Genomic DNA, 268993 nt, shown 5'->3' with positions numbered 1-268993 from the left:
CATAAAGAAAGCCTTTTAATTAATGCCCAAGCAGAGCAGAATGGAAACAAGGACCCTTAGAGGTCATCACTGAATATCATCTCTGCTTAAACCTACACTCGCTCTTTGTAAGTGCTCGGCTGATGACACCAGAGAGGCTCTCTGTTATCATATCTGCTTTAAATCCATCTGAGGAAGACAGGGCGAGAGGGTAATGGAAAGCAATCTCTTATCGTGAAGAAGATGCTGAGACGGTTACAACACAAATCACACGACCAACTGATTACACTTGGAGAACAGATAATATTTTCTTGTTTTTTTCTTTTATTGATCAGCACAACATTCTCAGCATATTTGTTTGAAAAAAAAAATCAAATCTGTTAGATTTACCCCTGGAGAAAAGGCTGTTCTGACCCTGTGTCCAGACTGAGAGGAGTTTAATCATAAACTCGAACATGGTCCTGTCATTACATGGAGAGCTGCAAGATTGATGCTGCTACAAGGCCTCCTGGACCCCACCCCCGCACCGCATATTGACCCACAACAAGGTCCATTCATGGAGGACGGGGAAAGAGGTGATGCCTGAGATTTGCACCATTTATGGATCAGTCCATTTTGAATATATCCCCTCAAGATTTGAATGTTTACATCAAGGCCATGAAAAACCAGCTGGCCTCTTCTCATCAGTGAAGGTAAACGTACAATTCCTTTTTTCCCCTCAGGTGTGCATTCACTGCACATTTAAAAAACAGGTGACATGATTTCTCACTGCTTTTACATTTCTCTGAAGCAGTCCTGGAGATTTCACAGTGTTGTTTAAACACATGTCCAGGAGATGTCACCAGATCTCTTCAACATGTATAAAATAGCTGTCTTGCCTTCATTGGAGAGATAAGGCTACACATTAAAGCTTTAAGAGCCTTAAGGTGCTCAGTCTACAGTCAGTGTAGGCCTGTGTTAGAGCAAAGTAACTCAAAGAGAAATCTCCAATCATTTTTGTTGTTACATACCTCGGGAAATTGATGTCGTGACTATTATCCAAACAATATCTGAATTAAAATAATGTTTATTGACACTTCAATCACTACACCTGACAGTCTACTTCCTGGTTTTTCACTCCAATTTCACAAAGCTGAGAACAAGCTCATCATAATTAGTCTACCACAGCCGCTTCCCCTGCTGTCAGATCATCACAATACACCAGTGGCCAACCTGTACTCGCAGCACATCACAGTACTTGTTTCTGTGGATCCAACAATAGCATCTCATCCCCTGTGGCCCTTTCAGCCAGCCAGCTTCAGCGACGGGCTTTACAGCTCATCGAACTCAAAACCTCCCACAGAATGATTCTCCAAACCAATTTAACCCAAATTCTTGGGAGGGCAACAAGCTGTGGGCTCAGGCGGCTTTACCATGAGGGCGTGAGGGAGCGGAGCCACTTCTGTTGACCCAAGAAAAGTTCATCTGAGGGAGGAATTCCGCCCAAGGCTGCTCCAAGATGCAAATAAAACACCCGACAGAGCTTTTCATTCTGACTGGGCGACGTGGCCGAATGAGGCTGACAGACAGGACTGCGAGTGTGTTTGAATATGCATGCGTAGGCACCCTTTTACTTTGCAACTCTGCTGCTTTCTGCAGCTCAGAGGGATATACGGCGTCTCGCTGCTTTGAACTTCAACACACACGGTGCCAGCAGTTGCCAAGCAATTACAGGAAGGCTGCTTTCTGGGTTTGCCTTGAGAGAAAAAACAGTTTTCCTTTTTCCATTTTGTTTTCCTTTTTTTTTTGTTTGGTCAGGGAATGACATAATATATTATGAATGAGGAATGTGCTGTGTCCCCTGGTGCTCCATGTCTGCGAGGTCCAGGTGGTTCGGTAAAGACAATCGGTCTCCTGACCGTGGTACCCAGCTGGGACGCTGAGGGCCAGATGGTCTGTTCACAACAGGTAATCACAGCCAGCATGCTGATCCACTGACAGCCACACAAATGGGCTACCAGAGACACCCCGAGTATTTGAGATGTGTGGTAGTACCCTGACAGTCTCAGGGGGGATTTCTCGATTGAGTCTGACAGCTGTGCTGTGCAGGAGCTGTTATGACTTTTACGTACTGAAACCCACGGTCACACACAATCTCTTTGGTATTCCAGGTTGGAAGTCGTGATAGCAGAAGAATAATGTCAAAAGATGTTTCACAGGAGTTTCTATTTGTATGGGTAATATCATTTAGTTCCTCCATGAGAGCAAATTACAGAGAAGGTCAGGTCCTGGAGTCCAGCTCCTGTTTAATACCCCTTCCCCTGCAGAGCCAAACTCCTTCACTGCTCCTGCTGTTTGAGCTTTCCACTCGCATGCATTCATTGAATTCATTATTTTGAAAGGTTTCTGGTATTATTTATAGTGTAGTAATAAAATGTTAAAAACTATATACGTGGAATATTAAGTGGTGTTGTGCAGAACTTCCAGGAGAAGAAAGTTTGGAGCCGTGGTCACGCAAGGTGAGGTGAACACGTTACATAAACATGTATGTACACACAGGAGGTAATCTGAATATCAAATATTAACCCAAAGGTATTTCATCTATCTTTAATGAAGCAGGAGAATTCATGGTCATTATCTGTAATGGTTGGACGTGTTAGCAGTGAGAGCTAATGTGTTGCTGTCAGCTTCCTTTAGCTAAATTCCTCCAGTGTGATACAAACAGCTCTATACTGCACACACACCTCCCCCAGTCTCTAACTTGCTCCCCCTCCCTCTTTGCCTCTTTCAGCTCACTGAACTGAGTGAAATGTCTTTCCGACTAAATGATTTTTTTTTTTTTTGCACGGTGGGAACGTTGCCATGGAGACAACATCCCCCCCAGCCCCTCCTTCTTGCACTTTTCTCTCTTAACAGTCTCCAGCATTAGAGCTGTGCTAACTGGTGCGTCGTCATGTAATGTGTGTGTGTGAGTGTGTGTGTATGCCTCTTGTTGAACTGTTAACACTGTCAGAACGCTGCAGGTGCTTTTGATGAGTGTGTCTATATACAGAGTCATCCTCCTCCACCTTCTGTTTCTCCACACACACACACACACACACTCACACACACATCCTGCATGCAGCTATCCCCTCTCCTCTTCAGGTTTTTCCCATCCCTGTTCTCCTCCTCCTCCTCCTCCTCCTCACAGGCATTCTCCCTTCGTTTGTTTAATCCTCTCCCACTCCTCCTTCGCTGTCATTCCCCTGCACAGCCTCCTCCCTCCTCTGTCTGCTTTCTTTCTGCTGAAGCGCAGGAGTTGCTGATTGCTACTGGTGTCGTGCATCTTTGCTTTAATGCAAGATAATAACCACATGACACAGAATATGAGCATTTCAGAAACAGGGAGACAGAATAGGTGCAGGGAGGCCAGATGGAGAGATGAGCACACGGAGGGGGCAGGCCGGCCTGCTCCATTTTGCATTTAGGGAAAACGCGGCCACAATAAAGAATTCATGACAAAGTGGCTGAATAATTACACATGACTTAATGCACAGCAGAAAGTCGGAGAGCTTAGTGATGAAAAAAAGTTGAGGTTGCTCTGTCCAGGTAAAGTGTCTTACCTCCCATGCCTGGGTTAAATATAGACTGTGTACATCTGAAATGCCCAGGGCTCTGCACTTTATATTTAGCACTCAGCCTGCAATGTGTGACAGTAGCGTTAGCATCTCTGCTGCCTCCCAACACGCTGGATTCAAAGGAGTCAGAAACATGAAGCTGGATGATACATATCCTTTATTTCCTTTGCCATTGCTTCAGCCACACCGTTTGTTTATTTTTTCTTTTTTTTTCTTTTACACATTCACCGAAATCCTGCTGTCCTGACTGAACCCCTCACACACATTTCTCAGCATCAACCAATAAAAAAGTAAACCTCTTGAATAAATTATATATAAAAAACAATTGAAAAGAATACCAATAAATACAGCATAAACAATGTTATTTCATCATCGTTGTTTTTGACCACAGAGATAAACAATTGCTAGGTCTCCATTTAGTCGTCATTAGTAGTATTAGTATCAAGTTCATTGTCAGATTTTTGCTCAAAGCATCACTTATATAATTTTTCATTGCATCAAGTTGACATCATTCATGTTAATATAAGCATGCAAACATGTTTCCCCATGACCATTCGGAACTGCACTAACACGAGAAGACAGCGAGAAAGAGTAGAGAGGAAGGGAGGGAAGGAGGGGAAAGGGGGTCGTCATACACAGAAAGAAAGAGGGCAAGATGGAGGGGGAAACAGAGAGAGGAGGGGAAAGGTGAGGGAAGGAGACGAGGAGGTGGGAGAGGAAAGGTAAGGGTTGCTGGAGGAGAGAATGAGTAATCAGACGGTAATCAGACAGACAGAAACAGAGAGAAGAGGAGGAGTGAAGGAGGAAGGGAATGAGGGAATGTACTGATTCGACTATGAGTTTTGTAATCCATCACCAGGCAGTAACACGAGGGCTAAAGGAGTCAGACACAGGCAGAGAAAGGGAGAGAAGGCCTCTACACCAGTGGATCAATACCTCATCTACATGCTCTTTTTAACATATTCATTGGGCAGCCATTTTCCTCTAACGTAAAGCATGAGAAGCTCAGACGCTCCCACAGTCTCACTCTGCTGTGTCTGGAGGTCGTGAGTCATTTAAAGCTCCTGTGAGGAGTTTTTAGCCGGCTGCTGCAAAACAGAGTAAAATGAATACTGATGCTTCAGTATGAGCTCCAAACACACACCAGAGCATCAGGGACCAAACTGATAGCATCTCTGTTATTACTTTTTTTACGCTTGTTACACCTGAGTTACACAATGCTGCAGACGCAACCTTTGTTTACATTCTGCAAAGAAGAGTCAGCGAGTCATAGGGATGGAACGGTTCGCATCTTATCACCGTTTTGTGGTCACGGCTGTCGGTACAGTCTAAATTGATGTTGGTTTTAACACACCAGAGTACCATATATTCTAATGATCCCCATTAACATTTTTTAGATCAGTTATGTCACACAAAGTCATGTAAATATGAATGAAGCGGTTTTCCATTTTTAACACCATTAAAACTGGGTGAAACATTGCTAGGTTTAACATACCAACTCCTCAGTCGCTAAAAGTCACTAGCACAAAAAATCCTGACATTTAAACAACTCCTGGTGTGAAATTGCTGAAACACTAGGCAGAGCAGGGGAATTAGCAAAAAAAAAAAAAAACGTTGGATATAGTGTCAACAACTTCTTCTACTCTGGTTTAGTACTGTGGTAGATGTGCATTTGCGAAACATCGCCCCCTTCAGTTTGGGAGTGACGCTTAGGAGAGTGTTGAAAGGTTGATATGCCACTGTTATCTCGTGCCGATTCTGCATGACTCATTACTATGCGTCATGTTTGAACAGAAAGCATTATCCAGGGTAAGGATCAAAACATGCTTTCACATCAGAGTCTCCAAACTTCAGAAAAGTTGCTAGTAGCTTTAATAAAAAAAAATTAATTAGAGGGATCTAAAAAGTCACTAAACGGTTTTATCGACCACTTTCTTACCCCCGTTTTCAGAGCTCACACTAAATCAAAACGGCTCCCATGTGGCAGAACGATACAACGCCACAGGAACATCTTCTAAAGGACCATTCACGCTCAACGTTACGTATAGATTCGGATACGGACAGAGCCTTCGTTCCATGCTCTGCGTCATTTCGTCTGTATTTTTGCACGTTTCCATGAAACTTACGGACACAGGCGAAATGGAGCAGGACCACTGGAAACCATGGGGGCAGTATCGCTGTTACTACTTGATACAAAGCTTTAGTGAGACATGAAGAAGAAAAAATTAACAATGGCAAAACTTTCACGATGTATGACTGCAATACTGACTGTCGCCTGCTACAACACTGCCTCTGTTTTTGTCTTTATCCACGCAGTACATTAGGAATATCACCTCCAAAGTCGCCATTTTTGTTGACTTATTATAGTCATAAACTTTTGACTCCGGGCTGCACCCCCTGCTAGATGTATTGGTTAATTGCAATGCCAACATAAAAGGTGCATTGAAACGGGCTAATACATTTTCGTATGTTTTGCCTTGTGTTGTGTTGTACATGTGTATGAACAGAATTGCACAAATGCTTAAAACTGAGTCGTAAAAAAAAAATGACAAAAATGAAAAAAAAAAATAATCCAAACGACACATGCGCTCCAAACCAAGTCAGGCAAACTGAATGGTTCAGATTTTATTCATAAACCGTTCCATCCCTGGTGCATGATGAGTTTGATTATGCAAAGACAGCAGGATGAGATTTTGGTTGAATCAAAATGACAAAAAGATCCATCCAATTTGTCCACAGGGTGCGCCAAAAGCAGCATCAACACAAAGTTCCTCAAAGCAGTTTTAAATAAGTGGAATCAAACTGATCAATTCCAGAAACAAGATTTTGAAGTGTCTGCTCAGGGTTATGAAATATGTTGTCTCACAAGGATAAATAGCTGAATGTCTCTCCAGATTTTCACTGTCTGTGTTTTTTAAGTCAACCAAAGCAGTGAAATAATGTCAGTTGTAAAATGTCCCACATTTGTGTGACTCACAGCCTGAAACACATCAGTATGAGATTTTAACAGCTGCCCACCCTGAGCTGAACATCAGAGGAAAAATAGCCGCCGTGTAAATACGGCGAATAGCCCCCAGCTGATAAAACTCACAGAGGGTTCAATGCAGGATTTGTAACCTCCCGTATCCCCCATCAAACGCACCTCAAAGTCTCCCTGCACTTTCATGATCCAAAGGTAAAGAGGCAGAAACTAGATCCCCCTCTCCTGAAACACACACACACCTCCATGATAAAAGTGTGTGTGTGTGAGTGGGAGAGAGAAACGGCAGCGGTAGCAAAACCAGTGAATGTGGTGAGGTGTTGTACTGTTGTTCTGCTGAGGTTACAGTAGTAGTAGTGGTAGTAGCGGTGACAGACATGGCTTTATAAAGTCTGTATCAGCTTACACAGGAAGTGCAGAAAAATCCAGGCGCTTGTGTTTCTCGCAACACCTCCTCCCTGCTGTCTCGCTCTGAGGGGGATCTAAATTTGTCCTGATAAGAAATGAGCCTCCAATGTTTTCTTTTACATCTTTTTTTTATGTTTTGTTTTGTTTTGTTTTCCTTCTCGTAAATTGAATTTAAAACACACCCAACAGTTAAGTTTTCAATCACTGTGCCATCTGGTTTTCCCTCGGACAAACGGTACACAAATTACTGAAAGAAGTACACGATCAACACAGTTACTTACATCAGGCAACGGGTTGGCGAGGAGGACGGGGGCGGGATGATTGGCAGCTGATTTCAGAGACGACATAGACAGTACAAACTAATGTCTGTGAAAGACAGTGTTTCTCCACCTAGTGCAATGAGGCACGTGTAGTACACACACACACCCTTTCTCTCGCACACACACAAACACACACACAATGGATCCTTGTAAATACACGGGACAGAAGACACGTTTGGCTCTGAGACAAGCACTTCAGTCCGTCGATGCCAGGGCTGGGTTTGAGGGACGTGGGGGAGGCGTAGACAGAAATGAGGACAGAAGGGAGTGTCACACACAAGGTCACAGTGACACACACACACAGGCATACACACACACACGAATACAAAACAAACACGCCCACAAACACGGAAATAACACACACTGATAAAAGCAACACAGACGTGTGTGTCCTTCTTGAGTCCTGTCGGAGACATGATGGCGACTTTTTCTCACATGAAGCTTCTCGAGAAAAGAAAAGAAAGTTCTGGATGATAGAAAAATAAAACAGAGTGGTAATCTTCTTCATCTTCCCTCCAACGAGTGCAAGTGGTCCCGTCCTTCACATCGCTTTTATTTCACCTGCGTCGTCCTGCGTAAGAAGTCAGCTCGTCCACACCTCTGAAACGCTCTGTATCCTCATGGATATTCAAAATTGGCATGAATAAACTCCTTTCCTGATGGTTATATGTATATCGTAGCACACGCACACACAAAAATAATCTGGAAACAAAAAATGAGCACCATGAGGACAGTGACAAAAAGCATGAGGAAGAGGGACACATTTCAAGGATGCGTTACATGCTTAAACCAGTGAGTCCGTCCTCATTTTCGCTCCTCTGACATCAATAAAGACGCTTTATTGTCTTTCCTCTGGGGAAAAATAAGCGAGTTCAGTCTAAAACAAGACGGGTAAGGAGCCTGCAGAAGGCGTCCAAAATGGCCAAAAAAAGAATCCATCTCGGATGTTTTGTCCTGCGAAGAACTACATGAGATGTCTTCCCATACAGTACGGCACATACTGTACACCAATGTTGCAAAGAAAAATATCGACATAGTGATTTTCTTCTTTTAAAGTCTGTACAAGGGCAGGAACCTTTGGTCCGGGTTGGAGTGACCATTCTGGGATGGCTTTCTTCTTTTTTTGTTTTTCAGAGAAATAACAGTTTGTCACATCACACTCCTCCTAGATGAAATACTACACTAACCTGAAGCACACATGAACTACGCACACACTACAAACTCTGTGTGTATTTCTGTGTATGTGTGTGTATGTGTATGTGTGTGTGTCCCAAATATACACCTGATATCAGTCCGACTGTCCCACTGAGTGTGTGCATGTGTTTGTAAATGTGTAGTCTGATGCTCAAAGTGTAGCTCGTAATGGATGTTGTCGTTTTTTTTTAAATTATTTTTTCCCCTCGGAGGATTCATCAACGCGAGCGAAACAGCACTAGCAGTCGGACACTAGCGGTGTCTCCGTGTCTCTCTTTCTTTGATGGAGAGAATTATTCACAGATGAGAGGAAGGAAAGGAAAGTCTGGAGCTGGAGAGATGATAATGACCTGAGGAAAAAGAGAAGAAGTGAAGAAGCAGATTAAGACAGAAAGAGACAGAAGGGAGGGGGGTAAAGAATATATAAACAGTATGCAGTACTGTAAGATTGGATGGAGGAGGGGGGGCATTACATAAGCCATAACATCAAGATTATACAGATGCTTCTGCCTCAGAGCTCCAACATCTGACAGCTCCACGGCCTCTCCTTTATCTCACACTCACAGTGAAGTCATGCTTTTAAAGACTCCAGTCTGCGTGAATCTGACAGCAGAGCATCTGCTGCATCGTCCGAGGACTTTAAACATTCAGGTAGCAGAGCAGCGTGTTCTGTTTACCAGCAGAATCAAGGAGGTATGGATGTTACAGAGTGTGAAATCACGATAAAAAACCCCTCAGACTAACATTTGCTCACAGTGTAATCTGAAAATGTGTAAGCGTGCTGATAACATAAGGAATCAGACTCACAGTGTTAATCGGAGTGAGGACTGTCCACCACGATATGCGGCTTAGGAGAGGATGCTGTAGTACCCTTCGACACAAACGTACCAATCGCTTTCTCCTGCAGGGGAAAGAGATTTTGCTTCTATTAATTCTTCATGACAAAGGAGACATTTCTTATACAGTCAGTCGGATTAATGAAACTTTAATGTGCCACAAATTGCTTCAGCCACAGCCCTAACACCTACTGCTGGCCTGCTGCTGTGCCCAGCTCAACTACTTTAAGCAGTAATACTATACTCATAGGTGGGCAGCAGCTCAGTAGATTACCTGAAGTGACGGTCAAGCACTGTAGAGTTTAGAGAAGACGTGTGGCCTCTTATCCAAGAAGATTCATTAGTTTCTTGGATAAGAGGCCAAACGTATTTCCCAAACTCTCACAGTCCAGTCTATTTGTTTTCTGAGTCTTCAGAATAACTATGACCTGCATTTACATGGACATGTATAAAGCCATGTAAAAGTCATACTCTGTTTTCCAATTTTGGATAAGAAAATAATGTTTTTGCCACAGTGTCAACAGGCAGAAATTTCAGGAAGTGACATTCTTGCAAGGTCAAGGGTTCATGTGCACCTCCAACCGTTAGCAATGAAAACAGACTGTTGTACCAATACAAATAATAATAATATGGTGGCATACATTTTTCATGTTGATCGCTGCTCATGTGACGAAAGAATGTAAAATTTGAGTATGTAGGACAGGAATTTTCCAGGAAGTTCCCTGGACATATGACGTAATCCACACCTGCTTCACTTTTATGGTATAATTAGTTAATTGCCAGTTTGTGGCTATCATGGGCCATTTCATAACAGTTCGTTATAACTAGGGATGCACAATATTATCGACCATTATGGCTTAAAAATAAAATATTGAATATCAGCCAACACACAAAATTCTGCCAATATAATAAGCAGGTAAAATAATGAGCTGAAGCTGCAGATATTCAGTTCAGACTGTGTAGTCCCATATCTGGCTCCTGTTTTAAGTTGAATTTGATTTTGGGCAGCAGTTTGCAAGATACATGTATCTGACTTCTTTAGCCACATTTGGGTTTAGTTGTTGTACAGTTGTTCTTCTTATATGTTTCCGTGAACAGTTGTGAAATTGGCCAAAATTTGCCCTGGTTCTGGGTAATATTATGATATTCCTAGGAAGAGCATCACCCAGATTTAAAATATGGTTTATCTTTTGGATGTTTTTTGTTTGAAAGCAACTGTCATCAATAAATATGCAGATTAAGGTATGTATATTTCTTATTTTGAACAAGAAATGAATATTACATAACAAATGTGATAAGCGTATGCACCATAATACAATATGCTACATCCAATACAGAAGAGAGTTGATAATTTCTGAAATTGGTACACAGAAAAAATATTAGTATCAGTATTGATATGGCTCAGTTGTTATATCGGACATCATCAAAAAATCCATCATTGTGCATCCCTAATTATAACCCACAATCTTGTTAAGTAAAGACTGGATGTACATTTAGACCCTGGTAAATAAAAGGTCACCTTTCATATTTCTGTACAGTGATCTTCATGTGTAGCTAATCTATAGCTGTTTGAATTAGGGATAGACTAATTATCAGCTGGGCTCATTATCGGGGCCGGTATTTGACATTTTGAGGCATATCAGCATCGGCCTTTTTTTTTAATCTGTCGGCCGATAAGAAACAAATTTAAAACTGTGTTGTTGCAGCTCTGGTGCAGCCGCTCTGCTGTCTGCAGTCACTACTCAGTCCCCAGCACTGTGACACCCACAGTACCATCTGATTGGTTACAAGCAGAGTTCTGGCTTGGGAAAGAGCCAATCAGCAGTGCAGTTATTACAGTTGTTGCAATTACATTGAATTTTTGGAAAACTTTATTTACTGTAGAAAACTTTAGCTATTTATTTTTTTTACGTTTTCATTTAACTTTATAAAACATGCTGCTGAGCCTGGGAGCTGTTTAATTAACTCATGCTTGAAGTTATTTGATTAATTCAAGCGTTGGAGTTTGGATTGTTCAAAATTTTGACACCAATATTTTCACTTCGACTGCAAATTAATATTGGCTTCAAATATCAGTTATCGGCCTCCTTGACAAACAATCGGTATCAGCCTGGAAAAATGCACATCGGTCTATCCATAGTTTGGATTAGACTAATTTAGCTCAGCCCTGACTTTCCAAGCTAACATAATGTGCATTTCATTTTTTGGGTTCAGTAACTATGAAAAGTGTTGGTTAACTACACTAATTTAAAGCCTCTTTTCCACCAAGTGGTCCGGTATGGATAAGTACAGTTTGGTACAGGTTAGCATCCCGCTAATAAATCCAACGAAGAAGAAAAATGCAGCACAGTTTCCTTTTTGACAGCACTTCTATGCTGTTTGTGACGCCATTTTCCAAACAAAAAGAGTTATCTTTATGAAGTTGACTGGAGATTTGAACATAGCAGGATAATGTGTTTTTAAGCTTACCAAAGGAAACACCACAGTATGCATGCTGTACCGAGACAAACTAAACTGAACTGCTCGGTGGGAAAAGAGCTTAAGTTTAAGAACCTATTTAGGGCCTTAAAATCTGAAAAAAATAAGTACTCTGTAACTTTTGAGATAATTATCTTGGTTTTTAATTTAAAACCCTGCTTTAGCCTCACTGCTAGGTTTTCCTTTGCTCTATCACAAAAAGAATAGTTCTTTTTAATGATGCATTTTTATTCATATATAGAATAATTAAATTGTGTTTCACACTCTGAATATTCAGCACATTTCATTTTAATCGTTTGTTACATTTTGACGCCTAAACTCAAACTGTAAAATGAAGTCAGGCTTTTACTTTTTACTTTAAGGATAATGCATCAGAGCTTCTCTCCTGCAAACCCAACAACAACTGCCACGATTCTTTATCCCTGCTCCAGTTACTCCTCTGTTTGACGCTCATGATAATCCTTGTATGATAACATCATTTAGGTTATCAGCCGCGGACGGAAGAACTGTGTGTAACATATGTGGCATGAGATAAGCTCATAGCACATGGCTGCACACACATCAACACACACAAAGTCACACTCACACACATCAACACACAGGATCATACGCTCATTACCTCCACGAGCTGATGCCAGTGCTCGATGGGTTTGCGTGGATTGGCGAGCATGGCTGCCCAGTGCTCTCTCCCTGGACCTTCAGCGTCGCTGCCCACACGACACATCCCTATAACCTCGTTATGACCGATACTGACAGGCAGAGAGAGGAGGGAGAAGGAGAGAGGAGGGAGAAGAAGGAGGGGGGAGGTGGGGGTTGAGAAAAAAGGAGAGTGAGGATATATTAAAGCGCAGAGAGGGACCGGGAGACAGCGCTTGTAAAAAAACAGGCAGAGAGAATCTCATTTATCAACCTTGAGGACTGGGAAAGGAGTACAGCGGCTGAGGAAGGATATTGAATAGCAGCTCACAAATACACACAACCCTGCATAAAAGGGTGATGTCAGCGGGGAGCGGGCACAAGCACAAACATACAAAAGCACACACCTATGGAGATGCCAAATGGAGGGCAGACTACAGAATAGGAAGGCGGTGCGTCCATACACACACACACGACAAGCAGCCAAGTGTTGCTGCAGAAAAACGCTTGTCAGGGTTATACTTCTTCTTCTGTCTTCACCGTTAGCATAAAGCATGCCTATACATGAGGCGCCCTCCTGTCAGTGTGAAGCAGGGAGCGTCCACCACGAGGCCAACCTACGAGGAGGGGGACCTCAACGCAGCCGCAACACCACCGGGAAGTGACAACGCCAAAGCAACAGCAAACATCACACCGCGTGTGCCAGCAGGCAGCACGCTTCACAGTAATTATCAGATTCATCAGCTCCAAAACAACACCTCGCCGCGCTCACCAGTCATAGTCCATCACCGCGATGACGATGGAGACGCTTTCGATGTTTTCGTTGGGGATGTCAAACACCAGCGCCTCGTTGTACGTGGGGTTCAGCGTGTTCTTCTTAATGGATGTCTTCCTCTTTTTTAGCCTTCGCCCGTCGCAGATCAGGGAGGCCTTCACATATGGGTCTGATGAGGAGAGAACAAGAGATGGAGAAAACAGGAAGAGGCAGAGAGGGAAAGGTAAGAGGAGGCTCTTGTGATGCTGCTAGCTAGAATTTCTCACAGCTATCCTCGTCTGCAACACATGAAAGGCATGAAAATCAAGTCACCTCGGCAAAGCTGGATTAAGAACACAAAGGGAGAAAAGCAGCACAGGTTGAATCACTTTAGTTATCCATTCAACATGTGACAGCCACCAGGGAATACACACACACACAGACACACTCAGAGCATCATTTCCATGCTGCATCTATAAGCATCGTCTTGCTCAGCTCATCTGAAGATCAGTGTGGCAGTTTTAACGTCAGGTAGTAATTATCATCTGAGCTCGCCCTCGGTCACATCTTGGGATTGGATTTCAGCGTGTGTAGTCACATTTCTGGCTCTTACAGTCAAATGAGTGAAACTTCAGCTGTTTTTAGTCTTTATAAGCGCCACACCTGCAGCTTCAGCTTATATATTTATAACATATTAACTTTAACTCCACTTCCTGAAGGAACAAACATCAACACTCCCAGCAATCAATCTGCCCAATGAACTTCAGGAATTATTCAACAGAGATTTATGGTTATTTACTCTTTTTCTTTTTTCTTTTCACTCTATGCTTCAACGACTCCAGCGTCAGTGATTTATTAGGTGCTGAAAAATGTGTTTCTGTAAATATTCTTCACATAAACTTGTCATTTTGCTCAAAAAAATGTAATAACAAAAGAAAAACATGATGTCTACGGAAAGCCTGTTAGAGCCCAAAATGTAACAACGACCAGAAACATAAATAGAGATTGAATAAAGCCTGAATTGTAATAACTGGTTAGTAGTGTAATAAAAATGTTGTTGTTTGTTACATTTTGGGTTATTGTTGCAATCAGGCTCTAACAGGCTTTTTAGAGTAGAGTAGAAAAAGATTAACAGGTAACTTTAAAAGAAACAGGTTATGGAAATTTACAAATATGATTCAGTAAAGTCAAAATATGAAGATAAAATTCATTTTTACCAGGGACAGACCGGTTATCAGCCTGGCCAATATTTGGCATTTTAAGGCACTTCAGCATCAGCTTTTTTTCAAATCCGACAACTGATAAGAAACAAATTTAAAACTGCATTGTAGCAGCTCTGATGTAGCTGCCCTGCTGTCTACAGTCACTACTCAGTTCCCAGCACTGTCCCACCCACAGTACCATCTGATTGGTTACAAGCAGAGCCATGGCTCGGGTAACAGTCAATCAGCAGTGCAGTTATTACAGTTATTGCAGTCACATGAAATTTTGAAAAAATGTATTTACTGTAGAAAACTTGAGCTATTTTTTTTTTTCATTTAACTTTATAAAACATGCTGCTGAGCCTGGGAGCTGTTTGATAAACTCATGCTTAAAGGTATTTGAATGAAGTAAAGTGTTGCTACACTAAACTACAAGGAGTTTGTATTGTTCAAAAATCTGACACAAATATTTTCACTTTGACTGCAAATTAATATTGGCTTCAAATATCAGTTATCGGCCTCCTTTACTACAAATAATTGGTATCGGTATAGACCCGGAAAAATCCATATCGGTCTATCTCTAATTTTGACTTTTAAAGTTATAGTACCTCGTTAACTGAGAAGGGTCTGGCTGCAGACCTCAACCCCCACCCTCAGCCTTGGAAATGTGTTAATTCATTACATGTTTGAACCAGAAAAAGCATCATTTCCTTTGTCTTTATTAAAGCTTGATCAGCTTTTTTAAAATGTGTTTCACACTGGCAAGTTCATCTCCTGTTTTTGGCTGAATCAAGTATTGCAGTGTGTAAATAAGATAACGTTTTTAGTGTATTATACAAAAATGACATAAATGGCTAAACTAGAAGTGACTTCTTGATTTTGTTTTCAAATATACAGTGGCTACTTGAAACATAAGCGTAGGATCAACATAAATTTATTAACCAGGATGGAAAAGTATTTTATTTCGTAATGTTTCATCTTATTTCTGACCTGATGGTGGAGAATCTAGATCTACAGGATAGAGGTTGTGATGGGGTATAGAGCCAGACTCTGTTGTGGGCATTAATTTGACCCTTCATCCCCAAATTTTGACCTTTTTATCATAATTTCTATACACATTTTAACTTCATATCCCCTGATTTTAACTATTTTTAAAATATTTTTTGACTTTTCATTCCATTTTTTTATGTCTTAATGTTGAACTCTTTTTATTATTATTGACTCCTTCCCATAGTTTAAACTTCATATCTCCTCATCTTAAGTAAATTTGACTTTTTGTTACATTAATTGGCCAGTCGGCCTTTTTATTACAACCCTTTATCTGAAAATTTAGACCTTTAACCCAAGATTCTTAATTTTGTCTTATTTTTATTTCTTTTCATTCCATAATTTTGTCTTATTTCATCAGTTTCATAGCTTAAACAATAATTAAGACTTTTTATTATAATAGCGACGCAACAGTTTGGATTATTTTTAAAGCAAGACTTGGGCCCTGTTTTGTTTTGTATTGAATTTTGACATTAATGCTGTGTCTAAAAACCTTCAGTTGTATTGTATTGAAATAGAGGCTTTTGTCATTTTTAGCTGTATTGTATAAAATGACTTGTGTTTGTGTGAAACTGTGTGTGCGCTTGTGTGTGTGTGTCAATTAATCCTTCACCTGAGAAACCGGTGAGGTCCATGGCTTTGAGGTTGGTGGCCTTGATGACTGTGGCTGTGAGTCTCCCTGCAGTGGGCAGGTAACACAGCGAGAAATTAAGCTCCCCGAGATCAGCTTTCTCCTGTGGGTCAAACACACACACACACACAAACACACACAGATCAGACAGAGCTGGAACAATGTGAGTCAGAAAGGAAGAACGCTAACAGACAGACATCCTCTGGTTTGACGGTCTATGGCTGGAAAAAGCTTGTCTGTGAGTGACGGCGGTGACAGCAGACGTCCTAATGTGGACGGGCAGAGTGTTTAGGCGCAGGGGCAGCGCCGTCACAGTAAATGAATCATATGCCAATCCGTCCATGTCCCCGAGTGGAGGGAAGTGTTAAGAAGAGGTGATGATTCTCCAGGCTTTTTATATCTCTCCATTCAGTGATCTGCTCTCTCTGCCTGCGGTCTCAGAGTAATGACACCGCTGGTATTCAGGTCACACTGTGGCCTGATGACTCCTTAGTGCCTTTGAGCCTCGCTAATCAATACTTCCCCGAGTGAAACAGTGAAATAACGCCAAGAGGCTAATGCTTTAAACTTATTTAATAAATGAAACATCCATGCCAAATTTTTTAAGACTTCACTCTGTCTAATTTGCTAATAGCGCTCTATGAATATTTCATATAAATCTACTTGGATGCAGCGTAATAAAAAGTTTGGATGTGGGCAGCGGTGCCCTTCCAGTAATCTCTCCTCTGCTGCGTTCTTACATTAAGCCACTGACTCAATCTGTACTGCAGAGAAAGATCCAAGATACTCTGCACATCCTCTCCTTACAGTATGAGTTTATGATCTTTAAACGACACACAGCTTTCCTGTGAGTCGTATAAAAGCAAAGAGAGTCACCGTATAAAACTCAGGGATTGAAATATCTGGTTTGAAGGTGCTGGGACATTTTATTGAAACCATTTATCTGAATTTATGGGTTTGGATTCAAATTCCTGCAATTCTAGTTTTTCAATCCTTAAAACTTTTGCAACTCTACTTTTCGTTTCCTCGTCTGAATCATTCAGAAATGATTTAAAGGTAAATTTGATCATCATCGATTTCCTGCTTGAATTTTTCATTTTGAGCCATGGAGCCTGCAGAAATCTAATCTGAGCGTCTGGATATGTTCTTATTGGATTTTAATTCAGTGATCAGCAGATTAGAGAGCACATGAATAAAACTGAACCAGAAAATGAAGCTGAGCTCGTTTCATATTGAGTTATTTCGTTTGAATTTTAAAGCTCCTATGAGGAGTTTTCAAGTGATTATAAAATTGACTCAAACTAAAACTGATGCTTCAAAAGATTGACTTACAGCATGAAAATTATTTCTTCAAAGTTATTTTCAGTTCCTGTTATTGCTCTAATTCAGATTCAATAGATTCGGTCTAGGAAGCCCCGTTTCCACCATGTGGTCCGGTATGGATCAGTACAGTTTGGTATGGGTTGGATCAGTGAAGCCTGATCCTATTTACGTTTTTTTCCACAGCCAACTGTGCCCTTCTTGGTAGGTGGCATGTAGGCCAGGTACCTGCATTAGCTTCATAATAGCGTGACAGCATAGTGGATCACTGTATATCCCTGCTAATAAAACCTTCAAGGTTTCAGTTTCAGTTTCATTTCAACAGCAGTTTTACGCTGTTTATGACCATAGATTGTATAAGACATGGACGTAGCCTCCGGGACGTCACCGGTCTGTTCCTGAAACCGTGAAATGAAGCCAATCCACGGATGCAGCCACCTTTGCTATGACCGGCTGTGAGTTTTCTTTCGAACAGCGACCGGGCACCCACCAGTCACATGACCTGAGGTGTGCCTCAGGTGTGAGATGTGACAATCAAATGATCCTAATAACTTCTAAACTACTGAGTCAGAAAAAAAATCACTCAAGCCGTTGTTTGAACCAGGCTGTAAATATGTTTGTCCCCTTGTTTGTGACGCTATTCTGACGCCTGGCACCCCAACAGAAGGGTAGGGCTGCAGCTATCAAATATTTTAGTATTCGAGTATTCTACTGAAAATCCCATCGATTAATCGATTAATTGAGTAATCGGATAAAATACATTTTTTTTTAGTTAAAGAGCAGTTATTTTTTAAATGAAATTTTTTCTCTTTAAGAAATGGAATTTTCTGATACAGCATGTCAATGAGAGCACTTGCTTTGGTAGCTCCAAAATTTGTAAACACACTTTGACACATGTTTTGTGCCTTGTACATCTCATCAAATGTTGCGGACCCAAATGGCACCCGTTTCGTAGAATGACCCATTAGTTTCCAAACTCCAGAAAAGAAGCTAGATTTGTTGCTAGTTACTATTTTGTATAAGAGGTAGCTTGAGGGGTCTGAAAACTCTCTTAATATGTCCTCAGCTCTATTTAAAATACCATTCTTTGATCTTTTTTCAAAATTAAACGATTCCTCGAGGCGGAGAAAATTACTCGAGTATTTTTTGTAATCGAGTACCTCGAGTCATTCGAGGAATCGTTTCAGCTCTACTGAAGGGTATCAAAGTGTGACGGTACAGGTCTGTAATTTGGGGACCTGTCCCGGTTTTAGTCAAAAGATACGTCACAAAATGCGTGCCATACCGATATAAACCTGAACTGAACTGCTTGGTTGAAACAGGGCTTGATACGACTGCTTTAATTCTGAACTTCATTCAGATTTAACCCAATACGACCATCTTCTCCAGATTAATGTCTTCATTTTTAACTCTCATCTTACCGCCGTGCCCTCCACGATGTCCCTCCATACTGGTTTGTCCCCGCTGCCCTCACTGAAGTCCAGCAGGTTGTCCACCACGACCTGGCCGATCAGGTCGTGTCTGGAGAAGCGGTCGAAGTCGTACACGGAGAAATGCAGCTTCCTGGAATGTAGCTCATTCAGCGGCACGCCGAACTGAAAGGTCTCGTTGAACACGGGGTTTAAGGTCTTTCTGTGAACCTGAGAGACAGAGACGGGTACAGTAACATCACATGTGTGCACCGATGAAGGATGAAGCAGCTGAGAAACAGTCGACTGCATAATGACGCTGCAAGAAGTGGACATCACTCCAGATGAAATCACTGATGCATGTTTTCCAACAACAGGTCATGAAACATAAAGGACCCAGAGCTGGTTCAGACGCAGAGATCATTACAGAAACATACACTGCACTCAAACCTAAAGGTGGAGGCCGCTAATCCTCCATCTTTTTTACACTTCATCCTTCTGCATTGACGACTGTATTCCAGACACAAACACGACTCGAGGTTTACTCCAACATAAAACTCCAGCTCGGTTCTTGAGAGCCCAGCAGCTTGTCAGACAACACTTTCTGCTGTTTTCCAAACACGTCCAGAATCCTCAAAGACCTCGCTGCTATGAAAAACATATTCCACGCACGGCACAGTGGAGTACATTTTTCTACCTGCTTTACAGAGCGCTACTCTAGTTCTTCAACCAAACAAACATGGACAGAGTTTCCAGATCAGAGAGTGGTGTTAGATTTTACCTCCTGGGTTTTTATTTCTGTTAGACACAGAAATGCAAAACAGCAGGAGAGTAAAAGACGGATACAGTCAGCAATGAAAACTGGAGCTAAATTTAGGAGACAGTCCAAAAGTTTCCCTCATTTTGTGTCTACAGCACATCTGAAGCAATACCTTTGTAAATCTGCGACACATGAAAACTGTTTTTCTCCTTTTTGTTCTCAGAACAAACCACAAACATGAAAGAATCACGTGTTTTGAAGCAACTGTCCCCACCCTCCTTCCGTAGAACAGCAACCAGCAGCTCGTTTTGAACAGAAAAGCTTTGAGTCACAGCCTGTAGCATGGATCCCTCTGTGCTGACATTATTACATGTAAATGTCATGCTTTTAAGCGTGCCCACATCCCTGCTAAAACAGACAGACGTGATAAACGGCGTGGCTGTGGCTACGACACGTCCTTGAGCTCCATAATTAACCTGAAGCACACGAGCCGGAGGGGAAACTAAAGTCTCACCTTCGGAGCCAGAATCAAATCAGACCTGCAGGAATCGAATAAAGACCTAAAACTGAATATACCCCCTCCACGACGCACACAAGCAGCAGGATTTATGTTGTTTTAACACATTTCATGAAGCTAAGTGTATTTTCACTTCTATTTTTACTATGTGTTATGTTTCCTGCTTTCACCGTCTGCCGGCTCTAAAAGCAGTCAAATAACAGCGATCACAGAAAGCACTCTGAGGGGAGCGGGCTGTAATTTCCTGCTCATCATATTCTAACACGTAGAAAAAAAAACTCATTTGCCTTCAATCTCAGGAAGGCACAACATTTTCACCATTTGCTGATTCGTCACCGGGATTTAATTGCAGTGAGAGCATTGGATATAAACTCTGTCATGCAATGAAGCCTGCGATAATTAAAATGTGACACACACTTGCTTTTCCGAATCCGACTTTGGCCCACTGCATGAGTGGGTCTGTCACTCCGGCTTATTAGCGCCTGATGATTACTTGTTAGCTTTGGATTAAAATATGCAGCCGATGGAAACGCTTTGGAAACCCAAAAACACAGGGAGTGAGACGTCCTCTCGAATAGGTGATGTCTGCAAGGGGGGGAGCAGGAAAATGTGAGTGCTGTAAAAATCCTGTGTTAATGAGGATGTGATTGAAATTAAACAATCATCTACACTGGGAACAAAAGACCAGTCGTATTATGCCGATGATTGAAGCATTCACGCTTTTCAGGGGCTGAAGAGGCTTTTGTGGGAAACGGCAGACAGTCGCACAAAAGGGAGGAAACCAAAAGAGAGAGGTTTCAAACAGCGAGCAGAAAGTACCTGTGATATTTAGAGAGGAAAAACAGAGAACTACAACTCCCATTTGTGAAGCCAGTCAGCCCCGAAGTCTGGAGGATTTTCCTCAGAGACTAAATCTGAAGACGGGAGGATTTGTGAAGGGCTAAGGGTGAGTTTTTCTGAACTGAAATGAACTTTAAATATTGACTCGACTGTCCTCCAACAGCAGACGAACACTCTGGAGCAGAGAGGCACATCACGGTGAGAAAATTATGCCCCAGATTAGATTAGATTACATAAGTGGAAGTGTAATGATTTCCCATGAGGAGGCACGAAACAGGCCATGAGAAAGAGTCTGAGCGTAAACACTCCACTGATGGCCCACTGAGGACACAGGTGAGCGTGAGCAGGAAGGGGGCGGGGCTTACCTTGGTCTGAAACTTCTTCTTCCTGTCTGGCAGTAGGTAGATCTTCACGTACGGGTCGGAGAAGCCGTTGGCATCTTTCGCTGGCAGGTCCAGAGCTTTCAGGATCTTCACCACCAGCTGTTCCGTACTGAGACACACACACACACACACACACACACACACACACACACACACACACACACACACACACACACACACACACACACACACACACACATACACACACAGATCAAACCCCATTAGAATATCACATGCCGATAAAAAAAGCCTTTAAAGGCCGGGGTCGTGCAAATTTACACTAACACCCTCTGAGACCCAGACAGGTTCAGCCTACACACACACACACACACACATAAACACACACCTTTGCAGGCTTTATGCACACATAACAGCGTGGGAGGTGCTGTCTCTCTGAAGCTAGGAAGAGCCAAAATAGCATGTGTGCGTGTGTGTGTGAATGTTTGTGTGTATTGGTGAGTGTGTCATCCCTGCAGCTGTTTCATGGTTGCACTATCAGCGATGTTAAATGTAAGCACAGTACGCACAGATGTACAAAGTCTGGTCGGAGCTGAGCTCATGAATAATCTTCCGCACAGTTCTCTTTATTTTACTCTGACTCTCTGCAACAAACTGATTTTTAGAATCAGGGACAGAAAACAACACCGATAACCTCTGTGAAAAAAATGACCATGATCATCAGCGTCATGAACAGTCAAACATAAGTTTGAGCTGCAAACACTGACAATTTAAGGAAAACTGATCTTTTATAATGCAAAGTAAAATTAATGAGTGGTAAAAATCGTTGCTGTTTTTTTTCAGCAGTTGTGTGCAACAGGAGGTGGGCAGAAGGGCAGTCGCCCCCTGTTGTGGCCATATTTGTTGAAAAACGCATGTTAAAATGCTTATTTGGGAGCCAAAACCTGCACTAAAGTGCTCTATTGAGTGGAAAAGCACACTTGGCTGGTTAGAATATGATAAAGTGCCCTTCTGGGAGGGAATACACAAGCTGGAGACAGGGATGGGTACCTTCCACATTTGAAACAATGCGGTACTGATGCAATCAGTATTGACACTCATTGGTACCAATTTTCTGTACTTTCTTGTGCGTTTTTGTGGTAATAAATATTAAATTGTTTCATAATAAAATCTCAAAGTTTTTTAATTCAACATTCTTTTTAATATATAAACTTGCAATGTTGTGTTCATGTCTGGCATGGAAAATTGCCTATTCTTCCAGTCCTTTACAGTCATAAGGATGTGTTCAGGCACCTAAACATGGTACCGTTTAATTTAACGTAAATCTGTATTATTATGTATAATTCAGTGCTTCAGACAGAAGTTTATGGAATGAATATCCTATCTTTAATCAAGAGCATTTTTAATTGATATGAAAGCAGTATTTTATTGATTTCATGCTCAGATTTCGTGATATTGTCTCTCAAAACTCTACTCTTGCGCTCAAATTTGCTCTGCGCATACTCAAACTGTGTCCTCTTGCTCGATTACAATGCTGCTCCCCCAGATTAGTTATATTGTATAACCATAACCACATGATACAGTGCTCTTTGTAGAGCGTTTGGTCCCGCCCAGCTTCATGATGGTGACATCGTTCTCTCCACCAGCACACCACAAAGTGTGTGCTGGTGGAGCACTCTGTCATGCGGTTATGGTTATACAATATAACTATTTCAGTGAAAACACAGGTGCTCGTGTATTTATTCAATGATATTTGATTCCAACAGTGAACAAAAAAATAAAAGAAATCACATTTATTTCGGCCCCGGAGGTCTGGGGGTGATAAACCAGGTTGAAAGAGTGCCCGCCCCTATGTAACACTCCGGGAAAAACAGCGAACGCATCTGAACACAAACAGGGACATTCTGATTGGTCAATACTACTCGGCCTCCAATTAGTCGATCCACAAATCATTCTAGCGCAGACAGAGATCTGTGAGCACAGGAAATCTGAGCGAGCGGCATTGTAACCGAGCAAGAGGACAAAGTTTGAGCACGCCCAGAGCAAATTTAGTTTTGAGAGACAATATCATGAAATCAATAAAATACTGCTCTCAAATCAATTAAAAATGCTCTTGATTAAAGATAGGATATTCATTCCATAGAAGTTGACAGTACCTATAAAAAGTGCCTTATTTGGTACCCATCCAAAATAAGGCCATAAGAACCCTCCCTTGAGATAAAACACACAAAAGTGCCCCATTGGGTGGCAAGAAACGTGTGTTTAAGTGTCCCTGAAAACATGTAGTACCCTCTTCAGTGTGGAGAACACACTGTACCATTTTTTCTTATTCTTCTTTTTTGCCCCTGCTCCTAGAGATGACTGTGCACACCACTGCTTCTCAGCCAATCAACTGCATGTTACAGCTTTGATGATAAGTCAAGTTAGATTTAACAAATGAGAATCAAGTTGATGATTTTCACCTCTGACATCTGCAAGGAAAGAAAAAAAATTCTGCAAATGTGTGTTTGAGGATTCTTGTCTGCATCATATTTAAGGTATCAAATATAAAGTAAACCAACATGAACACACTGAAACACACAAAGCATGCACATCTTTACATTAAAATACGCCATCTAGAGTCATGACTACGACTCCAGCACCGTTTATCATGTATTTAATTAGCAGATGAAGATGAAGACAGCTTGGAGGCCTTTAATCAGACCTCGTTAGACTGTGTCTCTGCCTGTTAATCAGCGTGTCAGCACTTCATTAGCTGCTATAGGAGAGCAGCACAGGCTTTGGGGCAGAGGAGGGACACACGGGGCAAATGCCAACACTGACCCTGACAGTTAAACGATATACTGCCCGTGTGTACTGTGCAAGACACGCTCGCTCACAACACGACCGTGGCCAATCTGGACACGTGTTTACCTCTGCATCACATCCAATTAAGGCAATCGGATAAACAAGCCCGCCCTGCAATCACATCGAGTCAGGGAGATGATGCACAGGATGAATTACTGGAGGAAATTACGTCTCCAGCCAGGCCAGATAAATATTTTAACAAGAAAAGCCTGACCTGTCTGAATATGCTTCTAGTGACCGTTAATCCAGTTTTCATTGTGAGACACACACGAAGAGGCAACAAAAACAAAGCCTTCTGCTCCTCCTGCTCGCACACAGTCGCAGGTTTCTCTTCACGTGTCTCCTCACAGAACAAGACGTGAGCTCAAGCCCAAACCAAGGTTTCACACACTCTGTGAGTATGCTGCAGAGAATACACCTATTAACGCTCGAGCACAGAGCGAAATTCACGGCCTTATTCCTGGCAGACAATGCCCGAAAGCAACCTGTTATTCCCACAGAGGAGATGTGTCAGCTTTTAATGGGGTTGTCAATAGAAATGGCTCTCCCAGAGGATGTGAGGAAGATTGACATTGTTGTTCTGACTGTTACACTCCCAACAGTGGGGGCTCACGCATTAACATACCAATCTTATCACAGTCGCAGTGCCAGCACACCTCTACCTCTGCGTACACACACACACACGCTCACACACTCTTCATGCAGCTCCACAGCTCTAACCTTTCTTCTCTAATCCTTCATCACTCCCACTCGGAACTATTTTTAACTAATTAATGCTTCCTGTCTTATGTAAAACACTTTGAATAGCTTGTTGTTGAAAGGTGCGTGCGTTTAAAGTCGCCTCGCTGGAAACGTTTCCCTCCAGAGGAACAACACACAGCTCCAGCTCCAACATGGCAAAACTGAAATTATCTCCTGACCTCAGATTTGAAAGAAAGGGACCCAGGAAGACTTTTAATCATTAACCTTCCTCTCTGTCCAGCTCCCCTGCTAATCTTCTGAATGTGAAACTGCAGCCATTACACACTCTGCTGTTATTATGTGTTGACAGGGATGCTGTTTAAGTGACTCGTCATTTATAATTCATGAGCGAATCAGCCTCTCGCTCCCTTTCTTTTCTGATCATCAGCACTTTCGCCTGTTGTAATGTTTCTACATGTCGGGCCACGAAGAAATGGGGGACTGCCAGCTGAGCCCGCAGACACACACATACAAACACACTCCTCTCCACAATCCACAGAAAGCATTAGTTACAGCACACAGTCTCACAGTGAAATACACACTCTCCTCAGGCTGAAGCCTCACAGCATGGCGTCCGACAATTACGTCCTTCAGCAGTGACTACTCAACAGACAGTCGACAAAGGAGTGAAATAAAAGTATAAAAATCTCTGCTCATGCTGCTCAAAAAACACAGTTTAACTCATTTTCAATGTTTTACTTTCTCTCATTATTGTTCACGAACAAGACAAATACAAACAGAGATCTCCCTCTCATGCTGGTGGCATGTCAGCAGACAACTATCTGCTCAAAATTTACACACTGAAGATGTTTTCTCAGAAGCATCCTCGCTGTGCGGCTGTTTGCAGCCATAAAGTCAAAGTGATGTGAAAACAGATGCTTCAGTTTTCACTGGAGACTTGGAAAGTTATGCCATGCTAGTTTCATTCACAGTCAGATTCATCAAACAATGCTGTGGAGAATTTCTGCAGAAAACAACAGATTCACTCATGGCTAAGTCCCGCCCTCAAACGTAATGAGCCAATCACAGCGCGTATCGCCATTCTAATTCACGCAGACATTTTCTGCCCAGACAAAGTCAGCTTTCATTCAGTTTGATTCAGTTTTTCCGAGTTTTTAGGTTTAAAATGGTCAAACTGTGTTCATGGGGTACCTAGAACTCCACCACAAAGTATAGTATGAGAGGCTGGGTGACAGGGTGCATTTTTACCCATTCCTAAACCACATCTCAACAAAGAAAAGTGTCTTTACTGGATACAGTTGTGCAGAAGACCACAGCATCAACTCAGCGTGATTACAACGTACACCTATTCTAAGGTAAACTGGCACACACACATACAGATTTAAGGCATTATGTTATGACTTTGCTTTAAAGATATATAAAGTTATCTTAACATTAAAAGCACCACTGCAGCCTGACGGACGGTTTGGGATTTTCTCGAAAGCTAGCTAAAGTTAGCCTAGCCTTAGCTCAAAGCTGCGTTGTTTATCAAGTCACTTTGTCTGGAGTTCACTGGTCTGTTTTTTTCTAGGTTCTTATTCATTGGCTATCGTACGTCATTGTTAGCCGTTGTCCAAAGGGCTCTAGTTGTCCTGACATTAGCTTCTGGAGCTTAGCTTCATTAGCTTATCTGTTATAGCGGAGATATCACAGGTTGGCAATAATATTTTGAATGATTTAATGTAAATACCGTAGCACCAAACCAACAGAGATACACTCTTGGAAAAAAAAAAAGGAATGAAACAGTGCGAAAATATTCGAACTGTTCGATTTACCTGACTGGGTGCGCGCGCGTCTTTTCTTTTTTTTTTTTAAACCGTCGTTTTACGTCTCCGTTTGGAGCGTGTGGTTCTGAAACACGCATGCGCAACGCGAGGCGAAGAGTACAGCCAGACAAGCCCACCTCACTCGCAGCTGTCTCCTTCTGCTGCACCTTGAGCAGACAGCTACATGATTCAACTGAATAGCGCAAGTGCGTGTCTCATACAGTGTTGCCATATTGGGCGGTTTTCCGCCCAATTGGACTACTTTTGATTACATTTGGCGAGGAAAACTGCATTGGGCGGGTATTTAATATTTGGGCTGCTTTTGCCAACATCTGGCGTTTTTTATATTGTGGAAACAGCACAACAAACTGTTATTTTGTGGTTTAAAAACAGTAAAAATACAAAATTCAGAATACTTAATTCACTCGTATTATATTCAATTAAAAACACATTTATTTGCAGTGAGTTATTCAGTTGCTATCAATTTCGCCACAACAACGTGACGTCACATCAACAAACTAGCATAGTGCGCCGACACAGAAGCCTGAGGCAAAAGCGCGCTCAACTTGGGCCCGGCACTGGGATACAGGAGGTGCATTTTTTCCACATTTTCTGTGACATGCACTGTCTGTAATAATACAACTTGCCATTTGGGCTTAAATGTTTAAAACTGTAAATGCATTTAAATCCACGTTTATTAAAAAATGAAATGTTTTCGTGTGTAAAACACTATTGGGCGTTTTTTTTGCGGAAGTGGGCGGGTTCTGGAACGTAATTTGGCGGAAATAGCTCAAACAAATCTGGCAACACTGGTCTCATAGGGGTCACTTCAGCCGGTCCTAAGCCCAGATAAAGGTGGAAGGTTGATATTTTCACATTCAAAAAATCCATTGAAGAAACCTTCAGTTCTAAACATATTTAAGTTTTTTATTCTACCTGCTTTCCCACTCTTTCACGTCATTCTTCTGTCCTAAAGCGTCCACGTCAGATACAAGCAAATGGCTTATTTTGCAAATTAAGCAATAGTGTCATTGAGCGACTTCTGGGACAGCCAGTAGAGATTTTCCTTGCTGAGGAGTTGGCATGTTGAAACTAGCAATGTCTGACCCAGTTTTAATGGTGTTCAATATGGCAAACTGTCTTATTCTTTTAGGGTTTTACATGACTATACATCACATAAAAAGAAAACTGTTAACAGTGAGTTATTGGGAAATATTGTTTTCTGGGGCGGTAAAAACAACAACAATGTACACTTAACTGAAAACCATGATCAATAAGAGCCAAACCGTTGATTTTGTGAACCGTATCATCTTTAATAAAGATGGCAAAAAGGACGCTATGTTTTTTTCATGACCAATCCTCTACCTTGTAGTCTGAGATGTGTTTTATCACATTTGCACTGGGACCTGTAACTTTTGTCTTGTAACTGAAGCTTTTTATGAATACAATGATTCATTTATCCCTCTAATGTGGAGTTTAGGCCCATTTGGTGACATCTAGATGATATGTGATCTTTCCGTCTCTAAAAGGGATAGCCATACTTATAGCAAACTAGTAGCATATCTTGGTGAGTGTGTTGACCAACAAAATGAAGCATATTATGGCATAAAGGCTGTTTGAGAAACAGCATAATATCTGGAAAATATCTAAAAACACTGAATCTTACAAGTCGTGACACTTTTAAAAGGAGGAACGGCACCTTAATGAATTCTTTGTCCTTGTTCAGAAAAATCTAGCATCCGTCTTGCTACAAACTGGTTTAATTTCTGTGTCACATCCTGGCACTTGTGCAGCAAAGAGGTTAGAGAGGAAGCGGCCCATGAAGACTGGTATTTATCTGGAGACTTCAGGGTCACGTGACACATGCAGGTGTGAACAGCCCGCTGCTCTGGGTGCATTTGAGGTCAATGTTGTGTTTGTCATGTCAACCTGACAGCTTTAGAGTTGAGTCAGAGACATTGCGTGTGGTTTCCACTCTGAGAGCACAGAACAGTTACAGCCTGGAGATTAATCCACGGAGCTGCTGTTTGTCCAGCCTCTAAGCTTGGCCCGCTGTTGTTTCTTTGCGTGTAGGATGCTCCAGCACAAACTTGCTGACTTACTTGAAGGCGTAGCGCAGGAGGAAGCTGATCTTGCCGCAGTTGTCACCAGGTTTGCCTTCGCCCTGGTCGCCCTTGGGCCGGTAGAGCTCCGGTTTGATCTGCCCGATGCTGGTAACCTGCTCCTTCTCCTCGTGGAAATCTGGACTGGAGAGCTGGTGAGTCATGGGCTTAGGCCTGAACAAACACAGAAGAGCCTAAAGGTGAATACTGAGTAAGAGGAACAGCATGTTAGCGCATACACACTCAGCAGAAAAAGATGCTTTGGTTGATGATGCAGCAGCTTCATCAGAGGCAGGTAGAACATCTGAATTTACATGCTGCAAAAAACTACACATGATCTGTTATAAGTTTGAAATTCATGAGAAGAAAAATCTCCAGAAAAGTTTGAATTAATCTATTTTTAATCTGCACCACAAACTGAACTGCCTCTGGACACCACAGCGACTCAGAGCAACCAGACATCTGATGGAGGCTGCTTAGCTTGGAAGCTACTTCCAAATCTCAACACAAACAACAGATTTATGAGCCAACACTTCCCATTTGTGCTCATCCGAGGCTACTACCCTGTTTGTCTCCAGGTGCAACAGCAGATTTAACACCTAATTGCATTTTAATTTCATCACGTTTTGAGAATCAGAGCTAAATTAGCTCCTCTGTGTCTTAGTCCGTCTGGAGGAGTGGGAGGGCCTATGTCCAACATGTTTTTCTCACCAAAACACACATTTGACTTCAGACCCAGGAGGTCAGCACAGTCCACAGCTGAACAGATCCTCGTATTGATTTACAGCAGACACTGAAGGTTATGCAAACTTCATCGAGTCTCCTGTGAGTGATTGTGTATTTTTTCCTGCTGTTCCTCTTCAATGCAGGAGCTCGCATTGATCACCAGAGCTGTCAATCAGTGATCGTTTCAACATCGAATAACCTGTAAATGTGCGATTTAGTTCTCTAGTTTGACTTAATTTGAAGAAATTTCCTCGACTTCATGTGGTTACAGTCCCTTTGTTTACTATCATTGTTCGTCATTCACTTTTCCTCTTATGACCGCTTTCAAATTACTCCCACGTCTTTGTACCACTTAAAAAATGAACAGCAATCACTTCATTTATGGAAAAACGCTCTGTCCTATAAACCCCCACACACACATGCACACACGCACACGCGTTGTGAACACTGATCCTCACCTTGCAGTGACCTGCTGCTGAGAATGAGCGTTGGGCAGGTCTTTATGAGGCTGGGCCCCTCCCTCTGAGTTGGGGACATCTGGAGACGTGGTACTGAGCTTCAGAGTCCCTGAAAAACAATCCTGGATGATTCACATGCCTCTTTTGTTGGTGCTGCTCAGGCTTTAGATGTTGCAGAGTGATGTGTGTGTGTGTTTTTCTGTGATGCAGGGCTGGCAGGATTGATTGGATTGATTGTATTGCATTGATTTTACAATTTGAGAGAGCAAAGAGAGGGGGTTAGTGAGACAATATACGTGCGATAGCTAAACATGAAGCAGCATGAAAGGAAAACAACACAGAGACATGAAAGAGGAGCATTCAGCTGCAGCGAAGGAAGCGTTTGACTTGGAATAATGAAAAACATCCTGCTAATGAAAAACAGGACGACCTACAGCTAGCTACATTTGTTCTCAGTGAAATATAAAAATAAAGAAGTGTTACACGTTGCACTAACTTTAAAAGTTCAACCCTATTTCTATGAACCATATATTTTAATGCTGGCTCTTGTATCCCTATGCTGCATGCTGTTTTGTGAAACAAATTAATCCCTGATTACAAATGTAGCTGCTCAAAGACACAGGCTGCTTGGTTTACAGTAGTTAATTTGTCTCCTAAAATACTCCATCATAGGAGGAAAGAGTTATATTTCTTAAATGTACAAATAAAGCCCGTTGGTGTGTACGATAATGTCCAGCATTCATCAAACTGCAGCACAGATGAGTCATTTCCCATTAGTTGGTGAATGTGTTAAACTCAGAGCTCTGTTAGTGTTTAAATGTAGTGTTTACCTGCGTTGTTGGGGTACGAGTCCATGTCCAGGTACGAGTGCTCCTGGGTCTCGGGCCCTCCAACCACACCCCCAACGCCCCCACTCTCCAGCCCCACCAAGTCAGAGAAATGTGGGTGTCCCTGCTGGCCCAGTGAGGGGTACAGCGAGGATGAGGAGTGCCCATCCTTCCTCTGCAGCAGCGGGGGAAGGAGCGACGACCCTCCAGCGCCTCCCAGGCCTCCGACCCCTGCGCTTCCGGGCAGCAGCCCTGACGTGAGGCTCAGACCTCCGCCCTCCTTGTCCCTCCATGGCAGCCAGCAGAGCTTCCAAGAGACGAAGAGGGAAACGGAAAGGAGGACGATGCCACAGAATGTCACGATGACCGACAGCAGACTGACAGAGATCTCTGCAGAGCGGCAGGATGAGAGGAGAGAGGCTCATCAGTCAGAAATACACACAGTGATGTGTCTGTGCAGTGTCATCGAACATTTCCTCACGGTTATTAGCTTTTAATCTGTGTGTGTGTGGATTGGAGGAATGTAGATGTTGGTATTTAGCAGGACAGAGGATGACTCATCCAGATGATTGTGTATACAGACTCAGAGAAGGTTTCGTTTCAGCACCACACAGCTGGACAGCTCCAGCCTCCACCACAGAGAGTCTACGTCAGCTCGGGAACTTTTTGGAGTCCTCCTCAGATCTTCACGTGTCAGATCTCATAATACGTAGCTCCATGATGAATTCATAAATTAGTCACTTGGCTATAAATATTCCATGGCTCTTTATAAATAAAAAGTCTAAATATACAATGAATATTTATAACCATCCTGAGCCATTTGAAGTCTTTTTATAAATAGCTCATTTTGAGTCTGATGGCTGTCTTGACAAAAGGACCAATCAGAGAGGAGAATATGAGTATTCATCCGTTGAAAGCAGCGTGCAGATTTCTTAACCATGCAACGTTACCACCTCAAGCATCACACTAGCCTGGATTCTGGCTCAATAATCAGATCCGTCTGGCCTCGAATTGAAAACGCATCCGTTTGATTGTGAAAGGAACTGTTTCCCGAACCCCCCCACCACATTGACACAAAGACCTCCTTTTCTCTAACCCACATTTCCTTCGATTTCCTCCAGTTCTGGGCACGAGAAAGACATGAGCACTGCTAAGTCACACAACAAAGATGGAAATTTGATCTGTAACAGGCTGGCAAGAAAAAGACTGAAAGCAAATGAGTGAAAACAAGAAAACAACAGCCAATCCTCCAGCCCAGGGGTGTATCTTCAGCTCAGTTTGTCTCCTCTCTCCCTCACCCTCCCTTTCACTCTCTCCTCTTTTTAATCCCCTTAAACACTCCTCATTCCTCGCTGTCATTTCTTTTCCCATGCTCTTCACCTCAGCTCGTCTTGACTTCATTCCTCTCCTTGTTCGTCGACCCTGCCACCACAATCGCCTCCTTCCTTCCTTTCCTCCTTGCCTCTCCCTCCTCATTCTCCCTTCCCTGAATTATTCATCAGTCTGTGTATGTCATTAATCAGCACTTGTTCAAAAGATATGATTGGGGGGCCGCGGAGGGTTGGGGAGGGGAGGGGACATCGATCTGTCACCGTGGAAAGCAAGACGAGGTGGGAAGCAAGGAATGAGGGGATGAAAATGGAAAGGCAGGAGGGGGAACGTGACAACGGAGACGGCGGAGACAGGAGGAGGGTGGCGTGGAGGAGAGAAAGGGAAGGAAAGGAGGGCAGAGGAAGGTAAGATGAGACAGAAGGTGATGAAGAGAAATGGAGTCAGAGCGACAACAATCCGAAGCACAGAATGAGAGAGAGCGCTGAGGACAGATTGGTGCACATGTTGAAACAGACATGCAAGCTGAGGGGTTGGATTCCTCAGAGGAGGGAGAAGACAAGGGGAGGATGAAGTCGATGCAGCCACCGAGGCATGTATGGAGGAGTAAAACCCTGAGAGGTGATGGTGGAGGAAAAGAGGAAGAGAAAGATGGAGGAAAACAAGTTGACAATGATTTACAGGGAAAGCTCCGGAGGGGAGGGGTTCAGGATGGGAAAGGTTAATGTATTGATTCGGAGGGGGAAAAACAAAGCGAGGCGGCAGAGGAGCAGGTTGTGTGCGGTTGGCAGATCAGGGTGCGCTGATAAGACACGGCTGTGATCAAACGTGCGCGGGGGACAGTCGGGGGCCAAACCGCTCACCTCCATTTGTCTCTCTTTAGGGCAGTTGCTGCACCTTCCCGAGCGCTGATCCTGCCAAAGATCTATCGCTAATCCTCCAAGCATAAAAGAGCGAGTCAGCGGGCAGGTAGGCAGGTGGGTAGGAGGTCTCTGAAGAGCGCCATAAAGAGGGACCGAGACCCGTTGTCAATCAGCGACTGATGCAAACCCACTGGGAGTCCTACACCGCTCCACATCAAACACATCTCGGCTGCTGCTTACACAAGCTATCCTCTGACAGCTTTCGGCGGCGGCGGCACTCCTGGGAGGGCTCGCAGACTTCCGTCAGCACACACCGAAAATCACAGCTTGTAAGAGAAGGGGGCCAACGCCTAAAACCACGGCGTGACATTTCTGCACAGAGCCAACGGAAAGCTCCAGAGGCAACATACAGCCAATCCTAGCTAATCTACACTGAGCCACAGATATCCATGCTAATCTGCATAACAGCACAGTGCACTTCCAAACGCTTCAATGGGAACCCACACAAATCTCTGCACACAATGCAGCAGGATGCATCTACTCTGGGTGGAAGATAAATACATATTTATAACTCAGCTCGGAGATAACAATCCCAGCATCCACCGGGACTCTGCTGAGGTTCACAAAAGACACAAGATGGACCTGTACGTTCCGATCAGTTCAGTCCCACAGATGAATATTTCATGTTTTGTTGTCCTGAGCGCACACTTCCTCGAACTATGTTTAAACATGAGCTTTCTTTAAACGTTTGCCTTTCTCACATATGTCGGGGAAACTTCCTGCTGCAGATCCCTCCAGAGTCAGAGATCAGTTCCTTTAATTGATCCGCAAAATCTTTTCAGTATCAGTCTCACTGTCTGTAAGACAAACTACCTTCAGTTTCCTCTGCAGAATGGTTAATAAAAAATTAAAGTCTAATCCGATCCGTGGTCGTTTGTAAAGGTGGAATCATTGAAACCAGATGGGGTCTGAAGAAGATGTCTGCAGAAAGTCTTTGAAGGGGACTATCTGAGACTCACACCAACCACAGCCTCTACAGTGGACTCTGAAGTGTTTCTGTAAGCTCAGGTGAGGCATGTCTCACGGCTGGTTGTTAGCCATGCTGGAGGCACAGCTCTGGGGGAGGTATTGTTCGGCTGCCTGATGGATGAAACATTCATGTCTCTGTCAGGGGGAACTCTGCCTTTCAGCTAACATCATCATTTGGTCAAAACCTGGACTGGTCCAGAACATTCTGTATGACCTGCAAAACTGATACAGGTCACACCAATTTGTCAGGTTCTCTTGGACTTGATAAAGACTCATCACTGCATCAGTCACTGTGACCAAAGCTTGAATTGATTTTTTCTGATGGCAAATCACCTGGCTTTGCATTCCTGAGCTTTGATTGGCTAGGAAAGCTGGTAGGACGCAGCACACTTAATCTGCAGACGACTGATTGTGAAATCATTCCCAGCATCCATCAGCAATGACCTGACATTATCGTTGCAGAAATCCTCCATCCTTTCTTCTAAAGTTGTTAGACGTACTCAGTCCTCTGATAACGTTTATGAGTTGGTTTTCGCTGATGAATGTCAAGGTGTGCTGTGATTTGGAGCCCAATGGTAGCATGAGTAGTTTCATAACCAGAGCTCACATACTTACAATCTTTCTTTAATTTGCTGAAACTCTTAAAGGTGCAGTGCGTAGAATTTGTCAGTATTTTGCCAAACAGAAACAGTAGAAATGAGATATAACGTTTGAATATGTTTGGGAAGTATGTTAAGATAAGTGAACAATAAATTTTATCAAGTTAGAAAAAAGCTTTTAATATTTGCATTTCTGCAGGTCCTGTTCAAAGAGGCAGACGTAACAGCCATGTTTGTCTATGGGCTGTAATGTCTATGGCAGATTTTGGGGACAGAAAGAGCGAAACTCATTTTTCAATATGCTGTAAGCCCTGAAATCTACCTGGAAGGCAGGCAGAGAAGAAGAGAAGGGACTGTTGTTGTTTTTACAGTAGAAAAAGAAGAAGAGAGCGTATATTTTTGTTGTTTTGCACAAAAGAATTGGTACCAAGAGTATTTTATGATGGAAATTCACAAACATGCATCACATGAGTGTAAATCCATCACATTTTGGTCCAAATAGATCAGGAAGAAATGAAGAGAATCCATGACAGACGACACTAAAAGGAGAGTAAACATGGGTGTAAAGTTTCCAAGCTGGGAGTCATCCAGGTAAAGGTGCTACGTACTGTTGGAGAATGTTTCCGTGGCAATGTTTATTTAACTTTATTGTCTATGTTATAGTCTAACAAACGTAAGAGTTTCCATATCTGAGAGTTTTCTTTTCTCTCTGACAGTCAGAGTTGGATTTGTGCTTCATTGTTGAAGGCTAGCTCTGTCAAACAGAAGATGAGCTATCAAAGGGTGATGTGGCTGTCATGGCGCTTTTTGCCTGTTGTTTCTCCAGCTATGAGACATGTCCCTCAGTATATACACCCATCAACATGATGATCACAAAAAATGAGGCCATCTCCAGGATCCTGGTTGATCTGCACAGGCTTCTGTCGTTTCGTGATGTGATGTTTTCTAAAATCTGGATGCTCGATGTTGCTAAAAATCTAATTTCTACACACTGCAAATATCAAACTAAATTCCTAAACTCGTGTGTTTTTGAAAAAGATTGCAGACATTGCAGCAGACAGTGTCTCCAGGTGTGTGTGTTACCTGTGTCGAGCTGCCTGTTGCGACCTCTCAGCAGGTAGCTGAACTCCTGGCAGCGTTCACTCTGGCTGTAGCCTCTCGGGGAGTTGAAGCACAGCTCCTCCACCAACACCAGCGCCTTCTTACACAGGTCTTCATCCCAGTCCCCCGACATCCTCCAATCCGCATCGCACTCTCACCAGAAGTCAGCCAATGACAGCCCAGCCCTCGCCGCCCTCACCTATCGGACGGCGCTCAGGTGAGTACAGAGTTGGCCCGTCCACCTTCTACGGGGTGCGAGTTGAGGAAGAAGGAGGCCAGCCAAAGACGCTGCAGGGACGGCGGCAGTAAAGGAGGAAAACGAGGGGCTCTTCAGGGTGTCTGGGTCTGGATCACAGGGACCAGACTGAGGCGCTCATGTATGACTGAGCGACACCCTCCCCTCTCACTTTCCCTGGAAGAGATGAGAGGAGAAAAGCTGGCAACCTGAGTGCTGAGACGCAGAAGTGTACAAATCAGCTTTTTGGCAGGTTGGTCACCTTGACCATTAAGTGAGGACACTGATGCCAAAACCATCAGTGTGTCCCTGATAGATCATTGGCTCTGGTGCTGCATAAAACCAATTTACACTATGAAGAGTGATACTTAGAGCCTGGCATCATGTAAGGAGTAAAGAGGACCTTGTTTGGAGGAGCCATGGAAGTGTTGGAGTCTGGCAGGTCTGTGCTGAGGCTGGAAAAACTAAAGGTTGACCAGTGTTAGGAAACACTCACTAAGCTAACCGCTAACAGCTACCACCATTCAACGTTCTGCTGCTCGCTCCAATAAAAAGATGCATTTTTTAAAGATTGGCATGCAGCAGAAGGCTTTGGGGCAAATTAAATCCCCATATGGCCTACGAGGAGCTAAAAGGATTGAACCGATCAGGTAATGAGCCTTAATCTACCCCTTGAGGGAGAAAATGTAATTTTTTATTTTAATGAGCTGATTGAAATGGAGATAAAAGGTGAGTGGAGTTTTAGCATTGTGCAGAGTTTACGCATAATGAAAGTTAAACCATAACATGAGACAGCGCGTACATTTACATCTAACCTTCGGGATTAAAGGGGGACAACATGTTGTGATGATTTCAGTGTCAGTCAGTCACCTCTAAATGTTATTGTTAAATATACACCAAGCAAAAACTGCTCTCTTAATTACAAACACAATCTTATACAGATTCCTTATGACCCACAAAATGAGATTATCAGGGTATGATTGGTTGTTTCTTTAAACTTTAAAAATCCTGCAAATGAAGGATGAATTCAAATAATCTGTACTGCGTTTGTTTGTTTTGACAACAAGTGCATGCTAGGACAAGAGCTGCAATTTTACAACAGCTGGTGATGGTGCTCATGGGAAATGAAGTCTCAGACTGTGTACACATGCAGCCAGGTATTTTTAAAAAGGAATATCCCCCATCATTCGTTTTTAAAAATTAATTTCATACACATGTAACCAGGCAAATATGCTGTGGCTCGAAGCACGCCAAACCCATAGTGTGTGTCACACGTGAACCCCTGTCATTCAGCTGTGAATTTTTTTTTCCAAATCTTCACATTGGCCAGAGTTTTCAGGAAAACATTTTAAGACAGGGTAAGAGAAGAATCATTTCACACAAGTATCTGAATTTTTTTTTGTTTTTGAAAAACTCTTATCAAGTGTTTTTGTCTTATTTCAAGTAAAAATTCTCTTTATACTTTATATGAGCCACATTTAACTGGTCAGTCCAGAAAATGTCTTATTTTAAGTTATTCAAAGACAAAAATGTGGTCTGAATTGCTGTAACAAGTCAAAAACATCTGTCAATGGAACAAAAAAAATGCTTGAAACTACAATAATGTCTTAATACATGTAACCTTTCTCTTGTTCCACTGAAAATAAGACAAAAACATTTTATAATATTTTAGTTTTTGCATTGTTTATTTTAGTCTTTGATGTATGCTTCCTTAGAAAAAGTTTACTGCTTTTCTCAAGCAGAAGATAAAATGTTTTTCTTCGGCTCTCTAGTAACATGATGTCAGATCCCCTGATTAAATCCTAAAAACTGGCTCACATGTGATGTGCATTTTTTGAGAAAATATGGCTTCTGATATAGTTTGTAGACTTTTTCACTTGGTCTAGTGTTAAAAAGCAACCCAAAAATTGTGAAAATCAGAAATGTCAGAGAATTGCAACTTAAATTGAATCGGCGCCCCTAAAACCATAAAAGAATCAAATCAAGAGATGAGCATATCAATCCCAGCCTTAGCTTTTAGGTACGTAAAACTGTGGTTCGGTGTGGATGACAGACCTAAACTCATAAAAATGTACGCAGTTTTACAGCTCCTTTGCTACAGAATCATCTGCATAAGCGTGGGCTCAACATGAAAACGTAAAGAGAAGTGAGATATAGTCTGTCTGGTTGGTTTGTGTGTATTTACCTTCAGAGAAATCAGCTCCAAAGGTTGCAGTCCATGTTGAGTTGGCGAGCCCGAGCAGAAACACTCTACATGTGAAATTGTCCTTAAAGAACGACTTGGCTGAGAGACGCTGGTACGCCTGCAGTGCATGTATAACCTTTAGCTTGTTATTTTCCTAATGTCTCCAAGACCACACACAGCAGCCTGCAGATCCAGTGTTTTTTCTTCACTGTGAGTTGAGCTTTCGGTCATCCAGGCCCACCAGGAGGAGGATAGAGCACATCTGGTCCTGCGGGTTGGGAGTCACCATCAGATCTGAGGAGACTCTGTAGAAGCTCTCCAACAGCACCTGAAATTCAAGTGGATTCAATCAATCAGAGGTGAAAAGAAACAGCAGGGAGGACGTCAAGGGGTGGGAATGTTAGCAGCATTAGGAGGGACGTGTCCAAAACATCAGAGGTAAAACTAAAGTCTGTGCACACTCCTTGTCCTTTCATCCAGGAGAAACTCGACTCCTTCAGCTCTCCGTCTTTATTTTTGAACTCATTCTGTCTAAATAAAGCAGGTCAATGCCCAAACTCCAGTTTCTCACAGTCTGCCAGTCCCCGGGGACGCCGACTGGGAAGTTTATATGCAAAGTTGGGTCTAATAATACAGACCTTTCTGCAAAAATCTGGAGTGTCTTTGCCAGAGTGTTAGAAAAGTGGTGCTGAAGTGGGGAAATCAATTAAAGGCCGAACAGCGTTCATGGTGAGAGGTCGGGCCCGGTTTGTCCTTGCGGGGCTGTTTCTCGCTTGAGATGCCCGACTGGACAGAGGAGGGGTTATTGATCATTTGATGTATGTTGTTCTGTTTAACGTCAGCGTCAGTCTTTGTGCATTGAGTGGCAACTCCCCAGCAAAGTGCTCCTTATGTGTCCATCTGTCTCCCACCTATCAATCAATCACAGCATTAGGCCGACACGTATATCACTCCCAACGAGATCCCAAACAAGGAACACCTCCCTTTCTCCTTTCCTCGCCCTCCTTTTGAAGACAGAATCACTTCTCTCTTGTTCGCTCTCTGAGTCCGTCTCTTTTGAGAAGCAGATTGTCACATCAGGTAACGCGGAGTCGATTTATCCATCTCTCTCAGCTCAGCCGGCTGCAGAAAGGAATCTGGAATTAGCGAATCATAACGCCATCCAGACCCAACATCCTACACCGGCCCTCCGCTTTGCCCCCACCACCCCCTCCACTTTCTCCCCATTAAGATAGTAAATCTGTCTGAGTGACTTTAAAACCCTGGATATCTCAATCTGAGGAATGGCTGTCTGGCACAGAACTGGCCGCCTCAAATGCCAGCAAGAGCATCAGGACGGGAGGGAGAGGCGAAGAAGAAATGGAGGAGACGGACAGACAGAAAGAACGATTGTGTAGCGAGAGGAAGAGGGAGATGGAGGGAGTGGGGGGATAAAAGAGATGCTGACATTAAATTGGTGGCGAGACAGATAAAGAGGGAGGGAAAAAACGAAGCGAAGAAGGGCAGAGAAAAAGGAGAAGGAAGCTGGCGGCGAGGGTGACACAGCAACAACTGTAATCAAAGGATTTGAGTAAAATATTTACAGATAAAGATGCTTTCAGAAACATGTGGACACTCATTCCTCCTGTTGGGCTCAGAGCAACACTAAACCTCCCACAGACGCTCCATTGACTGCTGTTCTGACTGGGATCAATACTCTCAGGGAACGGATACACCACAACACGGACCAGTCGACCAGTAAGGTCACTGTCCAATTGGGCAGAGGAGACAAGACGGCGTGCAAGGTCACAGTCTAATCACAATACTGAGGAACAGAATGAGCATCGGCGCTCTCCTCCAATCAGAAACAGTTAAATACCATAGAAGGTCAAGGCTCAGCCATGACAGAAGTTAGCCGCTCAGATTATGAGGAGACATCTGGAGGAAGGGAGGAGCGTCGCTTTGACGCGTATAAAACAAAAAGAGGACAAAACATGACACGAGATAGAAAACCCTGGATCCATCACAATCAGCTGGAATGTGATCAGCTGTTTGTCACCTGAAAAGGTTTTTTATTTTGAACCCATACATCTTTTAGAAAACCTTAAATGATGATTCAAATAGATTCAGAGAAAGAAAAGTGAAATCAGAGCTTGTGAGCTCAAAACTCTCTTTACTTTGAAAGTGATCTTAAAAAAGTCTCACTTCTTTTCCACAACTTAAAATGAGATTACTAAAATAAGTTTAGGTTACGTTAGCTCTACTTGGTGAGGTTGGAGTTGGTAGATGAGCTCTGGTAGGACGGAACCAGGATTCGCTAATGTTACACGTTACACGTGTCAGAGCACCGGGCTGTCTGTAGAGCTAAATATAGCCAGCTACTAAACTAGTGCTTGTTGTCACGTTTCCTCATCACGATGCATCCAGTAAACAAAGAAAATAAGTGTTAAAAAGATGATCTGCCTTCCATTAATTTACTTCAAAACAAACACCTTGAAAAGAGTCATGTCCTTACTACAGTGGGCACTAGTGCTCATGGGAAATGGAGTCTTTCTCTGGAGAGAAAAAACTTCACGGGATAGTTGTCACAGCCCCTTCACAAAGAAAGTAAACAAATACAACACCAGAGGAAACAAGCGTGTAGTTGTCTAAGTGGTCCTGAGTTTGCAAACATTGTGTTGCTATTCACATAATAATAACACTGTTTAAGCTCAGGTGATTTTACCTGGGCTGAAGGGGAGGGGGAATTTGATTTGCCTCCCTAAAATCCTTTGTAAGCTATTGGGTTGTGCTGCAACCAAGCGGCAACTTCTGCTCAAAAAATATGAGACACCGTGGAAATTCTAAAACCTGCAGTTCATCAAGTGTCCACTTGAGGCTGACACTGGAAGTACCACAAACCACATACACACCAAGCTGAAAAAAAGCCGTTTTGACAGCACAAATAAACATATTTACAACCTGGTATGGAAAATATCTTCCATCTGAATCGATAATTTCTCTAATGTCACACACTGTAGGGGGGAGGATTTTTTTCCAACGCAGCAGTTTAGAAGATATTAAGATGATGAGTTCGTCCAATCAGAGGCACAGCTCAGCTGATTGACCAGGGGGTGTCCTGTAGCTGGAAATGTGGATGCTCAAAGCCCGCCCCATTTCCAATATGGCTTCTGTCGACGATATGCTTCAAAACTCTGCTTCAGAAACAGATGAGTGATTGTGTCCATTTATTAGTCTATGGATAAAAAGCTACTAGTTGCTTTTTTGCATTAAATTGGAATGATTTTGAGTATTTACAATCTTAATATTTCAGATAATAAAGGTATCAAATCAAATTCAAGTATCTAATGATTAATCATGACCTTTATCATGACCTCGACTTTAATTAATTTGATTGAATTTTAGCATAGACAGCTAGACTGTTTCTTTTCTCCCTAATAAAACCAAAACAGATGATTTACAAAAGAATTCATTTTTTCAATCGTCGTAATAAAGACATAAAAAAGATTTTGAGACTCAAACTGTGTTGTGATCCAGGCTGTAATCATGATTGAAATGTTTTAAAAGCGTGTATTTTGATATCCACCCTCCTGGGATCTTCTGAGCTCCTGGATTCAGCCTCAGTGGACATCTATTGAACTGCAGCTTCTTGCTCTTTTCCTATTAGCTTCATTTTCCCACACCCCAAGGTTGTTGCTTAGTTTAAAATCAAACTCAAGGCTGCATCAGTTGTGAAAGACATCCTTGACCAAGACTCTGAACCCCCCTCCAAGGCCGACTCCTCCTGTAGACCACTGAGGATGAGCTAAACGTCTCATTTCTACCAACTCACTCCTGTATCCTTCATCTAAGTCGTACCAGATGAGGCCTTTATGTTTGTGTTCTCGTATAATGACGGGATCATTCTTGTATTTGCACAGAAGAGGGTAGATTTAGGGCCACCCTGAGGTGCCCAGAGAGCTGAGGGAAAAATAATCCAATATGAATTAGAGGTAGGAAGAACATCTAAAATAAACATGACACCCCATGCTATCATTTTCCTACTGCTGGGGCATGAACCTATAAATATTTATCTAATATCGAGTGCACTTTTTTTCTGTTGTATTGGATTTCGTGGCTCAGCATTGCTCAGACAAGAATTCCAGAAATCCCAGCGAAAAACAGCCACAAACAAACAAAAAGATCCAGGAGAAGGAGGGGAGGCGAATTTGATAAAACCCAAGGGGGGCGGGTTTTTCAGTCGCAAGGATCTGATTCTGAAATCTGTATGTGCAATCTGTCTCCCAGCGATGAATCACACACCTCAGCTGGGCATGGGAATTACAGTGATAAGGCATTTGAAGCGCTGCTGTCTGCTGAATGAGAAGCAGGAGACGCTGGGATGCTTTACCACAAACCTGTGATCTATTGCAGCTCCATATCGTCACCCGGCACTTCGATTCCTGGTCAAATAAAACATTTGTCTCTGTGTTGAGTAAAATATGACGCGTGGGTCTGCTACAGTTTCAGCCAGACTTCTTCAGAGACGGGCGGATCGATGTTATTTATCGTAGTGGTGGAAAACAGACGAAGAATTACCTCAGGGTGAATTCCAGGTTTTCCTATCATCAATTCAAGATCGCATCCTTTTTCATGTCTCTCCAAACTCACGGTTTGCGCTGACTGAAATTGGCGTCAAACGCTAAAGTGTCAAACTACCTTCAGAGAAAGAAAATGAATACCTTCCTAATTGCAACATTTCTCTGAGAACAGTCAGAGCCTTTTTTATGTAATGGCATAAAGCTTCTGCAGACAAAAGGAGACTAATCCATTGGATATAGCTAATAGGATGTTTCAGTCGGATCTCTGTGAACCTGCTTTGGAGCCCTCCTATCAGCCGCTGTGCTCCTTTGTTTCCATCTGTACCTGGAAGTCATCCTTAATTGACTTTTTCATCCCTGCCCTGGAAGCCTTTCTAGTTGTTGTTTGTTGTCAACTCTGCAAATTAGCTTAAGTTTTTAAGCTAATTTCACACTTCCCATGTCTGATCCTTATTTCAAACTCACTTTTTCCTTGATTTTTTTAACAAAGGTGTCATTTTCTGTTTGCCGAGCCGCTCGCTGGCGACCAGCTCCTTGCAGACTTTGATGCTGTCTGCTCTGATGGACCCTGCTGGGCCGTATCATGTCGTGCACGGTCTCGAATCGATGTACTCATGTACCCTTAGATCATCTGCCACTCGTCAGGACCATCCCTGACTCATGGAGGTCGTGACCTCTCTGCACCGGCGCTGGCACATCCTGCGTTTTGTTTTGCATCACTTCCTTTCGAGGCCACGGCGGTGTCTGCCCGAGACAATGCTATCATCGCTCCTCTCTGCTCATTGGGCTGTGACAGATTGATGCACAGGGGTAAACAGATAGGCTCACTACAACACATCTTTTTGGTTACTCCAAGAGAGCTCCTTCTGTGTTTCGACGGGACAGACACGGCGCCGTATGAGGCCAAGATTGAGCGTGGGGATATTAATGTCTATTGACTAGAGGTAATAGCTTTGCTGAGCCTCACCCTCGGGGTTGTTCCAATTTCGCCTGTCCTATAATAGCTCCTGGACACCCTTTCAACAAATAAATAACATGAAGTGGGAAAGAGTGGGCCTTAATATCTGCTGAGGACCGTATATCTCCGTAAACATGCAATGAAACACCAGCTCACATCCAAGCAGACGCTGTCTCCCTCCTTCTTCCTTTCTCTACCTATTTCTAGCCCACATTCACACATATCAAAGGTTGCTGTTGAGGATTTCACAGCTTCCCACTGATCCTGTTGGCCTGTTGGGGCTCCAAGTGTCTAAATTATCTATAACATGGGACAGGAAATAGAAAGCAAGTGGCGAGCCAGCAACCCTGGGATATCGGTGCTGCTCTTCCTGTCTCTTGCACAGCCAGTGGAGCTGCAGAGCAGGACCTATTTACAGACAGGGAGTGTTATCTCACACACACACACACACACACACACACACACACACACATACAGGGCTGCTCTGACTTCATTTTTCACCTGCCGCTATGTCAGTGTCGTGAGTCAGTGGGTCTCAGTGGTTGCGAGGGAGGGAGGGGGGTTGTATTTTTGCACGACTGTGATTCTCTGAGGTAAGGAAGCCCGAGCTGTGCCTTTGATGGTTTGGGGGGGGGACTGAGTGGGGTGGAGGGGGTTGTGGGTGGAGGTGGTGAGGAGGGTGGGGGAATTACGCACGTCTTACGCACGTCAACCTGTCTTCTGTGTGTTTTCTGCGTGCTCGCGCGCGCACCCAGCCCCTCTCATCGTCTCCTTCTTCATCAAATCGCGTTTTTAAAAAGTTGAATAATCATCCTCAGCGTGCAGAGCTGCCATTGATACTCTCCTGCTACAGAAAGCCTCCTCTCCTCTCCTGCACAGACTGCCTCCACACAACATGCACCCCACTATGATGCGCGAAACGCAAACCTATCGCTGACTGAAATTCAATATGGAAGCGGCAGAGTGATGCACAAATAATATCCCTGAAATATTAATGGAAAACAGACACATGCTGCTGGATTCAGGGCAGATTTCAGCAGAGCTCAGTGCGGGGTGCAGGATCAAAGGAAATCTGATGCGAATGAGGCGCAGATCGCAGGTAGCACAGAGCCCCGATGCATGTTTGCTAAAGGAGTAACAAAGCGAATATCTCCTTACCTTCGCGTCTCCTTCTCTGCCCAGTTTCCGATTTACGAGCCGCTCCGCTGTTTGAGTCAGATGCGACGCTTGTAAAGGGGCATTCCGCCCTCTTTTCAGCTCGTCCACCCCCTCCTCTCTGTCTTTTCTTGAAGATGCTCCGAGATATCAGCCCCGCAGCCGGGATGGCAGACTGAGAGGGAGAAATGAACAATATGATATCCCTGCCCTCCCCTCTTTTCCCTCCTTTTTACCCGTGTTCTTCTCTTATATCCCCCCCTCCTTGTGTGTTTTTTTCCTCCTCTCTATTTCACTATCCCCTCCCTCTTTCTCTCTCGTTGCTCGCTTGCTCCCTCTCCTCTTCCCTCCCTGTGCTCTGAATACTAATACTCTGTCTCTCCTCTCACTGCCTGAGCAGCCCGGTCAGTGCTAAAGACATACTGATGTATGTGGGGCGTGTAGAGAGAAAGCCAAATAGAGAGGTGTGTGTGTTTGTGTGTGTGTGTGTGTGTGTGAGTGTGTCCTGAGGGGTGTGGGGGGGTAATGGCCACTCTCATCCTGGAGGGTACAGGGGTATGTTTGGTCGTATTAAAGCTGTGATTAGATAATGATAATGATACATCCACAAAGGCCCCAGGAGAAGCCGTGGTGCTGCTGTTGCTTGTTGTGGGAGGGATCTTTGATTAGTGGGTTTCGGGGCCCATAAAATGTTGCTCTTTTTTTATGGTAGCATCCCTGGAATCAGAGGAGGAGGAGGGAGGTGAAGGTGGAGGAGTGTGAGGAGGAAGTGTTGCTTGGATGTCAAGTGGTGGAGAGCAGAGATGAGGGCCAATGTTTTTTTCGGCTCGGTGCCAAGAATAGGACATGGCTCTTAGCCTGTTTGTAAATGTGTGTGTGTGAGTGTGTGTGTGTGTGTGTGTGCCATGGAAACCTCAACAAGAGGAGCAGCAGAGGTACACAGAGACCCTGATCTAGTTAAAGTGAGACACAGTCGTATCAGAGCCTGGATTCGATTATGATATTCCTGCAGGTCTCATCTAAGGAAACAGAGAGGGGACATAAAAGTGTTCCTCTGTTTTATGGTAGCCTCACCAGCATGATAATGAGGACTAATCATGAGAAACACACGACAGCCAGACCATCAGTCCCATGTGGAGCTGAACACTGATGTCAAGTCATCATTTAACCAACCGAGTAATGCAGCAACCAGTGCTAAGAAATGATGCTGATCTCAAGCGTCTGCCTCCAAAAATTTTATTTGAAAGCACAAAACAAGAGGTGAAAAGAGCTGTTTTAAGAAGATTAAGACAGAGAGTTCATTCATCTCTCAACTGATTGATTGGCGTTTAGTAGGAGGCTAAGCTCACTTTAGCTCCACGCCTTTCTCTGTGGTCCGGTATGGATCGGTTCAGTTTGGTACGGGTTGGATCAGTAAAGCCTGATTCTGTTCGCATCTCCAGGTGGCGTGTAAGCTGGATGCATAATGATAAGAGCAACAATGGAAGACAAACAGTAATTCGACTTCTTTGTGATTGGCATGTGGCTCATTGTAACAAAGCACAATCAAGCCGTCACACAGGAAGTGACGATTCTTTCGACCAATCAACCAGACACAGGAACAGTTTCTTTCCCCCGCCGTCACACTGATGAACAGATAAACTTGCCATAAACAATCATTCATATAGCTCATGTACAGCTACGGCCTGTCTGTTTCTATTTGCACGATCATGTTTCACTTTTTTAAATTGCACAGTTCTTTAACATCCTTTTCAGTGCACTATTTTAATTTTGTTTTAACTTACATGTATATATATTTTTAATTCTTCTCTGTGCAAAGCTCCTTATTAGTATTATTAACTTGATTTTTCTTACTACTTAAGGGCCGTTGAAACGCAAAAGTTTTGTTGCTTTCAGCCTCGCGTTTACACGGAAACAGTGTTTCAGTCGACCTAAAATGCAAACTTTTGAAAGCGGCCTACAGAGTGGGAATTTTCTGAAACGCTGCCGACACTGTTGCCGTGTAAACAGTAAGCCAGCATTTTCAGCTGGAACGCTAACGTCACACTCCGCTTCGTGCAAGCGCATACAACAGGACAACAGTACTGTTGTTACGTTTGTGTGCTGCTCAATCTGCTGACTGTCTTTCAACAAAATGTGCATCTGTTGCTCCACTTTTGCACTTAGTATTCGCCAATACACCTGATGATTGACTCAACTCTACCTCGGTAGAGATCTACCAATAGCTGCTTCTGGACAAGACAGTTATAGCTCCACCTACAGGCCTAGCATGCTTACTACACCGTTTTCAGTCCCTCAGCGTTTCCTGTGCAAACACATATTTTTTTACTGTGTTTTCACTGCGTTTCAGCGTTTTCAGATGAAACGTTGCGTAAACGGGGCCTTAAGTTCCATTTTTTTGACAAGATTCTAGAAAGGAAGACCCAAATGCACGACTTCCAAACGAGAAAACACTTTAATTAAATTGTCAAAGTCAAAACACAAAATCACAGCTTTGCTGATAAGACATTTCTCTAATGAATAAGCCAGCAAAAAAATTCTTGGACGATAATTTACGTAACATGACATGACGATCTGGCACAGGACAGGGGAAAGACACAGACTAAAATACGTGAGGCAAAGGGGCACAGGTGAAAACAATGAGGGGCAGGGATAACTATCACAACAATGAAAAAACACCAGGGCAAAACATGACGTAACCTTAAACAAGAGGAAAGATAAACACAAAAGACAAAACTGATGACACAAAAGAAGAACTTAGGGTATAAGATGAGACATGTCACTTTTTCAATCTTTGTAATATTTATTGTGTTTATAAAAATTTTACAGAGACAGTGTGTTTAACCGGAGTCAAATTTGTTGTATTCTTGAGATACTTGGCGAATAAAAGATTGCAGTGTTTCTAGCTCCACCCTCTTGGTTCGGATCAGTATGTCTTGCACCCCAACAGAAGGGTACCAAAAAGTGGGAGGGTAAAGGTCGGTAATTTGGGGACCTGTCCCGGTTTTTGTCAAAATTAATGCCACAAAATGTGTGCCGTACTGAGATGAGCTGAACTAAACCACTTGGGGTTAATAGAGGCTGAAATGCCACTTTAACAAGTGACAGATGACACCACTGAGACTACACTGGTATGGAGTCCCTCAGAGCACCCCTCTGGGTCCTTCGCTTATTTCATCACACAAGTTTTCCCAACACGTAGTGAGCTATATTTCTGATTAATGGCTCTGAATCTGATTGGAAAGTGGTCGATGCACAGGAGCCACAGCCCTAATTCAACTCCCACCCCCAGCTCTCCTCATGTCACCCCCAGCTCTCCATCCTGTTTTCTTCTCTAACCGCAGTCCTCTCTGCTACTAAAGGACATGAAAAAGCGCTCTAATATTACCTTTAAAAACCTGCAGCATCTGTTGGTGCACGACAGTATTTCAGAATTAGACGTGTTCTGGTTTCCAATTGTGGTACAAGAAATATTGTCCTCTAGTGTGTCAGTGGGCACCGCCTGCACGTAGGGAAAAATAATCAATGCACTCCACCGTAATGCAGTCCTGGAATCCATCAGCAGTCATTCAGGGACGATTGAATGACTTGCTTTTATTAATATCTTTGAATCAACATCTGCATGCAAATGTTGCTTACAGTCTGTAAACAATAGCACCGCTCAGAACTCGCTGTTTGCTACACTTGAGAAGTAAACTGTCACTCTGAAGCTGTATCATCTGTAGAGGACAGCTGATGGATCCAGGATTCAGAAATCTGTGTTTGAAGCAGCATCTTAAATGTAGCCTCCAGATGTCGAATAATGTGTGAAACAAACATCTTTAAATCTTATACTCACAGCAGGCAGCAGATTCTCTGTGGTCTCACAGCTCTGTGAGGAGAACATGTGTTAACCCCTCCGTTTGTACACTGCTTGCCGCTAACGCTGTGCCAACTTCAGCAGTTATGTAAGGCGAGTCACCCCTCTGCCCCTCAAGATGTTCGTTGCATATGGGCCTGATGCCATCTTGAATTAACACTGTGAACAGCATGTGCTCTGCATTCTCGTCCTCTGCGTCTCTGGAAATTGCCACTTCCTGCAGGTGAAAATACTGCTTCTTAAAAATGTTGACATGCACAGCTGGTTATTTTGGTAAAACCAGGGGTCGCCTGTTTGAATGACGCTGACTCCCATGTCCACTCGTTTCTATCACTTCTTCCTCTCGTGTGTGTGTCCTGCCTGCCTGTGTGATAGTGTGCTCAGCCCTGATTGGTCTCACCTGTGCCTGATTAGCCTTTCCCCTCACAGTGTAATCACTCTGTATGTTTCTGTGTCTCTGCGCCAAGACGTTTTTGTACCATGTGCCAAGATTTCCGTCCTTTTAAAGCCTGAAGCTTCAGAGCTTTATGAGCTTTTTCTTCTTCTTCTTCTTCTTTGCGTTTGACTGCTTTGCTCATTTGAACCTGTCTTCTAAGTTTACTACATGCCTCTTTTATACATCAATACTAAAAGCTGGGACAGTTCAGCCTCTGTAGTCTGTGTTTGGGTCCGTATTTGGTGTTATTTCCCTCTAGCTTGTACCATATGTGACAGAAATTCCTCTAACCGAGGCAATGAATGGGTTGCTTTCCTGGTCTCTGAAGTCTAAACCTTTTATTTAACAGGCGCTGGACTGGCTTGGATGTTAGAGTCTACATGTGGGACCTTGTTTTCACCCCTCAAGGACAGAGGGTCTTTCACTGAACCAGGAGCATCATTAGGGTATGTAGAAGCCTATAACGTAATAATGACCCATAATGTAATAAATTTGGCCTTTAAAATGTAATAGTCCCATAATGTAATAACTGAGTAATAACGTAATCAAAGTCCTGAACCCATAACATAATAACTTTTGACCAATAACGCAATAACTTATGTTATTGGCCGGTTATTACATTATAGGCCTGATGCAAAAAAAAAAAAAAACCTTTGAAAATGCGATAACTGAGCTGATAACGTAATAACCAGTAATACATTTACCCTTTTTGACAATGTTATAAGCAAATAACATAATAACTGACCGTAACAGCGTATAACATAACAGTTAGTGCCTCAAAAAAGTACTCATTTTCTCATGAAAAAATGCAATCTTTATTAAAACTCTGTAACAGTTGTTCCTTAAATCTACTTCATTTGTTATGGCTTGTGTTCTTCAAAATAAAATGAAACAATAAATAAGAAAATTGAGTTCTGGTCTCAACAACTTTAGATCCTGAACTGAACAATAGAACAATGGAAATGAAAATATTTTACCTGAGCACAAAAATAATGAGGATTACTGTTCCCTTTTCTTACATTTAAACATAAAAAAAACAGATTTAAATAACTTTCTACATTGAAAAACACATCAACTTGTCTTTGGCAAACAGCTCCTAAAGACCACTGCTGCATCAGTAAAAAGAAAGAGAGTTATTACTACATATTTTTTAATAATTATGAATCTAATTGTTGAAAAAATCTAGTGAAAGCTATTATGTTATAGGTTCAGGACTTTGATTACGTTATTGGTCAGTTGTTATTGGCTTCAACAGGGTAAAAAAGTTCAGGTGATTCTCAGCATTATGTTTGAAGTTTTGCATGTTTTCTTGAAGTACCACAAAAGTTGCAGTACCACTTGAAACCACAAGGGCAGTGTTGAGCAGAACAGCAAAACATAACAACAAAGAAGAATACTCAAAAAGCTTTTGCAAAAAGATTGCGCAAGCTAGCTACACACTAACTTACGGTGGCCTGTAGGTGTCAGACAATTTGTAAATTTAAAAAAGCTTTGCAAAAGGAAAACAACACGCAGACGCTACGACACAACAGAAGTTCAAAGAGGTCGACTCGGTTGGTCGACCAACCTAGAGGACACATGGGAGTGTGCACAGATAGTTAACTCCTTTACTTAAAGGAAGCATAAATGAGCCTTCAGGGCTCAAGTTAAGCAACATGAGCCCTGAAAAAACAACCAGAAAACGATGAATCATGTTGAAAAATGAATCATTGCAGCCTGATGTGTCTTTATGGGCTCAAAATCCATGGCAACCCCCTTCTTGCACTCAAGATAGAGGCAGGCACTTACATATTTAAAGACGCTCACCATGATGAATTAATCATTCATCCAAGTGTGTCCAAATGACACCTAATGGGCCACAAAGCCTGGAAAACATCCAGGACCAAACCTGCGTTTAGCTTCAAAGCTAATGTAGAAACGCAGACACAGGAGAATGGTTTCATTAAAGTGAGATTTATTATGAAAATGCTAATTATGGCCATCGGATGGAGGCGTAGCATTACTTCAGCTAAGTGTGTGATAATTTGGTCATTTTAATTCAGGTTACGTGGAGTGAAGATACAAACAAAGAGATGGAAAAACACTTGAAATCAAAAGTTTAATAGTTAAGGAAGCAAATATAAGAAAATTATAAAACCAGTCTTTATAGGGAAGAGTTTACCAGGTGGATTGAATGATATCTGTTAAATGGTGACATCCCATGCCCTACTTATCGCACCTTTCTACAACGATTAAATAACATATGTGCTGAGCAGCCTCTCTGTAATGAGATCTCATTGTCCTGGAAAAAACGCCAAAGGATGGAAAAAATAGCCGTGTGTGGAACCCTGCAGCGTGCGATGATTGACTGATAAATGCGAGTAAACAGTGACCTCTGCTAACTGTCACAACTGAGCACCGAGAGAGCCTGAGACACAAAACAGAAGGAGACAGGACCACATAGGGAGGGACACGAGGATCCAGAGGAGAGGAGAAAAAGGAGAGTCAAACAAAACGGGTTGAAAGAAGAGACGACTAAAAGCTGGGCCAGCAGCTCCTGTCAGATCGGAGTCGTTGTTTCATGTACTACAGGGGGCTGGCGTGACCATATCTCGCATATTTTGGGGGAAATAATTTTCCCCTGCAAGTGCCCACAACTGCACTCAATGAAGCAACGAGCGTGCATTCATCTAAACATCTCACATGTGCAAACATTAGGGAGAGGAGAACAAGAGCTGCTGGAGGCGAGGCGAGCTAACACACAGAGTGACTAAGAGCACGGGTGTTGACTCCATGAGGCAGAACGAGTCTGAGTCCAGATTCTGATAAAATGTGTTCAGGATGGGATTAAAGAGCAGAGTCACAACATGTGTTAGACGATGATGTGCAAACAGACGATGTTTTCAAAGTGAGCTGAAGGCAGCGAGTGTTCCCTCAAAGCTTTGCACCTAAAAATGTGTCACAATGACCCACATAGCAGAATTTCATGAGACTCGACTCATTTGAGAGAGCAGATCTCATTTTTCATTTTTATAGGACGTCTTGTGTCCTGAACATTCTCTTTCCCTCTAAACAGATCTAAACCCAGAGGACGGACTGCTGTACGAGGAAACCAGATCAATTTACTGCTGAGGAATGTTTCACAGAGCTCTTCCTCTTGAGTGCGGCCTTATTGTCAGTACACTCATACACTCAGAAAATCAGGGAGATGACTCTGATCCAGGCCTGGGCTGATAACAAATTTTGCTGGATGATATATTGTCACAATTATTGACGATACATAATATTATTTTGAGACCAAATTAACCACTAATATAAAAATAGTATAATAATGCACATACACCCTTTAAAATGCAATTAAGTGTTATTTCTCATGAGTATTTTTACCTCCAACAAGGAGGTCATGTTTTTGGGAGACACATAACTCAAAAAGTAACAAACAGATCTTGATGAAATTCTCAGGAAATGTTCAAAATAAGAAAAGGAAGAAGTGATCAATTTCAGAGGTGATCCGGATTACCGTCTGGATCCAGGACTTTTTTTTAAGGATTCTTTATCATTGTGAGATAGGGTCGTTTTCATCACATGTGTATATATCTCCATGATAAATGCACCAGATCCTGACAATATTCTGGATACTAAGATCCAGAACATGAAATATGTTCTGGGTCATCATAATTTTCATGGTGAGGTAACAAATTATTGTACAAACCTGCAACTAACACCAAATTGTAGCAGATAGTCTGCTGAAAGGGAGTATAACATTAAAGTAGGACTAAAGTGTTGCATGAGTCACATTTTGCTTGGAGGAGGTCTGCTCTCTCTGAGTGCTTTTCTAGTTTACTATGGTAATAAAAATATCAATAACTTTCAAATATCCTAATAAAACAAAAAACAATCGGGCTCTCAGTTAAAATTGCACTTGAATGAATGAAAGAAATGTGTTAAAGGGCCGCGTTTCATTTGGGTTGTAGCAAACTTTACTTTCTGTGTCCATGTAAACTCTCACATTTTAGGTCATTAGGTTTTTCTGAAGGCTCAAAACCGAGGCGACAGGACTGTTCAGAGTTTGTGAGGATGTTTCTCCACTCATCTATCAGGCTTTATCACTTTAATCCCAAACTATAGAAAGACCAGTTGTCTCAGTTTTAAGCGTTCATGATCGATTTCTGTGAGGGCACACCATTTAGCTCTGTTCTGTTTGTGTTTCCTTTGTCAATCAAATGCCTCAGAGAGTGATGACTGTCAGGACAAAGGCTCTAAATTTGCAGGTGTAGTTTCTTCCCCAGCTGGGAAAACTGGGTCGGATGGCTGTATTCAACCTTTTTTTTTTGTTGCTGCACACTGGCTCGTCCGTGTTGATGGTCTTACCTTGGTCCTTCTGATTGAAACTGAGATATTTCTACACTGGGGCTGTGGCATTTCGCTTTACAATCATTTTTTCCCCCTCTAATTTCCACTACGTTAGTCTGCTTAGCCCCTTACAAGCTCATGAAGCTCATGAAGCTCACTTGCTGCACTCTGTGTGCATACACTAGCATGATGCTAGCAGACCTGCCTCCCCATGGAGACAATAGCCGCATTTCCACCAAGCAGACCGTTTTGGTAAGGCGTGCATTTTGTGGCGTTTCCACTGACTTATTCCGTGACAGATCCCCAACTAACCGAGCTGATCCGTCCCACGTTACATGAATGATCAGGTTTCGCATCTGATTGGCTGGCACTGGTTTCCAGACTGAAAAACACTGCCACCTACAGGTTTGGCATGCTTTGAGCAGCACTTACACTGCAAAAAAACTGAAATCTTATCAAGTTTTTTTGTCTTATTTTCTGTAGAAAATGTCTTTGTAGACTTAATATGAGCCACATTCACCTGACCAGTCCAGAAAAATGTTTTGTTCAAGTTATTTAAAAACAAAATGAGGTCTGAATTGCTTGTAAGAAGTAGAAAAAAAAAACTGCTCTAACTGTTCTCTTGTGCCATCGCAGATTTTTTTAAGTGTGATACAAGCAATTTAGACCTCCTCATTTCTGTCTTGAAATAACTTGAAACAGACATTTTTTCTTGACTAGTCAGGTGAATGTGGCTCATATTAAGTCTAAAGAGACATTTTCTACTGAAAATAAGACAAAAACATTTGATATGATTTCAGTTTTTTTGGTGTATGGGAGGATTTGCCTGGTTACGTGTAGATGAAAGTATTTTTCCAAACAAATGAAGGTGGATATTAGTTTGTGAGAATACTCGGCTATTTGTGGACAAAGCCTAAGAAACACAAGATAAATCCACCAAACAGAAACACCTGACACTGCTCCATGTAAATCACACCTCTATAGATCCTAATAAACACCTGCACTCCATCCACGTCTTTGTAGAGACACATCCCGGGAGGTTTCTCAAAGTTTTTCTGAAGAAGGATGTTTCAAGGAGAAAAGTCTCGGCTGCTGAGCCCGTCCCCCTGCGCCGTCTTTGAAAGCTGACTTTTTGGTTTCCTTCAGCTTAATAAATAGAGACACTAACGCACCTTTGATGACAAGGGTTGAGACATCATATAGAGTCAGGCCTGCACACTCAGTGCTGTTCAGATCTCTGTTCCTACACATGATATATGTAGGGTGACATAAGCCTGGAGGCCTTCTGTAGTTTATTTCCGTCATTACCTCACCTCAGCGGGGTCAGCGGGGTCAGCAGGGACAGGTTTCCTTTTTCTGTGATGTATTTAATGCCAAGCTTCTTCCCTATAGACCTCTGCATGCTGCCTCTTTACCCTCTTCCTCTTCCACCTCTACGTTTTCATTTAACAGATAGAGTATTAAACGGTGACACCCATGACCGACCATCGTATTATCTGAGACATAATTACAGCAGAGATGAATCCAGGCCTTGAAAACACCAACAGATTTAGATTATCTCATCTCTCTTGGTGTGAGTCTACCTCATTAGACCTCCAAGGTCCTCACATAACAACAAGACATACCCGGTATAGTCAGGACTCTCCTTTTTACCTGTGAAAGGTCAGTCCGTGGTGGGTTTTCTTTGTCGTCTTGCTTCGTGAGCTCACGTAATTCCACCATTCCTGTTGGCGGTAAAGTTTCAAACAACTTTAAAGTTTGTGTATCTCGGGGAAGAAAACACATCTCAGTGTAAATATTGTTTCTGGAGGTTTCATCTTAAAGACATACGTGTGTCTAAGCTATGGCTCTGCTCACAGGAGACGAGGAGACGAGTAGAGGTTGTCCCTCTGAGCAAGGCAAGACAGAGCACACAGACACGGGCATCATTTAAAAAGTCGTGTCTGACTGTGTCTGCTCAGTCTTGTCTCGCCAAAGGGGACAGACGGGGAAAGTCGCCTATAGCTCACCAAGTTTTATTTTCCTCAGAAGCACCAACAAAGCAGGACACAGATAGAGTTCAGCCTCAGACCTGTGGCGAAACAATAAGACAGGGCGCCGTCTAACCGGAGGTAAACAGCGAGCAAGACTTTGAAACCGTGGGATATGAGTCTTAAATCTGGAGCAATCTTTTCCTGGCATTATGAAAACTTATCCTGCAAGTCAGGGTGTGAAAGAGTAAAGCTGTTTTGTGTGCAGTGTGTCTGGATTGCAGGACAGGATGTAAACCTCAGCCAAGGATTCAATAACTCAGATTTCATCAGCTAAAACCACAGACTGTAAAAAAAAACGTCATCTTGCCACAAAAAGCTGCTCCCCCTGGTGGCTGGCTGCAGTATAGGTCAAAAAATCCATCTCCCCAGTCATTCCAGATGGGCTGTGGTCAAACTTTAGAAAATTAATTCACCTCATAGAAATGTTTCTCACGTCCGATTGTTGTGGTGATTTGAAGATATTATTTAGCTGCCTTGTATTCACATCCTCTTTATTTCTGAAAAGTTTTGTTTCCAATAGTTGTCGGAGGTTAAAATGAGGTTTGACGTCAGGTTCAGCAATGATTGACAGCTGCCGTTCTTGTGTATTTTTTTCTGGGACTGTAAAATATGTCTAAGGCCATTTTCAAATTCGCCTACTACATACTGCTTATGAAAGTAGTATGTAGTAGGCACTGCCTACTACATACTACTTTCATAAGCAGTATGTAGTAGGACTGTTCAGTTGGGTTAATTTTGTAGTATGCTACGCTGGTCTTCAGTTCGAAGAAAACGGAAGTTGGCTACAGCTGACTTTTTTTCCCCAAAAAACTTTATTGAAAATGTACAAAATAAACGAACCACGAGTAACTTATCTGCAAATATATTGCCAGAGAGAGCATTTTATATTAACTTTCAGTGGTGGAGATGATGAGGATTTAAAGATAAAAAAAGAAATGGCTCTTACATTTATATTCCTCTGCTACTCCGGTTGTTGTTGCTCTGCTCTCTGCCATTTTCACTTCTGATATGGGACCAGGCGTGTTGCATTGTGGGTAACAGTAGGCGAAGCAGACTGGTCCGATGCATACTGTGGATTTTTCCCGATTCAGTACGTCATCCAGGTGTTTTTCTCATACTACAACTCTGACATTTGTTCGCATACTGCATACTGCATACTACATTTTGGTCGAATCAGTAGGCACTGCTAGTATAGTATGCGAATTCGAAAACAGCCTCTGACTCGTGAAAGAAAAAAAAATATTACCTGGCTCCACTTAGATTCTCTATACAGTCTATGGCTAAAACCAAAAACCATCCCCAAAGTGCTTTCACCGAATGCTGCAAGTTTAACAGAAAAACTTTAACATCTTTGAACCATTTTCAAAAAATATTCTTGCAGCAAGGTTTTGCACACCGCTGGATATTGTAAATAAAATATTACCTCATTATTTATGTCCTAAACAATATTTCTGATGCATTATGTTCCTATCAAAACTTATTTTCTCCCTCTGAAGTCATTTTAGAGAGTGGTCCCAGGTTATACATTATAAATGATCCCTGTCTCCTCACCTTGTGCTGTGTTACGACCTGACTTCGGTTTCATTTGCTGGTGTTAGTGTTTTACAGTTTCCGTGCAGCTCTCCTCGTCTTTTACTTGAACCATCCGAGCACACATCCCGAGGAGCATCCACCACCAAGCCCGTAACTCAATATGTATAAAGATCATTTAATTGAATTTGCAGCCGCATTATTTTGCAATGACGCTTAGCACAAACAAGCTCACATTATTTATGAATCCACCTCTGATTATTTAATGAAAGTATATTTCTCCTGAGAGTTGATATGCTGCACTTTAGCTTAATCAGATGTAAATTAAATTGTTGTTAAATACAAAGTTTGAGTCTTAACCATAACAATAAACTTTTAGATTGGTTTCCATCACACGTTGCCAATTCTTACATAATTCTGATGCTTCGCGTCTAATGAGATTATCTATCTTCTGTATGTATTTGCACTTTCTTTCCAAAAGTCGTTTCTAATCATTCTCAGCCTCATCATGATCAGCGGTTACCATGACAACTCTCTCATAAGACCAATCGCCCACCTCCTTCTCTTTCTCTTTCTTCTCTGTCTCTCTTTTCTTTCTCTGAGCTGTCTCTCACTTTCTTATTTTGCTCTTCATTGTGTTTTTCTGTGACTCCCCCTCACCCGTCACCCACTGTAATTTCTCATCAGAGAATTCAATTTGCCAAAATTCTTCATCTTCTTCGGTTCCTTTTTTCATCAAATACCTCCACTTTTTTTTTTTCTGCGGTGGCTCCACCGGCGAGTTCAGTCGCAGTCTCTGTCAGAGAAGCCCTCCAGCAAACACGGTTTGGGCAGTCGATCCTCTCTGCCGTGATCTTACCGCCTCACCCAGCCTCCCTGCCCGTAGCCTGGAGCACTTTAGAGGGGCCACATATGCAGCGTGTGTGGATGTCAGAACCTCTAAGTCCTGTGGAGAAGCAGAGTGACAGTCGCTGGTGGCTCTGGTCAAAGAACGCTCTGACACAAGCTGCTTTGGCTGAGGTCAAGGGGTTGCAGCGTGGGGGACAACCAGCAGCAGCTAGCTCTCTTTGAAGGCTTTAAAAATCATTGCTCGTCTATTTTTCATGCAAAACTTTCATGTATCATGCTCAGAAACAGGTCTGTGTTGTCAAATTTTGCTCCATATTTCATTTAAACATTTACAGATTCAAAATAAGGTGATGCAGTGTTCATTTCTCCTCTAAAACAGATGGAAAAGCCTCAAAGATGATTTAAAAAGAGCTGAAAATCAATTCATTTCTCAGCAATATGTTGATATTTTGTACAGTATTCAGCCTCAGAGCAGCTACAGCTAGCTGTCAGGCCTTTGTGATAAACAAAGAAAGACTTATTTTCCAACTCTCACAGCCAGCAGTTTCCACATCACTGTTCTGATTATTCTGCTGTCATCACGTCTCTGACGACTGTGGTATTCAAGACCTATACATAAAAAGACTTGACGCACTGTGGGGGAGACTGGGGAGAGTTGTGACACTTGTAATTGCTCCAATTAGGAACAAGTAAGGAATCAGCTGATTCACTCTGAACATGCTCAGTTTAGTCGGCATGTGAAGAAGAAGTGGTGTCCTGAAGCAGACACAGCTGAATCTGTAAGGAAATTCATCATTTAAAAAAAATTTTTTTTTTCTACCTTACATTTTTTTTATCACCCAGCCCGCTTTGTGGTTGAACTCATAAAACATACATCATGTTGATTATGTGTCTGTCTATCTTTCTTTCTTTCAGATTCTTTGTGGTAATGTTCCAGCTGTTAGCTGTCAGCCAAGCTAGCTCATCACTAATGCACTCAGGAACAGTTGTAACAAACCTGTTTGGGGTAAGTTCCTCATTTTTATAATTTCTGAGCCTTAGTGTTAGACAAACATAAACACTGATGTTGGACTGTTGAAGCTAGTGCGCAGTTGCACCTTTTGTACAGTTGTATTATTATAAATGTTAAGATGTTAGTGTTGTTTTTCCGTGTAAAGACTGACCCATAAAAAATGACCAGAAATTTCTAAATTTTGGGGACTGAGATTTTTTTACCCTTTTGACAAAACCCACAAATAATATTGCTGCATTATTTTGTTTTTGATTTTTTTCTTTTCTTTTCTTTTTTTTTATCACATTTGATAAATTTGGTGGTTTTGACATCCTCCATAGCAAAAGTTTTAGTGAGTATGTATTCTTTAAGTGCAGAAAATACTTATTTAAAAAAAATATGAGTAACAATTTAGATGTCATTCTTACCACAACTTCTTGAAAATTAGTGATTAAATGAAAAAAGGTCCATGGATGGTTAAAAAAAGAAAAAAAAAAAGAAAAAAGGAGGCCTGTAACACCACATTATGTAATGACACTGCATTTTGTAATAATCTGCCACATTTTGTAATAAAATTCTTGAACGGAATATGTAATAAACTTTACCACATTATGTAATAATGTCTTCCTTATTACATGCAGGAACGCACATTTTGTAATTAGTGATGCATTATGTTAGGACTTATTACAAAATGAGACAAAGTATATTGCGTTCAAGAATATTATTAGAAAATGCAGCATTGTTACATATTGAAGTGAAAATTTATTACATTATTACAGAATGGGGCGCTACAAGGCCAAAATACAACTTCAGCTGCCTGTAGTGGAATGTTAATCCCCAGGGGGAAGGATTTTTTTTTTTTAAGTCCTTTACTCTGCAGAACCACATTGGATTTTGTTTGAAAGTTTAAAAAAAAAAGCTTTTGATATCTTAAAGTAGCAATACTTAACTTTGACACCTTATCATAGCTGTTTCAAAGTAGTGGGGAGTCTGTGAAGAGAGTGAATAGTGTCTCTCCCCCTCTCTCTGTGCAGCCGGGGGATCTCCTCTGGCACTATAGCCGTGTTTCCACCAAGCAGTCTGGGTGGGTTCAGTACGGTTTGGCTCAGTTTGGTACAGTTAAGCCTGATCCCGTTTGCGTTTCCACAGCAAACTGTGCCCTCTACTGGTAGGCGGCGTGTAAGCCGGATGCCGAAAGCTGCAGCTGTTAAACAATAGAGTGACGCCAATAAAGAAGAAAAATGTGTCACAGTAAACAAAGAGCATAGATGGAAGACATGCAGCATTTCATCCTCTCTGTGATTGGCATGTAGCTCTTTGATACAAGATGTAACCAAGCTTTGTTTCAGAGAAGTCTGTGTGCGGCCGCCGTCAGGGTAAGTGACGATTCTTTTGACCAATCAACGGTCTGCAGTGTTGTAGCTCCACCTTCTGAGAGCGGATTGGTTCAGTCTGGCACCCATACAGAAGGGTCCCAAAAAAGTAGGCTAGCTCGTCCCGGTTTTTGGGGATCTGTCCTGGGATAAGTCAGTGGAAACGCCGCAAAATGTGCGCCATACCAAGACGAACGGAACTGGTCTGCTTGGTGGAAACGCGGCTTATGTAAGTGTTAACTGCGGGCCGCGGTCGATCAACAGATGTCTTGCGAAAAGGCTGAACTGCTTTAAGACACAAACGTGAGTTCAGCTCAAGAAAAGTAAACAGAGCGCGGGATAGCAAGGCGTTGCCTGTTTTGGAGTTAACTCTCACGATGGCAGATGACTGTTACTGTTATTGAGCTAGAAGTCGAACGAGAGCTAATACTGGAAATGCTTTTACAAAGTGGCGAGAGCTACAAGAAAACACAGGCTGCAAGTCAGACGCCGAGCTGGCTCATTTGTTGTTGGAATGGTAAGTAAACTGGTTGTATCCACCTTTAATCCATTTCCTTTGATTTGATACGAGTAGGTGTTGCATGAACCCCTAATGACGGTCAGAAAAAAATGCAAAGCATCATTTGACTCCGTCGTTATCGACGTCCTACTTGTCTCAGTTTAGCAGTTTTATGGATAACAAAAACACACCTAACCTCTGATATGCCTCAGACATGGATAAATAAAGTATTTCCCAAGTTAGCTTGTAAGTCTTCATACCTATATAGCTAATAGCGTACGATAAAATAGACTCATATTATACAGATGCAAATTAAACTATCGGCCAATGCCATATATTTGCAACAGAAACTATAATACTGTACCTTTTCAGCCAACATTCTTTATATGTTCCTCTCAAAGTCTTGCCAGTTAGCTTCTCCTTTATCTGTGTGTCAAGCTGTTGTGCGGCGCTCGTTTTTTACGACAATTGACATCACAAGCAACGACCAGAGATGCTGGTATCCTACATTGTGGGCCTTTAAGTCTTGGTCCTTTTTCATCATGTTACATTTCATCCCATGGTGTGTTTCAGCTGACCCAGACAAAGGGGTCAGTTTTCATGTTACTCATTGTTTTTGAGATTAAGCCATGCATTTCCTGTTTGTGTTGCACAGAGATTTTCTTAGCCATTAAGTAAAAGACACTTAAAAATAGTTTGTACTGCAGTTTGAAGACACTGGTTTAAAAGAGCTCAAAGTTACAGAAGAAACAGACAGAAATGTCAAAAATGTTACAACTGTCCCTGGTCTCCCCTATTCCTGCAGCACCAATCAGAAAGCACATATTGCTAACATCTTTTAAGCAATTAAGCTAGTCATCACTAACTTTGTGACTCAGAGTGGAGAAGTTGCTCAGTCTACTGTTCAGGTAATTTTTGCTGAGGTTGTATGGTTGTGCTCTTTAGCGCCGAGCAGACAGCTCACGATGGACGGTTAGAGCCAAAGCTTCCTGCTGTAGCTGTAAACAATGCTACAAGAAGCTTTGTGAGCCAGACAGCTAAACTAAAACTCATTACGAAGCTTTGTAAATCTGAGGAGAGCTGCTCATTCAGGTGATATCTCTATAGGAGCATCACTAAGCAACACCTGTTTTCATGGAAATCTTAATCACAGCTGCTTTGTTTGCATTAGATTCCCTTCAGGTTGAGTTTTCTGCAAACTGCTGAACTCAGAAAAATACAGGTGGACATTCACCTGATTTGTGAGGATGGAGTGGAAATCTCAGAGAAAGGTAGAGTTTCCTTGGACAGCAGATTCAGCTCTGGATTGATGTGTCTGGGTGGTGGATATTCGGGGGCTGCAGACGTCACCGTGCGTGGTAGGAGAAAACGTCTGACTCAATGTAGGCTACAGCACAGGCTGGTAAAGTTCAGTTTTATTGCTATTCCAGTCCTCCAGTCTGCCTTTCTTCCTTTTTTTGTTCTTGATCATATTTACTGCTTCTTTATTTCTCGTGTCATACCTCTTATGTTGGCGATGTCTCATCCCATCCTGAGCCTCAGCGCTGCAGGAGCCACTGAGCCAGGAGACTAATCTAATCATTTAGGGCTTGCTCCTGAGTAGTAAATAATTTTCTTGGCATATCACAAGGTTTGCAAGTGGGCAAGAGTGGGTGGCTGTGTGTGTGTGTGTGTGTGTGTGTGTGTGTGTGTGTGTGTGTGTGTGTGTGTGTGTGTGTGTGTGTGTGTGTATCAGTCTGTGTGTGTATATTGTGGTATTCTGCTCACAGTGTTTCTCAGCACAGCTCCCTCCATCCCCCCGAGGCCAGCAGCAGCCTAAGACCAATTTTTGTTCCTTCTCTCTTGTTGTACAGTGACACACTACGCTCCATATTTCATGTCACTCCGACTAAACTGCTCCGCTGTTGAGATGTCCACTTTAAAGCTTGATGCACTCCTCGTGTATGGATTTGGCCGCCATGCCAGCAAAGCACTTTGCCTTGAGAGAGGAATTAAACCCCTGAGGTTTTTCTAAGATAGATTAAATAGGGAGGGTGGGGGGCTGCGAAGGCTGGGCTCCTGGGAGGAGGCGCTCCCCAAATATAGAGAACCTGCCAAATGCCAGCGGGTGTGGGCGAGGAGGCTCGCCCCCTCTGATGTGTGTCTGCACAAGTGGGTGGGTGTTTGAATGCATTATGGGGATTCTCAGATGCATGAGGCTTATGTCTATGGGGCGGGGATTGTAAAGTTGCACACACTACAGATAACAAAATTTCTCCACATTAAGCTTTTTCTGCAGATTAAGAGAAATATTTGTGAAATATATTTGTCAAGTATTTTTTCTTATTTTAATTTTATCATTTATTTTAATTTAATTTTATTTATTTGTTTATTATTTTTTATTTATTTATTTTTTATTTTATTTATTTATTTATTTTTATTTTCATTTCCTATGTCAAGCACTTTGTATTACAAAGTCCTGTATGAAAAGAGTTAAACAAATAAAGTTTGATTGATTGAAGTATTATATATAAATGCTGAATGTTATTTATAAATGTTATAAACAATCATCCTGATTCTAAATATTTAGCCATGTTTCTTAACATTTAGTTTTCATTCTAAATATTGAGCTAAGACTTAATATTAATCCAAAATTTAGAAATCTTTTGCAAAGATTTCTAATATTTACCAAGGTTTCTAAATATTTAGTCAAGATTTCTTAATCTTAAGCTGTGAGGAATTCTGGGAGAATCTGAGTGGAGCTGGGTGACAACAATTTTTTTTCTTTTCTTTCGTGAGTCTGATCACTTTTTGACTCTACTATTTCTCTATTTTTACAATCCCCCCCAAAAATACACAAGAACGGCAGCTGTCAATCACTGTAAGCGTTAAGTAAAGCCTAATTTTTAACCTCATATAACTAATGAAAACTAAACTTTTCAGAAAAAAGAGGACTTGAGTGCAAGACAGCCAGATGACATCTTCAAAGCACCACAACAATCGGATGTGAGAAACATTTCTACGAGGTGTATTAATTTTTCAAAAGTTTGACCACAGCCCATCTGGAATGGCTGGATAGCTGGATTTTTTGACCCATACTGCAGCCAGCCACCAGGGGGAGCAGTTTTTGTGGAGACCTCACTTAGAGCCGAGCAAGCGGACATCCGTTTTTGTGGTACCGACCAAATTCTGCCAAAAGTACTGGGAACTGATTCATGTAAAACCAAAAGGTACCATGTTTAGGTACCTAAATGCATCCTTGTGACTGTGAGGGAGTGGAAGAGTAGGTGATTTTCCATGTTGGACATGAACACAGCATTGTAAGGTTATATATTGAAGAATAAATATGTCAAATTGAAACAAAATTAGATTTAATTATTAAACAAATTTATATTTTTTACCACATAAACAAAAAAAAGAACGGAAAATTGGTACTGTTGAGTATCAGTACCGATTGCCAGGTACCGGGCATCGTTACCGAATCATTTCAAATGTGAAAGGTTCCCATCCCGAGCTATTACGCAAACTTATAAATATAAACATTTCTCTAAATCTGCAGAAAAAGTGATGTTTAAATGTGGAGGAATCTTGTCATCTGCAGTGTGTGCATCTTTACAAGCGGCGCCCTATATATGTTTGTATGAGGCGTATACGCTCAGCAGAAAGAGCTCTGTGCAGAAAACAAGAATGAAAAAAAGGAGAATGTTTGTGGAGCAGCAAAGTTGTTCAAATGTGAAAATTTGATGTTTATTTGTTTTGCTTTGCACTCCCTCATCTCCACTTTTCAGATGTTTCCTCGGTTTATCAGGGTGAGTGAAGCGGCAAAGTGAAAGATGAAGAGACAAACAGAAACAGGTAATGTGCAGAAAAGGAACCCGAAATGGGAATTGCAAAAAAAAAAAAAAAAAAAAAAGGAGGGGTAAAAAAAAAAAAAAGAAAGCACAGGGACAAGAGAGAGCCAGAGGAAGGTTTTGTTTGCTACGCCTCACATGTTTGGTTACTCAAGCTAATGAGCAGCAATTAGACAGCAGCCAATTAACTCTGGCCATCAGACTGAGACCGAGGGAGATGAAAAGAGGTGGAGAGAAAAAGAGGAAGAGAAAGTCAGAGGGAGGGGGAGGGGGGTAAATGACCTGGGAATCACGAGCAGTGTTATCTTCCAGAGATGCTCATGTGTGTATTTGCATGCTAATGAGCTGTGTGTGTGCTGTGTGTACATGTGTGTTGGTGCGTTCCAGCAGGGGGAGCTGTGTAGGCCCATGTCACTGTAAGTGCTCTACATGACCATCTGGCTCTCACCATCAGACTGGATTCTGAACTTGGGCTTAACTCTTTCACTGCCGGCCTCCTCTTCACACCAGAGCACACACGTCTCACCTGTGACGCTGAGCGGCGCCTCACAGGTGGAAACAGGCGAGCGCTACGACATAGCATCAGGAAACGAGAGCTATGAATGAATGATTGATGACGGAGTGATGTTTCACTCTCTGCCTCTGAATCCTCTGACCAGATTGTGTCTCCGCTCCAGGCTGTGGAGGAAAGAAAGCAAACGGTTAATTTCTCATTCTGACTGCTGATGCAGTGTTCCAGCTGAACCCCTTGGAGAGGCTCTCACTCTATCTCACACACACACACTTTGACACACACACACACCTACAAATGCACAGCATACAGAAGTGCTTGCCATTCTTCAGAGTAGCCTGCTGCCCTCTCTTTAATTAGGCTAATTGAAATGCGAGAATAACCATTTTCTTGATTGCTCATTATTTTGGGGCAGTTTAAAATGAAAAGAATGATTCTGGATGCAGAGACCGGCTCGCTGCTCTCTCCTTGGTTGACCCTGTTGCTTGGAGCTGGATTAGTGAGGCCTTGGTCCTGAGGGCCTCGATCTGCCTGTGGTCAACCTGCTGGCTATCTGACATATCATCTATCAAGTTTTATTACTGTGTTTGTATTTTGTCTTTTTCAGTAGCTCAGCAAAGAGGTGAGGTTTAAATCTTATCCTCTTCTGTATGGACTCAAAAAGAAGCAGACAGATAACAAAAAACAAAAAACGTTGCGTTTCACCTCGTGTTTACATGGAAACAGCGTTTCAGCCGACTTAAAACCCAAACTTTTTAAAATGGCCTCTAGAGTGGGATTTTTCTGAAATATTGTTGACACCATCACCGGTGTTTTCAGTAGAAAAATGATGACGTCACACTCAGCTTCACACAAGCGCATACAGCAGTACAACAGTACCGTTGTTACGATTGTCGCAGACTACCGTGTCGTGCTTGTGTTGCTCAATCTGCTGTATCTGCTGACTGTCTTTCAACAAAATGTGCATCTGTTGCTCCACTTCTGCTTTTAGCATTCACCAATACACCAGATTATCGGCTTGACTCTACTTCGGTGAAGATCTACCAGAAGCTGCTTCCGGACAAAACAGTTATAGCGCCACCTACAGGTCTGGCATGCTAACTACAGCGTTATCAATTCTTCAGCGTATCCATGTAATCACAGATTTTTTTGTCTGTTATTTCACTGCATTTTAGCGTTTTCTGATGAAACATTGTCGTGTAAACAGTAGGACTCGGACGATATGCGATTCTCGCGATTCAATTCTATTCGATTTTTTTCTGTATTTTTTTTTTTTTTTTTTTAAGTAACTAAATGATGATGGTAATGTCTACAGACTATATCAGGGGCCATATCTTCCTTTAAAATGCACATCATGTGAGTCATAGAGAAACATGTCACCCTCTGCTGGAGAAAAGTGATAAGTTTATTCCAATTCACTTTATAACAAAGACTGAAATAAAAAAAAAAAAAAAAAATTCTCCCAACCCTTGTAAATGGGGCCTGAAATTAGTGAAGTCAGTTTTAAGTCCTGAAAAGACTAACAGCCAGAGTTTAGGATTTGAAGGGGGTGACAGGAGAGCCAATCAGCACTCTGCTTGGGCCCCGCAGCTCTAGCGCTCATGTTTTCTTTATTTTCAGGAATTTTTCAGAGAAAATGACAAAACTATTTCTATAAAACAGATTTTGGCGTTATGGTCATCAAAACCTGGACATATCATACCTCCAAAAGTGTGTATCATTAATTTCTCCTTTGTCATATTATGTTGACAGAGTTGCTTTCATAAATAAATCCTTCGCCTTCTTGATTTTGATTGCTGATGGAGAGGTTGTATTATTGAGAGTAGCAGTGTTAAAAAACCAAAACCAGTTTTAACTGAGCGAGCTGTGAAGGCAGCCTCAAAAAAAAAAAAAAACAGGAGTGTCTTTTGTGTTTCTGTGCTTTCAGTAGAAATGCTGTTAGTGGACACAGGCCCTTATGTGCAACAGGCTTTTGACTAAAAAACAAAGATGCATTATATCTATACATAAGAATCTATTTGCTCAACTTAAATGCCAGAAAAAGTTTCCACCAAGCAGTCCGGTATGGATCAGTACAGTTTGGTACGAGTAGGATTGGTAAAGACTGATTCTGTTTGTGTTTCCTCACCAAACTGTGCCTCCTTGTGGTCGGCGGTGTGTAAGTCAGATGTAGATAAGGGTGTCAGCTACGTATTACCACTTATAAATCCAACGTAGAAGAAGAACGCCACATTAAAAAAAGAGCATCAATAGAAAAAATCCAGAAATCCATCTTCTTTGTGATCGGCATGTGGCTCTTTGCACAGGAAGTGACGATTCTTTCAACCAATCAATGGACTGCAGTGTTTCTAGCTCCACTTTCTGGGGTCGGATCAGTATGTCAGGCACTCCAACAGAAGGATACCAAAAAGTGGGACGGTATGGGTCGGTAATTTGAGGACTTGTCCCAGTTTTAGTCAAAGGAAGCGCCACAAAATGTGTGCCGTACCCAGACAAACCGAACTGAATAATCTTCAAATAATTTTCCGTAGTGACCAGGGAATACCGAATTGCGCTTTTGCTTGAAATGCCCATCCCTAGATTGTGATGCATGGCTTATAATGAGATCACCTGAGTTGACTCAGAGGGGGCAGTGCCAGCCCTGAGCCTCCCTCGGACATGCCCCTGGTGCCATGTACTTCCTCCTTGCACCTTTGGCTTTGTTTGTACTCTGCCTTTCCTCTGCATCTCCGGAGGGAGCGTCCCTGAGCCATCAGTGCTCTTACTGTTGTTTAAGCAATCGAGCCGAGTGGGATTTCTAGACGTACTTGAGACAAATTGTGTGAGACGGTTTCTGCTGAAGTGCTCGTGGCAGGTCTACAGGTGGCTCAGGCAGCTTTTCCCGTCTTCTAAACTGGTGTGTAACCCCTCGGAGCAGGCCCCGCTGCTGGCCCTTAGCTGTGACAGGAGCCTCCCCAGAGCTTTAGGAGGAGGAGGGAGGAGAGAGGAGAGGAAATCAAGACAGAGACGCTGGAGTACATCTGGAGCGAGAGGCTGGGGAGCAAAGTGTGTGTGAGTGTGTGTGTGTGTCTGACAACTTGTGAAAATGTTCATATGTTTTGTGTCTCCCTGACAAGGAGGTGAGTCATTCCCTCAACACACTTCACCACACATACTAATGCTCCCAACTGAGTGCACACACACACACACACACACTACATACAGTCCCAAACACACCATTTATCGACTGGGGCGCATGGAGCTGCTCATCATTAGCCCTGCAGAAACGTACAGTAACGTTCACCTCATGATGTGGCATTTATCACACGTACACACAAACACACACACTCTCACAAACACAGCCGTTTGCCTTCGAGGAGCTGCGTGATTTCCCCATTAACTCCTCCAAATGTAATGAGTCATTGAACCAAGTTCTGTGGCGCTGTTAATTATGGCCCCTTTTCAACAGCCCCTTGCCATGGCAACCTAAAGTTCTGCCTGTCAGCGAGTGAGAGATGAGGGAATAAAGACATTTTCCCATTATGCTGCCACCCCAGCGTGCATATTTCTCCTTCAGACAGGCCTGCTGCAGGTGGAGCTGCTGGTGTGTGTGCGCCCTCTGCTGGAGAAGGAGGTAACACACCTGCACGGAGAGCTGTGTCACCACTGAGGGGGAACTATTAGATAATAACTGACTACTTTCAGAATACACAGCGTTATGTTCATGAATTATTCACCATATGTGGTGAACAAGTCTTCTTAAAGCTCGGATTTTGTTCACAGGCATGAAATTGAATATCATAGGGCTGTTAGCATGCAAATGAGCTGTTTCCAGTCATTATGTTCAGCTAACAAGCGACTGTTAATGTGGGAGTGTTCACACTGCGTATGTAGTTAGACTGAGCTCAGGAGTTTGGTGTGTGTCTCCCAGAGAAGCTGGAGTTATCCTCTGTCTGTATCCTTCACTAAACGACTGAAGCAGAAACAAGTGGCTCCCTTCAGCTCTTCCTCTAATACGACAGGAAAAAAAAAAAAGACCTGGATGTAGATCAAGTTTCTGCTCCATCAATAACGAGCGTCTGCGTCGTGTCTAAAGTGGCCTCCAGGTGAAGCTGCCAAGTAAAGTTTTCACAGAGGCTTCCACATCATTTGTTTCTCAGCGTGTCGTTTATGTTTTATATTCATCAAGCAATGAACGAGGGTTCGTTTCTTTACTCCCACCTGCAGAGGAACTCTGATTTGAAGGTGGGGTTCCTGTCTGACGATGAAAGGTTTGGTGCAGCAGAGCGAAGACGAAATACAGTCTGCACCTTAACGGAACAAAACGCTGCAGGAGAGGAAACACTCAGGGCCCCCGCTCCGTTTGTCATTTCCTGTAAACGTGCCTCGGTGCAGGCTGGGAACAAAATGAAGGATGGCGTCTAACAAAGAGACTTTTTCATGGTGGTGGCCAGGTGCATTTTGAGGTGCTGTTTGTTGGAGGTGAACTTCTTTCTGGACAAAGACAGAGGTCAAGATTTGTTCCATTATTGAGTTGGTGTGCCATCAGTTGGGAACTCTTTCAACAGAGAGGTCAACAACTTGTTTCTGCTGCCCCCTACAGGCAAAACAAATTAGACCTCCACCCTCAAGCTCCACTACGCTTTTCTCCCAATTCTTTTTTTTTTTTTTTTACGATTTTTGGGGTGCAGATTCAACTCAAATTGTGAATACTCGATAGTCTCTGATTTTTGCAATTTTAAAATCATCTTTTTTTACACCAGATCATGTGCAAAAAAATAGAATGATGATGTCTACAGACTATATCTGGAGCCATATTTTCCTGAAAAAAATGAACATCACATGTAAGTCAGTAGAAGGATTTATTCAGTGTAGCTGACATCTCAACTTTTCTTTAACCCAGCCTATAAAAAAAATCTAAAATAAAGGTTGTAAATTTGAAAAAAAAAAAAAAAAAATTTTTAAATAAAAAATTCACGATTTAAAGTTGTCAAACAAAAAAGTCTCAACACTAGGATACAGCGATTTTTTTCCCCCAGCCCTACTCCACTCCTTTACCATCAGAAAGATGTGACTTGTTTAAAATAAAAAAACAGCTTTTTATTGAGTTTACATCGCGCTTACAATAAATACATATGAAAAAGGTCAATGGATCTTGATATATCTGGACATAATTTGATAAAAATAAGTAAAAATTAGCAAGTCACCTGACTTCGATGTATTGTTTTATGCTATTGACTGAAGTAGGCCATGTAGTGTCTCAAAGTAGTTATAGCAGTCCTTTGAGCCTTCCCGTATCTTTTCTTTTCCTGTTTTGAAAACATTTACCTGCCAGTATTTTGAAATTTGGAGTTTTCAGTGTTTTTAACAAAGAGTAATAGGGATATGTTGAAATTCTGGTTCAAAACCTAAGTTAAATCAATGTATGCTAATCACTAGCATTTAAATGCAAATTCCCTTGTATGTTAGCAACAAGCTAGCGCTATTTTTTCTATACCGATTTTGGTCCATTAGAAGATGTATGCATAACATGTTGAATGTCTTGAACAGGAATCTCGTTTGACAGAGTAATGTACATTTCTTTATATATTCATTTCTTTGGGAAAACCTCAGGCAGAAAATCTGAGTTTTCTTGGGAAACAGTTAGCTATCCACTCAGCTAACGTCTGGCTGCTCCTGTGTAATGTGAATAATTCACTATGGAATCATCAAGTACTGAGGCTAATGATGGACTGAACCATTTCTAACCAGTTCTTAACAGGAACCAGTTCTTGATACCCATCCCTACACTTACCTCAGTACGAGTGAAAGTAAACCTGAACAAAAATATTCATTGCTATCATGACTCACATATTGAAACGACAGAGGAAATGAAAACGGTCAAGATCATTACGAATTCATTACAAATTCAAATTACAAATTCATTACGACTGAATTATATCTGTTGTGCCAAGTACCGATTTTTGTACAATCAAATGGTACCATGTTTCGGTGCCTAAACACATCCTTGTGACTGTGAGGAATTTGAAGGGTAGGCAGTTACCCATGGTGGAGATAAAAACAGCATTGCAAGTTTATATAGTAAGAAATAAATGGGAAATTTGAAAAAAGTACAGAAAAATGGTACCATTGAGTACCGATACCTATTGCCAGGTACAAGACATTGGTACTGTATCATTTCAAATGTAAAAGGTACCCACCCCTACCACTAATTCATGTTGTGTCATTGATGATGTGCATTTTATACATTTACTTTGTTCAATCTAACACTCAAGGAATCAGGTCAACCAAGGTAATCAAAACCAGAAGCGTCTACCCAACGTAACTTTAAAGGGAACTTTTATTTTTAGGCGTTTTACTTCACATCCTGACGTCACTTCTTCTGACGTTGGTGGAAGAGAGTGGGCTTAGAGTGGAGGTCTGTGGCTGGATTGTCATTGGGGGTAAAAGTTTGATTTCATACCCTACCTGCCACTTTTACAGATCAACAGTTCAACACTTTGAAAGTGAGCAGCAAGCCCCTCAACGAAGCCCCGTCTCTCCACCTGTTAAAGCTACATAAGTCTGTTAAAGCACCAGTTTCCAGTGAACTTTATCTCCCCGTACTTTGAGAGATTTCCAATATTAGTCAGAAATATTGTAAGCTGCAGAGAGAAGGATTGTGGGAGCTCAGCTTAGACCGTCTTTGTGTTTACTTATCAGTCTGCTACGAGCAGAAAGCTGTCATCAGTCGTCGAAATTCCTTCCAGGGTGACATCATTATCTCCATTACTTCTGTGGAAACACACATTCCTACATTCTCCTGTCTGCTTGTATTTACTGCAAATCTGTGTGTGAGTGTGTGTGTGTGTGAGCACAATAATACAGCAGGACTTATCGCTGCATATCTGCCCACTCACACAGTGAAGCAGAGTCTGCTGGGCTGATGTAAGGCTGTGTCTGGTAGCATCACCATGATAAAGAGCACTGTTTGACCTGCACACACTCCTCCTGACACAGACACAAGGCCTTCAAGGTTACTACTGCGCAAGTGTGTGTGTGAGTGTGTAGATAACAGATGACTGACAACTCTGCACATGTAATAACATAACTACAGGCAGGACTTCAGGACTGCGGAGGATGACGGCAGAGTGAATCATACAGTCAAACACACACACAGCATCAACTGTCTGCCAAGCCTCAAACACACAAACACACACACACAAACATACACACATACACACACTCCTCCTGAGGGTCTGAGATTGAAAAAGGCTTTTTTTCTGTTTGACAGTTTTAACTTTTATTTTGAAAAGAGGCAGTTTGCAAAAAGTATTTTTGGGAGCAAACAAAAAGTCTAAACATGAGAATTAAATGCACGTAAACAGAGAGAGAATGAAAACAGAGTAAAAGAAGAAAGAAGAGGAAGATTAAAGCAGATTGATAAAGTTTTAGTTTCTCTTTTTCCACAAACGTTAAACCTGCAGCAGTTCTTTGGCTATGATGGCACAAAACCTGTTAAAGAAAATCCCTCATCTTCTGAGGTAAGGCAGAAACACAACACCAGCATTTTTAGTTGTTTGACGAACATTCGGTCTCATTTAGGGAAATAACTCTGAAACAAACCTCGGAGGAAGTGGCAGAAAATGTGATTTAATAGTCAGTTAGCTGAGATGTTTATTGCCCATTCCACTGAATCTGTGCCATTTGTGTCCCCAGGTAATAAAATGTATTAATGCGTGATAAAATGAACTGTTTCGTATCAAGCCAAGTGCCCCTCACATTGATCTGATGAAATATTTAATAAAAAGACTTTAAAGATTAATTTAAACTTCTTTGAACACTGGAAGATTAGCTTTTTATTTATTTATTTATTTATTTATTTATTTTTTATTTTTGCCGTACCCCGTTTCCTTAAATTAGACTTTACTATCAAATATAATCATTTAATCCTTCAAAAAAAATTTCCCAACTTAATTTTCTTTCTCTTTAAAAAGAAAAAAAAAAACAGAAAAAAATTAATAATAATTGAGTCAAAATTCACACTTAAGTTGTATCCCTGGGTTTTACCACAGGTCACATGGTCCACAGGAAGTAGCATCATTCAGATCCTCTGCAGACCATGGGAAGGTCAACAGTAAGTTTACTTATTTATATATTTTTCAGTGTATTTAATGATATTTCAGTTATGACTGAGGGGGTTCAAATCATGGCTTAATCATATTCAATCATATCCAATTCATATTCCAGCCACATGTATAAAACATGGGCGAACCATCCGTGACGTCACCTGTCTGCTCCTGAAACCGTGAAATGAAGCCAATCCACAGACGCAGCCAGTTTTTCTTTGAGCAGCTACAGGGCACCCCCCAGTCACGTGACCTGAGCTGTGCCTCTGATTGGACACCGTACAGTGTGTGGGGATAGTGAAATCAGCGTTAAAGACCCAAGCTGTTTTTTGCACCAGGCTGTAAATATGCTTTTTAATGCCGTAAAAGTCTGTTTGTTTATGGCTGGGTGTGTACGTGACTTTCGGTCTTTCTGCAGCCAGCTTCAAGCTGATTCTCAATGAACAGCAACTTTTAGCACTTCTGCATAGGCTTCATTTTTGCTAGCCAGATGTTTCCCCTCGATCTTGTTACACAAATTATTAATTTTGATGTTATTTGTTTATTTGTTTGGGTTTTTTAACACATTTTTTCGCTGAGTCACTGTAATATGATTGGGGATCAAATGCTATTTGCATAAATGCCATGTGGCTATTTTTCATGTATTTAATAATTCTATGCTAAAAACTCATTCCTGTTACTTTCAGTCCTTTTACTCAAATGAGGAGCAACAGGACTAAGTGAAGTTTTTCATATTAGAGTTTTAATTAGTGAAATTGTTCAGATTTAAAAGCACACTATGTGCTGCAGAAAAGTAGTGGGGAATAAGCTGACAAACTTTTAATTTGCTTTTTAGAGTTCAAAAGAGTTATGGTAAAGAGAAAAATGCTACCATCTTCAGCCTATCTGAAAAAAAAAAAAGATATAAAGTTGCCTGAGATGGGCCACCTTGAGTAGTTTCATGTGTGTATCATCAGATTTTAAATGGGAAAAAAAGAGAAATTGTATTTAATTTTAAAGGGTTACAACAAAAAAACAGCCCTGATTCAGTGGAATGGCTCTTATAACTGAGCAGAGGTTGGGGTAACAGCATCCTCAGATGATGACAGCATCTCAAACAAAGACCCAGTTGATGCAGCACCAGAGGTCTTGGAATGTGGGATTATGCTGCTAAGCTAAACTGAGCTAAGCTAACAGTTCCCCTTTAAATGAATGGAGATTAATCTGATTTCTCTCTTTAAAAACTAATATTTAAAAAGAAGCAAACAAGGATTCCTCTCACGCTAACTCCACTCATGTTGCTGCTTCTGTTTATCACAGTATTGGCCTCACTCTCTTCATACACTGAGAGGCTTTGTGAGCATTTAATGAACATAACGAGGTGCAACAACAATAAGATTAGCAGTCCTTTAACTCAACTAAAGCACCAATGGCTGGTTTCATAACGTAGCCTACCGTACACCAACACCTACTTCTTTTTTAAAGCATGTTTATTATATGGCTTCAATAAGTGGTTTCCTGTATATATTAAAACATTTGATCAAAATCCTTCAGGAGAAAACACGACCTGTGTGTAAATCACACTCTCTTCACAGGCCTGGTCTTTGGCTAACAGCTTCACGGTGGTTTTCTTTACAGCATCAGTTCATTTCAGACGTTTCACAAAGGTGGTGACCTCAGTGAAATGAAGCGTGAGATCTAACATGTTTCTCTCTATCTCTCCCTCTCGCGCTCTCAATGTGTGAACTACACCACCTCCACGTAGTTAGCGGGGTAAAGCCCCTCCCAGCCGTCGTCCTTCATCCCCCGACACCAGCCCTGATCATCCTCATCCTCCACCTTCAGAAACTCCTCACCTGCAGAGACAGAGACACCTCTCATTAATAAAAACAGGTCTGTGTATGAAGTGTTCAGCAGGTGCAGCATCAAACCGATAACTTGGATGTGACCTCGCTTTTTTTTCACATTTTTTATCTATTTACTTTTTGTCCTGTTAGTGAGAACTCAGCTTCAGATGCTAGGCACTGAGCTTAGTGTAATTTCGCCTCTGGGATCATTAAAGTATTTCTGATTCTGATTCAGAGGCCATGAAGCTGAGCCTTAGGAAAATATCAGCTGATTTTAACGCCAGCATTTATCAGCTGACTGAAACATAAAATGTGCGCTCCATATAGGTCCCATTTACATGACAAAGTTTCATCAAAAAATGTTAAAACGCAGGGAAAAAAAATCTGAGTTTACACAGAAATACTGAGGGACTGAAAACGTTGTAGTAAGCATGCCAGGCCTGTAGGTGGCACTATAATTGTCTGATCCAGAAGCAGCTGTTGGTAGTACTTCACTGAAGTAGAGTTGAGCCGATCATCTGGTGTTTTGGTGAAACACCAGAGCAGAAGTGGAGCAACAGATGCACATTTTGTTGAAAGACAGTCAGCAGATTCAGCAGTTTGAGCAGCTAATGGTAGCCTGAGACGATCGGATCAACATTACTTTTGTACTGCTGTATGCGCTTGAGTGAAGCGTAGCATAATGTCAGCGTTTCCACTGGAAACACCGGCTTACTGATTATACAGCAACCATGGTGGCAGCGTTTCAGAGAAATTCCACTCTGGAGGCAATTTTTTAAAACTTTGCATTTTAGGTCAACAAGTGACCAAAGCGCAACAATACTTTTGCATTTTACCCTAAAACTGCCACTGAATCCCAGGGGTGTGCACAGACTTTTAACACTTGGTCTACCAGAATTTTGCAAACTGCTTGAATGGACATAGCAATCATTTTGACTGCTCAGACATTATTTATGTATAATTTTGATAATCAATCTAAGAATAAAATTATGAGGAAAGGTTAAGACTTCATCCTACACCCTTTCGAAAAAGGTATAAAGATCTAAGTTATTAGAGTTGTTTCTTTAATTGTTTTTTTTTTACTTCTGCTTGAACACATTCTGCATCTTATTTATCTCTGTTCTGTTTTATTGTTTTGTTATGATGTCTTTAACTTGTTCGAATAAACAAACAAATGCAAATGAATTAAGAGACACATCACGACACAAAATGTAAATTATACTAAATAAGAGCTGTATAAACCTTCTTCCAAACACCAAGAGACATCACTTTCTGAATCTGCTCCTCCATCAGTTGTCATTTATGCCTCTATTTTATTTTGTTTTGAGTAAAGCTATAGCTATGTTTAAGCATCACATTGCATTAAAAAATAAATAAATAAATATAAAAATAAATATATAAATAAAAAACAGAACAAACACCAGAGCAGGAGAAAGAGCGGGAAAATGTAGTAAATAGTGAAATATGACATCTCCTGTAAAACCCATGCAGATCAATTTGACTGCGATCGGCTTTCCAGGAAGTAATACTTGTGTTTTGAAATTTTAATGATAAAACAATGTTAGAATAAAATAAACACAGGTTAAGAAAAAGTCAGAGTCTTAGTGGTGCAAAAGTTTAATTACAACAAAGTTGTGACATTATTTAAGGGCAGTTAGCACATATTTTCGCCACACAAAAGGGCAGTTAAGTGTGTTTTTCCAACCAGGCACTTTAGCCCATATTTAAGCTCCCAAGAAGGCACTTTCGCATTTGTTTTTTCAACAATATCGCCACGAGGAGGGCAGCGGCCCCCCTTGCCCCCCTTCTGTGCACACCACTGCTCAATCCTACTATGAGGCTTTTGCTGCTCCCTGCCTCACGCTTTGTCTTCCACATAGGCACTAGAAAGGGTAGGGAGCTCCCACAACAGATCAAAAACCACATATAACGGCATTTTTGAGGAAGCTGATCCTGACTGAACATTAAATCTTTTGACACCTTTCAGTTAAGAAAGTATTTAAATGATTGTTTCTGAATCTGATAGGTCTGCTGCACACAAGCTCCTTAGTGAAGTTTATCTGAAAACTTTCTGTGTGTTTGTGTGTTTTTACCTGCTTTAAACGACAGCTCGTCCGTCTCCTGGCCAACATAATCATACAGAGCTCTGACTCTCACGCCTCCAATCATCACACTGTGTGAAGAAACAGAGCAGAGACAGATGGATGTTAGATCAGCGAGCTTTTCATCTCAGTAAAAAGACAAACCTCCGTCCTCTGGGACACAACTACTGCACTCACCTCCTCTCTATTGTTCCCTTCTTCTCCACCACTTTCTTTGTTTCTTTTCCTTTCTTGGTTTTCTTCTCAGGTGTCCATTCCTGTGACACAAAATAAAACAAAATGAGACTGTAAAAACAAAGAAAAATTTGACATTAAGATGCTGAAATGGTCGAAGCTGAAGAACCTGGAAGTGGGGCCAGTCGGTGGGCATCCCAGGCCCGTGAGTGTTCTTCCACCAGCGCAGATCCTCGTGCTCATCAATGGCCATCAGAGTGTTGTGGAGCTCGTCGTAAACGGCCCGCACGCTGTCGAAAAGCAGGAGAGAAATAAGATAACAGAGTATTAGCTTTATTTCAGATAAAGTTCCTGTCCAGCTCTGATTTCCTGTCACAGAAATGAAGTGAATCACTGAGAGGATTCTGCTGAGCCGTGTTACAGCAGTTAATTAGAGCTAAAGTAAGTCGCACTATTGATTCCAACCCACAAGGCTCTAAATACACATGCTAGAGCACAAAGAGTCTGTCACGGTTAAATCACACACACTCACACACACACTGATCTTTATCTAACACCACAGACAGCAGCTGCAGCGTCAGAGGAATGACTCTCACCTCTCGTTGGTGGTGATGTCCAGGTGTTTGTGGATGGAGAGGAAGGCCTGTTTGAGGAAGACGATCCTCTTGCGCTCCTCATCCTGTGATTGGTCGAAGATGGACTCCATCTCTTCCATGTAGCGCGGGGCGTAGCGGTTTACTTCCTCAAGGACTTTCTCATACCTCGCTCTGACCTGTGACCATAAGAGACACTTTCACATAAGTTGCACAGGGACAACAGTCAGATAGACACTTTCCAGCCAATTCTCAACCCAGGAGGAGGCAAATTAAGACTTATTGAGTAAAAGACGGTTAAAAAGAAATAGACTCATACATCCATGAACGTTTATGATGATACCATCTAAAGTGTTAAAACTCTCCCTTTAAAGATGCTATGAGGAGGATCTGTTTTGATTGCAGTCCCTTGCCACCTTGTGGCCCGGAGTCTCCGCACACTGTCGTAAATTACTTCTAGCAGCATGTTTGTTTTGGGATTAAATGGAGATCTGATTGAAACAAATTTCAACAAAGTCAACTTTTTACTGGATGCAACGCGCCAAGGTAAGATATTTATCGGTACAGTTACGTAGCGCTACGGTTTGAAATGTGACAACAAGTCGGCTAGCTGGTGTTTAGGCCTTGAGCCTGTGTTTTAGCCTTTCGCTGGTGTTTAGGCCTTTAGTCTGTGTTAAGGCCTTTAGCTGGTGTGTTTTGGCCTTTAGCCGGTGTTTAGGCCTTTAGCCTGTGTTTTAGCCTTTAGTTGGTGTTTTGGCCTTCAACCGGTGTTTTGGCAATTAGCCTATGTTTAACCCTTTAGCTGGTGTTTAGGCCTTTAGCCTGTGTTTTGGCCTTTAGCTGGTGTTTTAGCCTTCAGCTGGTGTTCAGGCCTTTAGCCTGTGTTTTAGCTTTTAGCTGGTGTTTTAGCCTTTAGCTGGTGTTTAGGCCTTTTGCTGGTGTGTTTTGGCCTTTAGCCGGTGTTTAGGCCTTTAGCCTATGTTTTAGCAATTAGCTGGTGTTCTGGCCTTTAGCCCGTGACGTAGCCTTTAGCCTGTGTTTTAGCCTCTAGCATGTGATTTAGTCTTAAGCTTGTGTTTTAGCCTTTAGCCCATATTATAGTCTTTATCATGAGTTTTAATCTTTCTCTTAAGTTTTAGCCTTTAGCTTGTGTTTGAGCCTTTAGCCTGTGTTTTAGTCTTTAGCTCATGTTTTAGCCTTTAGCCTGTGGTTTAGCCTTAAACTTGTGCTGTATCCCTCTCCTGTTTATCTTTCTTCTGCTCTTCTGTCCTTTTTCTGTCTGACAGTTAGGCTCCTGTGTCCACCATCACTACAAAATTAATCACAGAAATTGTTTTTAGTAGAGAAAAACACAGATTTCTGTGATTCATCTCTTCTCGATACTAAACTTTGTCAGTCGGCGTGGTGTTGTCAACGACCTGGAAGCTAAGAAGCAGCAATTTAAAATAACCTGTAACCAGCAATATTGGAGCCGATAATCGCATTTTAAAGTGTGGATTATGATTAGGCATATATCTAGAGGAGAGACTCTTTTAAGATCACTTTCAAACTCCTCACAGCCCCTTTAAATCCCCTTTAAGTTAGATATCCCACTTTTAGTTTCTATCTCTTGTCTTTTGTTGGCATCCCCTGCTGTCTGGACACTAAAGTCTTCTGGTCTATCAAAGCTGTAATAAAAACAGGATGCAGCATTAAAAGTTTATGTCTGCACTGTACACAAACGAAATGGAGCACAGACTCTGTATCAGAGAAAATTTGACAAGAGAGCATGAACAGATGGACCAGATGGAGACAAATCAACGGCTCCGATCCAGAACCACAAATATCCAAGAAAAAATAAGATTGAGATGAAACCCGGGGCGTACTTTCTCTGCCTCCTGCTGTGCCAGCTCTCTTTCCTCCTGGATCTTCTTCTGTTTGTCGATGGCGACGTCCGGGTTCCCCTGAGCGTGTGCCTCCCGCTCCCTGGCTGCCTGCTCCTTCCGGCTCACTTTGTGGTACGCTCTCCTGGCTTTGTCCAGCTATGAACAGAATCCAGAGACGATCAAACACAAAAAGTGAGACGTGACCTGATGAGGAAAGGATTTCATACATACTCCAAGTCAAACTTCAGGGTTAGTGTCTCTGTGGTTAGTTTTAAACTTATTGTTTGGCTTCAGATTATCTCCTAACAGGACACATGTGGCTCTAACAGCCTAAAGAGATGCTCTACATGCACCATTTATCAGACATTTTCCATCTCTGAATGTGACTCATACGAAAAGTTAAGCCTGGATTCATCCTTTATAAATCACCGTCTCAGGCTACAGCTTTTAATCTCCGATATAATCCACGAACGAAGAAGACTTTTGGCTAGAGAGAAATTAAAAAGTACTCTGACCTTTTTCAGACGTTTCGCCCATGGCTTCTGAGCTCGTATAAAGCCTGTTTCAGTGTCTTGGGACTCCTTAAATCCTCCGAATAACTTCTTGTGGAAGGTGTCCTTCTGCCAGGTCCTGACCTTGTCTCCATCCTCAGACACCAGGGAGCGACAGATGGACGCATGCAAGGAGGCCAGCCGGTCCGCAGAAGACAGGAAGCACTGCCAAGCCTTCATGAGGGATCCGTAGAGAGGACCTGAGGGAGACAAATGTTCTCAGAGCTGAAGGAGTGTTTCTTCACATCAAATCTAAACAAAAGGGAACATTTGATCAAGTCTTGTCACATTAATTGGATTCATCTCTTCATGCTTTAAGACACAGTCCAGACTCAGCACTCACTGGAGTCCACCACTGGCTTCCACTTGTTGCTCCATTCACTGAGCTGCTGGGCGTACTGCCGCTCCACACGTGCTCTCTCTTGGAAACACGCCACAATGTCATTACAGGCCTGGAAGGCATCTTCTGTCCGCTTCACAGTGCGCTGATAGTTCCCAGGCTGCCAGGACACAAAGAGAGACCGAGATGTGCTGTTAACACAGAGTAAACAGAGCGAGGCGGGAGGCTCGGCGGAGTGCTTTAAACCCCCACACTGATATCAAAGAAGTGTTTTTTGGGGATTGAAAAGCGGAAATGGTCGACATTCTTGCCAGAGTTTGGTTCAGTTTTTTGTTTATCTACTTTTGAGTGTTTGCTCGCTGCCAGAGAATACAAAAGAGTGCATCTGCTCACAGTTTAGTCCTGGCAGAGGCAGCGGCGTGTATCATAAAGTGAAACTGACGAACTAATGTAGAGACAATCTAAGCCAGCATGACTCTCCCTGCCACTCTGCTTCAGTCCACTCAGGCTGAGACTGAGGCTGTCTTCCCCTAACTGCCAACTTTTAATATCAGTATTTTTGTTAGGCTAAAAAAACCAACATATTTTACGTGAGCTGGAAGTACGATACGTCTTCCGCACTTCCACTGCAGTAGATGGCGCTGCAGAGCTACTCCGCTGTATGTTGCCCATAAAATGCATGATAATCATAACCTCTAAGTATATTCAAAATCCTTTATTTCTAAAGTTGATGACATGGTTTTTAAAGCCGTTAACATCAGTTTATTTTTTTCTCTCTCTATTCTTGGGTCAATTAGTTTAAAATAATTGTAAGTGTAATTCTTACAGTGTAGTAGGTTGATAAAATGATAAGCATAGTTATGTTTTGTGCAATACTAGTTTTTTTGGGGGGAGTAACATTGGCTATACCAAGGGACATTTATCAGTTTCACCAACTGACTACGACTTTTACCCAATAATTTTTTTTGCAACATTAGTTTAATGTCACAGTAGTTTAAGTGACAAACTTGACTCACTTTATGTTTTTAAGTTAAGTGTCTGTATGAAACACTACATCTGACTTTATTTATTTCAAACAGAATAAAATAGAAAGGTTGTTTTCAATCAAAAAGTTAACTGTGTAGAATATCACAATGTATCACAATATTGTGATATTATCATATTGTGACATTGTGTATCGTTAGGTTCTTGCCAAAACTCACCCTTAGTATGTAGTATGACTTTCAGAAAATGGAGCTACAGGGTTTTATTTTTTTTATTTTATTTTGCCTTGATTATAAATGTAAAACACAAGCTTTAGGTAGATCTTGGCATTTTAGTTATTTTGTGTATCATATCACAGCAGAATCATCATATTTGATTTTTAATCTTACACTACAAGTTTTATCGTTTACTGAAAATGAATCTAAAAGGGATTTTTATTTTTACAGCTGATGGAAAAACTGCATCTGTATTGGTCACAAAGTGGTTAAAAATGTGGTTTTAAAAAGTGAATTAGTGGTTTATTTGGGCTTTAATGAATTCATTTTTTATTTTTTTGCATCACTTCACTTCCACCTCATGGACTGTCTTAGTGTTGTTGTATTGTGGTTGCTTTTTGCCTCTTTAATATTTGATAAAATTTCAGTGCATCAGACGAAAATTGCTTTCTATGGTATATCAGCCTAAGTGTAGCACTCTACCTCAACCACCTCAACTTTCCATGTATCATAGACTGTCCAATAACCACAGCTGAATCAAAGACAAAAATCCACAGTCTTTCCCAAAATTATTCTCTAGTCCTACTGGTAAAACATGAGGCTGAATGATTCATAACTTTTTTTACCAACTGGCTAAAAATTGCCAAACTTGGCTCATTTTATAAATACAGGGCATCTAACAATAACAAAATGAGCATAAAGTGACCCTTTTTTAAATTTTCCTCTTTATTTTTTTTTTAAAGAAAGAAAATAAAACTTTTCAAAGAAAAGTTTGAGGTGGACCTGTCAGAAAGTGGGTAGGCCACCCATGACACCGCCCCTGGTAGACATCCAGGGAATTTTGGCATACTGCAGATTTTGCAAGTTTTTGCATACTACCTACTTCACACTGAATTTTGGCCCAAGTAGTAGGCACTGCTAGTTTAGTAGGCAGTTTAGAAAACAGCCGTTGTTAACTTTTTAGTTAAGGCACTTCCTCTAGACTTCACAGTAAAGTCCATCCTGGATCCTCATCGCCTTTAACAGCTGTGACACTCCCGTAGCCGTCTAAGGTCAAGCCCCACGTGCCACCACTGACATTTCACTGGCGTTAAGTTTCCTGTGGTAAAAGTCTAATGCCGGCTGCAGAGCGGGGTGTGGTCAGCGAACACATGACAAGAACTGGCAATAAAAGGAACAGCAGACATTTAAAAGGGGACCAGAGGACAGCAAAGGGAGGCCTGAGTGTAATAACATATCTGTGTTGTTTGTAGATGTGGTATTTGGAAATCTCTCTGCAATTTTCCTGGCAGCTGCCGTCAGCTCCGACTCAGCCCTCACTCCTACTCTTTTTCTTACTTCTGTCAGACTGAGTGTGTCAGACGGTGACACATTTAGACAGCTGCTTTAACATTTCTGGATGCATTAAACGTGGAGTGATCGTGTGTTAAATCAAAAGAGGCAGGGCACTTTGGATAAAAAAAACTTAAAAATCAGTTTAAAGGTAACAGAGACTGTTTGTGTTTGATAATCCTGTGTCTTTCTCCATTTAGTCTCACTTACATCCTGCTGAAAATAACTTTAATGCATACATTACATTAAAGTTCAGAGCCGGACCTCTTCTCAGGACTGTGTAGGCGTGGTTGGTCATGCTTTGAGTGGCATTTCCCTGCGTTTGACTGACATCTCTCTGGCTTGGTACACAACAACAACAACACATGTCGGAGTCGTCTGAGTCAGAATTGGTGCAGGAAGCAGACGCCAGGAGAAAATATTCATTTCACAGTCACTGTCTGGGGAGTTGGGAAGTGCTTTGCAATCCACTTCATGGTCAGAAAAGTTAGCGGCGTTAGCTCCAACACAGGATGGGTGTGATCAAAGAGCTTTCATGTGACTTTTCCTTTAAGTGGTTTGGTTAATTTATTAATTGCTTGGTTTTTGCAATGAGTTCCTGAGCTTTTCCAAAATCAATCTAAACCCAATTTCTGGAAAGTCAGCGAGATCTTTGATGTTTTTTTTTCCAGGCATGAGCAAAAGGTCAAGGCTGTGAGGTTGTAAGGTTTCTGGTGTCTGAAATGTAACTGTCAGATGATTATGGGTTTTATTTCATGTAACAAATGTTAAATGAAGAGGTGGAACTTGGTTAAAAGAAATCTAATTAATCAGAGGCTTTGTAATGAATAACTTAATCACATTTTAATAGCATAAAAATATTTGACAGGAGAGCAGCATTTATCAATTCAAATGGATTTTGGTGATTGAATCAATTAGTAACATACACATAAACTTAAACAACAAAATCATGTTTATTTACAGTCAATTTTTTTCTTAAATGTAGGCAATGTTTTCAAGGCCCACCGACTAAATTCAGAGTCTAGGGGACTTTTCTAAACTTGTGTGTATATATTTAATCAGTCTGTTAAAAATTACAACTGTGATGAATGATTACACTTTGAAAAACAACATTAGCTAAAGAAAGAAAGAACTTTATAGGGTTTTCTCCTCCTCCCTCTGTTTACCATGCAGCTTCTCTTTTCAGGCTCTTTTTAGATGTTGGTATCAATCTGTGGTGTTTCCAAAGTACCTCATTTGTTTCCTGCAAATACTAAAGCTTCAGTTAATTGTCCTTAAACAGCACTTTCCTACACTAACGGTAGAGCAGGGCAGGACGGGACGGGGCTGAGTGAGTGAGAGGTGCGCATGTGGAGAAAAGAAACTGAAACTTAACTAGCAATATCATCAATACCAATGCCAACAATGCTTTTGTACTCCCATTCAACTTTAACTTTAAAGTTTGGTTTTTAGCTAAATTTAGACCAAACTTCCCCCACTTTCCTACAGACTTAATCTGCTTACGACATCCGTGTGTAAACTAGAGTAACGTCTTCTGTTGTTTTGGCAAAATGTCATATGGAACAAGCCTCCATTTTTGTCATAGATTAAATGTATTTACTTTTTGAAAAATTAATGTAATTATTTTTTGTCTTATGTGTTTGTAACAATTTATTTTGTTTTCTTAACTATGATTAAGCCAATAATTTATTGATTTAATTTTGTATTTAATTTTTTTTTATTATTATTATTATTTTATTTTATTTTTTTACTTTATATGCTTTTATGCTTTTATTGTTTATTTGTTATAGTAATCACTGAATTGGTTGCTAGGCGCCACCCTGTTGGCTATGGCTGCCTTTTGCAGCAGCTCTCTCTTCTTTGTCCGTTTCTTGTATTTTTTTTCGTCTCTTTTTCGTCATCTTTGTTTTTGGAGTGGATCATTAATTTGAATGGCTCATTTGTTGGTCATGGACACCAAACTGGTTTTATCTTCAGTGATATTTTTACTACTTTTTCTCCTGTGTTTGTCTGGAGATCCTACATGTAACCATGGCTGCATTGTTTACACGTGAACTCAGCTGTTAGCAGCCTGTAGCATGTCAATGCTAACTGGTGTAAGGCCAGATGTCTTCCCACAAGGTGAGGAGAAGGAGGTGAGGATGACGTGCTGGTTCTCAGGTGTGAGCTAAGAAGTGACGACATTGACTTGTCCTTCAATCCATCGTTATTGGGAACGTAAGATCTATCTCCAATAAGATGGACAAGCTAGCCGTGCTAACCCAGCAACCAAGGAAATACCAGAGAGCAGAGTAGCATCATGCTTTGTAGGAGCAAGGATCCAAAAAAAGAAAGAAAGGCTCTACAAATGAAGCTTCATAGTCTTCTATTGTGGATGTTAAAGGACGTCTTAGTTTAAATTTTGTATCAATATTGTCACACAGCATGTCTGGTGTTTCTCTACAGACAGCTTCCTGTTTCTCTAAAACCCCGTCTCTAAGTAACCAGCTCACTTTTTTTTAGTATCTGTTGTATTTTAAGTCTCACTTCATTAATTCTTCTGTTTTTCATGGTGCGGAGGAACAACTGCTCTCTCCATCTTCCTCTCTATCTCCTTCCTGCAGACCTTCTCCACCTTCAGTGACTCGTGTTCATTAAAGTTTTCACCTCAGGACCTCCATCTTTGTTTTCCCCGTTAACTGACAGTCCGTTCGATGCTGACTGGATGGTTAATTGGTGGTTAATTAAATGTAGGTGCATCTGAAAGGTCAAACACTTTGCACTATTAGCGCTGGCGAGCTAATAAACAGCAGGTTTATCTGCGTCAGGTAGCTGGAGTCAGAGTTTTCATTGTTAGTGGTCCCTGTTCTTCCTATAAGAGCTTCTTTTCTGTCTTTTTAAAAAAGGAGGTACGGATCGAGCCTGTACAAACTCTGCCCTCTGTGTGCTTCAGATAACACAGAGTGTGTTTATGCTTCAATCAGAATCAAAGTGTGTGCTTCTCATCAGTGTACCCCCCCCTCTGTTTCTCTCTCTGTCCTTCCTCCTCACTTTCTCTCTGCCTCTGTTGTGGTTTGTCTGAGAATTAAACAGAAACAGCTGAGGAATCCACTCTGAGGCCAACAGCAACGCTGCAGAGACCCAGTTGGCCGGTCTCTGAGGCAGAAGCAAATCCGCTACCAGAGAATCTGTCCAAGCAACAAAATGCAGCAGAGGAAAATGGACTCGGTCCTGCGTTAAAAATCTCATTTTATGTGTACAGCGTGTATCTGATCCAGTGCCATCTGTAGAGAAAGTCACAGAGCAGAGAGAGAGTGCTGGGAGCCACCAGCAGAGGAAGAGCAGCGGCAGAGATAATGTGATTAGCAGATGCTACGCTACCTGTGGCTGAGGTAGATGCATGGAGATAGCTGGAGCGGAGGAGGGATACGGTAAATGGGAGTAGTGATAGAGTCAGAGTAGACGTGGAAAAACAGATGTTAGTGATATTCCTCCCTGAGTTTAATTTAAGATCTTGCAATAGAGATTTCAGAAGCCAATGAAAGTCAGTAAATAAAATAAAACATCTTAATTTCATGCACTGGACGCTGGAGGAGTTGCAGCTCTCTGCACCACCTCATGGCTCACAGCTTTAAACCTGTTTCCTGCTCAAACATTTAAGATGTTTATTAGTCCGTTTGAATTTTTAAAGGCACTGATGAGGATTCAAAGCTCTGTACTTCTATTTGTAAACAGACGAAGGATGTCTTCAGAGGAGCCTAACACAACGCCAGAGTGTGAATCTGGACTCAGGAGCATCTCCAACGTGTCACAGCAGCATGTTTCAATCTACTCTTATGAATACAGCCTTTGTCTGCTAAACGGCTGCGACTGCAACCCTCTTGGAGTGGTACTGACTGTGCAATTACAAAAAAAAAAAAAAAAAAAAAGCCGAAGTTTGCAGTGTAATGACAGACAGCCCTCGAGCACAGTGGGGGGATGACACAGACAGGAACTGGCGTGGAAACACATCCAGCTCGACAGGAGGCTGCCAAAATTACAGGAGGGAGGGGAGAGATTAAAGTGGGCCAGCCAACAGGAGACAAAGCCAGCGTTAGAGCAGAGGCAGCACTCACAGATGAGACGTGTTGGAAGTGTTTAAGACTCTAAAACAAAGTGGTAAACACAAATGTGGTGTGTGTGGTGTGTGTGGTGTGTGTGTGTACGAGGTGGGGAGCCATTCAGAGAAAGAGGGAAGCACTCTGCTGTTTGCGAAGGAAACCAGTGACAGAAGCAAAAACATTAAAATAAAAGATTTATGACTCTAAAGATGTCAGATTCAGTTTAAGTGTCTGTGTAATTCTGTGTATGCTGCACAGATGAGAGTCCACGCTTTTCAGGGATCACGCTGTGAGTGGTTTTATGGGATGTGATGCAGACATATCACAGTTTCTTCAGAGCGTCATCTATTCATTTTACGACGGTGATTCCTCCTTCTCAAATCTTTCTTTTTCACTTTGAAGCCGAGTTTTTATGCAGCCTCACAGTTGAAATGTTGTTGGAAACAAACAGGTTGACATTTATTCTGTTTTATTTTATTACAGGGTCTAACTCCCTCTCTGCTCCAGTCCTTTATTTCTCTTTTCTACCTTTTATGGATTTTTTTGTGGAGCATTTTGTTGTATACTTTAAAATGGGCTGAATACCTACATGCGTTAAATTATACATATTAATAATGCTCTGTTACTGTCTTCACTATAACAGTAAGTTAAGATCATCAAAACATTTGTTTCTGCTGCAGTAAAACCGGGCTAACTTTTCCTAAACAGGACAGAAAAGAAAGAACATCACACCGTGCACCAGCTAAAAGTTACTAAATATAACACATTACAAACAAAAACCTGAGGTAATTGGAGCTTAAAGAGCCTTTTTTGAGACGTTTTACCACATACAACACTAAGAGGTAAGGTATTTATCAACAGTTACATAGAGCTACACTGTGAAACCTGACAAGAACAAACTTTGTCAGTTTGTACCGTAGTTTAGCAGCCGGCTATATTTAACTCTACTCACAGCCTGGTGCTCTGAGACAAGTCTGTAATGTTAGTGAATCCTGGTTCTGTTCTACCAGAGCTCATCTACCAACTCCAACCTCACCAATCAGAGCTAACGTAACCTCACTCTTCATTTTATTGATAGACTCTCAATTTTGAACAGACCACTGCAGAATAACTGCTGACTGTGGGTTGAATGAACATTAGCACAAGAGATTAACCTGTGTTTTAGCCTGAATTTTTGGCCTTTAACTCATGTTTTATCCTTTATCCTTTAGCTTGTGTTCTAGCCTCTAGCTAATGTTTTATCCTTTGCCTGTGTTCTAGCCTTAGCCCATGTTTTAGCCTGTAGCCCTTGTTTAAGCTTTTAGCCTGTGTTTCAGACTTTAGCTCATGTTGTAGCCTTAAGCTCCTGTTTTAGCCTTTACCTCATGCTTCATACTTTAGCCTTTAGCCAGTGTTATATCATTTAGCTCATTTTTTATCCTTTAGCCTGTGTTCCAGCCTTAAGCTTGTGTTTTGTCCTTTAGCTTGTGTTTCAGCCTTTAGCTTATGTTTTATCCTTTAGTCTATGTCTTCTAGCCTTAAGCTTGTGTTCAGCCTTTAGCTCATGTTCTAGCCTTTAGCTCACAATTTATTTTTAGCCTTTAGCCTGTGTTATAATACTTAACTCATATTTTATCATTTAGCCTGTGTTTCAGCCTTTAGCTCATGTTTCATACTTTAGCCTTTAGCCAGTGTTAGATCATTGAGCTCATGTTTTATCCTTTAGCCTGTGTTCTAGCCTGTAGCTCCTGTTTTAGTCTTTGGCCTGTGTTTTAGCCTTTAGCTTGTGTTTTAGCCTTTAGCCTGTGTTTTAGTCTTTAGCTTGGGTTTTAGCCTTTAGCCTGTGTTTTAGCCTTTAGCTTTTGTTTTAGATCATTAAGCTTGTGCTCTATCATTCTCGGGTTTATCTTTCTTCTGCTCTTCTGTCCTTTTACTGTCTGACAGTTAGGCTGCGGTGTCCACCATCACTACAAAATTAATCATAGAAATTGTTTTCATCAGATAAAAACACAGATCTCACTTCTCTCTACTAAACTTATCAGCTGGTTTTTAAAGTGTGTATTATGATCAGGCATATCTTTAGAAGGGAGACTTTTTCACAATCACTTAGAAACTCTGAACAGTCCCTCAAAAGCAACTTATCCTGGATTCTCAAGGACATCAGTTATGTTTCTGCTTATGTCGTGCAAGCGTAGATGGTACTAAAGCTCAGAGTGAACGCTCTTTACCTTTAAAATTTCCAAATGAAAGCCTGACCTTGTTCAGTGATATGAAGCCTTAACTGTTTAGTCTGTTCCAGGAAGGTCAGAGATACTTAAGACGACAAAGGGGGAAAGATATCTCATGGATCAGTCCCTCTCTCTCTCACAAACACAAACACACACACACACTTACCATCCAGAAGCTGCGATTGTTGGCATCTTCGGGGCTGTTGTCTGATGGTAGTGTCGACATCCTGTTCTCTGAGAAAGTAAGAAGTGTGTGGTTAGTTTTTGCAGCCAATTCAGCCTCATATCCATCCTTTCACACCAACAATCATTCGTCTAAAGCCTTTTTTAACCATCACTTTAATCTAACTCAAACTTTAGCTTTACATATTTATATCCCAAAAAACTCTTTTTGTATTTTTTTCATCACTTGAATCTCTTAATCTTCCCACATATTCCTCAGCTGGTGTTGAAGCCTGATCCTCTGGTTCAGAGTCTTGCTCTTAAACCACAGGGTCCTTGAAGTGATAGCATTCAATATCCTTTAAATCACCGGTGCACTATTGTAAGCACTTGTGTGAAGATCTACAGCACGTGCAGCGTGTCAGGGGCTGAATGGTGTAATGGAGGCCCTGTGAAGCCATTAAAGAGCCACAGAAGCTGCTGAAGGTTGACGTGTACAGTAAATTTAAACCAGAGGGCGTACTGTAAATCGCTGCAGCGTCTCACATGCCATAACATCAGTGAGCATGGCGTATCTTCTCCCAGCATTCCCAGCCTGGAAACATGAGCTATCCTAAAATAAACTGGGGGTAAAGGTCAGAACAGCCAATCACACACTCTATCACACACACTATTTATTTCTCATGCTGTGGCTTTGACTGCTCTTTGATTCATCTTTGAAAATACTGCTCACACTTTCTCATTAGCTCTGAACAACTAGAGACAGAAAACAAGTCAAGTGATCCACATCGAGCTCATGTGAGTCTTCTTCAGGAGTTAATCCTCGCATAGTTACACTTCCACAACAGAAATTTCTCCAGTTAAATATTGAAGCACACAGCAGTTTCGCCTTCTGCTGTTTGAAATCCTGAATGCCCCCGGAGCTGAACTCCACCCAGACACATCTTTCTCATCTCTCCTGTTTTTTTTTCCTCCCTGCAGCCATCTCTTGCTTGGCTCTCTTTGTAAGGCCTCACAATTAGATTCAATGATTTCCCCCTGCTGTTCACGGGGCATCACATGCTCTGCAGAGAGCATAATGACATGCCTCTCTCCTCTGCTCGCTCCTTTCTGTGTCTGCGGTGCCGCTGAGGTCTCACAGATTACACAACCCCGAGGTCTGCGAGGGTTCAGAAAATAATGAATCGCCACCCCTTCCACCTTTGACCTACACTTCCTGTCCTCTTGCTGGCTGGCTTTCATTGGGGGATATAGCTGCTGTATTTTTCTCATTACTGTGAGGGTGGAGGAGCTCTGCTGCCTCACATTTTGAAACTCTAACTCAGTTAAATCTAAACTTTAACACAATAACACTGTGGCATGGATACACTTTATGGAGAATTTTAAAAAAGACACATACAGCCACACAAGAGGACAGTTATCATTTAAACCAGCAGAAGGCACCGATTCATGTGTTTTTTCCACCTGTGAGGGCAGATTAGTGTGTTTTCCTAATCGAGGGGAGGACTTTGGCTCCCAAGAAGGCACTTCAGCACATTCAGGCTCCCAACAGAGCACCTAAGCTCCAAAAGAGGACATTTTGGCACATTTTGGCTCCCAAAGAGGGCGCTTAAGTGCCTGTTTCCGCTCCAAAAGAGGGCACATTAGCGCACTTTGGCTCCCAATGAGGGTACTTTAGCACTTTCAGGCTCCCAAAGAGGGCACATAAGTGCCTGTTTTGGCTCCAAAGGGTCCGTCAGCATAATCTGGCTCCCAATAGGGCACTTTAGCTCCAAAAGAAGATATTTTGGTACATTTTGGCTAACAAAGAGGGCGCTTAAGTGCCTGCTTTGGGTCTAAAGGGGGCACATTTGCACACTTTGTCCTCCAAAGAAGGCATCTTAGTACATTCTGGCTCCCAAAGAGGGCGCTTTAGTGCCGGTTTTGGTTTTAATAGGGGGCACGTTAGCACACATTGGCTCCTAAAGAAGGCACTTAAGCAAATTTTGGCTCCCAAAGAGGGTACTTTAGCACAAATCGGCTGCCATGAGAGCACTTTAGCACATTCAAGGTCCCAAAGAGGGCGCTAAAGTGCCTGTTTTTGATTATAAGGGGGCACTTTGGCACATTTTGGCGCCCAAAGAGGGCACTTAAGCAAATTTTGGTTTACAAAGAGTGCATTTTAGCACACTTTGTCTTCCAAAGAGGGCACTTTAGTACATTTTGGCTCTCAAAGAGGGTGCTTAAGTGCCTGTTTTGGCTCCAAAGGTCCCTTAAGCACAATGTGGCTCCCAACAGGGCACTTTAGCTCCAAAAGATGATATTTTGGCACATGTTGGCTCTCAAAGATGGCGCTTAAGTGCCTGATTTCTCTCCAAAGTTGGCTCATTAGCACATTTTGGCTCCTGAAGAGGACACTCTAGCAAATTTTGGCTCATAAAGAGAGCACTTCAGTACATTTTGACTTCCAAAGAGGGCACTTCAGCACATTCTGGTTCATAAGAAGGCACTTTAGTGTGTGATTTTTTTTAACAATTAGGTCACAAGTGGGGCAACCCCCTCCCCATCTACTTCCCCCCTCTGTGCACACCACTGCAAAAAAAAACAGCCCAACTTGTGTACTAGACTCCCTCTGTGAGTATGATCCTGAACCTCAGATCTGCTATCTCAGCTGTGATCTCCTTGCATGCCTTTAAAACAAGATTTCATGCTGTTTTCTTCAGCATAATGCTGCGCTTATGTGCAAGAGAGAGCATGCCTTGAACCTCCTTATCTATCACAGTGAATATGATGGCAGAGTGGGCCTCTCAAATTTGATTTTGTGAACTCTATAATTAATCTGACCTATTTCAGAAGAGGAGGAATTGGCCTCAATTTGGCTCTATCGATTTGTCAACAACCTGGATTTGAAGCTGTAGTGAGAAAAGTTTCTACTTAGACGTTTTTGGTGCAAGCTCCAAAAGTTTAAAAGTTGAAACTAAATGTTTAAAGTGCAACACAGAGGATATTGTATATCTTACCACCTACCAGCACAGATCTAACTCCACCATGGGTCCTCCAGACGTTTTATGACCTCCTGGCAGCTCAGACAGGAAATTAATTCCACCAGTTTTCAAAAGTCCTCCAGGGTTTCAGAAACTTTTCAGTTTCCTTCTAAGACTTTATAGTTAGCTGTTCTCCAAACAGGCTGAAAGTGAAGCTCAGATCAGTCTGAAGAGCTTCAAACCCAACCAACTCTTTCACCCCGGTATCCCTCTCCCACTCTGGCACACACGCTCACTCCTCCCCCTGTCCCCGTTTCATCTGTCACACATAACTCCCCACGCACACACACACACACACTCACACACATTGCATAGAGGAAATATATAGTAACAAATGAACACACAGAGCAGAAATAGGAGCTCATCCTTCCATTTGAGCTCATTAAAATGCAGAAAGCAGCTCACAGATCTTTACCTCTGGAAAAGTTGGGGCCCTCTCTGCTTCAGCCCCCGTCTCTCCTCTTCTCTTCTGTTTTTCAGGTCAAACTGTCTCCTTCACTCCTTCGCAGACCTTCAGGCTCTTTTCTTCCCGTCTCGTCCTATTTGCACTTCTCAAACTTTGATTTTCCACTCGCTCTGGACACTGCTGCTCCTGCTCTTCCCCTTTCTTTGGCCCACTGTTTGTGTCAGATGAGTTGGCTTTTTTTCCCTCCTCCACTCCTTCTCCCTCCTTCGCACCCTCCCTCTTTCTGTCTTTCCCTCTCCCTCCAAAACAGCTGCAGGGGACTTCTTCTTCTTCTCCTTCTTCTTCTTCTCTTGTTCTTTGTGCTTCGCCACTTGTTGGGGATTTTTCCTCCGCCTGGTCCGAGAAGTGTCAGTGACGTGGGATCAGTTGTGGGGGGTTTTCTTGCTGTTGGTGTGTGTGAACTTGTAAATGAGACAGAGTAAAGCTGACTCACTCTTCCAGAAAGTGTGTGTGTGCTTGTGTTTGAGAGTTAATGGATCAATTAACTGTGTTTTACTATTTGACAAAGCAGCATGACCAGATAAGGAAAACTGCGTCCCTCTTTGTGGGTCTTTATGCCCCTTTTCCTCCCCTCCACGGTCCCTGGGGAGCATTTGGTAGGCCTGCCTCCACAGCTGGAGGACACATCCGGTGTGTGTGTGTGTGAGTGTGAGTGTGAGTGTATGTGTGTGTGTGTTGAAGCAGAGATTCTTTGAAGTCACAGCCCCCCTCTAAAGAAGAATTGTTCCCACTCTTGCTTCATGCTTTGCTGAACTTGTGAAACTCCGTCTTGCTCCAACATGCCATGTAAACACACAGCTGTTGTGCCCTCCATGTTTCCGTGTTTACGCCCAGAAACAAGCCTCTCTGAGCAAACACTCACTCTGTGGTTGTGATCCTGTCATCAAATAAGGACGGAGAGTTGTTGAATATCATAGTAACACGGTGAGATGCTGTAATTAAGATAATAACAGACAGAGGAGGAACACAGGTGGAGTTTAAGGTTCCTGTTTGGTGACTCAGCCTGTTGTAAAGGTTTGGTAAAGTCATATCAGAGCATCTTCCTTTCTTCTTCTGTAGTTTTTGAAACTAAGTTTTTCAACTTGAGATTGAATATTTTTACAATGCAGCAGTGAGACGTGTCTTTTAGCAGCATATTTTCATGATGGATCTATTCTACACACATGTTGCTTATCTGTGAGGGAGCATTCAACAGCAAAATATCACATTTGAGTCAGTGAGTCAACAATCCGTCAACAATCTAAACCAGAGACGATGAAAATATGATTTTAAAGGTCCCATATTCTGCACATTTTCTGCAGTTTAACATGGATCATTGATGTCTTCCTGAAATGGTAGTAACATGTTTTGGTCCAAAAAGCAAATAAATCAAGCACAGCAGCATTGTTTCCAGGCTCTCATAGCCCCTCTGTTCAGAACGCTCTGATTTAGTGGGCGTGGCCTTCATATGTAAATGAGCCACTGCTGATACCGCCCTGCTCTTCAGCCTCACTGAGAGCGGTGCCATGAGCTCCAAGTGCACAATGTTTAGAAAACAGCGATGCTCTTTTACCGTAACATTACAGGCTTAAACAACAGGCTAACTGCAGCTAAAGTTAGCATCCTGAAGCTAACACAGAGACAGGGGGGATACTGAGGAAAAGCTCTTACATCTGCTCCACAGCACACAACATTTAAAATACTCACATTTCCAGGGTCCCAGGTTTGTTGGTGGATGGTTGGTAATGTGCCTGGATTCAGGACCAGTCTATTCGCTAGCCCTCTGTTGTACTGTCCAAAGTTGGAGTCTAGCTGGCACATTTCCTTGATAAATGAACTCTTGCAACTTAGTCTTGTCTTCTTCCGAGATGGGAAGCTTGTGTGGAACTGTGTGGCTGTTTACAGCCAAAAACAAAGCAGTGATGGCTCTTCAACTTTGGCATTCTCCTTCCGCTGCAGAGAGGGGAGTGGTAGGGGAGGGGGTTCAGGGGTATCTGCTCCAGTGGACCAATCAGGTCAGACTTCCCTTGATTGGTCAAAAAAGGGAATCCCTGACGTTAGCAAATCCCCAAAATCCCAACAGCTCGTTTTAGGTCAGGATTTCACTCCTTTGCAGACCTTTGGGCTCTTTCTAGTTTTGTTTTTACAGATCACATTTTGTGGGCTGGGAGGAAAGCCAAAGACCCACAAATTTTACTAAAAGACTTAATAAAGGGATTTTTGCTTAATATGGGACCTTTAAATGAAGGATGGACTGTTGTTGTTGAGTTTATATTGTTTAAATGTTACTATGCATGTTTTAGCTTTTGTACTGTACGTTTTACATCTTCCTGCCTAGGGACCACAGACGGAAACTAGCTCTGTAGCTAACTCTGGCTTGAAGCTTTCTTGTTTTGCACGGTCCCTGTCAAATGAAATATTTTTTTAATAAACACCATTTTGATAAATGACAGAAAAATATGTAATATGGCCATTAAATTATGAAATATCACACTATTATTATGAAATATGCTTTATTCCTCTTTAATATTTAATTATTATAATTAAATATTTCATAATGATTATTTCAACAATTTCAAACTTTTTAAAATTATGATTTTTTTTAATTTTCAAGCTTTTATAAAATAATTAAAAAAAACTGTTTTTAATCAATTTAATTTTCATTTCATAATGTCATTTTTCAGCGTAATGACTTGGTCTTGGGCCAAAGCTACTAGAGCCACCCATAATGGACATGGAAGATGAGTCACTGAACACAAATGTAAGCCTGATCAGGAGCACAATGAAGTAGGTAAGCGTTAATCTTAAGAAGTCAGTCTATCTTTGATGTCAGTGTTTAGTTGATTAAAACTGACTTTGTTTACTTTCACAGTTGGGAATGATTCCAAATCTCAAACCAGTGCAGAAAAAGGTGAAACCCAAACGTTTGATTTGATGAAGCATGTTATCTTACAAAGCATTCATTTCAGTCACTTCTCTAAATAATGACCATAACCACAATTTCCAGGTAATTTTGTGTAAAATGTACAAGTCTTGTATTATAATAGAAACAGTTAACATTTTCAAAAGAGTGTGTAGTAGATTAAAAAAAGAGATATGGTTTCTTCATTGTTCAGGTTGCTCTTCAAATACATGCCTCTGGAATGTCTCAGTACTCTGAAGAAAAAAGAAATATCAGTTAATATTTTTGTTGGAATTTAAATTTCAGAGCATTTTGATGGCTTTTGTACTGAATACCATAGTGTCTGGAAGGCATTTTCCAAAAGCCTCAAGTAAGAGATTCTCTTCTCTCACTGCTTTTTCAAAGTCATCAAATGAAAGTCTGCCATCGTGATCACGATCCTGAAAAAATAATATTAGAGAGAGGACACACAGACATGTTTTAAAGGGTTAAATATCCAAATCACAAGGCGAGCAGCGTCCATCCACCCACCATCATTTTGAGCGTGATGTCCACCAAGTCTTTGACTCTTTCATCAGGGTCCTCCTCCGTGGGGTTTCTGCTGAAGCAGTCCTTCAGCATTTGAAACATCTCTTCTCTTGATATGTAGTTGTCACCATTTAAGTCATACACATGAAAGCAGTCTGAGGTGTGCAGAGAGGAGAAAGTTAATATCTGGAACATGTCTCCATGGTGACACGGTCATGAAGGAGTCAAAGTTTTTACAGCTTACATTTTATTTTTTCATCCATACTCCCTCGAAGGAAAACAGATAGTCCCTCAATCCACTCTTTCACAGTGATCAAGCCGTCGTTGTCCTTGTCAAATGTCCTGAAGACTGGAGGATATAGAATAAATAACACACTACATGCAGTAGACTACATATAGGCTAGTGATTACTTGTGGATATGAAAGGTTAAAATATTTGCCTTCTTGCATCATGAGAATATCTGTATACTCAAAACAAGGTCTGAAATATGCTTTTCTGAATATCAGACAGTTTTGAATAGTTTACCTCGATCCATGATCAGGTCGTCGGTCATCCCAAACCATTTGAGGAGTATGCTCCTGAACCTTCCTCGGTCCAGTCCGTTAGATGAATGTTCAGGTACAGCCGGCTCCCCAAGAAGACCGTTAAATCCTCGAACAAGGCACTCAACCTCTGTCTGATTGACTGGTGGTTGACGAAATATCACTTTTATATCATATTTTAAGTTTATCCTATCAAATAGAGCTAGTGGAAACAGTAAACCGATAGCTGCTTGGACTAGCTTAGCATGAGCTTAGTGCTAAAAGTGTGGCGATTGAGTACTCACAGTGCTCCACTTGCTTTGAAATCGTCTTGACGAGAGCTTGAATCACTTTTCTGTTCGCAGCTGACATTTCTCAAGTCGGACAGGGATACCAGGCAGGTGAAGCGAGCCGTTTGGGAATATGTTGACATTGTGTCGCCATGACAACCATGTAGCGTAGCGAGCCTAAAACCACGGTTGTTCAACCATAGTTTTAGGCTCAACTACCTACTTTTTTCTAACAAGTAAATAATTTAAAATAAATCAAATTATAATCAATAACAGAAAATATGGACATTTGATTGTGAAATATGGCACTATTATTATGAAATATGTTTTACTATTCTTTAATATCGAATTATTATAACTAAATATTTCATAATGACTATTTAAATAGTTTCATACTTTTAAAAATAATGACTTTTTATTCAATTTTCAAGCTTTTATAAAATAGAATCTGAAATTGTAAGAAATGAATATGAGTATGTAAGAAACGTTTTTTTTTATTTCATGAAACTTAGAAAAAAAAATAGAAAGTCATTATTTTGAGAATGAAAATGTTTAAATAATTATTATGGCATATTTAATTATAATATTATTATATTAAGAATAATTTAACATATTTCATAACAACACTGCCGTATTTCATAATTTAATGGCCATATTATATATTTGTCTGTTACTTATCATGATAGTATTTATTTCAGAAATGTTGTATTTATTTAACTATGAATCTTTACAGGTTCCATATGAAAGTCCAACATTCTTTATCTTTGATTTTATGTTCCTGAATCTGTTGTTTTAATCTGCCTGTAACTCTTAGCTGCAATAGAGGCAGATATAAAAGGGAGTCTTTGCTGCCCTCTGGTGGTATAAATATGAAACTCTCACTTGGAATGATCCTACCTTTTGGGTGTACCAGTACAATATGATGACTAGAATCTTTGTAAATCCACTTATTTCTGATTAGATAATGAAATATTTCTGACACACCGCCACATAATGAGGGTGAAGACAAAATTCACCGATTGCTGAATAAGATCGTTTTAAAGCTGCTGACACTTCTGGGGAGTCAGTTGTTTATATTAAAAATGTTTAAGCAGGTGAGAAAATCATGAAAATGAATTTCAGGGATGAGAAACATCTATAACTCTGTTATATTTATTTTTTACAATGTAGTTCTCGTTGCTTGCGCTACACACTCCGGTACAGTAGGTGGCGCTGTGAGGTGTTCTAAGTAATGATTGCACCCTGCCATAAAAGCAGGACAGAAGCAGCGGTTGTAGTCATTTGGTTGCTGTGTGCCTCAGCTGTGGTGAGTTAACTTTGATTGAGCTGTTAATTTGATAATCTGCAGCTTGATGATTATATATTAGACTCGCTGTGTGTTAATGATATAATTAAGGTATGAAAATACGATAAAAGCCAGGACGAAGCCTTTTATTACAGTGGAATAGGCTTTCATAGCGATTCAACTTGATGTTTTCATCAAGTAAGTTTGATTTGGTCGGATAATCTAACAGCTTGATTTAAAATCAATTGTGCTTATTGAAATGATGCTTCCATTAAACATCTTAATCCTAAACAGTGAGATAGACAGCACCACGTGGGCCCAGTGACCACGTGTTCAGAACGTTCAGCCAGACTAGCATGAAAGCTAACCTTAGCATGCTTCAAAAGCCACCAATAACAAAATATGCTTAATGAATACACACTATGATTCTCCAGATAAAAAGGGCGGCTTTTGAGTGTTTTTTTTTCTTCCGAACTTATTACCATCGTGTTCCCTTCTCCTCTGATGACTTGCACTGGGCTCTGAATTACTGTGGAGACAAAAGTGCACCTTTGGCCTTGACAAGCCAGAGCTACTGATGAGAAGTCTAAAAATGCTTCTTTGAGGCATTAGTTTTGTGTACATGACACTAACGTTTTTTGTGTTTTGTTTGCTGTTTTTGCCTTACAGGTAACTCAGAAGAAGGAATATTTAGAAGTCTGAACTCTGCAGTAATTAAAACGGTATGTTATGATGTAGTCATTCTTTTTTGGTATTAGTATGTTGAGGTGATATAGAGCTCTGGAAGCTCTCTGAGTTTCTATTGTGGTGAAATCATGAAGTTAAAAACTTCATATCTCAAAGTGCATGATTTAGTTGCGACCACTAGAGGGCGGCAGACTTTCAGTTGCACTTTAAAACTCACTTTAAAACATGAAATGTATGAATATATCAAATAGCAGCCCTAGCATTGAGCTGCTCTCCTCTGATGACTTGCACTGGGCTCTGAGTTTCTGTGGAGACAACGTGCACCTTTGGCCCTGACAAGCCAGAGTTTCTGAGGATAAGACAAGCTGCTCTCTCATTAGCTTAATCAACTTAGGATAATGAAATGGAAGCTAGTTCAAAAAGAAAATGATAGCATCAACTCACTTCTGTGTTTTTCTGTTTGTTTTAAGGTTTTTCCCATGAAGCCTCTCACGGAGTGGACTTGAATCAGGTTAGTATCATGTTATTGAACTATAACGAATGAACAAAGATGTCATGTGATGTTTTGCACTGGGCTCAGAAAGTCTGTGGTGATTAAAGTGCAGCTCTGTCCCTGACATGGCAGAGTCTGATGAGCATTTTTTAACTTATGAGATTTTCATTTATGCAGCTGGAAACATCTTCTCATCACTTCTTCCTTTTTTTTCCAGGTACTGGTCCTTCAACAAACTGATCTACTTTGCATACATCCTTATAAGTTATTTCACTGTGTTCTGCTACATGCGAGTTTATTTTATCATCCTGTATTTAACATTTTTTGAATAAAATCTTGCATTTTTAATAAGGTGTTTTTTCTTTTTAAATGAGTGAATGAAAATATTAAACTTTTTTTTAAGAGTTTATTACCTTTTGTGCACCCTGCAGCTTCTGTTCCTTTGTGGCTTCTGTAGCTCCACCTGCTGGTTCCTTTACAGTCCTGTTTTGAATGCAGAGATCATAAGGCAGTTTGAGTTTAGTCTTCTGCAGAACGAGTTAATGCTGCAAGACGGCGCCAGTGTCGACTCCATCTATGCCCAAAACACACAGATTATACCTGCCTTTGTTTCCTTTAATGAAGCGTTTACCTGATAAATGGGTGGGCTTCTCCTCTTTCCTTTGTATGCGTGGTGATTTACAGGCTGCAAACTCAAGCATACCAGCAACAGATCTAGTTAAATGTAAATTATAAACCTATAAGAAATTGGAAAAGTTTTTTAAAATGTATACTGATTAGGTTTGAAATCTGGCTTGTCACAAAATTGTATTTAAACTATATAATCTGTTGGTCTCCCTCTCTGTTAATCCATAAATACATGACACATAGTGAATGATTTGTTGCAGGGATGTCTCTGAAAGTGTAAAAAGTTGTTTAGTGTTGCTCTGCAGAATAAATACCAATGTAAGGGTGAAATGATAAGGAAGAGATCAGAAAGCGTGTTTTAGAACTTAGTTTCTGTATCTTTATTATAATTCTAACAATTTATTATCTCTTAAAACAGTTGAAATTCATATATGTTTATATGAATGTGTGTGTATATGCGCATCACATATACATATATATTCTGTAAGTGACCTTTCATCAGTTCATATTCTCATTTTTTAAAAGATCTCTTAAAGGAAAAGAAATGCTTTCTATAGAGTCGGACCGATTCCCAAAGATCTTCTCTCCTGACGAGCGGTCACTCTGATTCAAATCTGCTGAAGAGAGGATTCAGAAACCATTTCCCATGAGTCACTTAGCGAGATGTTTTCAGAAGTCTTAACCAGCTTTTTTTTTTTTTCCACATCCACAACTTTTAGAAAGACCTGATAGAAACATGATGAACCTCGCCGTGGATTGTTCGACCGTTCAAAAACAACCTCTTGAGGCTTCTTCTGGACTTCTAAAGGGAAATGTGAGAAGCCGTAGTGCTGATGGAGGAAGGAACATTGCATTAGATGCTGGTAATAAACAATGAGTCTGCAGAAGGTGCTTTGTACACACAGGAAGATGCAAAGACGAGCAGAACCCGGCTCTGATACCGTGGAAGCGATCCGGTGATGCAGAGAACGGGTCCAACTGTATAGAAAGCAGAACAGATAAATAAATACATTGTACCTTTTTATGTTAAACATTGTTTGGAAGACAGAGATTCTTTAGAACTTTTGAGACTTTTTATACATCTTAAACCATAATTAGATGACCATTATTTTCATCGTCCTTATTGCTATTTCTCTTGCATCCAAATATAATCTCTCCTGGACCATTAACGCAAAACAACCCCCCTTTAACCTCTGACAGCCTGTTCACTGTACGTGTGTGCACTTTGAGCGACGTGATGCATGAAGACTCATTCATCTTTCTGCTGAAAGAGGATGAGTCTAACCGAGCAGAGAGGAGAGGAGACCCTCCTCTGATGCTCGGGTGTGAGAAAGCGCGTTTGATATGTGTTGGAGGACTTGGAAGCAGCAGGAGGTGAAGTGTTGTTCAAGGTAGAGAGGTCATGAGAGAGCCCTTTATATTCGATCTCAGCAAGGGTGAGAAAAGCAGGACTGGGGTTGTAATGGGATGAAAATGTGGAGTGGAAAATTAAAGCATATCCTGTAGGTAACCAATCATAGAGGGCTGTGTTTTCTAGTTATAATGAAGGATGTGAAATACAATACTTCACGCGTATCATGGGCCTTCTTAAAGTAACAGCTGCTACATTTTTAGCATCTATACGTTACAAGTATGCATCAAGAAATCAAGATCTGAAGCTGTAAGTTTGGATTAAATCTCATAAGCTCGACTAAAAAGAGGAGGAAGTAGGAAGCAGAGAGGGAAGTGATGCTGAAAATGTGCTTCACATTAAGAGTCGCGATGCTTCTCGTCAGACAGAAGCAATGTTAAGGGTACAGTGCAGGAAATAAAATGCATCTTTCAATTCAAAAATACCTACATATACATTTATATATTTATATTTATATATATTTATATCTCAATACGATTATCTTCACTAAACAGTCAGACTGACTGCTGTAAGAGCGCCGCCACTACCACCACAGGCAGGAAGCAGGACTTCCCCGAGCTACCATAACAGTAAGGACGATGATAGTAATGATAAATAGTAACAATAAATCTCTTCATATCAATATTCCAGTATTCCCATTTAAAGTTTAAAAATTTTAAGAAGTATCAGAGTATTAAAACTTGATAGAAGCGTTTCTCTCAGATCCCCTCGGGTGGGTTTTTCTCCTCCTGATGGAGTTGAGAATGCGAGAGGGGGGATTGGGTGGGAAAGAGCAAGAAAATGGCAGTTTTTCCTCTTCCCGTCCCCTCTCTTGTGTGTGTGTTTTTATTTTTTCCACAGTCTCCCCCTTCGTAGCCGAAGGTCTGAGCGCGGGAGGTGAACCGCCAACAGTTGCCTCGACGCTGAGGAAGTCTTTCTCGGTTAAGAATAAAATCCGCAGGGAGATTTCTCTTCACATTGTCGCCGTCTAACAGTTGAAAGCACAGTCTGTCTCCTTTTTGTGTATCTTAAATCCAAACATAAAGTGTGTGTTTAAATATAATGTGTCCCATAAACTAACACAACCACTTGTGAGTGCTTGCGTGTGTGTGTGTGTGTGTGTGTGTGTGTCTGTTTATGTGTTGGTGTATGCATGCAGGCATGTATAGTAGTAACTCAGGTGCCTGTGTGTGGGTGTGTTTTCTTTTTTTGTGGTTTTTTGTTGGTCTGGGCACTTATTTTTGCTACAAATTTGTGATACAGTGACCAGTCTGTATATAGTGTGTCATAATAAGACTTAAGATGATAAAGAGCTATAGAGAAACACGTAAGGACCTGCAGTGAGGACAGAGCCCTGTCAGTGGTGAGGTAAAAACAAGACAGAACCAATCGAAGCCAGACACACAAGGGCCAATCACACGCCTGGAAGCTTCACCTCCTTTCGTTGTTGGACACAAAGCCCGGCTCCTGCAGACACTCACCCTCAGATATATCCTCAGACATTTCCAAACACTCACTCAGGAAGGAGTTTGTCATACATTGCACTCGATTTTTTTCATAATTCCACCTTAAACCTGAACAGATTTACGAGTCGGCAGAGGGGGGAAGAGGATGATTCAAAAAGATGGCTGCACGATGAACCTCCAGCTCGCCAACCACACGACCTGCTTCATCAGGAAAAAAAAAAAAGAGAAAAAGTGGCTTTTGATTGTTCTTCTCAAGTATTTGGTTCCATCTCCTGTCTTGCGCTGTAACCAGAGTGTCTTCATGTTGTGTTGGTTTGTGTGGAGAGAGTTATTTAGACCGGGAGCGCCAGCCGGTGTGTTTCTGGATCGTCAGCTGCTTTTTTCCCCCTCCTCGTTTCCGTCCCCCTTTGGGACGTGACTCTCTCTGTGGCTCTTTGTGTGAAATCTGTTCCTCCCTCATTTGTCGTGTGAATCCACTGTGGGTAGCAGCAGTTGTGACTTCCTCCCTCATTGACTCCAACCCCTCCTTTCTCTTTCTCTGTCGCTTCATTTCTGGCTCAGAGTTTGGAGCTTCAGCTCCGGCTCCCGTCGTCCCTCCTCCTATCGGCCTGTCCCTCCCGAGGTGAGAGGACAGAGATGGGGAACGGGCTGCTGGACAGCCTGAGGACAGAAGGACACACATTGGACAGAATTTGTGTTTCTTGTTTCAAGTAGATTTGTGAATTGTGTAATTCAGACTTTCTAAAACAGAAAAACTTTCTCTCATTCATAGAAAGGGAAGAGTTAAGTCTTAAGGCCCATTTATTTCCAGCATTACATACGCATACGGATACAGACTGAGCCTTCTGTCCATGCTCTGCGTGCATCTCGTCTGTATTTCCTCACATTTCCATGAAGCTTACAGAAGGACTAAGCAGAGCAGTACCACTGAACTGTGGGGGCAGTGTTGCCGTTACTACCCGATACAAAGCTTTAGTGAGACATGAAGAAGAAATAACGACAGAACTTTCACGATGTATTCAACCTGACCTCGCCTCCTACAACACTGCCTTCATTATAAATACCTCCTCCATAGTCGCCATGTTTGTTTTTGAGTTTTGTTGTCATAAACTTTTAACGCTGGGCTGATGTATTGGTTAACTGCAGTGCCATCATGAAGCCCCGTTCACACCACGGCATGGTAACCACCCCGAAAACCGCTTCTCTGCTGGCGGAGGCCCCGAAACTGCAGAGTTTTCAAAGCGGCTCCTGCCACCGCGGCATGAGCATGGGGTAACAGTCGGCAGTGACGTAGAGGTGATTCGGCGAATGTCACAGCAGAGGCCGCCCAAAAGTCCTTCACAACACTCCCTCCTCAAAAACACGTACCCCCGAGTAGTACCATATAGTTTCTGTTTACTGTATAATGTGCATAAGACTATGAAAGATTTTGTTATTATTGTAGAGCTCTGGATATTCTGATACCAGCAGTATTAGCTCCTCCATTGCTCGTTCTGCCCCGCGAAGCCTGCTATTTCCAGGTTTTCTTCTTCCTTCAATGTGATTGGCTGTTCCCAGGCGGCTGCCGCCAGAAAGTTCAACACGCTGGACTCCAGGCGGCAGGGGAAAATCTGTGCACGTTCACGTGGGCGGCAACCGCTTCTGGGTCCTACTGCCGCGGCCAAAACCGCTTGCCGTGTGGTGTGAAGCCCCCTTAAAGTGATACTCTGGGATGGAACAAGTTGGGTCCTATCACAAGGTTTAGGGCAGAAATTACCCCTACTGCAGTGATTTTGTGAAGCAGAAGCCCAGGGCGCACCCACCAAACACCCCCTCCCTGCTCCTCTGCCGGTTTCCTCTGCACTCAGACGAGGCCATATTTTACTTGACCAAAAACACAAATAAACGGACTCCCACCGAAAAAATCTGATATTGGTCTGCATTCACGCTTTATTTAGAGAATTTTTAGCGGGTTACTTTCACACAGACCTAAACCTTGTGATAGGACCCAACTTGTTCCATCCCGGAGTATCACTTTAAAGGACATATTGAAGTATGTAAGCAGTGACGTAACATTGTTTGAAATGGATGGATACATTTTTGTAAAGGGAGAATAAATGGCCCTTGAGCCTCGTTTCCACCAAGTGGTCCGGTACAGATCAGTACAGCTTGGTACAGGTTGAATCAGTAAAGCCTGACCCTTTTTGTGTTTCCACAGCCAGCACTGCTGTTCTTCATAAGCAGCCTGTAGGCCCGATGTCGCATCAGCCAGGTGATAGCATGATGCCATAGCTGTACGAGCTGCAGTGTACCACCATAAATCCAACGAAGAAGAAAAACGCAACACATGGAAGACCATTGAACGCTGTTCGTGACGCCATTTTACAAACAATAAGAAAGTTATCTTCACTCCGTCACCATGGCAGGGTTATGGGTTGTTCTTCATCACCGCTGTCACACAGAAAGTGACAATTCTTTAAATCAAACTACAGACTGCAGTGTTTCTAGCTCCACCTTCTGGGACTGGATCAGTAAGTCTGGCACCCCAATAGAAGGGTACCAAAAAGTGGGACGGTACGGGTCGGTAATTTGGGGAGCTGTCCCCGTTTTAGTCAAAGGGGACGCCACCCAAGAAGAAGCACCAAACTGAACCTCTTGGTGGAAACGAGGCTTTAGACAGCAATCAGCTACAAAGATATCTGTCAGCACATGAGGCTGTGTTTCCTAATCTACAACCAACAAATGTTATTTATTTTCTTTAACACTACAATCAACTAAAACCCTCCTGGAAGGTTTAAAGCTTTTGTTTCCAACTTTGGTGGACTTACTTCACAAAACAGGCAGAGGGCGCTGTTCTCTCAGAGCAAATAGAGCTGAAACATTAATTTGAGACGAGTCGTATTCAAAACCAGTTTTCTCATATTTAACTCCACAGCTCTTCAAATGTTGTGAACACAGACTTTTGTGGATTTGTTTGTTACAGATGGTTTCACACATTCCTCCTCACCTCTTCAGCAGTCAGTCAGAGTGGGTTAGGTTGTGGAAACTTGTCAAAATTTTCATTATCTGATTTCAAATAACTGTTCAGTGACAGAAAAATGTGTTGAGCTGTTTGAAAAAGCTGAATGGGATTTCTCTCTGTCTCAGCTTTTGCACAATTCAGAGAAATTTTCACAGAGCAACAGAAAAAAAGAGGAAAAATCTGTGAAAGGAGCTGAAAAAAAGTTTGATTGTCCACACACTCACCTGTCCATCACACTCCTCAGCGCCCGCTCGATGTTCATGCGGTGGCCGACACGTGTCACACCCAGATCTAGGTAGTCGTCCTTGGTGAGGGAGGGCAGGTGGGTGCCGTCGATCTCGTTGTCCAGGAAACGCTCTCTGTGCTCGCCCAGGTTCAGGTATCCCAGCCAGTCGGCGACGTCGTACTTGGTCCAGTAGGGCAGCGGCTTGGAGGCAAAAGGTTTTGTCGGGGACGGGGGAGGTAAGTGAGGGTAACTCAGGCAGGTGGGTGGAGGGAGAGGGTGCAGGGGTGGAGACGAGGTCCCGGACAGGAAGTGAGTGGGAGAAAGGGAGCGGGAAACTACTAAGGTGGAGTTTGGAGGAGGAGGCGCACCGGAGGGAGCGAACAGGGGAGGGGAGGGTGAGAAGTACGGATCTCCGAGGGGGTTCCCGGGTGACGGAGGGGTGATTGAACCCCGGAGGTCGTAGAGGGCGCTGTATAAGGGTGTGGTGGGGAGGAGCGGGAGGGAAGATGGCCTTGGCGGACCCAGCTTGGGCCTCTCTGACGGGGATATGAGGGGGCTGGGGGCCCGCCTACGCTGCAGCATGTGTGATTCTGCTTTCCGGGACTCTCGACTGGGGATGAACTGGAACTCGAGGGCTTTGGTCCGGTATACTGGTCTGTGTTTGGGAGAGGTGGGGTAAGGGGAGTAAGACGTGGGGGAGAGTGGGGAGTGGGAGCGGGGAGGCTGAGAGGAAGCTGGAGGTTGAGGAGACGGGGATCGTCCTCCCCAGTTTTGATACTGGGAGGCAGGAGTGGGAGAAGGGGATAGAGACGGCTGCGATAGAGAGATGGGAGACGGAGACTGGGAGCGGACTGAGGGGGGGCTCAGAGCTGAGGCCGAGTCTTCTGAAAACCTGTGAATGAAAAGGGAGAAAAGAAAGATCTCACCTGAACACACTGATCACTGCTGTGCACATAGAGAATCAGATCATTTTACTCCTGAGCAACTAGACCCTAAATCGTGTTGTACGAGTTAACGTTGCTGAATGTTAGATTTCATACACTGCCTGGCCAAAAAAAGAGGTCACTCGCTCTAATATTTTGTTGGACCACCTTTATCTTTGATTACGGCATGCATTCACTGAGGCATCGTTTCGATAAGCTTCTGCAATGTCACAAGTTTCATTTCCATTCAGTGTTGCATCAACTTTTCACCAAGATCTTCACTGATGATGGCAGAGTCTGACTGCTGAGCAAAACCTTCTCCAGCACATCCCAAAGATCTTCAATGGGGTTAAGGTCTGGACTCTATGGAGGCCAATCCCTGTGCCATCAGGGAAGAAAAAAACAATTGATGGAATAACCAGGGGCCTGTACTACGAAGCTGGATTAGCTCTAAGAGAGATAACTTCCTGGATAAGTTTCGGGTTTGCCGCACTACAAATGTGGATCTCTTTTTATCCAGACACGTTGCCCCGGTAACTGATGCTGAACGCCAAACCTGGTCCAGAGTAGGTTAAGTTCCAGGATAAGAGCTCACGGGGTGTGACAGACCGCCCACTGTCCAATCTGTCCAATTTGCTCAGCCAGAGTGAAGTCCTCCGGCACGGGACCACCCCCTGTCTTTTTGGACCAACATTTTTTCTTATGGGCTGTGAATAAACAATATCTTACTGATCATCATAACTGAGACATTGTCAGGGAAAAGTAGAAATGTGTGCAAATGGAATCTTTCATACTGACCACTTTGAAGGATGTTTTTATATTTATTTTTTATTTGCTCCCACGTCCATTTTTCCCCACTGCTATTGCATCTGCAATACAAACTGCCTATAATGAGCGTTTTCCTTGGGATTTGAAAGTGGACTCTTTCTAATTATGAGGTCGGATATGATGCTGATCACACACACACTGACTGACAACATGAATGAATAAGGACCTAACTGCCCGTGTCGTCACACAATGAGATAGGTCTATTAGTATCAGCATTTTGGAAATTTACGCATTCACAGAGTCGGCGATTTATTGCAGCAATCCCTCCGGCTTCTCGCGGCCGCAGTCGTGTTGATAATACTGCGGTACTCCTCCTATTTTTGCAGGATTATTTGCTGCTCCTCCGCCGTAAAGTAGGCTGCTCTCTTCTCCATTGTGGAAAATGCTCCGGGGCCCCTAACCACGCCCATTTTTATGTGTGCGCGCACAGATCCCAGCCGGATTCACTTATCGAGTTGATAATGAGCCGATCTGGATGATGGAGATCCGGTTAAGTTCAGCGAGTTGTTGCAGAGTTATCCTGAATTACTTAATCCAGCTTCATAGTACAGGCCCCTGGTCATTCTGTATTTTCAGGTAGTCAGCTGACCTCATTCTTTGAGCACAGACTGTTGCTGAACCGGCAGCAACCCCAGATCATAGCACTGCTTGGACAGTAGACACTAGGCATGATGGGTGATCACTTCAGCTGCCTCTCTTCTTACCCTGATGGCCCATCACTCTGGAACGGAGTCAATCTGGACTCATCAGACCACATGACCTTCTTCCATTCCTCCAGAGTCCAATCTTTATGCTATCCCTAGCAAGCTGAAGCCTTTTTTTCCAGTTAGCCTCACTGATTAGTGGTTTTCTTAAGGCTTCACAGCTGTTCAGTCCCAATCCCTTGAGTTCCCTTCGCATCGTTGGTGTGGAAATGCTCTTACTTTAATTACTAAACCTAGCCCTGAGTTCTACTGTTGTTTTTCTTCCATTTGATTTCACCAAACATTAAAGTGACCGCCAATCAAGATCATGCAGGATTTGGGTCCCCACTATCCTTCCAGTTTTTAATAACATGTTGGACAGTTCCCTACCCAATTTTAGTAATTTCTGCAATCTCCTTAGATGTTTTCTCTGCTTGATGTGTCTTTCCATATGGTTGTTTAAGAAATGAGAAGCAACTCTCTGCACCAGTTGGGGTTAAAAAATTGCAGTAAAACATGCATTAATTATCAAACAGGGGGTCTGTACCTGTTTGCTTATTTAAATCTAGGTGGCAACTTTTTTTTTTGGCCAGGCAGTGTAGTTCAACAAATGTTTACAATCCTTTCTTTTTTTTTATTAACTTTGTAATTGACACTTGTAAACAAACACATATAAACTTCATCTATTTACTTGACTTAAATGTCACATTTATTTTTCTTTTTCTTTTTTTTTAAACCTAAAGGACAAAAGAACCATAGATAGAACAAAGGAAAGAAAGGTGGAGAAAGATTAAGTTTTTTACAGGAAAATCAAAAATTTATAAAAACAGTAATAAAGTCTGGTCTGAGAGGCTTGATAGTTTACCCAGTTTTCCGAGCTTAAGTCAAAAAGTTCCAATTTCTGATTAACACATGCTGTAATCTTGTCCTTTTTGTATGTATCTATTGTGATGTCCATCCATGTTTTTAGAGTCCTCTCCTTTCTTAATTTCTCACTACAAGCTGTGAAGGTGACAGAGTTTAAGTTGTTCCTGACAGACAAAACAAAGTGTGGAAGTGGCTCTATTACCTGTTTCTGCTTCTGAGAGAAACACATGGAAAAGCCAGAGAAATAAAAGAGAGGTTTACAGAGTATAGACGACACTTGGACAAGACACAAAGACCGAGCACTGATTTTTCACCCAAGGCCAGAACGTCAGTCAGAGAGGTAAAGAACTCACAGGCAAAAAGAAACAAACACAACGCCGTGCATCAGCAGGAGGAAATTAAAAAGAAGCTCATGCTGTGACGCCAACAAACACAAAAAGGGAAGTTCGAGCGATGCGTACCTGTGTCTGCTCAGCGGCCTCTGGCTGCTCCAGCTGTCCTTGGTTCGATGCTGCAGTTTGTTGCTCAGCTCGTTGATGATGCTCGGCTTCATGCTGGATGCAGGAGGGTAAATCTTCTTCCCCTCTAAAAGTGTCCCTGACTGGTTGCCGTCCCCGCTCATCTGCCCCTCGTCCCACATGGGCTTCATCTCAGGGGTGCGAGGGCGATCGAAGTACGGCGAGATGGGACGACCCAAGTTCTGCATGTCCCTCATCCCGTACCCGTCCTGCCCGCCCTCGTCCTCCGTCACTCCCTCCTCGTCATCCTCCTGTTCGTCCCTCCGTCTGTGGGAGTGGTAAGAAGCCGGAGCGGTGCTGGTCTGCCTGTGAAGTTCCCCGCTCCGGCCTCCCTCCCTGAACTTGTTGGTTTTTGGGTACGTGGAGGCTGCGACTGTGGCGTTCTGCATCTCAAAAGACTGTCCATCCAGGTAGCTCATGTACGACTCCAGGAAGTCTCCTCCCCGGTCTGAATCTCCTGTCCCACCTCCCATCCGTCCTCCTGCTCCCCCTCTCTCCCCGCGGTCCATCCGGTCCCTGGCTCCACTTAGAGCCAGGATGCTGTCCAGGTGGTGGTCACTGCTGCTGCGGCTGTCCAGCTCCTCTATCCCAGAGTCCACCACAGTCTCCTGGGACTCTCCTTTCTTAGTAGCGGGTGGAGGCCGGTGGTGCTCCCCTGTCCTACGACTGCCTGTGATGGCGGTGGAGGATGAAGAATGCATGGCGTGCGTTCGCTCGTGGTAGAGCTGAGTGGAGGTGCTTGTTGTGGTGGCAGCGGCGGTGGTTGTAGCGGCACAGCTAGCGGTCGTGGCGTGTGAGGTGGTGCCCCTTAATGGAGCGGAGGAGGCAGCGGAGGAAGAGGGTGGAGGAGGGCCTCGGTAGGCCGGGGGAGGAGCGACAGTGTGTGGGGGAGGCGTGGGGGAGGAGCGCCCAGGAGTGTGAGAGCTGTTGTAGAGGTGGTGCGGGTGGGACATGGAGAAGGGTCTGTGATATCCAGGAGGGGGCGGTGGTGAGACTGACGGGGGAGGCGGGGGCCCTGATGTGGAGACGGGCTGCAGAGTGGACGGTGAGTGAGGGGGTTGGGGGTTGGGGGATGTTTGGGAGGGGGAGTGACCAGACTGAGTCAGGTTAGCCACCTCACTGTCGTAGGACGTGAGGCTGGAGGCGGTGGAGTCCCCCGCCTGAGGAGACGGCAGAGGGGTATGAGCAGGAAACCCTCCTATGAATGAGTCTTTTTGAGGAGGTGGAGGAGGTGGTGGTGGGGGAGGTGGAGGTGGAGGAGGTGGTGGGGGGACCTGCTGCTGGCGGGAGGTCAGGCTGTTGGCGAGCATCCGTTGTGAGTACCCTGATATTCCCCTGTCGAAGCTGTTAGCGAACTCTAATGGAGGCGGGAGCGGGTCTGCGTAGACAAACTCATCGTCCGCATCGACTGACGGGGCGGGAGGAGGAAGAACCATGAGGCCCGTTCCAGATCCCCCGGTGTTGGTCTGCTGAGTCCCAGTAGGTGGAGGAGAGGGAGGCGTGAGAGACAAGATATAGGCATCAGATTGACTTTCCATCCTGAGAAAAGAGGGTCTCCGAGGCTGCTGGGACTGAGCCGCCTGCTGGGCCGCGCCCTCAGAAACAGCCTGCTCCGCCCTCCTCATGTACCCCTCCCTGTCTTTGTCCCTCTCCCTTTCCCTGGACAGATCCCTCTCCCTGGACCTCTCCCGCTCCCGCTCTTTGTAAGCGGGCTGATATGGCTGAGACTGATAGTGGTGTGTAAGGACAGTTTTGTCCTCAGAAAAGCGAACCCTTAGCCCCTCCCGTCCCCCTCCTCCACCTTCACGCTCCCTCTCTCCTCCTCCGCCGCCATCCTCACTCCACTCAACCCCTCTGAGGATTCTCGGTGAGGGTGGGCGGCCGGGAGTGGGCGTAGTGGCAGCTAGAGATGACGAGGTGACCAGGTAAGAGGAGCTGGAGGACTGACCTACAGGCGACACAGGTGGAGGGGGGGCAGCAGATGAGGGGAAAACGATACTGGACATCTGGCGGGTGAAGTGGTGCTCTGTACCCCTCCGTAACCTGCTGTCATCTCTCAGAGCTCGCTCCCTGGCAGCCAGGGCGAGACCTAAGGGTGACGTGGGGTCGAGGGCCTTTCCTGTCAGTGGGTGAATGAAGGTGGTGGAAGGTGGGGGCGCTTGCTGCCGGCCTGCAGCCGTGTAGAGGTCAGTGGGAACAGACTTGGGCTGATAATCCAGGGCAGTGGAGGAGTACTCAGGGAGACCAAAGGCTGGGGGCATACTGCGGGTGTGGTGGATGTAGCTGTCCCCAGAGAACATGCCCTCGTCGATGGACTTGGACGGCCTCAGTCGTGTTGATGAACTCTCTGCTCCTGTGCTAAGCTGTTGCTGTGAAACCTGAGTCCTTGTTACTCCACCTAATCCATCACTCAATCCCCCGATTGTCACGTCCTCCTCCGCAGACATGAACAAGGAGGCACTCTTTCTGCGCGCTTCGTGAAACCGCTCCCTGTCACGACGAGCTGCGCCAACAATAGCAGCCCCAAACTGGCTGGTAAAGTCCAAATTATCGTGGGCTCGCATAGAAGGCATTGATGGAGGCGGCGGAGCTGGGATTGAAGGTGGAGCGGGAGGCTGTGGAGCAGGAGTTGATGGAGGAGGGCCGTGGGGCGTTTTGGTTTCTTCCCCCTCCCCTGATGCAGGAACGTCAGCCTCCACGCTGCTGCCCTGACTGCTGCGCCCGCTGCTGCTGGTTGAAGGGGCTTTGACGATGATAGTGGGGATAGGGATGGAGCTTTTCTCCACCGAGCCCTTACCCCCCAGTGTACCCTGGCTTGTCCGAAGATCCTCCACCTTGGATTGCTTCACCAGGGGGCCTTTACCCCTTCGGGCCCCACCTTTGGGACCCCCTGCTCCACCCCCTCCACCGCGGTCTGCTCGCTGGGGTTGACTCTGGGTGGTCTGTTGTTGCTGGGGCATCACAGTGGCAATACTCGATGGAGGGACAGCGGTGCTATAGCCTCGCCTAAGACCTGCTGCCTTGGCCCCTCCACCTGCCCCTGTGCCAGCTCCAACAGGCTCCCCAGTGTAGGCAACCTTCCGCGAGGCAGTCCTGCTCTGAGCCGTGTGGGCGGCTGCATGCACATACGGGATCGTGTGGTCTACTGCTCCGCCACTGGGGCCAGTTCCCGCTCCACCTGCCCTCTCCCGGCCCCCGTGGGTGAAGTGCACTGACTGGGCGTAGGGCTGGTAGTGCGATGCAGTGGATGTGGACTGGGACATGGAGACAGAGGGCTGCTGAGAGGTCTTGGTCCTCCAACCGAGAGGTGGCGCGGAGGAAAACGGGGGATCCGGTGGCGCTGTGGTGGGAGGAGGGGGGATGTCGTCTGGGCCGGGCACTGACAGGCTGCGAGCAAACTTCATGGTCGGAGGATGCAGGAACTGCTTCTCCTCCTCAGGCGTCCCTGTGGTTCAGCATTCAGTGAAAGAAGAGAAGACACACGGGGATGAAAACGAGGTTCATCGATGGTGGAAAGCAACAGAGTGTGAAAGGTTTGGCTTGAAAAACGAAGCTAAGAGGAACAGTTTTAGCAATAGCAGTCTGTCTGTCTGAATCTGCCTGCCCGTCTACATGTCAGAGAGTCTGTCCTCAGTTGTTGTATCAGTGTGTAAGTCATTTAGAGCTATTCAGACCATAAACAAGGAGCAACTTGCATAAAAAGCAGAATCTGTTTAGCTTGTCACCAGAGAGCACATTGGTATTTCAGGAGGAGCGTTAGCAAAGCCTTCGTAAGCAACAAACCAGAAAGTAGCAGAATAAAGGAGAGATTAGAGCCAGTGCTGTAATATGAGACAAACAAACATCTTTTCTTTTACAGAACATGTACAGTGAGCTAAACAAGAAGCGTTTAACATGTAGTCAGCAGCTTGTGCACATTTTTGGCAACAGACAAGACATTGTTTGCTACAGACAAACAGTCGGCACAGTGTAGACCTCCACTGGTCCAGAGGACAGACAGACAGGCGGACAGTGGCAGACAGAATAAAACAGACAGCCTCACCGATGGATTTCTGCCGCAGCATACCGTGCGGAGGGTGACCTGAGGTGTACTGGCCACGCTCAAAGCCGAGGCCCAGCCCGGACGACATCATCCCCATCCCAGACTGATCCCCGTAGTTTGTCTGAGGAAGAGAAAAGGCAGACATTAAAATCAGCTTGATCAATTTAGACGTGGATAAGTCGAGAATGAAAGACTGAAAACATTTCAAAGTGGATATGAATCCTGAATCTGTCAGAGGCATTTTGTTTGTATTTTTAGTCATGCACATTGTGTTTGGGCTCTTCAGTGTAGGAGCAGAGGAAGAGGAACGCATGGGCCAAAATGCAATTGCAGCACCCATCTGCTATTATTGGACAACGACTTCGCTCTCTAATTGTCTTTACAAACTGCTCACTCCATACGAACGCGGACTACAGTGTGGTTGAACGCTGAACATGAACTCAATAACTTCTATTAGCTCAGAAGCTAATCTTTGAACTGAGCTTAAATTGAATACTTTAAATCAAACATGCAAATAGAAAAAAAATAACAAATGGTGATCATTGACAGCACATGCATCCATAAAAAAACAAAGGAAAGCAAACAGCCAACCATTTCCTGCATGTGCTATAAGTCTGCATGCTTGAAAAGAGGGTAGAAGACGTAAAAAACTTATTTAATTCTTCCAATTCTAGCAACGCATTCCAAAGTAAAAACATTAGGGGTGCACCGATAACAATTTTCTGGCCAATCACCAATCTTTAAAAAACCTGACCTATCACTACTAATTTGGGCCGATACAATTTTTATTTTTCATTTTTGACAGTATATACCTTCAATGTTCCAATCTTATTATATTGAAAATCATTGAACAACCTGTGAAACAATGTAATCTTGATGTTTTAATTTTAACAACCAATAAAGTGTCCTGAGTTTTAGGTCTCAGAGCAAAAAGAAACAAAAGTTGGCTGTCAGACCTTCTCAGAGGTTTATAAGATCAGTTTCATATGTGAGGATGGGCAGATCACCGGTCACCAGTCCCCCAAAATTAAGGAAATCGGCACCGAACAATTGGCCAGCTAATTGATGGTGGCATGTCTACAAAAAATACTCAGTGTAACGAAAACAAAACATAATATAATAAGCTGCTTGTAAATGAAAGAATGCACAAAATATAATCCTCTTACAACTTAATTTCTTTACATTTTTCTCTTTATATAATTGTTCATATATAAATACACAAATTATAGCCCTAAAAAAGGAAGGAAGGAATGAAGGGAGAAAGAAAGAAAGATGTAGATAGATAGAAAGATAGATAAATCATTTCTTCACATGCATAGATCAAAACATGTGAGCATATGGCTGCTAATATACAAACAACCCTCCCCCACCCTATATATATATATATATATGTGTATATATATATATATATATATATATATATATATATATATATATATATATATATATATATATATATATATATATATATATATGTGTGTATATATATATATACACATATATATATATATATATATATATAAATATATATATATATATATATATATATATATATATATATATATATATATATATATATATATATATATATATATATATATATATATATTTATTTATTTATTTATATAATTACCCCAATATAAAATACTTTGTTTCTTTGCATGCATACTACTGTTATTATCTTACATTACAAACAGATATTACAATATATATATATATATATATATATTTACATTTTACTAGTCTGCTATCATTGCAGTTCTGGGTTTAACTGCTGTGACTTCTACTTATTTTGTGTTTTTTTGCAAACTTACTCATTCTTTTGTGTCATAGTTTCACCCCTGGGGTTAACACACTCATGCTTCAATGTTGTTTAGACCGAATGTATTGTTATATAAAGTTTAATTTCCTTCTTAGATCATTTTCTTCTTTTCTTTCTGAGAGCAGTTTATTTACGCTGCATGGAAAGTAAGCAATTTTTGGGCTTTTGATATCATATACATTACATTCAGGGTACACAGGAACTTTTCTTAAAGAACGTGACAGTGTCTATCAACACATGTAAACCCACTCACCTCATTGCCATAAAAACTCCGCCCTCTGTCTCTTTTAGGCCCCTGTCCCCGTGTCCCTGGTGCCTCATTGGTGCTGATTGTCTGCTGAGCTGCTGCAAGAATTTCATCCAGTTTATCTGAGAGCAAACACAAACAGGAGAGGAAGGGACAGAAAGACAGACAGAGGGAAAGAGGAAAGGAGAAAGAGACACACAGCAATAAAACAGAAATATAGACGGCAACAAAACGAAGGAGCAATGTGTGGAGAGGGACACACTCAACAGAGGAAGACAAGAGAAGGAGGAAACACCCAGAGACAAACATGAGCTCCCTTACTCAAAGCCATCTGATAGACTGTCCTCTTCTTCTCTGTAACTTGGGAGGATTCGAATTCTGGAAGAAAGGAAACTCGGTAAGTGACGGAGCGGCGAGTGCCAAGTCATTTTGGACGGACATAAATACAAAGCCTTCAGTGAGAGTGTAGCAGAGCATACCTGATTTTTTTTTCCAGGGGGTAGCAGCTGGAAGGGGGACAAAAGGAGACTTAAGTTTTGGCAGGAGCGAAAGTGCGATAGCGTTGTTACAGTGAATACTAATCATATTCTCTGGAGCCTGACAAACTGAGTCACCTCTCCAGGCTTTTTCTGATCTCTGATGTAAAAGGACGTACATCACACACATACTTATGTTACACACACATACAGTATGCTGCGAGCGGATTCACTTTAACACGACTTTACACACAAATGAGGAATTAGTCCGACTCCTACCTCGTTCCACTGTGAAGGAGTTAAGATCCGGTCAGCGGTGAAGTGAGGACAAAAGAGACAAAGAAAGACGGAGTGAGTACGACGACCAGAGAGGAGTCCAAATCCATAGGGGAACAAAAAGGAGGAAGGAATTAAACATGACCTTTAAGTGTTTGCATCCACTGGTTTGAGTGAGTGGGCTTGCGTGTGGACTGAATAGGGAGAGGGTTATCTGCCGTACTTAAAGTCAAGCCGTTAAATTTTTCATAATGTGTCGTTCCCTTTCAGTGATTCAGCTGATACAACACAAACAGTGAGTGCTCCTCTGTTCAGCATTCGAGGCAGGAGGTCTGTGAGCCAGTTAGAGCTCTGAGGCTGCTTCAGGAGCCTTGTTGGCTGCAAGGTGCTGCGTGTTGAGCTTGTTTTTCTCATTTGTGTCTGAACACACGTCACCGTGCTGCATGTGTCGTACCAAATGAACTGACTCAGAGGGAACGATGTTACGACTACAACTTCTGTCCTCTGAATGAGAAGAACAAAGTGCAGCACTTAGCTAAACTTAGCAGAAACTGTCCGTCCGACTGATGGATAACTATGATGTAGGATTAAACGTACAGTGCCGAGGCCTCACAGATCATCAGCAATTAAAGCCTGCAGAGAGGAATCCTGAGTGCGGTCAAAGAAGGCCGTGTTGTACCCAGTCCCACTCTTCAAGGGAACAGGAGTTGGAGTCGTAACATTTGGCTTTGTGGAGCTTATTTCAGCAGAAATTAAATTTCACTGTCTGATGGTTAAACCAAGCATGAAAGCCTTTTAAAACCTGTGTTCATTTCATCTCTCACTTAAAAGCACTCGGCTAAAATCCTCCAGCAACCTAAGCCTTATTTTTGTCACAAAGTGTGCTGCAGAATCCTTTCCATTTAGAGTCCTTGTTATCTTGCAGCATGACTCCTAGGTGAACTGGGACACTGCACCAATCACAGAGGTGAGATAGTTTAATAGGCGTCACGGCTAAATGAATTCTTAGTGCATTAGAATAACCATATGGCAGAGTCTGACATGGCTTCCTCGCACTGTGCTCCTCTCACCTTGATCCAGACAAAAACAAAGACAAGCTAATTAACGAGGTGTCTGACTGCACAGAAAGAGCCCACATGTGAAGGGACGGGGTTGATTTTTGATCAGTGCACTTTGTCCTAACGTAAAATAACTCATTTATTAAAACAGGAGTGATGCCTTGGATTTGTTTTAATTATTTTTTTAAGTGTGATGAGGATAAATTAAGGCTTTTAATGTGACTGTTGTTTTCATCAGGCCCCGACCTGTATGGATTTCTGAGACCGATGCTGATTACGATGATTAGCAGATAGCCGATTAATCTGATGATTTATTTCAATAATATCAAATAAATAAAATAACTTCCTTTGTGGTCCTTTAATGCTTCCAATAACAAAGATATTAATTACAGGCAGATAATGTTACTGTTTTACAACACTTTGTCCTTTGGTATTTGTTTCACCTAACAACAAAAATAATTTTTCAAGTACAAAAAATGCCAAGGGCAATAAACCAAATAACTCATGGCAATACTTTAAGCTGTTTGGAACCTTGAGCTTGCTGTAGCTTTGCTGGAATCAGCCATAAGCCTGCAGTAACTTTCCTATTATCATTTGGAGTTTTCAGTATTATTCTCTTTTCATACCAAAGTTATATAGATGTACACTAACCGCTAGCATACATATGCGATTTCCAATATATGATAGCATTAAGCTAGCTCTAGGTTTTCTGCATTAGTTTTGGAGATGTATAACATGTTTAATGTATGGAAAAGGAATCTTTTAAGATGACTTAAGCAAGGTTAGCATAACGAAGAATGCAGTTGATATTGAGGATTGAAGAGTCAGGGCTCCATCCAGTGGACAAACAGCGCAAGGACATCATTCTGTGCAAATCCAACACTTACCAGCATGTTCACATGAGAAATTAAGAATATATCTGCATTTAATCTGCAAAACTAAATCCAATGAAGATTATTTTGAAAAGGGCCATAATAAATTGGTTGGGCCTTAATTTTCATGTTCATGAACTTATAATTAGACCATGCAGGTTTAAAACATCACCAAGGTGCATTTATTCACTATATCTTTAATTTCAATAGCCAAGGCTCCCCTTTTCAGACATTGGGGTGTTTTGGTTGAAAAAGAGCACCCTCCACCTTTGTTATCAAAGTGTTTGACCTCAGGATGAATGAGGTTTTTGGCTGCAGTGTTACTCCACGTGTTGAAACAACACACAGAGTTTCACTGCGGTTAACATAAAGTGCTGAATGTTAAATCAAAGTGTGAATTTAAAGCAGCAGTGACAGTAGGGAGGTGGGTTGGGGGCTCAGGAAGCTGGTACCCGTGTGTCAGACTGGATGCTCATGCTTTGTGCTACTCAGGTGAGGTCACACCACACAAAGAAGGCAGGTGAGGGGAGGAGACGGGGGTGGGAGTAAAGCAGAGGTCTGATTCCTACACTCTGGAGGAACTTTCATAAGATCCTGACTCACAGCAGCATTTCAGCTGCTGCTGTTTAATTATTTTGTAGGAAAAAGGACCAAAAAGAAGACGTGAAGTGAGAGCAGCTGAAAAAAAAAGCCCTGCAGACTCCCCTCTCCTCCTGCAGCTCCACATCAGCCTCCATACAGCATCAATCCCTCACTGGGCATGCTCAGAAGACAGCTACAGCGTCAGCAACGCAAGTTCAGTGTTTCGAAGCACAAACTCAATCACCAGTGAAACCTTATCCAATGTTCTAATCTGCAAATGGGGGCGTTGACCCTCATCATGCACTCTCCTCCCACTATTTCGCCTCAAATAGAGATGGAATAAGCATAGCCACACATAATGCTGTTCCCATAGCAACAGACCTGGAATAAAGTTGTTTTTTCCTAAAAAATTACTCATCACTTGGTTTGTCTTGGGCGTGTTTTCATCCAATTCTTGTAAAAATATCTTCAAAATCAGAACGTTTCTGTAACTTCCTCACCAACACGAGGACCATATACTTTGTAATGATGTTTGTGGCAGCCGGATAAACTCTCCTCATTCCCCTGCAGTGTTACCTTGGCAACAAATACTTGCTGAGTGTCAGTGTATATGTATGTGTGTAAGAAAGAGAGAGTTGAGCAGAGGGGAGGCTGGTCCGCTCTGTGGGCTCTGGGGTTGAAGCTGTGGGCGGGGCCAGGGCAGGGGGCGGTGGAGGGTGCGGGGGGGTAAGAGGGAAGAGAGGCGGGCAGTGAGAGGGGGGTCACAAGGTGGATGGCGACACTTTTTCTGGGAGAGGGTTACCTGTAGTGGGGGTGCTGGAAGTGACAGTGTGGAACCTCTGAAAGAACAGTGAAATGGATTGAGACCGTCATCCAGAGCGCGAGCCAATCTTCTTCTTTCTGTCACTGGGTAACTACACTATCTGCCTCTCCACTTTCTTGCTGTCTAAATTTAGCCCTCGCTCAGCTCCTTTCACACTTTCAGCATCTTTAGCAACCCCCAACACTCTGGTTTCACACTGTTTCTATCACCACCTCAATCTAATCCTCCCAGTAACTTTTCCTCTTTGACAAATAAGCACCCTCTCTTTCTGCCTCACTTTCCTGGTCTACATCTTCCTGTCTGTCCTCATCTTTGTAATTCTCTTTCCACCCCCAAGAAGGCTTATCCAACTCATTTCTTACCCATCTCCTCCAGCTCTGAAGTCATGGATTTTGATCGTAGAGCGATAGCCGGGGTGCTCAGCCTCTTACTCTGCTGTGGGACTGGAGGGGAGAAATCACTGGTTAATCACTGATCAACAGGAGGGGTCAGTAACAGCCATATGAAGCAGAGACGCTCCTACTTTTCTTCCTGGTGCCTTCCTCCATGTCAGGGTTGCGGGTCACCATGACCACCTTGACCATGAGGCTGTTGCCGCCTTGCCGGATCATGTTGACGACCTGTCGGTGACCAACTTTCACCACGTTCTGACCGTTGACCTGAAGCAGACACATGAGGAAAGTTAACCACTGTCAGTTTAAAAACACAGGAGGAAATGTGGGTGCCTTGTTGCAAACTATACAAAGCATTTTAACACCATAATACCTTTTAATTTAACTATGTATTTAGGTTACATCTCTCCTGAAGTAAAAGGTGTGGCAAATACTTAATAGCTATTTTGCTGACAGCAGGTAAAAAAGCTCTCACCTGATGCAGGCTGGACCTACATTAATTAATTGGATAGATGTGATAAAATGAGATTTACAGGATGGAAAAAGTAACTTTCTCTTTAAAGTGATACTCTGGGATGGAACAAGTTGGGTCCTATCACAAGGTTTAGGGCAGAAATTACCCTTACAGCAGTGGTTTTGTGCAGCAGAAGCCCAGAGCGCTCGCACCAAACACCCCCTCCCTGCTCCTCTGCCGGTTTCCTCTGCACTCAGACGGGGCCATATTTTACTTGACCAAAAACACAAATGAATCGACTCCCACTGAAAAAATCTGATATCGGTCTGCATTCACGCTTTGAATTGTCGAATTGTTAGCTGGTACAAAAGATGTAAGATGATGCAGAAACATGGTTAAAGAACCTTTCTTTTATCGTTGCATATTTATCCTGTCAATCGATTTACAGATTGGACATATTTTGGATTGGATCGGCATGGCTTGTTCCCCCAAAAATGGGTCGACGGAAAAAAGTTTGGGAAACAATGTTTTAGAAAATCAAAAAGGACCAAATACTGATGGAAACAGTTCAGTGCTCCCTTTGAATCCAACCCAGATTGTAGTGTGAATGAAGAAACCTAACAGAGTGAAACACATTTAACAAGATAATTTGGTAAAACTCAGACTAAACATGAACCGCAGTGAAGAAGGACCGTACTTCTATCAGGAAGTCTCCCATCCTGAGACCGGCTCTCCAGGCCACGCCTCCCTCGTCCACAGACTCCAGGTACTGCAGAGCAGGGAAGGCAGGGGTGGGGGTGAACTCCTCGATGGGAGTCTGAGCTGGAAGCATCAGTTACAAACACAGAGAAGCGTCACACGTCGTGTTTTATCAAAGCGACTGGTTCTGTAATGAGAAAGTGGATCCTACCTTTGGCTCCTCTGAGCACGAAACCAAAACCCTCGCTGTCTTTTTTCTGCAGGAGGACCGTCTTCTCTTTGATTATGTAGTCACTAAAAGAGGAGACAAAGAAGTCACCAAGTTTAGATTCTTGAATATCTTCCAAAAAGAGAGGGTTGAGGGTCATTTCCTGTTGGAACCGGGAATCTGGGATACATAAAGCAGATGTAAACATGGTCAAACCCACTATGTGTCTTCCTGAGAATCCCAACTTTTTATTTGTTTATGCACAATTAAAGATCTATAATCCTTATTTACTCACATTAAACCTCAAAAAGTAAAGTTTCACTCATAATTTCATTGCCATCAGCCTTAATCCATCAAACTTTGACCACCACTCACATGAGCGACTTAAACAGTTTCTTTTCTTTGCCTTACGTCTCTGACATCGAGCCCAGAGCTACTTTCTGCTCCAAGAAGAAGAAGAAGAAGAGATGCTATATGCAGTAGTGTGATAGTGCTGCTTGTTGCCTGAGCAACAGCTAAAACTGGACGTAGGTTTACACCAGAGTAAAGCAATGTGGCGGTACAATAGTAACAGGCTCTGCATGTTTATAGGAGGAGCGTAGAGGTGTGTGAAATATTGTGTACGCTGATACATCGCAGCACAACCATCAAGGGTTTGCAACAGTAGATTTTGACGATACAGTGAATTTTTTGTTCACTGTTTTTTTCACTATTTGCAAAACTTCCATTAAAATATTTGAACAGGTTTTCATCAAATTCTGCAGAAATCTCATGAAATATTTTTTAGGTTTTCTCAAAACTTTGAAAATCATCTCATTGGTTTTAAAAAAAAGTTTCTGTGCAGCTTACACTGAAATTTTGAGCCAATTTATTCAAGTTTCAATCAAGTTTTGTACAGAATTCATTAAAACTTTTGAAGGGGTTGGTGTTGTTTGCAGTGACAGATGTGCTTTCTGCATTCCTAACACCTGGATGCATGAAAGTCCCTCTTGGTTTATCCGAGATGGATAAATCTGGATGTTTAACTCATACATTCTGACACCTTGCAGAGACCGAATGTGTAAAAACAAACCATGTACTGCTCAGAATCTGATACGAAATAAGTTTTTGCATCGAGCATGAAGAAAGCCCCCAGGTCAGAGAGGTCAAACTTATGGGTGCTTGGACTCTCACCGTCCAAACAGTCGAGAAGTCGCAGGGTGAGTCAGAGAGGTATATATACAGTGTCAGCCGCAACATACTGTAACCACATGCTGATGATCCCATCGTGCACCAAAATAGTCCCAGCCCACTCCATCTGTTCCTCCCTTTCTCTTTCTGTCTTCTCTGGCGTTCCTTCTTTCTACAATTTTCCGTCCTGATGGCCTCTCCATACCGCTCCTTCTCTCTATACTGGCTTCCTTCCCTTGTTCTCCAAACTTCTCCTCAGCTTTCCCTCAACACATTTCCCTTCCTAATGATCTTTTTCATTCAGTCTATTGAGTGCATAATACTCTCTGCAGCTGTGAGAGCCTCTCTGTCTCTGCCAAGGCTGTCTCTTTGTTATTCTTGTCCTCTTCTGTTCGTCTCCGCCACCCGGCCCGGACCTCAAACGCTCAGAGAGGAGCTGATTGAATAAATGAGCACATACTGTACAGACTCATCACACACATCTGAAAGCTGGAGTGAGTGGTCGAAGTAAGTTACTAACTGGGGACTAAGGCAGGGAGGATTGTAAACATGAAAACAGACACTCATCGTTTTCTCTCTGCAGCAGACACAACAAGCGACTACATGGATGTTTAGCATGTCACATGTTTACATACTTATGTCTGGCTTAATTGACAGCACTGATTCCTACTTTAAAAACCTGTTAATACATGTACAGGATAAAAGACTTCAAGAGACAACAGGGAGCCAAAATCAACCAACCAAAAGTTCATCACAGGAGCTTTAAACACAGAACAAAGCCCCATTTCCACTAAGTGGTTCAGTTTGATTTGTCTTGGTACGACATGCATTTTGTGGCGTATCCTTTGACTAAAACCAGGACAGGTTCCAAAACGACTGACCCATACTGTTCCAATTTTCTGTACCCCTTTGTTGCCAACAGCCAGACATGCTGATCTGACCACAGAAGGTGGAGCTAGAAACACTGCAGTCCATTAATTGGTTGAAAAAAATCGTCACTTCCTGTGCAACAGCAGTAATAGAGAAACAAAGATTGATTGCGGTTTGTAACAAAGAGCCACATGCCAATCACAAAGAAAACAATTCGCTGGATGTCTTCCATTGTTGGATTTATCAGCGGGGCACACTGTGTTGTGCTGCTATGCCATCACGCTATTACATAGCTGTCGCGGCTATCTGCATCCAGCTAGCTTACACACTGCCTACCAAGAAAGGGCACAACTGGATGATACTAAAGATGCACTGATCCAATCCTAGTATTGGGTATCAGCCCTGATACAGCCTCTAAAAGTTGGATCGGGTATTGGTGGGAAAGGACACCAAAGCTAAACAATTATTTAATACACAGGGTATAAAAATTTACAATTAAATAGTCATTTCTGTAACTTCTGAAGCACTTTTTTAATCAAACTGCTGTTAAACATTGAAACACGTCTAGTTAAAATGAATATCAACATCACTAATTCCCAGTGTACACATTCCCACTCTTTTCCCACAGTAGAGCATGTAGGTTATTATTTAACACTGGCATCAAATCAGTATCAGTATCCGCCGATACCCAAAGCCCAGGTATCAGTATCTGTGTTGGGACCAAGCGACAACCTCAGGTCTGAGAATATGAGACAATGCTGAAGTGCTAAAATCTGCTGATTCTCAAGTGTTCGCTTGAGGCTGGCTCTGAAGGTACCAGAAGTACCGGAAGTCACATACACACCAAGCCAAAAAAAGCCATTTTCAAAGCAGAAATTAACCTTTTTACAGCCTGGTTCAAAAAACGTCTCCTGTCTGAGTCGCTAATTTTACTACCGGCACCGACTGTACAGGGGGAGAATTTTTTTCTAACTCAGCCGTTCAGAGGATATTAAGGTCACGAGCTAGTCTAATCAAAGGCACAGCTGAGGGTCACAGACGGGTGACGTTGGCGAGACTACGTCCATGTTTTATACAGTCTATGATCGGGACATGAAAAGTTGGATCAGAGCATCCCAAACTGGGATGGGAAACTTTACTGGTCCATACCGGACCACTTGTTGGAAACAGGGCTCGAGATTATTGATGAGACTTCAGTTTAAAGCACCCATATATAACTTTGCTTGTGCCATATTTGGCGCCCCCTCTGGACAAAACAGCAACTTTTATCTTTTTTTCTTTCTGCAGTCTCTCCATCATCAGACATATCACTCACTGTAAGTCATTTCTGTTATTAAAGCATACTGTAACCAGCTTTGTGTGACACCTATCCTCCGGCAGCGGTTGCAAGCGTCAAAACAACCACAGAACTGTTGTCGATTTAGTATTTTATAGTTTGTAGTTGGTCATTATTCATGCTTTTTGACATTAGAAAAATAAATACATACAATATAAATATAAATATAAATATAAAGGAAAAGAATCTGAATGAATGAAAAGGAGCAGAAAGAAGAAAATCTTATTGCACCTTCCCTCTTTCTCACAAAATGTGAACTAAACACTTCAAAAAACACATCCAAAAGAAGTTACACTATTTTCAGTTTCACTCTAACAAAAGAAAGCAACAAAAACTACAACAACAACAAACAGAAGTCCCACTACCAGACAAAGTTCAGATTGTCTGGGATTCCTTAAATTTGTCTAATGTGTTGGCTTTGATAAGATTTTTAAAGATACTGAAAGTTTTGGCTTCTTTGAAATGTTTGTCCAAGTTGTTCCATAAAGAGATAGCTTTAACAATAATATTTCTTTCCTTCAGTTTAGTTCTGAGCGTGGGTTTTAAACATTTTTTAAATTCTTAAAAATTGTAACTACTTTTCTTTTTGACAAAATAACACTGAATGAAGCTTTGAACATAATTTGTAGCATTTAATAATCTATTAAGTCACAATAAAAAGTGGTTTTGAGAGATTTAACCCCTAGAGGACAAACAGAGGTGTCACTGTTCATTTTGCTCAGTTTTGTAACCAGATAAAAACTCCTGACAGGAGCTTTAAAGGAACAGTACGTCACATCTTTGGTTATAAAAGATACATGTTCAGAGTTGCCTGATCAGAAAGGACCACTGCAGTCACAGAGGCACTCAAATCCGGACAATCGCAGCAATCTCTGAGAGGAAAGTGACACTCACTGAGCCAAGTCATCTCTAGTGCGAACAAATAATTCTGTAAACTGCTCCACAGAGACTCTTTCTTTCATCGAGTCAGTCACTGGAAGAAGTGTCACATCATGACGGTCGTGTTTACGTCGCTCTCCTTTATTGGCTCGTGTTTGTGTGTCTACGCAGGGTCAGAACACTCCACTGAGTCCCATCCAGCTCTGACCACCTCGTGCTTTTGCTGTCGTCAGGGAATATTATCAAGAGAAGGCGTCAGAGGCTACATCAGCTGAGATTCTGAGGACTGGAGTGAGGGTGAGAGATGCAGTCATGATTTGCTTGCAAGACGCAACGGCTGCTTCTAAAAGCCACATTGCTAGTCGACTGTGCGGCACAGAGTTTGTGGGAAATATCACATAATCAAACCTCACTTTGCATGTGTTCGGATACTGCTTGCATATCAGAGGAGCTCTGCGTAAACTAGAGGAGCCGAGTCGGTGATTTGGTACTTTAAACGCCACATGCTTTGAATTGATACAAGCTGCATTACAAAAAGAACCAAGCGGGTGAAAAAGACAGATCCAGAGTCAGATTTTCAACTCAAAGCTGCAGCAAACCAAGGAGAGAAGGCGGCTTTGTTGCAGAGATGCTAATGAAATCAAAACAGTGAAACGAAATAAGATAGATACACTGTGACGTTTTAATCTCAATGTGACAAACTTTCAAACTTCACATCCTGACATCCCAACCAAGCATCCCTCCTGCTCTCCTCTGAGTCTCTACCATCGTCTCTGCAAACAAGAGCAGGTTTAGGAGCCTGCGCAGTATCAGGGTTGGAGATGCATGTAACTGATCTCCAGGAGTGTGTGTCTCTGATGCTGCATGAGAAGTCAAAGCATGAAACGTGTTTGTCCAAACAGGCATCCATAGAGGTGTCAGAGAGGAGCTGGAGCTGGTCATGCGTGCTGCATTGCTAAAACTCCCTCTCATGCACTGTTTCCAATTTGTCTGCGCTCTCCACATACACACACACACGCAGGTAAACACACAGATGCACGCTGCACAACACACAGGACGCAGCAACACATGCCATCAACCAGCAAACACAGGAGGAGAGATTTCCTGCCCTGTTTTACAGTTTAAGGTGGACATCACACACACACATACACACACAGAGGCACACAAACAAACACGCAATCACTCTGCACATCAGTGAAGCAGTAAGCGTGTCTTGTGCCGGTGCAGCATTGCTCGAGGTCGGTGCTCACAGAGCGATTCAAAGCAAGGAGGAATGGAAACGACACAGTCACACACACATGTTCACAAAGCAAAACACGGAACAGCTGCACGGCTCATACACCAGGCTGTGCAGCAGCAGCAGCAACAGCAGCAGCACACACACACACACACACACACACACATGAAGACACTCTGAATCAAACACATCCGCCTGCGAGCATGCGTTGCAACATCTGTCAGTCCGTCTAATCGATCCTGCCCGGCCGTCCATGATGTCCACATGCATGCATCTCTCCCTACGCCACCCTCACCCCCCCACCTCCCATCTCCCCCGGCAACTGGAGGGAGGGAGGGAGGGAGGGGAGAAAAACCATGGCAGGTACCTGTAAATGAACCAGACGCTCCTGTTCACGGGGCCCAGCGATGGCCAGGAAGAAGAGAGGGAGAGGGAGAGGGAGAGATCCTCCTCGCCGCATGCCCCCATCGCCATTTCCTCCCCTCCCTCTCCTCTCCTCCTCCTGCTCCTTCTCCTTCTCGTCTTCCAGCGAGAAAGCAGCGAGCGCGAGCCGCGAGGGAGGAGGAGGAGGAGGTACAGGAGGAGGAAGAGGAGGAGGGAGAGATGGAAGAAGGGAGAGGAAGAGGGCCGCGCTCTCCCAGCCCCTTCATTCTTAAGACGGAGGGAGAGAGGAGGAGGAGGAGGAGGAGAGATGGAGATGGTTCATTGTGACTGCGACACAGGGAAGGAGAGGGAGGAAGGAGAGGGAGGAGGAGAGGAGCAGAGGGAGGGAGGGGGCTTTAAAAAAGAAGAAATGAGGTAATTTGGAAAAAGAGGAAGAAAGAGGTGAGTGGGTTTGTTTGCAGGGGGTTTCACACACACACACTCACACACACGCACACACAGATTCAAAACATGCAACTCAATCATCAACTACTCCCTCTTCCTCCTCCTCCGATGCTTTACATACGTAGTATTCTCTCCTCTGTCATGGCTCCATTCATAAAAACAGATGCGGCTCAGATGAGTTTTTGCTGTAGCGTCAAATCTGGAGTAATGAACTCGCAGCGTCTGACAGGAGAAGGGTTTTAAGGTTGAGATGACTGCGCAGGAATCCTGATTATCAGTGATGTAATAATGAATGACAAGTCTTATGATTATTACGTAATATTACAAACGAGAAACCAGGAACTGAAGAAAGAATCTGATTCCTGCTGTCGCTCTGCTGTTATTGACCCCACATGCCTCTAAATCACACTTCAATAACCTCACCCGCCCTCCGTCTCCCCTCACACACACACGCACACAACAGCTTCACGTTAAACATAGCTGAGTGAAAGGGTAAATCAAAGTGTGGGGAGGAGAGGAGAAGAGGGAGGACAGAGGAACAGCTGGTGGAGTGAGTGGCGGAAGAAGGAAGAAGAAGAAGAAGAAGAGGAGGAGAAAAGGGGACAGATCTTCTCAAACAAGCACTCACATCATCTCTCAGTCAGAGCCTCCTCTCCTCCACGTATGGCGAAGCTGTCGTCCCCTCGACTTGCCCTCCCACCTTCCTTCCTTCCTTCCTTCCCTCCTTCCTCCTGTCTCCTGCATTCGAGGACGACCACAGCTCTTGTCCCCTTCTCCTCTCACATCCCTGCCTTTTTGTTCCCCTCCCTGCATGCCGGGGCTACACTGCTGTGATGCTGTGTACAGTACCGTATGTGTGTGTGTGTGTGTGTGCATGCATGAGAAAGAGGGAGAGGAGAGAAAAAAGGGGGAGGGAGCAGGAGAGGAAACAGATTGTGTTCATGTGTTTCTGCATGTCTGCTTCATGTGATCTGTTGTTGTACTGTTTGTGCATCTTTTTAATCCTGAACACACACTTTGATGCAGGTCTTTGAGCACACACACACACACAGGCGGAGCTGACACTTGTGTGCATCCATTGACTCCAGAGTGGGGAAACTCTCCTCTCAGCGACTGCAGATATCTGAGAAATGCATAATATCACACAAAACCCTCAATCTGTGTGAGACGTGCAGAAAGTAGAAGAGCCAATCCACGAGTCTCAGACAAAACAAATCAGCACAGCAGCGTTCAGCATTATTCTGCCTCTGCTCCAGTCTGTGTGTGCTCACTTGTCCTTATTTGACACTCGGTTGGCCCAAAAACGGTCTCATGTGGGCAGAGGAGCAGCAGCATGTACAGGCTGTGGACGGTAACTCAGAGCATCTTTGGCGAAGACTCAGAGATTCAATAAAGCAGCAGTTAAAGCTTTTAACACTCTGACTTACACAAGCAGCGATGCACGCGTCTCGTGAGCCAGCTCAGAGTTAAAGATTTAGCAAACAGAGCTAAACCAGGGAAAATATTTACTTTTGCTATGTGAGCAAATTGGTTGGGCACACAGTGTTTCCCACACAGAGCAAATCTGGACGTGATGACAGAAAATAATGCTTCACATTAACTGAACATTAAATAGCAGGATATTCTTCAACATGACTTTTTCCACTTTGAAAATGAAACATGAGTTTTGAAGATTAATTTTTCTTCTCCATAGGTCCCTGAGAGGAATTTTTAAGTAATCTTTCAAAACAAGTCTCACTCCTGGATATATGCCTGATCGTAATCTACACTGCAAAATGGGATTATCAGCACCAATACAGATTATTGCTAAATGTTTTTTCTTTGCTTCCCTATTAGGTTGAACAGGACCAGATGGTTTATGGCACATCGGGGTCTCTATGACAACACCACACTGACGAAGTTTAGTAATGTTTTTTTCTGCAGAAAACACTTTCTGTGATAAATTTTGTAGTGATGGTCAACACTGGAGCCTAACTTTAAGACAGAAAAAAGGACAGAACAGCAGAAGAAAGATAAACTAGAGTGTGACAGAGCACAAACTAAAGGCTAAAACAAGAGGTAAAGGCGAAAAAATAAGCTAAAGACTAAAACACAAGCTTAGGGCTAAAACATGGGCTAAAGGGTAAAACAAGAGCTAAGGGCTAAAACATGAGCTAACGGCTAAAGCATGAGCTTAAGGCTAAATAAAGAGCTAAAGCCTTAAAACATGAGCTAGAGGCAAAAACAAGAGCAAAAGGTGCAAACAAGAGCTAAAGGCTAAAACATGAGCTAAAGGCTAAAACATGGGTTAAACTGTTAAAACACAAGCTAAAGCCTAACCCTTAGACAGAAAAAGGACAAAAGAGCAGAAAAAGCTAAAAAAGAGAGTGATAGAGCACGGGCTAAAGGCTCAAACACGAGCTTAAAGCTAAAACATGAGTTAAAAGATAAAACAAGAGCTAACATGAGCAAAAGGCTTAAACATGAGCTCAAGGCTTAAACAAGAGCTTAAGCTATAATGAGAGCTAAAGGCTAAAACATGAGCTAAAGGCTAAAACATAAGCAATAGGCAAAAACACAAGCTGAAGGCTTAAACATGGGTTTAACTGTTTAAACGTAAGCCTAACTTTTAGACAGAAAAAGGACAGAAGAACAGAATAAAGCTAAACAGGAGAGTGATAGAGCACAAGCTAAAGGCTAAAATATGAGCTAAAGGCTTAAGCACAAGCTAAAGGCTAAAATATAGCCAGCTACTAAACTAGAGTACAAACTGATAAAGTTTGATTTTTGTCACATTTCAAACAGTAGCTCTACCTAACTGTTGATAAAAACAGTTAGGTAGAGGTAAAAACAAACACACGCCTTGATAAGAGTTGAATCTTCACAACGGTGCGTGCAGAACCCCTGGCCAAAGGGTGTCACTGCAATCCACCTAAAACAGATAGTCCTTACAGCTGCTTTAAGATTTGTATCATATTTCTCAGTGCATCTGTCTGAGGACACATTTCACATTTATCTGTTAATTATGGTACTACCCCAAGAAGGAAAAATACAGAAATATTATTTTCTTCAGATATCATGCAAAATAAAAAAGCTAAATTGGAAGAATAAGTCCAAACGATCCTTATTTCATGCATAAGAAGTGATCACTACGATAAAAACCAGTTTTTTTTTAATTCTTAAGCAGCCTCACTTTCTACTAAAAGACTAAATATTTACTCTGTCAAAGCAGCACAACAGTTTTTGATATTTCCTTTTTAAGAAAATTAAATGGGATAAAGGATCTTGAAGGTAACCAACATTACGATCACTAAATGAGGAAATTATCTGTATTTAATGAGCCTTTAAAATATTATTAGCTGTGTGTTTTGTCTCACAGGCAGCAGTTAAAAAGTAAAACAGAGAGCATCCTGCAGTGTGCTTCTCTCTGACCTGCTTTCCCTCCTGTTGCTTTCACATAATAACAAAAAAAGTCTCTTTTCATCCGTTTGTAACTGGAGAACACTCTCCTCTTCTTCCCTCTCTCTAGTCCTCCTCTCCCTTTGGAGTGCCCTTCACTGTCTGACCTCCAGATGGAGACTCCCCAGGGGAGAGAAGGTGAGAGGAAGAAAATTAAAAAGTACAGGGGGTTAAGTAATACAGCCATGAATAAAGGAGAGACGGGGAGAAGACGTGACCAAATAAAGAGGGATGAAAGGAGGGATAGGTGAGATATTACATGTAGTGATAAAGGCTGTGGAAGTAGGCCCTGTGTGTGTGAGGGCGGCTCTGAGTCAGCCGTGCCCGCCTGGCCAAACAAACGACTCTGGCTCGCGCTCTCCTGCAGTACACGGCTTTAATTATCCATGATGTGTGTGTTAGCGTGTGTGCACAAACATATGTGTGTGATTCTGCATGGCTGACTGCGCTGCCTGCATGAAATGTCACCACTGATGAAAAGCATGTTAATAATAAATGATACTCTGCGTGTGCGTGCGTGTGTGTGTGTGTGAGAGAGAGAGAGAGAGAGAGAAACACAATTACAGAGAGGCATAACGGAAAACATGAGAGGACAGAAACAAGGAAGGAGCTTGGAAGTTGAGGAATGATAAGGACTGATCATGAGGGAGAGAAGGAGGCAGAAGGCGGGGCTTCATGTAAATAATACATGCGACTGATAATGGCTTTATTTCTATGTAAATAATTCTCTCTTTGCTCAGTGTAAGTCACACAAACCCAAATGAGTTTGCCTCAAAGCGACAGACTTCGCCCTGGCACAGATGCAAGGCTTTAAAGAGAATGTTGTTGTATTAGGCCGGGTAATGAGGGACAACACACACAGTCACAGTTAACAGACAAGTTTAACACACTCAGGTGGAAACTACGGCGGCCAGTAGGGGTCAGATGGTTTGCAAAGGCTACAACATGTAGGCAAAAGCAACAACACAACATAAGAGGTTGGTTATTTCAACTGACACAGAAAAGTTGTGAAAATAAGTAAAGCACTGTTTTCTTTTCTTTTTTTTTTGCTAATGGAAAATGTAGCTTCGTAGGCGTCTCATCTTCTGACATCTTTCATGGAACTTATAGTTCTATATTTACCGGTAATATGTCATCTTAAGCTTTAAGAATCAGTCATGGTATAACGTTAGCATGAGTGTTTCAGCAGAGCAACAGCATAACTCTGGATATGAGGGGATGAATTCCCAGATTTAAATATTTGATGAATAAAAAATCAAAACCCAAGCACAAGAAGACCCAAAAAATGAAAAAGCTGCACCAAACAACTCACAATACATTCTCTCGACCTCTGTTTCTCTGTAGGATGGACATGAAGTCATAGTTGTAGACTTTGATCTCTGACTACCAAAATAAAATCAGTTCATCCGATAGTTAAATACAGTTCCTCAAGTGACCACTAGAGGCTTGGGACACATCTATAGGACAGAAACCCCATCATGTTAAAATAAAGCAACACTTTGGCCTCAAAACTGCTTCGTAGGCCATGTACACACATAGCCGGGTATTTTTAGAAACAAATTTCACCCTCATTCATTTTTAAAATTCTTTCGTTCACTCGCAGCTAGGGATTGATACCAAAATAGGGACTTTTATATAGGGATGGGTACCTTTCACATTTGAAACGAGACGGTTCCGATGCGCGGTACCTGGCAATCGGTACCGATACTTAAAAGTACCAATTTTCGGTACTTTTTTGTGTTTTTGTGGTAAAAAATATCAATTTGTTTGATAATAAAACAGAAAAATTGTTCAACTTAGCATATTTGTTCTTCAATATACAACAATGTAATGCTGTGTTTATATCCAGAATGGAAAATCACCTACCCTTCCACTCTTGCATAGTCACAAGGATGCATTAAGGTACCTAAACATGGTACCTTTTGGTTTTATGTGAATCGGTACCCGGCACTTTTGACAGAATTCGGTCGGTGCCGATTAAAGTACCTAATTTGGTACCCATCCCTACTTTTATAGGTACCGACCATGTTTAGGTACCTAAATGCATCCTTGTGACAGTAGAAGGTGATTTTCTATACTGGACATGAACACAGCATTGCAAGTGTATTCATTTAAAAATAAAAATGTAAAATCGAAACACTCTGAGATTTTATTATTGAAAATATTTATATTTATAACCACATAAACACACGAAAGTACAGAAAATTGGTACCGTTGAGAACCGATTGCCAGGGACTGGGCATCGGTACCATATCGTTTCAAGTGTGAAAGGTCAAATCCCTACACACAGCGGATATATCCACTGATAAGTGCGGCTCAAGGCATTTAAACCCATATTTGGCGGTGCTTTTCAGATGAAAACCTGTGCCAGCCAATCAAAATGAGCCCCCGTTATTCAGCTGTGAAGTTTACAAACCAAAAACTCGGTTTCCCAGATACACCGCTACGTGTGGACATGGCCTGCCAAGCATTTTGGGATGGTAAAGTTGAACTTAAAAAAATGCCATCACTTCATGATTTCAGCCCAAACAGACAAACATGTGCCCCATGAAGTTGGCCCACAACTGAGTAGATCGGTTCAGATCCAACCTGCAGTAACTTTCCCGCAGGTGACTCCTCACTCTCACCCTGTCCTTTTTAAATAAAGGCATAAAAAGCCAGAAAAATAACTTGAAAAACAACAACAGTGTAAAAAACGTGTCATGTGTGCTTGGAGCAGATTTCTTTAATTAAACACAGTGACCTCTAAATGTGACGTCAAACAGTGAAACTTGTTCTCTGTAAAAATCCAATTTAAAGGTTTTTCCTTCAAGCGTTCTTATTATACTGCTCATAAACAAGAGACAGACAGATGGACACATCCAGAACATGACGCCTGCTTCCCTCTATAATCGTCAAAGGGTTAAAGAAGCAAAGAGCTATTTCAAGGTTTTCATCAGGTCAGGTACAGTGGAGATACAAAGCGGCAGCTATGACGCAGTGATTATATGACACTAAGAAGTCTAAAACTTAGTCATCAGTTTCCAGCATCTCAGAACCAAACACAAGCCAGCAGACCTCCCCCTCGGCTCGGGTTAGGATCAGCACAACCAGCCAGTCAAAACACAGCCTGCGCTTTCAGGATGACCAATGTGAAAGCAGGATCAACATCCAGACCTGAGGAAGTGAACCCTCACACATCATCATCCTCCTGCACCATGAGTCACTCACAACACAGCCCATCAGAGTGATCAAAACAGCCCTGAATCATCCCCATGAATCACCCCATCTGGATGGATGTGTACAGTATGTCGCCGTACAAACATCCACATGTGCTGCAGGTCGAAAACAGAGCAGCAGAAGAGTCATAGTGAGGGAGTTTTTTCTGGAGTTAGTCTTTCCTGGTAATAATCTGAACGTCAGGCGTTTCTTCTTTGAACTTTCATTCAACAGACGCTGGGGACTGCAGCTCTTACCTGGGAGCGTCGAAGCTGTCGTAGGATCCCACGGTGTAATGACGGAACAGCCTTTTGGCTCGTTCTCCACGGCTTTCTGAAACACAAAAGCACAGAGACGTCAGCACTCTGCGCCTCTTTACAAGCCTGATTACACCTACTGTTATACATTATATAATATCATAATCAGAGAGTTTACCCTGACTGACACTGAGGGCACACAGGAAGTGCAAGCAAAAGGTGACGTCTTACAGAATCCTGCCTGCAGCACCTCTAAACCTTACTAAGTGGTCTAGAATTGAGAGTCGAATTGATCCTGAATGTATTTTTGTCTAGGATAAACCTCCTGCTCCTGTAGTTTGTGTTTGTTTTTGTGCTTTTGTGATCACCTGATCGGTTGTCTTGGCTTCGAAGCATCACTTCCTCCACGCAGTCGGAGGGGAACCAGCCTGTGCGACCCCTGACCGTCCCCTCCCAGTAACCGCCCTCGCCAACGCTGAGCACTAGAGGGGGTGGCAGGAAATAGCAGCATGTCAGGAGGACAAGGAAACACAACATGCACTAACACAGCCATACACACACACACACACACACACTCAGACAGACACCAAGGAGAAATGAACACAAACAAAAAGACAACAACAGTAAACAGACGGAAAAGAAACCAGGTGGACGCACTGACAGACATGCAAACCTCCTACATACTCACCAAAGCATACATACCTGGAAATATCTCAGACTTACTCACAAACACACATATATTCATACCTGCAGACATTGAATACAAACACATGTAGAGGCCTTACACTCATGTCAGGACATTTACAAACTCATCTGAAGACAAACGAACCAGGTTGGCTTGTTTTTGTTTCTCACACCTGGTACAGATTTAGCAGAACTGTCATGAAACACGTGATGTTCTGCTCAAACAGTGATTCCAGCCTCACAGTTACTCTTAATCCACACACAGAGGGCAAACGCTGTGTTAAAAGAAGCACACACTGAATTAAACTTAGTGTGATAACACACATGCTCACCTTTGACCCTGTCTCCTTTACTAAAGCTGATTTCCCGCTCTCCCTGTGCGGAGTGTGACCGGGTGGCTACAAAGACTCGTCCTGGGACAGCGCTGTACAGGCGTCTCCGCTGGCCTGCAGTTTGTACAACTGTGGTGGTGGGAGGAGGCCTGGGAGAGGAAAAGGATTTCATGAGATAAAGGTGAGATCCATTATTTCTGATGGTGACTGGGTTTATAACAAAGTTTTGATCCAGAACAGACTGTGAGCTGCACACACATGCAGGAATCAACAAAAAATAAATCTGTCAGATCATCACTGATGGGTTTCATTACACCCTCCTGCTTGATTTTGCTCTCTTTTTGATTTTCCTCTTTTAATCTCTTTTAACTGGCTTTCAGCAGCTCAAATCAAATCTACAGCTCTTCTTCTGGTTTACAAAACAGAGACAAGAATGGCTCCTGTTTATCTGGCAGTGGCATGCACAGACTTTTTGAAGGGCAGGGACAAAAGACAAAAAAAAGCATATACAGTGCGTCCTCACCACTGCAGAGGTGCACCATAGCACACAAACTGGCCCCCTAAAGAGGGCACTCTAGCACGTGTTTCAGATCCCAAGACAGCACTCTAGCATGAGTTTTGACTTGCACTTGAGCACACATTTTAACACATTGTGACAAAAGAGTGCACTTGAGCATGTGTTTTGGATCCCACAATGGGACGTTAGTGCATGTTTTGGCTTTGGAGTGCACTTGAGCGCGCATTTTGACTCATGAGTAGGGATGCACCGATATAAAAATTTGGCCAATACCGATATCGAATATTAATATTGTTGTTATGGATAATAACCACTATTTACCAATATTAATACCCTTAAAAAAATTGTGAGACAAATGATGTGTCGAGGTAGTTGGAAGAGAAAGAGCAGCACCATCGTGAGAAAAGACGACCATGGAGAGGATGAAAGGATGGAGCGCCCGAGATAAACGCAATCAAAAAGTATGTTTTGTCTGTTTATTGGATCAAAAACAGGAAGAGAGATATAAAAGGAGAAGGTCCACTCTTCATAGGTAGTTTTGGTGTTTACACCAGCAGCTAACGAATAAATACCGGCCTAGTTTTACACATCAGCTGAGTGTTAAAAAAATTACCAAAATCAGCCGATACGGATATCAGTACAGATATATCATGCTTCCTCACTCATAAGTGCATTTTAGCATGTGTTTTGGATCCCAAGTGAGCACTCTAGCACTCAGTTGGGCTGATTATTAATCAATGATTATTTAATGTTGCTAAAGATTGAATGACATTGACTTTTAGATGTGGTTAGCTCTGGCTACATAATTTTAGATGGAGAAAAAAAATTACTTATTCTTGCTCTGGAAGGCAGCACCCCTGGCAAAATTACTTAACCTCTTAAGACTTGAGCTTTTGTCTGGTGTGCAATTTTAATTCACCTTGCTATTTAGGTTAAATAAGACCTGATAACTTGGTCTTTGTACAGGAAGTTTGATTATTTGTGTTAGGAGTTCTCTATTAGTTGTTTGTTAGTAGTGTTATTGTACTTAAATATGTTGTTTTTTTCACTAAAATGGGTGTAATGTTGTGATTTCACCAAAAGATGACATGGGCAGGGTCCCTTAATGTGGCTAATCGGTCAAAGTCTAAAAAAATGAAGTATCATGGGTCTAAGAGGCAGAAATGTAATGTCTACGTATGTGGACGCTCGGTCTTAGGAGGTTAAAGCAGTTCCTTGCACAAACAGTTTAAGTTCCTGTTTGTTTTGTACTTTAGCTAAATGAAACTGTAGAATTGTAAAACTCTGTTCACAGTAAGAAAAAACTTTTTAACATCCTATGAGTCCTTCAGCATCTTGACTCAACCAGGATCATCAATCATAAACAAAATAAGAAAAAGGTGTCTGCCTTTGCCACCCACCCCTGTCTCCGACTCTGCCTGCTGCGGTCCTCCTTGTCCCCGATCCTCCCTCTGGAAGGGGAGCGCGTTCGTGCACCCCTTGGGCTGCTGGAGCTCCTCAGGGTGCCTGTTTGCTTGTAGCCCTGCAAAAATCAGAGCAAGACGGAGAGAAAGGTGGACCAGAAATACTGAGGAGTCAGCTCAGAATGCTGCACCAACAAGTGTAAATGTGCATATGAGCATCTCAAATTATTCCACTTATACAATAATATGTTGGTGTAATATTAAATTATTATGAAATCATAAAAGCTGTGAGTACATCTTTGCATAAACTATTCGTTTACTCACCGATATGGTTACACAAACATTCAACAGCAACAAAAATATAATGGTAGTAAACTTTGATTTTAATTAAGAGCTTAAAAATCTTCAGTGCATTTGATGTTTTTCTATTAATTTAATGTTAACTGTTGTATCTTTATCTGTTGGCTTCCCTCTCCGTCTGATGAAGTGTTTAACTCCACCGAGGCGAATAACAACGCCATTCAGAGCAACACGGTGTTTAGAGATAATACTGACATTTATCAAACACACAGCATCATAACGACACACCCGGCTCATAAATCACACAGTGGTGTCACATGGTGCTGTATGGTAATGATCTGTCACTCAGAGTGAGCATTAAGACTGAGGAGAACGATGGCGAGAGGTGGGAACTTCTTTATGTGTTGTTTTTTCTGCAACATGAGTCTTTATACGCACACCACATGTACATGAACGGCTTACGCAACAAAGAAGAGATATAGGTCGGTGCAGTGAGTGCAGCTCGCCACCAGAGGTTGATAAAGGTTGAACATTATTCTCTATATCCTCTCTTTAACTCTTAGAAGTTGCCTCAAACACCTCTGATTCAAACACCTCTGATTCAAACACCTCTGATTCAAACACCGCTCTCCATGCTGTAAAGTGATAAAATCATCTCAGACTGGGACGGCAGATCCAGACTCTTGAGGAGAAATCACAGCAACATAAGCACCGAAACATTCAGCGCTATTATCTGTGAAAGCTGATTAAATTATTACAGTGGACTCATGCTAAGTGGATCAAAACCTCCCACTCGGCCGCGTCCCAAACAAAACAAACGTCTGTCACATCGCATCAGCAGCAACTTCAGCAGCTTATAAACGCATATTCTGTTATAGAGTGGCATGAAATGTTGATTTGTACCTTTTTTCCACTTGGTATTAGCATTTCACAGATTGCTGCGTCAGTTTAAAAGCTTCCACACACACACACACACACACACACACACACACACACCTGCACAGAGACAATGTTGGTCCCGGGGGCGTTGGGCACTGCCATCCATTCAGGCAGGTTCATGCTGCTGTCACTGTTGGCCCGGAGGAAGGGATGTGGGTGGGGTATGGTCAGCGTCCGGGCGCTCTCTCGCCTCTGGGGGGCGTACTTTGGAGACTCCACAAAGGGAACTGGGAGGTGATGGAAAAAAAGAGAAGGTGAGAGAAAGATGAGTGAAGAGTCACATATTTTGATTTCTGCAGTTCTATGGTTGACCTGGTTGCAGGGAGGGGCTCTCGTCTGTGTGCAGCTTCTGCATGCATACAGGTAGCTAACTGTACATGTGTGTGAAGCGTGATCAATAACTGAAAATGATTATTTTCTCCTCACAGACAAATCACATGTTGTCTCACATCTGCTTTATAGGCTAATTTGCTCTCTTTTTCTTTTGACTAATTAATGTTGCTAGGCACTGCACTGTTGAAGCTGCCTCCTACAGCAGCTCTCTCTTCCTTGTACGTTTCTTGTCATTTTTTCATCTCTTTTTCGTCATTTTTACATCTGGGGTGGGTCATTACTTTGTGTGGCTTTTTTGTTGGACGTGGACACCAAACTTGTTTTGTCTTCAGTGATATTTTTACTATTTTTGCTCCTGTGTTTGTCTGGAGATCCTACACGTAACCGTGGCTTCATTGTTTTTGTGAAATCAGTTGTTAGCAGCCTTAAGCATGGCAGTGCTAACTGGTGCAAGGCCTGATGTTTCCCACAAGGTGAGGAGAAGGAGGTGAGGATAACATACTGGTTCTCAGGTGTGAGCTAAGAAGTGATGACATTGACCTGTCCGAACAAGCTAGCTATGCTAACCTAGCAACAGAGGGAATACCAGAAGGCAGAGTAGCATCATGCTATTCACAGACATGGCTAACAGAGCTAACACCAGACACCAACGCCACATTGGAAGAGCTTCACCTGCTGTGAGCAGACAGGATCTAGGAGACAGATACTGAACAGACTGCTGAAGAAGCTCAGTCCTGGACCCTGTGGAGGTGGAGGCTGGCTGACTGGACAATGATGGACAAGCTGTCAGCATCTATTTTCTTATGGACCTTTTTGCACTTTCTACACACTTTCTTACTTTTGTTTTCTTGATTGCTGCTGTGACTCCTCCTGAATTTCCCCTTGGAGATAAATAAAGTATTGTCTATTCTATTCTATTCTATCCTAAGAGAGGCTGTGAGGAGGATCTGTTTTCATTAGACTGCAGTGCCACCTTTTGGAACAGAGTCTCATGCACACTGTGGTGAAGACATGACTCGTAACAAGGCATGCGTTTGTTTTGGAAATGATGGAGATCAGACCTTCTTTTTCACGCTACTTTTCTTGTTCAAGATAACTTTTTACGCGATACAACACCTCAACGTAAGGTATTCATCAACAGTTACGTGGAGCTATGGTTTGAAATGTGACAACAAACTTTGTCAGTTTGTCCCGTAGTTTAGTAGCCGGCTATATTTAGCTCTAGTCACAGCCCGGTGCTCTGAGACGTGTCTGTAACCTTAGCAAATCCTGGTTCTGTCCTACTAGAGCTCATCTACCAACTCCAACCTCACCAAGCAGAGCTAACGTAACCTCACTCTTCATTTTATTGATAGACTCTCAAGTTTGAACAGACCACTGCAGAATAACTGCTGACTGTGGGTGGAAATGAACATTATCACAAACAGTTTGACCTGTGTTTCAGCCTTTAGCTTGTGCTCTATCTCTCTCCTGTTTATCTTTCTTCTGCTCTTCTGTCCTTTTTCTGTCTGACAGTTAGGCTCCAGTGTCCATCATCACTACAAAATTAATCACAGAAATCATTTTCAGCGGAGGAACACACAGAGCTTTCTTCTTACTAAACTTTGTCAGTCAGCATGTTGTCATAGAGACTTAGACGTGCTCTACATCTGTCCGGTCCTGCTCGTCCTGATCAGGAAGCTGAGAAGTATCATTTAGAACCTATACAGGTGCTGATAATCTCCTTCTGAAGTGTGGATTATGATCAGGTATATATCTAGAAGGGAGACTTTTTCAAGATCACTGATACAGTCCTCACAGGGACTTAAATATTTGTTAATCTAAGGCCCAATCTCCTCTGTGTCTGAATCATTTTAGATCATTAAAGCTTTAGCTACTTCAGTGAACTACTTACAGCTACTTACCCACATCAGTGTCCCGGTGGTTTTTGATTATTTCTCCAAGCTCAAAATGGCCGGACATGACAGCCACCTGAAAAACACACATTCATTTGATTCATTCGAGACTGTAACTCTTATTTGTTGCATAAAAACAGAGGAACGGTGGGTAATTTATACAGAAGCACACAAATAATGACGCATCAAGGTTATAGGACACCTGTTTCTACAAAATAAGGAGGTAATAATCTGCTGTTTTCTCAGAAACACAAGTGAATTCAGTTTTGCATTCTTTCCACCTTTGCACTAATGCTTTTGATAAACTGCGCAGGTCAGTGAACAATCCAGCAAACTCTAATGTGTGTTGTCTCCTGCTTTGTTTCCATCTCACACACACACACACACACACACACACACACTGAAGCGAGCGTCTCAGCTGGCTCTTTGTGCACTGACAGAGTTAATGTATCCAGATTAAGGGGTCACACACAATCCTGCCACCTGGGACCTCTGTGTGCATAGCAGCACAGTAATGGTTTAAAGTGAAATTAGGCCCCGGCACTTTCTGCTACGTTAACTTAATAAGACAGTAAAGCATATAAACAGCCAACATGCATAATTAGCCAGCCACGCAGGCAGCCATTACCTGAAAGGGGGTCTGCCCACTGTTGTTCTTTGCGTCTTTGTTTGCTCCCCTGTAGAGAAGGATTCGTGCACAGCTTTCCTGCAACAAACACAGCACATATTTTAATTTAGATTTAAGCACAATAACCATGATTACACTTAAAATAAAGGTTGTAACGTGTGTTTGGTTCCTATGGCTTCTTATAGTGAATCCAATGGATATCAAATATTCATAGACCTGCTCTTAAGGTGAGTTTGGGTTAACACAACTTCTCTTGCCTAATCCAGTTCAAAAAGCACCACTTAAACATATGTACTGGCGATGCAGTGGTCTTTGTAAATATAGGCAGAGGTATTTCACACAATGTTCAAGATAATTAGTTAGGGATGCACCAATATGAAAATTTTGGCCGATACCAATATCCGATATTTATATTGTTGTTATAGCCGATAACTGATATTTACCGATATTGTTATTAGTTAAAAAAAAAAACTATCTGAGATGATGTGTCAAGGTAGTTCAGAGAGAAAGAGTGGCAACATCGTGAGAAAAGACGACAACGGAGAGGATCAAAGGACGGAGCAGCAGGGATGAACGTGATCAAAAAAGTATGTTTTGTCTGTTTTTTGGATCAAAAACAGGAAGAGAGACATAAAAGAAGAGAGTCCACTCTTCTTAGGTAGTTATGGTGTTTACATAGTCATAGAAAACAATATTATTAGAGTTTTGAAACATCGTTCAAGATGCTCTGAAAATGTGGCAGCAAATGAGCAAATATCAGCCGATACTGATTAACATATCGGTTGATACTGATATGTTAAAAAAATGACCAACATAGGCTGATAAAGATATTGATACCAATATATTGTGCATAAGGATGGGTACCTTTCACATATGAAATGATTCGGTACCGATGCCCGTTACCAGGCAATCAGTATTGGTACTCAACAGTACCAATTTTTCGGTACTTTTTTGAGTTTATGTGGCAAACAGCAATTTTTTTTAATAGTATAATGTAGTTTTTCAATTTAACATATTTATTCTTCAGTATATAACCTTGTTATGCTGTATTCATGTCTAGCATGGAAAACCGCCTACTCTTCCACTCCCTCACAGTCACATAGATAGATTTAGGTATCTAAACATGGTACCTTTTGATTTCACGTGAATCCCCTGGTACTTTTGACAGAATTTGGTCGGTACTTATAAAAGTACCTTATTCAATACCCATCCCTAATCGTGCATCCCCATAATTAATGTTAAACTGAAACCCAATATTCTTGTTGCAATATTTGGGGTCACTTGAGGACAAAAACAGAGGACCCTGACCTTTACTTCCATCTGACCTGGAATGATGTGCTGCTCAGATGGAGAGATGCTAGCCCTCCTACATATGCACAGTGGAATTATGGCTAGCTAGGCTTAAAATTAAGAAAAATTAGATTCTCTCTCCAACATTAAAATGCACAGTTTACTGAAATTTTGGGACCTTTCCTGAACTCTGCACAGATAAAACCAGGATTCAGATGCAATAGTGTCAGATGCATAACTGGATCTCTACAAGGACAGGGGACATTATTTCAAATCATCACAAGCAGGGACAGGGTTTGGATTCTTTTATAATTGATATTTGTTCATTTTTATCTTTAAACTTTGTTTACTTTGTCATTTTATCCAAAAAGCAAAATGGTGGTTGTAGGTCCATACCTCACTTATTTAACATGTACAGCTAATGACACATTTTTCACCTTTGGAGCATATCCCTCATTTTTCTATGTAGATGTAACTGCTAACTGCATTTAGTGTTGATAACATTTTGAATATTAGTGACTGATCAGCACTGCACTTTTTGTAGACCTTGTTTGTGCCTCAATATAAAGTTTCTAACTTAAAAAAGTGCGAGTTTGGAGAAATTTAAAGATGTTTTTACATTCATTTTTTCCCAAAAGTTAATCATATGTAATGATTCTGTTTATGCTCAATTTTAATTGCTTTGATTGAGTCTAAAGGTCATTTTATCCTAAATGTAATGGTTTCTATGCTGGACCTGCACATCAGCTTGGTCAAGATTTTTCCTTAAGAGCTTTTTATTCTCCCTAGGGCATGAAAAAAAATGCTTTTTCCAATATTTGATTTGTTCAGAAGGTGACAGACATGCATCAGACAGTTAAAAAGCTGATAGACTTAAGATTATACTGAGTTAAAATGTGTGAAAATGTTTTGAAATGTTTTTAAGAGCATACAAATAAATAATTATTCATGGAATTGCAACAAAACACAATTTAAGTCATTTTGACATTAAGTCCATGCTGTTTGATGATTTCCTAAGAAGAATAAAACATTTAAGGAAAAAATATTGACACACACTTTTATATTTCATGCACACCAGAGTCAGGATTAATAAAAATAATGATTGTTAATGGAATATATTGTGCCAAACATGACTAGATTTATATCTTTGTGCACTGACATTTCATCTCTGTTAAAAATCAAAGCGTGTACCTTGTTGTATAAAGCACAGATGTGCAAGGCAGTGTTTCCAGAGGCGTTCTGGGAGGAAGAATCCGCACCGTAGAAGAGGAGGTGCTCCAGGTGCTGCGAGTTTCCATGCTGACAGGCCTGCAGAGGGAAAGAGGGATAGAAAGAGGGAGAAAGAGGGAGAAAGAGGGAGAAAGAAAGAGGGAGGAGGAAGATGTGGGAAAGTATTTTTAATATGAGGAGGTGAAAAGTAAGGTAGACTGAAGAGCGAAACAGGAAGGGTTTATTTGGCTGTTTAATAAAGAGAAGAGAGAGGCGGATGGAGAAGAGGCAGTGACACAGACAGAGGACGAAGGCGACTGTTATGAAGTGACACCACATTTAATTAACACCACCTCCGAAATCAGAGGGCGAGAACACAGTGAGGGAGCACCAGGCAGGTCCAGTAATAACAATAATCTGAGAGCAATGACAGTCATGTGGAAAATGTGATGATGAAGACTCAGACTGAAAACAAACCAAAACCGTACATGTGTCCTGGTTTTCCAAAAGGGTAAAAGAGATAAAAGATGGTCACATGATGCTCACATTTCTGGAGGCCAAATTAAACGACACACAAAGGAGTTTAAAATAAATAAAGGCTCATCCTGATGGCAGTAAATCCTCTCAGGACACACACACACACAGCTTTCAGTAAGGCTTTGTGTGGCTGATCTTTCTGAGACGGAGCAGCTGATACCTTTACTGTCTGTCCACAGAAGCAGGGTGGGTGAGATGGAGGGGTGAAGGGTGTCCGAGGTAAAGGATGAGAGGTGGAGTTTCATGGCATGAATGGTTTGAGACGCACACAAGGAGACACTGGAACACAGAGGACATGCATGAACACTTTCAAACAACAGAAACTGAAACAACCCAAAGCGTGACTTCTTTCCTCCTTGAAAAAGACCCAAATTAGGATGCTAACCCCGTTAGTTTGAAGGATTCTTCTCAAAAGTTTGGGTGCAGAGTTAATTTATAAACAGAAACTGGAAGATCATATGAGAAAGATCCGCTCGTACCTGATGTGTCTCGTCCCAGCCGTTCTCGTCCCTGATGCCCAGCTTGGCGTGATGGTAAAGGAGTGTTTCACAGCAGGAAGTGTCTCCCCCTGTCAGCACAGTGTGGTACAGCGGCGTTAGCCCCCGTCGGTCCTTGTAGTCTGGAGATGCACCCAGAGACAGGAGGACCTGCACGAGGAAAGAGTACAAGAGGTTTGCATTTATCAACTAACGATGACCAGGACTATTCAAACAGGAGAAGAATAAAAAATGCAGAAAGGACAAATAGCTTCATGAGGTTTTCTCTTTGAGGTCCAGGAATATTCATGGAATTATAAATCAGGCATGGAGCGCACAGCCGGGGGTTCAGAGGGGTCATGCAGCTCCTCAGGGTGCAGAGATTCAGTCAGAGTCTGCTGCTGCTGTGAATCTTTACGCCTTTAAGCAGTCGTTTCTTTAAGGGGAAACATGACCAATTGTAATTATCTCCTTCTGAATAAGTTCACCTCTACATGTGGGCATTAAAGCTCTGGATAGATGCCTAAAAAGTGTGAAGAAGGGCTGTCACTTTAACGCATTAATTAGATTAATTGATTACACTGCAAATTGAGGCGTTATGAAAATTTACGTGATTAACTCATTGGCTGCCAGCCATTTTCAGAGCATCTTAAATAATCTTTCAAGACCCAAAATAATATGGTTTTCTCTGACTATGTAAACACCACAACTACCTAAGAAGAGTGGACTCTCTTCTTTTAGGTCTCTCTTCCTGTTTTTGATCCAAAAAACAGACGAAACGTTCTTTTTTTGATCACAATCATCTCGACGCTCCATCCTTTGATCCTCGCCATGATCTCCGTCGTCTTTTCTCACGATCGCACCGCTCTTTCTCTCTTAACTACCCCAACACATACTCAGTTGGAGCGTGAGCTGCCTGAACTTTTCTGACTTGCAGCATCTCACTATGCCTCTATCATCTCACATCTTCTCCTCATATCCATGCTGATCTCTCATCCAAAGAGCACACGGCTCTCACCCACAGTAATTCACGAGCAGGATTTTGATTGACAAGCTCTGCCAGATCTCCCCCGACTGAAAAACATAGTTTACTTCTAAAGACGCAGTACACGGTTGCACAACGTCACCGGCAGTGAACACGGACATTTTAATATTGGCCAGTTGAAGAAATTCTTCTCTGTAATGTTCTAGAATTCAGATTCTTTATTTGGGGACTTAAAGTAGATATGAGATTGAAATGTGATTAATTAGATTAATTAATTACAAATCCAGAAATTAATTAGATTAATTTTTTTAATCGCCTGACTGCACTAGTATAAAGCACACCTTGTAACCACACAAACTGAATTTTAACATGTGCTAGGTTTATTCTGTCTTCAGCTTCTTTTCTTGCAACATCTCAAAGCTAAAAACTCAACTTTACATTTGGATCTTTTTTCTCTCTTTTACAAACTCATTGTATTATATTATAACTGGGTTTCTAGGATGACAACATCCTGTATGATTGTTTACCAGGAGAGCAGTATGGCGGTGGCCTCGCACAGCCTTGTGTATCGGTGTGAGTCCATCTTTGGCGCGGAAATCAATGTGAGCCCCTCCTTCTGCCAGGACCCGGATGGGCTCGCCTCCACCGGGCTCACACTGCACGGCGAGGGAGAGAGGAGTCTCTGAAAAAAAAAAAAAAAAGAAAGAAAAACATGTTCAGGAGGATTATTCTGGAGTCCAAACATCAGGTTACTCTGGGGGCGCTGGTTAAAGTGTTTGGATATGAATATAAACTATTTTAATAATTCATTTAGCGTTCCTGCTCCGTCCTTGCTTTGAGGTTTCGCTCTTGAACACCGGCGGTTTTCTCCTCGCAGGTCAAACAGAAACAAAACAGCTGTGTCAGGAGCCCAGCAAGAGGAATTTTCTTGTAAACAAAAGTAATGTTTCTAAAAGTCAGTGTGACTAACCTTGAGGTAAACATACACCCTGACTTAGTTTCTCTCCTGTAAAACACACCGACACTGTTTTCTATCTGTGTGCTCACTAAAAACAGCAAATTAGAAACATATTTGTGCATGACTCGCAGTCTGAAACGATCCAACCAGCATGATGCAGCTGAGAGACTAAGAAAAGGACTTCAGAGAAGACTTTCATCCAACAGGTAGCATTGTTAGCTTCCAAATAAACGCTAACTCAACCTGTTTGGCGCTGGTTCTCTGGAAAAATGTCTGACAGGAAGTTAAAAAAAGACATTTATTAAAAGAAGTGCAAAGTTGTGTCACAACACTTCCAACCACTTAACCCACTTGCAAATCTCCAGCAACAAAGTTCAATGACACCAGGAAGAATAACATCATTCAGAGTGTCAAACAAGGTACAGAGCGCTGGCTGCCATGGAGACGAGGGTTTTTGGCAGAGAGGAAAACGACTGCGGGCTTTTATCTCCCCACAGCCCGCGTGGATCTCAGGTACAGATAATCTGGGGGAATGTTGTGACTGCTCTCCCTCTGAAGTCGTGTCAGGATGACTTTCGGGGATGCCCATTAAGCAGTTCCCTTGGCAGACGTGGAAGCGAGCTCGCAGTGACAGGAGCCATGCTGAATGTGCTCAATTATTTTATGAGCTATGAAAGACGCTCAGAGGCTGCTGCTGGATGGGAGAGCATGAAGGGAGAGTTTCAGAGAGGGGAACGTCTAACAAGTAGAGGTGTTCAAACAGCGCTTTCACCTTCAGACCTACTTTCCCTAACACCAGTCCTGACTCATGTATCAGCTGATAAATGATCAGTCTGACAGATTAGTGTACCAATAACACTTCTTTACTGTATCCATAACAATATCTGTTTCTCTCTTCTCTCAAAGCTTTGTTTACTTGTGTTGTACATTGTTAGCCTAAATCAGTTTTATTACTCTTTATATCCTTTTATATTTTGTATTTTAAGTTAAATTTAAGTTTGAAGTCTTACTTAAATTGACACTTTATATCTGGATTTAAAACATTCGTGTTTTTTTTGCACAGTTGTTAATTTACTGTTGTTAAATTACTGCTCTTTGTACTTTGACTTTTCTCCCAGGGACAAACAAAGTTGTTTGAATTGGAATGAATTGAACTGAATGTCTACATCAGTAGTGGTGTCAATATTGAGCCCAGTCTCACAATTGATAAATCTCTAAACAACAAAACTTCCTCTCCAAACTGAGGCAAACTATCTGTAACATTAGAGACAGTTTCCTGGTGTTAAAAGCCGAGCTGGGTTCACTTTTCTAATTTTGACAAACATTACATCCCTGCATGAGCTGCACTGCTGTTAGTTGCTGGTGTCATGTGATAAATTCCCTTTAAAGGACCAAAACATTTGTTGATGGTTCATTTTACTTGGAAGGTGTCTTTTGAACAGACATTACTTTTTCCCAGTAAGTTATATTGTAATGGGAAATGCTTTTATTTTGAAGCACTACAAGCCATCAAATTTTCAAATAGCGACAGGAAATAGATCTAGCTAGTCTGACCATAATGTTGTATTTTTGAAATGATTGAAAGTTTTTTGTGTCTTTTGTTTTGTGGGCTACCTAAAGTGTGAAATGAAATGCCATTTGACTGTTTTCTGATGCGGACCAATTTCCCCACTGGGAGAAATAAACGTATGTCTATCTACACTGGAAACTGAAAAACTTGTGCAACAAAACAAAACAAAAAAAGTTACAACTAACACAAATAAGATACATTTAAAAGTTTTTTTTTTTTACAGCACACAGTTGATGCAGGCACATTTTTTGTACATATTTTGATTTTTATTACGGATAAATAATGGCAAATTTTGTAGTTTTTTTGTGTTTTATGTCAGGTGTTTGAGCTAGCTTGAATGCTATATCAGTTACACCCATCATGCTAAAAGCTATCAGAAATAGTGAATTCAAATTAAGTTAAAGCACTTTATTCTGATGCTTTTATGTGGCATTGCGCAACGGTAGAAATTAAACCCTTCCTGGAAGAAATTAATTTTGAGAGCTAATGTTATTTTTCAACATACAAACATACATCTTTTAGCTCAATCAACCAGGAAGCTACATTCCCTTAAAAAGCTTCTTCTTCACTGCGTTTTACAGCTGTTTTTCTATTCAAGGCTACAGTTTTACAGCAGGTGGGAAGATTTCATTTCTGGACGTTTTTTTTAACTTTTTATTTTTGAGCTCATTTATTTTAGTACTGGATCACTGTGTAATGGTGTGAGTCTTCTGAATCCAACACCTCACTGCTGGCAGTACGGAGGAATTTCCTAATCTGATTCTGTAACAGCTCCAGTGGAAGTGTTAAAATAGCTACAACTTGTCCTTTTACAGTCAAAAAAGAAAGAAATTTCTCTCCTTATAGTATAATGTTTCTTATAATAAAAAGATGATAGTGTTACACATTAAAATAAATTAATTTATTTTCATTTTGTATCTGATTTTGTAACAACTTTCAGGTGTTTTCCCCAGCAAAAGGAGCCTGTTAGTGTGAGGGGTTCATCAGGGCTCTCTGTTGCCCCCTGGTGGCATGTGGCAGAGGTGATTTTCACACCTGAGATGACAGCCTGTGTTTAGTGTTTTGACACTTGCTCCCCGAGCGGCTGGAGTGACACGGAGAAGCACACACAGGCTGTAAGTGAGCCGTCTGCTGCGCCCCCCCCCAGCTCTAACAGGATCGGAGGAAAGCCATCAAAATTGTGAGACTGCGTTGGCACTGATCCTGGACCGAGTGTCAGACCGTGATACTGCAGAGGTGTTATTTATAGGAAGTTTAAAGATCTGGTTCATATAGTGGAGACACAGGTCAGAGCGGCTGTGATTGTGTGTTAGTTTGACTTTGAATGTGAGTATAAATGAAGCTCCAGGTTTTCTTACCACCAGTGTCTGAGTCCTGGTAGTTTGGATCAAGGCCTTTGTCTATAAACTTCACCATCTTGTCCACAGCGCTGGTTTGGATGTAATCCATAAATTTCTTCAGGCTGGCCTGTGTGTGGAAAAGATAGGTTTAATAAGCAAGTTTAAAACAGCACGTTCAGTGACGCATGTGTGTCAGGCATACAGTTTTCACGTTAGTCAACATATCTTGTCCATTCATGTGACTGGAAACTTGGAGATGTTTGTGTGTCATACCTTAGTGTGCAGTTTGGCCAGTTGCTTCTCGTCCAGATTCGTCTGTTTGTACACCCTGGTCTTATATCGAAACTAAGAGCCAAAGAGAAAGAGGAAACAAAGAGTTAATCCTCACACAGAGGGCGTCTGTCCTTGATTCTCTTAGCTTCTGGCCTAGATCCACAAAATAGGGCCTCCACATTTATTGTACGGGGAAGCTTTATCTGGTTTCCTTTACAAAAACCTCCTCCCCTGCTTCAGTGAAGACAAGAATAGAGAAAGAAGCAGTCTGGCGTTACAGAGGTTTAAAGGCGATTTGAAGCCTCCGCTGGGTCGTAATATAGCATAAAAAGACTGAGACTGAACAGGCCGGACAAGAGATTAGCAGGTGTTGCACCAAACAGAGGAACAGAGGAGAGGAGCTGCACAGTCGTCTTTAAAGTGACATTTCTGTAATAAATTCAGACTTTGCAAAGGCTCAGTTAAATCAGCTGGGAGGGAGTTGCACAAAGAAGCACATCTCATCACTACAGAGGCTGCTGGGGTAAAAAATCTGCTATGGAGGAGCCACAGATCACCAGGATTCAAGCAGGAAATGAGCTGTCTGATATTAAAGCAGGTGTTTACCTGTATCAGCTGATATTAAATCTTCACTAACTCAACATTTAAGCAGAAAAAATGGCTGAGATGATGGAATAATTAAGCTATTATACAGTTTGTCCAGCAGAGGGCGTGTCATCTTCATTGCTTACAATACTTGGAGGATTATCTGCAGCTTTTGCAACAGACAGCGGCGTGAGAATGTCTGATTTAGAAATAAACACAAGGCATCAGACCCACACCATCAGTTTAATAATGACACACATATCTTAGATCTGGAAACACTTAAAAGTGTTGGAACAAAACTCGATCATAGCCACAAAACTAGAGGTGAAAGAGGACAGGAATAACAGAATTCAACTTATTAAGTAGGTGGTCCATCATATTATGCCATAAATAATAAAATGATCTTCAAAATGAATCATACATTTTCAAAGATGGGGACCCATACCTCCAAATATGGCACCCCTTTCTCAAAGGATTGTGGGTACTCTCTGAGCAGCCTCTCCTCTTCCAGGAATTTGGCATCGTGGCCGTCGGTGGCGGGCTGGAAGAGGCCGTAGTTCAGGACGTCCCGCAGCGATTCGGTCAGAGAGCACAGAACCTGCTGCTTGGCCTTCCACACGGTGGCATCTGGGTTAAACCGCAAACATTTCTGCAAGACAGACAGGAGGTGGCGCTGCTCAGCTGAAGGGAATACATCCATGACTTACAACACAGTTTTAAAAGTTTCAAACAAAAATGTCTGAAACCAAAACATTCAAAATCAAGTACACAAACCTGAGTTACAGGAGCTAGGACAGCTGTTAAGTTACATGTGTTAATGTTTGTTTTGTAGATAAACTGTGCAGATGCAACAATTAGAACTTCAGCTTTAATCTCTCATCTTTTATTCCTGTGCTGCTTTTGCTGAGGCCTGACCTTCAGCTTTACACCATCAGACATAAAAACTTCAGCGTGTTAAAGCTGCCAGTGTTCATACACTTAGTGATCTAGAGAGGAGAGGCAAACCAGAATGATGATACAAAAAACAGCTTCAAATAAAGCAAACCAAAACACTGAGTCATAAGGAAACAAAAGGAGGGAAGATTGGTAATGAACTGCTAAGCAGCATTAGGTGGTAGAACAATAATAACTGTTATATTAAAGCCACAAAGGCTTTTTTCTGAAGCACCTTTGCTTCTTTTTTGCTGGTGAATTATCAAAGGATTTATATGTTTGAAAGCTTCCTCCAACACAGCTTTGATTTGACAGATAGAAAGGAGAGAAACAAGAATATTTTTCCTCATTTCTCGTCCCTTCAGACCTTTAAAGTTTATCTCTGCATGCAGGACGTCCCTGTCCTGCACTCAACCTTGTGTCAGTGACAGATTCAACCTGATTGACTGCATCACATCACACAGAGACACTTCCTGCATGTGACCAGCAGGGGGAGACAGTGCCAGAGTAAAGCTGGTGATTCCCAGTGGCCTCAGAGAGCAGACAGGACACATGAATGACAGTTTGGTGCAGCTCGATGTGTGCTGTGAGGTCGAGCACGGCCAAATGCGTTCCTGCTCCCAGGCTCGGTCAGCAAAGTGGAACGTAAGTCTCTACACAGATGGCTGACAGAAGGTTTCTGGCCCGGCCTCTCTGCCTCTCTGCCTCTCCCTCTGCATGCCTGTCTGTCCACAGAGGAGTTCAGTTATTCTCTGACCTTGAGGCAGCAGCAGCAGGATGCTTGGCTCAGTCAGCAGCAATGATCGCTGTTTTCACTGCAACGCTGCTGCTTCAAGCCCAAAACATCTGCTCAGGCGCTGTCGCTCATCTTAAACCTCTCACACACACAATCCCTTTTCTGTGTGCATGTGTATGTGTGTGTTTCTGCATGAGCGTGTGTGTGTGCATGCATCTGAATGAGCCCCTTTAAAAAAAAAAAAAAAAAAAAAAAAAAAAAGATAAAACCCTGTGCGGCGGTTTCGTGCAGAGGAGTAACATAACATTTTCTTTCCCTCTATTTTATCCAGTGTGTCGCGCACAGCCGATCCGGTCGCCACGGCAACCAGTTCATTAACAGAGCAAGCTGCTTGTTGCCATAGAGACATCCCTGTGTTCCCTAGGAGATGTGGGGTACTGGGAGTGTGTGCATGAGCATCTGTGTGTTTTTTTGTGTCTGTGTGAGCGTGCATGTGTGTGTGTGCGTGTGTGTGTGTGCGTGTGTGTGTGTGTGTGTGTGTTAGAGCTGCGTGGCAAAAGAGAGCAGAGTGAAGGGGAGGGGAGCGTCTAAGACTTTGAGAATGGGAGCCAAAGAGAAAAAGGTGTGCAGGCTTGTATTAGATTTGGTCTGTCTCTCTCAAACACACACACACACTGACACACACACACACCTACACGCTGCACTAACAGTCCCAATAAAGGCTGTGAGTAAACACACTCAGGATGAATCACAGTCACAGCAGAATGAAGGTTAACATGGGCTGAAGGAATATTCCCACAGTTCTTATGAAACCTGACGATGGTCACATCATGAAGATTCACTTTGGTCTGATAACTTCTCCCTTCTCTCTTCAGAGAGCCGCGCTGCTCATCGATCCGTTTACCTCCAGGAATATAATTGATCCTCCAGCCTCGAACCGCTCAGCCAATTAGGCGCATTACAGATTCATCCTTTCTATCAGAGCACCTCAGCTCCAGTGATGCTGCTGGTAACACACTGATGCAACAGAGCAGAGATGCTCCCTGCACGCTTTGCTTCGTAAAAATAACTGGTTGCTTTCAGACGTGCAATTTTAAGAAGCTTTAAAAGCTGCATTTGAAGTGCAGAGTTTGTGGCGCCCTCTAGTGGTCAGAATACATTTTTTTTTTCTTAATTTTGGTGGGTTGCATTATTAGCTTCAGCAGGTCAAAGCCCTCCAGGTGGGATGCAAGTAGGCCTGTCACGATAACAAATTTTGCTAGACGATAATTTTCCCAAATATTATTGCCGATAAACGATATTATTGTCAATATTGTTTAGATTTTTTTTCCATTTTTTCATTGATGTAATTATGATAAATGGGATAATAAAGTGAGTACACCATATCAAAAGCAAGAAACTTTAATTTCTTAAGAAAAAAACTGTAATTAAAAGGTCAAGATCTTTCAAATAAAATAAAATAAACAAAAACTATAAAAAATTTAACAAACAAGAAAGAGAAAAAAAATACAATAAAAATGAAATGGACTCTCTTTTAGAAAAAAAATACATGTCAATGAAAATAATTAATACTAATCAAAAACAATAAAACATAGACCATGTCTCTAAAGAAAAAACAAAACTCCAAAAAAAAATAAAAAAACAACAATAAAAGCTATAGCCTAAATAAAAGGGAGTTTATACAGTTCCTGAATTGTTTGTAACATGTACTTTTTCCCAGTCAATCCGTACTGCCTGTCAAACATTTTTAACATTTCTGGCTTTCAACAGTATTGAAGGGCTGCATTTCTTTGGCAATGTAGCTGTCTTTGAGTGCCCACCATTTGGCGCCTTTATTTCTATTTACTTTGCCGACCAAAAGCCTCAGTAAGAGCGGATTGTCAAAGAACAAGGCTCCGCTGCACCTCCCCTTCTTCTTCTTCGTCGCCACTATTTTCAAACAAATGCGACATATCAGCTCGTTGATGTTCATGAGCTCACACTTTGTTCATTCTGATAAAAAAACAAAATATTTCCACACTGGGACTGTGGCAGGCGGCTTAAGAACCGTATCTTGCGTGCCATCACTCATATTAGCCTGTGTTTCCTCCTTACCCCTCAGGACGCTAGCTTCAGCTCTCTCCATGTGTCAAAGATCGCATTTTTGACAGATGCTGACTCCGCTATAAATCCGCTAAATCAGCTACAGAACCTATGCACCCCGATGTTAGGAAAGATAGACGTAGTGAGCCATCTTCTCATTCAGCCTCTTTGGTTGAAAGAGAGGAGGAAAACAAACATGCATGCACATGTCAGTTTATCGAGGCTGGCAAACTTATCCAGGACGTTTTTATTTATCATTCGGTTAATCGGTTTATTGATTATCGTGACAGGCCTAGATGCAAGACTTTGATTTTTGCAGGATACCAGATGCAGAACAGATCTTGTCGGACAGGAAGCCGTGCACATTAAAACGACATCAAACCATCCAATGACTTCAAAATAAAACAAACTGTAGATCGTATTTAGCTTGACTACGACAACAGACTGACTCTATGAGCACAAAAAGCTCCCTCCCCTTAATCAGAAAAGGTTTTATCCACTGCTCAGAAATTTATCTCTAAATGTGTTTGTCTTTCTGAATCTCGATCTGAAAAGTTACTTGAATCCACATCTGCGTGACGATGCTGTGGATAAGATGGCACAATATTCACTTCAGGCACACGCAGGTGTTTCTCCACTCCCCCACAGCTCAGTTGCTCGTTCCTGTGCATGAACACAGTTTGGTTTCTTAAAGCATTTGTCGCTCTGCGGGGAGCGGCTCCTCCATCTGATCGTCTGTGATGGAACATGAGCTGGAAAACAGTTTATGTTCATGCTGAAGTCAGGCCTTCACTCTGTGTTTTTCATTTTATCAAGTGATAGATTTTCTTTACTGATTTAAATCACCCAACACTGATTTACTACTTTGATGCTGCTGCACACTGTGCAAAGAAACCTGCTCACACTCCTGCGATGTGCAACTGTTCACTCCAGACAGAGCTTGTTGCATCCATAAAACTGGGTTTCCTGCAAGCATAAACCAGCGTTAGGTGAACTGTATCTAAATATTTACGATAACTTTATCCTCAGGTGCTGCTCTGATGGTGCACTAATGTAGACCTGATGGTGTAAGGTTTCTCAATGATTCAGAACTGAGACCACACTCTTCAGCCAGTGATTTAACCAGACGGACAGAGTCTCTGACCTCTGTGTCCCTCTCTGGTCACCTGCAGAGCATGTGTCAGGTGCTGTATGTTATCAGGTGTGGAGGCAAAGAGCTTCAGGCATCATTTACCACCAGTGGTGTGCACAGGAGGGCCACCCCTTCTCAAGGCCCAATTGTTGAAAAATACATGCTAGAGTGAGTTCCTTCTTGAGAGTCAAAATGTGTGATAATGTGTCCCTCTTGTTGGAAAAACACGCTAAACTTCCCTCTTGGGAGGAAAAAAAACACTTGGCCGGTTAGAAAGTGATAAAGTGCCATCTTTGAGGCCAAATACTTGCGTGAGGTGCTGTTTTTGGAGTCAGAAAACGCTGAAGTGCAAGGGGTGGGAAAGAAATTGAAAATTCATAAATTAGGATTCTTTGTCAATTTTTTCTTTTTTTCAAAACTCAAATTCTTCATCTCAGTCTTTGTTTATAAACTGGGTTGGAAAAAAGTTACCACTTTTCTCCAGTAGAGGGTGAAATGTTTCTCTCTCACTCAGGTGATGAGCATTTGTATGAGAAAATATGGCTCCTGATAAAGTCTGTAGACATTATCATCATCATTTAACTTTTTTACATGGTCTAGTGTTAGAAAAGCAAACTAAAAATCACAATTGTCGTAAATTTAAAAGAATCGCAATTCAAATTGAATCAGCACCCCAAAAATCCTTATAGAATTGAATCATGAGAATAGCATATTGCCCCAGCTCTATGAAATGTCCTTCTGGTTCTAAAAACACACACTAATGTGCCCTCCTGAGAGCCAGGACACACACTAAAGTACCCTCTGAAGCACCGAAACACACCTTAAAGTGGCCTCTTTGGGCCTAAAACAAGGGATGGGCAATAACTTTTGAATATTTGAGTTGTCATTAAACAAATAGTTTATGTGACAATGGCTTTTAGCCTGCCTACAGCAGATGGCATTTTTTTGTTGGATACCCAGAGCGGTAACGCCTCAATTTCACATAAAAGCAGATGAAGCGGGACAGGAAGTTATGTATGGAAACCACCTAAAACACCCAGTGACTTTCAAAATAAAACAAATCATGCCCAAACCCAATCATATTTTACTTGACTATGGCAACAAACAGACACATGGAACAGAGCCAGACCAGGAGTCAACAGGTTGGAGGATTTACAGCCTGAACAAGAACGGATGATTGCAAAGTGCAGGAACTCCTCTGAAAAAAATAAATGAAAATGAGGTGCAGTGCAAACTGTGCAAACTGTGCAAGGTTAGGCTAGCATATCACAAATCGTTAACAACTATGCACAGCCATATGAGAGCAAGATATGATAGTATCATGGTGTATCACAATATTGTGATATTGCAATATTCTACGAAGTTCACTAAGAAAAAATTAGAGATGATGTTTATGTAAATCAAAATATTACTCAAAATTCAAAGTGCAAAGGAAACATTGACATCTTTGGCATACTGACTTGCTCAATACAAAAACCCACATTATCAAGTTTAAAAATAAACTTGGGATTATATTTATTATACAATCTATTGGCAACATACAGGGTAGTAGCTCTTTGGCGCCATCGACTGCACTGGAAGTTTGGAAGTCATATTTTACTTCCAACTCGGCTAAAATATGAGTTTTTATTTTTACAAAAATATCGATGGTAAGACTTAAAATATCAATAGAGTATTGGAGGTCAAAATATCACGATTTATTTTCAGTATCAAATTTTTATTTTCACACCTCTAGTCTGCAGATTAGTCAATGACAGGCTTCGTCACCCAAGACGATAGACTCGTATTGGCAGGACGTGTATGTGGGTGAGCGACGATCTTCAAATAATTTTGGAATTTTGGAAAAGCAAATATCAAATAGCTCTTTTGCTTGAAATGCACAGCCTTACCTAATACACGCTCTTGGGTGTCAAAACACGCGCTTAAATGCTTTCCAAAAGATTCAGCCTTCAGTGCCCCCTTAAGTGATCAAAACAAGTTGTATGTGCCTTTTTTTCTTTTCAGCTCTCCCCTTCAAAAAGTCGCCACCGTTCACCACAGATGGTGATCTTTTATGGTTAAAACAAGAGGAAATGTAACAATGATCACCAAAATACACTTTGGCAGATGAGAATGTACCAATGTAGCCCGCCCAGGTATCACCTATGTGTGGGAAATGCTGTCATGGTGATTCTGGCAGGATTCATTTTACATAACATTTACTTTAATAATTTAAAGCTGGTTATGAAACAAGCACAGCTTCGAACTGGTGTCTCTATATGACTGAGAAAAGCAAACCGGACCATCAGGAGTGAGAGTGGTGAGGTTTTTGCTCCATTTCTCATCATATGAAGCATCTTTTGCTCATGTACGATGAGATCAATCAGTTACCATCGTTCCTCACAGGAGCTTTGAGTACTTTCAGCCCTCTCTTGCATTGCTCCGTCATGGTGGAGTAACTTTTCTCTATCGCTTCTCCCTCTGCTGCACAAGAAATGCTGCAAAGGCCCAATCCCAAGCAGGATCGTCACATCAAAATGCACCGACTGTCACAGCTTTTCTCTCACGTCTAACGTTGATACGGTTTGGGTTTTACACTGAAATCTGAACGCAGCCTTTTTCTCTCTTGTGGTTTTTATCATCATGCAGACCAAAAATTTCTGTCTTGCCTCCTAAAGCTGTGATCACACTTTCCCACTCACATACGCCCACTCACTCTGTCCATGCTGCTCTTCATCTTCCCCTGCTTATCTCTATATCTTATTCTTATTCTCCTCCTCCTCCTCCCCTCTCTCCTTCTCCCTCCCTCGTCTCATACGGCTCCGTCACTTATCTAAGCAGAAAAAAAAGAGTCGCTGAGAGTCTCTTTTTTCTGTCTAGCTCTGTTTCTCTATCTGTGTCCCTCTGGCCTTTTTCTGCAGGCCAGGAGCAGAGGGACTAGAAGCCTTTAATTAGCTCTATAGGGAAATAACCCCCCACTAAACACACACTTCTCACACACACACACACAATTACACATGCCAGCCATGTCGCCATTTAAGTCAACTTCCTCTCCTTCTCTGGCTGTCCTTTCTCTTTCAACCACCTCCTTTCTTTTTCAGACGACCACCAAATTAATTTCTTTCCAGACTTCCTGTCTTCCACCGCTCGTCGTCTCTTTTGTCGCCTTTCTTTCACTCACCCGAGCCGCACTCCTCTTCTCATACTTCCCTCTCTATTATCTCAATCCCTCCATCACCTCTGGGCCTCACCCTTTCATTAACATACAACCTCTCTGCAGCGCCGAGGACACTGTGTCATGTAGTCTGAAAAGTTCACATTTCTTAACGAGGAGCTGAGATATGAGAGTGTGTGTTTCTGTGTGAGTATTTGCTGTGTGTGTAAGTGTTTGTCAGGCCAAATCGTGCCTCCGGGAGCTGCTGCGTCTAAACTTCAGAGTTTGTGAGACTTTAGCTCAAGTCAGACAGCGGAAAAAAGCTCATTTGTTTCACGCTGGTAACACACTTTGCAGGCAAATTCCAACGTGACTGTATGAGCATGAGTCTGACGATCCAATATGACCGAGAACAACGCCGCCTTCTGAAACCCCCTGCTGGGACAGGATCATATCAGAGACTCACAGATCTGACTGTGGCTGTGCACACAAGCCAGTTAATACACTTTTTTTATTAGCCACCGGTAGAAAAAGAAAGATAAGTGCTGAGTGGAAAGACCTGCAAGCACAGCTTAGTCAGAGATCCGACTGAACGATGTGACTACACACACGTCCTGAAGGTATTCTATATAGATTACAACATCCAAATCTGATTATGTTATTCCTGACATCCCAAAGAAGAGATTTCTTTTAGGGGAAATAAGAAGGAATATCATAAAATGTGATGATAGTAATCATACTTAATCTAAGGTTACAAAATAAAACCAGATTTATTATGACTATGTGTTTGCTGTGCACGTCTTAGACCCAGAGAGATGGATCCAAAAAGTTCATCAGTGGAGAACGAGGAGAATAAATGAGCCAACCGAGAGGACAGAGTGACCCGGACAATTATTTATCTGCAAATCAACCTTTGGGACCTCCTGAGTCAGAATAAGCAACACAGAGATGTGTGCACATATTACAACAGGGGATTTGGGCCATATTAAAAAAATGAAATTTTTGTAAAAAAAAAAAAAAAAAGGCACAAATATACAAGATAACAGTCATAAATTTACAAAAAAAATCTCATGAATTCATGAGAATAAAGCCACAAAAATGCAATATCAGAAATTACAATACAAATTGAGAATATTCTCATTAATTTATAAATTAAAAATAAATAAAATATTCCCACTATTTTTTCAGAATGAGGTCACAATTATATATTATTAAGCTTAATAATTTGCAAAATTATTCCCATAAATTTGTGAGATAAATCCTTTGAATCTATAAGCACAAATCAATGATTATTTTATTATCATGAATTTATAAATACAATAAATGAAAATATTTTCAATAATTTTTCAGAATAAAGTCACAAATTTTTAAGATTAATCTTATGTTTGCTGAAAATTATCCTAATAAATTCACAAGATTTATCTCATCAATTTATAAATAGAAATTAATGAGAATATTCTCATAAATTCATTAATACAAAATAATGAGAATATTTTAAATTTTTGAGAATAAAGCCACAAGTATACTAGATTATTCCTATAAATTTACAAAATTACTCTCGTGAAATTGTGAGATAAATCTTATGAATCTATGAACACAAATCAATGAAAATATTATCATAAATTTAAAAAATACAATAAATGAGAATATTCTCATTAATTTCTCTGAATTAAGTCACAAATTTTTAAGATTAATCTTGTAAGTTTGGAAAATTATCCTCATAAATTTAAAAGATTTATCTCATCAATTCATAAATAGAAATTAATGAGAGTATTCTCATAAATTCATTAATACAAAATAATGAGAATATTTTCCATTTTTGAGAGTAAAGCCACAAATATACAAGATTATTACTATAAATTTACAAAATTATATTTGTGAATTTGAGATACATCTCATGAACCTAAGAACACAAATCAATGAGAATATCCTCATGAATTTTTAAATACAAAATAATGAGAATATTCTCAATAATTTAAGAGAATAAAGTCAAAAATATACAAGATTAAGATTATAAATTTAGAAGAATTAACTTTGTTTTGTTAAATTATCCTAGCAGACAGACTCCTTGTCAATAGCCAGGCTACCAAAAATTGTTATAAATTTATGAGATTTATCTTGTTAATCTACTTGTTTATCCTTAACATTGCCCTAATCCTCTGCTGCAGAATACAGAGCATGTTGAAATAAAGTTATAAAATTGTCAGATGAAATGTTCAATTTAGAAACATGTTGTATCATATTTCAGTTAGGAGTTACCAGCATCAAACAGCTCATCGCTGTATGTAACACGGTCTGCTGTTTGCAGTTTCTCTCTGTCAGACTTCTGAAAATTGATGCGGCTCTCTTCTGAGCACCCTTTGACCTTAAACTCCCTGAAGTGGTCCACGCCGGGCACACTGATTGTTGTTTAAGTGTTCTTAACACAGTTTTGGTGAGACAAATTGTCTTGACCTTCAGCTGATTGATGAGACATGACATCGGCTGTCACAGAGTTAAATAACTTTCCACACATCACCCTCGTCTAGAACGACTAACCACCAAAGCCCAGATTCATTCTGCATGTAACCACGTCCTGAATCCCCTCCAGACAAATGTAGTAGACTGATCGTGCTCGCAGATCTCTCCCTCTATCTCAGTTGGTGTCTGTCCACCAGTGGTGCCATCTTGATTGACGTTGATTTTTGAGAGATGTGCCCAGCAGGCGCTCACGGTTATGTTAAAACCAGAGAAGAGGAGGAGGTAAACGCCAGGGATAGAGGGAATCATGAGATGTTTCCTGTGAGGGCTTTAAGGAAATGTTTCAGGCAAGAGGAACAAGCTTTGACCTCTTGTCCAAGAGCTCTCTCCATGTCACAAACCGTCCAACAGCCCACGAGGAAAAAGGCTAATGAATGCAGAAGTGTGTCCATCTGTAAAATATACCAGCGTAAAGAAAGCAGGACGGACTCGCAGTGATTTGATCTTCTTTTTCTGACAGCTCCTTGAAATAAAAAGGAGATGCTGCAGATTTTTACCGCTAAGTTAAATTTATAGTGTGAAATAATAGCTTCTGATTTACTCTGGGCACACAGACTCTTTGTCCTTCCTGCCAGGATTTGGAGAAGCTGGTGGCCCAAGGGAACTTTCAGCTTCAGTTTCAAGCTTCCACCTACTAAAGACAATATTAGAACAAGACTGAATCACAGAATGTGACTTCAAGGGGTGTTAAGGAGGGACACTGATGAATGCTTTTATTTTTATTTTTATTTTATTTTGCAAAGCTGAAACTGATCTATTGCAATGCATTCTGGGACATGTAGGCACTATTGGTATGTAGAAGAACTTGGCCTTCTCTATCACTGTAGCATCTTTTTGTTTCAACTGATGATTCCATAGGCAAGAAGGGACACAAGTTAGGGTCAGATTACTTAACAACATGGCGAAAATATTCAGTCTCTAGGGAAGCGGCATGTGATTCACCTTTACATCGTGAGAAGAGCTGCAACAACTTGATGACGAGAGAGTGAAAACTGCACAATCACTGAGTTCTGATTTTTTTTTGTTGTTTGAGGTGAGGAAAATATAACTGCCATCTGCAAATGTGCCAAAAGAAATCTGAGACAGGGTAAAAACCACCAAGTTTAACACAGCAAATCATTAAAATCACACAAAAGTCCTCATTGTGAGTAAGACAAATAAAAGTCATTGTGCATTCAGGTAACACTCTTAAGTGTAAGTACACCAAGGTGTGCCTCAAGGCTCTGTCCTCGGCCCTCTTCTTTTCACCATCTACATGCTTCCCCCTGGTCCTGGAGGTCTTCCAACTTCCTAAAAGTAGTAAGACTGAGGGGCTGTTTACACAACAATAGTTTCAGGGTGAAAACGCAAAAGTTTTGTTGCATTCTGGCCTCGCATTCACACGGAAACAGCGATTCAGCCGACCTAAAACGCAAACTTTTGAAAATTGCCTCCAGAGTGGAATTTTTCTGAAACTCTGCCCATACTGTTGCTGCGTATTCAGTGGAAACGCTGACATCACCCTCTGCTTTGCGCAAGCACATACAACAGTCCAACAGTACTGTTGTCACGATCGTCGTGGACTACCATGTTGCTCTTGTGCTGCTCAATCTGCTGTATCTGCTGACTGTCTTTCAACAAAATGAGCATCTGTTGCAACTCTTCTGCACTTAGTATTAACCAATACACTAGATGATCAGTGCAACTCTACTTTGGTGGAGATCTAACAAAAGCAGCTTCTGGACAAGACAGTTTTAGCGTCATCTACAGGCCTGGTATGCTTACTACAGCGTTTTCAGCCCCTCAGTGTTTCTGTGTAAATGCACCTTTTTTCACTGTGTTTAGCATATTTGGATGAAATGTTGTGAAAATGGGGCCTGAGCTCTTGGCCTCACAGGCTCTGCTCAGGAAAGTTGGAGATCTCCTCCTTATCGTGGATGACTGCTTCATACGTCCTTCACCTGAGGTCCATAACCTATGCATCATCCTGGACTCCATCCTCTCTTTCAAATCATATTTCAAGTGAGTCATCAAATCCACCTTCTTCCACTTAGAAAAACAACTCTCCACTCATTCACTCCCTGACCTGGTGGTAGAGACCCTAATTTATGTCTTTATCACCTCCTGCCTGGACTACTGTAATAGAGTCTGTTTGGGCTCCCAAATTCTGCCCTAAACAGACTCCAGTATGTGCAAAGGTCCTCATATGCACCAAACCCTGGCAGCACATCATCCCATTTTTATTATTTATTATAGTATTTTATACTTACTGAGCTTATTTTATCATTTACAGGAAGAAAATATTCTACTTCCAAGAATCTTTAAAGCCGAAACTAATGTGTTGTAATAAAAAATGTTTAAAAAATAAAATATGCCGATGCATCGTTCAGTAAAGTGCATTAAATGTAGCCTGACGTGCATCAGTCCCACCTGAGCCATAATGTGCATTACCATCTGAAATGAAACTGGCTGAGCTACATCAGTAATCAAACTGCAGCGAATTGGATAATTTCAGCGATGCACGACACAAATTAGTTCATGATCCAACGCTGAGCTTTACAGCGACATATTCTGCCAAATATAACACAAATCAGCAGTGTCGGTGTTTATGTTCTGCATTATTGCATGTGAGCGCTCGTCTGTCACTGGCATCCCTCCTCCCTCAATTCATAACCTGCTACATTCACTCCCTTGTCTCATTACAGCACAATTAACAAGCAATTAGAGTTTATTGAGGGTGAATTAACTGACATGTAGCACAGACCTAATGTGCTGGGAGTGTAAAGGGATATTACCCAACACCAGCAAGAGAGTGAGGAAGAAGAAGAGGAGGAGGAGGAGGAGGACAGCGAGGAAAGGGCAGGAGATGAAGTGGTGGAGGGGAAAAAAAGGAAGAAAATCACAGGGTTTTTATACTGAAAAGGAAGGTTGAGATGAGAGAGGGAAAGAGCATAATGGCCTAAAGAGGTTGAGTCAGGTAAAGAGGAGGGAGACAGACACAGTAAATGTCACCGCGCTGCTCGGATCGAGCGCTCATCCTCAGGGAACAACACGGTATGTACTGAGTCAGTGAATCCTGGCAGGGAGTCTGTCAGGTCATATTTCTGTTCTTTATGTGTCAATATTTATCTTCATCTGTCAGTTAATACAGCTGAACATCTCTGAAAATAAAGCGAGCAAGATATTAAGGAGATTATAGGATTTAAGATACAGTAACATTCGTATCTGTGTCCTCAGCGTCTGACAAATGTTGCTTATCTCTCTGCGAGTGTCGTCCATCGTCTCTGAAATATGACACACCTGTTTGAATTCAACACTGCACCGAAACAGAGCAACACTGGAAGCTTTGCGAAAACCTGCACGAAATAAATTAGTTTTACCAAAGAGTCTGATTCGAAACCTTTCACATTCAGCCTTTTCAATTATGCAGCGTATCATTTTTCTACCTTCCTGGTTCTTACAAAAAAACTCAAGTAAAAAGAAGTCGGAGAGAAAGGTCAATCTTCACGCCCACACAGGATGAGTTTTTAAAAGGAGAAATTTCTTAAAAGTGTTGAAGTAGTTGAGAAAAGTCTCATTGGTCTTCAGAAGACAGGCTGTAAACCACTTTCTCTTTGTAACGTTAGTCTGGTGCTTTTAAGCTGTTTAAGTGTTGCAATCAAAAAACTGAACTCAAAGTGTTTTTGTCTTATTTTTAGTAAAAATTGTCTTTCATAATTAAGATGAGCCAGATTCAACTAAAAAGTCCAGAACCATGTCTTAATTCAAGATACTAGAAAACAAAAATAAGTTCTGACTATGAGGGAATCTAAAGGCCCATGTCTCCTCCCTTTACGTACAGAAATATATCCACCTGTTCCAAACGATGTTACAGTCACTGCTCACATACTTCTATTCGTCTTTACACTGGCACTGCAGTTAACCAATACATCCACCAAGGGGAGTTAGCCAAGAGTCAAAAGTTTATGACGATGAAATTCAAAAACAAACATGGTGACTGTGGGGGAGGTATTGCTAATGTATCTCTAGCATAAAAGACAAAAACGGAGGCAGTGTTGTAGGCGGTGGTGGTCGGTGAGGCAGTCAAATACATTGCGGAAGTTCTGCTATTGTTATTTCTTCTTTGTGTCTCACTAAAGTTTTGTATCGGGTAGTAACAGCAACACTGCCCCCACAGTTTCCAGTGGTACTGCTACATTTGGTCTGGATCTGCAAGCTTCATGGAAACAAGCAGAAATACAGACAAAATGAACGCAGAGGATGAACAAAAAGCTCCGTCTATATCTGTATCCATACGTAGTTGTAACGTGAAGCTTAGAGACAGAAATAAGTTTTTTCCTTTATAAAGTCTAATCTCTTCTTGGTCCTTCTTGATGTATCTTACTATGCCTGAAAAAACTACACAGGAACGTCAGCTGTCAATCATCGTTAAACGTGATGCAAAACCCTGTTTTTAACCTCTAAAAACTAATGAAAAAGGAACTTTTTAGGAAAAAAGGACTCGGACACAGCCCAATAATATCTTCATACCTCCACAGCATATGGATGTGAGAAACATTTTATAACAGGTGTATTTATTTTTTAAAGTTTGACCACAGCCCATCTGGAATGACTGGGGAGACAGAGTTTTTGACCTATACTGCAGCCAGCCACCAGGGGGAGCAGTTTCTGTGGCAACCTCACTTCAAGCCTAGCAAGATGACGTCCATCGATGTCGATGGGCTAAGAAAGATTTTCTCATCAAGTATCTTAAAATTAGAAAAATATCTTAATAGAAAGTAACTTTTCTCTTACCCCACTCAATACATGAAATTCAGACTAGAGGTGTCCCAGTCTGATATTGATATCGGATATCGGTCCGATATCAGCAAAAAAACAAGTATCAGTATCGTATCAGAATGCATCTAAAATCTCCAATATAAGCAGTTTCTGTTACCCATTGGTTGATAACAAATGGGTCAGTTTTTCCTCATACCTACTGTTGCTGACTGCTGTTCTTTGTTTGAATAATATCACTTAACCAAGCCTTTTCTAACATGGCAGTCATACTACAAAATAAGTAATAGAAGTATGCATGTTTAATGCTGATATCATATCGGATTAATACCGGTATCAGCCAATATTCAATGCTGCAGTATTGGTATCGTATCGGAAGTGAAAATGTAATATCAGGACATCCCTAATTCAGACCTCATTTTTGTCTTCTAATAACTTGAATTAACACATTTTCTGGACTGGTCAGGTGAATGTTCTTGCTTAGATTTCAGTTTTTTGCAGTGAGCTTGTATGCAAGTCTGAAAATGCCTGCAGCTTATCTCACCTGTTGTTAAAGAGCTCTCATTTTTGTTGTGTTATTTATATAATGTTTAAATCTAAGTAGAGAAACAGCTTGAAGGAGTCTGAAGGACAGACATTAATCAGAACCCACCCTGTGTGCTCTCTTTTTCCCTTTCCACGTGCTTCAGCCTCATTCCACCTTTGTGTATTTCTATCTCCTTCACTCCATCTCTCTTTTTTAACTCTGTCTCTTTCCATCTGCCTCTGTCTCTGTTTTTCTAAGCTCCCCTCTCTCCACATCGATCCTCTTTGATCTCCTCCTCTTTACCTTTATCTCTTCCTCTTCACTGTACTCATCCGTCCCATCTCCACCCTCCTCTGACTCCATCTCTCAAAGCAGATCGTGTGGTTTTGACCCCGAGCCTGAGTCTGAGCGAGCATCCTCTTCCCCATGCAAACCCATTCCTCCACAATTAAACTTTGATGCTGGTTTTGTTAGAATAAATAGGAGGAGGTGAATTATTTATGGTTGGGTTTAAAAAACACTGAATCAAGCACACACACACAGCTGAAAACACCCATGCACAGATCAATAATAAATCACACGGCGGTAAGAGGGAGGAAGAACCGTTGAGCGAGGCATTTATAGTGCTCTGGGATGGTAAATATAAAATATGGACACACATACAAACTGGCTCTCACATATACATTTATTTTATTTGCAGTTCATTCTTGCTGATGATTTGTGGAGCCGACAACCTCCCAGGAGCCTTGGGTTTTTAATAAAAGGAGGAAAGAGGACAGGCGGATAACGTGTGAGGGACAGGGCCTTGTTTTTGTGGAACACAAAGGCAGAATGGTTTAGCTTTAATCCGCCGATGAGCAAAAGATACACACTGCAATATCTTCCCCTGCACCTCCATTTTCCTCCTCCTTTCTCTGCCCTGCGTGAAAACACTCTTGGATGCAGCCTCAGTGCCTCGCAGCCCTGATTCCCCCGTTCTACATAATTCAATTATCAGTAACTATTCATGATTCACTTCAACAGAGAAACGCACGGAGAAGAAAAGGCAGTTGTGTGATGTCTGGCAGCTTCCTTATTTCCAGGAGGGCCGAAACATCCTGAGCATGTGATTTTAATTCAGACACACTCCTGATGGAGGCGTGTGATGTGACTCGGGGACCAGCAGATCGCTCCATCATGATTCTGGATCACCCTCTTTAAGCTGTCACAATGAACAGGGGCTTCTCATGGCGTGATTTCAAAAGCTCTTTGGTGACATGGAGCCAAAGGCAGCCGCTCCACTCCTCTGTTAGCTTCTTCTCCTCACTTCAGCTCCCCTCTTTCTGACTTTCCCCTTATCCTCTGTAGCGTTGAGTGTTTTTAAAATCAAATCCTTGCCCACATATTCTCATTGTGAGTGCTCTTGTATGCAATTTGGCTCTGCCCCCCTTTGCTGTCTCACTCCCTTTTCTCCAGAGCTGGGTCACCTTGAAAGTCTGTCTCTGATCATTCACTGTGCTGACGACGAGCGTTTGTGCTGCCTTCAGTTTGTCCGTCGGCAATGCAGCACGATAGAGAAGTATAAAAAAAAAAAAAAAAAGGCGACTAATCCTCTGAGAATCGCAGTTCTTCTGAAGCGCTGAAACATCGCAGGTTTTGACAGGACACTCTGTCGTATACCTGTGGACAGGCTGTGAGGAGCTGGAGCTGTGAACATGAATCCTCCCTCCTGAACATCAATCCCCAAAGTCCCAGAGCACAAACTTGAGATGAGGCATGCTGTAAACATACACTGTTTTAGATGTTAAGGCCTTTATGTTGTGTCATGTTTGCAGTGAAAGCTATTTTTACCTCCTTGGTGTTGGACTCCTAAACAAAAACTCTGTGTATGTTTCTTTGAGCAAACTTCTCCATCGTGGACTCAGAAAGATGAAGAAATAAACTTCATTTATGTTGAAAGGTCAGTTTGGTTGAGTGGTTTTCTTTAAATTTGTGCACAATATTAACTTTAATTTAAGACTTGAAAAGCTTTTAAAGAGACTGAAATAAAAGGAAGACACCACTCAGTAATTATTTAATCTAATCTAAGTTTAGCCACTTCAGTTATCTTTCAGAAGCTCCTGTTGTTCCTGTTCGGCTCTTTGATTGAAGCAAATCTTTCCAAGCTTTGATTTCGAACTCATATTCTTGTAATCTTTACCTCAGCCAGAGAGCAAAGAGGCATTTTCAGCGAAACAGAGACACAAGCTGCAAGTTTGCATGAATCTGTTGATGCATCTTTAAAGATCCGTTCATCATAAAGAGGTGCACACATCTGGTCAGTGTTCTGGAGTAAAGCGTCAGTGTTCTGGAGTAAAGCGTCAGTGTTCTGGAGTAAAGCGTCAGTGTTCTGGAGTGAAACGTCAGTGTTCTGGAGTAAAGCGTCAGTGTTCTGGAGTAAAGCGTCAGTGTTCTGGAGTCAAGCGTGACCATGCTAACTGATGACTCTCAGCCTGACGTGTTCTTTTGCTGTAGAAATAAGAGCGTCTCACTTGGCCTGAAAGTGAGGTTACCACAGAAGCTGCTCCCCCTGGTGGCTGGCTACAGTATAGGTCAAAAACTCTGTCTCCCCAGTCATTCCAGATGGGCTGTCGACAGACTTCAAAAAATATACTGCAAAAAAATGAAATCTTATCAAGTGTTTTTGCCTTATTTTTGGTAAATAATGTCTTTTTATTCTTGATTTGAGCCACAGTCAACTGACCAGTCCAGAAAAATGTCTTATTTCAAGTTATTTAAAGACAAAAATGAGGTCTGAATTGCCTGTATCCAGTAAAAAAAATCTGCCAATGGAACAAGAAAACATTTCTTGAAACTAGAAAAATATTTTAACACAAGTAACTTTTTTCTTGCTACATTGGCAGATTTTTTTTTACTTGTTTCAAAAAATTCAGACCTCACTTTTGTCTTTAAATAACTTGAAATAAGACATTTTTCTGGACTGCTCAAGTGAATGTGTCTAAGATTAAGTCTAAAAAGACATTTTCAATTGAAAGTAAGACAAAAACACTTGATAAGATTTCAGTTTTTTGCAGTGTACACCTGGTAAAAATGATTCTCACATCCGTATGCTGTGGTGATACAAAGATGTTATTGGGCTGCATTGTGTTCAAGTCCTCTTATATCTGAAAAGTTTCATTTTCATTATCTTTTGGGGAGGTTAAAAACAGGGTTTTACATCACGTTTAGCAATGGTTGATAGATGTTAGTAGTTTTTTCAGGAATAGTAAGATGGGTAAGGAGAGAGCCAAAGAGATTAGACTTCAAAAAGTAGCATGCGTATTGCTTGTGTAACCCGGCTCCACTCGGATTCTCCACCTCACAAACTTGAGCTATACAAGGGGACACGTCTGTGACAGAGGTATGTTGGTTTGCTGTCTATTCTATACACAGTCCATGGTCCAACTATACATGATCTAAAAACAGTTTTTATTTTGCTTTTTTAACAAAGAAGTTGGTTTGGGCAAAGCTTATGACCAATATAGACTCAGTGCTAACTGAACTTAATTAACGATTAACAGATTTAATGTTCAACGTGTAACTACAGTATATTATCAAACTGTTCACCTTCTTATTAATCCTAAAATATAAATCATAAATATCCTGATAGCTCTGGAGCAGTTCTTTTTCTGGACGTTGTTTTGTGGATCCTTTATTAAGACCCAGGCCTCAGACTCAGCTGCCAGTGTGCTCTTTTTTGTGTGGGAGGGTTTCCCCCTCTCTGGGGTGAACACTGGATTTCTCCACTTAATGTATCCGTCCACTTGTTAATCTTTTCTATTCACTCACTGCTTTTCCACAAACCTGTGAGTTGTTTACCATCCGTCAAATTGGTGTTAAGTAGGAAAAAAAAAAGCGTGTTTTTTGGTGGTTCACACCCTTGCATCACTTTTAAAGCCATTGTACTCTGCAGCACTTTTGTCGCCAAGCCATAACTGTTTACAAACAGTCCATTGAGGGACCCGAAAGTTAAGGACTAATGTATTGACCATTCATTGAGCTGATCATTTATCCGTTCACAGTTGATTTTATTGCATTCAACTGTGGCAATTCCATTTGAAAGGGTGTTAAAAAAAGGTTCAAGTAATGGGGGTTGTTGTACAATCAGAGTGGGCCTATATTCAGGTCAATACGGTAATTGATTGGGACTGTAAAGAAAATGAGACTAATGGCACAGGAGCAGAGTGGAGGGACTGCAGCTTTGTGTTTGTGACTTTATCAGAGGTTTTCACTGCTGTTCTGCTGTTTGCAGATTTTGTGTATCTGTGTGTAAGTGTGAGTGTGTGTGTAAGTGTGAATGTGTGTGTGTGTGTGTGTGTGTGTGTGTGTGTGTGTGTGTGTGGTATCAGCACTGACCGTTTGCTTTATGTCTGGGATGCCGATGCGAAACACCATCATGGCGATGTGGGCGTCCTCAGTTGGCACGGAGCTGGAGCTGCGCTCCTTCAGCCTCCTCTGCTGCTGCTGCTGAATGTGATTGGCTGGCTGTTGGTGCGTGGGCCCGGGGTTGGATGAATAGGGGTTTGCGGTGTGTCCAGGGTTCCCGGGCCGCATCTGTCGGTCCCCGGTGGGACGCCCGGCCAGTTTCCCTGACTGCCTGTGTCCCTCGCCCCTGCCCCCTCGGGACAGACCTCCTCGCCTGACCTCCTCCACCATCTCCTCCTCTTCATCCTCCTCGCCCTCCAGCTCGCCGTTCTCCTCCTCCTCCTGGTCCTCATCACGCTCATCTTCTTCCATTTCCTCCTCCTCCTCTTCCTCCTCTTCTTCCTCGTCCTCTGCACCTGGATAGAGATGTCGATTGTTTCCCAGCATCCTTTGTTGCTCCTCGTCGCTCGACAGGGGGCTGAATGGCATGGTCATGGCGACAGAGAGGGCGGCACCTGTGGCAACACCATCATTCCCAGAGAGACACTGCGACGGGGGACAGAGCAGAGACAAAGTTTGTAAGTGGTGAGCTCATTGGCTGGCCTCCAAACCACAAACTCTGGTCTCTATGGTAACAGACAGCTGGCAGACATGCAGCACTCCTAACCCTCGGCTCATGATGACATACCATTCACACCTTATGTATAAATGAACCCACTTGTGCTGTCAATTTTCAGCCCCCCTGCTCCCAGACACTCAGACATCCTGCCTGTGCTGTTAATCACCTGCAGATGATTGAGGCCTCTGTGTCTGACGCCTGAAATGACCAATATTTCACTCTGAGTGATCACACTGTGGCTGGAAATATTATACTTCAGCGCAAAATGCTCTGAATGAAAGCCCCACTGTGACACGCAGCACTTCAGAGGGCCCTGATACAGAGAATATAAGTACACTACACCGACGTGGAGCCAAAATTATTCAGGTTGCATTTACAGCGTTACTCTGAGAGAGGGAGAAAGTTTCTCTCTGCGGAAACAAAAGACGTCAGGGGGGAGACTATTTTTCAGGAGGTCAGAGATGAACATTTTATCAATTTAAACACATTTCTGGTTTATGAAACTATATTTTCATTAAAATTGTGGCTTCATATAATCATTTATTATTTCTGCTGCTCCAAAAGCTCCTGTGGATGCATCTTCAACAAAGCCAGGACACTGAACTTACTTTGATCTCATGTATTCAACCAATGCATGCTCTTCAGGGGATGAACAGCTGACTTTATGACAGATATTGTTCACTTACACTTCTATAATAATAATAACAATAATAATAATAATAATAATAATAATAATAATAATAATGATAATAATAATAATGATAATAATAATAATAATAATAATAATAATAATAATAATAATAAATGTATGATCCACGATAGTTTTCAACTACAAAACAGTATTTATTCTAAACATTCAGCCCCAATACTTTGTCTTACAATGTAGTAAAATGGGTAAGAATAAGATGAATTTAGGTCAGTGTGTGTTATTGTAATGACTACACTGACTTCACATATGAAAGTAAAATGGGACAACAGCTCTTGAGTTAAAAATACAATTATTAAACATAGTTCAGTTACAGATAAATCAGATACAGAGCTGTTTTAATTAGAGGTTGGAGAAAAAAATTGTGGGCGAAAAATCGTAATACAGGATTTTTTGTTTGGCAACATCAAAATCAGGAGTCTTTGTCAAAAAATCTTTTTTTTTCCACATTCAAAGTCTTTATTTCAGTCTTTGTTTATAAACTGGATTGGAAAAAAGTTACCACTTTTTTCCAACAGAGGGTGAAATGTTTCTCTCTGACTCATGCAATGTGCATTTTATGGGAAAAATGTCTCCTGATTTTGTCTGTAGACATTATCATTTTTATTTTACTTTTTTGAATGGTCTAGTGTTTAAAGAGTGAATTAAAATTGCAAATATTGAATGTATTGAAAAATGGCAATTTAAATCGAATCGGCACCCCAAAATTTGTAGTAGAACCGAATCGCAGAAATTGCATATCTTCCCAGCCCTAGTTTTTATCATCTACAAAATTCTTGTTTAGGTGACCATTTGGAATAGATTTAATTGTAAAGAGTAGATTACAAATTCACAGTCAAGAAACCACACAGTGTGGCCTAGGTGCGTCCAGTCCGAACTTTAAGGCCATGTCCTCACGTAGCATTTTTTCAAAAACAAGATCCCCACTTGTCCATTTTGAAAATACTTTTGTCCACATGTACCCAAGTAAGCACGCCTTGAAGCATGCCAAACCCATATGTGGAAGTATTTTTCAGATGTAAAACCAGTGGAAAGCCAATCAGAATGAACCCCTGTCATTCAGCTGAGACATTTGCAAACCAAAAACTCTGTTTTCCGGCGTTTACATGAAACCACAAAACCAGAGTTTTCTAAAATCTTCACTATGATCAGAGTTTTCAGAAAACATTGTTTTTAGTGACGTAAAATTGTAGTTTCATGTGGATGACAGGCCTAAATGTACAAAAATATATGTTGTTTCCCATCTGGCTGTGTGTATACATGGCCTAAATCTCTGTTGTCATCACTAAACAAAATACAGGGGTCTAGGGGGGTTTGAGCCCCTAAATTGATACAAGTGACTCCCTAAAAGCCACAACAGCAAAATGTTGGGTGTATTTACGGGGGCATACTTCACCATAAGTCAGTTGGCTGAGTTTGTGCTTACTGCTGAGTTAAGACATTTCATTTTTTATGTTTTGTGCTGTTTTTTCTTGCCTCTTCTTGCACCGCCCCTGGAACTCTTTGGCGCCCCCCAGGGAACACTTTGAAAACCACTGTATCAGAACGAACTCTCCCACTGGATGAGCTTTGAAATGGCAGAAAAGACTGTACATTGTTGTTTTTTCGGCTGTTTTATTCCTAACAAAGCCCTAAGACCTGAATCTTATTACACAGAGGTTGTTGCAGCTGGTATTCAATCAATATAAAATAAAACGATTGCAGCTCTTACCCTAGCATGAAATGAAATAGCATTTTTTCCTAATTCTGTCCCCTGAAGCTGTGTGGGACTATCCTCAACGAAATAAAACATTTCTACGCCGTTCATCACCGCCCCTCAGCTATACGGCCTCTCCAAATGCACAACAGCTCTTCATATGATAAAGTATACACTCTTTTACTAACGCCGTCACCCCCTGAGAGAGACGAGGAGCCTCTTCAGTGCATCAGCGGTGCAGCGCTGCATTCAACTACAAGCTGAGCAAGATAACAGATCTGTCCCTGGTGGCCCCTGGTTGGCTCTGCACAATGTTTCAGGATTTTCAGCACCACTACATTCTGGACAGCTCCACACAGATCCAAACAGGGGAGTGACAAACGGCGGGAGACGGAGCACTGGAGTCACACAGAGATGTAGAAACAGCTGATGTGACACTGAGGTAAGCTGAATGGAGACTTACCAACACTTTTCTGACTGTTTTATAGTTAAACTCATCTAAACTCATCAGTATTGGTTTATTTAAAGAGTGAGTTATTACAAGACTCTTCACTAAATGAACAACTGGACTGAAGAGCAGCTAAAGTACATTTTTCATCCTGCAGAGAAAAAGTCTAAAAACGCTGTTAGTTTTTGGATTTCTTTGACTGAATATCAAGTACAGGATAATGAGGCAACTTTCAATTGTAAATGGAGTGAAAAGAAAAACTGTTAGAAATAAAATGTCAGAGCTTTCCCTCATGGGACTCAGAGATTAAAGTACCAGCTGTCAACAAGAAACATGAAGAGAAAAATGTGCCACAATAGATGAAAAAGAAAAGGGTACGAGGGACAAAAGAGCCAAGCATGTGGCAAAAAATATGCTCTTAAATATGCTGATCGGATTCGTTACTGAGAAAATAACAGTGTGGCAGTAACAGATCCTTAAAGTCTTCTACGATGCAGCCGTCGTTCATCTGGTGCAAGCAGAGTGATATGCATCCGCTCCGTGCATCTGGAGGCAGCGTCAAAAAAAAAGGAAGAAACCGCTCTGCAGAAAATTGAACTTCTCGACACAGTGTGTTACATGATCTAACAAAAGCACAATTTAGCGGCAGGATGTGAAGCTAAACTGCTCGTTAAACTTTACATTCTTTTCTGTTTGCAGAACAAATGTCAGGCCTGTCTGTGTCTGGATTCCTCCTAACAAACAAACAAACAAACACACACAAACACACACACACAGCGGCAGCAGCAGCACCAGCAGCAGCACAGGACTGTTTGCAACAAACAAGCGCTGGCTCTGGCAACGTTTCTGCCTCCAACTTTTGAAGGCCTATTAGCAGCAAACTTCTGTTCCCGGGGAAGAAACATGGAGATGGCAGATGAGTGTGCAGCAAACTGTAGGAGTTTAACAGACAGAACATCCAGACTGTCAGTCAAAAGATGAAAGACAGAGGAAACGGACTGAGGACAAAAACTGAATGAATTATCCATTCTGCTTCCTGGTTTGTCAACACTGATACTTTTAACTGTGAGCTGGATATTTCTTTTTGGGGTGCTGTTTGATTGAAATTGCATTTCTTCGATATTTCTGATTTTTGGTTTGTTTTTTTAACACCAGACCATGAGAAAAAGTTGAATGTTGATGATGATGATGATGATGTCTACAGACTATATCAGGAGCCGTATTTTTTCCAAAGAAAGCACATCACATCACGTTAGTCAGTTTGTAAGATTTATGCTGCGTTCGATTTGTACTTGGAAGTCACAATTTCCGAGTTCTGAGTTGGAGCGCGCAGCTGTATTGCCCCCCAAGGTCGGAGTTTCTGACTTGTAAGTCGGAGCACCCATACCACCCCCAAGTTCCCAGTAGGAAATTCTGAGTTTGGGGGTAAACAGTAAATAAGCGCCTCTAATATTCTTTTTATTTTTTTATTTCTGACTAGAGTTTGTCGCAATAAATCAGCCTTATATATAGTATTATTCGATGTTTTTATACAGAAATACTGCTGTTAAAGCAAGTTTTCCGACTTTCCGAGTTGAAATGGAATGCAGCATTATTTAGGGAATCCGACATTGTGATACTAGATAGTTGAAGAAAACATTTTGCCCCCTGCTGGAGAAAAGCGGTAACTTTTTTTCAACCCAGCTTATAAACAAAGACTACAGTGAAAAATCTATTTGAAAAAAGAAAAGAAAAGATTTTTGAACAGAAAATCCCAGATACTCGTATGAATCAATTCTTTCTCGCACCCCTAATTACTACCCAGCTGTGTTCAACATTTAATTCTGCTCACATATTCTCTCAAATAAATCTGCAGAAAGATGTCAGGGTTATTTAGGGCCGGGTGCCAAACTCTCTTTTATGGGTCCAACCAAAACGCTTCAGTTTTCCCAAGTAGCAAAACATGCCCTGTCTTTCAGTGCAGAGTTTTGGTACCACAGACTGTATAAAACATGGATGTAGTCTCCTCAACATCACCCGTCTGTTTCTGAAACTGAAAATGAAGCATATCGGCTATCCCAGCCATATTGGCAGCGGCTTTGCGTACAGCCAAGTTAGAAAAAAATGAACCCCCCTGTACAGTGTATGTTGATAGTAAAGTTAGCGGTTCAAAAAGGAGACGTTTTTTGAACCAGGCTGTAAACAGGTTAATTTCTGCTTTGAAAACAGGTTTTTCTGGTTTGGTGTGTATGTGACTTCCAGTACTTCCGAAACCAGCCTCAAGCTGACACTCGAGAAACAGCAGATTTTATCACTTCCTCATTGTCTCATATTCCTAGCCCGGAGGTTGCCACTTGTTTGGTACCCAAAGGGTAAATCACATGATTAAGATCTGATAATGCCACCCGTGATTGGCTGTAGAATTACACATGGCTGTAACATGCAAACACAGTGTTGCCATTTTAGCAACTTTGATGCTATATATAGCAAATTTTTAGACCCCTCTTGTGACTTACTCACGGACAGACAGGTAAAGGAAGAAAAAGGGTTTGATTTTAACCATAGACTGTATAAAACATGGACGTAGTCTTGCCGACGTGACCTGTCTGTTTCTGAAACGAAAAACGAAGCATATCAGCTATAGCGGCCATATTGGTAGTGGCAAGGGCTTTGCCTACAGTCATAAGGCACCTGTCGGTCAGGTGACCCTCAGCTGTGCCTCTTATTGGGGGAGCTCGCGATCTTAATATCCTCCGAACGGTCAAGTTAGAAAAAAATTCACCCCCCGTACAGTGTGTGCTGATAATAGAATTAGCGACTCGGACAGGCGACGTTTTTTGAACCAGGCTGTAAATAGATTAGATTTATCGCTTCCACATTGTCTCCTATTCCCAGACTGGCTGTTGCTATTTGATTTTAACAACAACAACAACAAAAAAAAAAAACAAGAACGGAACAGAAGAAACTTTATTTAAGTTATAAACATATTTACTTGGTATATGCTGACCTACTTGTTTTCACTGGAAATTATTTGTTTATTTTTATGTTAGAAAATGTCTCAGGGTGGAAAAACCCTTAAGTTGGAAATATAAAACTCAAGATTTATACCTTAATGTGTTATCTAACTTTTTCTTTGTCAGAACTGATTCTATTAAATTGGTATTGAAAAAAATATGCTTCAAGAACCGGTATCAAAGTGAAAGCATCGGTAAGTTCATGAAGGACACTGAAGTCATAGGCCCAGCTGTGATCAGCTGACGGGCTGATGTTCATTTACTAACCCCTCTCAACCAATCACAGCGTGTGTCTATCAATAGGGCGGTGTATTTAAATAAGGTCTTCACTCTCAGTTATCCCTGCTACCTCTTTTCTACCCAGCTGCTGCTGTCTTAATGATTCCTCCTCCAACCCAGCCTCCTCCTATTAAGACTCCATGTATGTATCCCATTGATCTGTATGCATCGTTTTAATCTCTATGTATGTATGGGGGTTTTGCTCAGCTAACCCAGGGAGTTCTCTGAAAAGCAGAGCTTTAACGCCAATTTTTACTGTATCCATTTGGCAATAAATGGTTCAATCTATGACAAGCTTGTTCCTGACTGAAATACAGGTATTGAACATTTTGACTGATACCCAGCCCCAGGGACATTTCACCTCTGTTGTGACAAAAATGTGACTTTTTATAGAATTTAAGTGGAAAAAAAACTAGTTTCCATCTCAGGCTTCACTCTGGAGTTAGACAGTTTGGTTTGATTTAGTAGCAGCAGGAGTATTAAGTTACCCACATTACTAATGTAAGCATAAATAAGTATCGACTCGATGCTTCTTGTCATTTAACAGCTAAAGTGACTCAAACTGTATTGAAAATCTTTGGAAAACATTTAGAGAGAATAAAAAATATCAAAGCCTCTTGTACAGAGTTGTTTGCGATGATTTAGTGCTGGAGGAATGAAAGAAAAACGATTGAAATTAAAGCGAGCTCATGAGACCAGGAGGTAGACGACAAGGGAGGAGAAAGGGGCCGGGAACTGAATTGTTTGAGGGATGTGATGAATAAAAAAAGACAAGGGCAGAAAAACAAAGGAGGAGAGGAGGTAACGTTGTTCTAACAGCCTCCTCAGAAAGCAGACCGAGCAGAGGAGAGGAACCTACAGAAGATGTGATTATAAATGGAAGTGAGCAATCCATATTTTTGCATAATGCTGAGTAATCACAGATAGGGGTAAGCCGGGGAGGAAGGAGAAGGAAGAGGACGAAGCAGCGAGGAAAGAGAGGTGTGATTAGAGAGGAAGGGTGCCTGAGAGACAAGGAAATGACAGACGTGGATGAAGAGGGGGAGAGCAGCAGCGAGATAAAGGAAACAGCAGAGATCGCGATGGAGCAGGGAAACAAAAAGAAGTGTGAAGGAGAACGGCGAGGGAAGGAGTTGGATGTGAGAGGTGGATGTGAAATCAGAGGTGCGAACTCACTGCAGGCCTGGATAAAGTTGAGTCAAAAAAGAGCAGAAGGCAGAGAGGATGAAGGATGGGGTGAACTCTGAATCCACTGCCAAGACTTTTTAGGATGAAGCTGCCAAAAGCTGCGGCGAGCTCTGCAATTCTTCGGATTCTGCCTTTTACCCATATTTATGCAAAAATAGTCCCTCTTTTTTCTCGGATCCCATATTTTTTAAGAAAGTAGACCCTCAGCAGATGCTAAAGCACGACTTGGAGTCATAGTGAAATTTAACACGCAGTGAGGAGCTCCTTAAAGCAGGCAGAGGTGGGTTTTCTTCACAGCTTCTTACAGACTGACACGTTGAAGCTGTTGAGTAAAAATCCACCCACACAACGCCGTGATCATCCTCCTTCTGAAAGCGGCTGTGACAGACCTGTTTGTCACGCACTCTTTCTTATCTGTTCAGGCTGATATTAGCCCGATACATCAGCTGATCCTAAAGGGGGAACGAACATGAAGTTAAAAACACTGAAATCCAAACTTTCTGTGGAGAATCGCTCACCGTGGTTTGAGCCGGATCGGGTCAGGACAAAGGGAGGGTTATGAGAGAGAAAAGTGATAATCTGTTCCCGAGAGAGAAGTCATGACTCACACATAAAAGATCGTCATAATGAATGTTGTGTGTCTGTGTGTGTGTGTGTGTGTTTCTGTGTGTGTGAGTGAGTGACGATGAAGAGTGCGATAGAAGCAATTAGATTTTGCCTAATGCCAACCTGTGATAATCATCTCCCCCGCTTCATACCTGGCTGTTATAAATCTTTATCTCTGCACGTTCTCATGGGAGAGCCGCTTCAGGTTCAGGTCACATCATTACCGCTTTCAGTCAGCCAAGAAACTTAAAGCTTTATTAACCCTGCTCACCCTCACCTTGTCAAGCAATCAGAGATGTTAGCTGCACCAAGCTCAGCGTCTCATGACAGAGAGACTTCCTCAGCTGATCCTCGAATGAAAACTACAGCAGCCGCAACATGGGCACAGCGTAACGTCTTCTTTAACACATTTCTAAATCTTCCAATCACCCACATGTTTTTGAGATTGAATTCACAGCTTGGTGCCAGCAAAGGGAGACTGGCTATAATTAAGAGTCCTGATGGAAGATTACGAGCTGCAGTTCCTCGAGTGTCCACTTGAGGCTGGCTCCATAAGTGATGGACAACCCAGACACACCAAGCCAAAAAAGATGATCTTTCTTTTTAATTTATTTTAGTAAATTTGACTTATCTTGTTTCTTTGTTTTGTTTGGTTTTAAAGGGGACATATCATGCTGATCCCTGATTTAATACTTACATATAAAATAATACATTTGAAAACAAGACCTTTCACCCCCTGAATTTTCAAAAAATGAGATATTGTATTTTTTCTGATATCCTAGAACGAGATTTTATGCCTCTGAAAATAGGTCATTGCCAGATGGCCGCGAGATTTCGACCTTTGTGACGACACGAGGATCCTTTCTTTTTATTGGAGTAATCTGATAAAGCAGCTCCTCCTCTGTGATGTCAGTTAGTCACACAACCGCCACCGAGGGATACACCCACCAAGAGCCGAGTATCCCCCCTCAGATGCTGGATGCAGGGACTCTGCTCTGCTGAGCAGCTCAGCTTTACATGGTGAATTAGCAGTTAAAACACTGTAGTTTCAGCAGACGTCGTAATACTTGTGAGACTGTGATATTTGCATGCTTGTTCTGACATGCACTGTGAACCTGGACCACAATAATGCTGCGGTAATAACATAGTGACGAACTGACGGTAGAGGCGATCTTTAGACTACACTTTCAGCATGATGAATAAAACAGACAGAGAAAAGTGAAGGAGCAAGATGGAGCCCTGTTATAGAAATAGTTTATTGGTGAAGTCTGACTATATTTCCACGTATAAACTCTACATGTTACAGTACCGCTTTGACTCACCACACTGAAGCATCCTGAGATGATCTGTGTCGAGGTGGATTTTCTTCCTCCTGAGCTGACTCGAGCCTGTCATCACTTTTTATGTCTCATTTTTTGACCACTGACATCACACTAGTTGCATTTGTAGCAGTTAACCTTTATTGTTTCTGTGTGTCCAGAGATCCTACATGTAACCATGGTTGCATTATCATAAGATCAGCTGTTAGAAGCCAGTAGCATTTTGATGCTAGCTGGTGCTACACCTGATGTTCCCCATGAGCTGAGGAGAAGGATGCGAGGGACAACATGCTAGTGCTGGGGTATGAGCTAAGGAAAGACAACTTCAATCTGTCTTTCTATACATTGTTATGGGGAATGTACGATCTATCTCCGATAAGATGGTTGAGTCCAGCACTAGAGGGAAAACCAGCAGAGTAGCATTATGCTATTCACAGAGACATGGTTAACGGAGCTAACACCTGGCTCTCTTCATGAATTTCCCTTTGGGTATTAAAAAAGTACATTGTATTGTATTCAATTCTAACATAGGCTCCAATGAGGCCTCCTTGGCTTTAAAGTCTGCCCCCAGTGGACACTTGAGGAACTGCAGCCGCTCTTAATTCACACCTCTTGTCCTTAGAGCGTGAAAAAGACTTTTCAAAGAGGGTTTGTTCCAGTCAAATACCAGACCAAACAACACAGACAGGTACAGCTAATAATGATAAAAACTATGAGGACATACTCATTGAGCAAGCAGCTACTTGAACCAAACTCCTCTGGTGTTTTGTTGCCCCGTCCTGCCTCAGTATCTCATCCCCAGCATGTGGCTGCCAAACAAACAGGCTTCAGAGGGGTCGAGGAACCAGACAGATCTTCAGGCTCTGGCTTTATTTGCTCTGGCACATGCACCTGCTGCCTCGCTCCCTGATCAAAGATTTTCATCCGCCCCGGTTCGGGCTCTTGAGGAGCTTTCGTAAGCAACCAGATGGTGGGATGGATGGCTGCTGCTGATGTGGAACGTCCTGCATCTTATCTCTCTGCCCGTTTCCCTGCTTCTAACCTTCACGCCGGGCTGAGCTGACGGTGAAAGCTGCACATTTACTCATGACAGACGCAACAATCTTCTCATCCTACTTAAAGATCTGAGTGAGTGTTTTCTTCCAATAACAGCAGTTGCTTTCAAACACTCATTGGATTATATAACGTAGCCCAGAGAGGGCAGACGTCTTGAGTTTGAAACGCATCCTGAGCTCCACAGAGAAGCGAGTAAAGTTTATTTATTTGATTATTCGTGTTATGCTTGATAGCAGAACTACCCCTTGGCACTCGCCGTGGATTCATTTATGCCTCAAACATCTGACAGCTTTTATATATATTTAAATATCCGTTCTGTGGGCAGCGTCGCTTTTTATAGCGTTTGTTGTCGAGGCTCAGATTTATCACAGCAGTGTGTGACACATGCACACGCACACACACACATCCTGCTTTCATACGATGTGTTGTAATGTGATTTCTGGGTTGTAATTAATCTCCGGTTGCTTTTTGCAGCTTTTGGAGGAGGATTCTGATCATTGACTGTTTGATGGTTTTCACAAAACAAGACATAACAACCAGCTGTGGATCATTATGTGCGTCTATAGCTGTACACAGATTATTTCAAACAGAGCTCACAGAAATGAGAGCTGAATGGTTGTTAAAGTTGAGAATCTCAATCATAATTGACGCCAGGGATTCCCAAACGTTGATCTCACCTAAGCAGCCCACCCAAGAAGGAGCGCTGACCATTTCTCATTATTCTCCATTACCCTTATCAGATCGCCTGAAGGTGATCAGCAGGAGGAAGAGACAGAGAGGGTTTCCGTCCCTCCTGTTCATATATTAATTTAAGTGTGACATCCCTTGTTAGATATGAGCAGCTGTGTGCTGCAGATGTTATTTTTCCCTATTTTAGTTTTGGATCCATGTTCTACAGAATGTTCCAGGTCATTAACAAACCTCATCTTCAAATTGATCAGCTGTTTTTTCTTAATGCACGCAGAAGGAGCAAGAAGGTAGTGCCTCTATTTCTGTGTGCATGAAAAAATAACCACTTCTGTGTTCATAGATGACAGATTTTGGAACAGATTATGGGCCGATGCGGTGATTTCCACTACAGAGCCATGTCTGATTGTAATGCAGTACCACCTGAGGCCATGTTTTCAACCCTCCCCCCTCTACCAGGCGGCTGCTGAGCATTCAGAGTAGTTCACCAGGCTCAGGAGCTGTTAGACTGTTGAGCTCAAATGATGCTCTGCAGACCCCCACACACACAAACCTATCTGTGCTGTGAATACTTATCACAAAACTCATTATTGCTGGACTGCCTCATTCATTCATTCATTCATTCATTTTCTAACATTTATCCTGTTGCTCCAGAAAAATTACACCTATCCCACCTATCTTAGACTTTGTTTATACGACAAAATTTCACCAAAAAAATGCAAAAACACGCAGTGAAAATTAAAAAAAATCTGTATCTACACAGTAACACTGAAGGACTGAAAACCCTGTAGTATGCATGCCAGACCTGGAGGTGGCGATATAACTGTATAACTGAAGTATAGATGGGCTGATCACCTGGTGTACATATTGAATGGGTCTTTGCTGATTGCAGACGTGGTGCAACAGATGTACATATTGATGAAAGGCAGCACAACGAAGTAGTGCGACATTGTCAAAGCAGAGCAGGGGGTCCGTGCAGCTTTGTGTGGACAAATTATGTCATTTTCCCATCTACATCCCTTCCCACAGTCGCTTTCATGTGGAAAATTTCCGTGCCGTGCACACTCGAAAAAATTTCTAACCTGTCCAACTGAGACGTGTGAACAAGATGGCAAAAGAACAAGATCTGCTGGTGGTTAAAGTGCAAAAATATAGGTATCTCTATGACTCTTCACGCAGAGATCACCGCAGTAACGGAATAGTAAATAATTCATGGCTTGAAATTGTAGCTTGTGGAAAGTCTCCGGAACAGATTTGTCATGTTGTAAACAAATGCAAGCTTCTTTGACCCTTGTTTAGTACTGTGGTTAACGTACATTTGTGATACACCACCCCCTGCAGTTTGGGAATGGACAACAACGGACGCTGCGCAGAGTGTTAGAAAGCATAAAAGCCTTACATGGGTCCCCTCGGATCTTGTGCGTCTCAGCCTTTACTATTGTAGTTGTCCGGTTCACATATGGCAATTCAAGTTGCCATAATGAAAGCCGTGGCGTGGCATGGGGATTTTTTTTTAAAGAAGCCAAGTGAGACAAAGCCTCTAATCTATATGTTTTTTTTAGGGAGTGGGGCACATAAAGGACTATGGTGCAGCTTGTATATGGCTATTTCATGTAATGGAATGACCTGTTAAGAGTGCCCAGAGAGTGCTCATTTTACTTACACACACTTGTTATGTGACCGACACTTTGAACACCGACACACGCCCTTTCCCTCTCTCACCCTCAGTCACTCATTCACGTATATTGTCCTTTTGACTTTGCTTAAATATCTTATCAATTTACTCAAACGCACAACCAGCTGCTTCATGCACACTGCTAACGTGCTAATCTCCCTGATTTCATTCAGTGGCTTGATGATGACGATACTGTAACTTGATTGGTTTAAGGCCAAAGACGGGGTGGCTTCCCTTGACAAAGTCTTGGCCAATCACAGTCACTGCAGCCTCATCTGATTGGTTAATCATTCTTGTTTTTTCCACCAAGGGACGCCAACTCGGCTTTGCCTCCCCGCGGACAACAATGTGCAATATCGTATTTTCACCACTCAATCGCCACATAACATTTAGGAGGGCGCTGTTTTACACATCGTAAAATGCTCAATAAGTAGAGGAGAGAAATAAGGAAGAGGTGACAGTGACGAAACACAGAAGAATTATCAAAACTGTTAAGAGGAGTATTTTCATTAAATTACAGCTACAGTCTGAAAAAAGAGAGGAAGCATGGCTTCCCTTGGCCTCCAGGAGAAAATGCCACTGACTGAAAGTATAATGCTCAAAGCAGAGTATAGAATCAGCATTTCCACTGAAGACTCTGGTTTGATGTATACACGGCAATGGTGGCCACAGCATTTCAGAAGAAATCCGGTTGTTGTGTAAATAGGCCTGAATCAGTGCAATTTTTCCAATTTGAAATGATGTCATATTAAAACTCAAGAGGCTTCTTGCTCATGTTTCCGTTACCACATAGAAAAAAACAGTTATGGTACTGGTATTATTTATCAGCCATCTGCTCTCAAATTTCCAGCATCCGCTTTTGAAAAACGATATCAATCAACAACTTTTATTCATTGTAAAAATTGAAATTATCAAATTCTGAAGTTGTTTGCTATTTGCTTTCACAGTGTCTAACAGCATGATAAACCTCTCCCTATCTCAGCCCCCCTGGTGTCGTTTTAAAAAGTGGTCATGTGACTAACAACTGTTGCAAACCAACACAATAAGTTCAGAAATATTCTTTCTTGTGATTTTCCAAGCATTATAAAACTATTTCAGTGTTCTGTTGTTCCTCTCCCAACTTTTTTGAGTCACAACTGAAAGCTAATGTTTGGAAATAATGAGTGTGAACAGGAAACAGAATCTATCACTTCATCTCCACCGGGCTCTCTGTGAATCTGACTCAAACACATCAGACCGAGGCAGGAAACACGTCCTGTTTTTTTTACAGTGTTAAAAAATTATGAGCTGTTATTTCTTCCTTTCAACAAGCGTTGTGGGTTGTTGTAATTAATTACACTGATCGTTATTTACACTGTTTGCTCTGAAGCTGGAGTCATTTGGGGAAACAGGTGGCCGGGTGATGACTGCACACATGTCAGCATGGAAACGTTGAGCTATTCATGGATCAGGGAAACAAGTGAGATGATCCATTTAACATCTGTTTGGAAGACGCTGAGCAAACAGAGGAGAGTGGTTTGATTAGGAAAGGTGGATTTAATCCTAGTTAACCTACAGCGTCTGCAGGTGTGAATGTAATCCAGATAAATCATGTTTCATCCTCGTGCTAGACATGGACTTGAACTCTACACTGGTGGAAAAAAGACAAGCAGAGGGAAACCAGGTTATGAGACAGCTTTTTTTCTTGAGGAGTTTTTTGTGACTTTAACTTCTAGGGTGACTTGGACGAGTCTTGACCTGGTTCCTCTGAGCTTGAATCTATCATCTGTCTGAGAGATGTCATCCAAAGATTGATATCCCAGCAGCACAGTGACATTTAACCTCACTCATACTCTCCTTTTATCCCCTCAAACACACATGCGTCTACATGTGCTCTCTCTGGTTCACCGTCTCTTTATGTAGGACATAGCGTGTATAGATAGATATTTTCAGTGTCTTGGTCCCCAGGAAATTTCACTGGGAAACTTCCAAAGAACAGATCGCCCCACTTTCCTGCCACTAAACTGGAACGGCCAATTTCCCTCCCTCCTTGTTTGACACCGACACACAAAATGGCACTGACATGCTCACAAACGGACAGAAACCTCGTACCTCAATCCCTCATGAATCTGATGATACGAGCGTTAACTCTGACCTGAGGATCTATTGATCACACAATCATCCTCCAGCGCTAGGGCACCAACGTAGGAGATTCACGTCACCGAAGATGTAAATCGAAACTGGAAGACCCCCTGGGAGATCTCACAAAAGAGAATGAAGCCACGTGTTTTACGCACGCTCTGATGTAACCTTCCCTCGTGCTGTTAAAGTAGGCTGAGTGTGGCGGCAGGAACGTGGTTGGAGTTTGGGAGCGAAAGGGCGGGCTGTGTAACGCTGTCACTGGTGGATTAAAATCCAGGATACCTCCGGAAAGAGAAGCAGCACATTTGGTGCCTGAAAACCTCCCATCTGTACACTCTTTACTCAGCCGCCACATCACACCTACACTCAGCATGGACACAGGAACACTGAAAGCCTCCGAGGGACTCTGTGAGACTTGCTGGAAAGTTTTGCTGAATGCCAGCCTGCACAGTAATAAATCTTCTCCAAAACACAAATTCACCACATTCACCAGACAAAATATCAACATGGCAATATTTCATCCTCCTGACTGGAGTATTGATTAGAGATGGGCAACTGTAACACTATAACACATCAATTTAACATAAGAACAGGTCAAGCGGACAGGAAGTCATGCATGGAAACTACCTAAACTGCCCAGTGACTTTCAAAATAAAACAGTGTCCAAATCAGGTCGTATTTCACTTGGCTACGGCAACAAACTGACATAATTAATGGAGCCAGAACAGGAGTCAACAGGTTGGAGGATTTACAGCCAAAACAAGAACGAGGAGACACTCAAAATGGGTTGGGAAGTGCAGGAACTCCTTTAAAAAAAAACACACAAATGAGGTGCACTGCAAACTCTCCAAGGTTAGGTTAGCATATCACAAGTCATGCAGCTGGAAGTCCAGATCCGTCAGTGGCAGGCGTTTGCACCCAAGAAGTAAGTTAGCTGAACAACGTGCAGAGCAAGCAACAGCTCTCCCAAATAGTTACAAGCAAATATCGAATATCTCTTTTGTTTGAAATGCACATCCCTAGTATTGGTACCATATTTGTGTTAAAGTAGAACAGCACTCTTCTCATTTCCCTCTGAACTGACTCACAGCATCAGTACATCATGACTCCTCAGGGTGCTCTGATGACATTAATCCCACACTTAAACCTTTAAGAGGTTTGTTTTCTTCAATTCTTCAGTTTCACAGTTTCTGGAGGAACTCAAAGAATATAAACACAAAAAAAGGTTTAGAGTGAACTTTGCTGTAAAACTACAATCTGTACTTAAATCATATCCAATATAATGAACGTGTGTCTCCTTATCTTTGCATGGGGAGCTGGGAACTATCAGAATAGTTAGCTGTGACTATTCAATGCCAACTACCTCCTGGCAGGCCTCCCTGCGTGTACATTTAAACCTCTGCAGATTACCCAGAATGCAGCAGCACATCTGGTCTTTAACCAGCCCAAGACGGTCTCTCTTCACTGGCTTCCAGTAGCAGCTCCAATCAAATTCAAAGCTCTTCTTCTGGCTTACAAATCATTGACAAGAGCAGCTCCTGCCTACCTCATCCAGGTCTAAACTCCTCCTCGCCCACTACGCTCTGCTTGTGAAAGACACCTAGTGCTCCCAGCCCAGCACGCCTCCAAATCACAAGCCAGACTCTTCTCCTCTGTTGTGCCCAAATGGTGAATGAATTACCTAACTTTATACGATCCACAGAGTCCCTTTGTCTGAAGACTCATCTGTTCAGGGAACACTTAGACCCTTAATCTGACCCTTCTCCTCTTTATCCTCAGGGGTAGAATGAGTAAGAAGGTCTCAGACCCAGCTCTTAGTGAATTTTCAGCACTATTACTGAATGTTTTTGAACGTTGAAGTAAATTGCTGCTGCAATGAATTGTTAAATTATTAAAATATATATATTCCTGCACTTAATGGCAGCACCTGCAGCCGAATAACTTGTAGCACTGTTGTCACACTAACTAGGTTTTTCTTCTGTCTAAATTCTTGTTTATGTTGTACGTCCCTTTGGACGAAAGCGTCTGCTAAATGAAACTGTAGAACTGTAGAGTTCTGCTTGAAATGTGAGAGTATAATTTTGTTTGACACAAGATACAAATTTCTTTGACTTATCAACTGGGCTGCTTAGTAGTTTTTTTTTTTTTAACTTATTTAGAGCTAATGCAACATATACATGGTTAATCCCTTTAAGGCTGGTTGAGGTCGTCTCAAATGGTGTCATTGTTATCAAGGCATGTGATGAATGAAATGCTTGTTTATTTCAAGTTTGATTCGTTTTTTTGCTTTTCTGCGTCTGGGTCCTTCCGAGATGTGTCTGGTGAAATGTCAGACTTTCATATTGCTAGTTTTACTTTTTGAGGTTTTCACTGTGCCCTCAGGAACACCAAACACATTTACTCTGTTCAAGATCTTTAACCAAACTTTCCCTTTCTCTTTGTTTGTTCTCCGATTGACTTGCTAATAACAGCTGTTTGTTCATTCATGTTCTTCTGATTTAATGTCAATTTTTTCTGCTTAAAAGTTTTTTCTTTATCTCCTCTCAGTGCCACCATTACCTTTTGCCAGTTTTATTGCAGTTTATGCGTAGTGGGCATGTACAATTCAAATTTCATGGATAGGAGTTTTCCAGGAGGATTAGTTAATTGGCCAATCATTTGCAGTTGAGCACGCAGCTAATGCTACAGCCAAATGTGCCACTCTAAAACTATAAAGATAATTCTGATGGTCCCATGTGTGCTTACATTGCATCCTACCTTAGAGAGATTTATGTGTAAATCTTGCATCTGGTCTTAAAACAGAATACATAGAATTTCCTACATAGAAAAGACTGGTTGTCTTTGAATTCCATTGCATCTTGCCCCTCTTGCATCCAAAACAGAAAAGGAAAGATGTTTTTGCGGCAGTTATGTGAGAGGAGCTGATAATAATGTGTGCATGCTGTGTGAGAAAGCTTTGCATGTTTGCATGAAATATATTTTCTAATTTGGTGTGATAAATTCAGACCTTCGATATGTGTTTTCTGCAAATTTCCTTATTGCAATAACAATGAATTTGCACGTTCTTGCACAGCCATAATGTTTCACACAAAATAAAGCTGGAGCTGGTGGGAATACATCATGAGTGCAAAACAAAGTCTAAATCACACCCACCTTTGGGGAAAACAATAGATGCCAACAAACGCAAGAAGAACAAGAGGCAAAACTTTTGCTTGTGATGGGAGAAATTTAAGATAGGATGAAGGAGTCGTTGATAACTGGCCTCTTCTTTTCAATCATCACATTCTCGGATTATGAAGTTACTGTCATCGCTCTGTGAAACATCCAGGCCAACATTAAATCAAAAATCTCTCGCAGTTTCAAAGGAAATCATCCAACTCTTTGACTCTTTAGCACAAAAGCCTCAGTCCTGTTCAGGGAGAGGATTTAGAGTCACGTTGGGGCAAAGCAATACAAAGAAACCCCGAGGACTCCCTGTGTATAGACACGAGTGGATTATGGAGAGGATGTGAGTGGGCGTATGACTACTACAAAAAGACAGAGGAAAGAAAGCAACGTGTGAGCTCCTCCTGAGGGGTAAGAGCGACCTCATTGCCCATTTCCCTGTGGTTCTGTGTGGTGTTTACCTCAGGCGTAAAACCTCGCCGCACTACACAGGGACTTTAAGATATTACACAGTCATTACCATGCTGAACAGACCGCACCGCTCAGTTTAATGTTAGCCGTTTGAATCAGACCAATTAAAAGCAGAGCTGCTAACCATGAAGATTTCTTTTAATCTGCTTTAAATCTACGACTCTCTCCTCCTGCGTGGACTCCATAGGTCACCTGCCAAATCAATTCTTGTACATATGTTGTTACAAGCTCGCCGACGTCCCTCGAGGAGGATGATTGCTCACTCAGCGTTTGGTTGTTTACGACGGCCTGTCAGCGTTGACAGCTGATGAATGATGGAAGCACACTCAGAGCCGCCCCTGTTTCAGAAACAAGCAGCGACTCTTATTTTGGAAAGTTTGGGCGCTAACGGAGCGAGAGTATTCTTTTGAGTCCTCCTCAAACGCTGTGATGATAATAATGTGATCAAGTAGGGAAAAAAAGAAACACTTCTGATCCATCGTTTTAATCACTTTGCTTGTACGAGCACAAACAGTATTTCTCCGTAAGCATGTCAGGGACCACGTTGTCGGTTTTAGCTCCTCTAATCTCCACAGAAGAAAAGAAGACAGTCAATCAGCTCGGGAGCCAGAGAGCTGAGATCACATACAAATAGCCTGCTAATTAATAAGCTTTGCTAAATCTCTGTAGGACTGCTCAGAGTCTCTACTTGTGTTCTTCTTACAGTTGCTACGTACTCTTCATTTTCCACACAGCTGAGTAATATCCTAAATCACAGACTCGGGGTGTCTGCACCGAGAGGAAGGACCCACTTGCTGTTATCTGAGGGCCAAGTTGGGACTGTTATTTGGCAGCACGGGGGACCTCATGAATAAATAAGCCACAATGGGATTTGCTGCAGGGGAGGACACTTCCTGAACATACGCAGGGTTGTGAAATATTAAAGGTGGATGCTGTTTCATGGCTGCCGGCGACAAATGGAAGCCGGACCGTGTTGCAACCTTTTTTTTCCAGTGTTATCTACAGCTTCACACGTCTCGCTGCTTCACATTTTCCCTCTCTTCTCTCTCTTAAGATCACATCCTTTGAAGTCCTGTCAGAAAGTTCCAACCGTCAGCAGAGTCAGCGCGCCAATGGAAGTTTTGATCTGGACCCGCTGGGACTTGACCAAAAGCTGTGGGTTTTTGTGAGCAAGCAGCTTTGACAAGGCAAAAAATCCAGGTTGTGTACAGTTGTTTGGTGTGAGCACCTAGAAAGCAAAGAGCAGTGATTCATGCTCAGACACACCCTCTCTGATAAAGAGGAGGAAAACGGAGGAAGTTGTCACAGTTTGGGGGGTTTTAGCTCCCCTGAAGCAGAATCAGCATTTCTTCCAGGACGGTCACGTTTTCAAGGCCTTTGAGCGCCTCATGTAAAGACAGATGTTATTTGACACATCTCTTGGTCTCACAATCATCATAGGTATAAAATTAAGTATAAAGTTGCAGTTAATGATCTGATCTGACAAAGTTTGGTGATTTAGCTTCACAGGCAGAGAAGAGCAGGAGAACTTCATCCTGATGGCAGGAGACTTGGTCCTGTTTGGGAGAAAGTAAGCCTTCTTCTGCCCCCAATTTCTGACCAAAATACACTTTTTAAAAGTTGCTCAAAAACGACTTGACTTGACCACAGCAGAATTGAATGAATACAGCCTAAAATAAATACAGTTTTGGTTTTAAGTACCAAACATAGACAGTATAAAACATGGATATCACGCGTCTGTTTCTGAAATGGACCATGAAGCAAATCGGCTATCGCGGCCATATTGGAAGTGGCAAGAGCTTCAAGTACAGCTTAAGAGCACCTGACGGTCACGTGACCTGAGCTGTGCCTGTGATTGGGTGAGCTCCCTTAATATCCTCTGAGCTGCTCAGTTAGAAATAATTCACCCCGTACAGTGTGTGCCGATAGTAAAATTAGCGACTCAGACGAGACGTTTTTTGAGCCAGGCTGTAAATTGGCCAATTGCTGCTTTGAAAACCACTTTTTTTTTGGCTTGGTGTGTATGTGACTTTCAGGAACATCCGGAGCTAGCCTCAAGCAGACACACAAGAAACAGCAGATTTTAGCACTTCCGCATTGTTTCATATTCTTAGACCGGAGGTTTGGTACCAAATTAGGTACTTGTATAGGTACCAACTGAATTCCTCCTAGGTACCTAAGCGCATCCTTGTGACTATGAGTGGATAAAGAGGGGGTGATTTTTCCATACTGATCACACACACACAGCATTGCAAGGTTATATATTGAAGAGTAGATGCTTTACATTGAAAGACTTTGAGATTTTCTTATTTAAAAAAATAATATTACCAGACTAAAGCCGCGTTTCCACCAAGCAGACCGGCTCAGTTCGTCTTGGTACGGCGCGCATTTTGCGGCGTTTCCACTGACTTATCCTGGGATGGATCCCTAAAAACCGAGACGAGTCGGCCTACTTTTTTGGGACCCTTTCGTATGGGTGCCAGACTGAACCAGTCCGCTCTCGGAAGGTGGAGCTACGCACTGCAGACCGTTGATTGGTCAAAAGAATCGTCACTTACCCCGCGGCTGCATTTCTCCTGGCGGCTCACAGACTTCTCTGAAACAAAGCTTGATTGTTCTTTGTATCAAAGAGCTACATGACAATCACAGATGCTCTTTGATTACTGTGTCGCATTTTTCTTCTTAGTTGGATTTAATAGCGGGGTAAGCTGCTACGGCGTCACACTATTGTTTAACAGCTACGACTTCCGGCATCTGGCTTACACGCCGCCTACCACGAGAGGGCGCAGTTTGCCGTGGAAACGCAAATGGGATCAGGCTTAACTGTACCAAACCGTCCCAAACCGTACTGAACTGACCCGGACTGCTTGGTGGAAACGCAACTAAACACACAAAAGTATTGAAAACTGGTCCTGTTGAGCACTGATACTGATTGCCAGGTACTGGGCATCAGTACTATATTGTTTCAAATAAAAAAGGTACCCATCCCCAGTCTCCATACCTTATTTCCATCATCTATCTGTCCTCTGTTATGATTGTTAGAGGTAATTGGGGGTTTTTGGTCTACCCTTAACTCCGCTTCCTTCTCCTTGTTTATCACTTAGCCTGAAGTTAGTTTGACTTAGCATGTCTAATATAGTTCCAAAAACTGATGGGTGACATCACTGAGCTCACATCCAGGGACGGCGTACGTGTAAGAAAAGTTAGGAATAGGACCCTTAGGTACCCAAAGTGAAGGTGTCCCTGATTTTGTCCTTTAATCCAGAGTTTCTCAAATTGTTTCAGACCAAGGACCACTTATCCCACCCGAAAAACTCACAGACCACTGAGCTAAGTAGCTCTAGGGAAACAGCTCATATATCAAAGTGATGTGTTATAAAGTCATGTCATATGTGTCACAACTCCCTGATTTTCTTTTAACTGTCCTTGTCTACAAATTCATGATGGTTTTCTGAGTCCGAGCAAACTTGTGTTTTTTTTCCTTCTCCTTGCTTAATGTCTAAAACAAACATGGTTTACATACGTTCTTGGCAGACCGCAAGTGGCCCACAGGCCACATTTTGAGACACACTGATTCAAGTCATTTAGTTCCCAAAGAGTTTCTCTGTAAACTTAGATTTAGAAAGTTGATGCAGTTGCAGTGTTCATCATTTTCTCACATCCCAGCTCTAATCCACAAAAACTCCTTCACCTCCTCGTCCTTCACTCTGTGATCCACCGGGACTTGGACGCTTTTGATGTGCGGTTGTCATCTGTGTTTCATTTTATCTGCTATCAAAGTGTTGGATCAGCCCCAGAAGAGGCCACTGGCTGGAAGTCTCAAGTCCAGTCCGGCTTTCTTAGCTCCAATCACAATTAGCTTAGCCGTCACATGCTCTGTGTTTTAATCTAAGCAATGTAGGCCAATCAATACGGCCTCACATCAAACAACTCCTATAGGTCCCTCTGTACCAGCGCTTCTTTTGCAGCCTGTACACTCCTCCTCCTCCTCTTCTTCCTCCTCCTATAGCTTCAGCTGCCAATCATCTGCAGCACTTCCTCTCCCTGTTCTCCTCCTTTTGATGAAACACCTCCACTTGGCAGGGACGTGCGGTAAATCGTACGATACTTCACTGAAAGTCTGAGCATGTTTTTTATGTGTAAGATTGTGTGACTCTGCACATGGCGCCAGCAGATCCCCCAAATCTGTCAGCCAATTTCCCTTCCAACACAGCCCACCGTGTGGGAACTCACACCGTCTGATGTCCCAGCAAGCTGGCAGGACGGACTGTATCTCATATATCACCTCCCATTCACACAACCAAGCCCCCTTCCTGTTACTATAAATACTGCCAGCTGTGCTTTCATTAATAATGCAACAAGGCGCCCAAACCCGCCCCTGCTCTGCACATCACCGATTCATCATCGCTCATAAACTTTCAAACACCCACTGCTGCCTACTGCTGGTGAAACTGGCACACAAAGACCAACAGATAAGGTTCACACACCAACACACACTTCTGTCCATGACAAGGTCATTGGTGGAGGAGGAGGAGGCCAGCCCAGCGGGAGAATCAGCATGAAAACCAAAAATACCACATTGCATCTTCATGACGGATCAGTTTGTAATGTAATGCGGAGACAGAGGGCCACAGCTCAGATGAGGTGAATCGAATTAGGCTCTATTCTTTTGTTGCTGGGAGCCAAATTGAAATATAATACTGTTATTCAGAGAGGCTGCAGAGAGCGTGAGCAAGCGAGATGCATTAACGAGCGGTTTTTGAACTGTCAAAGCTAATTACTGCGTTAGAAAACCAAGAGTCAAACAAAAGCAGGCAGAATGACTTTCTATCAGCGGCAGAACTTTCCTGACAGAGTTACTACTGCGATAAAAAGCTGGCAACGCAGCTTGACACCTTTCAATCACAAGCAGCCAACCTGACACCAGCTGGAGTTTGAAAGAAGGCCCGGGTCTCACACGGTGACAGCGGCTCCGGCGGACATCTCAACATGGCAGCACAGGTCGGGGACGGAGCTGACAAGCAAGCTAACACAGATTTTAGCATAAAGCCGACTTGAACCAACAGCGTAAACACCAAACAAGTGAATCTGTGATTTCTCCGAGGCGATGTGAAGCATAGTTGAGAGGATTGGATTGCAAAAAGTGCAGCATGCATCGTGAAGAAAGATCACACGCTGACTAAAAATATTTGATTTCAAACCCTGTCACAAAGCTTTCCACAGATTACACACAAATCTGGAATATTTTTTGCTGTTCTTTGAATCAAAAAGCCACTCGCAGATAAAAGAACATCAAACTCCCTTTGGTCGCACACTCTTTGAACACTGCTCACAGCCCTTATCGGGCGGTTGTGCTCCACTTAGAGCTGGTAGGAATAATAGTGAGAACAAATTAAGGATTTGCATCAGAAAAAAGGAAGAGTTTGAAGTCATTCGAGGTCACAAAGACGACGGAGGATGGAGCTTTCTGGACTTTTTACGACAAATCAAACAGCACATGACGTCTTTGGATCAAACCTTCAATCAAAGACTGTTAAAATATGAAGCTACAGATAGAAACAGCGTCTTTTTTTTTTTACTGTATGTGTCTGAATGTTGATGAAGCCTCCAGCCTCCAAACTTCCAAGCCGTGAAATGAGCGCTGATGTATCGTCTTTCCCACAGGACCTGAAAGCAGCACTCGATCCTGCAGCGGCTGCTTGTGCCGCACACAAACACAAATCACAACCACCTTACACACTCCTCATCCTCATCATCCCGAGCCAGCGCTGCTCCAAAGCAGCCATGCATCTGCTGCCGCTGCTGCTAAATATAGAAATCCCACTTTGATGATGCAGCGGTGACTGTGGGGAGGACTCACCCCCCCCTCTGCCTCTCAATGGCGCAATTACCCCCAATAAACTGAGAGTGGAGTCATGATGCATGGAGGAGTCTGGCCAAAGCCTGGCGTCCTCCCCGCCCTCCTCCTCTCTAATTACCATGAGTGGAGTGTTTGCAGGACAGATGTGATCTGTTTGTGAGGTGACGAGGAGGGAGGGAGTGGGAGCGACACAGCTTTAGGAATAAATCAGTGATACGTTCAGAGTGTGTGTGTGTGTGTGCTTTTGTGTGTGTGTAACGTGGTTGTTTGGGGGTTTCTTCACAGGAAGTGAAGCACGCCTGAGTTTATCTGAGGACACCACACACCTTAAACTCCTCAGACTGCACATGATCTAACAAACGCTGTAAACCTCACAGATTACAATGTTCACACTGTAAAAAAGGAGGGCGGCTTAAATACAAGATAAAAACACCGAATTGGATGAGAATATGTCTTAAAAGTAGTCAAATTGTCTATGCATGCAGTAAGATAATTGTACTTGACAAGAAATCTAGAAAAAAGAGTGTCTTGAGAAGTATCCCCAAGTGTTAAAACAAGGGGGAAACGCTCTTTACACCAAAATACTTGAAACAAACTTCCTGGAACATAATAACTGGGTGAAATATACTGAATATAGGCAAAAAAATCTTATTTTTTTATTTCTATATCCTTAATTTTACAAACTGACGATGTGATAAGAAAATGTGCTCATCAACTTACTTAAAATTAGAATAATCTCTTAATACAGGTAACTTTTCTCTTGCCCCATTGGCTGTTTTTTTTTTTACTTATTACAAGCAATACAGACCTCAATTTTTCTTTAAATAAGTTGAATTAACTAGAAATAAGTCATTTTTCTGGACTGGTATGAAGGCTGTGGCTCATATTAAGTCTAAAAAGACATTTTCAATGAAAATAAGACAAAAATACTTGATAAGATTTCATTTTTTTGCAATGTAGCACTTTTTGTCACACTGACCTCCAAAGCACTGGTCTCATTTACTCACACAGTCTAACAAATACGTACAGGAGTGAACTACATCACTTTGGCATGTCACAGCTAGAGTTGGAATCGAACCCAAGACCTCTGGATTGTACTACAACGTCATTACCAGCGTGCCACGGCCTGTCCTTATTCATTGAACATACAATTTTCACTTTTTCTATTGAAATCAAACCAATAAATCACATTAAATCACGTTTGATTATTCAAGTGATTGATACGATTTACAATATGTTTTTAATTTGTGAAGACATTTTTTTCAAATATGGAAAAATAGTTTGCATGAATACAGTGATTCACAGTTTGTCCAAAACTAGGGGTTAGTGAAAAAAATATTGAGTAATTGATGTATCACAATATTCCCTGCCCAATTCAATATCGATCCAGTGAATCCTCTTAATCAATATTGTCTAGGTTATTCTTGATGTATTGACTAAGCTTCATTTGGCCAAACAACAACAACAAAATGGCAACCAAAGCAAGCAGCACAAAGCCAGCTCCTTTAAGTTAGTTGAAGTTTAAGTTACGTCTTTTTCTTCATCCCACTCCTTTTTCAATCAATTCAATGCTGAAGTCTGATGTGAGGTGAAAAATCATACATGTTCACCTTGACATGAAAATTAACATGTAAAAATTGTCAATAGAGACTCTAATTCTTTGTGTATTTCCACTTCTTACTGAATCAACATCGAAGCGTTTTCAATCGGATCACAACCTGAAGAATCGAAAATGTATCGAATCATCAGATTTATTAAAAAAAACCCAGCCTGTTCTGAGAAGAAGTTTGAAACATTGAACTTTGCTCATGCTCAGGTTACAGATTTATAATTAACTTATTTATCATATGTAAAAAAAAATTCTAGACATGCACCAATCAATCAGTCGGCCGATTTGGTGACGATTTTCTTTAATTATGGGGGATCAGTGAACAGCCCATCCTCACATATGAAACTGATCTTATATACCTCCGGGAAGGTCTGACAGCCAGCCTTTGCTGCTTTTTGCTCTGAAACCTAAAACTCAGGACATTTTATTGGTTGTTTAAGTTAATTCATAAAGATTTTATTGTTTCACAGGTATTGTTCAATGATTTTCAATAAAATAAGATTGGAACACTGAAGGTATATGCTGTCAGTTATAAAAAATAAATGATAAAAATCAGTATCGGCAGGTCAGGCTTTTCAAAGATTGGTGATTGGACAGAAAAGACAGACAGTGATCGGTGCACCTCTTTTTTTCTATTTCAAAGGTGTGCTTTTAACAAAAATATTAAGTTACCTTGAAATATCGCTGTCAATAAAATGGGTCTTTGGATGTGAATTAAGAGTTATGGTTTGGTTTGTGTTGTGTTTCCTACATATTTTTTTTCCTGTCTGAGCCATTCAATGATTAAAACCTCTTTTTAACAGATGTATTAGTCTTAAACCAAGATAGACCCAATTTAGCTCATTATAACTTTTTTTTTATCTGAACTTTAAGATCCCCTGACTAATTAAGACAAAAAAGACATGTTCAGGCTCAGTTTACGATCAAACTGTAAACTCAGAGATAGAAACAAGTAAAGTTTTAAAACAAGGTTAAATGTCTAATATGTCTAAATGTAAGAATTTAAATCTTGGTGAGTGCAGAATAATTTGCAGAGTATCTGTGATTTCATCCTTATCATCACCTGTGCTCATGTCAAAGGAGAGCTGTTCAGAGTGGACGAGCATCAATCCACAAAGAGAAGAAGTAAAATCAGTAACGACAGGACCCCGATCCCCCAAACGCTCTGACAGCCTATTAAAAGCAGACAGCAGCAAGAGTCTGGTTTGATGAAACAGCCGCAGATGGTTGAAATGATAGATGGAGAGGTGGAAAGAGGTGAACGAAAGAAAAAAAAAAAAGAGGAATAAGGAGAAACAAGAGAGAGGACGATGCTGAAGTAGGACAGAGCGCAGGGGAGGCCCGTCTGTCCCAGATCAGCCGTTTACCGTCGGTGAGAGACTGAGAGCGAATGAGTGAGATGTGGAAAAAATTAGATAAAAGGAGCAAGAGAGAGAAAACGAGATGGCTAAATCTGGAGTTATGAACTACATCCCCCCTCTGTGCACGGTGGCAAATATTGGAAGGAAAGTTACACTTCTGTCTCTGCACTTGGGCAAATATGAGAGGAGACACAGAAAACACAGACACAGGAATGAGAGAGGATGAGTCTAATCAGACGGAGCTGTCAGTACAGCAGGAACTGGGATAATCGGTCCCGAATGAGCCTTATTTACTCCAACAAAGAGGTTTGAATTAATCCAAATTATCATCATTAGCTGATGTGTATCTCTGTAAGACTTCTTTACGACTGAAGAGAGGTGAGTCCTGCCCGAGTGCGTGGATAAATCCACTTTTCAATTAATTGAGTAAGCAGCCGATGGAGACTCTGGTCCCCTGATCCCTAAAGAGGACCTGCAGGGATGGAAATGTCAGCTGTGTGCAGCGTCCTCTGTAACTTTATGCGTCACATTCAATAACACTTTCAGAGCGAGGAGGAATTAGCGGTGTTTCCTGATAATCGTGGGCTCAATGTTAACCCGTCTCCTCAGGTGGAGCGTCACACCGCTGTGTCCTGGACCTGGACTCTATTTGTTCCAAAAAGCATCTGAGGTAGAAACAACATGACAGTCAGTTAATCAACGCTCGGCAGCAGCTGTATCGACCTGTTGGAGCAGATCTACTTCACTTCTGAGCTCACAGGGAGGCAAACCCAACAGGACTGAATTCTGGACTAAACTGGGTCAACCTCAGAAGTGTCTCAGACCCAGGACTCAGGAGCTTCTTCTATCCTAAAAAGGGTTCAAACATGCCTTACATAACTCTGGCCAAGTAGAAGACTATCTACAAGAACTTTCAGGAGGATGACTTGAGTGGACAATAGCTTCATTTCCACCAAGTGGTCCGGTACAGGTCAGCCCAGTTTGGTACAGGTCAGATCGGTTAAACCTGATCCTGTTTTCACAACCAACAAAATGTGTAAGCCAGATCCGGATGGTTGCGTCTGCTACGCCATGACGTGACAGTATAGAAGTGCGACACGGTGTATCCCAACAATAAAGCCAACAAAGAAGAAAAATGCAACAGTTTGGTTTCAACTACAGACCATGTAAAACATGGACGTAGTCTCGCCGACGTCACCTGTCTGTTTCTGAAATGGAAAATGAAGCATATCGGCTCTAGCAGCCATATTGGAAGTGGCAAGGGCTTTGCGTACAGTCATAGGGCGCCTGTCGGTCACGTGACCCTCAGCTGTGCCTCTTATTGGGGTAGCTCGCGATCTTAATATCCTCTGAACAGCCAAGTTAGAAAAAATTCAATGTGGGTCGATAGTAAAATTAGCGACTCAGACAGGAGACGTTATTTGAACCAGGCTGTAAATGTGTTAATTTTTGCTTTGACGACGTCTTTTTTTGGCTTGGTGTGTATCCACGCTGTTCGTGACGCCAATTATCCAGACAAAAAGAAAGTTCTCTGACTGGAGAACTGAATTACTGCTGTCACACAGGAAGTGACGACTCTTTCGATCAATCACAGACTGCAGAGTTTCAAGCTCCACCTTCTGGGGTCGGATCGGTTTGTCTGGCACCCCAAAAAGTGGGACGGTACAGGTTGGTGATTTGGGGACCTGTCCCAGTGTCAGTCAAAGGAAATGCCACGAAATGTGTGACGTACCAAGATGAACCAAACTGACCCCCTGGTGGGAACAGGGCTTATGGTTTCTACACTGTAAAGGTCCACAATAGGGCTGGGGGAAATATGGAATATACTTGATGTATCGCATGTTTTTGCACGTGAGATGTTTTAAATTGACTATATTGCGAACATCGAGTATAAACAGAAACCTACATATTTTCAGACGTTGGAACGTTAATCTCTTCGGTGATTCCCCCGTTTCACTCTCAGCCGGTGCTCCTCTCACAACAAGCACCATGCCTACCCAGAAAAATTCTCCTGCGTATGTGTGTTATGGTATTAGGAAAGGAGAGAAGAAAGTTGCTTGCACGCCTTATGAGAAGCGGGTTGTGGGTTCCCAGGGCTTGTTGTCTAGAGCATTGATTCCCAACCAGAGGTACATGTACCCCTAGGGGTGCGCGAACACATTGCAGGGGGTACAGGGAATACTTGATTATTTATTTCCAACTTGGACGTACTGAGAAATGCCCACCAATAAAAAGGTACATAACTAGTTTCCCCAGGGAGACAATAACAATAAAAGTTCAGATGATTGACAAAAAAAGGAAAAGTTTCTGTAGTGAGTTTCAGTATTATTTTATTACTGTTCCTGTTTTTTAAAGTTTAAATACCTGCTTAGAGGTGACTTATTCAACAGAGCTCTTTTTTTATTTACTTATTTTTTGTTAAAATAAACAAGAGTTATATTAAAAAAAAACAGGTTGTTTCTACGTTAGTCATTTGTTTTCAAGGCAACACATTTTTTAATGTTTAATATGAGTTAAAAAGTTTTTTAAAAATGCCACAGAATCAGATTTTCAAAATAAGGAGAAAAAATAAAATGGTTTTCATTTAATAATCAGTTATGTTACGTTCTACTTTTGAAGAACCATAAACACGCATGAGTGACAAGAGACTTGTGGTATGACATAACAGTTCAGGGGGTACACAAGCCAAAAAAAGGTTGGGAACCACTGGTCTAGAGTGTACTTGCTCATTTGGGCTTGCTTTGCTGCCCGTATGATCCCTGATTCTCTCCTAACTCTCCACAACGAGAAAAAAAAACACGCTTTTGACTTTCAAAGTCAAAAAAGTCTGCTTGAATCATTGTAATCATGTGATTGTATGCACCAAAGTGTTGGATTTGACATTTATATAGTAATTCAGAGGAGAAATCAGAATATCAAGATATATACCGTGTTTCGAGATATTGGATTTTGGCCATATCGTGTAGCCCTAGTCCACAACATCCAGTTGATGGTCTGCTCCTCTTGTTAGCTACGACATCCGTCATATCAACACTGCTCATCTGAAGCTTATTTGGACAAATAGCTTGGACAAGTCTCCAATCAGCTCGAGTCCATCAGATGATTAGGTGTGACAAACCGGGCCTGGAACAGTGTCTGGTGTGTGGTCGGCCTTTGGGTTCAGATTGTGGCAGCTTGCACTGAGTCACTGAAGGCCCCCTCTGGAGATCACGATGACTCGGATTCTTTTTGTGGAAAAGTATCTGCAGATTATTTGGCTACCGTGATCAAACTTGGTAAACATCACCATCTCAACCTTTAGCACAAAGCTCTGCAGGATGAATATTTATAATGAGGCCAAAGTTTAAGAGCGGATGAGTCTACTGACTCAACCGACATCCTCCATGAGTCACAGGAAGAGCAGAACCATCAAACATGAAGCTGATCTCTCGGCTTTAATCTAACATGTGTCATTAAATCTGTTATGAGACACTCCATGGTTCAACAATGAGCTATAGGAACTTCTTGACACCATTTTGTAATGAGTGTTTAAGGAGACGCTCCATTTGAAGCAAAGACTGAGTCATGACTGAAGCGTAGCAACAGTGAACAGCTGATCAAGGACACAAGGATCTATGAAGCTAATTTCTTCATCGATACAAACATTGATATTCGAGGGTATCAAAAGAAAAAATGTGGCATGAATTTTTGTTGAGGTTAAATAGATTTACTTGTTTGGTTCCTTGTATTCAGACATTATTCAAGACACTTCCTAAGCTTCAGGTGGATCAGATTTTCAACACTTTTAAAATCAATTTTCAATCCTTTCTTTTTCAACACCTGTACGCAACTTCTGTCAGAAGTCAGGTCGACCAATCAGCAGCCAAGCACGACATTCACAATCGTGTGAGACAAACACAAAGACTTCACGTCCTTTTTGTGTCAACGTCTTCCATCCATTCCTCTAAATCCACGATTGAAACCCTGATTGTGTCGCTCAAAGTTTTGTCTCTATTCTAAGACGATCCATTCTGCCATCTTCTGGAAACACGTCTCCCGGAGGCGACGCATCAATACAGAGCGTGAATTGTGTCTGCATGTATGAGTTACTCTGGCTGTGTGTGGGCGGTGGGGGGATAGGAGGTGGAGGGGTGGTTTAAGCATTTCTTAAAATTAAAGAGAAAATAAAAAATCAATCCACTCCAACCTCTTTGAGACTTCATGGAATAAAAAAGAAAGTGAAGCACAGTTTCTCTTCACATCATCCCTCACCGCTTCCTGTGAGGATCTGTGTGATGTGCCATGACCTGCCATCACCTTCCTGTGAGGCTGCTTTCAATGGAGACAAAGGTGTCTATAGATAGACTCACCTGAAGAGCAGGGATAATGACAGAGACAGAGCAAACACATGTTCCCAGCTGGCAGGGTGACCCTCCTCTGCTGTTTAATGCATGGCCAAGCACTTGATTCTATAGCTGCACCTGAATGTTTTCTAAAGCTGAGCATCTGTGCCCGTGCTCAGCCATGCATACGCTGCTTTACACGCTACACTTCTTATGTCAGAGGAGCCTGAGTGTGATTTACGGGCTGATTTTGTGCACTGGATAGCCTTTTAATGTGAACGCTGAGCGGGGAGCTGCTCTGTGCACCAGATCATCAGCACTCCTTGGCAGGCATGCAAATGTATGTGGGAGGGATTATCAGTTTGACACAATGATACATTCAAGAGCTGACAAGCAGCTCCTCTCATGCAGCTACCTTTAGCTCTGCTGCCACATATGTTGTCTGCTTCCCCAAATTGCCTCCGCCTGTCCATCTACAAATCCCTCCTCCCACTTTTCCCTGTCATCCCTGCTTCTTCTGCCTCCCTGTAAACCTGCGTTCATCTGCTGGCATCAAGGAGTAATCCACTGCCAAGCACTGTTTGGTTTGCCTGTTTCCACGGGTCTCCCTCAAAGCCCGGCTATTTTTCCTTTACTTTCATTCCAAGTGTTGATTTTCTGCATCTGCTGTGTGTCTTCATTTAGAGCCGGGGTGCTGCACGCTCAGAAAGCCATGTGAGGAACGAGTCATGTTTTTACATCAATGCAGTAAACTTGAACATGCAACATCCCCCTCCCAGCCTGTGCTGCACACACACACACACATTTTTTGACTCCCTCCACACACATACTCTGCGTTCCCATGCACCACCTCCATGCACAAGAGGAAAAAACAGAAAATACTCTTACTGTCGTTTACAATCCCTGATGAAAAATTGAAATCCCTCCTCTGGAAAAAGGGGACAGAAGTAGAAAAGAAGAAGGTGGAGGTGGAGATGGGGGGGAGTTGGGGAGGGGGGGCCCCAGTGGTTGCCAGTTGCAGAGGAATAAGGAGCAAGGAGGGGCGAGAAGAAGAAGAAGAAGACTGTGGTTAAAGGGAAGGAAAAAGAAAAGAGAATCACTGCTGCAACGAGAGGGAAAAAAAAAAAAAACGCCCTCCTCCTCCTCTTCCGTGGGCGCCGTCGCCGTTGCCGTGAGGAATTAGACGGTGTCCGGCGTGCGGCTGAACGCTGAGGGATGGAGCATTATCCTGGGCTCCCAGCCCCGTCCTCCAGCAGCAGCAGCAGCAGCAGCAGCTCTGTAGTAACACTTCTCTCCGCTCAGTCCAGCGATCTTCCCATCACTCTCCTCCCTCTCCTCCCTCCCTCTTTCTCTCTCTCTCTCTGCTTGGTAGGTCGCTCTTCCTCACCCCCTCCTCCCTCCTCCATACCTCTCCCTCCATCCCTCTCTTTCTCTCTCTCCATCCATTGTCACCCCTCCTCCTCCTTCTATCCGTCTTTGCCCCATCATTACCCGGATACAGGGCATACCCCTCCCTCCATCTCTCCCTCCCCCTCCTCCCCTCCTCTTCCTTCTCTTTTTCTTTGATGTCTTTGGAGTTAGACTCTTAGCTGGGAGAAAACTCTGCCTGTTTTTCCTCTCCTTACAGAGCCCGACGCACCACAGAGCACCACAGAGCACAACAGAGCACCACAGAGCGGGATCCACCCATAAGTGCAGAGATCTACACACACAGACACAAACAGAGAAAAAAAAATGCATGCACATTTAAGTCTGTGCAACAATCAGTCATGCAATATCAAGAATAAATCCAAACACATCACTGACGGGGGACATTTCTCATTTTCAAAGACTCTAAATGGAAGATTCAGAGCAGCGCGCTCTGCAGCAGTGAGCCCAACATGTGTATCCACACACACACACACACAGAAATATGAATAAGGAATGAAAGAGATGTGTATAAGAGGATGAGGGAAGCCACTGCTGCAATGCTTATTACCATACGTGGGGCGGGCGGTAGTGTAGGGGGGGGGGCAGTGTGGGAGGAAAGGGAGCCTCTACTGACGAGCTGAACTGAATAGCAAGTAGAAATCTGCTCAATTATGCCAATCATTGCTGAGTGAAGCATGTCAAACTCAGCACACAGGCTTTGATGAGCTAACAAGCATTAAATAGTAGGGGATGAGTAAAGGCGGGAAAGGAGAGGGGGGGTGCAAGTTGGTGGAGGGTTGTCATGGTTGTGTATGAATCCAAAAGATCACAGAGAAAACAGATGTGTTTGTTGCTGAGGGGGATAAATATAAAGTCTGCGCCGGCTCTGTTAGTCAGAGGTTCATGTGGATATTCAAAGGAAAACACCAGAGCCTCAGAACGACCAAATAAATTACATCTGCTGTCTGGTTACAGAGTGCAACGCTGCATGTCAAATGTTGACAAAATATCACAGCCTCAGACTCCGGCGATGACTGTCGGAGAGCAGGCTCTGCTGCATCAGGCTGCTCCACACAGATGAAAACAGACTTCTCCTTTCTGCATCCATCCTGCCGCTCAGCTCTCTGTATTTTTAAGACATTTTCTTTGTAAATCTTGCCTCCTTCACTGTGCATCAAATCTTTTCTCCTCATATCTTAATAATTCTCCTCAGAGAATTTTAAAGGACTCTTTAAATGGTTTGGAGATCAAGCTGTTTTTTCTCTGCTGTGATTTAGAGTAATCTTCTCCTTCATGCACTCTTGGGAAACATTACTTTTCAGAAGATGATGATCTATTTAATCTGTAATATGGTGCTACTTCATTTCTTCCTGCACTCTGAGAGTAATGTTATCCGTTTACCTGACAAACACCCTGTTGGGTTAAAGTGGCGACTTTAGTTGTAAGATGTCTTAAAGGGGACACATCATGCTGATCCCTGATTTAATACTTACATATAAAATAATAAATTTGAAAACAAGACCTTTCACCCCCTGAATTTTCAAAAAATGAGAAACTGTATTTTTTCTGATATCCTAGAACGAGATTTGATGCCTCTGAAAATAGGTCATTGCCATTTGGCCGCGAGATTTCGACCTTCGTGATGACACGAGGATCCTTTCTTTCTTTTTATTGGAGTAATCTAATAAAGCAGCTCCTCCTCTGTGATGTCAGTTAGTCACACAACCGCCACCGAGGGAAACACCCACCAAAAGCCGACTGACTGAGTGCTGGATGCAGGGACTCTGCTCTGCTGAGCAGCTCGGCTTTACATGGTGAATTAGCAGTTAAAACACTGTAGTTTTAGCAGACGTCGTAAAACTTGTGAGACTGTGATATTTGCATGCTTGTTCTGACATGCACTGTGAACCTGGACCACAATAATGCTGGGGTAATAACATAGAGAGGAACTGACGGTAGAGGCGATCTTTAGACTACACTTTCAGCATCATGGATAAAACAGACAGAGAAAAGTGAAGGAGCAGGATGGAGCCCTGTTATAGAAATAGTTTATTGGTGAAGTCTGCCTAAATTTCCACGTATAAACTATACATGTTACAGTACCGGTTTGACTCACCACACTGAAGCGTCCTGAGATGATCTGTGTCGAGGTGGATTTTCTTCCTCCTGAGCTGCAGAGCCGTCCGGGTCTGACTCGGGGTCCAATACAAAAGGACGTATCCTACACGCTGCCATTTTATTAGTGCTATCAATGCCTTACGGTGAAGTTTTGACAAACAGCAAACTCGCTCGGTCTGCTCCATTCAATGTGCCGATTTTGTAAGTTCTGCCATGATGCAAAAACCGCCCCTTGACTCTACCCCCTCCGCCTGACTCTACCCCCTCCGCCCCTCTGATAGAACTGACCAATCAGAGCACAAAGGGCTGTGACGTTGCGAGGTTACTGGAGGTCATTCTCCAAACGGAGCGTTTCAACAAGATCTTCAGAATGGCCTAAACTGAGGATATCGAGAACGCTATTGTGGGGCAATGAAGGAACTAAATGACTTGTACTGAGGGCAGAAATGCTTTACAGGCATCCTAGTCTGGCATAGTGAAAAGGAGAAACAAGCATGATATGTTCCCTTTAAGCTCCACCTCATGAGGCGATGTTATCAGGGATGAATCTAATGCTGGTTCCTCATCTGAAGTTTATTTTCCCTAATACTATAAGTGATTTAATCTAAATGTTCATCACATTAGAGATTGATAATGAAATTTCGTTGGTGTAGCCAGATAAGGAGGCTTGACATGAAGAGTGAGGATGTGTTCATTAAGTAGATTAAATGTGATTATTCTCAGCTTTAAAATTCAGGTAACTAATTGTGTTATAGATGTCTCACAGGCACTTAAACTTAGGTATAATCTCTTGTTGGAGTTTTTAATTGTCAACTTGTGCCTGTGTGCTTGTGGCCACGCCCACTGAGTTACACCAAATCCTTTAACAACTTGTCATTATCAATGTATGACAGCCTCCTGCCTCTAAAGCCTGCTGGAGTTTTGTGTTCCCCTTTACTGTAGTCTCATCAGTCCCTTCAGGCTTGGTGAGAGGCGTTAGCCACACCTGGGAGGATCTCTCAGGTGTATAAGAGCTTGCCATGAACTTTCACCTTCTACTTTGCTTTCCAATGAAGCCACTCCTTGTTTGCACAATGTTTTGATTTACTTACTCCCTACCTTAGTTTATTTGCCTTTTGTTTCAGTTGCTTATCTTTTGAATTCATATTTTGTAGAAAAAAAATTTAGTTCGGTATTTACGAAAAACCGGACGTTTCCTCATTTGTTGTTGTGGCTTGAGCCGGATCATGACAAATGTCAGTATAAGCATATCAGTTCTGAAGATGATCAGGAAACGTTATTTTTGGTCAAGTTTGTTGAAATTCATACTCTTTTGAAATACGAGATTTAACTCAAATTGCTGAACTTTCTGTTTTAATGTTACCATGTTGATAGGAAACTTGTTTGTGGGTCTTGGCATAATTCTGTTTGGGGTTTTTTGGGTGTTGTTTGAGGTTTTTTGTTTGTTTGTTCCTAGAATAATGTTTCCATACCTAACCATAATTAATCGCTGCAACAATATAGTTCAACCTTCATCATATTCAATAATCAGGGCTAAATATCCACCCAGAGCTGGGTCTAAGGCCCCGTTTACACGACAACGTTTCATCTGAAAATGCTAAAACGCATGCCAGGCCTGTAGGTGGTGCTATAACTGTCTTGTCCAGAAGCCGCTTTTGGGAGATCTCCACTGAAGTAGAGTTGAGCCGGTCATCTGGTGTATTGGGGAATACTAAGTTAAAAAGTGGAGCAACGGATGCAGATTTTGTTGAAAGACAATCAGCAGATACACCAAATTGAGCAGCACAAGCACAACGTGGTAGTTCGCAAGGATCGTAACGACGGTACCGTTGTCCTGTTGTATGCGCGCGCGAGGCGGAGTGTGACGTCAGTGTTCCCACTGAAAACGCCAGCTTACTGTTTACACGGCAACGATGTCGGGAGGATTTTAGAAAAATCCCACTCTGGTGCTTTCAAAAGTTTGCGTTTCAGGTCGGCTGAAACACCGTTTCCATGTAAACGTGAGGCTGAAATGCAACAAAACTTTTGCGTTTCACCCTAAAAACGTCATGTAAACGGCCCCTTAGACCTTCTGACTCATTCTGACTCTGAGGACAAAGAGGAGAAGGGTCAGATTAAGTGCCGAAGTGTTCCCTGAACAGATGAGTTTTCTGACATCTCTTAAAAGTAGAAAGTGTGAATTATAGTTACGTACAAAAAAAATTCAGGAATGTAGCTCAAGTTGTGGGAGGCGCAGCATTTTTCTCACACAATTTAAGGTTGAAGACGCAGAAAGACGGAAAAATCTGTGTGGTTTCAAGAAGATATTTGCCGTCCTGCTGTTCCTGCTCAAGCCTTAAGTATCCCACTTTAAACAACAAGTATGTAAAACAACTACCACCAGGATTTAAACCTCACAAGAAACATGTTACAAAACTATAGACTGTATAAAATATGGACGTAGTCTCTGCTTCATCACCCGTCTGCTCCTGATGCAGAGTGATGAAGCTAATCGTTGGCGGGGGGCATATTGGATATGACACAGGCTTTGAGCTTCCTTTTTAACAGCTATAGGGCGCCCATTGGTCACGTGAGCTAAGCTGTGTCTCTGATTGGACGAACTCATGATCGTAATATCTTCTAACTTCTGAGTTAGAAAAGGTTCAGCCCCGTACAGTGTGGATTTTCCGTTTCAGACCTACGCTTTTTTTAAAACCAGGCTGTAAACATGTTTTTTGATGCTGTAAAAGTCAGGTTTGTACGTGGTTTCTGGTCTTTCTGCAACCAGCCTACTTTTAGTACTTCCGCATCTTTCTGAACTGGATGTTGCCCCTTGGACAAAACATCTGCAGACAGATGAATCTGCCTCCAAATCATTCGGGATTTATTTGTAGTGTCCAATGGGTACAGTTCACAAAGTTTCAAGTCTTTCTGGTTGTGTCAAGTTGAGGGAGCACTAAAACTGAAAGATTTTTCTCCGAAGTTAAGTCCTGACCCTCAGAACAGATGGTAATATGAGATCTTGCGAAGGCCATAGACTGTAAAAAAAAAAAATGGACGTCCGCTTGCTTGGCTCGAAGTGAGGTCTCCACAAAAACTGCTCCCCCTGGTGGCTGGCTGCAGTATAGGTTTAAAAATACGGCTTTCCAGCCATTCCAGATGGGCTGTGGTCAAACTTAAAAAAAAAAATTATTAAATTTCATAGAAATGTTTCTCACGTCCCATTGTTGAGGTGATTTGAAGATATCATTTGGCTGTCTTGTATCAAAGTCCTCTTTTTTATGAGAAGTTTCGTTTTTTATTCATTTTATGAGATTAAAAATGAGGCTTTGTGTAACGTTTAACGATGGCTCACAGCTGCCGTTCTCCTGTATTTTTTTCGGGGATTGTAAAATATGTCGGAAGGTAGAGTCAGGAAGTGATTAGACTCTCGAAAGAAAAAAAAATTATTATTATTTTTGTAACCCAGCTCCACTAAGATTCTCCCAGATTCCCACGTCGTCTCTACTGCGCAGAATCTGGCTCCATACTGCTACAATAGTGGCGCCTGAGACGGTGGTACTTTGGCTTCAAAACCGTAGAATGATAAATGGCGGAGCCACGCTGTCCACTCTATATACAGTCTATGGCGAAGACTGGTGAGGAGATCAGGGGAAAGCAGACCTGAGATACACACTTAAATGAAACGATGCCAATGAGAAAACCACCCTACACCTGAATGAAGCGAGTGTATGATTTTCAAAGCTGATGTCAATACTTTGATTTGCCCATCCTGCAAAAGAGATGTAGATTTATTTCTGTGATCTAGATCTCTAAATATTCTGCTCCTCTCTACCTGAACCTGCCGTGTCATGGCGTCGTATTTTCGACAGACTGAGCTTCAAACCAAAGGTTACACAGTCCCACAGCCCTTCAAAGTGGCATTAATAAGTAGAAACATCACTGCCTTCCACTCTGTCTTTCTTTCTTTCTCTCATTAACATTACATCCATTAGCTCAGAGGTAGGCATTCACAAACGGATGTGAATGAAATGAAGCCTCTCACAGCGGGGGCTGGCCACCTCCTCACTCAGTCAGTGACTCATGCGGAGGTAACTCTCTCTCGCACAAGCGGTATGAAAAGTATTACAGCATCAGATCTACCGGCTTCTTTAAAATGAGCTTTGCATTGATTAGTCAGCGTGGCGTTGCCAGTGCTGCTGCTTTGACTGATTGAGTCTCTTTGTATCGCGGGGTGTGCTGAGGAGAGATACTTCATCAGGCTCCAACAGGAACAACAGTATAAATTGGAGCCATGTAAGCAAGCAGTTGCAGTGGGCACAGAGGGGATTGGTGTGCTTAATCAAAACCACACACGCGACTCAGGCTTGCAGTAAGGCGAGGGGGGCACGTTCACAACACAGTCAGGCTTAATAAAGAAAGGTAGGCTTCATAATGATAAGAGCAATACCCCTGCTTGTGCTGCTGACATATTTATTCAGCCTTCTTTGTCACACACACACACACACACTGAGTTTTGTTACAGTCATAATTTACACTAATGCACTGACGCCTCAGCCAGTAGCCAATCACTCTGAGCCTCTGCCACCTATCACCTGGGAAATAATGTGTCCCCTCCAAAGCTAGCGCTCTCTCCTCTAGAGATATTTTCCTCTCTGCCTCTTTCTTTTCTTTCTCCCTTAAACATCATAGCCTTTTCACACAGCTACCACTGTCACGATACACTCACATCCCGTGTCGGATTATCCACAACGGACTCCTGAACATGGAGTCTACATACACATAGTTTGGGTTTTAATGCAAAAGTGATGTAAACAAGAGAAAGAAGAGGCTGAATTCAGTCTGGATTAAATATTAAACACATGAAAACTAGCTGAGTGCAAGTAGTTGGCGAGCAGCTCATGCAGGAGAGAATTTAATGGGAAAAAATTACTTCCACTCCAGAAGATCTGAGAGGAAATGTTCTACTTTGCACCCCAGTAAACCACTTATTTTCAACATCTAAATTTGAAGACTAAAGCATGTGGTTTCCAGTATTTAGGCCTGATATTGACGACTAAGAAAGTACCTTAAAGCTCAGGTGAAGGCACAAAGGATTCAGGTCACATGACAAAACATCTCCTCAGGCGACCGATCCTGCAAACAGGTACAAAGGTTTTTACACAGGTATATGTTTTTATTTAACAGTGAGTAGTGAGAATCCAACACTGAAGATGTGCATGCAACATTGAGCCTTCAGTTAAATTTACTATGTGATGAGAGACTGATACCCTCTGTAGGTGGTGAGTGTGGCTGTCACTTTAATACAGAGTGAGTCATCCAATGATTCAAACCTCCTGCTTCCGATTTAGATCCAGCCTGTTCTCTTTTCAGAGAATATTCTTTATGTAGACACATACTCTAATGGTTAAATTGTCATTATTTTTTTGTTATTAAAACTTATTTTATAAAACTAACTCATTCCTAAATCATATCTCCTCCATGAGAAATCTGCTCACCTCCTTAAACTGGGATCAAGGCTGGCTTATTGGAGGGTCTGGGTCCTGAAGGGTCAGGGGAGCTAACTACTGGGGAAACGGAAATTTTCGTCAAAAGAACAGAAAAAATACTCAAAGGTTAATTTTAATCACTCTCTAAGAACAGGGAGCTCACCCTGAGATAACAAGATGAAATCTAATCTTCACATCTTTTCCTCTGCTGTCTGTTTTAACCCAGGGTGGTACACCTGCAGGAAATTAGCTTTCTCCAACGTCTCTTCCCGCTCTACGCCAGGACCGAACCATTTCATGAAAAGGGGGGGTTACAGCTGTGCCAAAAAATGACAGATCCCGAAATAACAGGTTTTTTTTTTCATTGACGTTCGAAATTACCTTTCAAACGGCGAAAAATAGGGTTTATCGTTAATTTGAATTATTCATCCATATGTCAGACTTATGTTAGCAGTTAACATCTATTCTCCGGACGCTTGACTTACGCAACACAAGTAAAGGAAGCAGAGGTCACGTAATGTAGACTTCTTCTTCTTCTTCTTCTTCTTCTTCTTCTTTTTGAAGTGTTTTTTATCATACAGTCCATTGTTTTGAGTTGATTTTTTAATGAAGTAGCTGAGTCAGAATTGTGGATGTTTGGAGGGAGTTCTGGAGAGTAAAGTGATGGTAAAAGCTCAGACCTAAATACTTAATTTGGGGTTTTGATTATGGTCAAAATTAAAATGAGTTCAAACCATAGACTGTATGAAATAAATTAAATAAAATAATAATAATAATAATAATAATAATAATAATAATAATAATAAAAACAGATACTAAATAATAAATTAGTCGACAGCATAAAATAATAACAATTATGTAAATATATAATAGCAATTTAACCAATTTAAGAATCAGTCCCATTGAACTGTCAAATGGCGTAACGAAAAAAAAGTATGACAAATACTGAATAATTCACCTTCCTAATCAATTGTGCAAGTGTATTGATGAAAAGAGGTATTTGCTATAAAATATAATCTCAAATTTGATCTAAAATACTTCATTTCTTAACTTGATAATATGGTTTTTGTTGTACTGAGCAAGTCAGTATGCTGTACGCATCAATGTTTTCTTTCTATTTTTGGGTAAGTTGGCTTAAAAACATTTAAATGTCATATTTACCGTGTAGTAGACTGCAAAAATAATATTAATATCAATATCAGACTTCTTTATGAGAAACATTAGATACACTGGTTGATATTTATCTGTTACATGTCTTTCACCTACTTTCAAATGCAGGTGTAGCAGGCCCGCAATCTATACTTCACCATCCATAGAGGCTTTTAACCCTTTGCCGACTCCCTGTGGACTGACCCAAACTGCATCTTAAGAACCTCATTAATCAGCTCCAGCAGCTGATTGCCCGTTACACAGTGAAGCTTTAGTTTACACACTTACAGTAATTCATCAGTCAAATGAGAGATTAGCGCAGAATGAACACCCTACTTTTAAACCCTGTTATTGTCCTCGTTTGGCTGACATTATTTCTATATATAGATCAGTAACTGCAGTCTCCTTCACACTAAGATCTAACGGTAAGTGTATTTTTTTAATCATGTACTCTGATAGCACTGAAAGGCTGCGTTTACAGATGAATATTTATCTGTTTCCAGCCTGTTTTCTCCTCTTTCTTCTGTCCCTTTAATTGTACCAACTCCAAGACACCCTCGTCCTCTCTACTATAACGGATGATAATCCCTCCTTCTCTTTTTCCGTCCTCATTATGAAAATACTGTTATACTTGGCATCAGAATTAACTGCTTTGCTGCTACTGAGAGCGAGAACGAAAGGCAGAAGTGGGTCATAAGCTTCAGGAGAGGAGAGGATTGAAGGGAAGAGAGGAAAAAACACAAAACACAAACATTGGGTTGAGCTGGATAAAAGTACAGGTAGGGAGGGAGAGGAAGAAAAAGTAGGTACACATTTTCCAAAGCTTTGAGTTTAAATTAATGAACATACAGAATAAGAGAAGTTTATCTGAGTGATCCCAGCGGGCCATAAACTTTATGTCCACACACTTAAGTTTAATTTCGAATAAACCTCTGATTATAAACTGAGGAGGATTTTCCTACCTAATAAAAACAAGTACTTTTATTTATGTTTCATGCACAAATCTTTGGCTGTTTTTTTAGATTTAGGATTTTAAGCTGTTTTCCCAAAATAGTAAAATTTCTGAGGTATTTTGGACACTCGTTGGTCAAACTGTAATCTACAGATGTTATTTTTTGGCTTTTTAAGAACAAATGCTCAATACAATAACCCAATTAAGTATATGTTAAACTAAAAACAGATGTGTTATTAGTGTTTTGCTCATACAGGGCCAACGTGATGCTAGAAATGATTAAGAACCAGTGGTTTCATGGTTGATGATACACGTTTTATATTATTTTGGGCAAACATGACTGTGTGCCATTGTATGTGCAAAAAAGACAGAAAATATACAAAAGAATTAAGTGTCTTTAATGATTTATAGGCTACATTTATACATTTCTACAGTAGATTTTCAGTAAGACTAACTGCCAATTAGAAAAACGACAGAAAGTTTAACCTGTAACAACAGAAAAACTGAATACAATGTCAAATTCTTTGAAATTAAATACTTGGTGTAAATATTCACTTCAGTACTTTGTCCCATTAAATAATAATAAAAAACATTTCATTGTTTGAACAATCAATGTGAAATATAAATTACATTAAAGCACCATTTCAAGGATGAGGATATTAAAATAAATAATTGGCCTTTTCATATCATGACAGTATAATATAATGATAATAATGTAAGGCTGTGCAGTCACATCGAACACTCCTGCCCAGTGATGTCAATGGGTTCAACATACAGTACGTTGTGACATGAGGGGAATACTCGCGTGACTTCCACAATGGACAGCAAATAACTCTGCTTACAGTATAAACACCTATGAACATGGAGCTCCATCAGCAACAACAGAACAACAGTAGCTATTGAATATGAACAACGTATCCTTCAGATCTGTCTGTAGAAACATGAACATGTGAATGAAAGAAGTGAGTCACTCTGTAATAAGATTGTCACTTAAATAGATGTAACAATATCTAAATGTTTTGAGGAGGACTCTCACACAAAGAACTCATATTGTACCATCTCTAAATTCATGAAACAACTGGCACAAGCATCATTCTGTTTCTCTAATCATGTGACACATCTTCAGTCAGGAGAGTCATCCTTAAATATATTTATATATATATTGTTCCAGGTCAGGGAATTATCTTACTGTACACTGTACATGCACAAACCGCTCATTTATGCACTACCGACTAATGACCTTATTACATTTTTGTAGAGCAACAGTCACAATCAGGTACGACAACACACACTTTACTTTGATCCCTTAACACCTGCCCACCAAATGCATGCACACACTCGCACACAAAAAAGTGAAGAAGGAAAAAAAAAGCTTATTGTGAGTATAAAAGTGGGGGGGGTGAACTGGTTCAACAGGTGCTTCAAAAAGTCACAAGAACATATCAAAGACCGAGGCACAAAGCTGCCTTTTTAAAACCAACTCGTACAAGTACCAGCAACCAGTGATGGCGCTCCTGTTTCTACTTCAATACATGTGATAGAAAAACTCATACAGTTATGTTACAGTACAGGAAGAGGGCTTTCCATGTTTGAGCTCAAACTCCATATGAATTAATGCTTTCTGTTTGAAATTTGGTTTTGTCAGCAAATTGTAGTGGATACCTCATTTTTAAAAATCATACAGTAGGTAAAACAAGCTGATCAGCCTGCTGCTGTTAAAACCCTGTACAATTCAAACAGTTCATCAAAACAATGGTTTAGAAAAATGTCAGTCAGCGGGCTGCATTAATAACTGGTAGACTATGAATTACAGTTTTTACAAAACATCTTGTTTCACCACCTCGGAGCAAAACATCCAGATGCTCTCCAGCGCTCCGGTGGGTATAAATTAATCCGAGTACTGGAGATCTAAGTCTACTGTGCCGTCCGTCACCACTAACCTCACTCTCTTGGGTTTGGTGGCACCCATGGAGTGAGACGTTGTAACAGGTCCATAGTGTGGTGCGCCTTGGTGGTCCCCGGGCTGGCTCTGCTGCTGCATGTCCTTCCTGCAGTGCTCGTCCTGCCCCTTGAGCCCCGAAAAGCCACTCAACGAAAAAGAGGCCGGGTTAGAAAGCTGGGGTCCGCAGGGTTCAAGAACGAGCCGCCCTTGGGTGCCTGAAGGCTCCATCAGGCAATGGTAGGTGTAGTTTGTGGAGCCTTGGTAACCCTCAGCTCCATCCCTGAGACCCAGGGTCAAAGAATGGTCTCCACTGAAGTTCAGCACGTAAGGAGGACCTTGGTAGCCGTAAGGGAAGGAGGCTGAGGAGGTGGAGGGCTGACTCTTGGTTGCTGGTGCTGGTGTACCAGGAGGTGTTGTGTGGACCACTTGGGGGCTGCTGTGCTGGGACATGGGCGACAGAGAGGAGCCAAAGCTAAAGTCAAAAGGGTCTTGCTGGGTGTAACATGGCTGGTGTTTTTCTGAGGCTGAGGACTTTTCCTGTTTCAGACTTTTGTCCTGTGTTGTTGAGTAACTCTCGGGCGTCTTACTGGGGAAGAAGAAAGGTCTCGGCAGCGTTGAAAGGTTTTTGTACGGCATGTTGGTCTCAACACTTTCATGTTTTTCAGACACTGTCTTATTTTTGCTGAAGGACTGAGGAAAAGAGGAGCTGGGTTTGTTATAGTGAATGTTAGACCTGCTGGGGTTACTCGAGGAGGCCAGTTGCAGGATGTCCTTTCCAAACCCTTGAACAGAAGCGGTGGCTTTTTGGTAACTGTCTGCACCCAGTTTGTGACTCTGGTGGGTCCGTTCATAAGCACCTGGCTTTGCACCGAGTGTCCTGGATGAAACATTGGAGCTGCCAGCAGCCGCCATAGTGTCTTTACACGGTGCGCTGTACAGGCTCTGAGTCTGGTCCCCTCCTTGGAACTTCATCACCCTGTGGATAACTGTGGGAGTTTTCTCGTACTTCATGGGGTTGTCAGGAGGGTTGGGAGTTTTCACAGTGAAAAGTTGAGGTGACAGGAATTTGTTGGACATTTGAGATGACGGGACGGATTTTGTGGCGCTGCCCTGGGGTACTCCTCGAGCGGTGTGAAGCTGGCTTCTGTGAAATGTTTGGGATTTGTTGGGAATGGACATACGATGGAAAGGACCCTGGGTTCTGAGGTTAGACTGGGCTTTGGGTTGACAGGCGCCCGCTCTGTTCATGGAGGACTGGGTCATCGTAACAGGACTTTGGGATGTAACAGAAGATGATGTTGCACCAAACGATCGAGGCTTGTTGACCATAGACATGGGCTGGTTTCTGAGCTCGTCTCTGGACGTCCTCATTCCCGGATTCTTACTTATAACTCGGTCTTTGATGGTCAAGTCAGCGCCACTGACAGCTGAACAACTGTAACCAGGGTTGGGTTGGATTCGGTCTTTGGAGGTGTCCTTTGCTTCACATTCCAGAGAAACTGAGTCATTCTTGGAAGAGATGAGACCTGGAAAAAACTGCAGGTCCTCACTGGTGAAGTTATTTCCTGGACTAGGAGGGCCAAGGTACGGCGTTTCAGTGGTCCAAGTATCAGGTGGGCTGTGAGACAGAGGGCTGCTGAAAGGATCTGTCGGTGGATCAAGTGAACAGAGATCAGAAGGGGATGATGGAAGTATATTCTGCGGCTGATAATACCCTTCAAAGTTCAGACACTGAAAGTCGAGAATATCGTCGCAGCAGTTGGAGAAGCTGGGCTCGGAGGAAAGCATCGAATCTGCAGTTGTGAATGGAGGCGACTGAGAGGCTGGGGGCTGAATGACTGAATTGGAAGCGTTGGAGCAGGCTGTTGGCTTTTCTAAAGTCTGAGATGAACACAAGCCCTCGGAGAGTCGAGAGAGACTGTTGTCAATTTGTTGGAGAGTGTGACTAAGACAGGGGGTGGGTGTTTCTACAGGCCCACATTTGTGCGCTCTCTCCATTTTGTACCTCTGTTTCCTTCCTCCACTGTTCAACTCTGGCCTGTCAGCGATGGTGTTTGCAGCTGAGAGTCTAGCGTCAGTTTTATTTTCATTAAGCGGGGAAGACAGAGACAGCGGTGACAGGGACAGGGAAAATGGTGGGGGCTCTGTTTTTGGGGGTGCTGAGGTGCAGATGGGGCCTTGCACAGACGGGGGCTCTTCTTTGAGCTTCCCCACATCAGGACACCCTCTCTTTTGTTTCCCTAAAGTGGGCCCTGTCATTTCTTCCTTAACTTTGGGCTCCTCTTTGAGCTGAGTTTGTTTCGGCTCCTCTTTGCTGTCCACCTCCCAGATATCCTCGGTCTTTCTGCGTAACTTGAGCACTGGCAATGGAAGACCGTTAAAGTCCAGTTCAGGCTGCGGCTTCTGCTGTGACCCCGTTTCAAACAAGCAGCAATTCCTCTGAAGACGATCCTCAGTTTTTGTTGCTTGCCCTAAAGCTGATAACCCGTCACTATGAGGACTCAGGTTTTTCTCTGTCAGGAGCTTGACCCCGTTTGGAAGTTCCCCATCGAGCCGGTCTTTAACTACACCCTCAGCAGCTACACTAACATTTTTATCAACATCTTTCTCTGATTTTGCATCCTCACAGGCTGTCTCTGGTTTCTGTACACTTATCTTTTCACCTCTTCTTTTCAAACGATGCAATCTGCTCTTAGACCTCTTGCTAGCCTGCACATGAGCCTGAGCTGCCTCCATCTCCATGTTCAGGATCGACACAGAATCCATGATTGCCTTAAAGGGATCACAGCTCACTAACTCATCCCCTGCCTCTGTTTTCAAAGCCAAATTACCAAATCCTGTTCCCTGCATCTCCCATACTCTTCCTTTCCTCCTCTTAAATCGAATCTTAAAGTTGAGGTCTGGCTTTATGTCCTCTGAACTAGAAAACTTCTCCACCTCATCCTGATTTTGGGATTTATTCGCCGTTTTGCCACACAGCCCAGGGCTTTTAGCACCATCTTCAGCTTGTTTGCCTTCTGCAAGCTCATCACTCTCTGCCGCCTGAGCCTTGTCAATGTCAACCTCATCTTGCCTCTCTAATTTACATCTCCGAGCTCGTCTCAGATGGCTGCGCTGATCGTTCCCACGGGAGCGCAGCACCCTGTTAAAGGTTGTGATTCTTTTCGGGGTTAGCTTCTGGATTTCTGTCTTTCTTACTCTCTTTTTAAAGTTCCTCTTGGGTTTGCTTCTGTCCTCTGAGCACGCGGTGACATCCTGACTCAGCTCGGCAGATGAATTTACCTCTGCGACTTCCTTTGAGGTAGAATTCAAACCTTGTTCAGAGTCTATTTCCACAGAGCTGCGAAATGTTCGTTTCTTCAGAGGTATGTTGGACTGAATGTGTGCCTGTGGGTTGGTGGCGGAGCGCAGATTGGTCGTGGCTTTTGCTGATACTAGCGACTTGTGAGGTAGTGCGTTCGGGCAGGTGGACAGCAGGTTCGGATGCGATTGAAGGGACAAAGATTCCTCATTTAACTCCGTCTTTATGGAGGCTAAAACATCTTTGCTAAAGAGCCCCTTGGGGCCCTTATTCCCGACTCTTTTCCCTGCTCTTGGCTTCATCCTTCGGCGTCTCCTGATCTTTCTCCTCACTGTAGACTGGTACCTGCCTCCGTTAATTTCAGCCTCTTCATCCTCAGCCCGTAGCATCGCTGTGGAGGCAGAGGTCAGAAACACCCTCTCTACGAGGTCTCCCTGCAATCTTTCGTCTATAAAGGTTTTATCTTTCCTTAAAATATCAGAGAGCAGGACCTTTGCCTGCTTTATGACCACATCTTCTCTCTGCTTGTACCCTGGTTGTTGACTCACACTCTTTGACATTTGATCACCCAGCCCCTCTTCCGCTTCTTTTCTGTCACACTGCACCTTATTCTGTTTCTCACTGGACACTTTTCTAAATTCTGACTCTTTCACCTTCTCCTCAAGCTTTGCAGGTTCGTCACTCTTCTTCTCTTTCTGCGCCTCAGCTCTGCGTTTCACTGTGTCCTGCTGCTCCTTCTGAATGACACCTTTCACTTCTGACACCGTCTGTATTTCGATGACGTTATCGTTCTCTCCTTTCTGGCTGTGGGATAAATCAGCCACAGATTCTCCTGCGGGTCGCTTCCTTAAATTCACTTTATCAACAGCCTTGAAAAACATTTCCCTCACCCCTCTGTTGCCCTCGGCTGAATGAACCTCAGGACTTTCTTGGAGCTTTTGCTGAGTCCTGGACGCTCTTCCTTTAGCCTGCACTGACAGAGGTGCTGGTCTGGGCCGCTTGTTGCTCCTCCCTCTCAGCTCCGCTCCGTCTTTCCTGACTGGAGGAGTGCTGTGTGCGTCTAAACTCTGCTGTAAGGACAACCTTGTGATGCTGACTGTCAGGTATTGCTTCAGAGATATCTGTGGATTGTCTGCAGGTTTCTTTACTCCGTCTGTGGCGTCTTGATGAACTTCTAATGAAGCTCTGATGGTCCTGTGCTCTGTCTGCTCAGCAGCTGTGTCAGTGTTACAGGACTTGTTGCTGCCGCTCTTGTTGCTTTGACTCTCTGTGATTGCTTTTTCCACCTCTTGTTTTATTGCACTGCAGCTTTTGTTGCCTCCGTCAGGCTGACAAACAGCCGTCTCCTCCCCTGTGTTACTGCGCCCTGTTTGATGTGTTGCCGTGGACTGAACCATGCTTCTTGTTCTTGAAGAGGTCCTCTGGTGAACTGCCTGCCTATTCACCACGGTGACAGACTTCCTTTTAAGGCCTGAGCCATTAACTGCAGCTCTGCTTTTGTGTTGGGCTGGCATGGACGAATGAAGAGTGAAAGGCTTCAGGTTCAACCCGCTCTGATTTGTCTCCACTTCCTCCAGCTGCTGAAGCAAGACTCTCTCTTTGCTTTTCGGATCCTTACAGCTGAGTAAGAAATCCACCGAGTGGCGCCGCACTCTGACCCTCAGCTCCTTCAGAGTAACTTGAGACAGAAGCGGAACGGCCCGGTGCTGTTTGACAGCGGAGGATGTCAGTGGACGCTTGCCTGTTCGTCTGTGCTTCTGTCGTCTCCACTTCTTCGTTTGATTGAGTTTCCTGTTCTTCAAGGCGTTTCTCCTCATCTGCTGGGTGAAGGAATTCCTGGAGGGGATGGCTGTGGGGAAGAGACAAAAACAAAGAAAGGAGAGATTAAAGAGACCAAGCGTCTTATTAAAAAAAAAACAGCTCATGTAAATCATGCTTAGATTTCGAAACCCTGTTGTGGGACAAAAGACAAAACACTGTCTATGATGTACATCTGATGAGTTTCAACCAAAAGCTTCAAGAAACTCTAATGAGTCTTTGTTTGCATGAAAATCTGAGATGATAGAGGGATTATTTGTTTATCAACTACGCCGGATGCGTGCGCAACTTGGGTGCAGAAGCACTGCAGAGTATAATGGTTTGTCAACTGACGTGGAGGAGTTAACCACCTAAAACGCATTTTTAAACTAAATGTCTTCACTTATACGGATGGTGAACGGCTCCCAGGTTTGTGAAATAGCAGTGAGTGGACAGAAGAGATCAGCAAGTGGACAAATATCAGGTGGACAGACATTTTTGGTGGAGAAATCCATGTGTACCTCAGGGAAGAGTTTAAAAACACAACTGTTACTCTATGCTCATGACTGCATTATCCGTGGACACTTACCAGACTGTGACAGACCATGATGTAAATATGCGTCAATAAATCAGAAACCCTCCCAGACCAAAAAAACAAAGCACACAGACTGCTGAGTCCAGAGCTGATTATTTACCCGCTGATGTTGCTGGTGTTTCAGTGTAAAGTGTGACCCTGCTAACTTGCGACTCTCAGCTGTTAATCCCATAGACTGTATATTAGTGGAGCAGATAAGTGAAAAAATCGTTCACATGATGATGCAAGCATGAAATTTGGTACAGATACTCTCTAAGGGACACTCTTTTGAAATAAAACGTTAGACACGCCAAAATTCAAGATGGCGGCCATTTTTTCAGATGGACGCCATTTCTATCAGACGATTCTTATTTCAAAAGTTCAAATGGTGATGCAAGCATGAAATTTGGTACAGACACTCTCTAAGGGACACTCTTTTGAAATAAAACGTTAGACACGCCAAAATTCAAGATGGCGGCCATTTTTTCAGATGGACGCCATTTCTATCAGACGATTCTTATTTTAAAAGTTCAAATGGTGATGCAAGCATGAAATTTGGTACAGACACTCTCTAAGGGACACTCCTTTGAAACAAAACATTAGACACGCCAAAATTCAAGATGGCGGCCATTTTTTCAGATGGACGCCATTTCTATCAGACGATTCTTATTTCAAAAGTTCAAATGGTGATGCAAGCATGAAATTTGGTTCAGATACTCTCTAAGGGACACTCTTTTGAAACAAAACGTTAGACACAACAAAATGTCAAGATGGCGGCCATTTTTTCAGATGGACGCCATTTCTATCAGACGATTCTTATTTCAAAAGTTCAAATGGTGATGCAAGCATGAAATTTGGTTCAGATACTCTCTAAGGGACACTCTTTTGAAACAAAACGTTAGACACAACAAAATGTCAAGATGGCGGCCATTTTTTCAGATGGACGCCATTTCTATCAGACGATTCTTATTTCAAAAGTTCAAATGGTGATGCAAGCATGAAATTTGGTTCAGATACTCTCTAAGAGACACTCTTTTGAAACAAAATGTTAGACATGCCAAAATAAATTGGCGGCCATTTTTAAAGATGGCCGCCATTTTGTTGAACACTTGTTATTTTAACATATTTCTATTGGTGATGTGAGCATGAGTTTTTGCACATACACTCTCTAACACTCATGAAAAATCAATTTAGACACGCCAAAATACAAATTGGTGACCATTTTTCATGATGGGGGCCATTTTATTCAAGATTGCTGCCATTTTAGTTGAACACTCATTATTCCAACTCAAACTCAAACGGTGATGCAAATGTAAAATTTGGCACAACTACTCTTTGAGGAACACAAAAACTGTGCTAGTCATACAAAAATTGAAGATTGCCGACATTTTTCAAGATGGCCACCATTTTGTTTTAAAAGCTCTGTTTTCAAGAACATTAATAATAATGACAATACTAATAATTTAATGGTAAAAGCAATAATTACATGAATGCTAAAAAGAATACATTAAAAGACGTTAAATAATAATAATAATTGTCATTACTATTAAAATAATTTTATGAAGAAAAATAATAATAACCTGAAAAAATGATATATGTTTTATGCTACAGAGGTAAGAGAATTAAAATACAGGCACTTATTTTTATTATGGGAATTTTTTTTTTTTTTTTAATCAAACAGCCTAAGTTGGAAGGTGCAAATGTTTCATGTTGGGGTTCACCTGCACAGCACTGTGCAGCTGCAAGTGTGAATAGAAGAGTAAGGAGCCAGCTTGAGTCTTTGGTATGGCTCAGTCTTTGTGTAGTTATCTTTTTTTTCTTTCTGTGTCTCTCTGTTCCTCTCTCTCTCTTGCTCTTTAAAAAAAACATATATATATATATATATATATATATATATATATATATATATATATATATATATATATATATATATATATACATATATATATATATATATATATATGTGTGTGTGTGTGTGTGTATATATTTATATATATAGTATAGTTTCCTCTACACTCAGACGGGGCCATAATTTACTTAACGAAAAACACAAATAAACTGACTCCCACCAAAAAACGCTGATATCGGTCTGCATTCACGCTTTATTTAGAGAATTTTCAGCGCATTACTTACACCGCTAAATAAGGCTCTAATTCTCATCGTGTCTCTTCGTCCTGGCAGACTACCTGCGTTTGTTTATATCTGGCACGCCGTGCGCGCAGACTGATACACATATACATTTTGGTTACTCATTGTGTTTTTCCGCCAATTTCACTTCCGGTTCCACCGTGGTCAGCAACAGACATACAAAATAAAAGCATGTGAGCGTTAATAGATTGACGGGTTAACGTAAAAATAACGCGTTAACTTGCCCAGCACTAGTATATATATATATATATATATATATATATATATATATATATATATATATATATATATATATGAAAGCATTAAAAGCAAAAAAAAACAAAAAAAACAAAGCCTCCCTTGTGACTGTTACCTTGTTATGGTAAGGGAGCTTGTGTACTCTGATGAACTCTGTGAGCTATGCCGTTAGGGGGCAGTTCTGGCAGGTTTAACCAATTCGGACAGGCCAAGGGTAAGGAGTTAGACAAAACACAGTCAAATAAACACTCTTGGCTTGCAGTTTTGAAGTTTCGAGTGGCTGTAAATGGTTCCTTGTAAAGGGACCTCACGAGCACTCTTAACACCAGTTTTCTAGTACGGTGGTGGTTATCCTGAAAAATGACTACCATTTTGAACATTCCTTGTTCAAATGAGTGGCTCAGAAGGAGTATTTGTGCCATCTTTTAAGCTTGCATCACCATTAGAACCATTGAAAAAAGGAGCATACAATAAAAACAGCAGCCATCTTTAAAAATGGCCGCCATCTTGACATTTTGTTGTGTCTAACGTTTTGTTTCAAAAGAGTGTCCCTTAGAGAGTATCTGTACCAAATTTTATGCTTGCATCACCATTAGAACTTTTGAAATAAGAATCGTCTGATAGAAATGGCGTCCATCTATGAAAATGGCAGCCATCTTGAAATGGTGTCGTGTCTAACGTTTTGTTTCAAAAGAGTGTCTCTTAGAGAGTATCTGTACCAAATTTCATGCTTGCATCACCATTAGAACTTTTGATATAAGAATCGTCTGATAGAAATGGCGTCCATCTGAAAAATGGCCGCCATCTTGAATTTTGGCGTTTCTACCATTTTATTTCAAAAGAGTGTCCCTTAGAGAGAATCTGTACCAAATTTCATGCTTGCATCACCGTTTGCACTTTTGAAATAAGAATCGTTTGATAGAAATGGCGTCCATCTTTAAAATGGCCGCCATCTTGAATTTTGGCGTGTCTAACGTTTTTTTTCAAAAAAGTGTCCCTTACAGAGTATCTGTACCAAATTTCATGCTTGCATCACCGTTTGCACTTTTGAAATAAGAATCGTTTGATAGAAATGGCGTCCATCTTTAAAAATGGCCGCCATTTGGATTTTGGCATGTCTAACGTTTTATTTCAAAAGAGTGTCCCTCAGAGAGTATCTGTACCAAATTTCATGCTTGCATCACCATTTGAACGATTCTCTTGAAATTTTACAGTTATCTGCTCCACTATATAGAGTGGACAGCATGGCACAGCCATTGAAGCAGTTGTGCAGCCAGAGTCTGTGCAGAAGAGATTGCTAGGGATTCTGGGAGAATCTGAGTGGAGCCGGGTGACAAAAATATATATTTTTTTTCTTTTGAGAGTCTAATCACTTCTTGACTCTACCTCCCGACATATTTTACAATCCCCCCCAAAAATACACGAGAAAGGCAGCTGTTAATCATTGTTAAACGTGATGTAAAACCTTGTTTTTAACCTCGTATAACTAAAGAAAACAATACTCTTCAGAAAAAGAGAACTTGAATAATGGTATCAGGAAAACACCACAACAATCGGATGAGAGAAACATTTCTACGAGGTGTATTAATTTTCAAAGTTTGACCACAGCCCATCTGGAATGACTGGAGAGACGGATTTCTAACTGCAGCCAGCCACCAGGGGGAGCAGATTTTGATGATACTGATACTGTGGCTCAGAGTCAACAGTTAGCATGGTCGCTATTAATTCCAAAACACCACTTTTTCTGTGACGGTTAAAACTTGATAGACATTGCCTCTGTTGTATAGTGTTGTTTCTAAAAACTGATCACAGAGCAACTGTACATTTTATGCTGATAACAGGTTGAATTTAGTGTTTAAAAAACGCGAACTAGTCTGAATGAAGGAGCTAAACGCTGCTTCTGCGGTCAAGATGCGTGCACATCTTTATGATGACATGGATTGATAATTCCTCTTCAAAGTGATACTCCGGGATGAAACAAGTTGGGTCCTATCACAAGGTTTAGGGCAGAAATTACCCCTACAACAGTGTTTTTGTGCAGCAGAAGCCCAGGGCGCTCGCACCAAACACCCCCTCCCTGCTCCTCTGCCGGTTTCCTCTGCACTCAGACGGGGCCATATTTTACTTAACCAAAAACACAAATAAACGGACTCCCACAGAAAAATCTGATATCGGTCTGCATTCACGCTTTATTTAGAGAATTTTCAGCACGTTGCTTTCACACAAAAACACCGCTAAATAAGGCTCTGGTTCTCATCGTGTCTCTTCGTCCTGGCAGACTACCTGTGTTTCTTTATATCTGCCACGCCACGCGCGGACTGATACGCTAAGCGGCGAGCGCCTTGTAGCCAGCTGTGGCTCTGCAGCGGAGGTAGCGCTGTTTTACGACACGATGGGAACTAGAGCCTTATTTAGCTGTGTTTTTGTGGGAAAGTAACGCTCTGAAAATTCTATAAATAAAGCGTGAATGCAGACCGGTATCAGATTTTTTCGGTGGGAGTCCGTTTATTTGTGTTTTTGGTCAAGTAAAATATGGGCTTGTCTGAGTGCAGAGGAAACTGGCAGAGGAGCAGGGGGGGGTGTTTGGTGTGAGCGCTCTTGGCTTCTGCTGCACAAAAACACTGCTGTAGGGGTAATTTCTGCCCTAAACCTTGTGATAGGACCCAACTTGTTCCATCCCGGAGTATCACTTTAAGCTTAACATACAGATTAACATGGGCAGTAGGGCAAATGATTTTTAGGGTACAACAGATAAAAGATGAGTATTTTTGTGCAAATGTAGTATTTTGCAGTTTAGGCATCTGATCTCATAAAATCAATCATCGTCCAGAGTTTTTAACTTTTTTTTTCTAGATCTGCAAACGTGTCGGATAGAAAAAGACAAACAGATCAGCTCCATTTTAATCAGTGTGTGGGGGTTTTATGGTTTGTAGTCATAATGTTCCTGAACCGTTTCCAGAGAGACGTCGCCCTATTACTTCTTATCCAGCTGGAACCTTTTGTTTGATCAGAGTTTAATGAGCAATAAAAGAACATTAACACTGTTTACCGACGTGATCATCAAACTTTCGGGTTTCATGTTGAAGTCTGTCTCACCAAGGAGCAGCACACTCTGCTTCCGAGTGTTGCTGTAGATCATGTTTCAAACTCTTATTTTAATGACAGCATTCACACTAATTACAGAGCTGCTCAACAATGCCATCTGTTTCCAGAGAATGAGACAAATTGGTCATTAAGAGCTGACTGTCTGCCTGAGCCGGATCGTGTTTTGGTTCTGACAGCAGAGAGAGTTCTGTTTTCAGAAACAGAGTTTTTTCACTCTGATAGGTTCATCAAAGCATCATAACCTTTTTATGTGAGCACAGGGAGCCGTGGTGAGACTGATGAGGCTTTAAATATGTCAAACTATATGTGAGGTCATACAATCAACAAGATCTTAAATCTGATGTAAACAAAAAGGTTTGTGTAAAGGTTTTTTGTAATTCTAAGTTTGACGTACCGCTGTTTTGAAATATCGTAGCACAATATGTACAAATCAACAAATGAGCCGTACTGGTCGTCCTAAGGCTTCAATTTAACGGTGCATTTAACAACCACAGAGCAGACCGTCAAGCATTTAGTATTACAAGCTGTTAATGTTGACATAACTGCTGTTAAATTGTTTCATAATTTGAGCCACTTCTGCGGCGCTAAGGGCATTTTGAGAGAGCCAACTGAGTGTAAGGCGTGTTTGTATTGTTTTAGGTTTGATGAATACAAATAAAGAGCAGCAGTTACCTTTAAAGATACCTGAGTGAAGCCCTGGTATTGACGGCCTTGGAGGAAGGTGGCCCTTCTCCCTGTGATGACGAAGGTATCTCTCCCTCAGGCGGTACTTCTGGCCGACGGGATCCTTTGTTTCTTCACACTCAGGCTGCTTCCCTCTGTGTCTGAAGTGACCCTCTCCGTTCCTTCAAAAAAAAAAAGTTCAAATTTAAAAATAAGGTTTTAAAAGAAAAAATCGTTTGCAAAAATATTCAGTAAAAAAAAGAAGAAAATCATCATAAATCCACGTCAGATCAGATGATGGACTCACTTCTCACAGGTGCGGCATTCACACATTTCATTGCCCTCCCCAAAAAAGCTGGCGCCATAGTAACAGGTGATCTCCTCCCCAGGTGAGATGGGCCGAATCACTTCAACACACGCAATATTCTTCTCACTAGGGAGGAACTGGGGTGGATGAAAAGGAAGCAAAAACAGACAAAGACAAGGGTCGGCCCGAGGGATTCAGTAACGCAGAGCAAAAAGCAAAGAAGAAGAAATATCAGAACGATAAATCCTGTTAGATAAAACAAATAAGATTCAAGAATTTTTAAAGAATAGATCCATCACTTTAATCTTTCATATCAGTGCAGAACAAAGATAAAGCAATGCTGCTGATTACCTTGCAGTTTGGTTTACAGTCTTCATCCAAGAAAGAAAAGGAGAAAGAGAAAAACATTTGGAGTTATTAAAGAATAATCAATCACAGCGATGAATACAGCACTCTACATTTTGTTGATCAGCTGGCTTGTGCTGAATTCATTTGGCAAAAGGCTCAAAGGCTAAGCTGATTAACTCTCAAACACTATTAAGAGATCTTGTCAGAAACTGGCCTCTGCGTGGTCCTGAGAATTAACCACAATCTCACTGAATCTTTGTACAACTCGCTAAACAGTGTGAGGCAAGCTGCTTATCTGGGAGATTGACAACATGTTTAAGTAATATAATTACTGCTATAGAAAAAACAAATCACACTCTGAGAAGGGCTGAGGTGAAAGGAGATTTACATTTATCAACCCTGAAATTCCACAAATAACAACTCATTTTACTACGAGCTGTCACAGATAATCATAAAATTGTTTCAAATGCTCACATCTCTGGATTTGGTTCGAGTGTATTTTTTTTTCTTTTTGGCAAAGCCAGCTGTCCCTGCAAGGTCATATGATGTGCAATTTTGCAATTGCCACTATCTGTGCACCTTGTGTTCCTGACACCTTTCCACCTGCTGATAAATTTGCATAAAATTTCTGTTTTTAAAATATTTTGCAAACATTCAAAAATCATTTCCAGGTGTGAGATTTTTTTTACGATCAAATCTGAGTAAATTATGCTGCTTTAGTATGTGACAGTGATGCCATCTCCTGGGTTTTTTAATTCATTGTTTTTTTTAAGGCTTGGTTGCGCAAAGATGCAGCAGGCTTAATCACACGGTGACACACAAGGCATGAAAAAAATCTTTGCATCCATTTATAATTAAATGTGCTGTTGTAACAGTTCCGTTCTACTCAAAAGAAATCATGACTCAGGCTTCGTGGTGGTGTAGTGTGAGTTCATGTAATAAAAGAACCGTCAGTTTTAGAGCGATCGCTTTCCCCGTTATTGTGTGGTGAATGTTAGTATATGGATTATCTTATGTTGACAACCTGACAACAGATTGTTCCTATCAACATTTACGCAAGAGCTCATATCAGCAGTGAAAATTGTAAATTGGTACGTGTGTGTTTGTGTGTGTGTGTGTGTGTGCTGGGAAGGAGTGAGTCATAAATGCAAACAAACCCACCATGGTTAATGAACGCTGCAGGCCCGAGCCAGAGCTGGGCGCAGCGCTTACGTGTGGAATACATCACGCTGAAGTCGTTGACTCCTGCCCTCAGCACGGCGCTGTCAGTGGGGCTCAGCTCTGCTATGCAACCCAGCAGGACCTCCACCCGCTCACCAATAAACCTAAAGAGAAACAAATTAGGCCACACAGTGTTGACTTTTGCACAGTTCAGGAAACCAAACACTTTAAGTTCTTATGCATGCTGCCTTTTTTGAAGTGTTAGGATTGTGGGTGATTACCAGTGCCTTGTGGAAGTTATCTTTGCTCCGTTAGTCTCTGAGGAGTATCTGTCACACGGCTCAATCTTGACCCCGCTATCCAACAGGAATGCACTCAAGTAGCGGTACACCTACAGACACCAGAAAGGGGTTAGATTAAATTACTAACTTTTTTCTTTGATGATTGATTTATGATTTATGTTTTTACAACAATAAAAGTTTGAATAAGTCAAAACTGTGTCAGTTCCCGACATCAACACTCATTCTGAGGATAAAACATCTGCTTACATGTTGCCTCAGGAGCTCCTGTCGATGACTCCCCAAAGCATTGAAGTAGTCACCGGCCAGATCACCCACTGTCAACGCCTCGAATGTGGAGTTGAAGTCATGCGTACGCTGAAAGCGCAGCAGCGTCTCTTTGAGGTTACCCCATCGCCGGATCTCTGGCGGGGGACTAAAGAAAAGAGAAACGATAATGTCATTTTAAAAGAGCAATGCAGGGAGCATCAGGGAGCTCGCATGTACTTTTAATCATGAAAGAGCAAAAGCGGACAAAAACAGAAGACATCTGTGAGGGATCTGCAAATTTGGTAATTAAATCAGACAACATGCTCCTAACACTTCACACATTTTTTTTTTATTTACCATATGTGTATCATTACAAATGAAGACATGATTGTTTTGGTTTTAATTTCTAATTTGCACAAACTGACATATTTTGTTTTACAAACTCTAATATGAAAAAGTACTCTGCAATGACTTTGATAACCATGATTTACCTCTTTTTTTTTTTTTTTAAAGTTGCATGGCATATGCATGGCTTGCAGCCTCCATGCATTAGATGCTAACAATACAGCTTGCAACAGACTAAAAGCATGCAGGTCTAACTGAAAACAAAACTCTGACTCCAAAAGGAGCAGACAGGTGTGTTTGTATTTTACAAGCATGTTCCTTGAGCTGTCAATGCACAGCAACCACTATGTTTACACAAATCATAAACAAGATAAACAACAGCTGGACTTATCTGTATGAGTATTAGACGCTTGAAGGATGTGTGTGGGTGTCACAGCATGCTACTAAGCGTTTAAGATAACGTGTAAAAGTTACAGTGAACGTGCTGTTCAGATCCAGTGTTTGTGTCACCTTGAATTGAAGATTACCTTATGTTCATTTTGTGGGTGCTGAAGCCCAGCAGAGGGTCCAGCACCAAACCAGTGGCCAGGTCATCGGTCTCACACAGCTCCTTCACACTCATTCTAGTGCATCCGTCCATTGCCTCCCACCATCAGCATGCTGCAATCACAGGGTCAAAGTACCGCTATGACAACAATAACAAACCACAATCATCAGTTCTGCATCTCAGCTGCTCTCCTCTGACACGACACGAGCAGATCATTAGTAATTTGTCCGTTATATTAAAATTACGACCCTGGCAAGCTAACAGGTCTGAAACTACGCTCCATGCTCCCATCAAACAGTGATAACGTTAAGTGTAGCTGAGGAATGTGGCTCCCGTTAGCGCGTTAGCTTAGCTCGCAGAGCATCGATGGTGGGCTATCAGCTGAGGTAGCTGTGGAGGTCCTGCAGCTAACGTTACATGACTGCAGTGGATGGAATCCAGGCTGTGCGAAGACATACGAAGCAACACACCCTCACAGTGACATATACCTGCAAACTGGTTCACGAAAACATACCTGGGAGTCTTTTGTAGTCAACGAAAGTATCGTCACTTCGACAGTTTATCTCTCGTTCCCTTGGCAGGGAAAGTTAGCCTAGCACTGTATCCTGCTAGCTCTCCGCCGTATTGCTGGTTAGCCAGGCCAGCAGCTCGGAAAATGGAGTCTGGTCGTCACTTCTGGAATTTTCTTCTTTGCTTTGGCGCCTTCAAATGCCAGACTAGATTCCAAACGACATAAATGATCCACGCAACATGGAGATTATGCTTAAAAATGTGTGTATATGACGAGCTAACTAGCTTTGCAGAACGCTCATCTAGTAGCAAAAGTTGATGGGCAACGTCCAGTAGTGATGTGTAGGAATCGGACGATCCGACTCTTAGAGCCGACTCTTTGAAGTAAATGAAGGGAGCCTGCTCCTGGTTTTGCCAACTTCTGCGTCTATACTTACCCTTAATCTTGATTTTTTTTTCTAGCTGGTGTACTAATAATAGACAAAAAAATGAACCTGGAAAGCTGGAGTGATGGAAATGGTGGGCCGGGTCAAGCAGTGGATGACAATGTATACAATATGTAGAAGAACATCAGCAAACAGTTGTGAAATGTGAGCATAGCTGCCTATAGGTGTCAAGGCACAGGGTTTGAATTGAGACACCACCTTGTAAAAGTTTGTGCACTAAGCTTGTAAGTACATAATGTACGAAGCATACTAACAGGGACATCCAATTTTAAAAAAGCCTTGTGAAAAATGGACATGTAGAATAATTTTTACTTTAATTGTTTTTTATACATATAATTTCTGATATAATTGGTAATAGAGTGATTTAAGCAACATAAGAGACCTTATAGGCCACTTGAGAGCCGAGACAGCAGGCTCTTTTTAATGAGCCGAGCCATAACAACCGGATCTCTACAAATAGCCCTAATTCTCATCACTAATGTTCAACGCAACCAAACTATTATCATCCACGCCCACGAGCTATGTGATTCGCTGGGGTCAAGGTCAGTTTTCCAGACCGAGCCCACTAAATTGTTTAAAGCTTCGTGATTGGTCAGATTTTGTATGGGCGGGATCATTTTTGGGGAATGTCAGAGCCACCGCCATAATGGACCGACCAAAAGAGGTCTGAAAACAGAATGGAGAGAAGAGAGAAGCTGCAAAATGCATCAAAAAAAAATCAAACAAGACAATCTGTTTAATTCAGTTTAATTAGTTTGAGCAGATTTTTGATCACTGTGGTAAAGTAGAGGTATTTAGCTACAGCTCATTAAGAAAGCAGATGATTTGGCTTTAATATATTCAGGGTTGTTCATCATAGATTCCTTGAGATGAAGTGAATCCCTGACGTGGTGGAAAAATCTGTCACCACAGGCTTGAAAAATCCTGCCTGTCCACTTATTTCCAGGTTTGACAGCGTTTAAACGTCAGACCAATACAAAATGAATTGTGTTTATAGTTATTAAAAACCACAAATTTGATTTTACACTTAATTCTTATATTTCTTAAGACACAAAATCACAGATAAAGATATTTTTAAGTTAGATTTGCCTCAATTCATTCCTGGAACAAAAGGAAAATCAAATGTTGTAGCAGCTCAGGGACTGAAAACACTCACAGTTAACCTTTGGTCAACAAATGATCTCCCAGATTATTTAAAATGCACACACAAACAACCAATAAACACTATTTAAGTAAAGGAGGGGGAAGGAAGCAGTTTACCTTCAGAGTTCATGATATCAAAGTCCACAGACCCGACATCAGAACTGCAAAGCTGAGTCGAGAAGAAACAGTTGAAGTTTGAGCGTGATTATAAGCAAACTGGGCGTAAATCCACAAAGAATTGCATCTTTCCAAAACACATGGGAATGTTTAGGATTTCAGGTTTTCTTTCAATAACACAACATGCTCAGGATTTGATGTCAGTGCTGTCTAACAGAGGCTTAAACGCAGGTTTGATTCATAAATCAACAGGATGATTTATGAGCTGACAGGTGAGGCCTTCACTTTGGAAGACCTCAGGGTGCCTGGAGCGTCATAGATCAACAAACTTCCTAATTACCAGGAGCCACTTTAGGGTTTTTGCCTTTACTTATCTTAAAAACCAACATTCCTCTCTATTTTAAGATATGCTGATGCACATTTTTTCACTGTTATTTCAATCATTAAAGTTCTCCTTGTCTATTTTTTGTCGACATGTAGAAAACAAAACAAAAAAATCAAGAGGAAAATAAAGGACGAGCAGAGAGAAATAAGTGTTTTTGAAACGTAAGATCCAGTTTGATTCGGTCTGTGTGCTGCATGAATCAGGTGACATCTTATAAATAAATAAACATGCATACAGGGAAAAAAGAGGCCACCCATACTTCTGACTCATGCCAAAATATTTCAGTGTCAGCAGAGGCAGCCTCTGGGAAAGAAGAGAGAAAAATCCATCCACAGGCAAAAACAAAGGTGATAAAATAACTTCACTCACAGCTCTGTCTTCTTAGAAAATGATGTTTCTTGTGCCTTTTATACTGAGGTAGAGTATAAGATTAAACAGGCACCTTTACACATCACCATCACATACATTTGGAAAGAAAACAGACGCAAATATACAAATTCTATTTTTTATTTCTACCTTATAACAGAGACAATTTGTGATCGATCTGAAAACAAAAGAAATACAAATAAAAAATACAGTCCATATCTTCTGTTTCTTCTTCTGTACTTTAATTATCTAATAATTTCAAATCTACCCAGCGACAGTGCATGGTGCAAAACATCCCTGATTGATTATAAAATCCTACACTAATAAGCTCGCAGTATCTAGCGTTAAATTTGCAAGTAAAAACAATATGAACAGAAGAAGTAAATAAAGACCAGATTCTTAGAGGTAAAAACAACAGTAAATATAGAGTAAGAATAAAAAATGTTATAAGCAAAGGTTTGTACAGCTATGAAAATGGGAATGAAAGTGTCCTCATTGTTAGTCAAAAGACACAGATCTACAAGTTTCTATAATGTTTCAGTACTAAATATCACCTCTTAAAGGAGCCACTTCGATGTGTTTAAATGTTCGAGACGTGAACTGGTCTCATCATACTTTAACGATTTCATAACTCTATTAGACTTTAATACCATAAACTTCTGTACATTTGGAGATTTCTCTCAACATCATATGAACTTAATCCACAAAAGGTGGGCCAGTCTCCTTTACAAATCAAAAGTGACGTTTAAAGCACCAGGTCACTGTGAACAAACATGGCCCCGCCCCCAAAAATGCCAAAGTTGAGCTTGATTCATTTTGACTTAGCCAACAGAAGCAGCAAGCCGTCCGACTCATGATGTAAAAATGGAGATTATTGATATACTTTTTTTTAACTATATGAATATAAATATGACTTCCTTATACAATTTGTTTTAATTTAAATTCAACTTCCTGAGTTGATCTTACTGGACATGAGTTGAACATGAGCACACGATGAGTTCCAATTCTACGTATTTTACACATCCGCCCTCTGAAGGTGACACTGTGAGAAAGCCAGCAGGAGTCTGGATGAAGCTTACTTACACTGATTGGAATTTTCTTAGAAAATAAAACATGTATTTCCTGGAGGTTTGTAACCTCTTGCCTAGAGAGCGGGAGGATATTTGTGGGGATAGGTTAGCATGCCTGTGTGCGCCCTGCACTCAACCAGGGCCGGTATTTATTGGCTCAGTATCTGGGCTGAGGGCTGGAGACAGGGAGCTACAAACAGAGGCGGACACGCTGGGAGAGACAGGGAGAGTGTTTGGGTGTAAGAAATGGGCAGTGAGATACCCTGAAAACACTAGAAAGAAATTTTCACACCAGTTAAACAGCCTGAACTATAGGCTGTTTCCACTGGGACACCCTGTACGCCTGAAGTGAACTAGGAAAGATGAGCGAATGTGATACTCAGTGGCGTTATACGACTACTTCTTAATAAGCCTATATAAAGAAGCAAAGTTTCTTTTTTTGAATATAAAATCAGTGGGGTGTGTTGTTTGAGGGTTCACAGTTGTCACAGGATCCACTTTGATCATTTTAACGCTGCGTGAAAAGTATCTGATCTCTGTCTATGGCTCTTCATGCTTATTTCAGCCCAAAGATAAGGAGAACAAACCGAGAAGCACTTCCACATCCCGCTAATTTGCATAGCACCATCTATGAAGCGTACAACCTATTCAGTAAATGCTATACAATTATAACAGAGGATTTATTTACCTGATGCTGCAGCTAAACCTTTAGCTAGATTCAGTGGGACGTTGCTGTACGCTATCTGAAATGATTGATGTTTGTCAGTCAGATGCTGATTATGTGCTCAGATTGGCCATCAAGGCCCCGCCTCGTTTAGTCCGAACACGGTTTCTGTGTTTCTCATGTTCCCGGTGGCTTTAATGTACAATAAGCCCGCTCTTAGTTTTAATGACTGACTCAACTGAAGTGGTCTTCACAAGCGCACTTCAAACTGGAAAAGGTCAGAGCAATGATTCAGAGCCTCATCTCGCTTTGATCACGGCAGAATATGGAAAAGCGTAAAGACGGCTCCTCCTCAGCGGACACTAAAGTACGTCCTGTGTGTGTGTGTGTGTGTGTGGTACAGATATCAGTATCTACTTGTGAAACATAAACGGCACATGGTGATATTGTCTTCCGTGAGTGTTGTGAGGCATTGAGAAACAAACAGAATCATTCAATCACGACATTTCAACTCCCCTTCTGTCACTTTTCACCCCGCGATCATTAGAAAAATAGAAATGTTTTCCACTTTCAGAGATTTCTCATCAAGTAATCGACTTCTGTGATCAAACAGGCAACACCTGGGTCTAAAAGGAGTTTGTTTGAAATCATCTTTGGCTAAATCACACTGAATCAAAATGTGAGATGCCCTTTAGTTTGAGTGTAAGCTGGGTCGAGAATTACACGTTACAATATACATTTCTGATTCTCATCCATAAGACATCTCTCCAAGCTGCTGTTAAGTCGATATAAGGTGTCGAACTCACAGACGAGCGAAGCCAAACAGAGCTGACATGACATGACATGACGAAGCAATGGCAAACACAAAGTGATCAGCATGATAGCAAAACTCAAATAAACAGCAAGTTTTTTTATTATTTGTCAACTTTCAGTGAACTAGAATGAAAAAAAAATCATTTAATGTTGGTTTATGTATCTACAAAAAAAAAAAAAAAACTATTTCACATCCATGACCGTGCTGTCAAATCATTGGTTTCCATAGGGAGGAGGGAAAATTAACATATCACTGTGAATCCATTTCATTAAAGGATTCACCTGTACATATTTCCACCTGTGTGTGTGTGTGAGAGATATGTGCCATTACCACTTGACCATGCAATGTGATCCCAACCCCGCCCCCTCCCGATCACACAAACACACACACACACCTCTGAAACAGGATGTACAAAAGCTTGTGTTTAGCATTAAACAGTGCAGGGCCTTAACCTAAACAGCTAAGGCTCCTTCATCCCTCCCTCTACCCTCCTCCTCCTCCTCCCCTGCACCCGGGTCTGAAATTACATCACAGATGGGTGAAACTCATCTCGACAAGATGACAAAAAAACAGAACAGAGGGCATAAAAAAAAGAGAGGAGAAAAAAAAACATAATACAGCAATTCCCCTGAATCACTGGCTCTTTCTGTTACGCACTCACACGGAAATTGCACACAAACAGCCAAACAGTTAAAAAAATCATTTTCGAGAGAGAAAGCATGATTGAACCCTGGACATTTTTCTGCTTTGTTGCCATTTGGTGACGAGGGAGAAACGAGTTTGGGAGGTAGAGGAAAAAAAGGGCGTTGGGCCAACAGGAGGAGGGAGAGGAAGGGAGGGCTGTCAGGGTGTAGGAGGGGGAGCAGGCGGGTGTTATTTCTTGGCCTTGGCGGCCTTGGCTGAATTTCGTGGCGGGGTGACCGGTCTCCCAGATCCCACTCCTCCCCCTCCACCATAAGGATACAATTTCTTATCAGCTGGCTTCAGAATCTGTGAGAAAGAGAAGTTTGAGTTTAGTTTGACATGGACGCCAACGTTAAAGTGACTGACAGGGAAATTAATCAGACATTCACCTGATGCACTGACACAACACGCACTTTGGTAAAACACTGGCTGCATTTACATGCAGTCAGTAACCCTTTCATATTTGGAATACTAGCATAACCTGGTTGTGAACGGTCATGTAAACACCAGTTACCCTTTTGAAAAAAACAGAATGTGCTCACATTCCTGTGTTTAAAATCCTGAAAAACCAACCCAAGGTTACTCCTTTTCTAAACTGGATATTTGGTCATGTATACGCTGGGGATGGGACAGTTCACAAAATCCATGGTTCGGCTCCTATCACGCTTTCGTGGTCACAGTTTTCGGTTTGGTTTGATGTACATATGTACAGTGTATAGTGTCTTGATCTCAAACTATGCCCCCTCTGGGGAATAGTCTGGAATTTTCTTTTTTTTTCCCCTCACCTCTTCCAATGTTGTTATTTCTTGTCTAGTCAAAGGAGCGCTAAGCAGCTGGCTCCTAGGTTTATCCCTTTCCGGTCTCCCCTTGTCTAAGTTTGTTTTCTTATATGTCTTGGAAGGAATGTAACTGCAATTCTGTTGTACTTGTTGCAATGAAAAATAAAGTATATCTATTTCTAGCTATCTATTTTACTATGTACCCTAACAATCCACAATTAACAGATTATTTAAAATCAAAAGTCATGTATAGTCATAAAAAAACAGAAAGAATGAGGCTGTTTCCCATTTGAATCATCATTAAAGCCGAGTGAAATATTGCTAGTTTCAACACGCCAACTCCTCAGTAAGGATGTAAGCAACACACACGCTTTCCCTACAACTGTTCCGCTGTATCCTTCGCCTTGCACAGCGCATGCGTATGATAGGAGCTATATATTCGCTTAAAACTGGGCTGTAAAACAAAGAAAAAGAAAAGCACGAACTGAACTGAGCACACGCAGGTTTTTTCGTAAACCGTTCATCCCTAGAATACGCCTATCAGGTGGGCGAAAAAAAATTGAAAATAGGCATATTGGGATTTTTTGTTTGACAATATCAAAATCAGGATTCTTTTTCAAGGAATATTTTTTTTTAACTTCAAATTCTTCATTTCAGTCTTTGCTTATAAACTAGATTGGAAAAAAGTTACCACTTTTCTCCAGCAGAGGGCGAAGTGTTTCTCTCTGACTCATGCGATGGGCATTTTAGTCCATAGACATTATCATCATCATTTAACTTTTTCACATGGTCTGGTTTTAAAAAACACAAACTAAAAATTGTTAACATCAAAGAATCGCAGTTTGAATCGAATCGACACCCTAAAAATAGTAATCGAATCAAATTGTGAGAATAGTATATCATCCCAGCCCTGACGCCTAACATGATATCCCCGTTGAAAGGAACATTAATTTGTGTTCTGCACATGTTGATGCCTTTGTTGTTGCTGCTGTTGCTATGGATACAGAAAGACAGAGCAGAAATAGCGCGCAGTGCATCATGATATTCTCCATGCGTCACTGTTTTGATCAGGATACCATGTAAACAGGAACAACCCTGTTTGCTCACGTATATAAACGTGTTATCCTGAATGTTTTAGAAACCAGAATTTTGACTGCATGTAAACGTTGCCTACGCAGCATCTCTGCTTCACAAACCTGGAAGGAGCACATGAGCGTCTCATCCACACTCATCATGGCACCGGCGTTGTCGAACTCTCCGCAGTAGTTTGGAGCCGAGAAAAGAGTGACGAGTTGCCTCTTGGCGAAAAACTCATAACCATCTTCGACCACCTGAGGACAGGAAGACATTTGTCAACATGAGTAATACTTCAGAGGAATGTGACTGTTCAGTGTAAGACTCCAGTTTAGTTTAGTCCATAAGCCAAAGATTAGAATAACACATGTTCAGAGTCTGATGAGGGGTTATTAATCTACCTGATGCGCCCTGCATATAAGATCCATGTCGTGTTTGTGCAAAAATTTGGCCACCACATCAGCGCCGAATGTGAAAGAGACGCCACGGTCGTTTTCCCCCCAGCCCAGCACGTCTTTGTCCGGGTCAGCCCACAGCAGGTCGCACAACAAACCCTGGTCAGGCACGTCTGTGGGTCGCATTACTCTGCGGATCTGCTCCATGGACTGAAGATCAGGGGAGAGGCCTGGAGGGAGACCAAACACACCTCTTAGTCCTGACCCTGTTGCAGAATTCACATCAATCACAACAGTTTACTCAACCCTTACCTCCGTGACAGCAGAAGATTTTCTCGTCTACGATGGCCGCCACGGGTAAACAGTTGAAACAGTCTGTGAATGTCTTCCACAGCTTAATGTTGTACCGCCGCTTACCTACAAACAAGAAGAGAGCGCGGAGGTTAGCGCAACAGTCAGGAGAACACACTGACATTTACAAATGCACTCTGCACTCACACTCGTCGTAAAAGCCATAGATTCGATTAATGGAGGCGCATTCGTGGTTTCCACGCAGCAGGAAAAAGTTCTCTGGGTATTTGATCTTGTAGGCTAAAAGCAGGCAGATGGTCTCCAGCGACTGCTTCCCTCTGTCCACGTAGTCGCCCAGGAACAGGTAGTTGCTTTCTGGGGGGAAGCCTCCGTATTCAAACAGCCTCAGCAGATCATAGTACTGACCATGGACATCACCTGCAGGGGGCGGCAGAGGAGCACATTTTAAACATCACACTCCTGCTCCTCCTGGGTGTAACTGCTCGTGCATGCCAGGGTTCACTTCACAACCTGTGCAAGCAGCAATTACAGAGGAGCACGGCGTCTGCTAGTGAACAGGAAAACTGAAGCTACTTGAGACGGCCTGCAGTGAAACATCTTAGAGTTCATATTTCACACTTGGTATTAACTCATCTGCTGCACCGAAACTCACCACAGATTTTAAGGGGAGCCTCTAGCTCCAGCAGGATTGGCTGGCTCAGGAAGATTTCACGGGACTTTAAGCACAGGCCACGGATCTCCCCCTCAGTCAGCTGGACGTTCTTCCCCGGCCGAGAACCCTTGACTGGTTAAAAAAAAAAAAGGAAAAAAGTGTTGACATTAAACACTGATAAGATGATGGATACTTAATCACACAACAAAGACACACCTTTACTTCAAAAGATTGTTAGAAACACTGAATAAGCACAAGGAGCAGCAGCAAAACATGAAGCTCTGATTATAAGACAAGCTTCCAGACTGGGATGTTAACACCTCCCACCAACCAAATGCTGGCAGTTTGTGTTAGCGTTCCAGTCTAACAGCCATTTCATCAGGTAACAACAGGATTCAGAAGTAAGAGTGGTGTCTAAATTTTGGACAGATACATGTGCAAGGTTTATCACACCACACACAAAACCAATAACTTAATAAAACCAAGATCAGCCTGCACTGCAAGAAACTGAAATCTTATCAAGTGATTTTGTCTTACTTTCAGTAGAAAATGCAGTTTGAGACTTAAAATGAGCCACATTCCCCTGACTAGTCCAAAAAATGTCTCATTCTGAGTTATTTTAAGAAAAACACAAAAAAAAATCTGCAAATGGAACAAGATAAAAGTTACTTGTATTAAGACGTTATTATAGTTTCAGGGGATCGAGCAAATTTTTTCTTGTTCCACTGGCAGATTTTTTTACTTGTCACAAGCAATTCAGACCTCGTTTGGGCGGTATCGGTATCACATTTGGTCTGATACTGATTTTTATCTTTTTATAACTGACAGCATATACCTTCAATGTTACCATCTTATTTTATTGAAAATAACTGAACAATACCCGTGAAACAAAAAATCTTCATGTTTTAACTTAAACTAATAAGGTGTCCTGAGTTTTAGGTCTCAGAGCAAAGAGCAACAATGGGTGGCTGTCAGACCTTCCTGGAGGAATATAAGATCAGTTTCATATGTAAGGATGGGCTGATCACCGATCACCCAAAATTAAGGAAATCGAATAGGTGTATGTCTACTATATGGATGACCAAATGCGGCAAATTATGTGCAAAGCTCACAAAAATCTTCTACCACCCAGGATTCGGTGTCATTCTGTCAAAAGGAAAAGTAGATAAAAGCCAAAAATTTCAGTATCTTCAAGAAACTTATCAAAACCAACCCATTAGACATAAAAGGGAACCCCAGACAATCTGAACCCTGTTTGGTATTGGGTTGTTTTAAGTTGTTGTTGTTCTAATGAAATTTAAGTTTTACGTTTGTTGCTTTTTATTTTGCTCCAAGAATGAGCCAATAGTAGGTTACTTCTCCAGTATGTGTTTTGTTAAGTGTTTCATCAATGTTTTGAGAGAAAGGGCAGATGCAATAAGATTTTTCGCCTTTCTGTTCCTTTTCATTCATTTCAGATTTTTCACTTTATATTAATTTTGCATGTATATATCTTTTATGTAACATGAATGAAATAAAGATCAACTAAACCATGCTATACTAGACTATATGGAGAATAAGAAGACTTAATATATGACAAAAAAATATTGATAAGGTTTCTTTTTTTGCATGTATATATCTTATGAAATAAGAATTTAACTACACCATACTAAACTATACTGTACTGTACTATACTATACTATACTAAACTATAATATTCTATACTATACTATATTGCACATAAGACAGTTTTTACCTAAAATAAGACAAAAACACTTGATAAGATTTCTTTTTTGCATGTATATATTTTCTTTCTTTGCAGGTATATATCTTTTATATAACAATATGAGTGATATAAAGATCAACTTTACTATATTATACTATACTATATCAAGTATTAGAAGACAATTTTTGCCTAAAACAAAACAAAAACACTTTATAGTTTTCTGTTTTGCATGTATAAATTTTCTTTTTGGCATGTATACATCTTATGAAATAAAGATCAACTATACCATACTGTACTATACTATACGATACTGTACATAATAAGACACAGTTTTTACTTAAAATAATACAAAAACACCTGATAAGATTTTTTAAGCATGTATATATTTTCTTTTTTTGCATGTATATATCTTATGAAATAAAGATAAACTATACTATGCTATACTTTACTGCACATAATAAGACAGTTTTTACTTAAGATAAGACAAAAGCACTTGATAAGATTTATTTTTTGCATGCATATATTTTCTTTTTCACATGTATATATATTATAAAATGATATGGCTGAAATAAAGATCAGCTATACTATACCATACTATACCATATTATATTATATTATACTATACTTGGAGTAAAAGAAGACAATTTTTACTTAAAATAAGACAAAAGCACTTGATAAGATATTATTTATTTGCAGTATGTGTGCACTGAGATGCAGAATCTAAGACCCACCTGACCAGCGGAAACTGGCCTGGTGTCACCCTAACGTGCAGGTCTTTCTGCTTAGGCGGCTGTTCGAGCCTATGCTATGAGAAAGCCCTGAAACCCACTTCCCCTTCCAGCTGAGGCTGCAGCGAACACACAGTGCAGACACGTCATTCAGGCTCTCTGACTTTGCACTGTTATGAAATACAGAGTGCAAAGTGATGGAGTTTAATTACCACATTAAAAATGAGGTCAGGTAAGCGGCTGTAACTTTAAGTTAAATAAAACATTAACTGCATTAAAGGGAGAAAACAAAGAGCACACTCTGCTCCTGTTATCTCCTTTCACTAATGCTATCTGAAAAATTCAGCAGGTTTGTCGAGTCTCCCTCTATCACACTTTTTCACACTAACCCCACACGCTGAATGAAGCCAACAGGATAACTGACAGATTATTTGTATCATCCTGACACCTCACATCAATCTGTGTCATTATGGGTTAAACGCTGGAAGAGGAAGAGATCTGATCGTCTCGGAGACACAGAAAGTAATTTCTCTCTTACACAGACTACAGCTAATAAGTCAGATCATAATATTTGCCCACTGACGTGCCAAAGAGAGGGCGTGTACATAACGCCATGTAACTATATATCACTGAGTGTGTGTATTCTGATGTGTTACGCAAGAGTGCTCTAATGGAGTTTGGAATCCGGGCTGTTAGTATCACTGACAGAATCAAACACACCCCCATTCCTACATGTGCTGCCTGATGTTAAAGCAGATCCCAACGCTAAGCGTACAAGGCTCCTGACGAGGCGTCTCGTCCAGAGCCAACCAGTTCCCTCTCAGCCTACAGAACAGGTAATGTATGAATAATGGTGACAGAAACGCCTCAAACCGTCCCCGTGACGATTATTTTAGAGCTGGGTGTGAACTGAGAATTGACTAAACCAGGAACACAGATGAATGAGCTCACCCTTAAATGCCAAACAATCAGAGTGACGCAGATGGAGGATGAATAATAACAGTACAAGTGTGGCTTTAAAGATTTGCTTCACATCGTTGGAGCTGTAATTGTCGCTCCTCTTATGGACAAAACGGGGAAGCTAATTCAGAGGCAAGGCAGCATAATTGTGTCTCAAACGATAGCTGGCTTTTAAAACTCTGATCTGAATTAGTCATGATGCTAGAACAAGATATTCCAGAGGGACACGGGCAGAAAACTACAGCCACTCTCACAGTGGGTAGCTAACTATCAAGTTATTTGTTAGAGCCATAAATAAATTTCAATTACAGCAACCAGGAGGGAAAGAGCTGTTGGGAGAGAAGTTTTCCAGCAACTGATGAAACTGTTTATAAGTGAACACAAAGCTGTTGCTTCATTAAACATCATGAGGATCATTTGTGGCGTCTTAAATCACTCTTTAATAGTTATTAGACAGTTACAGCAACACAATAACTGACTCATATGATTCAGAATCTCACAGAGCTGGATTTAAAGAGAAAAACTCATCTCAGACAGGGGTGAGTTTTGGCAAGAACCTCACAATAAGATTACAATACTGTGATATTCTACTCTAATTCAAATTCAAAATAAGCTTTAGTAATGTTATAAAGATGTTTCCAAGCCAATGTTCAAATAAAAGGATTAAGAAAACAATTAACAACCATAGTTAAGTTAATTAAGAAAATAATGGAGATGTTGTTATGTAATTCACACTATATTACTCAAAATTAAAATAACAAATTAAGTCAAAACTGTCTGATTGAAAACACCTTTTGTATTTAATTGTTTAAGAAACACTTGTTTACACAAAAAGTGCATCGTTTGTCTCACTACTGTGACATTAATGTTAGAAAGAAATTATTGGATGATGTTTTTCATAAAAATCTGATATTGCACTAAAAAAATCCAATGATTATGATTTTTTTCAGTTTACTACACTGTAAAAAATTGAGTTTAAAATGATTTTGAACCAATTAACCCAAAAAGTCTTCAGCACCAAACCTAAATCAACAAGTTTAGAAATATTTTAAATAAACTTTATACTATTATACAGTCTATGGGCAACATACAGTGGAGTAGGTCTTTGGCCCCATCCACCTCAGTGGAGTTGCAAAAGACATACTTAACTTCCAACTCGGCTAAAATATGAATTTTTAATTTTACAAAAAAAAATTGAGGTAAGGGTTATCATTATTGTATCGGATGTCAAAGTATCACGATAAGCTGCTGTATCACTACTGTTTCGCACCTCTAATCTCAGACTGTTTGGTGCATGGAGAATTTGATCGCATAGATTTAGAAACAGGCGTATATGTCAAGTTTTCTCCAAGTGACACATTGTGACATCAGGCAATCACAATCCTCTGTGATTCTGAGGAGGACTCAAATCAGAGTTCATGAATCAAGCGGCCTGTTAGGGATGCACCGATCTGATCCTGATATCAGTGCTGATCCAGCCCCTCAAAGCTGGAGTCCTACTAAGGCTACACTATGATTTAGTCTACAAGGTGTACAATTCTACAATCAAGCAGTTGTTTCTTTTTTTTGATTTTATTTTTTGTATTTAAAATCTGCTTTTTGATTAAAAACTATTTGTTTTCTTTGAATATGTTTCCTCTGTAAAGCACATTGACTTGCCTTACTGAAATGTACTATATAAATCAATTTGTCTTGCCTTGTAAATTCTGAAGCATCTTTTAACCAAACTGCTCTTAAACATTTTAACACTTATAGTTCAAATAAATATTAACTTCAGTAATTCCATATGTACTCATTTTTGTCTTTATTCAAAACATTACCTGTCTTATCCCACAGTAAAGCATGCACATTATTATGTAACACTGGTATCAGATCAGGATCAGTATCAGTCAATACCCAAAGCCCAGGTATCGGTACTGGGACCAGAAAAGTTGGATCAGTGCATCCCTATGGCTTATTAAATGGAAATTTAAAGACTACTCTTTAAAAATCAAACTCAGCTTCTTTTATATCTGACTTTGCAGCTTTTGTTTTAAATACACGACAGGATGATTAGTCTTTGGGGTTTCGAAAAGTAAACTTCATAACTTCACTTTGGGCTCTGGTAAACTGAGAGGGGTGGATTTGACATAGAAAGGACTCAAATCAGCTGCAGCTGCTTTATTTGTTAAACAAATCTGGTTATTATAGCACCAGCAAAGTTTAAGTCAACCTGTAAATTAAAAAACGCTAAAATTAAAACGCTAACTCTCCACAGCAACTACAAACACGGCCCCACTGGCCTGAACCAGGAAAAGTGGATATAAATACTGCATTGCTGCTTGTCTCTTTAAACCTGGATTACAGAAGGCTAAGCCCTGATAGAGCTTACTCCAAAGTTAGCCACATAGTCAGTGGGCTACACTGGGCTTATCATCCAGGGGGCACAGACAAAAGCTTTTCCAGTACGCTGATCAGGGTCAGGAAACAAAGAGCTGGACCAGCAATGCACAAAAAGCCGAGCTGGGAGTGCCGGAACCAACAGTTGGTTTGGTGCGACACTCCTCGCCCAGAGCCGGGCGCCCTGGCTGAGCCGGTGTGATGTCATGCTCTGTAGACATGCTAACAGCAACATACACCCTCTGAGTTCACTGAGCTCTGGATCTACAACAGTAATCCTATTGAAAGTGCTCATTATCCAAACACGTTTAATTGGTTTGGTCTTGAAACACAGTCAGCCAGCAGGAGGGTAACTTGTTGTCCACAGGAGAGTGAGCTGTTTATAATTTATCAATCATTTGATTCAGCGCTGGCAGCAGGGCAGGTATTTAAGGAGTCTTAAACAAGGGGAATCTGCACAGTTATCTCTTCACCAGTGAGTGGTTACTTAAAGCAATAAAACCACAACTGCAGACGGGGAGAAAAAAGGTCAAGCTAGTTACATAAGAGGATATAAATATTGCCAAAGTCAGGTTTGTTTGTCTTCTCCTGTGTTTGCCAGACAACCTTATCATGGCCCAAGTATAACAATCCATGCACTAAACAGAGCGGCAGCCAACAGGGTCCACAGGGAAAGTCAAACTCCCAAGAGGCACTGTGGCTGCACATGCATATTTATGCATAATCCTGATCACCTCTAAAGGCTCAGCTCAGTCTGATGATACAGGAACTACACAAGGAGGTAAATAAATAGAGGACTAAGGTCACAGCTACATTGATAACAGGGTATATACTAAAATCCTAAGGTTGATTTCAATACCTTATTAAGACTTTTTCAAAAACCTTTAAAAAAGTTTTAAGACTTTATCGCAACTTTCAGTCGTTGTTGGCATCCACTTCTTAACAGTTGTAGTTTACATTTTTACAGAAATGATGTAAGCTAAGGAGGAATAAAGCTTGAAAGAACAAATGAAACTAAAAGCAGGTTTATCGACACTCCCACAACAAAAAACAGCAGTTATTCAAGGCTAACTTGCTGAAGAAAATGAGAAATTATTTAATCATTTAAAAAAATTTAGGACGTGCCAGAGATTGTGTGATTTGCTTTAATGTTGTATTTAATTTCTCTTTATGAAACTAGAAATGACATTATTTATAGCTGGTGTTTATTCCGCTCACAATCCTTATTGTTGTATTTTATTGTAACTAGAGTCTTTATGTATTTTTTTTATTCTATTCTTTTTTATTTTTGTATTTTTCTACTGACTCCATCGATTTCTGCTGTTAACACAACAATTTTCCAGTTTGGGATCAATAAAGTAACTCTATTCTTTTCCATTCTATTCTATTTTAGAACTTTATTGGCTGAATGTTTTACGTCCCAATCCGGGAACAGTTGCAAGGAGAAAAATAAATATTCATGGATATTTTTTTGGGTCAAAGCTTGAATACCTATGAAACTTAATATCTCATAAAACCACAATTAAGACTTTTTAATACTTTTTAAGGCCCTTAATTTTCCCAAAATTGATTTATCAACTTTTAATACTTTTTAAGACCCCGCGGACACCCTGAATAAGCATGGGAAAATGCTTCTGTTGCTGCAAAAAGGTGAAAAGTTAAACATCACAACTTGTACGGACCACAAAACCTCCATCACCAACATACATCATGTTGTTCCGGTAAAACAATCAGAACAAAGAGTTCTCTGTGACAGCAGCTGAAGAGGGGGAAATATAATGTTTATGTGAGAGGCATGCTGTATTTCTGCACCCAGTGCACTTGCCCTGCAAGAATGATAGAAATCACAACCGTATTTTTTGTGTTCTTCGGATGAACTGTACAGCGGAGTGTGAAGAGATCTATGTTTCGGTTTGATGTCCTCGAGGCTCCTGTTACACAATCGTCATGTGAATGTGGAGATAAAAACAGGCCTGTTTTCCCTCATACAAACACTCAGCTAAAATCATAACAAAGCTGTCTCCACACATTGTACACAGAGTGCAGTCAGATGTGTAAAACACGCTACTTAGGGTTGGCGTTTGTAGAGCTGGGACTCAATACTGTTCACTATCAGATGAATAAACAGACAATATTTCAAGTATTATTTCTGCAACACCATTCTCATCAACCTTAAGATCTTGTTTATCAAATATATGAACATGGCTTTTAAAAGTGTTCCAATAAAGCCACAATGTTTCTCCACGGGAGGCACAGAAGATTTATAGCACCACTTTATGGGGAAAAGGAATGATGTAAGCATTTCATGTGTTGCTACAGAAGTGGCTGTGGAATAGCAAACAGGGCCAATCAGCAGTTTCACATAGTACTACAGAGAGCATGTGCCAATCAAAGCATCTTTGTTTGTACACCTCATTAACAAGGCACCCCATGGGAAGGCCGTGGCTGCAAATTGTAATCAGATCTGTGACAGCTAAACAGTAAGCACAACACGGGAGAGTCCACCCATGTAACTGAGAGGCTCTGGTGGGGAAGAGGGGACGGAAGATGTTGGATAGAAACTATGATTGCAGAATTGTCTTTGGCAGCTACAAGAAACAATGCAAATAGAAAGAGAAAGCAACTAAAATCAGTTTTATTCCATAATCTTTTCTCTGATTAATATTTAAAATCTCAGCCAGGTACAACTTGTTGAAAGAATCAGATCTAACACAGAGATCATTTAACGCTTTCAAAGTAAATACTTGTGAAGGAGTAATTAGCGTCCACAGCGAGTTCTTCCTCCTGCAACTTCCCCTTGAATAGCAAACAACCTTGTAACAATGCATTTCCGCTAACGAAACAAAATCATAGCTAAAGCTTAAATTGACATCTCATCATCGGGGAGATAGAGCCTTTCATCCAAAACCAAGCATCGAGAATGGGAGCGTAGCAATCTTAAGTAGGCTGACGTTACTACAGCAAGACTGCTTTTAACTTCAGCTTACTTACCTGGAGCACAAAAACACATTTCAATACCTTCAGGATTCTTGTTCATTTAAATCGAGCACAATATTGCACCAAGTTTGTTCTTCCTCACCTTCCAAAAGACGCTGAATTATCGAGTCGATGTTTAATTTGTCTGGCTCCGCCATTTTCTTTATTTTCTGACGTTCTCGGGCAGTGGAGACCTTTGGTGGTTTTCTGTGCTGCACCTTAGATTAACAGAGGAGAAAGGCAAGGACCTGGTGGTTAGCTACATATCAGGATTTAATTCACATCGTTGTACTAACAAGTTCTTCGTGATTATAACATGGGAGATGTTAGAAACAATGAATGAGCGAATGAGTACGAGATCGAGCTAGTTAGCTTTAGCCAACTAGCTTCGTTTAACACATAAACAGGACGGCTAGTTAGCCAACGTTCGCTGTAAAATACAACTTGGAAGCAGGTAAAACGTGTCAATACCTCGGCTTCTGTTGAACAACAATCCCCAGGGAAGGAATATAGTGTAAATATTTATCCTCTGAGCTCAATCCTGCCCCCTTTCCTTCGATTTGACCGGCTCCTTCCACTCTTCCCCCTGGACTTTTAAAAGAGGCCGTTTCAACCGAAGAGTCTACGGTACAGAGGAGGCTGAATCAAACCAAGCCCTTCACGGGTTTCTCGGCCGCTGATTGGTCCAACCCCGAATTCAGAAACAGAACTCTTGAATCTGATTGGAAGAATACTTGGTCCGTCATACACTCCTACCTCAGTCTTTTACAACCTTCCTGAACTCAGAGAGGAGTAAAAGCTCAACGTGCGTCATCCAGTGTTCACATTTGGAACTGCAGTGTAAACCAAAATGGGTTATAGGATGGATTCAGGTACATTTAGAAAGTTTTAAGTTATATCTATTTCTTTAACCACATGGAATCCTTAGTTTTAACAGTAAACAATGAGATATTGTTGATGATGTCCTAAAGATGTTACAATGCTAACTTGCATCACATACAACTTCCAGTGCTTTTACTTTTACTGCCTCCTACAAGTAGTAGTACTAAGACAACGATTATATTTGTTTGAGTTGCTGTTAGATTTCCTATTTTCTTTCTTTCTTTTTTTTTTTTTTTTTTTTTGCTGTTCTGACATGAAAACATAAATCACCAAGACCTAGAATGATTTCTCAGTTTACAGTGATATGAAAGTGTTTACCTATGGAAAGGAACATTTTTTTAAAGTTAGGGTGCATAACCTGAGTGTTTCCACTTCATTTTTTAATCCAATTTTATCACTTATAACAACATCTATCTGTGCTAACTCTGAAGCTACATCAAAACAACTTTATCTATCGAAGAGTTTGTTGCAAGTGTGATATTCTACTGCTTCTCTAATTTAAAAGAGGGTTAATGAAGTTTATTGGATACAAACTCATGTGCTCATAGTGTTTAAAGAACACAAAGCAAAAATTAGAAGGAGAGAATCACTCAATCTGATCAAAACAAAAATTATGCTATTTGGAAATGCTAAAATACACAGTCAAATAGGGGTACATGTGGAGGGTGTAAACATTGAAAGAGCAAATGAAATTAGATTTCTGGCAGTTGAAACTGGGGACAAAATCTGCTGGAGACCTCTTTTAAACTAAAGCTCTCAATTTTTATGTTAAATTGGTGGAGGACAAAACAGCTCAACTACTTTACAAATCAAGGAATAATTTGCTGCCAAAAAACATTCAGAAAACGTTTCATGATGGAGAGCTTGGTTATAATTTAACAGTTAGTGCAAACTTAAAGGTCAGAAGTGTGTGTACAACATGTAAAAGGTTCTATAACAGTGTTTGTGGAGTTAAACTATGGAACAAAGTGAACGCAACATGAAAACAAATTTTTTATTCTCCAGAGGTAAATTGATGAATAAATATCATGAGGTGTTAGCTTGCTGCTGGATGACACTTTAACAAGGTATGGAAAAAACATTTGTAAAGCTGGTATAGGTAAATGATAGGTAAAATTTGTTGGTAAATCTGAGACAGTGTTATAGTTTCAGTAAGGAAGTAAAGCAAAACATTTTGAAGGGGCAAGGTTAGGTAAATTTATACTTTGTCTTACTCCTTTTGGTGTATGTAAACAGAGAACATTTTGTTTTGTTTTGTTTTCATTTTTCTGATCATCCCTTATTCTTATATTTTATTGTTTAAATTGTTGTTTATATGATCAAAATAAATATTAATTCATTCATTCAATCAAAATGATTCCAACTTCAAACTAAACATTAAATTGGGTTTTGATTTCTATCAGAATATAACAAATATCCATGTAAAATGTCAATAGTTTATGTTGTTTATGTTGCCCTTTATTTTTTTTCTACATGTTAAAGTATTGACTGGTAAACGTCTCCATCAGTAAACCCTCCTTCAAACCTGAATCTAAATTTGTCTTCATATTACACAAACCAAAACTCTGTCAAAGTGTGTCAATCTGTCTGCATGTCTCTGAATGTGTTTCTTTTACGCTATATTTGGTTTCCCAACATCACATTTTATTACCTCAGATTCATTCCTTCCCATGATCCATGATTCATCTCACCACAAATCCTAATCTTGTCTCGGTTACCTTAATCAGTCTCCTAAAGTTGGTCGTCACAGTTTCGACACAGGTAGGTGTGTGTGTGTTTGTGTGAGTGTATGTTGGGGGGTCTGTGACGTGTGGTATGGAAGCGTGGGTGGAAAGTCCCAAATGACTCACCTTTTTTTCAGCAACCTGTGATGGATACATCAAAAATAATCACCTAGTATCCTCACAAAACAATCTGTTTTTGATCATTTGTTATTTTCACCAAATTCTCCAGAAGCTGAGGAACCAAAACTTAATTTTGACCCCTCTGAGCTGCGTTAGTGAAGACTCCTGAGCTCTGTGATGGAAAAACAGAGGGAAACCTACGTAGAAGACAAGTCCAGTCTGGCCCTGAGGTTCTTCCATCCTGTGTACCTTCCTCCAGGAGCTCAGCCCCACCCTACACCCACATTCCTCTACATATACCCCCATCTCATCCTGCAGACTCCAGAGTTGTGCATTGAACAACAGCAACGACAAAGAAGAAGGAAGAACATTAAAGCTTGGTTTTCAATTTTTGGAAGTTCAGAGGATTCAGAGCGAAAGGTAGGCATCACTTTTTAACACAAAATTTTTGGATTTGACAGCCAAAGGGAACTTTGGAAAACATATTTGGGTTTGCAAAAGTTTAAATAACTCAGAAGTGCAGGATTGGTTGTTCCTGACTCTGTTTTATCAGATTTAAAAAGACTTTGCATGCCTCAGAAGCAAACACGAAATAAAAAGTTTATTTGCAATAAAAGTATCAGAATTTTCAGGAAGGTATAAACAAAATGTGAGGAACTGAGATATCTAACGTTAGAGGAGTTGACCCTCTTAGCTTCCAGGTTTTTATCAAACTTTAAGGCCTGGGGCGGGTCAGGCATGTGATAAAGTTAGTCCATTGTTGGTCTGGTATAAATCCAGTCAAAGTTATCCTGCCCAACCTGGAAACTTCCAGGCATAACCTCAGGAAATCAGATTTGTGATTTGAAAGTGTTTGGAAGTGGAGGGAACGTTTGAAGTGTCTGCATAGAGGACGAACAAAGAGAAGGGCGTCCTGCATGAAGGAGAATATCTGATAACTCTGAAATTGTGTTTTGTCAAATACGTCAGGAGGAAATAGAGCTAAATTCTACATTTGGTAATCATCTGTGTGAAGAACCAGACATTAAGACGATGATATGAGTAAAAAAAGCAGATGTTCTGGGTAAAAAGATGTGAGGGAGTGGCTCAGCAGAGGCCCGGGTGGATCCAAGAGGCCCTGGGCCTGTCAGGACTTGCATCAGTTTTAAAACAGCGCCCTGAGCCACATAATCCTGTGAAGGCCTGTCTGAGGGAGGGGGGTGTTTGTCTGAGTGTGTTCAGCTATGTGATGAAAAAGAAAAACCCTGAACAACAAAACACCACAGCAACAACACACAGCAGCTCTGATCACTCCTCAGATGAAGATGAAGATGATACAGCGTGTTGAAAAGTCTAAACCTTCCTAACTGTCTCCAACTCTTTCTCTCTTTTTTTTTTTTACAGAATGGGATCAACTGGAGTTCAGATCGTGTGTGTGGCCCTCGGGGTCCTCGGCCTGATCGGGGTCATCGTGACTTGTGCGGTCCCACGCTGGAAGGTGTCCTCATTCACAGGAGCCAACATTGTGACTGCACAGGTAAGAAATGATGCTTTGTGTAAAACATAAAGTCGACTTTTTAATCAAATATTAAACTTTTTTGTCTTGTTTTTGTTGTGTAAGTAGAATTTGGTCTAAGTAAGTAAAAAAAAAAATGTCATTCAAAGCCTCATAAAAACTCTTTTCTAGATAATATTCATCTAGAAATGTTGGCTGCAGCCTTTAGAGACAGATAACAAGCTGAGATTGTTTACCTGAAAAGAACAGCTCAGTTTCTGATGAAGTGACTGATGTTTTTCTTTCTTTCTGTGTGCGTGTGTGTGTAGAGTGCCCAGGAAGGCCTGTGGACAGAGTGTGTGGTGCAGAGTACGGGCCAGCAGCAGTGCAAAAACTACGACTCCCTGCTGGTGCTGTCCTCTGACCTCCAGGCCGCCCGTGCCATGACCATCATCAGCTGCATGCTCGCCATCATCAGCCTCCTCATCCTCTTCTGCGGGGCCGACTTCACCACCTGCGTGGAGAACGAAGACGCCAAGCCCAAGATGAGCCTGGTGGCCGGGATTGGCCTGCTACTGGCCGGTTTAATGGTCATCATCCCCGTCAGCTGGTCCGCCCACATCATAGTGCGGGACTTCAACAACCCACTGGTGCCTGCTTCCAGGAAGAGGGAGATGGGAGCGTGCATCTACGTGGGGTGGGGGGCTGGTATTCTGCTGCTTCTGGGTGGAGGTCTGCTCTGCTGCTTCAGCCGGCGGGGCAGCAGCTCCGGAGGAACCGCCAAGTACTACAGCAACAACCCCTCCGCCCCCAACAAGAACTACGTGTAGTGTCTTCACAGAGGGGACTGGTGTGTGATTAGGCAAAGACTGGCGAGCAAACAAAGTCGATTACACCAGATAGTGATTTAAAAAAAATGGAGAAGTCTTTGTAAATACTGATAATAAATGTTTTCAATGTTTTCCTGCATATCCAAAGTTAGGCTGGTGATCATGTAAGCTGTTTTTCTATTGGTGCTGGTTTTACGTAAGCTTTTTGAAACAAACAGAACAAACTGTACATTAAAGATAAAACATTTTGTTATTTTAAAGTCTGAAAGGTTTGATTATTTGTCTTTAAAAATGGACTTTAAAGTGTTTTCATAAGATCCACACAAGAATCAAATTAAAGTCAAGATTTGAAGTAAAACGATGGACATAAGTTAAACAAAACCTCAAAAAAACATTTCAATTTTAACATCCAGTGATTTCACACACTGATTTTTCGGCCTCAGGGAGCGTCTGTGTGCACATCGTTCACAAACGTCTGCACGTGTATAAAATCCTCACGTTGTTTTCTGTTTTTCATTTTGTAAGTTGATGAGTTTTACTGATTAAACATTTTTTCAAGTCAAGTGTTTCCTGTTTCTTTCATGTGTTTGAGAAAAGGAAGTCAAGCTCTTTTTCGGACATACAGAAGACTTTATTTCAAACAAAAAGCATATATTAAAAAGTTTTTCCAACCTGGCCTGATGATGCTCAAATAACATTACGTTTTTTTAAACTGCCGTCTGACATCTCTCCCTTTGTTACAACAGCCATCTGCTCTCCTCTGTCATTACTCTGGGGTTTCTGCTCTGGACTCATTCTCCTCCTTTAATGCTTGCTCTCCAGCTCACACACACGCTTGGTCAGCTCCTCTACCGCTGCTTTCAGGTCTTTCACCTCCTGTTTCAAGGACTGCACGTCCTGCACACACAAAAACACACACATACACAAAGACTGATGACTTCACAGTGACAACAATACTCCAAAGATTTACAGCAAGGAGAAATTAACAACATGAAGTGCAAATATAGGTGGTCAGAGCTCTGCAGAACAAAAGGGAAGTGTCACTTGACCCCATAAATCCCATACAGCTCTATCTTCATTGTCTGTTTCTTGTGATTTTTCTGTCTCTTTTTCATCATCTTTGTATTTTAAGTGGGTCATTACTTTGTGTGGCTCATTTGTTTGCCGTGGACACCAAACTGGTTTTGCCTTCAGTGATATTTTTACTACTTTTGCTCCTGTGTTTGTCTGGAGATCCTACATGTAATCATGGCTGCATTGTTTACATGTGAAATCAGCTGTTAGCAGCCTGTAGCATGTCAATGCTAACTGGTGCAAGGCCAGATGTTTCCCCACAAGGTGAGGGGAAGGAGGTGAGGACGACGTGCTGGTTCTCAGGTGTGAGCTAAGAAGTGATGACATGGACCTGTCCTTCCATCCATCGTTATTGGGAACGTAAGATCTATCTCCAATAAGATGGACAAGCTAGCCATGCTAACCCAACGGAGGGAATACCTGAAGGCAGAGTAGCGTCACGCTATTCACAGACATGGCTAACAGAGCTAACAGCTCAAGAAGAAGCTCAGTCCTGGACCCTGTGGAGGCGGAGGCTGGCTGACCGGACAATGATGCTGTCATCATCTATTTTCGTTTGGACCTTTTTGCACTTTCTATACACTTTCTTACTTTTGTTTTCTTGATTGCTGCTGTGACTCCTCCTGAATTTCCCTCGGGGATAAATAAAGTATTTTCTTTTCAATCCTAAGATGGTATATATAATTAGTCTTAACTGTTTTAACATCTTACCTCGCCATTTCCGTGTTGATTCCCTGCAGATGCAGTCGTGGTCTTCAGGAGACTCTTGTGGACTTTGAACTCTTTGGTTTTGGTCGTTGCTACAAACCCGTCCTTTAGAGAGATCAGAATGGGCTGACCGTTTTTCCCCTGGAACCACTCATCCGCCTCCACCGACGGCTCAGGTCCAATGGTGTCTGGGTACAGATCCTCCTGGAACAGATCAGACTGCACAAAGACTTTGGTTATAGAATTGTAATATCTTAGGAAAATAAACAGAAGTGAAACTTTCTGAAATAAACTGTAGACTTTTTTTTCTCAGAAACGCAAGAAAAAGTCAAAAGTTGAAGTTTCAGTGGCTCTTATTTTGTTCTCTGAAAATAACTGATGACAGTAGTTATGAAAGCTCCTCCTTGAGAGCACGCCATCATGCACTTATTTTGGTAATCTCAAATAAAAAAGAACAATCCTACATAAAAGCTTCAGATTTCTTGCATCACTTTAATATAAGAGGTGGTGAGGGTCTGTTTTGTACCTTGCGTGGCACTGTCATGATGATGGGCTCACATTTCCTGTCGTGGAGTTTGTAAAACCTGAAGAAGAAGAAGGAAGAACAAGCCCATCAGCTTCAAACTAAACACAGTTTGTCCTTAAGTTAAAAACATGACCAACAAGAACAAGCAGATGGTCAGATGGTGACTACTTCAAGGTGCTGTGATGACCTACTACCCTGATGAAATCAAGCACAGATGATAACAGCTCTTCACATCCACAGAGCCATTGACTTCACCACTGACTTTTTGTTTTCCTGAGAAATAAAGTCTCTACCTGGCAATTTCACATTTGTTGACCTCCAGACCTCTCTTGGGCATGTACCCCATCCCCTTCTGGCTCTCCTTGCTGCTGTACATGGACAGATAGTGGACGTACGGAGACTCATCCGTCACCTCGAAGTAACGGATGCTGCTGTCTCCCTGCGACAAAGAAGAAAAGGTCAGCTGTGTGTTTCAGTGCAGAGGACGCTGAAACAAAGGGATTTATCTATTTCAACATTTAATCCCAACCTTGCCACAGAGGTAGACGATTCCAGTGTCGGGGTCGAAGAACGGCAGGAGGACCCCGCTGCTGGTGTCGAGTTCCTGCAGGGTCAGCGGGGCGTCGAAGTTTTCCTGATGGAACAGATTCAGAAACAGAATTAGAGCTTTGATTAGGTTTGGTGTAATATCCTGAATACAGCCACAGATGCTGCAGCAGGCTGAAGGTAAGCCAAGGATTCATTTATCTCTGAGAGGAGATGATGCAGAACAACAACGCCCTTAATGCTGTAAGCTAACGGTTGGGAAACAGCAGCAAATACAATGATAGAGTGTCACACATTCCTGAAATCTAAGACACTTTCTGCTCTTAAATTCTGTTATAAGATGTTTTAAACTGCAGCTGTGCCTGCTCCAGGGCAAGAAATTACATTTTAACTCTTTTCAAAACACAAGAAAATAACAAGCACCAAGACTTTATTGTGAAAGATTTAAATAGATAGACTTATATATGAAGGATTTCACTCACTGGGTCCCACAGCGCCACCTGCCTCTCACTCATGCGGCTGAAGCCAGTACTGAGGATCTTCCCGTCTGACACAAACACTGCTTTAACAGGCCGGGAGCCCTCGTGAGGTTTCTCCTTCTCCTGTGGGGGAAGCAGAGAAGGAGGTGTTACACACACAGAGTCAAAACAACTGCTTTTAGCTCAGAAAGATACAGACAGAACAATAACATGACATACATAAAGAAGCTTTTGAAGCTATATTTCTATCAAATTGAAAATTCGGATTTCACTCACCTTGAGGACGGTTCCTTTGCGGGGGTCCAGCACCCGCAAAGTCTTGTCCTTGCATGAAGTGAGGATCTGGGAGCCGTCCCTGTTCCAGCAGGCGCTGTAAATCGTGTCGGTGTGCACCGTGTCGATCCTCACCACCTCCTCTCCACGAGCCACGTTCCACAGGATCACCACGTTATCACAGCCTGAGGGGACGAGAGGAAACCATTACGGTGGATGAAAACAGGAGAAAAATAAAAATAAGATGAAACTCTTGTGGAAATTTCTTCCTTTGAGACATAGTTTGAATTTAAAAAAGTGATATTGGGTCATTATTAGGGTATTTAACCTTCATTTAACCAGAAAAAAACCATTGAGATGTGGATCTCTTTTACAAAGGTGACCTGGCCAAGAGGTCTGCAGCACATGCCATAATAAATAAATACAGTACAGTCATTAAAAGAATAAAACAATACTTAAAAAATAAATTTAAACTTGAAAACCAATCAGAGAGCGCAGATATTATGATAGTCACACAACACTTCAGTCCGACTTTAATGTTATACTTCCTTTCAGCAGACTGTCTGCTACAATTTGCTGTTAGTTGCAGGTTTGTACAATAATCTGTTTCCTGACAGTGTTGAAAATTATGATGACCCAGTACATATTTCATATTCCAGATCTTAGTATCCAGAGTATTGCCAGGATCTGGATCGTACTTTTACATCTGTCCATTTATCGTAGAGTTATATACACATATGGTGAAAACGGACCAATCTCACAATGATAAAGAGCCCTTTAAAAAAAGTCCTGGATCCAGACGGTGATCAGGATCACCTCCAAAATTTAACCACTTCTTTCTGATTCCATTCTGAACATTTTTTGAAAATTTCATTAAGATTCGTTGGTCACTTTTTGAGTTATGCTGTTCACAGACAAATAGACAAACAAACAAACTCTCCCCAAAAGATAACCTCCTTAAAAATAAATACAAATAATTACAGATAAAGTGCTGGAAGTTAGTCAAGACAACAAGTTGTTGTCACAGTTTGGACTCTTGTGTTTGATATTTATTCTATGGTACGCTTTAAATTTGTTGGGGGCTGATTTGGGGGTCTCTGTGGATGTGTTTGTGTTGAGGTCTCGGCTCTAATTAGAGACAATCAGCAGCTGCTCTTAAGCTCCAGCTCTGCTCCCCACAAGCTGTCAGTGTGTTCCTGCTTCTCAGCGGGATCCAGGAGCTCTCAGTCACACCTTTCTAGATTTATCCTCCTGTGTCTCAAACTGTTGTTAAATTTGTGTTACTGTCTCCATGGTGCCTTCATCGTAACCCTCAGTGCCTCCTTTGACTCTCAGGAAGTCACCAATGTATGATAGGTTTCTCGAGTGTCTGTTTCCTGATCTATCCTCTGTCCTATCATCTGATTTGAGGAATAAAAAAGTTGAAAAAAAGCTTTTGGAGATGAGAATAAGGCGCTACATTTCTGCACAGGAAGTGTCTCTACCTGCACTCATCAGCACATTGTGGGCAGTGGGATGCCAGCTCAGGATGCCCACACGTTTGGAGTGTCCATCCAGCTTCACAACGGGTTCTGTTAGCGGCGAGGTCAGCCCGCCATCAGGGATCTCCCAAATCTACACACAGAGGGAAAAATAATTCACACATAACTCCCTGAAATGAGAGCACAGAGTGTTTTTTCACATCTTGTTGAGTTTCGAGTTTTGAGTATCCCCACCATGACGCTGCAGTCCTCTGAGCCGCTGGCGATGATGTTGTCGTTATGAGGACAGAACTCGATGTCCAGGACGGGTCCTGTGTGGCCGCAAACGGTCGGGTAGGACATGTCAATACGTCCCGTCTTCAGGGGAGAAAAGAAAAGATGATTACAAGGAGCGCTGTGAAAAAAAAACTCATCCTTTTCTCTACAGGAGGAGTGAGTTTGGGCGGGAGGAGGAAACAAATTTAACACCAATGACTCCAATTACTACTGTTGTCTAGAAATAGCACGCTGTATCAATCCCACCTGGCTTCACTGACTTCTCTCTTTTTTTTGTATTTCCTTAAAGCGCCACGACACAAATATGACATCATGAGTGTTTCCACGTCTCAACAGTTCTGTAATTTCATGCCCACTCCCCCCTTAAAACTCCTTTACCTTTGAGAGTTACCTAACCCTTCAGAGCTACGAGCATGAACAATGAGGCTTCTGCAAGGTTCACTGAGTCATTTCACACCTTTATGTACAGAAAGCAAAGTTAAGCCTGTGTCACAGCATGTGAATGCATGCATGATGGAGGATTTAACCTTTATGTTTATCATCATATTAGATTACACATCAGTTATTTTATGGAACTGTGACAGACGGATTCATCAGCAGATCAAATGTAGACGAAAAACTTCCTCTTATGAGTGAAAGCAGCTTCAATGTGAGACATTTTGAGCTGCAAGTGTCTCTTAAAGCACAAAGAAAGACACAACGATTAAAGAAAGAAATAAAGAATTTTTAAGCCATCTAGCCTAGTCTAGTAAGAGCGTGCAGAAAAACTGTGTTGAAGCCACATCCTGCCTCTGCTGAGCAGACAACTAACTCCTAATATGGTGAAAACTTCTCTGCAGCAGAGCGAGTGACGTGTAGAAAGACTCAAAGTCTGCATCAAACTTCCTCGTTTAGCTGCGTGCGCTCAATTCAAATGTTAGAACCAAACTTTGGCCTTCAAGGAAACAAAACAAAGACTCATTTGCATGTGAAGTAATCGAGACATCCATAAAAGGTGTTCTGATCTGAGACAGTCGGAGTGAAGTTTGCTGTTGGCGTCATCACGGACAGGAGAGTCCTGTGCATCACCTTGTTCAGGGGCAACACGATGAAGGCTCCTCCACCGCTGGCGTCCACAATCATGGCCACAAACTTTGGGTTGACGGAGCAGAAGAGGCTGTCCCAGGTCATCTGGGAGATCCTGATGTCATCGTAGCATTGGTCAGCTTTTACAGCCTGGCCGAAGACGTGGCGAAACTTACTGGTCCTCACAACTTTCCTGGACATGGTGAACTGGAGGAAAAACAAGCAGTGGTGTAAAAAGTGCAGAAAATTCACACTGATTAAACTGGTTTATTAGTTTAATGCACATTAAATGCAATAAAAAGCTGGTTAAGATGAGTTTACTAACTTCCTTTATATCTTTATTTTAATTTATGTGGAAATAAACTGAGGGACAACGCTGATGACACAGCTCTAAGACACGGCAGAGGAAAGCAGAAAAAGAGGAAGCAAAATCTTTCACAACTGCTTCCTCTCGTCTCTCTGCGGCTGGCTGGTACTCTACCCCCTCTCTGCACTTCTTTCTCTTCCATTTAGCTTCTTCTTACCTGAACAATGAACGCTACACTTAACAATACAAGAGGACAGCACTGAGTGGAAGCGATAAAGTGATGCTGTTCATCACCAGTTGTGCTGCACGTGCTCTAAACTATAAAAGGAGATGAGTTACCCAAAGCAGCAGTTACACCACATCCTCCAAAAAGCGAAAACACCATCCTCCCTCATCTGTCATGTTTCAAACACTCAGTTCACACTCAGAAAAGTATCAAACTAAGCAAGTGTTCGTAGAGCAAACACTTCTACCATTTTCCAAACCGTGCAGAAGTTGAGTTAAACCCAGCTGCACGACAAACACACCCTGCACTCATCAGAAACAGTTCCTGCAACCAGAAATGACAAATTTATCTTACATTACCTCCATTTTTCAGTTAGACTTCCTGAAATCTGCAGCCGCGCCTAAGCTCAAAGTCAGAATACACAGTTTTGCTGCATGTGCATCACAAGACCTCCCTCTGCTCTGTGCCTAATTTAATAAGCCTTTACAGAGTGAGCGGTAATTTTATCAGGAGCCTAAATGCATGTCAATAATTTCTGTCTACCCCCGTCTCCCTGCCTGTTGTGATTGGAAACATCACACAAAGTAGGAAACTATTCACTAAGTCGAAACAGGAGAAACTCCACATGGATCAAAGATGTAGGATTAAAACAACTCGCTATGCAAATGTGACTCTTCTCTACTCATGAGGTAAACAGTGTCTTCAGAGATGGATGTGTAAAGGAATAGTCAGTCAAACTGCACCCATGTGTTGCAGGCCTACCTGAGAGTGTGTGTGGGGGGGTGGTTCAGATGAAGGAGTCTTTCAGCAGCGCACCCTGCCACTAGAATGAGAGCTCACAGGAAATGGTAGGTTAAAGTACATCACAACACAACATTTAAGGAGGAAGTGGCTGTTTCAAACGATGGTGGAAGTGGGAGGTGACACGCCGGGGTTAAAAAGAGAGTTTAATGACACATTTAGAAAGGTTACAGTAACAGAAGGTGATATGCACTTACATGAGGAGAATGAGACAGTTTGAGCCGTCGTTGCATGTGCATCATCTGATGGTGGGAATCACTTGTTCATCGAAGACGTTTGATGCAAAAGAGGTGAACAGCTGCATCTTGATCAGAAAGCTGGAAGACTTCAAACTGAAGAGTCCAATCCTTTCCTCTTTCCTCAGTTTGTGTTAGGATCTTTTACACCAAAGTCATCATCTTTTGAAAACAGATTCCTGAATATTCTGTGACTTCATTACAAAATTACTCTTGAAGTGGGTGAAGTAACAAAACCCTTTTAGCTCAGTCTGATGAGAGAAGAACAAGATGAATCTGCAGAGTCACAGACCACTTCAGCTCATGTGCATATTACACAATATAATACGTCCTTTGCATATTCTTCCCCCTACACTTCAGCTCTGCTTAATTGCCTCGTTAAGCTCTTAATCCTGAGCTTTAACATTTGAAGTGAACATCGCAGTGAGAAACAGAAGCTGTAATCTACTTCTTGGAGACATAAGGTTGAGTCATTTCTCTGTTCGAACATTACGAGCACATTTAATCTTTAATACACAAACTTCTTCACTCTTTTCTGCCTCTTAGTTCTGAAACTACAGATTTAACCTCATCTGTTGCATCATTAACATTTGACTGATAAAACTATGGATAGACCGATTATCGGGGCTGATATTTTGCATTTTGGTGCATATTGGCATCAGCCTTATTTTTAATCTGACAGCCGTAGATGGTCATTTTAAATCAGTCATGTAAAACCAAACAGAAAATTAATTCATCTGCATTACATGCCTTTAAAAGGCAGCACAATCTCAATTCTGTCCAGTTTTATTGCAGTTACATAGAAATTTTTGAAAACTTTATCTACTGTAGAAAACTTTTGCTATTTATTTTTTTAAGTTTTCATTTGACTTCATAAAACATGCTGCTAAGCCTGGGAGCTGTTTAATAAACATATGTTTGAAGGCATTTGATTGCAGTTAAGTGTTGGAGTTTGTATTGTAAACTTTTTTACGGCACTATTTTCGCTTTGACTGCAAATAAATATCGGCTTCAAATATCGGTTATTGGCCTTGCCTACTAATAACCAGTATCGGTATTGGCCCAAGAATATCCATATTGGTCTATCTCTGAATATAACCTAACTTATGTGAGGAACTTATAGTTATTTGTACGCACATGCTTTTACTCTCATTTTCACTGCAAACACTACACTAGACATTTTTTGAATCTAAACCACATTCATTAACTTCAACCCCACTTTAATCCTAATCCATACTTGGGTCACAGTTTTAAACCAGTGGTTCCCAACCTTTTCCAACACAGGGCCCACTTTTAGGCCTCAAAAGTTTGCGGCCCATCTCCGACCCCATAGATATGTATACATAATGCTTCTCAGAGCTTTTTTTTTTTTTTTTTAATTTGAACATAAAGGACTGAACTGAATACTGCAATGCAGTCCCGCTGCAAAGTAGTCCGGCAGATAACAACAAAAGTCCCTGTCTCTTATTGCTCTTGAGCTCTTGAGCCTTATTTGCTTGTCACATGTCTGATACTTGAGGGAAAAACAAGAAAACAATAAAAATATAAATATTTTAACATTTTTAATATCCTTCTAAATGTAACTGAGTTTTCACATTTAAAATACTATTCTGTAAATTTTTTTAATAACTTTTTTTTTTTTTTTGTTAACTGCACCCCCAACAAAAATCATACGTTTTGGTGGCCGACTTGCAATACCTTTGCAAACCACCAGAGGGACATAGGCTATCGCTAGGAATCTCAAAAAACTCCGTAAACACATAAAAAAAATAATCTCAACTTAATTTATGTCAACACTACATAAAACCCTTGTATTGTGTTACAAAGCTGCCAACTTAGCTTGTTTATACTTAAAAAAAAATAGCTATCACCAAATATTGTTTTTCACCTCATAGCTAACTTATTATGTATTAATATCCATGTAAACACTGTTTTAAATGTTACATTTTGTTTGCTCTAGAGACATTTTATTGCCTTTTATTTATCATTATTATTTATTCACTTTCCTTTGATTTATTTTTATACTTATATATAATTAATTTACCTTTTTTATTACCTTTTCTTTTATTTTGCAATTTTGTTGTACTTGTTATAATGACAAATAAAGTTCTATTCTATCTTACAATACACCACTTTCCTTTAATTAAAAAAAATGTTTTAAATCATTTTTTAAATTTCCTGTAGTGGAGCTCATGGGTAAGTACATTTTAAAGACTGAAAGACTCATATTAGAGCACACCCACCAAAAAGTTACTTGTAGGGTTTTTTTTTTTAATCTTACATTATCAACAATAGTGACATTTGTAGTGTTATGAGTCATTTTTTACTTATAACACCACAATTATCCAGGGTTTTTTTCTTCTGAATTTACTAAAATGTTGGAAATTTCTTTTGTTGTGTTAAAACAGTTGTGCTTGAGGAGTAGATGAAGCTTTGTCCTTTATATTGTGTTTGGGTCAAATTTGCCCTGTTTTCAAATTTCAGTTTGTAGTCACAGAAAATGCATTAATCAATAAAACATTTATAACTTATCTCTTGATCAAGTTAGTGTATCTGTATTTTTTTTGCTCATAAAACAGCTCTGCAGTTGAACTACAAACCCCAAGTTCAGAGATTAAGGTAATCGTAGCAAACTGCTTGATGACCTTTGACCTTCAGCTGCAGCAGGTCATCCCCAACTCTCTCTTCCCAGTTTACTACTCTACTCACAGATTTTTTCCTTTAATAAAAATACAAAAATCTCCCCAAATAATCCCAAACACAGTCAGAGAAACATGGATGAAAGTGGAGACAGGTTTAAAAATATAGACTTCAGTTTATTGCACAATCGTTGCTGGAGACTGAGGAGTGTGAGAGCCTGTCTGTTACACAGGATACACTAACGTCGGACAGACAGGTGAGCTACAGCACGGGAACAAACTGTGGCGTCTGTGTTCATGCATGTTCATCTGCAAGCACACAGACAGTAATGAGGCACTCACGGGACGCAATCAGGGCCCCGTCAGCGCACAGGGAGAAATTAAAGTCGACACCGCACAGGGTTCATGCTTGTATGGGTTCTGCAGGAGAGCTCATACGCACATGTCATACGTACATACATACATGGTCAGGGGACACAAACAAACAACCCTGGAGGATAACTGCAAGCCAGAGCTGACAGCTTTACAACCTGTCAATTATTTTCATTTGCCTGCAGTATGGCTACAGTAACGCCTGCATCAGTGCACATGAATATCCACTAGATGGAGCCACACTCACTCCTGTAGACGTTTGACTTTGCAGATATGAGGAGACAATAACAGACAGACCCTCTGGAAAGCTCCCTTCATCCAAAAGCAAAGGGTTTGTCTCGTAATCTGTACACATAGACCAGTGTCATAATTAGGATCCACAGAATAACAATAATCATAATAATCTGTATATAACAATACATGTAATCCATTAGAAACAGGTCATTAACAGGCTATCCGGCACCTGTGTCATATTAAAAAAAACATGTTTGTTAGTGATGTGTTCCAACATCATGTCATTTTTTTTAATCCCTAAACAGACAGACAAAAGGACAGAGATTTAGTTTTCAGGCCAGGTTCCACTCCTGTGACATGGTTATTCAGAAAAATACTCCCTTTCCACCTTCTTTTTTCCCTTCTGTCCAATCTGTCCCCCAGTCCTCCCCCGGCACGAACAGACTGGACAAAGAGGTGGAGGCAGGTGGAGGTAGATGCAAAGTCTCGCAGCCGTGTTTCAGGCCGCCGAGGTCAGGTCTCGGATGTTACAGCTACTGTTATGGCACCCTGAGAAGTGGGAGACCCAGGATGTTGGAGCTAAAGAAGCGCTCGGCGGATCAGAGAGCTGCTTTTTTTTCCCAAAAGAACACAAATCACTGTTATGATCCTTTTTCGGCTGATAATGCATAGATAGACCAGTGGTAGTCACGAGGTATTCACATGCCCGCCAGGATTACCCCACGATGGTCAGAAACAGCTTCCCCAAATATTTCTAACATTTAAATGCTTTTAAAGCATCTAGGTTCGGGTTATGGGAGGGCAAACGACTCAACGTTGAAGCCAATGTTTTTGTTTTTTGTGTTGTTTACGTACAAATGGACGAAGCTAAGAAAACACACGTCTGAAATGAATCCAAATCAGCGCTGAGCTGCATCTGCTTCCCTCTTTCAGAATTTGCTTTGGCCGTGAAAGAGAGCAGCAGCTTTCTGCGGCAGATCCCCGTTTCTTCTTCTACGGTCTTTAACACGTCGTCTATCAAAACTGAGTCAGGGTATATGGTTCGCACTGTCTGTTTATATCATCTACATACATGTATTTACAGTATTTATACAGACTTTAAATAGGTTTCATTTTTATTTGACTCGAATCCAAAGCCCTTTGGAGAACGATGAACAGTGCAGTTTGTTTGATAGAGATGTATTGCCTCAAATGTCTTCAGCTGATTCACCCCGACCTAAAGCGGGGCCCACGACCACACGGTCATTTTCAGGAGTGAGTGACGTGACCTAGCATGAGCAAACTATTGGCTAACACTTTGAGACAAACGTTTCTCAGCTACTTTCATGCATTTTTTTTAAAGTTTCATTCAATGGCCAATACTACATCAGCTCTACGTTGTACTACGGTCACAGCAGGTAATAACCACAGTGTCAGAATGAAACCGTGGTGTGGAGAGTAGGGTGGAGGTGCAGTCTGAGGCAACAGACTGTGGGAAATCCTTCTTCACCTATGAGTCAGTGTTAGCACAGGATGCAGAGGATGTGCTCACACCTCAGACGCAGCTCGTTTGGCGAGATGAAGAGGGGCCGAGGGGATTGGCAACTGGAGTGAGTGGGCGCTGTGACTGTTGGCATGGGACACGAGTGAAATGTCATTAAGAAAGTAAAGTGGGCCTCTGGAGGAGAAACAGCAGTTCAGGTTCACTGCTCAGACCGCAAAGGGGAGGGAAGCCCATTTCTGCCAGTACAAAAAAACAACACGACAAACTGAGCCCTGATGATTGGAAAATACTGTTCATGTGACGTAATAACAGAGGGTTATTGGAAAATAGCTATAAGATTAAAAGCTATTAAGTGATAAAAAATCATTTATGGGATGAAAATTTGAAATTATGAAATAAAAAATCTAAATGATTAATTCAGGATGTCCAGATCAGACTGTTTCAACCCCACACAGAAACAACGCAGGGTGTGACATCACATTTGTGACGCTATTGGTTGAGTGCAGTAGAGACTGTGAGGGATTCTGGGAGAATCTAAGTGGAGCCAGGTGACAAAAATAATATTTTTTCTTTTCTTTCAAGAGTTGAATCACTTCTTGACTCTACCTCCCGACATATTTTACAATCCCCGAAAAAAACACACGAGAAAGGCAGCCGTTAATCATCGTCAAACGTGGCGTAAAACCTCGTTTTTAACCTTGTAAAACTAATGAAAATGAAACTTTTCAGAAAAAAAGAGGACCTGAATACAAGACAGCCAAATAATATCTTCAAATCATCACAACAATCGGACGTGAGAAACATTTCTATGAGGTGTATCAAGTTTTTAAAGTCTGACCACAGCCCATCTGGAATGACTGGATGGATGGATTTTTTGACCCATACTGCAGCCAGCCACCAGGGGGAGCAGTTTTGTGGCGACCTCACTTGGAGCCGAGCAAGATTACGTCCATTTTTTTACAGTCTA

The 268993-nt window shown here is 41.8% G+C and overlaps 8 protein-coding genes, 1 long non-coding RNA gene and 3 other non-coding genes across 15 annotated transcripts; 5 read left to right on the top strand and 7 right to left on the bottom strand.

Moving 5' to 3' along the window:
- Positions 1-3715: 3715 nt before the first annotated feature.
- syt3 (synaptotagmin III) lies at positions 3716-44993 on the bottom strand. The gene is made up of 13 exons (XM_074696383.1): positions 44732-44993; positions 38057-38384; positions 35619-36048; positions 30719-31105; positions 29889-29997; positions 28705-28878; positions 21273-21399; positions 18803-19021; positions 16044-16164; positions 13200-13371; positions 12411-12540; positions 9285-9378; positions 3716-8827 (listed from the first exon to the last, which is right to left on the bottom strand). Exons 3-12 carry the CDS (start codon positions 35767-35769, stop codon positions 9289-9291), a joined length of 1680 nt encoding a protein of 559 aa, XP_074552484.1. The 5' UTR covers positions 35770-36048; positions 38057-38384; positions 44732-44993; the 3' UTR covers positions 3716-8827; positions 9285-9288.
- Positions 44994-72252: 27259 nt separating this feature from the next.
- On the bottom strand, positions 72253-93226 carry LOC141810116 (protein kinase C and casein kinase substrate in neurons protein 3). Of its 3 annotated transcripts, XR_012600049.1 has the most exons (11): positions 92927-93226; positions 89493-89560; positions 80513-80669; positions 80134-80369; positions 79619-79774; positions 77757-77932; positions 77330-77450; positions 77164-77243; positions 76978-77057; positions 73312-74893; positions 72253-73121 (listed from the first exon to the last, which is right to left on the bottom strand). XR_012600049.1 is itself a non-coding variant. In XM_074697462.1 (10 exons), exons 2-10 carry the CDS (start codon positions 89550-89552, stop codon positions 74784-74786), a joined length of 1176 nt encoding a protein of 391 aa, XP_074553563.1. In that variant the 5' UTR covers positions 89553-89560; positions 92927-93226; the 3' UTR covers positions 72253-74783. The 3 variants fall into 3 exon arrangements, 2 of the variants coding, with proteins under 2 accessions (XP_074553563.1, XP_074553564.1); XM_074697462.1 differs by having other exon boundaries at positions 72253-74893; XM_074697463.1 differs by lacking the exon at positions 92927-93226 and adding an exon at positions 92495-92697 and having other exon boundaries at positions 72253-74893.
- A 2439-nt stretch (positions 93227-95665) lies between these two features.
- On the bottom strand, positions 95666-97372 carry clxn (calaxin). Its single transcript, XM_074697170.1, has 6 exons — positions 97214-97372; positions 96913-97071; positions 96631-96735; positions 96390-96541; positions 96194-96298; positions 95666-96112 (listed from the first exon to the last, which is right to left on the bottom strand). The coding sequence occupies exons 1-6, from the start codon at positions 97278-97280 to the stop codon at positions 96062-96064; spliced, it is 639 nt and encodes a 212-aa protein (XP_074553271.1). The 5' UTR covers positions 97281-97372; the 3' UTR covers positions 95666-96061.
- A 1073-nt stretch (positions 97373-98445) lies between these two features.
- On the top strand, positions 98446-99976 carry LOC141809147 (uncharacterized). The gene is made up of 4 exons (XR_012599990.1): positions 98446-98504; positions 99153-99205; positions 99641-99681; positions 99881-99976. It is a non-coding gene; the product is annotated as an uncharacterized LOC141809147 (long non-coding RNA).
- Positions 98977-99068, top strand: LOC141810253 (small nucleolar RNA SNORD88). The gene has a single exon (XR_012600069.1). It is a non-coding gene; the product is annotated as a small nucleolar RNA SNORD88 (small nucleolar RNA).
- On the top strand, positions 99440-99530 carry LOC141810252 (small nucleolar RNA SNORD88). The gene has a single exon (XR_012600068.1). It is a non-coding gene; the product is annotated as a small nucleolar RNA SNORD88 (small nucleolar RNA).
- LOC141810254 (small nucleolar RNA SNORD88) lies at positions 99721-99809 on the top strand. The gene has a single exon (XR_012600070.1). It is a non-coding gene; the product is annotated as a small nucleolar RNA SNORD88 (small nucleolar RNA).
- A 688-nt stretch (positions 99977-100664) lies between the features above and the next one.
- On the bottom strand, positions 100665-205325 carry shank1 (SH3 and multiple ankyrin repeat domains 1). The gene is made up of 27 exons (XM_074697255.1): positions 204880-205325; positions 171802-172356; positions 152056-152259; positions 151026-151097; positions 150771-150879; positions 147412-147566; positions 145903-146070; positions 144869-144985; positions 142388-142465; positions 141769-141835; positions 139589-139758; positions 138290-138411; positions 136373-136521; positions 135725-135838; positions 135357-135432; positions 122147-122229; positions 121934-122058; positions 120914-121049; positions 120753-120833; positions 117059-117067; positions 116783-116809; positions 116625-116681; positions 116310-116425; positions 114235-114355; positions 110136-113637; positions 106372-107265; positions 100665-103806 (listed from the first exon to the last, which is right to left on the bottom strand). The coding sequence occupies exons 2-27, from the start codon at positions 172303-172305 to the stop codon at positions 103719-103721; spliced, it is 7344 nt and encodes a 2447-aa protein (XP_074553356.1). The 5' UTR covers positions 172306-172356; positions 204880-205325; the 3' UTR covers positions 100665-103718.
- Positions 205326-215783: 10458 nt separating this feature from the next.
- kmt5c (lysine methyltransferase 5C) lies at positions 215784-232972 on the bottom strand. Its single transcript, XM_074696225.1, has 9 exons — positions 232626-232972; positions 232092-232224; positions 231220-231385; positions 230953-231062; positions 230672-230835; positions 229514-229533; positions 229163-229299; positions 228865-229037; positions 215784-222180 (listed from the first exon to the last, which is right to left on the bottom strand). Exons 2-9 carry the CDS (start codon positions 232202-232204, stop codon positions 216977-216979), a joined length of 6087 nt encoding a protein of 2028 aa, XP_074552326.1. The 5' UTR covers positions 232205-232224; positions 232626-232972; the 3' UTR covers positions 215784-216976.
- Positions 232973-238132: 5160 nt separating this feature from the next.
- On the bottom strand, positions 238133-250905 carry ppp1caa (protein phosphatase 1, catalytic subunit, alpha isozyme a). Its single transcript, XM_074696283.1, has 8 exons — positions 250742-250905; positions 250374-250488; positions 241523-241654; positions 241057-241287; positions 240871-240975; positions 240565-240788; positions 240286-240420; positions 238133-238616 (listed from the first exon to the last, which is right to left on the bottom strand). Exons 2-8 carry the CDS (start codon positions 250426-250428, stop codon positions 238500-238502), a joined length of 999 nt encoding a protein of 332 aa, XP_074552384.1. The 5' UTR covers positions 250429-250488; positions 250742-250905; the 3' UTR covers positions 238133-238499.
- A 3121-nt stretch (positions 250906-254026) lies between these two features.
- On the top strand, positions 254027-255808 carry cldni (claudin i). Its single transcript, XM_074696634.1, has 2 exons — positions 254027-254512; positions 254800-255808. Exons 1-2 carry the CDS (start codon positions 254381-254383, stop codon positions 255298-255300), a joined length of 633 nt encoding a protein of 210 aa, XP_074552735.1. The 5' UTR covers positions 254027-254380; the 3' UTR covers positions 255301-255808.
- Positions 255809-255914: 106 nt separating this feature from the next.
- On the bottom strand, positions 255915-263095 carry coro1a (coronin, actin binding protein, 1A). 2 transcript variants are annotated; one of them, XM_074696633.1, is made up of 11 exons: positions 263024-263095; positions 261732-261935; positions 260622-260744; positions 260391-260520; positions 258910-259091; positions 258637-258756; positions 258138-258242; positions 257902-258047; positions 257609-257666; positions 257086-257301; positions 255915-256197 (listed from the first exon to the last, which is right to left on the bottom strand). In XM_074696633.1, the coding sequence occupies exons 2-11, from the start codon at positions 261927-261929 to the stop codon at positions 256105-256107; spliced, it is 1371 nt and encodes a 456-aa protein (XP_074552734.1). In that variant the 5' UTR covers positions 261930-261935; positions 263024-263095; the 3' UTR covers positions 255915-256104. The 2 variants fall into 2 exon arrangements, with proteins under 2 accessions (XP_074552734.1, XP_074552733.1); XM_074696632.1 differs by lacking the exon at positions 263024-263095 and adding an exon at positions 262621-262641.
- Positions 263096-268993: the final 5898 nt, after the last annotated feature.

The sequence above is a fragment of the Halichoeres trimaculatus genome, unplaced genomic scaffold (assembly GCF_033239565.1).
Source record: "Halichoeres trimaculatus isolate MK-OKI-2021-1 unplaced genomic scaffold, fHalTri1.1 fHalTri1_scaffold_20, whole genome shotgun sequence".
NCBI classification, from domain to species: Eukaryota; Metazoa; Chordata; class Actinopteri; order Labriformes; family Labridae; genus Halichoeres; species Halichoeres trimaculatus.
Note: the sequence above shows the minus strand (reverse complement) of the source record. Positions and strands in the feature narration are given on the sequence as shown.

Excerpts from the sequence above, each read along its gene's own strand:
- syt3 (XM_074696383.1), bottom strand. The coding sequence starts at position 35,769 with ATGTCGGGGGACTGGGATGAAGACCTGTGTAAGAAGGCGCTGGTGTTG. Across the intron at positions 21,400-28,704 it reads CTCCTGCGCTACGCCTTCAA|TACGGAACAGCTGGTGGTGA; the intron begins GTAAGTCAGCAA and ends TGTGTGTCTCAG. Across the intron at positions 16,165-18,802 it reads ACATCGTGGAGGGCACGGCG|GAGAAAGCTGATCTCGGGGA; the intron begins GTAAGATGAGAG and ends TTTGACCCACAG.
- LOC141810116 (XM_074697462.1), bottom strand. The coding sequence starts at position 89,552 with ATGTCGACACTACCATCAGACAACAGCCCCGAAGATGCCAACAATCGC. Across the intron at positions 80,670-89,492 it reads ACAATCGCAGCTTCTGGATG|CCTGGGAACTATCAGCGCAC; the intron begins GTAAGTGTGTGT and ends GTGTCCTGGCAG. Across the intron at positions 77,933-79,618 it reads CACAGCAGGAGGCAGAGAAA|GTCAGAGCGAGGTATGAGAA; the intron begins GTACGCCCCGGG and ends TTATGGTCACAG.
- clxn (XM_074697170.1), bottom strand. The coding sequence starts at position 97,280 with ATGTCAGCTGCGAACAGAAAAGTGATTCAAGCTCTCGTCAAGACGATT. Across the intron at positions 96,542-96,630 it reads TATGGATGAAAAAATAAAAT|ACTGCTTTCATGTGTATGAC; the intron begins GTAAGCTGTAAA and ends TGCACACCTCAG. Across the intron at positions 96,299-96,389 it reads ACATCACGCTCAAAATGATG|GATCGTGATCACGATGGCAG; the intron begins GTGGGTGGATGG and ends TTATTTTTTCAG.
- shank1 (XM_074697255.1), bottom strand. The coding sequence starts at position 172,305 with ATGACCATGCCATTCAGCCCCCTGTCGAGCGACGAGGAGCAACAAAGG. Across the intron at positions 120,834-120,913 it reads GGAAGGCACCAGGAAGAAAA|TCCCACAGCAGAGTAAGAGG; the intron begins GTAGGAGCGTCT and ends TCTCCCCTCCAG. Across the intron at positions 116,682-116,782 it reads CCCCTGGAAAAAAAAATCAG|AATTCGAATCCTCCCAAGTT; the intron begins GTATGCTCTGCT and ends CCTTTCTTCCAG.
- kmt5c (XM_074696225.1), bottom strand. The coding sequence starts at position 232,204 with ATGGACGGATGCACTAGAATGAGTGTGAAGGAGCTGTGTGAGACCGAT. Across the intron at positions 231,386-232,091 it reads ACCCACAAAATGAACATAAG|TCCCCCGCCAGAGATCCGGC; the intron begins GTAATCTTCAAT and ends TCTTTTCTTTAG. Across the intron at positions 231,063-231,219 it reads AGGAGCTCCTGAGGCAACAT|GTGTACCGCTACTTGAGTGC; the intron begins GTAAGCAGATGT and ends TGGTGTCTGTAG.
- ppp1caa (XM_074696283.1), bottom strand. The coding sequence starts at position 250,428 with ATGGCGGAGCCAGACAAATTAAACATCGACTCGATAATTCAGCGTCTT. Across the intron at positions 241,288-241,522 it reads GGCTCCCCTTAAAATCTGTG|GTGATGTCCATGGTCAGTAC; the intron begins GTGAGTTTCGGT and ends CGCCCCCTGCAG. Across the intron at positions 240,421-240,564 it reads TTATATGCAGGGCGCATCAG|GTGGTCGAAGATGGTTATGA; the intron begins GTAGATTAATAA and ends TCCTGTCCTCAG.
- cldni (XM_074696634.1), top strand. The coding sequence starts at position 254,381 with ATGGGATCAACTGGAGTTCAGATCGTGTGTGTGGCCCTCGGGGTCCTC. Across the intron at positions 254,513-254,799 it reads CCAACATTGTGACTGCACAG|AGTGCCCAGGAAGGCCTGTG; the intron begins GTAAGAAATGAT and ends GTGTGTGTGTAG.
- coro1a (XM_074696632.1), bottom strand. Across the intron at positions 259,092-260,390 it reads CAATGTGCTGATGAGTGCAG|GCTGTGATAACGTGGTGATC; the intron begins GTAGAGACACTT and ends TCGTCCCCTCAG. Across the intron at positions 258,243-258,636 it reads AGGTGGCGCTGTGGGACCCA|GAAAACTTCGACGCCCCGCT; the intron begins GTGAGTGAAATC and ends CTGTTCCATCAG.